The 288,358-nt window shown below is 45.8% G+C and overlaps 2 protein-coding genes across 3 annotated transcripts; one reads left to right on the forward strand and one right to left on the reverse strand.

Moving 5' to 3' along the window:
- The first annotated feature begins 14,048 nt into the window (after positions 1–14,048).
- GPR26 (G protein-coupled receptor 26) lies at positions 14,049–37,384 on the forward strand. Its single transcript, XM_010357479.2, has 3 exons — positions 14,049–14,757; positions 22,529–22,642; positions 36,304–37,384. The coding sequence occupies exons 1-3, from the start codon at positions 14,090–14,092 to the stop codon at positions 36,533–36,535; spliced, it is 1,014 nt and encodes a 337-aa protein (XP_010355781.1). The 5' UTR covers positions 14,049–14,089; the 3' UTR covers positions 36,536–37,384.
- On the reverse strand, positions 36,426–241,908 carry CPXM2 (carboxypeptidase X, M14 family member 2). 2 transcript variants are annotated; one of them, XM_030941422.1, is made up of 14 exons: positions 241,279–241,582; positions 229,790–229,888; positions 212,262–212,371; positions 192,100–192,239; positions 147,766–147,850; positions 146,639–146,789; positions 129,543–129,631; positions 120,290–120,413; positions 117,926–118,122; positions 116,403–116,582; positions 111,023–111,320; positions 106,401–106,540; positions 103,838–103,937; positions 36,426–36,550 (listed from the first exon to the last, which is right to left on the reverse strand). In XM_030941422.1, exons 1-14 carry the CDS (start codon positions 241,580–241,582, stop codon positions 36,489–36,491), a joined length of 2,079 nt encoding a protein of 692 aa, XP_030797282.1. In that variant the 3' UTR covers positions 36,426–36,488. The 2 variants fall into 2 exon arrangements, with proteins under 2 accessions (XP_030797282.1, XP_010355791.2); XM_010357489.2 differs by lacking the exon at positions 36,426–36,550 and adding an exon at positions 94,752–96,142 and having other exon boundaries at positions 241,279–241,908.
- Positions 241,909–288,358: the final 46,450 nt, after the last annotated feature.

Raw genomic sequence — 288,358 nt, forward strand, 5'->3', positions numbered from 1 at the left:
GTCTTGAACCCCTGGACTCAAGGGAACTTCCTGCCTGTCCTCCCAAAGTGCTAGGATTACAGGTGTAAGACACCATGCCCAGCCAAAACACAGCTCTTATCCCAGATTTCTCAGGGCCCATGGGTTTGGGAAGAAGATGGATTGCCTTCCTATGCTATCTCTCTATTATATAAAGTGGAAATAAGGAAGGATAACACACAGCTGGGGAGCTGGAGGTAGGGATCTGGGTTCTAGGTCCCAGCACTGTGTGACTTTCACCAGCACCCTCACCTTCACCCAGAGCTTTTGATTTCCAATCTGTAAAATTTGGGGGGTGCAGTAGATTATCCTCAGGGTCCTAGTAGCCTTCCACGGATGTGACTCTGAGGATATGGTCTTGCCTTATTGGGGACTTAGTGAAAGATGATCAAGAGGGGAGACGGCCGGGGGAGCCTTGCAGGCACGGTTGAAATCCAGACTTGTGCCTCCCCAGCAACTTGGGCATGAAATGAAAGATCCCATGTATGTGAGGAAAGACAATGAGTTACTAACAACAACCAGAAGGATCTTGCTACATAAAAGCTACGACAAAAGGGCTCTGCTAAAAAACAAAGAAAAGATTTTATTGACAAACCAGAAATCTTCTTTTGAGGTTTTGTGCTGACTTAGCTGCAGGATTTAGTGCTGGCAAAGATGTTGCAAAGATGAGTCTGATCTCAGGGTACAGAAGGGCTTTGGCAAGAACCCTACTGTCTTGAACCTACAGGCCCTGTCTCCGTCCCCAAACCTGGCTGGTAAACCTACGTTTTCTTATATGTTGCTAGTGCTTTAGATCAGATTTTCTCAGAAGGTAATGATGGTGGAGTGGGAAGAGTAGACAGAGCATTAAACCCCATCTCTGCCACTTGCTACCTGTGTCACTTAAACTATATTGGTTTTCTCATCTGTGAAATGGGTATAATAATACCAATCTGTCTTCTTTTGCTAGGCAGTTGGGGTTAAAACAATACTTGCAGTGGTCTTAACTAATACTTACAAATGTTTTATATTATTAAGGGATGCAAGACTAGAAGGCCAGTATTTGGAAAATCCTGAGTGCAATGCAGGAGTCCCTGGAAGCTGTGGGCTACCTGCCTCTTCATTCAATAGGAGGCCTCAGTCCTGAGCCATTCTTTTGGGTTCTGGATGCTGCTTGGCAATAAGAAGTCCAAGGTGCTGGGCACGGTGGCTCATGCCTGTAATCCCAGCACCTTGGGAGGCCAAGGTGGATGGATCACTTGAGTTAGAAGAGTTTAAGACAAGCCTGGGCAACATGGTGAAACCCTGCCCTTAAAAAAAAAAAAAAAAAAAAAAAAAAAAAAAAAAAAAAAAAAAAAAAAAAAAAAAAAAAAAAATTAGCCAGGTGGCCACGTGTACTTCCAGCTACTCAGGAGGCTAAGGTAAGAGAATCACTTGAGCCTGGGAGGCGGAGGTAGCAGTTAGCCAGGATTACATCAGTTCACCAGAGCCAAATCCTGTCAAAAAAGAAAGGAAAAGAAAGGAAAGGGGAAGTGGAAGGGGAAGGGGAAGGGTAAGAGGGAGTGGGATGGGGAGGGGGAGAAGAGGTATGGGAAAGGAAGGGAAGAGAGTGAACAAATAAACAAATAGAGAATAAAATTTACAAAACAATGATGCATAGAATAACATAAAATCATATTTAGAGATAAAAGGGAGATGTGTTAGCCTGAAAATGACAAATATTGCTGAGAAGAATTAAAGGAGCTCTAAATAAGTGAAAAGATGTACCATGTTCATGGAATGAAAAACTCAATATTGTTAAGATGGCACGTTTTCCCAAATGTATCTATGAATCCAGTGCCATCCAGTCAAAATGTCAGCCTGTTTTAAAAATTTTTAAGCCAATTATAAAATTTATATGGCAGTTAGAGAACCTAGAATAATGAAAACAATGTTGAAAAATAAGAATAAAATTGAAGAACTCCTGTAGCCTTATTTTGGCACTTGGAGATCCCACTAAGGGGTCTGATGGGATTTATTTTAAGGTGATTATTTTAAGACTTACTACCAAGAAAATGTAATCAAAACAGGATAGATTGATGTCAAGATATAAAAAGAGATAGAACACAGTAAAGAGTCCAAAAATAGGATCTCTCTTATAGTTAGTGATTTTTACAAAGCCTCCAAAGTTATTTAATGTAGAAAACATTTGTTCAACAAAAGTTTCTTGAACAACTAGATATCAAATGGAAAAGAAATAAACCTTAACCTTACCTCACCGTCATATACAAAAATTACTTTGAATGAATCCTTCACCTAGACATGAAAGTTAAAACTATAAAACTTCTAGTAGAAAACATATCTTTGCCAATTTGGGATAAGAAAATTTTTCTTAGCAGAACCAAGAATCATAAAGATATAGACTGGACTTCACAAATATTAAAAAGTTCTGCTCATAAAAAGACACCATTAAGAAAAGAAATATGTAAGCCACATATTAGAAGAGTATTTAAAACACATATATCTAATAAATTGCTTATATCCAAAATATATTTTAAAACTTAGTAATGAAAGATAACCTACTTTAATGCTAGTTGCATCGTGAAATTGTACAGACATTTTGGAAAATTGGCATTTTCTTATAAAGTTAAATATATATGTAGGTATTTCCTGAAAAAAAAACCTAAAACATATGTATATTTAAAAAGTAGTGGAAGAGGGCCAGGTACAGTGGCTCATGCCTGTAATCCTAGCACTTTGGGAGGCCAAGGTGGGTGGATCACGAGGTCAGAAGTTCAAGACCAGCCTGGCCAACATAGTGAAACCCAGTCTCTACTAAAAATACAAAAATTAGCCAGGTGTGGTGATGGGTGCCTGTAGTCCCAGCTACTTGGGAGGCTGAGGCAAGAGAATCGATTGAATCCAGGAGGTGGAGGCTGTAGTCAGCTAAGATCACGCCATTGCATTCCAACCTGGGTGACACAGTGAGACTCTGTCTCAAAAAAAAAAAAAAAAAAAAAAAAAAAAAAAAAAAAAAAAAAAGTAGGGGAAGAATGTCCAAAAAGCTTTATTCAGAATGTCCCCAAATTGGATATAATGATGCAGATGTTCATCAATAGGAAAATAGCTTAAAATCAAAAAACAAAAACAAAAACACAACCCTGTGGTATATTTATACAACAGAGTTCTGCTCAACAAGAGAAAGGAATGAACTACTAAAATACACAACAGTATGGACAAACTTAAAAGATATTATGCTGAGTGAAAGAAGCTTGATGTAAAAGAGCACACACTGTATGGTTCCATTCAGATGAAGTTCTAGAACTTGCAAAATGAATCTACAATGATAGAAAGCAGAACTCTATAGGGTTAGCTGGGGAAGATGAGATGTGGACTGCCTGGAAAGGGGCATGAGGGGGTTTTCTGGGGTGACAGAAACATTCTGTATCTTAATAGGTGTGTGAGTTACTTGGAAGATGTGTTTATCAAAACTCATCAAATAGTATACTTAGAATTTTTACATTCAAGGTATGTAAATCATAACCTGCTAAGAAAAAAATTCTTATATTAAAGAAAAAAATGTGAATCTGCACAGAGGGAAAATATGTCTCTACTCTCAGAGCCATGAAGAGCCAGAACAGAATAACTCAGGTGATCTGACTACTGGACTGCATCACCATAAGGGAAGGTAGGGCTGCCAGGAGCAGAAAGGAAGGGGAGGTGGTGTGGGCAGGATCAAGGCTTCTGTTCCCATCTGGCTAGGCCAGGCCCTGCGACACCTCCTGGTGGAACCTCCAAAGTGTCAACACCACAACTGGTTGGAAGGGTGAGCTTCTGAGGCTGACAAGTGATATTTGAGAAAGCATAGTCAGGCTACAGTCAGAGAGAAGCACCAGATGAGCTTGGCAATCCCCTTTCTGTAACAGGCTCCCTCGAACCTCTCTGCCATGAGTAAATAGTTTGGTTTTCCATAAAATGCCCTGAATATTTATGCAAAATAAAGAAATGACCTTTTTTGCTTTCCAAATCTTGCTAAGCCCCTAGGAGAGTTGAGTCACTTAGTGAAAGAGGTGTATGCCTGCCTTGATTTCCCTGCGTACCTACACCAACTTGCATAAGAAAACATCACTTTGAGGCTACCAACCAGACTTGAGCTTTTTGCTCTTTCTTGCACACACTCAGACACATCCACACAAATGCACTGCCCCTGTCCCCAGGAGACTTACAAGTACACTCTCTCCCTGAATGCATGTACAGAGTGGGGCCTGAAATGCATAGGCCCCTTATGTGTGATGAGGGCCAAAAGCTGAGCCCAGTGACTGTTCCCAGCCATGCGGCCAGAGAAGAGTGAATCCTCCTCCACACATCTACCCACACAGACCTCCGAAGCAAAAGTGGTACATGGGCTTCAGCTGCCACTGCAGCGGAAGGGATTTAATTTCAGCTATATGGGGGAAGGAAGGCCCTAAGATGTCTGTCTCTGTTTCCTTTTCCTGGCCCATTTCCCCTTATCCAAGGTCCTTGTGTGGCATCTTCAAGGGACCTAAGTTGCCAAGTGAAATCACCTCATCCACCCACCTCATTTCGCAGGTGGAGAATCTGAGTTACAAAAGCAGAAGGAATCGCCCAAAGGCATGTGATCAACTAGGGTCACTGACTAGACCAGCATCCCGAACTCCTGGTTTGCAGTTCAGGGTGATGTCTGCTACATGATGCTGCCAGCCCACAGTCTCTTTTCCATCAGAGAAGGGGGCTTATTCCCATTGGAAAGTACTGGAAGGTGGCACCCAGGCTATGGGCTCCCCCAGTGGTCTGCTGGGGGCCCCACACCAGGCTGCTTTCCCAGTCCTGGCGTGAGGGCACAATTAAAGCAGCTTCAGAATCACCAGTAAAGAGTCGGTCTCCCCTTTAGCTGTTCACTGAGAACATAGCCACAGAGGTACAGATTACGGCCCCCAGGAAGTCCAGGGGAGTCAGATTAAGTCAGGCTGTACATACCACTGAGAGCAGCCTGGTATGTGCTCCGTGACGTGTATGTTACAGGAGGATAGACAGAGGAAGTGGAAGGCATAGTTTTTGAAATATTCTAGCCGGGCACCATGGCTCACACCTATAAACTCAGCACTTTGGGAGGCTGAGGTGGGCAGATCACCTGAGGTCGGTAGTTTGAGACCAGCCTGACCAACATGGAGAAACCTCATCTACACTAAAATAACAAAATTAGCTGGGTGTGGTGGCACATACTTGTCATCCCAGCTACTCGGGAGGCCGAGGCAGGAGAATCACTTGAACCCGGGAGGCAGAGGTTGCAATGAGCCGATCACACCATTACGCTCCAGCCTGGGCAACAAGATCAAAACTCCATCTCAAAAAAAAAAAAAAAAAAAAAAAAGAATCTATTTCAAAATGATGGGACTGTATAGTTCAGTGATTAAAAGCATGGCCTTTGGAATTCAATAGACCTGGATGTTGCCTCTCACTGGATATGTAGCCATGAGCCCCACTTTCTGAGCCTATAAATGGAAAGGAACAGTTATCCCAGCATCTACTCAGTGAACGGTACCTGAGGATGGCTTGCTTTGAAGATCTAGTTTCAGAACTCAGGAGACACAGCACCCATAGGCCAGGTCTGGGCCTTCACAGCCAGTGAATATAATTTTTTAATTTCTTTTCTTTTTTGTAGAGTCAGAGTCTCACTCTGTTGCCCAGGCTGGAGTGTAGTGGTAATCACAGCTCACTGCAACCTCTAACTTCTGAGCTCAAGAGGTGCTCCTGCTTCAGCCTCTCCATTAGCCGCAACTACAGGCATGCACCACCACACCTGGCTGTGTTAGTTAGGGTTCTCTAGAGGGGCAGGACTAATAGGATAGATGTATGTATGAAAGAGGGTTTATTAAGGAGTATCGACTATGACGATCACAAGGTGAAGTCTCACAATAGGCCGTCTGCAATCTGAGGAGCAAGGAAGCCAGTCCAAGTCCCAAAACCTCAAAAGTAGGGAAGCCAACAGTACATCTTTCAGTCTGAGAGCTGAAGAGCCCGTGGCAAACCACTGGTGTAAGTCTAAGAATCCAAAAGTTGAAGAACTTGGAGTCTGATATTCAAGGGCAGGAAGCATCCAGCACATGAGAAAGATGAAGACCGAAGACTCAGTCAGTCTAGTCCTTCCATGTTCCTCTGCTTGCCTTTATCCTAGCCACACTGGCAGTTGATTAGATGGTGCCAGATTGAGGGTGAGTCTTCCTCTCCCAGTCCTGACTCAAATGTTAATCTCCTTTGTCAGCACCCTCACAGACACGCCCAGGAACAATACTTTGCATCCTTCAATCCGATGAAGTTAACACTCAATATTAACCATCACATCGGCTAATTAAAAAAAAATTTTTTTTGTAAAGACAAGGTCTTGCAGTGTTATCCAAGCTTGTCTTGAACTCCTAGTCCCAGGCCATCCTCCCACCTCAGCTTCCCAAACTGGGATTACAGGTGTGAGCCTATACGCCTGGCCCCAGTGTTGCTTTTTTTTTTCTTTTTGTGGAGACTGGGTCTTGCTTGGCCGGGCACAGTGGCTTATACCTGTAAACCCAGCACTTTGGGAGGCCGAGGTGGGCGGATCACGAGGTCAGGAGATTGAGACCACCCTGGCTAACACGCGGTGAAACCCGTCTCTACTAAAAATACACACACACACACACACACACAAAAGCTGGGCATGGTGGCAGGCGCCTGTAGTACCAGCTATTCCAGAGGTTGAAGCAGGAGAATGGTGTGAACCCGGGAGGTGGAGCTTGCAGCGAGCGGAGATCATGCCACTGCGCTCCAGCCTGGGCAACAGAGTGAGACTCCACCTTAAAAAAAAAAAAAGAGAGAGAGAGAGTGAGAGAGACTGGGTCTTCCTATGTTGCCCAAGCTCTTGCTGGGCTTAAGCAATCCTCCTGCCTCAGCGTCCAAAAGTGCTGGGATTGTTACAGGCATGAGCCACCTCTCAGGGCCCAGTGCTCTCTTTTTTTTGGAGTGCAATGGCACAATCTCAGCTCACTGCAACCTCTGCCTCCCGGCTTCAAGCGATTCTCCTGCCTCAGCCTCCCAAGTAGCTGGGATTACAGGCACCTGCCACACGTCTGGCTACTTTTTGTATTTTCACTAGAGGCAGAGTTTCACCATGTTGACCAGGCTGGTCTCGAACTCCTGACCTCAGGCGATCCGTCTGCCTCGGCCTCCCAAAGTGATGGGATTACAGGCATAAGCCACCACGCCCGCCCCGCAGTGTTTTTGAAAGTAATGGGAGGGTGGGAGGATGAGTGGGAGGAGAGGAGCTGTCCACTGTCCCAGTGCTGACCTGCTGAGAATTCCAGCCTGGGCAGGACTCAGCAGACTTGCAACCACTCAGGCACCCTGGTAAATTTCTAGGCTGTGGTTGTGGGTGAGTGGGAACTGGAGTGGGACAAAGAACTGGGAGAAACAGCTTTTCCTGAAAGCTTCAGTCCTGGGAATACAAGACAACCTCCACTGCCTCACTCCAGCTCAGAGACAGGAAATGAACAGGGCCAGACATCTTTAGAAGTCAGTTTAAACCCAGAGAAGCTGTTGTTCATGAATCGGTTCAATGCCTCGCAGTCTAACACTAAGGAAGATCAATCACACACTTCTCTGCTCCTGGAGTCAGCCTGCATTGCAAATAAAGAAGCTGCTGCCACCACAGACACATTTAATGGATTTTCAGAGCAAGGTGCAAACTCACTGGCTGGCTGCTTGCCTGTGAGTTCAGTGGAGAGGAATGGCTTTGAGTCAGGTAGACTGTAGCTGAACTGCAACTCTTTCTATTTGTCCAACTGTGGGGCAACTGTGGTGTAGGGGATGAAGTCCTGGGCTGAGGGAGGACCTGTGTTCTGATCTCAGATCTGCCACAGGGCATCTGTGAAACCTTAAGCAAGCTGCTTGGCTGCAAGTTTCTGACACCCAGTCTATAATCAGGGTAATTATCCCTATCCCATGAATGATAAGGGGTGAAATGAATTTAATGTGCTTAGCAGAAGGTCTAGTCCACAGTGAGCCCTCAGATAGACACTGACTTTCTATGCTACTCAGCTGGCATTCAGTCCAAGCACTTGGTTTGGGAAGAGAGTTAGAGGAGAGAAGAATGGGAGTGATGGGCATTTGGACATCATCCGGAGAGACTGGGAGAACCAAACCTGGGCATTAGAACACAGTCAGCATGTTTATACACATAGACCTGGGTCCACATTACCTCCCTCATCAGCTCTGGCTCCCTGAGAATGCTGCTTAACTTCTTTGAATTTCAGTTTCCTCATCTGTATGATGGAGTAACTAAAGTATCTCTAGTAAAGGGCTGCCATGAAACTTACGTGAGATAAAGCAAGGGATCCTAGCAAATCTTCAATAGATGTTGCTCATCATTCTGAGTCCCATCAGACAGTGGGGTCTCAGCTTCTTCCAAGAGACTGTCAGCTGACACTTCCAGGCAGCAGGCTTCCTCTTCTCTCTGGTTGGGCCCTTTGCGTAGCCTGTGGGGCCTGGGCCAACCAGAGACTCAGGAGTGGCAAAGGCCCTGTCTAGCAAACCAATTCTTGTCTTATCTGATAATGAGCAAGTGAGCCAGAGACCCAATGGTGCTGTTGGACTTTGTTTTCGTGATTCTGCTTACCTCACTTGAGGGCTGGGCCAGGGGTATGCATAAACAGCTTTCCTGGGGGGCAGGGACCACCTGTCTGATAGTGGTAGCAGAGAGACCATTAGATAGCAGTCAGGATCCTGGGTTCCAGGCCCTGATCTGCCACATGTTCTTACACAGTGAACATCCCCTGTAGGGTCTCAGAATTCTTATCTGTGTATCATTCCTAGAACTCCCAGGGTTCTACAAGAATCCCATGAAGAATCAGATGTGTAAACGCTTAAAAATAGAGAACTGCTGGTGGGCCAAGGTGGAGAGGACTAGAAGGGGCCTATCCCCAGAATGACTGGATGTTGCATGTCCTGTAAGTTATCATCTGAATAGGACTGACCTTTCTGTCCAGCCTGGCATTGGGCTGGCATCCTCAGTTTGCATTCAGAGTTTGCCAATGTCCTTTCTTCCTGCTCTTCTACAGACCTGTGGTATGCTCGAGGGCCACAACCACATGCCAGGCTTCAGGTTCCAGGCATTTTCTCAGGCACTTCCTTTCCCATGGAATGCCAGGCCCTGGCCCCACTCCACTTGCAGAGCTCCAGATTCCCCCAAGGGATGTGCTGTCTGTGTCCATGGCACTTTTACAGAACTTCCCTTGGGGCATTGGTGACATTCTGGTTTGTGTTCAGTTTATATCAATATTTCATCTCTTTCTAAAGATAACTGTGGAAAGGACCACTGCAGTCTACAACCTCTCATTGGAGTGTGTATTCAGGCACATGCATGGGTTAAAGACAGTAGCACAGTGGAAATAACAGTGGATTTGAATCCTGACTCTTCATCAATTCATTTTATTCTATCTATTGGTGTGTACTTGGAGTGACCTTAAGCAAATGTGGATCTCTCTGAGTCTCAGCTCCTTCACTTGTCAAGATGGAATCATGATATTTATGCCACAGGGTTGCTGCAAGATAGGCAATGACGTGCACACCCATCTGCCTCTACCATAGTTCTGTTTTGAGCCCTCCCTTGGGTCCCAGTTACAGCATTTAGTGATTCACATTGACTCTGTCACGAACATTCCATTGCTGCTGACTTCCCTCCAGCATGAAGGAGCATGCCATGCAGATCCAGCCACAGTGTGTTCTGGTGGGCACACTCCAGGCCTTTTGCCTCTGGTCAGGTGGGATGGATCATTGTGGCTTTTCATGGAGGTGCAGTGAGGACTTGTATCAAGGCCTGGATAGGGACGTGCATCTCCTCTCCTTGCTGAGTGTGATCTCACTGCCAGCTGGTGTCTGGGGCCATGTTGGAACCCGTGTTTGGGCAGGCTCAGCCTGACTGAAGCCAACAGGGCTGGGGGCCTAGTTACTGTGGGATATCAGCACCCCCTGCCAATGGCCCAACTGAAGGCAGGAAATGTTGCTCAAAACTAGAGGAAAACGAGTTCAGTTTCTTTAGGAAACTGAATTAATACATTCTGAGTGTCTTTCTGGCATTTTAACCTTTCAATGTTGCCTTTAGGAATTTAGAAAGCAAATGATCTTTAAAATGATGTGAGAGGGTATATGAATGTGTGTGTGTGTCTGTGCGCACGTGCATGTGTGTGTGTTCATTGGTTTATTGATGCTGGACCTAGTTACCAAGTCACCAACACCAGTTTGGTGTTGCAAAATTGACATACTTTTAAGTTACAGTCCAAGGACACCTTCCCGAGAAGGTGGTTGAGGACCTCTGGAGTATGCAGGAAGAGCCAAGTCATGGAGCTAGAAGTACTGGCTTCATCCCTCACCAACTCTGTCACTTAACTTCTTTGAGTCTTTGAGTTCTCATCTGGAAAATGTGGGGTAGCAATAAAAGCTTTTCTTTCTGTCTTTGTTGCAAGAACTAAATAAAGCATAGTACTGTTTGGACATGTTTTATAAACTCCAATATGCTGGGAGAATATTGACATGTTATATTGTCAATATAAATATAAATAAATATTTATATAAAGATATAAAAATATAAATGGGATCCCATGTGTCTAAAGTCTCTGGTGAGGCTTCAATGAGTGCCTCCAGGACAGAACATCAGGTCATGGTTGGAGGATGTGCCCAGGTGATTGTTTGGCATCCAGTGGCTTACCCTGACCATTTCTCCTAGAGCACACTCCTGAGAACATGACCACAGACCACCCTCACCAGAACTACCTAAGGACCTCATGAAAATGCAGACTTCCAGACCTTTTGATTTGGAAATCCCAGGGGTGTGACCCAGGAATCAAACTCTTTAACCAGCACCCCAGGCTTATCAGGTGACTCTGATACACACGAAAGTGTGAGAATCACAGATCCAACAGTGACCCCAAAATGTTGGTTGATTTACTCCACAGACAGTACTTGGGCACTATCTTACTCTGTTTGGTGCAGATAAAACAGAATACCTGAGACTTGAGACTTGGTCATTTATAATGAATAGAAATGTGTTGTTCATGGTTCTGGAGGCTGGGAAGTCCAAAATTGAGGGACTGGCATATGGTGAGGGCCTTCTTGCTACATCATCCCCTGGCAGAAAGTGGAAGAGCAGAGGGAGGGAACCCATTCCCATGATAAAGGCACTAATTCATTTATGAAGGCAGTGCCTCCATGATTCAAACACCTCCCATTGGGCCGTGCTTCCCAATACTGTTGCATTGGGGGTCAAGTTTCCAACACATGAACTTTGGGGGACACATTCAAACTATAGCACAAATAGCTCCTATCTCCTGCCAGGAGCTATTTGTAGGGGACACTTCTTTGGCAGCAGGAGAGACACACAGATGAACAGCGTCCTCTGCTGTCATATACCAGATATTTAATGAATACATGTAGTCAACACTGAAATCTGTAGGCCAGATGAGGGGGCCAAGGGATGAGGATATTGCTAGCATTCTGCTCTGTTTCCTTCTCTGGGAAGCAAAGCTAAACATACACATTACCTTATGTAGTTATCACCACAGCTTTGAAAGGTAAATAAGAAAACCTAGCCTCAAGGATGTTGAGTAACTTGCTCAGGGTCCTATGAAGTCAGTGAGTGGTGTGTTGTTAAATGTTTCACCACAGGCTGGGGTGTGAGAAGCCCTGATTTGTGGAGTTTGCTGATTTCTATAGTGCAAAACTCTCATTGTGGTGGATTTTAAGGTACCAACATGCTGTCACTGAAGCAGAGATGGAGAGAGATGCCCATAATGGGCCCTTGTGAGCTGGTGTGAGCTGGCTCCAGAACTCCACTGTCTGCAGCTGTCAGTCACTCAAATAACTGTCAATGAGTGTCATCTGTGGACACACAGAGAAGAGAGGGCATCTTGTTTCTGCCCTCCCGACTTCTCATTTCATGAGCATATAATAAAGTTTGGATGTTTGTCCCCTCCAAATCTCATGTTGAAACATAATCCCCAATATTGGAGGTGGGCCCTGGTGGGAGGCGAAGGCGATTGGCTCATGAGGGCAGATCCCTCATGAATGGGTTGGCACCATCCTGAATGACTTCTCAGGCCATGAGAGATCTGGTAGCTTAAAAGCCTGGGATCTCCCCCTTCTCTTTCTTGCTTTCACTCTTGCCATGTGACATGCCTGCTCCCACTTTGCCTTTAGCCATGATTAGAAGCTTCCTGAGGTCCTCATCAGAAGCTGAGCAGATGTTGGAGCCATGATTGCACGCCATGCAGAATCATGAGCCAGTTCAACCTCTTTTCTTCATCAATTACCCAATCTCAGGTATTCCTTTACAGCAAAGCAAAATGGTACAATACAGCGTCTACGATGTGCTTGGTACTATGTGAGGGAGATACTTAAGTATAATGAGGTCCCTACCTTCAAGGAGTAGAGTCAACCACATTCTTGCTTGGCTTACTTTATCTAGTGGGTTGAGGCCCAGGAATGTCCAGTCACCACTAGCCACACTGGGAGGCTCCAGGATAGGGCTGTCTGTGTCCAGGACAGGGACCTGAGGTTGCTGACATGGTGCAGGGGGTCACTGCAGGGCAGGGTCTCACAGAGTTGAAGGGGGCTGCAGGGGCTCTGAGAGCTGCCCCTGTCTGTCCATCCCCACCCCTTCCCCACAGAGTCTTGGTTGAGAACAGAAGGGCCACAGTCCCTGCACATTTTCCTGAGGGGAGGCAGGGGTACCCTGCGTCCAGGGTCTCTGTGGCCTGGACCAGGCCTGCCAGCTGGCACCCTCCTCATTTTCTGAAAAGTTCTGGCACGTTATGTCAGGCAGGTCCCTCATAAACTAGAATGTGCTGTCTCACCAGTCTCAGGGCAGATGGGTGTGTGGCTTCAGGGCTAGAGAAGGCAGCTGCTGGGACTTGGAGCAGGACAGCAGAGTATCCACCACACCAGGGCTGCTATCTAGGCTGGTTGTGGACAGCCTGGCATGCCCAGGTGGGAGCAGTCAGGGTCAGATAAAGGCCTCTCCCGGCTGGAGAGATGCCCACGGGATGTTACAGAGAGCCTCGGGGTCCCTGCAGCAGGCTCAGGATACAGTGGAAGCTCCGGCTGTAGGGCGAGGGGAAGAAGGTACTGCGAATCGAGTAACCCCAGTCGTGTAGCAGCTGTTCTTGGGACAGGCAGACTGGGACACTCATGTCAAGGTCTGCCAGGATGGCAAGCAGGTGGGGACAGGTGGCACTGGGGCGTGAAGTTGTCCAGGCATCCCTTCCTTTTCTCAGAGAGATTTCCTTGACTCAGCCTGTCTTTGACACACACGGGGGGATGGAGGATGATGGGGGAAGGGAGCGACAGTGAGCCAATCACCCTGCACCAGAGCCTTCAGAGCTGGTTCCCTCCGAGACTGTGTGAGTGTGTGTGCACGAGTGTGTCTGTGTGTGCACCAGTGGGGATTTCTGTGATAGAAGCAGCCAGATTTCAGAGACAGAGAGAAGAGGAGGGGGAAGAACGAGACGGGGGAGAAAATTGGGGGTGGGAGAGACAGACGGAGATAACAGCGCGGGGGGCGGGGAGAGGGAGAGAGGTGGAGGGGAGAGCAGAGAGAGAACGCGAGCCAGAGAGCAGAGAGGGAGGAAGAGAGAAAGCAAGAGAGCGGGAGGGTGCGCGGAGCGGAACGGAGACAGAGCTCGCGGGGATGGGGTGAGAGCGGGAGGAAGCAGAGGCAGAGGCGGAGCGGGGGCGCAGGTGTCTGCAACCCAGGATCCCGGGGCACTAAAGGCTTCGGGTTCGGCCGCGCGCTCAGTCGTTGGCCCCAGAGGTGCAGCGAGGGGGACCGGGGTTCACTGCTGCGCTCCAGGTGCCTGCCCGGGAGGCGGCGCGGGGCTCCGGAGTGGCTGCGCGCCCAGACGCCTGCCCCGGAGGCTGCCCGAGGCTCCGGGGTGGCCGCGCGCCCTCCGGGGAGCCATGGCGGCTGGGGCCGGGGGTCGCCGGGCGGCGGCGGCGGCGAGGGGCTGAGCCGGCCGCGGGCTGCGCTATGGCGGCGCCGGGTTGCGGGCCCTGAGCGCCGCGGGGGGCGCGCACCATGAACTCGTGGGACGCGGGCCTGGTGGGGCTGCTGGTGGGCACGATGGGCGTCTCGCTGCTGTCCAACGCGCTGGTGCTGCTCTGCCTGCTGCACAGCGCGGACATCCGCCGCCAGGCGCCGGCGCTCTTCACCCTGAACCTCACGTGCGGGAACCTGCTGTGCACCGTGGTCAACATGCCGCTCACGCTGGCCGGCGTCGTGGCGCAGCGGCAGCCGGCGGGCGACCGCCTGTGCCGCCTGGCTGCCTTCCTTGACACCTTCCTGGCGGCCAACTCCATGCTCAGCATGGCCGCACTCAGCATCGACCGCTGGGTGGCCGTGGTCTTCCCGCTGAGCTACCGGGCCAAGATGCGCCTCCGCGACGCGGCGCTCATGGTGGCCTACACGTGGCTGCACGCGCTCACCTTCCCAGCCACCGCGCTCGCCCTGTCCTGGCTCGGCTTCCACCAGCTGTACGCCTCGTGCACGCTGTGCAGCCGGCGGCCGGACGAGCGCCTGCGCTTCGCCGTCTTCACTGGCGCCTTCCACGCTCTCAGCTTCCTGCTCTCCTTCGTCGTGCTCTGCTGCACGTACCTCAAGGTGCTCAAGGTGGCCCGCTTCCATTGCAAGCGCATCGACGTGATCACCATGCAGACGCTCGTGCTGCTCGTGGACCTGCACCCCAGGTGAGCCAAGCCCCGCTAGGGCTCTGGGAACAGCCGCGCGGGATCTCGGTGGGAGTGGGAGGTCCTTAGCCCCAGGGTCTCTTTTCCACCCAGCCTCTGTTTCTTCTGAGAACACGAGGGTGGGGAGAGCGGCCCAGCTGTGGGGCTTAAGGAGGTGCTTAGGGTATCAGCAAACCAGGGCCACAAAAAACGTGGGTGCGCCCATCTATACATCGTTTTTCGAAGCATCAGGGTAAGAATCACAGACAGTCAGAACTCTGTTGGGCGTCTTCATGCTCATTTTTTGTGTCTGTAGCTTTCACTTTAAATGGCACATGGGAAGTCCGTGGTCTTTGTTCCCGTTAAAGACCTTCAAAGTGTTTGATTCTGGCCCTGAGAGGGCGGCCTGGAGGCTTAGGGAGCTCCTTAAGAGCTCTTCAGACCCAAGTGTGTCGCTTCTCTGAGTCTTTCCCTTCTCGGGTGTGTGGCGCTGCCTCTGTCTCCCGACTGTGTGTGTGTGTGAATTCTGATGGACTCGAGCTGCATCCTTCCCTGTGGTGGGCCCTGAGGGGTGGGGTGGGGGCTCTTCCTGCCCTCCCCAGAGAGCACTGTCCAATGTCTGCCAGACTTGGTGCCTAGAGGCTCCTGCAGAAGGAGTGTTGCCCCAAGGCTCCTGGGGCTGAATCTGCCCCTACCTCTGTCCTCACATTGGCTGCTGCTCTCAGGAGGGCAGATGGAGCTGGGCAAGCATAGGTACCCTCTGGCAACCCCTGCCATCCGCAGGAGTCTGTCAGAGAGAGAAGGAGGGAACTCTTAGCTGCGCTGTCCTGAGCTCACCTCGGCTTTCCCCAGGAGAATAGGAAATCGAGGAGGGAAACAGCTGGCAGCGTCTAGACTCTGCTATTTTACATCCTGTTGTCCCAGGGGAAGGCAGGCTCCCCCTCTGTGTCCTGGAACCCTAGATAAGGGGGTGCTGGGGTCCAGATGGTATGGCAGGTGAGGCAGGCAGAGAGCTCCGACAGGGCCAGCAAGGGCCCTCCATGTGAGAGAACCTGGGAACCCAGGGGAGCCTCGGGGCAGAGGAAGCTGTATCCTCTGGTGGATATGTTCCACACCAGGATTAAAGGGGACAGACTGGAGGTATCAGGCTGAGCATTCTGTGTATTTCCTGCATGAGATCAGTAACAGGCAGTCCTTGACCTTCACGGTGCTGGCACATTGAAGGGCAAGTGTGCACGTGTTCATTGTCCCCTTGAGCACAGCCATTCCTGATTGCACGCTGGACCAATCTTCCAGCCACAGAATCCCCACAGATTCCGGAACAGAATGTACATGTGAGTGACTGAGAGCTAATAGATACCAGGACATGTAAATGTGGGAGCTCCACACACAATCTCATGTGTTCCCACATAAACTGTATATGTACCAGACAGCTGGCCATGTGTACACAGGTTTACAAGAGTGGCGTGCATGCATTCTGCCACAAAGACATACACTGGTTCTCACAGCACATGTCTCTGCATGGTTCGTGTCCTTCAAGGAAATATTTGCAGCAACAATTGCAGAGCTATTGCCCTTTCCATGACTCAGGGCTGAGAGGGTCTTCCTTAGAGGGTGCATCCTTAGCACTTGGGCTGGGACTGCTCTTAGAAGATGTAGGGCAATATCATTTAACTCCCGAGACTGAAGACTCCTAGAGCGGGCCCTCTCACCATGAGTCTAACAGTGGAGGAGGGTTGAGCTGGGAGTGGAACCAGTTCTTATTTAGAGCAGTACAAACTGCATTCCCACTCTTCCTCCAACTTCCAGAAGAGGAGGGGCATTGGTTCCTGTTCAGCCTATTTGGGATGTAGGGCCAGCCCCACTCCTGCAAATCCCTCTGGCTGATGCCAGGCCAGACACTGCAGAGAGAGTCCTGGGGTCTCAGGAGTGGAGGCAGCTACTCTGCTCCCTTTCAATCTCCCCTCCACTCCTCTGGGAGGACCTTGATCTCTTCTTAGCCCCAGGCTGCTTTGAGGAGCCCCTGCTCCCAGTGCCCCAGAACCCTCCAAGCCCAGTCTTGTGGGAGAGAGGAAAGACTTCTGGAGCCGGGGTTGCCATTGGCCAGTGCCAACAGGCCCCCCGGTCTAATGCTCCCTGAGGTCATGGAATAGTGGCAGACCTGATAGCACTGCCCCTTCAGTGAAGACAACTTGTCCTTCTCTGAGGGGCTGATCTCCACCAAGCATGTGGAAGGGACAACACAGGAGGGGATGGTCAGTCCGCAAAAGACCCTGACAGCCAGTCCACCAGCTTCTATCTTGGCAGCACTAAACTCTTCCTCCCTACAAATGAGCAAGTACAGAGCTAGCTCAGGGGCTGCCTTGGGCACCACCAGTCTCAGGCAGTAAGCCTCCTAGGCCATTCAGTGCTGAAAGCCTATAGGACCTAGGAGTGCTGGTCTTGGGCAGCAGGAGCCGGCTTCTCCCTCTGGACAGCCAGGGCAGAAGCTGGAGTCTGCTCACTGGAAGTTTTGTCAGCCTCCACACTGATAGCCTCCTGGGACTTAATTACAAAGGATCTGTTTTGAGGACCCAGGGTGGCGTTTGTCTTTGTCAGGAAGCTCCCTGGTGGTGTCTGCCCACCTCCAAAATACCCAGGACCCTCTCTTCTTAATTCAATCTGGGACCCTGGCCCTGGGAAGCATTCCCTACTCCTGCCTTTCTATGTTGATTTCTTCAGTTACATTTCTGAAGAAGTTTGGAGTTTCTAATGTTTGTTAGACACCTGGTGCTCCACCTGAATGAGCAGCATTCACTTCTCCCAAACCACAGCTGGGGACTAGTTAGAGGCAGCCCCTCTCCCTGGTGCTCCCAGACATGGCAGAGCAGGTGGGCCCCAGGGCGTGGTTGCAGGGACCTTGCTTTTCCCTGACTCACTGGCTTGGCTTAGTGATTTAACAGAAACAGAATGTTGATGATGAGGTCTCAAAAGGGAAGCAGTGCCAAACCTAACTGGGGCTTCCTCTGAGGCTCCCCCAGGCTCTGCTGGGTCCCCCAGCATGTCCTCCGTGTCCTGTGAGCAAAGTCTGCAGATGTTGGCTGAGTAGCTGACTCTGGAGGGTGTCAGAATTGTGGCTCAACAGACAGGAACTACACTGTGCCCTAGACTTTATAGATGAGAAAATGAGAGACCCAATTTTCGAGAAGAGAAGCAAGCACTCTCCTAATTCAACAAATCTAGAAAGTGTCTCAAGCTAAGATTCACAATCAGGTCTGCCCCTAAGAGTTATGGATGGAGCAAACAGTGCAAATGGAGGCTCACCAGCTGTGCATATAGACTTAGACATTCTACATTAAGCTTACAAACTGTTACATGAAATGTGTTCTGCCCTCCTACCTTGGTGAATATACCTTTATAATGACCGGCAAGGCTGGGTTCACATTTAGAATTCTCAGGCTCCTTGAGGATCAGCCTCATATGTGCTGGGAGAGCCGAGCTGGCCCACCTGTCTTGCCTACCACCCCAGCTCTACCCAGTACCACGAGGGGCCTCCCTTGCACAGGTGCACATTGCAGGTTGCACACCCATATTCCATGCACGTGTGTTGCTCACAAATACCACCTCTCAGACATCTAGCTGGGCACACAGGTGGCACAGTCTACCCTCAGGAGGATGGGACCAGGGGAGATGCCCACACACATCTTGCAGGCAGGATGAGGGCATTTGGGCAAAGAATTCCATGTTTTAGGCATTTAGAGCTTGGTTTGAAACAGAAGGTGGGGGCTGTGGGTAGGCACATCCCCTTAGTCCTGTGAACTCTTTATCATATGGGGAGGGATGTGGGACTCTTAATGTGCAAGGCCCAGGGCAGGGGTCCCTCTTGCTGGATTTGAGGGCCGGACTGCTTATGCCAGTGTCCTGACCCCAAACTCAGGGCTCTTGCCCTCCGTTGGTCAGCTTGTTCCCTTGCCTTAAAAGCCAGAAAAACCAATCTGAGTCACTTCCCAAATACTCAGAGCGTGGGCTGTAGCTGGACTCCAGTGGTCTAGGGATCTTTCAGGACCCAGGCCTCTTGTGGAGAGCAGGGAGGTGTCTGTGGATGGAAGGTTTTAGCTGAGATCACCTCGTTGATTGACTTTTCAGATATTCCCGAAAGGTGCCATCCCCTCTGCCCTATGATTGGAGCTGCTGGGGAACATCTCTTCAACCCCACATGTCACAATGCTGGAGGGCCTGTCTCCTTTGGTCTCAAGGAAACTGTTGTGTCACAGCCTCGGGACCTCCCCCCTCCCCCACTCAGCCATACCGACACACATGCTCGCACTCTGGCTGAATGTACCTGACTGGGTTGTCTCGGGAGAGCTTTGAGTCTCACACCCTCTGCACCACAGATCCTGCCTGCAGGTCTGAGGACCCCGGGTATCACCACCAGGCCTTGGGATGTTTGAGAATGCCCGCCTCTCAGTGATTCTATGGCAGGCAGTGGGATTTCAGGGAGTCAACCCAGAACTCACTCAGGAGACCTGGGAGGAGGCCTGTCTCTGTCCTGAACTCGCTGTGTAATCTTGGGCATGTTGTAAACTTCCCAGTCCTCAGTGTTCTCATCTGAAGATAAGTAAAATAACAGCTCACAGGGCTGCAAGATTTCAAGGAGCTCAGTTTTGCAAAGCTATGGAGGGGGAAAAAAATGACAGCAAGCACAAAGTGATGTTGTTCTGGGAGCGGATGAGCAGTTCTCATACTGTGCTTAAATAATAATCGTAATAATAAGCAAGAGGGCCGTGATGTTTCCCTCAGAGCCTGGGGGCTGCTCTGCCTTGCTTATCTCTTGCCACCTCCCTGTTCTCACCTGGAAAGCAGGAGAGCCCCAAGCAGAGGAGATGGATTTATCATTTTCTTTCCAAAGATTTCAGGAAAGGAGTGATGTGGCTCCCGACTAGGAGCACCGGACTAGGAGTCAGTGACTGGCTGCTAGCCCCACATGAACTGCACTCCCTGAGTGGACAAATCACTCTCTCTTTTGAGCCTCAGTTTCCCCATCTGTGATCTGGGGTGTGTGGATGAGCTGACCTTTCATACTATACATGACTGTGGGGTCTAGCTGGTCTGTCCCAGAGCAGAGGCATGACCAGACCCATGTGGATGTGAGCCCCAGGCACAGTACCCACTGTATAGACACCCTTTGTGCTCCACTGCAGGCCCAGTGTCATTAAGGTTAGGAAGCCATGTCCACCAGGTCCCTGGAGGCCCAGAGAGGGTCACAGAGCCAGCATGAGCATCAGATCTCCACCTCAGACCTCCTGACTCTTGGTTCACTCTTACTACACCTTTGACACAGTCTCTGGTTAGAGCTGTCTCTGTCGAATGCATGGGGCAGGAAGAGAACTTCTTCAGTGTGGGAGCTCTGTGGTTTTGGAGGTGGTGCACATGGCCCCAGAGTCAGAAGGTCTGGGTTCAGGTCCTGCCATCGCCTAGAGTGACCAACCATCCTGGTTTGCCTGAGGTAGAGGAGGGATTCTCAGATCTAGGCCTTTCCCTTTTAAAACTTGGATAGTCTCCTGCAAACTGTTCAGGAACAGTACCAGATCAACTGGAACAATTGGTCACCCTACAGCCACCATTTTCCAACTGTGTGATCTTGGGCCAGTTACTTAACTCTTCTGTGGTTTATATCTTCTCATCTGAAAAATGGGGACCGTGATGATATCAATCCCTCACTCACATACATGTGAGTTTTAAATAAATGAATAATCCCCCATCACAGTTTCTAGCATGGCACACATATTATAGACTCAAGAAATGTGGGTTAATTAATATTAATTTCTAGAAATTAATTAATAATATTAGTCATGAGTAATACATTTTCAGCCAGGACAAAATCTGTTTGTACCAAGCCCAACTCCGGTTCTTAACTCTTTAAATTCCTGGAAATGCAGAAGTCAGGGGGAAAAAATCTTTGAAGAATTTTAGGAGGCTTCAGTCTAAACTAATATGAAATTGTCCATCTGTGATAGGAAATATAGTTAAGAGGAGTTTTGATTAAGTATCAAAATCATGAGTCTCCTGGCAGGCAGGGAAGGCTGCCCTGGCATTAGCGATGTACATGAACCTGGCTCATGAATATTCTCTCCACTGCTTGCATTTTTTGAACAGGCTGGCCTATTTTTGGAGCCAGACCACTGCAGCTCAGGCCTGGCACTGCTAAGTTATCTTCACTTCCTGGGCAACTGTGTCCGCAATCTTCTTTCTTGTTCATTTTTGATCCTCTGGAAAGGTCCCACAACAGAGTAGAGCAGAAACAGGGTTACAGTTAGAGGCATAGGTGGCTCTTAATTCCATCTTTGAAGCTATGTCCCTGATTCCTTGGGGACTTGGGAGTCTCTTAGATTCTTCAAGCTTGGTCCCTGGAGGAACCAAATAACTCCTCCTTCAATGACCCCATCATGTGGTGTCTGTAGCTCCAGGCAGAGATGAGGCTGTGGATGGAAGAAGTAGGGTTGAAGACATGGAGGAAAGGAATCATGCCACAAACTGTATGGCTGGAGTCCAGGCTGCCCCAGGTGAAAAAGATTTGAGTCACGCACATGGGTTCAAATCCTGCCTCCACATAAGCAAATCATTTGGCCTCATGGAGCTCGTGCTTTCCTCCTCCTCACCCATCCTCCTACGTCAAGAATTCCCAGCGGACGGAACCAGAAGGGAGGGGACCTCCTTCTTTTATCTTCTTCCCCTTTTTCTTCGAAATGAGGCTCCCCTCTCTTAAGGAGGCCGGATTCTTCTTCTTCCCTTCTCTTCTTCTTCTCCTCCTCTTCTTTCTTCTTCTCTTCCCTCTCCTCCTCCTTCTTTCCTCTTCCTCCTCCCTCCTCCCTCCTCCTCCTCCTCCTCCTCCTCCTCCTCATCTCTTACTCCTCCTCTCCTCCCCTCTTTCTTCTTCTTCTTCTTCTTCTTCTTCTTCTTCTTCTTCTTCTTCTTCTTCTTTTTACACAAACTTTCGCTGTTCTTGCCCAGGCTGAAGTGCAATGACGCAGTCTCAGCTCACTGCAACTTCTGCCTCCTGGGTTCAAGTAATTCCCCTGTCTCAGCCTCCCAAGTACCTGGGATTACAGGAGCCCACCACCACACCCTGCTACTTTTTGTATTTTTGGTAGAGACGAGGTTTCACCGTGTTGGCCAGGCTGGTCTCAAACTCCTGACCTCAGGTGATCCACCTGCCTCGGCCTCCCAAAGTGCTGGAATTACAGGTGTGAGCCACCGTGCCTAGCCAAGCTCATGGTTTTCACTGTAAACCAGGGCAGGTAAAAAGTTGCCTTGCAGATAAAACACATCTGCCAGGATTGATTGTGGCAAAGACAAGAATTCGAGATACTACTTAGAGAGTGGGGCACTCTGGAGCCAGCCCATGCAGATGGTCAGTGAATGATATCAGCAATAATAAGAGGTAATGTTTAACATTTCTTTGTACTGATTTGGGCACTGTGCCGGTGGCTTTGTGTGCTTTACACATGGAATGCATTCCATGCATCTCTGCTTTATGCATTTAATTCTCAAAACAGCCTCTTGTAGCATCTTATTATGCATAATACACTAAAATATATGATGCATGTTATTATTTTACACACGAGGACCTTGAGGCTTAGCAATGTCATACTGCTTGCCCAAAATATCTACAGCCAAGAATTGACCCTGGGTCTTTCCAACTCCATAGTCAAGTTCTCACACTAGAGACTGCCGCCTGTGTTAGTAAATAGTGCCTCATCCTGACCTAGCAAGGGTGCCCTGTAGTTCACCTTCTCTCCTCTCTCACCTGCAGTGTGCGGGAACGCTGTCTGGAGGAGCAGAAGCGGAGGCGACAGCGAGCCACCAAGAAGATCAGCACCTTCATAGGGACCTTCCTTGTGTGCTTCGCACCCTATGTGATCACCAGGTAAGCCTGATTGGCAGGTGTGTGGTGGGACTTTGAAGAGCAAGGCAGGGCCCAGTGGCCTTTAGCAGTGGCAGCCTCTCTTGGTCACATGTTCTTCTGCAGGGTGTGTTGTGAGGTGCAAGAGTGAACTTGCCAGATTTAGTGAACAGGAGGCTGCACGCTTTTCCTCTCCACCCTCGAATTCTTTTGGATTCAACTCAGAACCCAAAGGGTGTGAAAGACTCTCTCCCACTCAATTTCTAAATCACGTAATTAAACCCTTTATCCCAGGCTTCCAACCCCCAGGAGGCCCTAAAGAGGAGAAGGTGAGAGAAGACGGAGGGAAGCATCATATTCCCCAAACCCCAGCTCCCCACATCCTGCTTCACTGCCCACTGAATGCAAGACAGCCCAACCCCCAGGCGTCCCCAGCCCGAACACCCAGGTCAACAGCAAGGTCTCCTGCCACCTGCACAAGGAGCAGGTAGCATGCTCTGTGTCCAGCCAGGTGGGCATACCTGTCCTATGGCTCAGGGGCTCTTCCACTGTTAGGCCAGGTACTGTGAGGCTTTTCGTGTACTCTCCCGGATCTCCAGATCCTCGAGCCAGCCAAGGTTGCAATACACTAGCCTTGGGCTGTGCGTCTCTCAAGCCAGCTTGCTCTAGCTGCAGCACTCCCCATATGTGTTAGCCAGAAAGAAGGAAAATATGTATTACCCAATCAGTTTTGTGCACTGGAGGGAAAATAAAAACTCCACAACTTTGCATCTAAAGGGGGTTAACTAGGTGAGAAGCTGACAATAGAAAAGGAACTTTGATGGTTATTAGAAGGTGGATATGGAAGCTTTCATTGAATCTGGGAAGCAGAATCTGTGCAGGGTGTGTGTGTGTGTGTGTGTGTGTGTGTGTGAAAAAGAGAGAGAGAGAGAGAGAGAGAGAGAGAGAGAGAGAGAGAGAGAGAGAGAGAGAGAGAGAGTTGGGTCTGTCATGCGAAAGAACCAACCTCCACAGGTTCTGGGGCAGAAATGAGCTCTCATGGCTGGGGCTTCATGGACAAGCCTTGTGAAGTGGGCCTGGCTGTTCAGGGCAGAAGGGAGAAGGGACAGCATGAGCCAGGTCTAGAGCTGTGCTGTCCAGCACGGGGGCCACCAGCAACAGGTGGCTACAGGGCACTGGAAATGTGGCCTGTCCAAACAGATATGCTATAGGTTTAAAAACACATGAGCTCTGAGACTTAGCATGAACAGATCCCAGCTGCCAGCAGCCCCCAGCATCCTCAGTTGCAGGAACCACGCGGGGTCCCCCATGCCTCACCATCATTCAGCATCTTGCATGCCCCAGTGAAGAGGGGGCCCTGTGGACAGTTCGCCCCTGTTTCCTCCCATTTGTCCTTACACTAGGTGAAGCATGATTTGCTGTGGCCTCTGCTGCTGCTCCCAGTTCTTCTTTCTGCCATCCAGGAGGCTGTCCTCTATTCCCAGGAACCTCTGCGGATTGCAGACACTGGGCCTGACTTCCTGGAGACCAGCTCCCCTCTTCTTTTCCCCAGATAGACAACTCTATGGTGCCTTCCCCTGTCTTCTGTGGCATGCTGCTTTCTCTAGGGGAGATCTAGTTAGCCTGTGTCTCACTTTGAACGTGGGGCCCAAGACCTGTCTGCAGGTCTCTGGATGGGTCTGACCGGAGCAGAACTATTGGTTCTTTTTTCTAGAACTGTTCACTAGACCTCAGCACCACTGACATTCTATGCCAGATACGTCTTTGATGCCAGGGCTGTCCTGGGCATCATGGGGTGTTCAGCAGCATCCCTGACCTCTACCCACTGAATGCCAGTAGCACCTCCTAGTGAGTCAGGGGTACCTTCCCAGGTCCCTCTAAATTTTGATAACTAAAAATGTCTTCAGACATCACCAAATGCTCCCTGGAGACCAGAATCACCCCTGGTTGAGAACCACTAGTCTAGACCCACCACATCCAGCCAGGAAGCCAGAGCTCACATCATTCAGGGATTTCCACAAGACACAAAGCCTGGGCATGGCAACAGAGGAGAAAGGATTTCTGTTGCTCCCCAAGGGAGGCATAGGAGAGGACTTAGCAGCATGACTCTGGAGTGTGCCTCCTCAGAGCCCAAACCCCAGCTCCCCCACATCCTGCTGTGTGACTTTGGGCCAGTGATGTGGCCTCTTTGGGCCTCCAGAAGAGAGTGCAGTGTTGTGAGGATCTAAGGACAGGGACTGTGGGGACATGCTGCACATGCCTGCTGAGGATATCTGTGGTCTTCACTCTCCTTCCTTCTGGCACTTACAGCACCATCCACAGTGCCCCTGCCCCGGACTGGCTGCTGCACCAAGAGGGGATTTGATCCAGTGAGGGAAGGTGCATCAGACAGGGAGGGCACACAGAGCCCCTCCTCTTAGGTCGCAGAGGACGGGCAGCCGTGGGTTAATGAGGTGAATGGGAACCCTCAGAGGACAGGTGACACGGCTCCGACTTCAAACTATTGGACTTTTCTCCGGCTTAATTTCATTTCCCAACAACATTTTCCATTAAAAAAAAAAAAAAAAATACAGCCGGGTTCTCTCTCATAGCGCCCAGGAAGTAATGTTTCAGTAAAATGGATGATAGGTTACAACTCAATATGCTCCCTCCAAATGGATTTGATGCATCTCAGGTTTAAAAAACATTCACAGAACAGTTCATCCTCCATGGGGATGAGCAGCAACTTACCTGGGAGAGAAGCAATGCCCGGGAAACCTCATGAGTACAAAATATGTCTCTGGCAAAACCCCACCAGGCCCCACTGCCACCACCCTGGCTGCTCCTGCCTTGGCTTTCTCTTGTGTGTGGCGGAGCCATCCTAAGAACACCCCCTAAAATGAGCACACACACCCACATTCCAGTTCGGTGCATCTCTAGAGCACCTTTTCTGCAGAGCATACAAGAATCCCTGCAGAGGAGGCATGGGTTGGTACGACCCCAGGAGTTCCCCTCTGTTGGGGACATTGACCTTGTAGTCCTCTAACCCAGATGGAGCACCGTGTCATGCGAAAGACCCAACCTCCACAGGTTCTGGGGCAGAAATGAGCTCTCATGGCTGGGGCTTCATGGACAAGCCTTGTGAAGTGGGCCTGGCTGTTCAGGGCAACTATCCAGGGAGAAGGGACAGCATGAGCCAGGTCTAGAGCTGTGCTGTCCAGCACGGGGGCCACCAGCAACAGGTGGCTACAGGGCACTTGAAATGTGGCCTGTCCAAACAGATACGCTATAGGTTTAAAAACACATGAGCTCTGAGACTTAGCATGACACACTCTATACATGAAATTAATACATTTTTGGCCAGGCTCAACAGCTGACATCTGTCATCCCAGGGCTTTGGGAGGCCAAGGTGGGAGGATTACTTGAGGCCAGGAGTTTGAAACCAGTTGGGGCAACATAGTGAGACCTCTTTCTCTGCAAAAACATTTAAAATAATAACTCGTAATTTTATATAGAATTCATAGTGAAATGATAAAGTTAAATAAAACATGTAGTTAAAATTAATTGCACCTGTTTCTATTCACTAGCAGAACATTTCAGGTGACACCTGTGCCTGCCTTCTCTCTCTGGCCCTTGCTGGCCTGCGGTCAGGGACGTCTGGGGTGCGAGGTGTGCCGGTGCCCTGCTCCCCACCCCCCTACTCCTAGACCTCGAGCTGCTCATATCATCCTTCAGTGGCCAGGACCTCCATGTCATCCACTCTAAGAGGATGCATGGAACTTCCTCCTCCACCTTTCTCTCCCATCACAGCCCTGCTCAAAGTCAGGGTTTATCTGGGAATGTTTCTTGAGCAGTCAAATCAGTGTCTTTCTCCTTGGGGTCAGGAGGACTGAAGGGAGGAGACATCAGACCCTGAAACAAGGTGGCAGGGAGAGGAGTGCAAGGCAAATAGAGCTTCCTGGTGGGTCCTCCTGCAATCACACCCCTTTTGGAGCCTCCTGATCTTGCCAATCCCTCTACCCCCACATGGCTTCCACAATGTCCAACCAGATGCTTAGTCTTTAGGGTGACTGGGAGTCCCCCCCAGGCACATCTGATGGGCTTCTGTGAATTCATATTCACTGTACCAGGGGCCATCTGAGCCCCAGCTGTGCATGGGCGCGGCCAGGATCCCATCAGACCTCTACTTCCCCTGCTAGGATATGGACTGCCAGGCTGGGCAGGGTGCAGAGGGGACAGGATTAATCTCACAGCCACCTCCAGGGAGCCTGATGCAAACTCTTCCATCTTCCTTTGAGTCAGGGTTAAGAAACACATTGCTTGTGAGGAGAAGTCAATCAATGGCAAGGAATAAGCAAGATCATCCTGCAGAGCACTCAGCACAGTGTGAACTTATCATCCACGCTGGAATCTGGATCACTGACATTTCCAGTCACAATTTTTTATTTTTCTGCTGTTCTTTTCAAAATGATTCCCAAGTATAGAGATGACCAGTCTCAGAAGAAGCTGAAGACACACCTCTGAAATGTAGTTGAGGATTTAACTTCTTACAGAAAATGAGTCCTTGTGGAGAACCAAGAGCCATGGGTTTTGGAGGCAAAGGATCCCCTAAGCTATCATCTCATGCAGGGAGGGTGAGCTGGTTGCACCATGCAGACCAACTTGAACCCACTGCTGGTGACCAGCAGAGCACTGTGTTGAAAGCAGTTCTGAAGCCAGGCTGGGATTAGCGGGAAAGTGCTAGGAATGGCTGGGAGAGGCACACATGCTTGAAGTTTTTCTTGGGTTTGCCAACTTGGCTTTACCTTAGAATCACCTGGAGAGCTTTACATCCAAACTCATATCTGGACCTCACACTGAACCAGTTCAGTTAGACTCCCTCGGTGTGGGGCTGAGCATGGGTGACTTTAAGGCGCCTCGATGATTCTAATGGCCAGTGTGCTGATAGCCATGTCTCTATTGCATCCCAACCCATTTTACTGCTGGAGTAAGTGAGGACTGGGGTCAGGGAGTGTTTGACTAATTGCCTGGAGCTATGCATCTAGTCGGCAGTGGGACTGGACTTCCAACCTCATTGGGCTCTCCACCCGTCCCTCAGGCTCTCAGAGGCCTCTGGGGAGTCTTTGCAGACCCAGCCCTCCCCTCCTTTCTTGTGTAGGTCTGTGGCTGTGGCATTAAAGCTCATGGCATGCAGAGAGTGCTCCTAAACCCCTTCCCCAGGATCCTCTACCCACTCCCAAGGCAGATCTCCCGAGGCTTGCTGAGTGAGTCATACTCCTGGACTCCCGTCAGCCCACTGCACTGCAGCTGCAATCGTGGACTGTGGCCCTGGGGCAGGCAGAAGACTGGGGGAACAGCCAGGGACAGGTCCTGGACGGCTGGACGGTTCTGGAGCTCCATATGGAGGGAGTCACTTCCTACAGGCTCTCTTTTTTATTTTTTATTTTTTTTGAGACGGAGTTTCACTCTTGTTGCCCAGGCTGGAGTGCAATGGTGCAATCTTGGCTCACCGCAACCTGTGCCTCCTGGGTTCAAGCCATTCTCCCACCTGAGCCTCCTTAGTAGCTGGGATTACAGGCATGTGCCACCACGCCCAGCTAATTTTGTATTTTTAGTAGAGACGGGGTTTCTCCATGTTGGTTAGGCTGGTCTTGAATGCCCAATCTCAAGTGATCCACCCACCTCAGCGTCCCAAAGTGCTGAGATTACAGGCATGAGCCACCGTGCCCGGCCTAGGCTCTCTTGAGAACAGCAGCCTGAGCTGCATCCCTCCAACCTGCCAGGTGCTCGGTGGTGGTGGCTCAGGGGCATTGAGCTCAGCTGCAGCCCCAGCACTAAATAGAAACACAGAAGATGTGGCAGGTGTGAACCCTGTTCTGGGTCAGATCCCTGAGATGGGGGGCTCCTGGCCTAGATGGGATTAATGGGGACCAGGAGGCAGCCCTTGGGCGGAGCTTGTTTGAGCTAAGAAGTGTGTTACTGCAACAGGTTCAGTTGGATCTGACGTGGCTGTGCCTTCCACAGCACTCCACAGTTTGCTCAGATGTTATTCTCCTGGGCCCTAAAGTGCCCCCAAGAGATGGACTGGGTGAGCTATGTGAGCTCCACTCTGCAAATGGGGGCACCAAGGCTCAGAGAGGAAAGACACTGCACGGGTCATTTAGCTAGAGAGACTCAGGGAACCGGGCAGCCTGAGCCCATCTGCAGATGCCACTGGGCAGCTCCAGGGCCCCCCGGGCAGAAGGATGTCTTCCTTGCATGCAGCACCTCCTCATTGTTCTCTGCCTCCTCACTGTCCATAGAAATAAAAATCAAAACCCACCGAGGCAGTGACAGGCTGATCCTGGGGAATTCAGAAAGGAAAAGTAAGGACAAGCTCTATCTCCTTAACTAATTCAGGAAAGTCCTTCATTTTTAATCCTGTAAGTCCTCACTTTGTACCTGAAGCTGTACCAGAGCTGTCCTGACACCCTCTGCACCTAGTTAACATTCTCTTGGGTTTTGTTTGTTTGTTTGTTTGTTTGTTTGAGACAGAGTCTCACTTTGCTGCCCAGGCTGGGGTGCAATGGTGCGATCTCAGCTCACTGCAACCTCCACCTCCCTGGTTCAAGTGATTCTCCTGCCTCAGCCTCCCGAGTAGCTGGGACTGCAGGTGCGCACCATCAGGCTGGGCTAATTTTGGTATTTTTAGTAGAGACGAGGTTTCACCATGTTGGCCAGGCTGGTCTTGAATTCCTAACCTCAGGTAATCCACCTGCCTTGGCCTCCCAAAGTGCTGGGATTACAGGCATGAGCCACCACATCTGGTGCTAACATTCCCATTTTATAGATGAGGAAACTGAGGCTCAGTCAGGTTCCAGCCTTCCCCAATTCCATCAAGTGACTTGGCCTCAGTTCTAGTGTGGGTCTGCCCGAAACCAGTGCGTGTGCCCAGCCCCTCACAATGCACCACTCTGCTTCTCCTCTCAGTCGAAGCAGAGGTTCCTACTTTCCTCCTCCCACAGGTGTGTGGGCAGACACATTGAGGCATGACCCACTCAGAAGTGGAATGCTGCAGTTTCTGAGATGATTGAAACCAAGTTATTCAATTGTCATTTACACCCTTCATTGAGCTGTCAGCACAGAAACTAATATTCCCCACAACTCCCCAGTGACTATATCTAGGCAGCCAGCCTTGCTGCTTCCACCTGCCTTGTACCTTATAAATGGAGATGTGTCAAGAGCATAGGTTGACATCAGATGGTGGCTGGGAATGCTGGGAGCTGGGAGGCCAGGATATTGAGGAAGAGAGGAGGATTCTGCTGTAACATCCGCCACCCCTTTGAGTTGATGGAGAAGATCCCACTGGCTGGGCAGGGGATTCCCTTCTCTTTGTACCCTATCTATTCACATTTGCCTGTTAACTTTCTGAGATAGGAAAGCATAATTCTTGGGTCAGGCGTTTAAAAGAACCATTCAAGTGTTCCTATAGGTTATCAAGCTTTCTATTGGAGAGCATGAAGTCTTTATAACCATACCTGTCACTTAGTGAACACCTGCCAAGCACCTGGGGCTATCAGTGCATACCTTGTTGCATCTGGGACAGCTCTAACAAGGTAAGTGCTAGAATCCTAGTCTCAAAGAAGTTCAGAGAGGTGAGATGAGTTTCTCAAGGATATATGGGTAGTGAGTGACCGAGCCAAGAGTTAAAGGTCAGTGTCAGGCCAATTGGCTATAACTCAGCCTTTAGGCCACGCCACAACTCCAAAGACTGGGGCAGGCACTGGAAACAGAGAAACCACATGTATATGTTTTCAGCCCAATTTCCAGTAGGGCCATGCGTAAGTACCATGGCATGAACTCAGATGGCCTCCAAGCTCCTGTGAGTGAAGCAGGCATTGAGTTTCTCTAGCAAAATTGGTGGGTTCTCCTGCAGTCATCCCCAATCTCCCATCTCACTGACAGCAGTTTGTGTAGCTGGAGTTCCCAAGAGACCATCAGCACTAGTAGCCAGAGCCACTGGCAGATGCAGTTGGCATCTCAGAAAGACAGGACATCCAACTCTACCAGCCAAAGAGCTGCCTGCACTTGTGTACTGGGGCACACAAGGCCACAGTGGGAAACATATTTGCAAAGCTGCACCTTCACTCTTAATAGAAGTCTGACACCTCCAAGTCACAGTCACACTGCTCTGTGTCCTCAAAGCCCTAGGTCACAGAGGACTCTTCCCAGAGTCTTTGAGCAGGGTCTGCAGATCCACAACAGGTTCTCATCCAAAAGCTCAAATGACGTATTTTCTGAATTAAAATCCACATGTCTAGAAGCATTTGTAAGGCTATGCTTTCCGCAGCGATCTACACTTACAAATAACTGTGGTTGTCATATATCATTGGAATCAGGCTTTGAGGCACTTGAAAATCTGACAGCACCATTATTGTGGCTTTTCAAAGTCAGGAAAACGTGTAGATGGGAGAGGGGTCTCATATGTAGGGGATTCCCGAAGATTGATATTTTATTAATAAAATGACTTCTCCATTCTGTCTCATGAAAATTTAAAGCATCAGCTTATTACTTCAAATATGCAGGTCTTCAAATATGCAAGCTGAGTTCTCCAGAAGTCTTGGGAAGACACCGGGCTGGTTGTCCAGGGAATGTTCTGTGGCCCATGTTGCATTGCATTTAGTATACAATGTATGTGTGTGTGTGTACACATGTGTATGTATGTATGTGTGTGCATGTGTTTATGTGGATGTGTGTGTGCATTTGCATTTATGTGTGTGTGTGAGTGAGAGAGGGAAAGAGGAAGAGAGAAGAGAGGAGAGATGATGGTGGCATAGAAGGTGTAAATAGAGGGTGCTAATTTGTTACTGTAAATTCAGGATTTGAAAGTACAGGTGCTTGATCACACTGAGGAACAGGAACCTGAGTCAAGGAGGCCGGTGGGGCAGCCTGGCACCAGGAAGGCACGTGGTTGCCGGCACCCGCCTTCCCGTTTCAAATCCTGGTTCCTGCATGTTCAGGCTATGTAGTTTGACACTTCTCTGCCTTGGTTCCATCTTCTGTACCATAGAGTGATATTGGGGTCCTGAGATGGTCTCTGTGAAGCAGTTAAGGAGACACAGAGTCCCTGGGGGCCCACAGGAGGTGCTGGGTCAGGGGCTACAGGGGTTACTGGTCCTGTTCTCACTTTGGAACTTGCTTCCCTTGGGGATTCCCACTGTGAAGCAAGATCAGGACACTGGTCTCTCCAGAGGCTCAGAGAAGGCCTTGGAGTTCTGGCAGACATGCCTCCCTCCTCCCTCCCGGGACCAGGACTGCCTAAGCTGCTGGGTGGGAGTGTGAGGTCCCCATGGGTGAGGAGCAAGGATGGGCAGCTTCCTGTCTCCATCAGCCCTGGACTGTGGCAGCCAGCTCAGATGCGCCAGTGACCCACATCAGAGGGGTTTGTTACTGGACTGTGGCAGCCAGCTTAGACGTGCCACATCAGAGGGGGTTATTACTGAGAGAGGAGGCATGGCTCCATGGAATATTTCCCTGGACAGCTATCAGAACACAGTGGTGCAGGCACACAGGGTTTCGGGGTCTGGCAAGATCTGTAGATATCTGCTCTGTGTGTCACCCTAAGTCAGAAAAATACACATCTCTGTGCTCTGCTTCCTCTTTATCAACAAGCTCTGCGCCCTGCAGCGCTTTCTATCCTCTCCAAACCTACATACCCCAGGCTTACATAGGGGCTGGGCTCCTGTGTCAGAATCCCCTGATGTGCTTGAAGAGGGGATCCCAGCCCTTTTCCAGCTCCGTCCCCTCCCCCTACCTGATCTGCTGACCAAGGTGTGGACCTCACCCCAGGGGATTTTCCCAGGGAGCTGGGTCAGGACAGGCATGTGTGCCTTTTGAGCACAGAAGCATGAACACTTCCCCCTGAGTGGAGCCTCATGCTCCAGAGAGCACATGGAAAGTCATCTATTGCTCAGTGAAAGGTCGGGGGAGGTGGCAGGCAGTGATGTTTGTGGGGACAGGCCCTGCTTTCTCATGGGTGGCAAGGGGCGGCACCCTGCTCCTGGGGCTGCTAATCTTTGTCAGATCTCCAGGGTTGACCTTGGCATACATGGGCTCTCGGAGTGAGGCGGGACTGGTTGATACTGTTATAGCCAGGGGTCCCCAGAACAACCACACAGCCTCCCCTCCTCCCCATGGGGTTCTTCAGGGGGCGTCTTGGTTTGCTAGGGCTGCCGTAACAGAGTACCACAAACCGAGCAGCTCTAACACAGAAAGACCTCTCACAGTTCCTGAGGCCCGAAGTCCGACATCAAGGTGTTGGTTCCTTCCGAGGGCTGTGAAGAAGAGCTCACTCCACCCATTCCCCGAGCTCCTGGTGGTTTGCTAACCATCTTTGGGTTCCTTGGCTTGCAGATGTCTCACCCTGATCTCTGCCTTCATGTTCACACGGTGCTCACCCTGTGTGTGTGTCTCTGTCCAAGTTTCTGCCTTTACGAGAACACCAATAGTACTGAATTAGGGGCCCGCCTTACTCCATTATGACCTGATTTGTATCTGAAACAATCTTATTTCTAAATAAGATCACATTCCAACGCTAGGGGTTAGGACTTCAACATGTGAATTTGGGGGGGAGACGCAATTCAACCGTAAGAGGGGCCACGACAAAAGGAAGCCAAGTCCGGCTCTGTCAACACCTGAGCCCAATAACCCCTCACTGCAGGACACTCGGCCAGAACTAATCAGGAGACAGGGCCTCACACTAGAGACTTCTGCTCTGCGAGCTGCCTCCCTCCCACGTCCCGTCCTGAGACCATCCACTAACTTTGACTGCGGAGGGGAAGGAGGGAGAGGGAAAGGCATTAAATAATCTGACCACATGGAGGAGGAGAGGCTCCCTTTAGCACACTGTGACCCTGCCCACTAGTGACATGTGACTAGTCAGAACCCTAATGCCCCTTTCCTGGGGGGAGGGCACCACGAAGGGGTGAGCAGAGCTAGATCTGGCAGGAAAACAGGGGCTGAATAGTCCCTCTCTAAAAAGTCATCTAGAAGGGATCTGGTGCTTATCCAGAAGCCTGCCCAGATCTGGAATTAGAAAGAAGTCGTTGTGGCAATATGGAAACCCTTGCCTCTTCTCATCAACAAAAGGAGCTGGGGGCTGTCGGAGCTGGTGTGGATCATAGCCAGCAGCCAGCCACGGCAGGCACAGGGAGCCACCTGCATGGGGCCATGAGAAAGCAGCTCAGCCAGTCACAGTCAAGCCTGGAGGGGGCATTCCAGCTACCCCCCGACAGTGGCCGCTGGCAGCAGCGTCCAGGCCTGTCTTCAGCCAAAGCATCTCTTTGCTTGGAGGCCCTGACAAAGGCCAGACATTGACTTTTCAAAGCAGAAATTGTCATTGTGCACAGTGAGGAGGGGCAAGGGACAAAAGTTCCAGACAGCATAGAGTGACCTCATGAAAAAGGGGTTCTTGGAGCCAGAAGGGACCCCAGAGCTTCCTTTGTCATGTCTGCAATGCTGAGATTCACATCTTGGCATGGCCACTAGCCAGGGCTTGGACTGCAGTTAGATGGAGCTGGGCTTCCCATGCAGGAGACCCTGACTTGCTGCTCACCTCTCTGAGCCTCGATTTCCTCACCTGTAAAATGGGAATAATGATTCTCATTCTGCTGGATAATTGTACAGTTAGAGATTGTACACACAAGTGCTTGGCCCAGAGGAGACATTCAACTGGGACTTACGATATCTGAGCCAGGTGGAGAGCTCAGACTTGCCATGAAATCTCTGAGAAGCAAATGCAATAGATTTTACCTCTTTATTATCTAAATGGTGAAATTTTAGATTGTCCTGAATAATTTTATTCTGTGAAATCTACAGAGCCTGCAAATAATTTCGATCTTGCTGGACGGTTTGATGATACGTGGTTCTTTTAGTAAATCCTTTTGGGAGAGCCAAAATGCTAAGCCTGAAATTAGCAAATGTATAAAAAACTATAGACATTTTGGAAAAGCAATTTGGCACCACATAGCAACAATGTGTTGGCATTCAGCTATGTCATTATTATTATTAGGTGTAAATTCTAAATTCAGGTTTTTTTTTTTTTTTTTTTTTTTTTGTCCCTTTGAATTCATCACTTCTCAAAATAGATTTCTTAAAAGTACAGATTTCCTAAATGTTCACAGCTCCATTTCCCCATTCAGGCTCCCAAGCATATGAGAGGAGACATAGCCACAGTCCCCCACAGGGTCAGAGGGCAAAGGTAGACAGTGGTGCTGAAAATAGAATGCCAACTAGAGGGGCCTCAGAGTGGACTCCTTGAGAGCCTCTTCCAGAAAGGGGCATTTCTGTGGAGGATCGTGGTCCACAAGCTTCCTCCTCCTCCTCTTTGCCAGCTCTACAGCCCAAAGAAGGCTTAAGCATAAACAACTAAAGATAGCAGCACTGAGTTCCAGCTCAAGCTCAGTTCTTTCTGTACCTGGGTCCTCACCTGGGCAGATCCCCAAGCTGAGAGCCACCACCACCTTCTATCTGCAGGCACTCTAGGTAGAATACAGGTACTAGACCCCCAGTCAGAGGGGAGTATAGGTGCTGCAGCTTCCATGGCCACTGACTTGCTGTGTGATGTCTGGCAATCCCTTTCCATCTCCGGGCCTCAATTTTTTTCATATGACGATGGGTGGAGAGAGTGATATGTCATCTCCAGACTCTTTCCTAGCTCTCTGGGTCTTTTCTATTTCATGTTAATGCTGGATAATGTCCAAATATGGCCAAGGGTGCTGGACACACTTGAGAGAGTAAATGGCCTGATTTGGGTGGAGGGCAGGATTCTGTTGAAGGCTTTCCCTGAGCTCATAACATGGTATTTGCACCCTCGCACGGAGCTGTCTGATGGTACCGAGAGGACTCTGAGATACATGGGCTGTGTCTTTCCCTGCCCCTCCCCCAAAGAATGAGGGTCCCTTTAGGATCCCCTGACCGCGGCTATCGTCGAAGACCACCAGGATCCCAACCCAGGGAATAGGACTTCGTGGCCAGCATTGTTTCCTGTGCATGACATACTTTGAGCTTTGCAAAATGTTTTCACAATTGTTCTCAGCCCTTCCTCCCATGCAACCTCCTTAGGAAGACAAGCCAGGATTGGAAGCCAACAATGGGACCAGACTCTTCTAGTGAAAAGATCATTGAGACAATATTGTCCAACCTTTTTGTTTTTCACATGAGACATACAGGTCCAAGGAGTGAACACAGGTGCCCAGGGCCACATGACAAGTCAGCAGCAGAGCTGGCGCCAAAGCCAGGACAGCCAGCTATTAGCTAATAGCTGGGTTCTCGGTGCAGCTTGGATTTCAGAGTCAGATAGACCTGGGTTCAAATCCTGCCTTTACAATTACTGGCCATGTGACCTTGGGCAAAATATTTGACCTTCTGGGACATCTGTTTCCCTGCATGTAAAACAGAGATGGTCATATCTCCCAGGGCTCAGCAAAATCACATATGGAAAGTGCTTAGCACAGTGTGTAAAATAAAATACAGCCTGGAAAATGTTCACTTTCATCATTGTTATTGGTGTAAACTGTTATCATTGTTATTTGAGGAGGCAGTCTCAGATAAATTGAGGGTTGGGCTGGGAAATTGTGGTCCACAGGGCACAGACAGGCCCTGGTCCATGGCTACTCCAGGCGGTGCCTAGCTGTGTCCTCATTAACAGCTTCCCTGTCTCTCCGCAGGCTAGTGGAGCTCTTCTCCACCGTGCCCATCGGCTCCCACTGGGGGGTGCTGTCCAAGTGCTTGGCCTACAGCAAGGCCGCGTCCGACCCCTTTGTGTACTCCTTACTGCGACACCAGTACCGCAAAAGCTGCAAGGAGATTCTGAACAGGCTCCTGCACAGACGCTCCATCCACTCCTCTGGCCTCACGGGCGACTCTCACAGCCAGAACATTCTGCCGGTGTCTGAGTGAAGGACCACGCTCCTGCTGAAGAGTTTAGAATGAGGCAGCGGTGAGAAGAAGGGAGGGAGGGCGTGGGGGCCCCTGGGTGGACACCACCAGCTGCCAGTCCCTGGCACGCCCAGTGATCCTGGTTCCCTGGCTTGTAGAGGCTCCAGAGCCTGCTTCCTGATTCCTCAAGGGCAGACATTGGACACTCACTATTTGTCACCAAAGGATGACTGTGGGCCGTGTGCTGGCCTTTCTTTCTAAGAAGCTCCTTTGAGCTCCTGGACTCACCTGAGGCTCCCTGGGGGATGACACTCAGTTCTGTCACTGTCAAGGATGCAGAGAGCTGATGGTAGGTGGGGAGCATGGTGTCCACCTGCCTGCTGACCACTGGGCGCTACTCCATGCTGAAGAAAAGTGACAGTCTCCAGGGGACATTTCAGCCATGCTGAAAGGGAGGCTGGCAGTGGTCATTTGGCCCGGATCTAACATGGCACCTCGTCTCCACAGGGTAGTGACGGCTGCTTCAACCCAAATATTATTCAGCTGGTACTAACGACATTGTGCCCAGCTGGGACTCTTGGGCTCTGTGCCTGAGGGAAAACGTTTCACAACTAGTGGCTGCCCAATTGCTGCTGACCAGTTGTCTTAGAAATGGTCAATTGGATTCAACTTGTGTCCTCTCCTTCCCCCTAAAAGCGAATGTTTGTGTGTGCAGACAATCTCAGCATGAAAATGGTTTAAATAGGCTGGTCCTACATGTATTAGGTTCTTTCAAGTTTGACTGGGAGGTCACATTTTTCTGATTTACAAGTCCCAATTGTTGGAGCTCAGTAAAGGCAGGAGGAAGGTGGCTGGTTAGTCCCCCTCCCCGTTTGTGACCTGAATTTATAGGAAGTGTTTCACTTTGTCTTATGTATCTTGTCTGGCATGTCCTGGGAGATGGATGGGCAAGAACTGGCCTGAGCAGGGATTTTTGCCTTGATTTTAAGTCACTGGGTTCCATTGTCCTGGCACCTCCATTTCCTTAGTTTCTGTAAGTCTATTAACAGAAAGTAGAGGCTGTTCAAGGTTATCAAGAGATTGCCCTGTGCTAATGATGAGACAGTGAATTTCTTTTTTTTTTTCCAAGATGGGAGTTTCACTCTTGTTACCCAGGCTGGAGTGCAATGGTGCAATCTCGGCTCACCGCAACCTCTGCCTTCCGGGTTCAAGTGATTATAGACAGTGACATTTTTATGGAATACTGCACCTATAATACATATGCCAATCTGTTAGCAGTCCTGACTTGATTTAATAAAAACCAAGGAGAGCCACCCCTGCTTTCTGGCCATCTCTTCTTTGTCTACCATTTCTAATTGACTTGCGAATACTCACAGCAGTTCTTTTTTCTTTTTTCTTTTCTTTTTTTTTTTGTTTTTGAGAAGGAGTCTCGCTCTGTCACCCAGGCTGGAGTGCAGTGGCGCAATCTCAGCCCGCTGCAAGCTCCGCCTCCCGGGTTCGCACCATTCTCCTGCCTCACTCTCCCGAGTAGCTGGGACTACAGGCGCCCGCCACCACGCCCAGCTAATTTTTTGTATTTTTAGTAGAAACGGGGTTTCACCGTGTTAGCCAGGATGGTCTGGATCTCCTGACCTCGTGATCTGCCCACCTTGGCCTCCCACAGTGCTGGGATTACAGGGGTGAGCCACCGCACCCAGCCCAGAGCAGTTATTTTTCAATCTTCCACTCTAAGTGATTCCTCCAGGGTGGAAAGCACGGGGAACAATGGAATCAGATGGCTCATTCTCTCCTTCCAGCTCCTTACATCCTAACTTTGGAGGTGTAGAAGGAAGGATGTGGTCCAACAGGAAGGAAGTGAAAAGAGTCTATTGGTTTTTACTTCTAGGCAGTCCCAATTTTTAAAGGCAGACAAGTATCTGCATATTTATTTGAAAAGATGTCTCATTAACTCTTAGCTCCTCAGTTAGAAAACAATTCACCTGGCTTAGTCTTTTCTAGTTTCAAAGTTTCCTTGGAGACTAGAATGGAGACAGGTGTAGCTTCCAAGGAGGCTTTGGCATCGTGCGGTTGCTGTCAGAGATGGGCTCGTCCCTGCTTGAGGAAGCCAATGGGGCACTATCCTTCCCAATTTCATGATCTGGGGCGTCATGTTGGTAGCTGGAAATCAGCCACGGTGGGAGTGTTTATACCCTGAAAATCAGCAAATGCTGTAAATCAGGCCTTGTGCCCCACAGAGAGCTGATTGTGAAACATCTACTAGCACATCACTGCCAGACATGACTGTGTGTCACTGAAACAAAATTGCTCTGGTTCAGAGCTCCTTTGGCTACTCATAGTCCAGTAGCTACAGACATTTGCTTCCTGGTGGCAAGCAGCTGTGCACCCTCCATCATCCCAACCCCAGAAGGACCACTGGGATTGAAAACCAGCAGAAGCCGAGCCAGGATGCACAGCTGAATGGGAGGAGAGTAGTTCCCTTCTCACACAAACACTTTCAAAGTTGGGCAAAAGTGGCCCAGTGCATGAGGTCAGTCGACAGCCAAATTCCAACAGCAAAATACATTTTCATCAATATCACTTTGGGAGAATAACTGTGGCACACGCTCTTTCTGCTTTCTCTGTACTGTATAGGCAACATGGTGTCCTCCCAGTAGCAACTAGATCTCTTTTACCTCTTCTTTAGCCAAGAAGCAAGATCTGTCACCCACAACACTGCATATCTTGAAAATATGCTTTTCATAATTTTCACTATACCTCTAAAACCAATCGTACCGGCATCATGTAGACAAAAACTCCAGATAAGTCGATTCATTGGGCATTTTCATTATTATTTGGACACATGAATTAAATCCCAAGGGAAAGTGAGAAGAAAATTACTGTATTAGCAACCAGCGTTAGCCAACTCTGCTGTAATCACCTTTAGATAAATGTTTATTTTCATCGCTATACAGTCTATCAAATTTGCCCCCAGCTTTATTACTCCGAATTGAATTATCTACCTCATTTTAAATTTAATTTATCAAAGGTAACATTGTTTTCTCAGGTATAACACATAGAAACACCAAGATTTTCAGCATCTGAGTCACACTAAACTACTTGCTTGACTTCACTGTAGGGTGAGACTTGACCTTTAAGGCCCCAACTCTGGTGAACTATTGGACTGGGTAGAAACTTTTCAAGAAGGCCATAAAGGAGGGGCTTTCAAATTCCTAAATCCACATATAGGGCTGAGTTCCTAGTCCTACACAATCAGAATTTGCCTTTTTAAGTCACCCTGCAACTATTCCGGCTTTTTATATGGCACCTTTCTGAGGGAGGGGATTTTGCAGTGGAGGGACCTCCAAAGGGAACGTCGATTTGCATGTGTGCCGTGGTATTTAGGGTTTGTCTCGTGGTAAGCTCACCTCTGAAAGATGGCTCACCAATCACCTGCCTGTTTTCACTTAGAAAGCAGGCTCGGGCAGGAGGGAAAATGGATTTGAGCCATCTCAGACCAACTGTATCTCTTCTAGGACTCAGCTCAGCCTCCTGTCTCCATGAGCAATAAAACTCTCCTTGTGTCTGTGAGATTCATTTTCTTTTTCATGGTGCCTTTCTTTCTGAGAAAAGATGGAAACAATGGGGCCAGGTTCATGTCCCTTTTACATGCTTGGGTGCAGGTAGATGCGGCCTTCCCATGGCTGCAATGTGATTCTTGGAGGAACCAAAGTCTGTGCATTGTTAGAATTTAGCCCAGATGCAGGATAAACTAACTTGCCTGAGTTTAATGAGGATATTTTACCAGGTGCCAGGAATCCGTTGGGTCAGTTCCTATCCTCTGGACTGGGAGCAGCATGGGAAAAAGAGGTCCAAGACATATTTAGGGTCTCATGTGTCTGGAAGGGAGCCATTGGCTCTTAAATTACTATTCACAGAAGCCACCATGGAAAGTTGTTTAAAATGCAGATTCCAGCATCCCCTCCTCAGATATCAATTTCAGCAGGGCCAGACAGGACCTGGGTTTCCGCACTTTTCATCATTGATGCCCAGGTAACTGATAGGAGTTGTCTTCAAACCATCCCCTAAGGAAAAATGATCTTAGACACTTGGATAAATTCTATAGAAAACTGAGTGTTTCTATTAATAACTATCTAGGTTTCAATTGTCTTGTATCCTTTCCCTAATTCTCCAAACAGTTCAATCTCCAGTTTTATTCAATGGCTGGGCCATTTTGTTCTTGGAGGGACAAAATTGATCTCTCCATGAAATTGTAAAAACCCATCTTCATTACTTTCCACGGGGCTCCAGGTCATAAGGATGAGATATATTTTGGGTGCTGGCAGAGGATGGCAGTGCTGGCTGGCTCTGAGCCAGGAAGCTGTGTTAGAGGAAGGGACCGTGGCATTCAGAGGGGTCCTCTTGGGGGCACTTGCTTGGGTCTTGGATCAAACTCAACTGGGGCAGCCTGGTTGTGGGAGGTGATGACGTCTGCCACCTCTGCCACTACCCAGAGCTCGTCCTGCCCTTTTCCCAGCCAGCCTCATACACAGGAACTGAGCCAGGCTGAAGCAAGGTCAGCAAGAGACAGTTCTGCCTGCCAGTCTCTGGGTGTGGGTCTCTTGTTGGCTCCCAGCTCATCCCGTGTGGCTGATTCTTCCAGGTCACTTGGAGCAGCCAGTATTGACAGTGTCCTAACAGCTGGTGGGTATGAAGGAAAGACTAGACACCAGGCTGTGGACTCACATGGAGCGCCCTGGTGTTGGCTCTGGGATCTGGGCTGGGCTGGACCTGGGGAGAGGGTGGGTGGAGCTTGGCCTCTGCAGTTTGCACTTGCAGGTTCAGGGGAGAAAGTTGTCTGAGATCAGTGTTTAGGGGTAGTGTTTCCCATTAATCTTCATCATAATCTTTTGATGTAGGTGCTGTTATTATCTCTACTTTACAGATCTGGGAGGATTTGAAGGTTCTGGAGACAAGGAGGTTTTGGGGAGAATGCAAAACAGGGCAGGGGTCTCAAGAAGGGAAGACCAGTGACTATGGGGAAACTGAGTGTTTCTATTAATAAGTATCTAAGTTTCAATTGTCTTGTATCTTTCCCTAATTCTCCAAACAGTTCAATCTCCAGCTTTATTCAAGGGCTGAGCCATTTGGTTCCCAGGGGGACAAAATTGATCTCTCCATGAAATCACCTGCACCTCACTCTGGGCAGCTCTAGGCTCAGCAGATGTTTTTCTGCCATTAGGAAATAGCCCCTTACTCTCAGCTCCTGCTCTAACACCCATACCCACCAGCTGGGCCTTGGGACCTCTCCCGTCATATGGCTCCCACTTGCTTGGGAAGGAATTCTCTAGACTTCTCTTACTCTGTATGTTTCTAGGGGAATTCTGAGGGAAGAAGCTTTGCAGCAACCTCTGTGCCCAGAACATATGGCTCGAAGCCCTTTGCGCCAACAGAGAATGTATCTAACTAATTGTTTTAGTGTGTGAGGCTCATTGTCAACCTGGATTTCCCTGAAACTCTGGACCAGCAGCCCCCAGGAGCATCAGTAGGACCCAGCATTTCCCTGGCACCAAACTGGACCGCTTTGCACCTTGCAGCCAGGAGAACTGCCTTAGAGGGCCCTGGTGTTGGCTCTGGGACCTGGGCTGAGATGGATTCGGGGAGAGGCTGGGTGGAGCTTGGCCTCTACAGTTTGTTCTTGCAGATTCAGGGGGGAAAGTGGTCTGAGAGCAGTGTGGTTTGTAAGTTCCCTACCTTCCCCGCTGGCTCACACTATCTCCCCAGACCAATGGCCTATTAGCCCCCCAAAACTTAGTCCAACCCCAGGCCAGCTGGCTTTGCTCTGCTGTGGCCTAAGTTCTGGCCTGGTCAAAGGAAGGTGGCAGGAACCCCAGGCTTGCTCCTGCCTCCTCGCACCTCCTTCCACAAATGCAGAGTGAAACAGTAAAAGCCAGACACTTTTGGGGGCTGACTGTCTAGAAAGGAGGAATCAGAGGTCCCAAGGAACACAGTCGTGCAACTTCCTAGGGAATCTGCATCAGGAGAAAGAAGCGGCTAGGACACATGGTGGCTTCGCTCAGCCTGGCTGAGACATCACTGTGCAGAGGAAGAGATCTGTCAGGGGTCCGGAGGAGCAGAGTCCTGGAGCCTCTGGGAGGGCGGCATGTGGCAGCTGCAGGCTCTGGCCCAGAACTGTGAACACACCTGCTCCTCACTCTCCAAAGATTTACTGAACACTTACTGTGTGCCTGGCCCCGTGCTTTGTCAGGCTCTGGGGAGACAAGTCATTACTCTGCAATGTGGGAAGCAGGGCTGCCCTGGAAGTGTGTACTCAGTGCTGTGGGGGTACAGAGGGAGGGCTGGAGGACTTAGCTGGTGGGAAAGGAGGGTTCTGGAAGGCTTCTCAGAGGTGGTGGCATTGGGCCAGAACTTACAGTAGGGAAGAGCATGTGGCAAGGCATAGAGGAGATGGGAGCCTGCCTGGTGAGGGGTCCAGTGGTGACAGAGCTCATTTTGGGTCCAGAGATGGTGTCAGGTGAGGGCTGAGAGGGAGGGCAAGTGCCACTTGAGATGGGCTTAACATGATGATGATCTGTGGCCAGTGGGAGATGATAGAAGTCTTTGAGGTTGGGAATATCAGAATTAGGTCTCTTTTAGAAAGAGAGGGCAAGGAGAAAATCCATATATTCTTAGCTACCAAAAAAGAGAAGGAAGAAAGAAAAGAAAGAAGAAGAGAAGCGAGACAGAAAAGAAGGAAGGAGAGAAGGAAGAATGGGAAAGGAAGGAAGAAGGAAAGAAGGAAGGGAAAACAAAGGAAGGAAGGAGAAAAAGGGAAGGAAAGAAGGAAAGAAAAAAGGAAGGAGAGAGTGGAGGAAGGAAGGAAAAAGGAAGGAAGGAGTCCTAGCCACTTCTTTCTCCTGATGCAGATTCCCTAGGAAGTTGCACGAAGAAGGAAGGAAGGAAGGAAAAAAGGAAGGAAGGAAGGAATGAGAGAAAGAAGGAAGGAAAACGAATCTCATTCATTTTGAAGGGCATCTGCATTACACAGCATGGGGAAGGAAGCATAATTCACTCTCAAGAAACCAACCACATCAGCCAGGGCACATCTTCTGACAATATCCTGAGGGGGGTGAATGTTTGTCTTCAGTAGGGGAGTGCCACACATTTAATATCAATGCCGGGTCCTGATGGGCACTGCCACATACCCCTGGGACAAACGGAAAAATCCACACTGCAGAAACAAGCAGTTGGCAAAAGCTGTCCTCATGCTACTTGGCAATTCGATCACCCTCCCTTCACTTCTACCCCTATCTCCGGGTGTTGCACAGTTTGCCCATACAGTGTGTCATGTAAATAGCATCTAGCACTTAAAGGTCAAATTTGATGAGTCTAATCAATCTCAGCAGTGTTTTAGTTCATCACGTATACCCATATTTAAGGACTTTTAAAGTAATTTGGATTTTTGACGCAAAAGACGATATGTCCCCCTTGGGGCATGCGTGTGTTCTTAGGAACACCAGCGTGTGGTATTTCCTGTGTCCTCTCACGCATGCTCAGCATGTCAGTGTTGTACTCATTCCCTGGCACGGAAGAATTGTTGTACATCTTTAATCGAAGCCAAAGTCCATGATTTGATGGTTTCAAGAGCCTAAAAGCTATATTTGGAGAGAGGAAGTCTACTCTGAACTGTGAGAGTTAGAGTATCACCATCAAGGCCCAAGGCTTCAGTGTTATCCTGGACAATCCTCAGGGATTGGGTTTGGTGTCAGGGGAGCACTGGATGCCATCATATTGACACTCAATTGATTGGGTGACCCAAGATGGTCAGTTTCCTAAGGACCAGACCATAGTGACTGCTCATGCATCGGCTAAAATACCAAACGTTCTGCACCAAAAGACTCAGCTTGACATTGCCTTGCATTCAACTCATGTATTACCAAATCTTTGCTTGAATTATTATAGTAATCAAACCCTCTGCTCTAACAACCTTCGAATGTCAAGTTCCCTTGCAAGCTGAAATTGTTCCAAACCTCAACACTCCTGTTTTACAACAAACATGTAAATACAACCTTTTTTGGAGTGCAGAAACATTTGTGGAGTCTGGTGTGCCGCCAACCCCATCAGGATTTCCCCAGGGGAAAGTGGCTAACTCTGGATCACAAACAGACTTGGAAGTCCAGCAACAAATCAAAAAGGTGCCTTGCCTGACCCCCATTACCACCTGGGGTGGTTTTTCTAGACACTGGAATAGGCCAGACTTAATTTTCTCAGGCTCATCTGGGAGAAGGATCAAATCCTGCCATCTGGATGTGCATTATTCATGCTGGTGTTTGGTGAGGAAGCTCCTAGGAATGCATAGATCTCTCCTTCTGCCATTGTATGTCGTGCGTAGTGGATGCCAGTAGACAACTTTAGCCACTTCCGTACGTCCTTCTTTATGGAACACCCTCATTTCCCCACATGGAGGCTTTACTCTGCCCAGTGTCCAATGGGAGAACCATCCCTTCCCTTTAGTGAGAGGACAGTTGGCTAAATGCTATTCTCAGTGCTCCTGGAGGCTCCTAGTAATGAGGGCACTGAACACCAATTCTTTACATTCCTTGAATTTTCATAGATTCGTATTTTTTTCATGTTTGTGCAAAGTGGGGTGAGGAACTCACACCAACCACAGCTTGGGGCATCCAGAGAGTGGCTAGTAGATGACAGAAGGGAGTCCAATTAAGGAAACCCAAGGTATGTGCCAGCTGGTTTAGCATTCGATATGGAAATGCACTTTATATTTATTTGCACACGTCAAGAATACTTCTGGAAACCAGGATTTAGAAAAATAAAAGATATTTCATTCCTGGGGACAAAGTGACCTGCAAATGATTGGCTTCTGTACAATGCTGTAATCTCTTAATGTCAGACTCTTAGGAAAATGGGTGGGACATCTGTGTGTTTGTGTTGGAGTGAATGTGCCCATAACCCTGTGCTCCTGTGTGCCTGTGTGCCCATGATTATATGCATATGGGTGAATGTTTCTTTGCCCGTGATTATATGCATATGGGTGAATGTTTGTGTGCCCATGATTATATGCATATGGGTGAATGTTTGTGTGCCCATGATTATATGCATACAGGTGAATGTTTGTGTGTCCATGATTATATTCATGTGGGTGAATGTTCATGAACAGAAACAGCTACACTCGGAGTAGAAAACAAATGAAGCAAAAGTTTAGCATCCTCTCATGTTTGTCAACATCGTAGTTTTACATTTACTTTCTTCTAATCTATTAAACATAAATATGGCTCCATTTGTTTAGTATTACCAGAAACCCTCCCAATACAGCAATATTACCTTCTGTGTAATCCACTTGCCAACAGCTGTTTTCTGTTGAAATGGGACTCAAGAATTTTGAATCCAAGGCCAACGCTGCCTGCTCTGTTTACAATGGTTTGTGTTTCGTGAATACATATCAAATGTTGTAATATATTTTTATGATAGAATTGATGGTTAACACAGGGAAAAAGTATATATTGTGATTCTGTCCAATAAAGCCTCCTGTTATAAAATCTCATGCACCTTTTGATGACCTGATGTAAACACATTTTTAGGTACAGGTTAATTGCCAGAAATGTTAGTTTCATGTAATTTCATGGTGACACCAAAGTTTCTATTTCTTATCTTTCCTGTCTTCCAATATTGTACTCCTTTTCTCTTCCATGTCCAGTGCCCTAGGTGCTCCTGCCCACCTCTGCAGCCTTCTGAGTAGTAGGTATTTATCTTTCGGGGGCCATCTATTAACTTGCCCCAAACCACAGCAGCCCTCCCCTTCCCAAACACCCCTGACCAGGAGGATGTGTATTCCCCACCCTCTCAAATACCTTGCAATTTTTGCCACTTTGGCCCAGTTCCTCAGGCTTTGCTAGATGACTAATTAACTTCTTGGATCTCAGAAACAGAGTAGGAGGGGCCTGGGAGAAGGAGGACCAGACTTCTTGGTTGCCTGCTGTGTGCTTGGCACTTTGCTAGGGGTCTTGGCTATAGTTTCTCATTGAAGAGCTCTAGAGGTGGGGCTTCTCAATTAGTAGACGCAGGGACTGAGTTCAGAGAAGTTAAATGACTTACCCAGGATCACACAGTAAGGGGGCATAGAGATTTGATCCCAGGTGTGACTGATACTAAATTCACATTTTTACCAAATCCATGAAGACGCTTCCTGAACTTAGAGATGATTCAGCAAAGGCCTGTCTTTTACAGTTGGGGAGACTGATGCATAGAGAAGGAACTGACTTCCTGATATCAGATAGTAGAACTTGCATGTCCTAGGATCTTAGGCAAGTTACTATATTCTTTCAAAACTCTCTACTATTTTTCTGGTTCAAGTATCAGATCTGCCTCTTTCTATCCTAGCACATTCCCCTTTCTGTGGCACCATTTCCTCCCCTCCAAATAGGGAGAAGGACCCTCTGTTCCTCAAGGTCTTGTGGGGATTAAATCAGCATGGCACATAAAGCACATAGCAGGTGCTTCACATCTGGACACACCAGATGCCCAATCCACATCACAGTGGCTCTCACAGGACTGGGGTCCCCCAGGCCTCAGCTACTGTTTCCTTAGGACAGAACTTCCTGCTCAGCCAAAGAATTAACATAAAATTAATATCCCAACATGCACAGCGACTAAGAGCCAGAGCACACGTTATCAAATTACCAGCATTGCCGTTAACTGGCTGTACCACCTAGAAAGAGTGACTTATCCTCTCTATGCCTCAGTTTCCTTGTGGATAACACTGGCTGGCATCACTACCGAGTCATGCTTCAGGCACTCAGAACAGCACTTGACACAGGGTCAGCTGCACAGTGAACATTGCCAGTCAGCCTTAGTGCTGTCTTTTTAGATAGCACTCTGTCTCCATAGAGGGGGTATAAAGGCAGACTTGGGAGAGATTGTGGATATGGGGACTCGGCTGGGGCTCCTTAACCTTGTTCACACCCGTAGTGCTCATGACATTGCAGCTTGATCCATTTCTGAGCGAATTTTCACAGCAGTCTCAAGCCTGACACTGGGGCCAGGTATTTGAGCAAGAAGATCCAGATATGATGCAGCCGGGTATCCCGTGGTGCTCGATGGCCCAGCACCCACATGGGACTAACGCAGCTGATTCTAACTTCGCTAGGCCCATAGAGCATGGACATTGCGTATGGGGCTTTACTCCTGGGAAGTGAAGGAGTGGCAGGGGCCCCACAACATTCTTTTAGGGTGGGCTCCAGGCCACTGTTCTGAGCAGACGGACCTCTTCTTGCCCTCCAATGCTGAATTGGGCTGTCTTCAGGGGAGTTGTGAGTTTCCTTGAAGGTCAGCCAAGTCCCAGAAGAAAAAGGAATCAGGAAAGCTGCTGTATCTGGGAATGGGAATGGGATGTTTCAGTCTGTGGGGGCCACTCTCCCCAGCATGGGAGCATCTCTAGTATCAGCTCCAGGGGAAGACCCTTATGCTGACTAAGGCTGTGAGTAGCTACCTACCCTGAACACCTACCCAGTCTCAGATGCTGCACTAAATACTCCAAAAGCACCATCTCATTTAATATCTCAATACTCCTATGAGGTAAGTGTTTTCTTATCCCATTTTACCATTGAGGAGCCTCCAGGGATGGAGCAACTTGTGCAAGGTCACACAACTGCTCCCAGAAAGGCCAGCTCCATCTCTCTAGCTCCTACTGCCTCTCCCTTCTGCAGGGGCCCTGCAGGGAAGGTCGGGGCCATCCAGGGAACCACTGTCCCAGCATCAATATCCACACCGCGACTTACTACTCCCTCTTTGCTGACTTTCAACAAGAGTTTAAGATGGATATTTACAGAGTCACATTCCATCTTGGCTTTTCTAACTTATGTCATTTGGCCTGATACAAGGCTCTTCGCTCTCATAGCTGTAATTTTCTCAACTTTAAAAATAAATCTAGGTGTAAGATTAGACATAGAAACCAATAGAATAGAGTCCAGAAATGGACTGACCCACAGATGATCAATTGACTTCAACAAAGATGCTAGGATAAGTCGGTGAGGGAAAGGATAGTTTTTTTTCATATGGTGTTGGAATAGCCACATACAAAAATAAATAGACAGACCTCCACCCATCCCTCACCCTATGTGCTGAGCTTAACTTGAAATGTCTCAAGACCCAAATGTAAAGATGGAAAATATAAAACTTCCATAAGAAAACATAGGAGAAAATCTTTGCAACTTTAGGGCATGCAATGGTGTCTTTGACAGAATGTGAAAAGCATTAACTGTAAAATTAAAAATTGATGAATTGGAATTTCTTCAAAATAAAAACTTCTGCTCTTGAAATATCATTTAAAAAATGAAAAGACAAGCTACAGAATGGAGACAATATTTGCAATACATAGTCTGGCAAAAGAATGGTATCCAGAATACGTAAGACAAATTATCTGTTTAAAATGAGCAAAAGATTTAGGCCACACTTCCAAAAAAAGATATGCCAGTGGCCAAACAAGGATATGAAAAGGTCTCAACATGATTAGCCATCAGGAAAGTGCAAATTCAAACCACAATGAGATACCACTACATACCCATTGAAATGGCTAAAATTAAAGATTGACAATACTAAGTGTTGAAAATAATGTGGAACAACTGAAACTCCCACACATTGTTGGTAATACGAAATGATACAATCACTTTGTATCTTGTGAAAGAATGTTCACAGTAGCTTTATTTGTAATAAACAAGTGTGTACTTTAATTGTACTGGTGGTTATGCAAGTATATACATTTATTAGAGCTCATAGGGTTGCAACACTTTAAATGGGTGCATTTTATTGTCTTTAAATTATGGCAGAATAGAGTTGATTTAACAACAAGGAAAGTTGTTTCTCTTAAAGGTAAACATTAACTTACTATATGACCCAATAACTCTATTCCTAAGTTCTGTTCCAGGAGAAATGCAAATGTGTCTGCAGAAAGAATGTTCACAGTAGCTTTATTTGTAATAAACAAAAACTGAAAGCAACCCAAATGTCCATCAAACAATTGTGGTATATTCTGTTTTATTCTATTTATATGAAATGTTAAAAAAAGAAAGACTAATCTACAATAAAAAAATAGATCAATGGTTATTTATGTTTGGGATGGTAGAGACTGTAAAGATGCACAAAACTGATATTTTGGGGGTGATGGAAATATCGTGTACCTTTCTTTTCTCTTTTTTTTTTTTTTTAAGACAGATTTTCGCTCTCGTTGCCCAGGCTGGAGTGCAATGGTGCAGTCTTGTCTCACCACAGCCTCCGCCTCCTGGGTTCAAGTGATTCTCCTGCCTCAGCCTCCCAAGTAGCTGGGATTACAGACATGCACCACCACACTCAGATAATTTTTCTATTTTTAGTATAGATGGAGTTTCTCCATGTTGGCCAGGCTGCTCTTGAACTCCTGACCTCAGGTGATCTGCCCGCCTTGGCCTCCCAAAGTGCTGGGATTATAGGCATGAGCTACTGCGCCCAGCCAAGGGAATATTGTGTACTTTAACTGTACTGGTGATTATGCAAGTATTTTGTTAGAGCTCATAGGGTTGCAACACTTTAAATTGGTGCATTTTACTGTGTATAAATTATGGCAAAAAAAAGTCGATTTAATAACAAGGAAAGCTGTTTCTCTCTAAGATCTCTTCTAGCTCCTGGAAACCTTGACAAATATGCAGAATTACCTTCTCCTTGTTATGAAAATTCTTCGCTTTTTCACACTGCCTCAAATTCTCCCAATAAAATGAAATTCATCTATGCTAACTCATCTTCCTTTAGAGCAGGGGTCTTTAACCTTTTATGTGGACCTGCTGCCAGCCTGTGAAAACTATGGACTCCTCCAAATAACACATTTCAAAGGAGGTAAAATAGGTAAGATTTCAAAGGAAGCCAATTATATTAAAATATAGTTACCAAAATATTTTTAAACCTTTGCATTTGCAATATAGTAATATATGTACTTTGTTAGCACATTAAATGACAAAATCTAGTGGCAGCCTAAAAATTACCATAATTCCAAAATATGAGCTGAAACAATATTTCAAATGCCTGCAACAATTGTAAAGTGATATGAAGATGCACCTGCTTTCTGTTGGTGACAAAGTCACAGGCCACCTGACATCCCTATAGTCTATTCCTCACTTGCAATTGAAAGTAATACTAATTTTTTTTTTTTTTTTTTTTGAGATGGAGTTTTGCTCTTATTGCCCAGGCTGGAGGAATGGCGTGATCTCGGCTCACTGCAACCTCTGCCTCCTGGGTTCAAGCGATTCTCCGACCTCAGTCCCCCGAGTATCTGGGCTTACAGACACCCACCACCATGCTCGGCTAATTTTGTATTTTTAGTAGAGACAGAGTTTCTCCATGTTGGTCAGGCTGGTCTCAAACTCCTGACCTCAGGTGATCTGCCTGCCTAGGCCTCCCAAAGTGCTAGGATTACAGCCATGAGCCACTGCGCCCTGCCAATACTAAATTTTAATTAGACGTTAGTGAGAATGAAGACCTGATTTTCCATCCAGCTTCATAGATTGAATTCTGTCTATGGAACCCAGTTCGAGAACCCTGGTTTAACAAGTGATTTATACCTAGTGTGAAATTTTTAATCAAGTTTATTTCAGTTAACTCTGAGACTAGCCCCTCACCCACATGAAGGTGAAAAGGAGGCTTGGAGCACCAGGTAGGGAGGACAGGGAGGACAGGAAGGGCTCTGAGGATGGGCAGAGCTGGAGAATGGACGCAAAATCAAGATGGGAAGGAGCCGTCTCAGGTTTCATGGGTGTGGTGGTGGGGGGCCTGGTTTAGCTTCTCTCCTGTTCCAGACAGCTCTATAGAGACAGAGTTCAGGGGGGGTTTCTATGGGTTCCCCAGTCTGGAGTGCCCAGCTCCTGTGGGCCCTAACTGAGGCACTAAAGGCAGGATGGACGAGCAGAGCCAGGAGGGGCACTCCTTTGTGCCCAGGCTTCTAGGTCTTCTGGGTTGGGAAGGATACAGAGCAAAACCCCTTCCCCAACTCACACAGCTCCAGTCAGCTGCTGGCTGTTGGCAGGGCAAGGCCCACCCCCAGAGCCCACCCCCCACAAGCTGTCCTCTGAGATCTCACTGCCACAAGGGTGACCTTCGACCCAGGGTTCTGGGCTTTGCTTCGGGGTGCTTTGCTCTCTGCCCAGAAAAAATCCCCCAGGAAAGGAAAGGCAAAGGGGTGGTTACCTGCTGAACTCCCCACAGGTTTACCCTGAACCCAGGCCCAGAGAGGGGAAGGGACCTGGCCGAGGTCACCAGGAGGTTGGGGACATGCTGGTGCCCTTCCAGCCCTGGGCTTCTGCCCTCTCCTCCCCTCAGACCAGCTCCCATGGGAATGTGAAGAAAGGAGGACCACAGGCACCAGTGAGGCCACCCTGGGGACACACAGGTGGTTAGAGGCAGCCCAGATCTCAGACATCATCCAGGGCACTTTTATAAACAGGAAAAATGTGGCCGGGCAAAGAGTAGAGGCTCCTGCTAACACCACCAGCTGGTAGGTGGTGAAACCGCATGTTAGCCCTTGGGTGCGTGGTTCCCCAACTTGACCATGTATTAGAACTTGGATTGCTCACTCAAAACATGTCTGCTGGCACCAGGCCTGACCCTACAGAATCAGCAGTTCTGTAGAGGGGCCTAGGATCTGCACTGTCAACGAGCAGCCCAGATAGCTCCAGTATGCAGCCAGGTTCGGGGCTCATGGCACTGAGCCATTCCCAAGTGTAGCCTAGGAAGAGGTCCTGAGCTGTGGGCAGAGGGAGGGAGGAGCTCAGAGAGAGCATCTGGTCCAAGACACTCGATTCACTTCTTTCTTTTTGTTGGTTGGTTGCATCTAAAACTAAGGATGGGTGGCTGGGGTGGGGGCCAGAATTTAGTCTTAGCTGAGCTGGGGGCCAAATGGAGTGTGCTCTGAGGCTTGGGACAGGAGCATGTGGGTGGGACTTCCCATCCCTGACCCCCACACTTACCCTGCTCTTCAGTGGCTATGAGGGATGGCAACCAGGTCACAGGGCTGGACTTTGTGGCCCCAAGCCCCAAGGAGCAAAGCTGGGCAGGGCTTTGGCCTGGATCAATAGCCTTAGGACTCAGCCCACACATAAGTGGGGTGAGTACAGCGCAGGACAGCGTTTGTGTTCTCCAAAATCTATCTTCATTCTGACTCAGTCACCAGGGGATTCTGCACCTGGGTCTTAGCAGAAATGCACCTCTGAGTTTCAGTTTAGCTTCCTGCTCATCACGTCACCACAGCGGTCCATGGAATCTGATGCGTCCCGCAGCTTAGCCCTTCCACCTTGCCCAGCATGCCCTCCTCACCGACAGCCCCCACTCCCAGCCCCTGCCTCTCAGCCTCTAGGGCTGCAATCTGCTTCTGTCTCCTCCTTGGATCACACATTTGGACCTAGCTTCCTGTTTTGCTCTGGACTCTGCTTTCTCTTGCGGTGTTGGTGTCACAGAGGTCTCAGGTGAGAAACTCCTTTCTGTCATGTGGCTGTCTGTGGAGAAGTGGGGCACCCTGTGGGGAATGGGATACAAGGGGTGTCCATGCACTCCAAGATGTGGCCCCTTGGGTTATAGATCAGTTTTTATCCAAAGACCCTTGTGATGAGTCCAGGCTTGAGTTTAGTACCTATTCTAAGACATGAGTTTGCATTTCTTCTTTCATTGGAAGATGACATTTCAAAAACTTTCCTTGGCCTCCAAAAAACTTAGCATTAGATGATAGAAATCAGCTCATGGGCCCTTTGCTTTTAGGTGATATCTATTGTGTTTCATCCTTGAATATCAATTTGTCGTGCATCCAAACTCGCTAGGTCAAACCTTTTCAATCAATGCAGGGTATACGTCTTAAATTAACTCCATAAAACTTGAGTAGCTAGCATAGAAATTTAAGGAGGTATGTGAGCAGGACGTTATGTCCCCCAGTTCACCTGGCCTTCTTGCACTCAGTGCTTTCAGCAGCTGGAGGGCGTTTTGTGTCATGTCTAAGTTAATGACAATGAAAGTTTGGGAGTGAAATCAGTTATCGGATAACAAATAAGTGCTCTGATGTCTGATGGGTAGAAGAGAGGGGCACTCACTTCCTCAACACATGACCTTGCAGTGAGCTCTCCCCAGGAAAGAGGAAGAGCCCTGGGAAGGCGGGATGAGGAAGGACACTGCGGGAACCATGGAGGAAGCTTGGAGCTCCCTGCTGGAGCATGCAGCCTGCAGGGCTGCAGACAGAAAACCTGGTACCACCCTGGTTTGGAGGTTTGCTGGCTGTGCGAACCTCAACAATTTACTTCTCCTCTCTGAATGTCAGTTTTCTCAACTGTATGAAGGAAACAGTAATAGCTACTTTGGTTGTTTGTGAGGGTCAAATGCAACACACATACAGAAGCCCTAAAAAATGCAAATACTTTTATCCTCAGTTCTGTGCAGAGGCCACTGTGTTTACTTATGTATTGATTCTCTCCATCCTCTCTCCCACCCCTATCCTCCTGCCCACATGCCCTCACCTCCCAGAAGTAGGGGAGTACAGTTATTTGGTTAAAGCAGTTACACTTTTGGGGGTTTGCTTCAGGCAAGAAGACAGTGAGCCCCGGGGATCGTAATTAATGGAGGCAGACTGATTAGAAATGAGCCACTGGATTGGGGTGTTTGCTGATTCATCTTGGAAACACTAGGTCCTGAATCCCAATCGGCTTCTACCACATTGGTCATTGTTCTACGTCTGCACTGTCCTGTGCAGAAGCACCTGTATTTACTTATAAACTTACATATTGATTCTGTTTCTTCTCCTACCCCCATCTTCCTCCTCATATCCTAAGTGCTCAGCATGGTGCTAGGTACACAGCAGGCACTAAATAAATGTTTCTTTAATTAAATTCCCATTAATAGCTACACTGTGTGAATGGTGCTTTCATGATAGATTTTTCTGTCACCCCTTGAGTTTCTGCAGACATTAGGATTCACAGAGAATGCTGTGTTCCAAGTCAAAATATTCATTATGACACATGCTGTTTGCAATTTCCACAATCCAAGTCATTACCCACAATGTGCTCGGGGAGGAAAACAAACCTCTCTTGGAAATGCTGCCGTGTAGTGGTTGGGGTCAGAGCTCTGCCTCCAAATTCCGTGACCTTTCCAGGAGCACTTCTCTGTTGACCATGACCAGGAGGCATTCCAGACTTGGGAGCACCAGCCAGAGGACCCCCAGCCAGATGAGATCCAGTCACACATCTCAGGCAAGGTCAGACAGCCCAGGGCCCCCAGGAATGCAGCCTCCCAGATGTGTGCTAAGGACAGCATGCTTATTTGGAACGCTGGGTTACCCTGTAATGCATTGCAGAAACATGGAGATCCCCCTGTTTGACATTTTCCCCTCTTAATCCCATTTTTTAGAAATAGCTGTGCAGTGCAGAAGTTTCCTCCTGGTCTCATTAGGTGTCTCCTCATAATTACAGGTTTTAAAGCAAGCTCAAGGCAGAGCCTTTCAGAGAAATCAAACCTAACGAGAAAGAGAAGAGAAGAAGAAAATGCGTAGGAGCTGGATAATTGCACGCCTGTGTCTCTAGCGGTGGGCTCAGGCACACAGAGCAGCAGATGGGATCTAACTTGAAGGAAAAATCAAAATGAAATGTAACTCAGACAAATGATCATCAAAGCAAGCCATGAGAATTTCTGGACAAGCCTCTAGCTAGTTATTTGCTTGGTGACTTTACCTAGGTAATTGGTTCCACTGTTTCTCCCCAACCCCAGATGTCACTCAGCTGCACCTCCTCTCTTTCCTCTTGGTGGGGGAAGATTTCTAGAAACTGCTTCTGGGGCTACAGGTCATAGGACATCAGCCAAGAGACAGTTTTCCTCCACTTTGCCTCCCTGCATCTCCCACCAGCTGCTGCACTTTGATCCAACCATCTGCAAACCTACCCAGGGCACATGGGGCTCCTAACCCTGAACTATCACATAGCAGGTGCTAGTTTTGTTTTGTTTTTAACATGGGCTTATGCTTAGAAGCAACTTCAGCATAGGTGAGTAGAAAGCCATGGGCTTTGGAAGCAGAATGACCTAGAATGGAGTCCATTGCTTGCCATCTTTTTCACCTCAACCTTCATTAGCAAACTGTTGACAACAGTAGCTGAACCCTTAGATTAAGTGAGCTATTCTGGAAGGCGCTGGCCCACAACAGGCAGCATTCATGCCACTTAGCCTCTAGTTTCTCTGGGGTAGGCACCATGTTCAGAGTTTTTAGAACTTCTAGCCCTTCCAGGGCAGCATGAGGCAGTGTGGTCAGTAAGAGGAACCCCATGGGTTTGAGACTCTGGTTGCCAACTCTGTGATCTTGGTCATGGCCCAATGTCTCTGAACCTATGTCTTCCTGGGGCCATCAGGGATATAGAGACATCATCCCAGGCCCGCCTGCCCAGTTCAGCGGATTAGGCTGCCATGAATTCTGGGTAGTAAAGCATGAAAACAGGTTCTATCAACTGTTAAAGGTGAGTCCAAATTAGTGCCTTAGGACAGCTCTGGAAACCCACAAATGAAAAGAGTTCTCAAGAACTTTTCCTGGGGACTCCCTACAGGCTGGCCGCATGACTTTCACACAATTGGTGCCATGGTGAGGGTGATGGCTTCGGAGCTGGAAGAACCATGCTGGCACTAGCCCACTGTGCAACTTCGGCCATGTCCCAAACCTCAGTTTCCTCACCTGATCATGGAAATTATATCCTGATAAGGAACGGTAAATGTTCTTTATGAACTGCAAAACCCATGTCTACGTGTTACTTGTTCTTAAAACTCTTCAATCTAGCCCCAGGGACGTTCTGCTCTCAACATTACTCACTTGTTGGTACGTAGTTTAAAACTTCTGTAGAAGGGAAGATACACACCTTCACTGAAAACCCACTTATGTTCAAGCATCATTTGAAGCAATTAGCTTACTTAACAAGGCAATGTTTAATGAAGATTGTGGCTGGCAGAATAATGGCTCCCTCAAGATGTCCATGCCCCACTCACCAGAATCTGTGAACATGTTACCTTATGTGGCAATGGGGACTTTGCAGCTATGATTAAGTGAAGGAGCTTAAGTCAGGATATTACCCTGCATTATCAAGGTGGATAATGTAATCACAGGGTCCTTAAAGGATGGTAGAGGGAGGCAGAAGAGTCAGAGGGGGAGCTAAGATGATGAATGCACAGCTTAGAATCAGAGAGAGATTTGCAGATGCTATGCTGCTGGCTTTGAGATGCAAGGAGCCAGAAGCCAAAGAATGTAGATGGCCTCTGGAAGCCGGAAGAGCCTCTTCTGCAGCCTCCAGAAAAAATGCAGCCCTGCAACACCTTGGTTTTTGCCCAGTGAGACTCATTCTGAACTTCTGAACAACAGAACTGTATGATGATAAATTTGTGCTATGTTAAGGCCCCAAACTTGTGGTGATGTGTTACAGCAGCAAAAAGAAATTAATTCATAAATAAATGAAAGCTTCTGCAACTTGTGTACAGAAATCCAATATCCCAGGTACAAAATGGGAGAAAATTGGTTCAGCAGCTGCGCTTCGGAACAGAGCGTGATGACTACATGTCAAGATGTGGTGATGATCACAATGGCAGGTTTAGTGTTGATATTTTCATGAGGAGCGACTGGAACAGAAGTAGAAGTGGCCCACATTTACCAAAGCCATTGGGTCACAAGAATAGTGGGTTCAGTTCAGGACAAAACAATTCTAGCAGGGCATTACATACTGGCACAACCTAAGAGCCATGAGAGAGCAGTAACACTCGTCTCTTGCTAGCAGAGAACAAATTGGTACTGCCTCATTGGATGGCAATTTGGCAACGTGTATTAAAATTTTCAACACACATATTCTTCAACTTAGCAATTGCATTGCTCTGAATTCATCACACAGATAACATGTACAAAGAAGTACATACAATGCAGGAGATTTATAAGTGCCTGGTTTGTAGAAGCAAAAGATTGGAAACTACCTAATACCCATCAAAATGGGACCTAGTTTAATAAACAATGGGACACTATGAAGCTTTACAAATAAGCCGGTGGGACTTTCTACACTGATGTGCAAGAATCTCCAAATTTCATTATTAGTGTTTTTAAAAAGCAAGCTGCAGAAGAGTGTGTGTGTTATATTTGTCTAAAACACATTTGTAGACATTGTAAATGCATAGAGTTCCTTTGAAAACATACACAAGAAAGTAGGAACACAGTTGGCTCAGGAAGGAGAATGAGGGATTGGGGGATGTGGCAGATGAGATGTCATTGGCCCTTCCCCTTACCATCTTCTGCATTTTCTCCTTCCATGAACTTACATTACATATTAAAAAAAGAAAGATATAAAGGAAACAAAGGTCTCTGAATCCAGCTCATGTGTGGGCTGTTAAAGGAACCGGAATGCTTACACAAGGCAAAGGACAGGACCAATGGAGAAGATTTGTACTTGAAATAGACAAGACTTTTCTGACCATCAGAGCTGCCTAAAGAAGAGCCAGGCTGTCCCAGAGAGGAGTGCATGTCCTGTGGCTGCTGGGGCTATTGAGGTAGACACCAGATGAACCTTTCCCATGGGGTCACAGCAGAGTCTCAGGTTCTGGAGGATTTTGTAAAGTGCAGAAAGTCCTCTCCGGGCAGCAGCTGGAATCATGTGGGGAACTTGTCAATCCCACTGACGCCAGGGTTACCCCAGACCATCTGAACCAGAATAAGGAATATGAGCTCTACTCTGGTCCCATCTAATCTTGCTCCAAATGGAGCTCAGAACCTTCCAATGGTTTCCCATTGTACTTAGGACAAAGATGATATCCTTACCAAGGTCTCAAGTCCTCTTGTTGTTCACTCTCTCCCAGCCTCTTTAACCAATTCTTGTCCCTCTCACTCACTCACAAGGATGTGTTCTGCTATAGTCTGAATGTTCATGTCACCCCAAAATTCCTAAGTTGAAATCCTCACCTCCAAGGGGATGGTATTAGGAGGCAGGGCCTTCGGGAGGTGCTTAGATCCTGAGGGTGGAATCTTCATGAATGAGATTAGTGCCCTGAAAAAGGAGAATCCAGAGAGCTCCCTTGCCCCCTTCTGCCATGTGAAGACACACCAAAATGGTCATTTATAAATTGGGCATTAGGACCTCACCAGACACCAAGTCTGCCAGTTCCTTGATCTTGGACTTCCCTTGATCTTAGACTCCAGGACTGTCAGAAATATATTTCTGTTGTTTTTAAGCCATCCAGTTTTAGATATTTCATTATAGCAACCCAAATAGATTAAGTCACAGTCCAACTGCTTAGTGCCATGGACTTATCCGAAGTACCACTAACACATTCACTGTGCCTATTGACTATTCTTGGTTATTATTTTTTTTACTTTGATTAAAAACACAAGTGCGCTTGTTACTTACTTCAGGTGTTGTCTAGGACCAGGGGCGGCCAATTATCCCATTACAGAAACAGTGTACTTGGAATAATGACTGTGCTTCAGAATAATCCAATTCCATTCACCTGAGTAAAGTAAAAGACTATATTCCTGTTAAGATCAGGCATACTAAATGGCTGAATTCTTATTCGGGGAGAGGCTAGCTTGGGTGGCTAGTGGATGGAAATTCTACCCACTGAGATCAAGAATGGGGTGGGTGGAAATAAGGGGTCCATTTGGAGATATGTGGAGTCTGAGGTGGGTGAGTCCAGGGGACAGTTGATTGATGGTTTTAAAGGAGGGAGAGTTGTAGGGTGGAGAGGAAGATTTGGGAATCATCTAGATTTAGGAGGTGGTTGGAGCCATCCAAGTGAAGAAATTGCCCAGCAACTGTGTGTTCAGTGAGAGAGACTCAGAGAACCTCTCATGGGGTAGGTGGAAAGAGAACAGGTGGAGACTGAGAAGATGCAGAGAGACACGCAGCGAGAACTAGAAGGAGCAGGGCCACAGGAACCCATGTTGGAGGAGCTCCAAGCCTGAAAATGGGGCAGAAAGCATCAGTAAGGTAAGGCCACCCCGATGATGTTGGACAGTGGAATGAAGACAGCGGGGACTATGGGACTGTGTCAAGTGTGGTCTGGGCAGCAGAGTGGCAGTGAAAGTCAGCACAGAAGACAGAGACGTGAGTGGGAGATGAAGGACTCATCTCCCATTGGATGGATAAAAACTGGCTGCTCCTCTCCGCACACTAAACAAAGTGAAAAAGAAAAAGAAAGACAAATGTTTCCATTTTTCCAGCCCCTCACTGGCCTGGAGGCCTCTTCTTCCAACCTCATAGATTCTATGTCTGTGTCTGTGTGCCTGTGTGTGTGTTGTGTTTAAGTCGCTTTGCTTTCAGATTCTTGCCTTAAAACTATTTAAAACAGGGGAAAAAAGTAATGCATCCTGTATCAGTCAGGGTTTTCCAGAGAAATAGAACCAATATATATTAAGAAATGTATTTTAAGGAATTGGCTCATGTGATTGTGGGGGCGGTAAGTGTGAAACTTAGGCTGGAAACCCAGGCAGGAGTTAATGCAGTTGTCTTGAAATAGAATTTCTTCTTCTCTGGGAAACCTCAGTTTTTGCTGTTAAGGCCTTCAATGGATTGGAGGAGGCTTTGCCCCATTATTGAGGATAACAGTCTTTCTGATTTAAAGTCAACTGAGAGTAGATGCTAACCACATCTACAAAACACCTTCACAGTGACACCTAGATTCTTGTTTGATTAAACAACTGGCTACTATCGCCTAGCCAAGTTAATGCATAAAACTAAACATCATACATTCCAAATCATGCAAACTGCTAATTTCCTGCCTAAGCTTTATCACTGACAGTCTCATTTCTGTTTAACAAGATACTGGAAAATGGAACAAGAACCTGGGGTAGGGTTCCTCCTCTGGCCCCTCAATAAGTCATGGGATAGCAGAGGTGGCTGCAGTAACCGTGCTTTCTAAGTCAACGTTCAGCTCTTTCAGAGAATTCACCTCCCATGGCCTATAAGGCACAAGGAAACCTCTTATTTACCCAACAGTTAGAGTTTCGAAGTGACTTTCTCCACGACGTGTTAGCAAGCAGGCGCTTTCTCAGGGACAAACATTGGGGAGCTGATAAAACGCTCCCTCCCACGCTCCGCTCTAGTGGTGGATTGAACAACAGTAAATTGGTTCAGAGTGCTTGTTGGTATTTCCCCGCCTTTTTTTAATGTCAACCTATTAGCAGCTCTAAGGGATGTCCCTTGAGGGCCACACACATATTATCACAATGGAAGTGAGACGCTGCTGAAACACCCACACAGCCGCCTCTGTAAGATGCTCTTCCTTCCAACTGAACCTGGCCACTCGGGAGTGAACCAGACAGCAGGACCAGCTACCCCTTGGGCAGGTCACTGGCTTCAGACCAAGACAGAGCAGATGGTGGGGCTGCAGGGGGCTCCTTGGGATTCCTGTTTGCCTGCACCTCACCAGTGGGCTTGCTGCTTTTACCTCTGTGCAGCTGTTCTTCTTTTCCTGGCTTTTAAAATCAGTAGATGCCCAGTGAGCAGCACCCACAAGAGGTGTGGCTGCAGGTCTGCCTGGGACGTGGATCTTCATTTCTCAATCTGACCTACTGGAAAGACCCAGTGGCTTGTGGGAAAATGATCAACCTTGGACAGTTAAGGGCCCCCCTGACTGATTCCGACAGTTGTTAAGCAAACATAATTTACCTACTTTTTCCTGTGTGGTACTCTCATTTCAGTGTTACAAGAAAAGAGTAGCACCTCTAATCCTGTTGCAATAAAAAGTTTGAGATTAGGGCTGGACACAGTGGCTCACGTCTATAATCCCAACACTTTGGGAGACTGAGGCAAGCAAATTGCTTGAGCCCAGGAGTTCGAGACCAGCCTGGGCAACATGGTGATACCCCATCTCTACAAAAAGTATAAAAGTTAGCTAGGCGTGGTGGCGTGCATCTATAGTCTCTGCTACTCAACAGGCTGAGGCAGGAGGATAGCTTGAGCCTGGGAGGCTGAGGTTGTAGTGAGCTGTGTTTGCACCACAGCACTCCGACCTGGGTGACAAAGTGAGACCCTGTCTTAAAAAAAAAAAAAAAAAAGTTTGGGATTACTGAGATAAAATGTGGATCCATTAGACCAGGGATTTTTATCTGGGCATCCATAGACATTTTGGGATTTACGAATTTGGATGGTGAAAAAACATTTATTTGTTTACGCTAACTTGAAATGTAGCTTTCCTTCAATCATGAATGTAAGTGACACTCAAAAGTAGCATTAGCAGCATGTATGACTTTGTCACTAATAATAATCATGGATATTTTCATATCACATTACAGTTGCAGAATTCTAAAAATAGCATTTCTACTCATCACTACTTCAAAATTACAGCAATATGAGTTGGCTGCCAGATCTTGTGTTTAATGCATTAATAATGAAGCACACATATTACTATATTATACATTTGTTTATGAAAATATTCTTATAATTGCACTTTAAGGTGATGGGTTTCCTTCTAATCCTATGTACATTATTTTGTGCACTGTAAAATATGTTTTTGAGGAATCCATGACAGAGATTCCAAATCTCTGCACTGGATCAATGGTTTTCAAACTGCAATAATAATCTGAGCAGTCACGGGTCATAAAGTCAACTTAGCAGGTTGTGATGGCCCTTTTACTTTAGGAAAACAAATGAATAAAATAGAAAGTATCTGAGTACATCATGTACTAAAGATACGTCAAACTTTTACTATTGTGTGGTAAGTGTGTACCAGTTGAAATGTTTACAAATCATGAACCTAGACAGCAAGGGTTATAAAGACAGGAATCATGTCTATATTTTGTTCATCGTTGCCTACCTCTGCAGTACTTCGAACAATGCTTGAAGGTCATACGCATATTTGACTTCTCCAGAAACATGAACCAATAGAAAATACAGATATATGAGAGGAGATTTATTAGGAGAATTGACTCAGACAATTATAGAGAGGTCCCACAACAGACCATCTGCAAGCTGGAGATGCAGGGATGCCACTAGTGTGGCTCAGTCCAAGTCCGAAGGCCTCAGAACCAGGAAAGCTGATGGTGTCACTCTCAGTTCCTGGACAAAAGCCTGAGAACCCAGGGAGGGCTGGTGTAAGTCCTGGAGCCCAAAGGCCAAGGAGCCCAGAGTTCTGATGTCCAAGGGCAGGAGAAGGAGGGTTTCGCAGCCCCAGGAGAGAGAGAGAGAAAGAATCCACCATTCCTCTGCCTTTTTTTTCTTTCTGGGCCCCCAGATGACTGGATGGTGCCCACCCGCATTGACGGCTGATCTTCCCCACTCAGTCCACTGACTCACACACCAATCTCCTCCAGAAACACTCTCACAGATCCACCTAAAAATAATGCTTTACCATTTCTCTAGGTATGCCTTAATCCAAACAAGTAGACACCTAAAATTAACCATCATGATCGGTTCTCATCAAATATCTGTAGACTAGAGAAATGAAAAACCAAAGGGTAATAACCGTATGTTACATTTCTCCATCAAAAATGGTTATAAAGCCATTCAAGAAAGATTTTTTGAGTACTTACTGTGGGCTAGGGGATGCACCTGGCAATAGAATTTCAATAGCGAAGAGTCTCAGTTTACCCTTATGAAGCTTTTAGTCTAGCAGAATAAACAACTTCATTCAGTTTGGGCAAAAAAACAAAAAAACAAAACCAAAACTGTGAGTCTAAGATGTTAAACACATATTTTCTGGGTACATGCTGTTTACAAAGACACTGAGAAGGCCACCAGGCAGGTCATGTGGCCTTTTATGTGGAGGATCCCAGTGGACCCTGATGGGAGAGCAACCAGGTTCTTACGAGGCCAAAATGCAAGGCAGAGAAAGCCAAGGGTCACAGAGGAAGTGTGCCCAGAAATACAGGCACAGTTGACAGATTAGCTCTTAGTTATGTCCTCAACTCAGTTTCAAAGCTCTTGAACCTTTTGCGGTAGCAAACAGTTCCCGAAGCTAGGGATAGGGTGGGAGCTGGAGACCAGGCAGATAACAGAGCACAGCATCACTGCTAGTAATCACTTGGGGTCACCTGATGCTCCATGTGGCCCAGAGCATCTGGGCTCTGTGCAGGGCAGGGGCCCAGACTGAGATGTTCCTGCTTAAAGACTGGGCTCAGTAAAGTCACGCTATGAGATCATGTATGAACTAGGAGAAAACCTGCCCAGTAGGACTGAATGCCATGAACCCCATCTACTTCATACTTGGCTCCAGGAGGGACTATCTTTTTTAAAGCCTCCCCTAAAATATTGTTACCAGAAGCTGATCCTTGGAGAAATTACATCACTGGTGTAATTCAACAGACCTAAGAGAGAACATTTCATGTATAGTGCACCCAGGTCCTCAGTACCCCCTAAGACCTTGGCAGAAACAAACACAAGTCCTCCCAGGAGGGACACGCTATGCGATTGCTCAGAACTCCCAGAAAAAGAGTGTCAGTAAGTATGAGTCCCCTGTTTACAATAATTACAAAATAGCAAGACAACAAGCCCTTTGATCCAGAGTCAGACCAAACAACACATAACAGAACAGAGCTACAATGACTCTTAATAATGAAATTATCCATTCCAGAATATACAGTAAGTAAATGCAGAAGGCATTGTTAACATGAATAAGGTACAAGAGACTATAAAAAATGACCAGAAGCAAGTGTAAATTTTGAAAATTGAAAATACAATAATAGGAATTAAGATAATAATGGAGAGGTTTAAGTCCAGAATTGATATAGCAGAAGAGGTCGCTGTGAAATGGAGGATAGATCTAAAGGATTTATCCAGAAACCATAACAGAGACAAAAAGAGATAAACAAAAATATAAAGGAGAAATTAAGATGTGTGGAAGGTAAAGTAAGGCTAGTCAACAGATATGTTTTGAAGTTCCACAGGAGATCATGGCAAGATTGGGGAAAAGATGATACTCAGTGAGATTACTGCTGAACATTTTCTGCAAATAATGGGAGGAAAAAATCTAAATTCCTAAATCCTTTAAGCTGGTCTGCTAAAAAGAATCCACTTCTAGATGTGTGACGTTAAACCTCAACACCAAAAACAAATAGAATGGCTTAAAGCAGCCTGAAAGAAGAGAAAAATTACTAACAAAAGGAAAAAATGGTTATACTGGGAGCAGATTTCTCAATAGCAACAAAAATATTATTCCACCATCTTTGGAAACCAGAAGATGGTGGAATAACATCTTTGGATAAATAAAAGAACGTTAACCTTGTACAGCCAGTGAAACTGCCTTTCAAGAGTAAGAGTGAACTACCTACATTTAGATAAAAACAGAACATTTACCACCCAGACTGGAACTAGGTGAGGCAAGTGAGGTGCCTGGAACATAAAATTTGAGGAGGATTCATTCTCAGTGATGTGAAGTTTAGGATTAGTGCCTGAGAGTGAGGGATAACATTGATATGGTTTGACTGTGTCCCCACCCAAATCCCATCTTGAATTGTAGCTCCCACAATTCCCTTGTGTCATGGGAGGGACCTGGTGGGAGGTGATTGAATAATGAAGACAGATCTTTCCCATGCTTCTCTTGTGGTAGTGAATAAGTCTCATGATCTGACGGTTTTATCAGGCAGAGTTTCCCTGCACAAGCTTTCTCTTGCCTGCTGCCATGTGAGATGTGCCTTTGCTCTTTCTTCATCTTCCACCATGATTGTGAGACCTCCCCAGCCATATGGAACTGTGAGTCAATTAAACCTCTTTCCTTTATAAATTACCCAGTCTCATTAAGAAAATGTGGCACATATACACCATGGAATACTATGCAGCCATAAAAAAGGATGAGTTCATGTCCTTTGTAGGGACATGGATGCAGCTGGAAACCATCATTCTCAGCAAACTATCACAAGAATAGAAAACCAAACACCGCATGTTCTCACTCATAGGTGGGGATTGAACAATGAGATTACTTGGACACAGGAAGGGGAGCATCACACACCAGGGCCTACCATGGGGTGGGGAGAGGGGGGAGGGATAGCATTAGGAGATATACCTAATGTAAATGACGAGTTAATGGGTGCAGCACACCAACATGGCACATGCATACATATGTAACAAACCTGCATGTTGTGCACATCTACCCTCGAACATAAAGTATAATAATAAAAATAAATATATAAATTACCCAGTCTCAGGTGTGTCTTTATCAGCAGCATGAGAACAGACTAATACAAAGACATTTACTTTAATTTTACCTCCTAGGTGCCTCACTCTAGTCCTGACCTTGTTACCACCAAAATACCCCACTGAGGAACTTCCAGTGAATATATTTCAAGAAAAAAGAAACTAACCCCAGGAAGAAGGTATGAGGCATAAAAAGAAATGAGTCAGTGAAATACAAAATGTCTAGACAAGTGTAGATAATTGTGGGAATAGATGAAAGTAGAGTGGAAACGGGGAGAGGTTGGGGAAACCCAAGGTCTTGACTAAAGTCGATGGAGACTCAAAGCAAGGTGGTATTTCTCAATGGGACTCTGGGTCTATTTGGGAAGAAGCACCAAGGGGAGGAGCTAAGGAATTGGCTGGGGGTATGAGAGAAAGAGCCAAGTCAAGTAGAACAGTTCTAGGGTTTTTGCCGAAACAGAGGAAGGATGGAATTGCCACCCACACAATGACGGGAAAAAACTGCGGGAGGAGCAGACTGGGTAAGGACCGGTCTGGGCTCAGCTTCCACCAGGCTGGCTGACCACAAATCCTCCTGTGAATGGGACTTCACTGTTAAAGGCTGGCTGGGGCCACTTGGTGGCTGGCATCTGCTAACTTTTAAACTCCAAGGCTAGACTGCATCACAACTTCAGTTACGTGAATGCAAATGGCTTGGGTGCAAGTGCTTGGCCTGTAGCAGAAGCAAAGTAGGAGATATGACCTGGGTCTCATGGAGCTTGGTCTTAGTGTTGTCATGGGTGTGAGGCTATCCTGGAGATTTGTCCTGCGTTAACCCTGGGCACATGAGGTGGCATTTCACTGTGATTTCCAGGGGTACATTGCTTCTCATAAGACAGGACCAACTGTGCACATGTCTGGATACACACCTGCACACACACACCACACACACCACACACACCACACACCACACATTGCCTATCTGTGATCTCACATAAGAGCCCCTACCTGTCCCTTGACTGCAAAGGAAAGGTGTTGAGGCTTCAGAAGCTCAGTCTGTCTCCATCCTAGTCTCCATGGAAACCTTGAAACCAGACAGGACTAGGCCAAGCTGAGTTATTTGTCTCCTAAATAAGGAGCTACATCAGAGACCAGTCCCTGGGGCTACGAGTTAATAAAACAAGAACCTTTCAAATAGACATGCACAACACTTCTCCACCTTTAAATACTGGGGCCTTGTAGACTAGGGGCAGTTCCTTCATGGAGAACCAAATGTGCTTCTATGTCAGTATAGCCAGTGCTGGGCTGATGCCTGCAGAGGTAGGAATATCTATTAATGTTATTGGGCCACTCTTTGGTAATGATAATACAAATAAAATAATTATAGCTATGACTAGTTGAGCACTTCCTACGTGCCAGACAGTGGGCAAAAGGCTCTACCTAAAATTATGTTCTGTAATCTACACAAAGTATTAATCTTTCTTTCTGTAAATAACCTCAGATTCCCAGATTCACTCATTTCTTCCCTCTGCTGAGAGTTCCCTGTCGTCCGGATGTTCTGGGGCTGCTGCTTTGGGCTTCTTTGCCCTGTGCCCATTTGCCTTTCTTCTGGTAACTGCACTTTGACTTTCTTCTGGAAAAGCTCTTTCCCACTCACTGGGTGGTATTGTTTGAGAGCTGACTACATCCCAGCTCCATGGCTGGACATATGGCCAAGGTCTGGGTGACTGGCACCTTCCTTGGTCACAGTCATACTATTTCACAGCTGGACACTTGGCCCAAGTCAATCCTGTGAAGAGCAACACCAGGATATTTCCAGAAAATATTTATAAACAGGCCTTGTGTTATACGAGAGTCAGTAAGCTAGCAGGATGTAAGTTTGGAATTGCCAGGAACTTATTTAACTGTTGCTCTATAACAAGCTACCCCAAAACTTAGTGGCTTAAAGCAACAACTACATTATTAACTTCTATGATTTTGTGGCTTGGCTGGGATCAGCTGGGAGGTTCATCTGCTGCATGTGATGAGGGTTGGGCTGCAGCCATGCAGGGGCTCTCCTGGATTAGAGCATCCAGATGGCAGGTGAAGCAGGCTGTTGGCTGGGAGCTCAGGTGGGGCTGCTGACAGGAAGGTCTCTGTTCTCTATGCAGCCTCCTCATGTGACTTGGGCTCCACAGTTTGGCCAATGAGCTCCAAGATCAAGCATTCCAAAAGGTCAAGTCCCAGTATGCAAGCACTTACCAAGCTCTGCTTGTCAATTCAAAAATGGTACGTAAATGAAATCATACAGTATGTAGCTTTGAGCTTGTCCTTTTCACTCACAGAATGACCTTGAGGTCCACTCAGGTTGCTCTGTGTACCAAGAGTTCATTCCTTTTTATTACTGAGTAGTATTCTATGGTTTGGATGGACCACAATTTGCTATCCATTGGCTTCTTAATGAACATATTGGTTCTTTCCAGTTTGGGGCTACTACAAACAAAGCTTTTCTGAATATTCCTTCTTATACACTTCTTTGTATCAACATACATTTTCATTTCTCCTGGATAAACATCTATGAGTAGAATTGCTGGATTATTTAGTAGGTTTATGTTTAACTTTTTAAAACATGACCCAACTGTTTTCCACAGTGTTGGGCCATTTTACATTCCCACCAGCAGTATAGGAAAATTCTAGCTTCTCTACACCTCAACACTTGGTATGATAAAGTTTTAAAAAATTGTAGTCATTCGCAGAGTTGTTTTGCAGCATCTCAGTTGGTTTTAATTTGCATTTTCCTAGTGACTAACGATGTTGATTGTATTTTCATAGGCTTATTTACCGTCCATATATGCTCTTTGGTATAGCTTGTTCAAATTTTTTCCCCATTCTTTATTTGGGCTCTTTCCTTTCTTATCGTTGAGTTTTGAGAGTTCTAGTAGATTTTTTTTTTTATAAGATATGTCCTTTGCGAAGATTTTCTCCCAGGAATAGATTATAGACCTAAATGCAAAATCTAAAGCCATAAGACTTCTAGAAGAAAACAGAGGTGAAAATGTGCGGGACTTCAGGTTAGCCAAATATTACTTAGCTGCTAAACCAAAGGCATGTTTCACTGAACAACAAAGTGATAAAATGGACTTCATCAAAATTAAAAGCTGTTCTTCAGAGGACAATTTTAAGATAATAAAAAAGTTGACACTATTTTAAATTCATTTTACAAGTAAATATGTTGAGCTGTATGATGATTGACTGATTTGCTTAACTTACCTAAGAAATGAGCCTCCAGGCCTTGGGCCTGGGTCTGAGTCATTCTAAATCACATGCTTTTAGTTATTTTCTAGTATTTCCTGCAAATGTACAAAGGCTTCCATTTCTTCTTTAGAAAGTGAGAGCAGCTCTGTAAAGCACTTCCCAGTAACTCAGAGGGGGCAAAACACTCAGAAATGTTTCCAAACTCCAAAAAGAGAAGAAAAAAGAAGAGACACATTTTTGAGGGGGGAAAAAAATAACACCACCCACACATATAACCTAAATATTCAGAAAAATTTCATTTCATCAATATACTCAAAATTGTATCATCAGGATGCCAACTGTTGACTCTGCTACTTGGGAGGCTGAGGCAGAGGGACTGCTTGAGGCCAGGAGTTTGAGTCCAGCCTGGGCAGCACAGCAAGACCCCATCTCTATTTCTTTTTAAAAGCCTTAAAAATAATAACCCCTTCAGCCCCTTAGGAGGAAATGGTGAGGTCTACTTTAGAGAAATGCTTTCCAGTCAAGCCTTCCAAAGGGGGGTCTTCCTTCACAGTCTCCCAGGCCCCCACTCTGTGAAGATGACCGAAGCTCTAAGCCTGGCCCGTGAATAACTACCAGGAAAGACTTAATTGGATAAAGTTGGCTGACTCCTTCTGGTACCAACAGCAAGGACCCTGGAGGAGGAATCCACCTCTCTTCCCTTCCCTGACTTTACTTCTAACTCCTCAGAACAAAGTTGGGTCTCACTGTGGGTGTAGAGTCCACTCTGAAGCTCCGTGGTCACCTTCTAAGTCTGCTAGGGTTGGCCCCTGAGGATGCAGGCCAGGATTAAGAAATAAACCTGAGTGCTCCCCACACAGTCCTCTCCACTGAGTTCCTGTACAGAAGAAACGAGGTTGAGATAAGAGCCAATGGTGATTCTGAAAGGGAAAGGAGGGCACAGGTGGGGAGTTTGTGGAAGAAGCTGGTGGGAGGGAAACTCTCAAGAGTTCCCTTAACTGGGAAACCTCAAGAGAGGTTAGTGGACAAACACAAGTGCAATAGGGGGTGAAGTGTGTGCGGGAGCCACTGTTCATAAGCACCTGGCTTTATGGACACGGCACTTTCATCAGGATTACACCAGTCCTGAAGAACTTTCTGCAGATATACTGTTCTCAGAGAAGAATTCACAGCAGTTAAGAAGCATGTCAGGCATTTTATAAACATTATTATATTTAATCTTTTAACAGCTCTGAAATGTTGGTGTTATTATTCCCATTTAAAAGATGAAAGCATTCAAGCTTATAGAAGTTAGGATCTCAGGTTTAACAAAGTATCAAATCCAGACTCAAATTCAATGATTCCTCTGTACCAAAGGGATGTTTCTGCCCTAAAGTGGGATGAAAGTCACTGGGAAGGCTCCCAGGGCCACGCAGAATCAGCCCTAATTAACACGGAAAGCAGACAATGCTGACTTGCGGAAGCCCACAGAAGACAGGCGGGCAGGGCAGAGGATCCAATGGGGTAGCTGAGAGTGGGTGAAGGGCTTCCATGGGAAAAGAGAAGCAGGAATTGGGGAGCGCATCATAGAGTGCCTAGGTCTCTGGTCATGCTGCCTGACATGAAGGGCTGGTGACACGGAGCTTTCGCTCTGGGACTCTCTGCTGCAGGCACTGCAAGCCAGCCTCAGGCACGAAGTGTCCTCTGGGGACTCAGGAAGAGTCAGGCTTTCCTGCTTGGGGGAGTCAGGTCCATTTGCTCCTGGGAAGTCCGGTCCAGCATGCTGACACCTCGGGCGTCTTCTCCCTAGCCTCCCTGGACTTAGCTCTTTGTTGAAAACAAACAAGTACCCAGACTACCTTCAGTCCCAAAGACTGCCAGAATCCCAGGCTCCTATGGGGACCAGCTGGCTCCAAATCAGAGGTAGCACCAGACCTCCCTGCCCTAGAATATCTGACTACCGCATGCCTGAACGTGGCCAAGACATTTCCACAGGGAACATGAAAAGTTGTGTTTCTAGTGCCTAAACCTGAATCTTTGATCACATCCAGTGTCAGGCAATAAGATGAGAAATCAGCACATGACCAGAGGAGGTCAGAATGACCTACCTTGTCATCCATGCCTGTGCTTTTATCCTGCACTAGATCCTCAAGAAAAGTCTTCAGTCAGATGCTCCTGTGCCCCAACCCAGAGCAAGAGTCATCTTGACATTGCAAAGTACAGTTTTACACAAACATTCTGAATATAAAAAGAAACCCCACAGCCTGAGTTTTGGTGGTAGAAGCATACTATTATATGTTCAACGGCTTCTTCTCTTCTCATTTTCTCAGACACAGACTCAGGAAAGACACTCAACCAGCAACGCAAAGAGTCATGAAGAGATTGATGGGATTTGGAAAATACAAGCACATAAGGTGCATCTGTGAGCTGAAGCCATAAGGTGGAACATGGGTGGAGGAGAATGGGAAAGAGGATGATTCTACAAAGGAATATCAGGGGGTTGCTCCCAGAAAAAGATGATTGCTGGGCTACAAAAGCAGCACACGGCTCTGTGGAGACAGGGATTCTTGCTGTCTTCTTGACCACTGCGTCACTGGCACCGTGTGGTCAAATGGGTATACGTTCCATTGACAGTGCACTTGACCGGCAGCATGATCAAAATCAAAGAAATGTGTCAGCTGAGCTTGGTCCCTCACATCCAGCAGTCCCCAAGTCCCTGCTGCCTACTACCTTCAACACAGCATTTCCTTTAAGGCCATAAAATGTCAAAGGGGAAAATGATTCTCCCCAGGTTGTAAGGGGCCCAGCAGAGATAAAAGTAGGGAGGACTGTCTGCCGACAGGCACTGCTCCTGTATACCCAATATGATGCCATTCAATTTTGGAGAGTGTAGTTAACTTGGGGGATCAGTACAGAGACCCCCCATATACACAGGGTACAGCATGGGGTATATCCATCACGGCAGGAGACAAATTTCCCCACGGGGCTTATAAAATTTTATGAATCTGACTCAAACACTTAGAGCTTAAAGGGAACACAGAAGCCTGGCTATGTAAGGTAGTTTTATCTAAATCACTTATAAGAACTTGACGCAGCAATGACCAGATCACGTTGTCCCTGCTCCCGGTCAAGCGTGCTGTCAATGGAACACACACTCATTTGACCACATAGTGCCAGTGACGCAGTGGTCAAGAAGAGAGCATGAATCCCTGTCTCCACAGAGCCGTGTGCTGCTTTTGCAGCTCAGCAATCACCTTTTTCTGAGAGCAACCCTCCGATATTCCTCTGTAGAAGCACCCTCTTTCCCATTTTCCTCCACTTGAGTTTTTAGGAAGGGTAACCTCCTTTTCCTAGCCCCAAGGTAGGGCACATGACCCAGGCCTGGTGGGTTGGAAAATTGTAATCTCTGTACCAAAAAAAATGGGACAGAGATGGGCATGCTATCCACATTTGGAGAATCCCTGGTCAACCCAAAGTCTTTCTTGGAATTATTGAAATGAAGTGCTTTCCTCTCCAGGTCTTTTTAAGATGGTAGGATGAAAGTCTGATGCTGCTAAGACTTTACCTCTAATGCTATGTTTTGAGAATTCCTTCAGTGTGAAGCAACTTCAGAAGAAACCAGAGACAAGATGTAAAGAGAGCTTCCCAACGACATCATCTATGCCCAGATCCAGCCATGCCTGATTTCCACATACCCCTTGAAGGTTCTGTCTCCTTCGCCAATGAATTCCCTTGTATCTTAAGCCTGTTTCAGTTGCTTTTCTGTAGCGTCCAGTGGAAAGAGCCCTAACCTCTATAATGAGGATGACTCTGGACTTGCAAATGGAGCCTCCATTGGCAAGCAAAGTCAAGGAACAAGTCAAACGCCTCCCACCCACGGTACCCCAGTTTTCCACTTACACTTCAACTACCCCCAGCTTTAGTTCCCACCTCTCCATCCCCCCATAACCAGCGCTACTTCCCCTCCCATACTGGCCCTCACTGGACTCCTAACAGCCCAAGTCCCTCTGCTTTGCCACATGTCCCTGCCTCTGTCCCTTCCCCTTAGAATGATTTTTGGTGCCAGATACCACAACTCTGGGAAAGGCCTCCCTCATGCTCCCTTCCCAGACCTCAGGGGACACCCTTCCCACCCAGCCTCCCTGCCAGGAGAGGAGAACCAGGCAGAAGCAACACAGTTTCTTACGGAACTTTTCTAGGACAGAAAGGCAAAAAATAAATAAATAAATAAATAAATAAATAAATAAATAATAAAATTCCACCAAATGCAGAACACAGAATACAGCTTTTCCTATTTTGAATCGGTAAACAGTGGGGGGGTTACAAAAACAGTTTAACACAAAAAAATCCTTTATTTGAATTGCTTTGAGAGGACTGTGACTTGTTCCCCCAAAAGTTAATAAAAAAATAAAAGTGATCCTTGTAATCTAATCTCTTAGAGCTCATATTTCCCCTGGACAGCATTTTAGGGACTGACTCCAGCTATAACCAAGTTAAAATGCTTTAGAAACATTGTATCAAACAACAAAAGTTCAAATAAAGATGCCCTCCTTTTTTTCAGGCTTACTGATAGGATTTTAGAGGCCTAGGTTATATGCATTGGTTCTTCTGGAGGTAGAGAGGAGAAAAGAAAAAAATTAACGGTTGCTTCTAATCAGAGGTCACAAACCCATGTCCGCAAACTGAATCTGACCCTAGACATTATGTTTATTTAAATTAGTGGCCAAGAATGACATCCCTGCAAAATCCTGGTTTCTGGCTTTACTGGAGGAGTCAGCAGAACTGGAAACCCCGGGATACCTTTTGCGCTGTGCCCTTGTGCTCAGTGAGTCTGGCATTTCCGGTAATTTTCTCCCGTTCCCACCAGGTACACTGGTTTGTTCCCCCTATCCGTAATCTCATCCGGATTGACAGTAGTGGCACCTCCCTTGGCAACCAGGCAATCAGGTGGCACATACAGGTTCTATGAGGAGTGACCACAGCCTGGGTGCTGGGAGAGAAGGTGGCGGGGTGGAAATGAGCTCTTCCAGCCAGGCCCTCCCGCACCCCAGCTTGGATCTTCTCTCTTGAGGTACTCCCAGCCTCCCTATGGAAGCGCAGCCAAGCTAGAATCTGCCCCTGGACTCTGGGCCCTCTGTTTTCTCTACCTCCACCCCTCCCCTCCTGGGGCTGGAGCAGCCGCACACGCAGGCTTTAGAGGTCAGCCTTTCCTGGGGAAGACAGTCCTGGGTTGGCCCAGATACCGCTTCTCCTGAAGAAGGATTTCAGTCAGACTACGGGGATTGGGAAATCCTAATTCAAATCATTCTTAACAATCTTAAGAAAAGGAAGTTCCACGACCCTTTGAAACAGCCCACAATTGAAGATCGGATGGCTGCTGTTCTGCACCTTGCTAAGTAGTTCACTGGCTTCTGGCCCGGCGCCCCCATCTGCTGCCCCAGCTTGAAGAAAAGCAAGATGGCGCCTCCCTTCATCCAGAACTACTGTCTGGCCCAGGAAACCAGGAGGGCGGGCGGGTGGCTTACCTTCCAGGCAGTGCATGGGGAATTGCAGAAAGGGTTCTCCCTGACCTGGTCTCCCACTAAGGTCTAGTCATCCCGGGACTTTGGGCTTCAGGGAGGGGCAACTCCTCATGGTGTGGAGGCTGGGAACAGGCAAGTGACGCTGACGGAAGGAAGTCCCGAGAAAGAGCCTTATATTGCTCTCGCCTACAGTTATTTTTCTATTGGCTGATATATGTTAAATACAAAACTCATGTCAGGAACCAGAATATAAATCAGCCTCTGGCATTTATGCTGAGTGGGATGACTAATAGTCACTTAAATGTGTAATCCAATCCTGCTAAATTTTCAGTAGCTCGATGCATCCCCAGGAGAACGCAGAATTTCTTTGCAGGACACAGCTACCACCACCGACTGTTTTCTTTCCCACAGAAGGTACATTTCTGTTCCAGAAACATGTATTCCTTTGTGTAGAAAACTTTGCATGAGGCCCGGCGCGGCGGCTCACGCCTGTAATCCCAGCATTTTGGGGGGCTGAGGTGGGCAGATCACTTGAGGTCATGAGTTCGAGACCAGCCTGGGCAACGTGGTGAAACCCCATCTCTACTAAAAATGCAAAAATTAGCCGAGCATGGTGGCACATGCCTGTAATCCCAGCTACTCGAGAGGCTGAGGCACGAGAATCACTTGAACCCAGGAGGTGGAGGTTGCAGTGAGCCGAGATCATGCCACTGCACTCCAACCTGGGTGAGAGAGTGAAACTCAGTTTCAAAAAAAAAAAAATTGCATGACATACGACATACAAAACATAGGCCAGGACTACAGAGGTTAACTAACTATATTCTCTGGTTGGTCAGACCACACAAGGCAAACACCCTGTACTGAGAGACATCGTTTGGAAAACTTGGTACACCTTCGAATCCATTTTTAATGTATAGAAAAATACCGTGCTTATCTCCAAGGATTATAACCAACTGATAATATGGAAGCATATGCTCCCCTGCTGAGCAAATGGATGACTTATGTTCCTTGCTCATCAGTACAAAGAAGAGGTAGAGTGTTTGATTGCTAAGACTCTAAGAGTGGAAGAGCATCTTACCTAAAAATGAGCTTTTAGAATGCAGTAATAGTGCCCTGGTTTGTTTGGCTAAAAGCCAATGGATTTCATCAGCTCGGCACAAAGAAACGTCCCAAATATGAGAGAGATGGACAGGGAAGATGGATGGCAGCCTGGCTGATTTCAAGGCCAGGAGCCATGGCCTGAGCCACCATCCTGTCTCGTGAGGGGAAAAAGGACCATGTTGTAAGCACTGGTGGCCACGTGTAGCATTAACATTTTATGAGCAGTAACTGGGAGAGTTAGAAACACTGGATTTGAGACTCGACATTGCCACTAGAACCTGTAGTGTGGAATCCCTTCGAGCAAGCCCTAGAGTGCCTGAAATGGTCTATCGCTATCTCCTACAGCTGCTACTCTGTTCCAGACCTTTCCCATCTCTCCCCTGGACTGGTGCAGGAGCTTCCAGCCAAATGGCTGCTCCTCTTCCCAGTCTGCCCCCTGCTAACTCCATCCTTCCTGCTGCTGCCAAAGCTTCCTCCATAAAACATGGAACAGATGAATTGGAGAAAGGCCAGCCATCCTTGTCTCTATAGCATCTCTCAGGATTGCTGAACCACATATGTGTGCATGTAGATGTGAATTTAGCTAAGTGTTATGTATGAACACATGAACCATGGATCCCCACCTAGGCAGACCTTACAGAGATAAGGTATATTTTTTCCCCCAGGACATTTCATTCTCCTGCAGTGACAGGTCCTCCATCTCCTAATCCCACCATCCTCTGGCCCATCAGGAACACTCAAGGTTTACCCCAGCCTCATCTCTCCCTCCAGAAAGCCACTTTCTTGGACAAAGATGCTTACCTCCCACAGCTCTTTCTCCATGTCCTTCTTGAATGACTTCTACATGCAAGGTGGCTGAGTATATCACACACTGGACAAGGGATTACCTCACCTGACTCCCTCCACCTGTGACCCCGTGCTCTCATCTTCTGTACAGTCACAGCAAACCCACTGGGACTGAAACAGCTAGAGAAACTCGAAGACCTAGCAAATATCATTTTGGTGAGGACAGAGACATTTCCCGTTTCCATCTCTGCTTTATACCCTGAACCTCACACAGTGCCTGGTAAACAGTGGGTGTTTGTAAACACTTGTTAAATGAGTAAATCAATGAATCGGTGTTCACCTCACCCTTTAGTCCTTTTCCTGCCCTCCTGTTACCCAGTGGCTTAGGATTCCTTATAACCAACAGTGCATCGGGGAGGCGCAGGCAGAGAAATTCCTGGGCCTTCACTGGTCCAGGTCTTGAAATGGTGAATTCGGAACATCTTTCTACTCAGTTGTCCCACGCACGGGTCATTTGTCTGGGCTCACCTTGCAAAGATGCCTCGCTTGGTGTTACAGATGCCTATGGTGACCAGCACGTCTCCTCAGTTCTGCCCGAGGGCTCTGCATTGCTGGCTTTTCTCACTGGGCCCTTTGTGGGCACCCAGGAGCCCACCAGGCTTCATACAAGTGTAGCTTGAAAGTGCAGGGAGTGAGCACCCTGGGGACAAGCCTTGGCCAATGGGAGGGGAGCAGGGGACAAAACGTCCCATCCTGCACATGGCCATAGCAAGACCGTAGCAAGAGGCATTCCATAGGCTCCCGCGACTGTTCACAGTGAACTTCATCCTAGCTTCTCCCCTGCCATGTCGCTTTCTCTGTTCCCTCCCTCCTGCTTCCTGGAACCACCCCCCAAATTACTCCCTGCACTCAAGTTATCACCTCAGACTTGACTGTTGGGAACCCCCAAACCAAGGCACACAGACAAAATTTCCCAATTGTGGATATTTTTGCTCCAAACTCCCATCTTGCAATTTTTTCAATTATCTGTCCTTTACTAAATACCAGTCTCTCAAAATTTCTGCTGCTTGATAATTGGAAAAAAGCTCAGGCAAGTTCCTGGCCATCCCCAGGCCTCATTTTCCCATCAGGAAGCAGGAAATAAGCACACCTGTCTCCCCCGTCTCCCTGCCTGGCTCACTGGGCAGGCAAATGTGTGGGAGGTGATTGTGAAGGTACCAGATTTGCCAAATATATGCTTGCAATTAAATCCAAAGGCCTGTCCCACAGTTGCTTGACTTTCTTAAAAGGCCAATTTATTCTCCTTTCTTAAGAACTACACAATTTTTCCACTTCATTTATTAAAATAAAGCTCTTTAACTTGCATGTTTTTAGACTGAAGGAACCGTGCTCTGAAATGACGCCATCACTTCTCAGTGAGAGCCTGTGCTCCCTGTTCTTTGTGCTTCTTGGGATTGCAAGTGTAGCCTTTACAAGTGCTCTATGGGCCTGGAGCAGGCATAGGGCAAGGCTCACAGCTGAATCCAGCAGTATCACTTGCCTTCCTTCTTCAGCATCACCTGCCTTCCCCCACCTTGGTTTTTTTTCCTTTCTAATGTGGGGTCCTCTTATAGCTCCTCAAATACAATGTACTCATGTCTCTCAGAGCCACTGCACAGACTGTCCCCTCTCCCTAAAGAGGCCCCGCTCTTATCCTCCCCATCCCCTACCCCACTCCAGCCAGCCAGGAGAACTCTGGTTCATCTTCTACATCCAGATGAAAGGTCACCTTCCTTGCCTGTCAATCCCCCACCCACCCACTGCAGTCATCAGAGAGAGCTGACCAGCCTCTAAAACATGCCTTCGAGGTGCACATACATGCCTTTGCTGTCACCTGTGTTAGAACCACAAGGCTGGAGTCTTTCCACCTTAAGATGTCCCAATGCCTATTAGATGGGACCACAGCAGACACTCAAGAAAGGCTTTTCACACCAAAGCTCATCTTACAACAAACCTGCATTTTAAGGGATTCTGTGATGTATTGATTAGGAGCCTCTTTGAACCTCTAGGGAGAGAGTAGAGGTGATTTGCAGGGAGAACTTGAACATTTCCACACCTCTGACCTTACAGGCCTCAAGAGCACCAACATCCTGTTCTGATGCTGTGTGATCCCCGCTGCTCCGATAGTACTGTGGGTGTTGGCACAACAGACAGAGCCTGAGCTGGAAAGAGATTCTCAAAACAAAAGCTAGGGCTGCAGGCGAAGGACGTTGCCAGTTAGCAGCACCTGGAGAGAAACTGTGCTCTGAATCAGAGTCCATATACCACTATCCAGAGGCAGTGGATCCTGAACAATATACTCCTGTAAGCCAAGTGCATGGGTTTGGTTTGCCTCCTCTGTACTAAAAGGGGTCAGGGTAGGGTATGCACTTAGCACGGCTCCACCTGTGCAGCCCTCTGTGAGGTAGCCTCACCTCCTCATTTGCATAATGGAGCTGAGGGGAATTTCCTGCCTCCCCTAGGGGGTTGCTGAGAACAAATAATGGATGTGCAAATCCTCTATAAATTGCAAAGTGCCATGTAAATGAAAAAAATATTTACCCTATAGTCCTAAAAAAAGAAAAAAATGAGAGCAATAGAGTTGACTCCAAAACATGAATTTTTAAAAGCAGCCCAGGATCCTCCTTGAGGAGCCAGAGCAGAATGAAGTCACTTGCTTGGAATCACACAGGCAGTGAGTAACAGAGTCTGAATTCAAATCCATTCCTCTTTCTTGTGGAAATAAAGACCAACCAAATGGGAATGAGCTGTTTATTCTGAGCTTGCTTCAGCAAGGGAGTCAGTCACCATCACTTGTGTTTTCGTAGAAACTCAAAGGGGAAAGGCAGGGAGAGGCCAGGCACAGCGGCGCACACCTGTAATCCCAACAAGTTGGGAGGCCAAGGCAGGAGGATCACTTGAGACCAGGAATTTGAGACCAGCCTGGGTAGCCTAGTGAGATCCCCATCTCTACAAAAAATTTAAAAACTAATTAGCTGTGTGTGGTGGTATATGTCCCTGTAGTCCCAGCTACTCAGGAGGCTAAGGTAGGAGGATCACTTGAGCCAAGGAGAACAAAGCTGCAGTGAACCATGTTTTCACCATTGCATTCCAGCCTGGGAGACAGAGTAAGGCCCTGTCTCAAAAAAAAAAAAAAAAAAAAAAAGGCAGGCAGAAGAGTGGGAGAGCTTCATAGCAGAAGAAAGGGAAGCTTCCTGTGGGCCTAGACCTGAGGCTGCAGGCACAGGAAGCTGTAGATGGGCTAAGAAGAAGCAGAACATTCTATGTCATTGGTTACGGGAAAAAGAAAAATCTAACCTTCTCTGATTGGTCCTAAGTTGGAAGCAGAGATAAAACCTAGGGAAGCGGTTCTTTATTATTTGAGCCTTGGTCGTTTTGAACAGACTGTTACAGAGGTTACTGCGTGGCTTCCTGGATTGCAATAGGCATAGTGGCCTGGCTTCCTGCAAGTCTGACTTACAAATAGTAGGCTGGTTTCCCAGGCTGGTTTTCTGACTGGTTGCTGCAGGTCATGGGTCAGAATTCAATTGTTATAAATTGTCAGGCCTTCCTTGCACTGTATATTCAGTCTCTCACTTTCCTGTATCACCTGACTCAAAACCCACTGCTTTCACAAACAGGATGTCTTTCTTTATCAGGGTTTTAGGAACATAGATAATTTCATCCTTAGTGAAAGAACTAAGCAAGCAAGTGCTCTAAGAAGCTCATGACCTTTTCTGTTATCCAGAGTAAGTATCTCATAAAGTTCTTTGTTTACTGATCAACTAGAAGAGAGGAAGCAATGTTTGGAAATAGCATGTTTTCATACTCTGTAAATTCAGAATTGTCCAGGATCACTGATAGGTATTTACCAGGCTGAAAGTTTCCACCCAAATGTGTGAACGCAGCAGCATTCACAGCTCCAACAAGGTCAGTGTACACAAACATTTTTATTCTCGTCCTCTAATTCCCTTTTTTTTTTTTTTGAGATGGAGTCTCACTCTGTTGCCCAGGCTGGAGTGCAGTGGTGTGATCTCGGCTCACAGCAACCTCCGCCTCCTGGGTTCAATCAAGGCACGTGTCATCGTGCCCGGCTAATTTTTTGTATTTTTTTTTTTAGTAGAAACGGGGTTTCACCATATTGGCCAGGATGGTCTCAATCTCCTGACCTTGGGATCTGCCTGCCTTGGCTTCCCAAAGTGTTGGGATTACAGGCATGAGCCTTCATGCCCGGCCCTTGTCTTCTAATTCTAACAATGGCTGTTGAGTTATGAGGTGAGGCCTAGTGACAGCTCCGGCAACGTTAGAAATTGTAGGTGATTGGGGGAGGATGCTGGGAAAGGGCCTCAGTACATAAAGGAACATCTGAAAATGGCTGAAATCAGTCCAGTAACACTGTTATTCTTTTTAGTCACCGTGTAGTGTTTTGGCTTCTGGTATCTAAAGTTCTCAGGCAGATTAAATTATGAAAATGTAAGCAAAATTGTTCCTGCGTTCTGTGTTACTTATGGGTTGGAGATGTTGACTTTTGCACCATCAGACAGACCTGAATTTGAGTCAACCCAGAAGCTCTTTGAACTTTATCTTTTAGGAATTTTTATGAAGGCTTCATTATATAGATATGATCAATTATTAACTCAGTCTGTATCCCCTGTCCCTCTCCTGGAGGATGGGATGTGGTGCTGGAAGTTCCAAGCTTTTAATCATGGCTTAGTATTTCTGGTGATTAGCTCCATCCAGGAGCCCACTAAGAGTAGCCTCCTTAGAACAAAAGGTGCTCCTATCACCCAGAAAATTTCAAGGGATTAGGTGCTTTGTATCAGGAACTGAGGTCAAAGACCAAACATTCGAACAAAAGATGCACCTAGCACCTCTATGGCTCAGGAATTACAAGGACCCGGGGACAGAGACCAAATATATATTTCTGATTGTAAATCACCGTATCACAATATTGCTCTCCCAAAAATACTCAGGGTCCTGTTCTGAAAGATGCAGGGGATATTAGGTAGAACCTTAGGTTGAGTTCCGCAGAAACAGCTTCTGGGATAAGGATGTGTGTGAAAGAAATTTATTGGAAAGTGAGTCCAAGAAAACCTGGTAGGGGCATGGAGACCTTTGATCAGAAAAGGAAGGCACCAAGCAAAGATGTGATGCCAAAGAAAGTCCCACCAAGGGAAACCCTGGCTCAGTCCCACGGGGAGTTCAGGGGACAGTATAGGGTCCAACTCAGAATATCCTGATCTAGGAGCGAAAGAGTTGGGGTATTTATAGGCTCACACCACATCAGCCACATCAGTCATTGGTGTGATCACTTATTGGTGGGGGAGTGCTCCAGGGAACAGCGTTCCCAGGCACTATGGCTCTCCAAGCACAGGCAAAGTGAGCCCTGAAGGCTGAGGGCAGCCCTATGCCTGGAGGGGCCAGTGCCCTCTCTTGGGAGTAAGAGCTCACCTCTCAGCAGTCTTTTGTTTGTCCATTTGTCTATGGAAAGGAGATAATAATTTTGTGCCTACTAGGAAGGACAACAGCTCTTTGATACTTGGACCTGTGAGTTTTTATGAGTAGCGGCTAAAATGGTAGAATTGAAGCTATAAACTGTCTACAGGATCATAAGTCTAGGTGTCTGTAATTCAGAAAACTACCTTTCATTGTGTATTTGATGTTTTTCTATATCTAGAGGGTATTCATAAATTAAATTTTAAAAGTCTCTTAAATTAGAGGAGCTAGGCTGGGCACGGTGGCTCATGCCTGTAATTCCAGCACTTAGGGAGGCCGGGGCTGGTGGATCATCAGAGGTCAGGAGTTCAAGACCAGTCAGGCCAACATGGCGAAACCCCGTTTCTACTCAAAATACAAAAATTCGCCAGATGTGGTGGTGCGTGCCTGTAATCCCAGCTACTTGGGAGGCTGAGGTAGGAGAATCGCTTGAATCCGGGAGGCGGAGGTTGCAGTGAGCCAAGATCACACCACTGCACTCCACCCTGGGCAACACAGCAAGACTCTGTCTAAAAATAAAAAAAATTAAAGAGCTATATTTTGGTTGGAATACAAACACTTCTAGAAGTGAAATTTTCCTAAATTACTAGAAAATAAGGACATTAAACTTTGAATACTTGAAGTCTGTCAGTCAAAGCTAACTTAAAAGCATTTTAGGAATCCACATAATTAAGGTAAACCTTTGGCAAATGAAACTAGCTTAATAATTTTGATTAATAACAAGGCAGCTATGTCCTTCTAATTAATGCTACGTATAACATGAGCTAGATTTTATTCTACTATACACAGTGTTTCCTAACTTTATTCAGGTTTACTGCTCAAATAAGCTAGCATTATTCCTAGATAATGTTTAAGGCTACAAAAAAAGTAAATTTGTGTTCAACTAAATAGAATCATTATTCTGATAGACTGTACCCAGACATGCCTCATTTTATTGTGCTTTGCTTTATTGTGCTTCATAGAGACCTCATTTTTTATAAATTGAAGGCTTGTAGCAACCCTCCATTGGGCAAGTCTGTTGGTGCCATTTTTCCAACAGCATGTGTTCACTTTGTGTCTCTGCGTCACATTTTGGTAATTCTCACAATATTTCAAGCTTTTTCATTCTGATTTCATCTGTCATGGTGATCTGTGACTAGTGATTTTTGATGTTATTATTGTAATTGTTTTGAGGCACTATGAACTGCATCCATGGAATATGGCAAACTTAATCAATGAATGCTGTGTGTGTTCTGACTGCTCCACTGACCAGCCATTCCTCGATCTCTTTCCCTTTTCTCAGGCCTTCCTATTCCCTGTGATACAATGATATTGAAATTAGTCCAATTAATATTCTTACAGTGGCCTGTAAGTGTTCAAATGAAAGGAAAAGTCACACATCTCTCACTTTAAACCAAAAGTTAAAAATGATTAAGCTTCATGAGGAAGGCATGTTGAAAGCTAAGATAAGCCAAAAGCCAGGTAACTTGTGGCAAACAGCCAAGTTGTGAATTCAAAGGGAAAGCTCTTGAAGGAAATTAAAAGTGCTACTCTAGCGAACACATAAGTGTTAACAAAGCAAAACAGCCTTATTGCCAATATGGAGAAAGTTTCAGTGGTCTAGATGGAAGATCAAACCAGCCATAACGTTCCCTGAAGCCAAAGTCTAATCCAGAGCAAGGCCCCCAAATCTCTTCAAGTCTATGAAGGCTGAGAGAGGTGAGGACGACGTAGAAGAAAAGCATGAAACTAGCAGAGGTTGCTTCATGAGGCTTAAGGAAAGAAGCATAACATAAAAGTACAAGGTGAAGTGGCAAGTGCTGATGGAGAAGCTGCAGCAAGTTATCCAGAAGATCTAGCTAAGACCACTGATGAAAGTGGCTACACTAAACAATATATTTTCAATGTAGACAAAACCACCTTACATGAGAAGAAGATGTCATCTAGGACTTTCATAGCTAGAGGGAAGTCAATGCCTGACCTCAAAGCTTCAAAGAACAGGCTGACTCTCTTGTTAGAGGCTAATGGTGACTTTCAGTTGAAGCCAATGTATATTTGCCATTCTGAAAATCTTAGGGCCCTTAAGAATTATGCTACGTCTACTCTTCCTGTGTTCTATAAGCGGAATAAAAAAGCCTGGATCACAGTACATCTGTTTATAGCATGGTTTATTGAATATTTTAAGCCCACTGTTGAGACCTACTGCTCAGAAAAAGAGATTATTTATAATACTGCTGCTTATCAACAATGTACCTGGTCATCTACAAGCTCTGTCAGAGAAGTACAAGGAAATTAATGTTGTTTTCATGCCTACTAACACCACATCCATTCTGCAGCCCATGGATCAAGAAGTAATTTTGTCATACAAGTCTTCTTATTTCAAAAATATGTTTATTAAGACTATAGCTGCCATACATAGTAACTCCTCTGATGAATCTGGGCAAAGTAAATTGAAAACTTTCTGGGAATAATTCACCATTATAGATGCCATCATGAACATTTGTGATTTATGTGAGGAGGTAAAAATATTAACATCAACAGCAGTTTGAAAGATGTTGATTCCAATCCTCATGGATGACTTGGAAGGGTCCAAGACTTCAGTGGAGGAAGTAACTGTAGCAGATATGGTAGAAACAGCAAGAGAACTAGAATTAGAAGTGGAGCCTGAAAATGTGACTGAATTGCTGCAATCTCATGATACAACTTTAACTGATGAAGAGCTGCTTTTTAAGGATAAGCAAAAATAAAAAATAGTTTCTTAAGATGGAATCTATTTGTGGATATGCCGTGAACATATTGCCACATCAACCCCAACTTTCAGCAGCCACCACCCTGATCAGTTAGCAGCCATCAACATTGAGGTAAGACCTTCCACCAGCAAAAAAATCAGGACTCCTGAAGACTCAGATGATAATTAGCCCTTTTAAAAATAAAGATTTTTTTTTTTTTTTTTTTTTTTTTTTTTTTTTTTTTTTTTTTTGAGATGGAGTCTTGCTCTGCTACCCAGGCTGGAGTGTAGTGGCACGATCTCGACTCACTGCAACCTCCGCCTCCTGGATTCAAGGTATTCTCCTGCCTCAGCTTCCCAAGTAGCTCAGACTACAGGTACATGCCACCAAGCCTGGCTAATTTTTGTATTTTTAGTAGAGACGGGGTTTCGCCATGTTAGCCAGGCTGGTCTCGAACTCCTGACCTGTAGTGATCCACCTGCCTCGGCCTCCCAAAGTGCTGAAATTACAGACGTGAACCACCATGCCCGGCCAACAATATTTTTAACGAAGGTATTTACACCATTTTCTTAGGCATAATAACAAACAAACCAGTTTTGTTTGTTAACAAACAAGTATGGTGTAACAAACCAGTATGGTGTAAACATAACTTGTTTACACCATAAATGCACTGGGAAAACAAAAAGTTTGTTTCACTTGCTTTATAGTTTGTCAGCCTGAAGATACCTTCCAAGATCTTTAAGTAATTTAAACCTTTGGATGATATTAAATTGCATTAAGTAACAGATAATCATTGGATGCCTAGATTATTCCTAAGATGAATACTGAAACACTGGTTATTCAGCATAATTTTGAATTTATAGGTGTTTGCTTCTTAATTTTTAAATGCTCAGGCCATATTAGTGAGCATGTACATTTTTGCTGTTTGTAGCGTTTCTTTTTTTCTTTTTTTTTTTTTTTTTTTGAGGCGGAGTCTCGCTCTGTCGCCCGGGTTGGAGTGCAGTGGCCGGATCTCAGCTCACTGCAAGCTCCGCCTCCTGGGTTTACGCCATTCTCCTGCCTCAGCCTCCCGAGTAGCTGGGACTACAGGTGCCCGCCACCTTGCCCAGCTAGTTTTTGTATTTTTTAGTAGAGACGGGGTTTCACGGTGTTAGCCAGGATGGTCTCAATCTCCTGACCTCGTGATCTGCCCGTCTCGAGAGGTAGGTATATGGCTATAGAAACTGTTGCATCAATTAAGGAGTTGTTAATTTGCTAAAATGCTGGTATGTGATAGCAGTTCTCAACTAATGTTTCACAGTTTGCTCTATGAAAGAGACACTATTTACTTTAGTTAAAATTGTAATTGATAGAAGTTGTTGAGACTATGCTAGAAGCAGCACTAACAGAGAAATACAACAGTGTGTGCTTGTCTTTTAAGGAAAACAGTAGTTTGGTCCTAAAGCAACATTTCTCAGATGTTTTTGGTATCCAGATAACTTACACTCATAAAACTTATGAAAGACCTTATAAAACTTTTGATTTTGGGGTTATAACTATCACTGTTTTCTGTATTGGCAATTGAAACAGATAATTTTATTTTTTTAACTTTTATTTCAAGTTCAGGGGTACATATGCAGGTTTGTTTCAAAGGTAAACTTGTGCCATGGGGGTTTGTTGTACAGATTATTTCATCACCCAAGTATTAGCTGTTTTTCCTGATCCTCTCGCTCCTCCACCTTCCACCCTCCAATAGACTGCAGTGGGCATTGTTCCCCTCTATGTATCTATCTATGTGTTCTCATCATTTAGCTCCCACTTATAAGTGAGAGCATGCAGGATTTGGTTTTCTGTTCCTGCATTAGTTTTCTAAGGATAATGGCCTGCAGCCTCATCCATGTCCCTGCCAAGGACATGATCTCATTCTTTTTCATGGCTGCATAGTATTCCATGGTGTATATATGCCACATGTTCTTTATCCAGTCTACCATTGATAGGCATTTAGGTTGATTTCATGTCTTTGCTATTGTGATTAGTGCTGTAATGAACATTTGTGTGAATGTGTGTTTATAACAGAATTATTTCTATTCCTTTGGCTATGTTCCTAGTAATGGGATTGCTGGGTGGAACAGTATTTCTTGTCTTTAGGTCCTTAAGGAATTGCCACACTGTCTTTCACAATGGCTGAACTAATTCACACTCCCACCAACAGTGTTTAAGTGTTCCTTTTTCTCCACAACCTGACCAGCATCTGTTATTGTTTGACTTTTTAATAATAGCCATTCTGACTGGTGTGACATGGTATCTCATTGTGGTTTTGATTTGCATTTCAAAACAGAATTTTTAAATGCTTGTTTAGAGATAACTTGAAGAGAACAGCAGTGAATGTATTGCATGTTAATAACATCTTAGTATCATTAGTCAATCAGTCCTGACCTCACAGACTCCTGATACCTATCTTCAGGTAAAGTGTCAGTTTATTCCAGAATATGAATGAGCTTGTGGAGAACCAACTTGGAAAGTGAATTTTATTTGCCTTGGTTCTTAATTCCCGAATTGAGAAACTCTTCCTGAGGCTCCCTACTTTGTATGGCTTGGTATGGCTATTTGCATAGTAGGAATCTGTCCTCCTTTTTCACTTGGATATAACTCGAAAAATTGGTTATGCAACCAATATGGTTTGGATCTGTGTCCCCACTCAAATCGCATGTTGAAATGTAATTCCCAATGCTGGAGGTGGGGTCGGATGGGAGGTAACTGAACCATAGGGGTGGTTTCTAATGGTTTAGCACCATCATCCTAAATGATAGAGTTCTCATGAGATCTGGTCATTTAAAAGCCTCCCTCTGCGCTCTCTTTCTTCTGCTCCAACTATGTGAAGTGCTGGCATCCCCTTCACCTTCTGCAATGATTGTAAGTTTCCTGAGTCACCATGCTCCTGCCTAGCCTGCAGAACTGTGAGCCAATTAAACCTCTTTTCTTTACAAATTACCCAGTCTCAGGGGGTTTTTTGTTTGTTTTGTTTTGTTTTGTTTTTTTGAGACAGTGTCTCACTCTGTTGTTCAGGCTAGAGTGCAGTGGCATGATCACAGCTCACTGCAGCCTTGACCTCTTGGGCTCAGGTGATCCTCTCACCTCAGCCCCCTGAGTACCTGGCACTGGAAGCACACGCCCCCATGCCCAGCTAATTTTTTGTATTTTTAGTAGAGATGGGATTTTGCCATGTTGCCCAGACTGGTCTTGAACTCCTGGCCTCAATGGATCCTCCTGCCTCATCCTCCCAAAGTGCTGGGATTACCGGCATGAGCCCCCTCACAGGCCAGGCAATTCTTTATAGCAATGGGAGAATGGACTATTACAGCTACCAAAGTCTTGCCTGGAATGTCATATTTGAAAATGATGCCTATTTAATGAGGTATGGTTATGGTTTTTTAAAAAACAACCTTGGAGTGAAATAATCTATACCATACAGTTCACCTGTCTAGAATATACAATGGCTTTTCAGAGTTATGCAGCCATCACCACAATCAGTTTTGAAACACTTAACCACTAAAGGAAGCCTGTACCCCTTAGCCTTCACGCACCCCAACACCTCCTCAATCTCCTATCACCCCAGCCCCAGGCAATCACTAATCTGCTTTCTGTCTCTACGGATTTGCCTGTTCCAGACAGTTCATATAAATGGAACCACACAAGAGGTGGCCATTTGTGACTAACTTCTTTCACTTAGCATAATGTGTTCAAGGTTCATCCATGTTGTAGCGTGTATCAGTATTTCATTCCTTTTCATTACCAGATAATATGCTGCGGTCTGAATATGCCACATTTTGTTTATCCATTCACCCCTTGGCATTTGGGTTGTTTCTACATGTTGGCTGTCATGAATAACACTGCTGTAAACATTTGTGCACACGTTTTATGTTGACATATGTTTTCATGTCTATTGGGTATATACCTAGGACTAGGATCACTGGATCATATGGGAACTCCATAGTTAACATTTTTAGAAACTGTTGGTCTGTTCTCTAAAGTGGGCTGCACTCTGCTCTAACAATAGCCCACTTTTGTTTCAGATCATTTCCACGTTGAAGGTCTAAGCATTTCAAATATATTACGTTGAATTGGATCCTCGCAACAATCCTAAGAGGCAGACCTTACTATAGGCGTTTTAGAGATTTGGAAACAAGTCCCAGGGCAATGAGGTGACTTGCTCAAAGTTGCTCAGATGGTAAGAGATGGCACTAGGACCAAACTAAAGCTCATCCAACCCAAAGCTCCATCTTTTCCTTTTCGATCCCATCCCCAGGGAAGTGCAGTGAGGAGGGCTTTTTTCTTTCTCCAGTGGCCTGGGGCTGCCTTTCTCCATAGGCCTCAAGGCCCCGTCTCTTGCTCCCACCCCAGCCCCGGTGCTGTTTTTCCCTGCAAGTTGGCAGAAGGCCCAGAGCTGGAACCTGATATTGTGGAGTCTCTGGACTTCCAGGAGCTGGAAAGGAGCAATGCCCAAAGGATGGGATCATGGCCTTTGCTGTCTTCCCCTAGTCCCCACAGGGAGCCTGACAGCTGTGCTCATGCTTGGGGAGGATGAAGAGCATGGCAGAGTCAGACAGGGGCCATTATTTTCAACAAAAATTCATTGAACACCAACCCCATGCAGTAAGGGTTTCCATGGCCAGGAAACCTGCTTCTGTAACTGATTGCTTCCCTCCTGGGCTCAGCTCCCATTTCCCTCACCACTCAGCTAATGCAGGCTTCAAGAGCAAAGTAAGGAGTGCGTCAAAACAGCTTCTTCCATCCTGGTGATTAACTTGGAAAAACCATACTACAACATCTAACTACATACATCTATGCATGCCCTCAGCCTTTCCTCATTTGAAAAAAGGGAATCATAATATTTACCTCTAAATGTAGTTGTGAAGATGACAAGGGGTATTAAATAGCACACTGCTGGGAACACAGTACCTGAAAACAGTAATCAGCAGCTGCTCTGCATCTCAGTACTTGCCATGTGCCGGGTGCCTGTCTAAATGCTCTTCACTGGAGCCCCAGGATATGCAAGGTAGGCCCTGTTTACTATGCCCATCTTTTTTCTTATTTTTTCTTTTGAGACAGAGTCTCGCTCTATCACCCAGGCAGGAGTGCAGTGGTGTGATCTCAGTTCACTGCAACCTCTGCCTCCCAGGTTCAAGCGATTCTCCTGCCTCAGCCTCCCGAATAGCTGGAATTACAGGCGCGTGTCACCACACTTGGCTGATTTTTTGTATTTTTAGTAGAGATGGGGTTTCACTGTGTTAGCCAGGATGATCTCAATCTCCTGACCTCATGATCCGCCCACCTCGGCCTCCCAAAGTGCTGGGATTACAGGCGTGAGCCACCGTGCCTGGCCTACTATGCCCATTTTATAGATGAGTAGACTGAGATTCATAAAGTACATAATTTACCCTAGGCTGTGCAGGGACCTAACCTGTGTCACTATACTTCCCTGGGGATGGGATACAGAAGGAAAAGATGGAGCTTTGGGGTGGATGAGCTTTAGTTTGGTCCCAGTGCCACCTCTTGCCAACTGAGCGACTTTAAACAAGTCACCTCATATCCCCAGGACTTGTTTCCACATCTCTAAAATGTGTATAGGAATCTCTGCCTCTTAGGATTGTCATGGGGATTCAGTTCAATGTGATATATTTGAAATGCTTAGACTTTCAGCATCAAAATGATCTGAAACAAAAGTGGACTATGGTGAGAGTGGGATATCTCCTAGTTATTTTTTGACTTTTTAACAATAGGCATTCTGCCTGGTGTAAGGTGGTATCTCATTGTGGTTTTGATTTGCATTTCAAAACAGAATTTTTTAAATGTTTGTTTAGAGATAATTTGAAGAGAACAGCACTGAATGTATTGCTCTCCGACACTTTGCTTTACTGACTGCTATCCTGAAGGCCTTGGAGGTGAGGGAGGCGGGTGGGTGCTGACTCACAATGATGGACTGACATTTCAGTGGATACTCACCACTCAGCCTTGCTCAGGGAGGCTGGGCGAGGGCTCCAGAAAGTGGCCTTCCCTGCAGATGTTGACACATGTGTGAGGCAGGGACAGAGTCCACTATCCATAGCACCTGTGAGCACTGGGTAGAACTACTGTCCTCTTCCTCTGTCAGGCTGGCCCTCGAGACAGATTAGATAACAAGAAATGCCAGGGTGGTGCTGATCCCCGCAGTGCCCAGCAAACCAACCAGGTTGCAAAGGATGTGGAAGCTGCACATAGGACAGGCGTTACCAACTGCAGATTAAATCGGGCCTTACCAACCGCAAATCGAATTGGGCGTTACCAACTGCAAATCAAAACTGTCAGCTTTTGGGAAGTCAGGACATCATCGGCTCTTAGGTCATCTCAAGCCGACAGGAAGCTATGATAGCAAAGGACATCCAGAATCAGGCCCGATGAGCTTCCGCCGGCTCTGCTACATATTCAATCGGCTTCTCCTTAGCAGATTCCCCAGCCACCTTCATCACACAAGGCCTCCATCCTTTGTCCTCTGGTTGCTGAAATGCACCCATGGTTCCCAATGTTCGGTCACTGCCCAGCGTGTGAGCTGCTCCTGGGAAAGTTGGCCCTGCAGGTCAAGAGGCTCAGCCCCCTGGCCTGCGCCCAGACCTAATTACAGGTTCCCAGGCAAGCAGTGGAAAGAGCACTGTCCTGAGAGTTCAGCCTCTGCATGAACTGAAACGGGACTTTGGACACTTCATGCCCCTCCCTGGGCCTCATTTTTCCTGTCTCTACCCACAGGGGGACTAGACTAGCTTAGGGATGGAGACAGCAGGCATCCGTGCCCTCACCTTTGCCATACCCAGAGCAGACATAGGTAATCATTAAGCCAGCTCTCTGCCTCAGAATTCTTCTTAACACAGAGCTCCAAGCAAGGACTACCGATAAACCAGAGGTGGCCTGCAAGAGGAAGCCTAGGTGCCATCCCCAGGCTCGTTGACTTCATGGCTGCCCCTCAGCTCTAAAGACCTGCCATTGCCCTCTGTATACACCGGAAGATACTGGAAGGCTCTGCCGCATGTGTTTCAGCTCTCTGAACTTTTTTTTTTTTTTTTTTTTTTGAGATGGAGTCTAACTCTATTGCCCAGGCTGGAGTGCAATGGCTTGATCTTGGCTCACTGCAACCTCTGCCTCCCAGGTTCAATGATTCTCCTGCCTCAGCCTCCTGAGTAGCTGGGATTACAGGCATGCACCACCACGCCCGGCTAATTTTTGTATTTTTAGTAGAGACGGGTTTTCACCATTTTGGCCAGGCTGGTCTCAATCTCCTGACCTTGTAATCCACCTGCCTCAGCCTCCCAAAGTGCTGGGATTGCAGGCGTGAGCCACTGCAGTGGTCCATGAACTTATTTTCTGATTTTTCCCTTGATTTCCTGTGCATTGACTGGGAAGTTGGGGATGTGTTTGTCAGGGGCATCGACAGACAGGAGGAAGAGCCCCCATGGTCTCAGGACAGGTCACCCTAGTACACAGAGCTCAGTAGTAGAGGCAGATTTGGGCTGCTGTGAGCCAGGCTCTGCCTCCTTCTGGCCAGGCCTGCTGGGTTGTGGCTCCGTAAGCAGCAGCTCCCTCCACACTGTGACCACCCCATGGGATCAGGGACACAGCACAAAGTGGCATGGACATGTGGGCTTCTTCAGGCAGGGTGGCAGCCTCTAAAGCTGCAAACCTGGGATTCTTTCCTGGTATGATTGTGTGCTAACACCACATGACAGTTTCAAGGTGTTGTAATGCCGTTGTGTACACTGAATAATGCCTGGAGTTTCCTGGTAAAGACCGGGCTCCAAAACTCATAGAAAGTGGCCTGTGATTGCTGACAAATGCTGATTTGAGCTCCTGCTCTGCACAGCTCCTTAAGTGCCCCTCAACATAAAACAGACATGAAAGAGGGTGATGCTGCTGCGGCCCTCCTAGGACCCGCGTGGGAGGATGAAGACAGTAGACAGGCACTGGACTCCGCCAGAAAGAGACATACCACGTTGGTTGATTTTATCCTGCAGAAAAACATCTCAAACAAACAGCCTGTCAATCTGTGGATGTGTTTCTACTCAGTCAAGTACCAGATTTTACTTATAAAAATGAAGACTCTTGAAGAGGTAAAAAGACACCAAAGAAATTCAAAGTATAGCTTTTCAATTTATCAAGTCACATTTTGTGAATTTGTTAAGGGAATCCTACAAAGACAGCACCACATGGCAGAGGCTGGCTCAGCTTCACATGTGTTCATGGTGCGCCTGCTGCAGTGGGGAGCGGCCCTGCAGGAGTGGGAACCAAGGAGGACGCAGGTCCTGCCCTTGGGAGCTTCCAGACCAACAGCCGAGAGGACCCGAAGTAACACAACCCCTCTGAGAGGCCCTGAGGGCTCTGCAGATTTGTTCAAAGGAGTGAGAAATCACCATGGTCCTGAGAAGGGAAAGGCTTCCTGGAGGAGGTGGCATTTGAGACAGGACTGGAGAGAAGCAGGAGGGTTTTTCAGCTGTGTGCAGAGACCCAAGCTGAACCTAGGGAAAGATCTAGGAGCGTAATTCCGACTGAAAAGCAGGAGAGAAGGCAAGTAGGAGAGAGATTCCAGGCTCCGAGTCAAGGAAGGTGGTGTGGGCTTGAAGGTCCAGTGAGGAGCCGCTGTGTCATGGAGGGGCCGAGGAGAGAAGTGACTCCAACAGAACAGAGCTTTAGGAATCCAGGATGTCGGCTCTCTGCCAGAAATCATCGGATGCCACAGCCAGCCTGACCTTTAGAGTCTATGAAGCCTGAGGGCTTTACTTTGCAGGAGTAGATGAGAGATTAGAGAGGATGCCTGACTTCACATCACACACCAAAGAGTCCTGGCCAGCCCTGAATGCAGAGCCCCTGCCTGTGATCCCAAGGTGCCTGCAAACGGGCTCAGTTTGGTGACAAGGCTGCAGGGAGGGCCTAGAATGGCATGGACGCAGTAGGCTGTGTGCAGTAGCGCTGCAAGTTCCAGAGCTGACTACTGGAAATGAGTCCGAGCCATCTCGGCACCAAGGGCCAGGACCTGGCTTCTGGGTCAGCATGGCAGGGACTGGACAAACCCACAATCTTCCAAGCAAATGTGGCATTGCTCGGGTTTAAATTGTGGGTCCAGGACATGTCTCAAGGGCCCAGAAGGGTCACTTGCACCATCATCTCTTTCACCCTCGCAACTCCACCTTCTGAAATACAAAGGTGGTTTATAGTTTTAAATGCTTTATAGCACCACCTCCATATCTACTGCAGCAAGGGTCAGATTTTCCTACCATGGGCTTAGTTGAGATCTGTGTGGTCCAATATGTAGCCTTTAGCCACAAGTGGCTATTAAAAGTCAAATTAAAATTAAAATTCTATAATACGAGAAACCCAGTTTTTAAGCTTCACTGACCACCTTTAAAGTACTCAATAGCCACAATAGCCACACATGGCCAGTGCTGTGGCGTTCGACAGCACACAATAAGACCTTTCCATCATCACGGAAAGTTCTATCAGCCAACAACAGCTTATAGCAGGAGCTGACTATGCGACTATGCCCTAGCTTGCAGGCCAAATCCAGCTGCCACCTGTTTTTGTAAATAAAGATGTACTGGAATCCAGTCATGCCCATTCATTTCTTTTTTTTTTTTTTTTTTTTTTTTTTTTTTTGAGACGGAGTCTTTCTCTGTCATCCAGGCTGGAGTGCAGTTATGTGACCTTGGCTCACTGCAACCTATGCCTCCCAGTTGAAATGATTCTCCTGCCTCAGCCACCTGAGTAGCTGGGACTACAGGCACGTGCCACCACACCCAGCTAATTTTTATATATTTAGTAGAGACAGGGTTTTATCATGTTATCCAGGCTGGTCTTGAACTCCTGACCTCAGGCAGTCTGCCCACTTCGGCCTCCCAAAGTGCTGGCCCATTCATTTCTGTACTGTGTATGTCTGCTTTTGTGCTACAATAGCAGAGCTGAGTGGTTATGACAGAGACTGTGTGGCTTGCAAAGCCTAAGATATTTAGTGACCCTTTTAAAGAAAAGTTAGCTGACCCTGAGTATAGATTGTGCAAAAGCTATACGAGAATCTTTTCTCTAAAGATGCTCACAGGCATCTCCAAGAGCCAATAGTGGGTCCCAAACATGTGTCTCTCCTAGGAAGGAGGCAGGGAACATAGTGCTGTCAGCATCAGTGCTGAGCTTAGTCGGGGTGTAGGATGGCCACCCCCAAGCAGGCACCTTGTCTAGGCTGACCAACCTCAGAAAGAGGTAGTGGGGTGGCTGCAAGCCTACCCAGAAAAGCCAAACACACCAGAAGGGTCTTCCATTTGCTTTCTTTATTATTATTATTTTTTTCATTTTTCCCAGGTCAATGAGGCAGCAACATTAACAAAAACGGAGACACACTTTTTTCTTGCAAGATAATTCAATAATTCTTCCCAAACTGATGCTCCACAGATAATCCTAAGAGGTTTTCATTACAATTAGCCTAATTTGGAAGATCTGGCATTCCACATATCAAAAATAACTCCCAGACTGACATGAGGCCAGCCCATGAGCACGCAATTCACACAGGGCAACACCTCAAGCAGAGAGAGGGCTTCAGGCCACCCCCCCTTCTGGCTCTTTCCAGTCCTAGCAGGTAAAAGAGGAGATCCAGGCTAAATTATCTGGCCCCTCAGGAAGGCTGGCACCTCTGGCTTTCCCTACCTGGGGAGACTCCAGGGCTACTGGATCAGCAGGGAGTTTGGGGGTTCTTTATGGACCCAGAATTTGTGCAAGAAGCTCCATGCTTGCTGCCCAACAAAACTCCTGAATGATCTCAGCCTCTCTCTCCTTTTCTGAACACACTTCTTTGTTGAAAAAGGAGACTAAATGGATTCAAGAGGCTCACTGATGTGCACTTGGCAATGACACTATTGTCAACAGAACACAGAATTTGTCTGTAGCAGCTTGCAATGTCCCAGGGCCAGAGAGGGTGGATTCTCGAAGGATGCCTGGGAGCATCTCAAATGGTAACATCTGGGACAGCCCAGCTGGGGAAATGCTGCAATTTTAGCTGTGCAAATTGCAAATGCATGTGGAACCTTTGCTGTCACGCAAACAGGGGAAGCAGCAGAATCCTTTTCCAGGCAGCCAGGAGGCTCTGAACGGACAGGCTCCCCTCTTTCTCTTTCTCTCTCTGATTCCCAGGTTGGCTTGCTGAGTTCTCTCACTCCCATCAGCTTTTCTTTGCTGCTCTGTCCAAGTTATTTGGATAAATGGGAACAAAGAAAAGAAAACAGCCTCAGCCTCCAGCCTTCCCTTTGGGGACCTGCCTCACAATGCACACTCTCTTCCAGGCACTTCTTGAATTACAGAGGGAACAACAGTGAGCGAGTCCACTATGGAGCCACTACCAAGTTGGTTTAATTTGCGTGGGTCCCAGATGGGTCTCCAGGGCCCAGGAGGGTCACCCACGCTGTCGTCTCTTCCGCCCCCGCAGCTTCAGCCTCCTGGCTGGCAGGCTGACAGGCTGCTTCCCAAACTTCTCCATGATCTCTCGGATCCTGGCCATGTTGGTTTTGCTAAGTGTGAAGTCACACCGTGTGGCCCCCATGTCATAGCCAACCATACAGTTCTTGGTGGATGCAGTGAAGCCTTCGGCCTTGGCTGTGACCACATACTCTCCAGGGTTCAGGAGGCGCCAGTAATCCCCATCGTTGGCTGTGGAAAAGAAAACCAGGGGAGACTCAGAGCAGCTTTTGCTAATGCAAATCCCGCCAGCCCTCCTCCAAGACCAGCTCCCTGGGCCAGAGAGAGACTCTCAGGCTGGCAACGTGGAATCCTAGCTCCTGCAGATGCAAATTCTTAATGCATTTGGAAGCCAAGATGCTTTCCTCTCTGAAAGCTGCCTTAATGGTTTTAACAGGGAAGCGAGGTATAGGCTTCCCGCAGTGTCAGTACACAGGAGCAAAGCTGGAGAGCCGATCGCTAATGCTCCTTGCTCTGTGACAATATGAGCCATTCATTATGAACTTGAACTTCCAAACGGTATGCCCTTGTCACAAAATGCCATCTTGAAAAGCCATCAGTGCAGGGCCTCCTGGCTTCCTTAGCGTGGCTGCAAGTACACAATAACCATTTTTTAAAGGCGTGGGCTCTTCACTTCTGGAAAGAGAAGGAAAGGACTAACTGGGCTGAGGTCAGATGACCCAGGAGAGGCCCTGGCACCTGTACCCCATTCCCTGGCTGGGGCCTGGAGAGACTTGGGAGTTGCGGGGGCATCTATACATGGATGCTGCGGGGCAGAGGAGCCTTAAGACCACATGAGACCCAGGCTGGAGCTGAGGTGGCGCCCATGCACCCAGGTAACCACCGGCCGATTACCTCCCAGGCACCTAACATGACCTGGGTCCATCCTCAGCTCTAGGCTGGATCCCTGTGTTGGTGCAGTGGTTCACGCCTATAATCCCAGCACTTTGGGAGGCTGGGTATGGTGGTGGGTGCCTGTAATCCCAGCTACTCTGGAGGATGAGACAGGAGAATCGCTTGAACCCAGGAGGCAGAGGTTGCAGTGAGTTGGGATCATGCCACTGCACTCCAGCCTGGGTGACAGAGTGAGACTCTGGCTCAAAAAAAAAAAAAAAAGAAAAAGACAGGTTCTAGGCTGAGATCACTCCTCCCAGAGAGCCTACAGCCTGGTGAGAACATTTAGATCTACAGCATATCAGAGACCATGAGACAGAAAAGGAGACACCAGAGGCCATCCCAGAGAACACTACCCACACACAGAAAGACGAGGCTGGCACTGGCTCACTGAACCCTCCAAGTGACTCTGTGATAGAGGCTGCACGCTTATTCCCTTTTCTATGTGAGTAATTTGATGCCCAGAGAGGTGTAGTATCCTGCTCCAGGTCACACAGCTAGTAATCAGCAGTCTTTCACTTGTGACAATCTGAACGTCCTGACCAGTCTAAAGTTTTGGAGCCAGGTTGAGAAAAGGTTGGGTTTGATCAAGTACTTAGTAGTCCCTGGACAAGGTTTGCTTGTCTTAACAAGTCCTGAAGTCTTCTAATGGATGGAAGAAAACTATGTATGTGTTTGTAAATACACATCTCCCATATACACCGATCTCCAACACTTTGAAGCATCATGTTGAAATCATGAACATTCTAATCCCAATTCATCCGAGACACCCAGTGCAATACGCTGAGCTCACAGGAGCACAGGACGTGACGGGAAGTGAAATGTGGAGGCAGTCGTTTACCACATGTACATCATTAAGGAGCTGAAAGGAAAACAGGACTCATTTGACAGACCCAGGTACACGCTCAGGTGGGCGGCTCCCTGGCATATGTCCTGGGTCTTTTTTAATGAAATGGCAAGTTCTTCAACTAAATAAAATGCCACTTCATACCTTTTCAGGAGCACATTGACAGCCTGAATTCTACCAGCAGGTGACTCAAGCCTCACAGTAAAGTTTGTCTTTGGAGATCTCCCTCAGGGTTCCCACAGTCCCTGACAAGCCCAAGTGAGCCACCTCCTCCACGTGCCCTCCCTGTCCTCTCCCCTCTCCCTGCTACTGGGCAGCGCATCCTTAAGAGTGGAAATGGCCTCTGCTTCCTGCCTCGGCTCTGTGTTAAAGCTGTAGGCACCTGTAGAGCCTGTGTTTTCCTCTTCTGTGCTCAACACGCATGCCGTTTATCCTCCTGGATTAAACACCGAACAGGTCAGAACATTGGTTCATCTGAATGGGCTGGAGAGAAGTGAGCGACCAGGAGAGCATGCGGCTTACTGGCCTGAGAAGCGGGGCGTATCAGGTCTCAACTACCAAGGGTACTCAGAGGGGATTAGTTAAGGCCAAGAGCCTGCCCCCACCAACTGCTGTGGGGCGCTGGACATTGGAGGCCCCTGGAAGCAGACCTTTCAGTGGGAGCACCTGACTTAATGGCACTTGGAGGTTAAACACCTCAGGGAGGGGGCAGCCTAGGTTCTCACCAAGGGAGGTCCTCAGTAAGCTGAGCAGTGAAAGAAACCCACAATTAATGGTTATCAGCATAACTGGCTCAAGTTCATGTTTCTAATAAGAAGCCTTTGTGATTCCCCTTGTCCCCGAAAAAGCCAGAAGAAGCTCTCCCTGCCCCCTCCCCAGTCCACCCTCTGTGCTGTTGCTGGCCTTCTTATACACATCATGGTGTTTACTCCCTAAACCTGCCATTATCCCAGGGCCACATGGTGATGAAATCCAAAGTCCTTGGGTGGCCGGAGCCTCTGAGGTCCCAGTTCCTGCCCATCCCTATTGTATCTCACACCCCTTTGTGCCAGCCATTCTGAGTGCCTTGCAGTGGTGTCTCAGGACACACACATCTTACACCTCTGGGTTTTGCATATACTGTTCCCACTGCTGTTCCCAACTCCTGTGCCAGGTCCACTTCCTTTCACCCTTTGTAAAGTCAGGCCTTGCAAGATTCCTTTTAAATGCCTAGAGTTCGATTTTTTGTTTTGTTTTGTTTTTTGAGACAGAGTCTCACTCCATTGCCCAGGCTGGAGTACAGTGGCTTGATCTCAGCTCACTGCAACCTCTGCCTCCCGGGTTCAAGCAATTCTCCTGCCTTAGCCTCCTGAGTAGCTGGGATTACAGGTGCGTACCACCATTCTTGGCTAATTTTTGTACTATTTTTTTCTTTTTCTTTTTTTTTTTTTTAGTAGAGATGGGGTTTCACCATATTGGCCAGGCTGGTCTCGAACTCCTGACCTCGTGATCTGCCCGCCTCGGCCTCCCAAAGTGCCGAGGATTACAGGAATGAGCCACCGTGCCAGTCCTAGAGTTTGTTTTTAATAATGGAAGCTATTCTTACTAATTTTCAAGAAATTTGTTCTGTCCTTGTGGCCCTGTCAGGTAAGCCCTCTAATTTTGAAGAGAAATAGACAAGCAGGTGGAGACAGTGTTCCTGTGAGCCTGAGGGTTCACCCCATTCAGATAAGGGCTCAGTGCTTAGAGCAAAACCCAACGCAGATCCTGTGGGCCCCTTCCACATCGTTGCGCTCCACTGGTCCCACCCAGCCTCTCTCCAGCCACACAAGGCTTCCTTTTGTTTCTTGATTCTTGACTCTGAGCCTTTGCAATTACTGTTCCCTCCACTGGAATGCTATTCTTTGCTCTTCTAAAGGCCAGCCTGTGTATGTCCCCTTAGGGAGGGACCCTTCTTTGGCTTTCCCATCTATCTGTAAATATCACTTGATTTATTTTTTTTCATGGCACTGATCACAGTGCGTAGTAAACTTTTAAATCTTCCTTTGGAATTATCTCTAGGTTTCCTTCACTAGAATGTGTACTTTTAGAGGCCATACTTGTTTTACTCACTGCAGTATTTCCAGTCTGGTGCACAGTAGGAGCTCAATAAGAAAGGTCAAAAGAATGAATACAATGATCAGGACTGTGTGTGGGTTCACACAATCAGACTGAGGGGCGTTGGCCCTGTCATCTGAAAGCTTCTACTGCGGAGATACAGATCTGCCTGATGCCCTCATTGGCCTGGCAAGGCACACTGTCCTCAGTTCTTGGCTATTTTCCCAATGTCTTCCTTGAGGCTCTCATTTTCTCTTTTTCTGTCTCCAGCCACTGGGAAAGTCTGGAATCACAATATGAAAAGCAGGAGATGCAGTGTTGGGCTGCTGTCCCCATAAGTGCTCAGGTCTGTGTTCAGGGTGAACCTTCTAGGGAGTTGCAGTGGAAGTCAACACATAATGGGCATCCCAGGCATTCATGCGTGCCAAGCCTGTCCCACAGACTCTGGCCAAGCAATGGATGGAAGAAGTATGCAGACACAAGTATTTTGCCTGAGCGTGTGGCTAGGGGACTGCATGACTTAGCACCACTGACAAGAATGCAGCCCCCATAAACCAGAAATGTTTGTATTTATTTAGTACAGATTTAATGACAAAGGCTTGGAGCAAACACAATTAACATTGTCGACCACCCCGAGTAGAAAGCAGTCCTGCAGACAAATGATCAAAGGTTGGTTTCTGGAGACATAAGTAAACAAATTCATCTAGATAAATTGCTTTACATTCCCTTGTTATCTACTCTGCCCTTCTGAAGTGTTTGCAAAACCTCCTGACCTTCTAAGAAGGTTTCTGTCTTTCCTTATAATTTCTCCCACCACCCTGACCAATCTCCTATACATGGGCAGAAGGGGCAACTCAGGTCTAAAGAATGTCCACAAGAGCAGGTCAGGTCAGCACCCACCAAGTAAAGGACAGTTGTGTGGAACGGTGAGCCGGGTGTCTGTCCAACGCACTGATATGCATCTAACTCAAAGCATTCCTACCAGCTTCCCTCCCTGTGGAATTCCATTTAATACCTCTGTTTACTTTATGCAAAATCCATCCCAAAATAAAACTTGTCAGATCACATAAACCTCAGACAGAAATCAAGGCAAATTCAGAGCTTTTCTTGAGAACCGAAGATTCTGAAACAGAATAAAGAGCCGTGTGTAAAGTATGGAGTTTATCTGTCATGATAATACACTGGGAAATTATTTATAGCGGGGAAAATCAAGGGAGGGAGTTGCATTTCCCATTAGCTCATCAAAACTGTCTCCTTGATTGCAGGGGCTTGAAACTCAGCACCCATGAGGCAAAGTATTCCATCTTGGCTTATGGGGCCCCAGGGTCTTTTTATCTCCCACTCAGTTCAAAACTCTTATGTTTTCTCACATTGCATACAAAGCACTAAATAGTCAAGGAATGTTCTAGGCTCTTCTAGAATTGTCATTTCAAAGGAGCTTCATTTGTAATGTTTAAAATACAAATCCTATGCAGAACCACATCACACAGCCTTTCATGCATAACGATCGCCAACACTCTGCGTGGTCTCTGGCACATTACAGCTATGCAATCTACATTTGCTGAATTAATTAAGGAATAGTGAATAAATGTATGGAAAAAATGAACACCTATGAGGGGCTACTATGTACAAAATTCCATGGTATTCAGTGTGAAGCCTCATGGTTCATGGCTATAAGATTAGTGACAAATGGTATGAATGTTCAGAAAATATTATTAAGTGAAGAAATCAGTAACTAGATGGGAAAAATGCAATTTATGGCATTATACAGCAATCTACAATTTTGTGGCATTTTAGACACAGTTCACCCATTTGCATATTTGGTCTTTTATGCCAGGCCCACTGCTAGGGAGCCTGGCAATGAAGGGTACGTGGGCCAGGCCTGAACCCCAGCCTCACTTCATCCTAATGTCCCAAAGTCTGCTTCCTGGCAGGTGGAATGGGATCTTTTGTTGGCACGACAGGATCATGGGAACAGTTTGCAGAGAAGGAGCCTCTCCTCCCTGATCAAGAAAAATAGCATGGAAATAAAGGAAGGAGCACCAGATTTGAAGTCTCTAGCGCTTGGCTCAAATCATAGCTCTGCCACTCACTGGGTAATCCTGGAACATCGTGGACTGTTCATCCGCCCATTCATCAACAAGTATTTATTGAGCATCCACTGCTCAGAAGTGGCCAGGCACGGGGGCTCGTAATATACTGAGGAACAAACCAATCAAACAGTCAAGGGCTCCTGACCTCGTGGGGGCGAAGAGGCAGAAACAAATAACGAGCAGAGTACACATGAGCCTATTACGTGATGTGTTAGAAGGGAGATGTGCCACGGGGAAGGGACAAAGTCGGAGCAGGTAAGAGGGACCAACAGGGCAGCAGGGAGGGTGCCATGCTCACAGTGGTCAGGGCTGGCTGCAGTGAGATGGCGCCATCTGAGCAAAGACCTGAAAGGCAGGAGGCAGGAACCCAGGGACCCCCCAGGGAAGAAGGTTCAGGTGGACAGAGGCGCCGCAGTGATGACCCCCTGTGTGGCTGTCAGTCCACGAGGAGCAGTGGGAAGTCAGATCATGGGACAGTCAGCCCTGTTTGCCTAGGACAGGGGTGGGGAGTGGGACACAGCATTTTCAGTTTTAAGTGGGGCATCCCAGGTCATGACAGCCCTGTGGCACAAAAGAAAAACCTGGACTTGTTAAGCACCTTTGTTTTCATATCACTTTGTAACCAGCAAAGAACAGGGCAGAGTCCTCTGGGACCCTGAGGGGCACCTGCAGGGCATCTTCCAGCCCACCTGGGGGTCAGAGACCTGAAGTCAAACTCCTCTAACCCCTTAACCATCAGTGGGTCACTGCCCTCCTTGAGCTTCTGTTTTTCACCTGAATGAGTGGGAATGAATGGCCTGTCTCCCTCAGAGGGATAAAGTGAAAACAACTGAGAGAAAGCATGTGTGCGCATTCTTTGAGAACAGATCGTGTGGGGAACAGCTCCTTATTCCTGCTGTTGCTGAGTGATCCAGGGGCAGCCTTCTGCTGTCCTGACGTGGTGTGGCCACTTCATAAGTGCATTTTAAAATGGGAGATTGTTTTGGCATTTTAGGAACTGGAAACCGAATTTGGTTTATAAACCCTGGGTCTTAAAATTTCTTTTCTTCCATAGAAAAGAGAGTTGGAATAAGGTGTGAGCCCTGCCTTTTAGAGATCATTCTCTGACCCTCAGATTATCCAAGTTCCTAGAATTTTCTACCCTGCATTCAAAAGGGAATCACGCGTGCTAACCCTGACTAGTTAACACCATCAGACACTCATCCCTTCCAGTGAGTGGGAGCTGGGTCTCCCTGATGCATCTCATCTAATGACAGCATCAAGAAAGATACAATTTATGTGAGGAATGATGCAGTTAAATGACAGAGTTAATACAAGAGAGCTATTAACAGAGTGGCATATAGGAGATGCCCACGTTTATTATTCCTGTTATTCTTATCCTTCCCTTCACATTACAGACACCTGAGTCTTCCTAAGACATCACACTCAGTGATTTCCTGTGCTTTAATAGAAAAGTTGCATCCTCTCTGGAGGGGCATGTAAGGCCAGTCCCAACCCACCCTTCCAGCTGTTTTCTTGCTGCTGGTCCCTTCAAACTCTCCACTCCTCCACAAGTCGCCTAGTCTATGGCTTCTCCCTCTCCGGAGCAGCCTGGCTCCCTCCCTCCCTGGCCCCTCTGGGTTTAAGGACACAGGCCACATTCCACCTGGTCTGAGAGCTAGGATGCCTGCAGATGCAACAACTCCATAGACACAGAGCTGCTTCCTCAACTCCGTAGAAACTTCCACTGCACCTGGAGGTCAGCTGGCTGCTGCATGACCATCCTGTGGAAGGGACAGAGAGCAACCAGGAAGCACAGGTTGAAAACCTCCCTTTCAAGGGTCTCTTGAAAAGTGGGAAATTTAGAGGAAGGAGACTGTGATTCGGCTCTGAGTAAGACATTTCCGGCAGTCATTTCATGATTGTAACCCAAGTAAAACACCTAAAAAAAAATGGATATTTCTTACCAAGAGACAGTTGGTACACATTTGCAGTTACCTGTTCGGATGTCATGGTTAATGCCTTCTACGGAGATAATGGCATTTGGGATTCCTTTTCCATGTGAATCTCTCACCAAGCCTTTAATGCCACGATGAACCTGCTCAGCAAACATGAGACACAGGGTGAGGCCACCGACCAGATCTGGACACAACCGGCACAATGGAGGGGGCTGTCAACCCGCCATTGGCCAGTTCCCACCAAGAACTCACACAGCACCACGTCTTGCTCAGGGGCACGGAACCGAAAAGCAGGTTCATTGCTCGCTGCATTGTCGGGTTCAATTAACAAGGGCGAGGTCTTGGTGTAAGAAAAGTGAACTTATTTCTGGAGCTAGCATTAGGGAACCATCCTGCTTTAAAATGTGCCACTTCTCCTTTGGAGCAAAAAGCTGATACTTATGAGGTGAGGGGGCTAGTGAGCAAGGGCAGGTGTCTTATCTAGACCCTGCTAGCCTGGTGTCTTATCTACCAAACAGTTGAGTTGGCACCTTCCTGGGCAGAAATAAGTTGTAAAAGTGGCCAGCGGGCATGCTTTCAGCATGCCCTCCAAGGCCAGCCCCTGGAGGTGGGTGTTCTGCCTTGGAGCACAGATGAGCTTGCCCTGCAGGGAATGTCTGCTGAGGGGGAAGTGACAGGTTATTTTGCATTTCAAAAAAGGCTAAGTAGGAAGCAGGGGAAAGGAGGAAAGAAAAAAGAAGAGAAAAACACCAATTAAATTATATCTTAGAAAAACAGGAGTCCTCGGGTTATAGGCTTGCCTGGCTCTGTATGGATTTGGAATGTAAACTTCTGCATTTCTTTTGGGTGCTTGCACCAGAAAGTCTTCCCTTAAAATGCCCAGAGGCTTAAAAAATATTAGGATCCGAGACGGTTCACAGAAACACATTTACTAAAAACTGAAATTTAATTTTTATAGGCATATTTATTTTGACTTTTGGGGACTTGCTGACTTAAAAGTCAGAGGGAAAAGAAACAATTCAAAGAAACCCTCCTACAGATGACAACTCCAGGCATAGACCCTTCCAAAGACTTCACTGTGCCATGCGATGCACTTGAACCTTATGCCTCAGTTTCCCCACTTGTAGAACGATGTGCCAATCCAAGGTGACATTCCATCATTACCAATGACTTTTTGCATATTACGAGGACTAGGCATTTTATCCACAGGAGGCCTTTTGGCTAAATGGCATCATTACTTAAGACTGATTAGGTTGTTACAGTCAAATCCTTCTCTTTACAAAATGCAAAAGAAAAAGAGTCTTCTCTTACAAAATTCCAGGCTGGGAAGAGGAATTCCTTGGGTGAGGTTCCCCTTAGAAGGAAAAATGGACTCACACCCTTCTGTGCCAGGGAAGCTCACTGGGGGCTGAGTCTACCAAGACCATCATGGGACAGAGTCAGATGCTAAATCCTGGTGCCAACCTCTGCCCCCGTGCAGAAGTGCAGCCAAAAGTGCCAGCCAAAGCCATTGGCTGAATGTGCCTTCTGACTGCTGAGCACAACCCATGGAAGGGGAACCTTGTGTCCAGCCTCAGGGTCTTACTTCCAAATGGATGGAGGTTAAGGTGGAGTCAGAATTAACACTTAGAAAAAGCAGGAGCCCTGAGGCTTGACATTTGTTTCTGTTTAATCCATTACTTTCCAGTTAGTCTGTTCCTTAGTGGGGCCTGGATACTGTTTGGTTAGTTGCAGAACTAGAACTGGTGAATTCACTAATGCTGCAAGATGGATGTGTCCTTGACAGCCTACGGCAGGGAGGTGTCCAAGGTTCTCAGTGGAAGTAGCAGCAGCCCCTCCCCAGCTGGGTAGCAGAGCCCAGCGGTACTTGTTAAAGCTGCTCCCAGGTCATTCACCCCTGCCACCTGCAACAGTGACTCTGAAGGCCTGGGAAGGTGTTAGGGACTCAATTGTGTCCCCACCCCACCCCAGCCCCCAAATTCATATGTTGAAGCCCCAACCCCGGTATCTCAGAATGTGACTATTTAGAGATGGAGCCTTCAAAGAGGTAATTAAGTGAAAATGAGGCTGTTAAGGTGGCATCCTCCTAAGAAGAGGAAATTTGGACTCATACACAGAGGCACATGCACAGAAGGATAACCACCATGTGAAGAGGTGGCAAGATGGCAGCCGAGGAGACAAGCCTCCGAGGACACCGACTCTGTGGGCAGCTTGGTCTTGGACTTCCGGCCTCCAGAGCTGCAAGTCTACCTTGTAAGCCACCTGGTCTGTGGTGTTTTGTGATGGCAGCTGGAACAGACTGAGACAAGGGGCCTGGGCACGTTGGCTCAAACACATAGCACCTGTTCCCTGCAGAGCAGCATCAGAGAGCTCAGGAACCAGTTCCAATTGCTCCAGGCCAATGGGGACAATGACCGTTGGTTTAGAGCTCTCTTCCCTGGGGCCTGCTCAAGTGTCAACACAGAGTTGCTCCTCAAAGCACTGAGATGGCCCAGTATGACGACCAAGGTCTGAAGCTCTAATTCCATCCCATACTTTCAGCTACCTGGCAGCCTCATCCCCCAGCTAGTCCCCCTCATCCCAGCCACATGCCCTCAATATACCTGCTCCATGAACACAATCAGAGATTCCCGGTTATTCTCCCACTCTTCGGGCAGTTGACTCTCATGTGGGTATTTATCACAGCCGACGTAGATGGACAGTTCGAAGCAGTTTGTATGAAGGTAGCTGAAATCGTTCAGACCTGCCAAGCCAATGGGACAACAGTGTAACTGAACAACACTCGAAATGGCACTGGGGAATGAGACACAGGGGGAAGCAGAAATGTATAAGAACGTTCGGAAGGCCTTGTTTAAACAGGGAGGTATCAAGTATCTACTACAGACAAAAATTTGTATTAGAGCAAATGTGTGTGAGTTAGAGAGAGTCTGGAGAGAAGATGTAGCCAGAATGGTTTGTGGTGAGGACGGACACATGGAAGTGTGGCTTTGACAAAAAAGCCAAAAGAACTTAAATAATGCTATTTAGATAAAATACTTTATTAAAGTAAAAAAGTTTAAAGCTCCATTTTTAGAGCAAAGCTGTCATTCATGAACACTACAGGTTTTAAGTGTTTGATTAAGTTTTTCTCTACAGTTATGCTGTCTCAGCTATAGCTCTATGACAGTCTTCTATTTTGATTCCAAAAATTGCGATCCTTACCACTGTTTGCCGAGTGCCTCCTATAAGCCAGGATCTGTCCTAAGCACTCTGCAGCCATTAGGTGACTTAATTTTCATCCCAAACCCAGCAGAGGTAGGCAACACAGCACAATTTTGCAAATAGGAAAATTGAGGTTGAGAAGGGAAAGAATCGTACCCAGGACCATGTATGTGTCTGGAAAGGGTCAGCGTCAGGGTTTGGGCCCAGGTCTGCATGCCCTTGCCTATGGCTCCGAATAGAGCATCACTGCTTGGGGACTTGTAGGCAAACCCACTCCCTCAGTACACCTGAAAGCAGACAAGCCTTCTGCCTCCTGGCGTGACAACAGCAGGACAGGAAGCCCCAGCCTGATGTGTAGTGGGTGTCTGGACTCACTTCCTAGGGCTGCTGTTACAATGTAAATTACCACCAAATGGTTGGCTTAAAGCAATAGAAATTTATTCTCTCACAGTCTCAGAGGCCAGAAGTCTGAAACCAAGGTGTCTGTGGTCCCTCCAAAGCCTCTGAGAGGGGGAGCCTCCTCTAGGGGAGGAGCCTTCCTTGCCTCTTGCAGCTTCTGGGGGCCCCTGGCCTTCTTTGTCTTGAGGCCACATCACTAAGCTCTCTGCCTCTGTCTTCACATGGGCTTCTCCTCTTCTGTCTTGCTTCCAGGTAACACAGGGTGACCCCATCTGGAGACCCTGAATATAATGATACCTGCCAAGACTCGTTTTCCAAATAAGCTAACATTCCCAGGTGTGGGGTTTTGGAAAGCAGACATTATCTTCTGGGGAGGCCACCACTCCACCCACTCTACTAGCCAACATTTGTGAAATAGATGAGTGTTTGACGGCTTGAAGTACCAGTGGCTTCCTTCTCAACATTTTTGTTTTCGAACAGGATGATGATTAGCAAGCTGTGCTCTGAGTGACTCACCCAGTAGAAGGCCCCTCTGACCACCCTCCCTGGGCTCTAGGGTCGGGGTCACAGAAAGCAGGAGTGCTGTGTGCCTTCGACAAATTTTCTTCATTCTCACTCAGTGCACCAGAAGGAACCCTCTCCTGCAATGCTCAGTATCAAAGCCGTGGCTTTGGGGTATCAAGAGCAACTCTATCAATCTGCTGCCTGGTCACTGAAGTCAGAGGCAAAATGGCGTTAAGTATACGGCTACTCTACCCAATGCCAGATTCGAACCATCCACATGTCATCAGCAATGGGCTTCTGATTAAGCCTGTGATGAAACACAGCGTGTTTGCAGTGAGAGCAGTGGAATAAAAAGGGTGGGACAGAGCTAAGTCAATGGAAAATCCTTCACGTGGGCCCCCGTCTCATTGAAGGAGACTGGTCAAAATTCCTTCGGTCAAACCCGCAGTGTGGAATTGCAGACAGTGCAAGAAGGCCAGGGCACAACAAGCCACCCGTGAGCACAGGTGTCAGCTTTCCGGGAGGGCTGAACACCTGTCTGCAGAGAAAACGATGGTCACTTCCACCCTTCCAGTCCTCGTTAGCGCCGAAACAAATGCGATATTTAAACGTTCTGGAGTGAGCCTGCCATTTTGCAATATGTGTCTTCAGAGCACAGGAAGTTTTAGAAGAACTGGCAAAATGAGAAACCAGAGGGAAGTGGAGAAGCCTGGGCCATGCTGTCTTGCTGCTGCCCGCCAGCCTTCCAGAGTGTATCACCTTGCTGAGAACACATGGCCAGAGACAGGCTTCGAAAGCAAAATGCTACTTCCTGTCTGAAGTGTGTGAACAAGGGGCCACGATGTGCCCCAGATAGCTCTTCACAAGCCTTCGGTCCTAGCTGGGGTGGTGAGATATTCCTTTGTGTTCTCTCCCTAACTGGCATCCTTCTCTTGTCACCAGCTTCAGCAGGGAAGGCACAGCCACATTCCTTACAGCTCTGTGCATCTGATGCAACCACAACACCTTCCTTCACTGTGGAGGAGAAGGTGCAGGGTTGCAGGAACAGAGAGGCTCAAAGGCGTCTGGAGTGAAAGCATACATACTCCAAACAATGTACATTTCAAAATGTATTGACCCTTGCTCTCGACTGGGCCACTCCCCATTAACTAGTGCCTGGCAGGGCACAGCTAATGAGTGAGAAAAAAAAAATGGAACAAAAAGGTGGAGAGGAGAGGGAGGGGGAGGAAAGGAAATTACAAGTCACATTTCATTAATCTACAAAGCAATGAATCTGCAGACTTCATCACACTGTCAGGAAGATTAATGACTAAAAAGGCTCAAGCTACCACATGGCTCTGCTGCAAGGTCCCAGAAATAATGGAAAATATAATTGATAGAAAAAAAATCAAACACTACCTATGTGATTGTGTGGCAGCCAACTTCGCAAAATGTTACGAGTGACCAACGCTGGGGAATCCGGGTGTGCCCATGCCCAATTTAGTCACAGCAGCCACAAGAAATAAACAGGTATTTTACTTAAAGCTTTTTGTAGGTGGGTTTTTAGGGCTAAAAACTTGAAAAGCAAGAATGCTTTTTGCCATTGGGAATTTTTCTTGATAGATAGAGATTTGCATTTTTTTAAATTTTATTTTATACAAGGTAAAACCATGATGGATTTAGGTAAAATGCCTCCACTTGGTCTGTAAAAGGCAAAAACGTCAAGCTTTCTGTACATGTTTTAAAATGCCCAGGGAAACAAGTATTTCTACTTTGTTTTTCTTTTCCCAAAGGTGGGAACATCCTTGAAAAGTAGGTGAAGGCTGAGTTTCTAACAAAGTCAAACAATATTAACGCTTATCAGTACAGTGAAACCGACAATAAGGATGTGCTCATATGAGGTTTCACAGCAGCGTGTTACTGCAGAGGGGAGTCCGCAGGGGACGGGAACTTATCGCGACTGTTTCTGTGAGCCACACATCAAGCACATTCACATCTTCCACCTGCGTAATCCTCACAGCTTCCTGGAGGGAGCTGGTATTACTACCACCATCCTCTTCATCATGACCATTTTTACAAATGAAAAAGTGCAAGGGTTCAGAGAGGTTAAGTAACTGGCCCTGCATCACACAGCAACTAAGTAACAGAGTGGGATTTGAACCCCCAGTCTGACGTGAAAATATTTTGCAAATTCATCATTGGCTTGAGCAACCCTCACAAAGCGAAGGAAGGAAGCAAGAAGCATTATGCCCAGGGTCCTGCAGTCAATGCAGAGGGACTTTGGAAACGGGACATCCTCATCCCTCCAGGTTTAGGGAACAGCCCTGAGACAGGAAACCAAGTGCTTGTCCTGACGTGTGGACCGCGAGGCCTTCTGGCTGCTGTGAGGGAATTTCTGAAGTCTCTCCTGAGAACCTCTACAGTCCTGAGTGGATGCCAGGAGCAATACTTTGTATTCTCCATGCAGCACACAGTCAGTGTTGACCGCAGGCTGTGGGTATGAGTGTGACGGGCCGGCCTGCTGGCCGTTGGAGGACAGCAGGTAAGAATGGAACCGTCTTCACCACAGGTTCAGTCTGCAGCTCAGAGTCCCTGCACAGCTGAGCTTGGGATGGATACCTGGCCCCCTCTGTGGATTTACAGCACAGGACATCACCCAAGAACAGAAGAGCTCATATAGATAAGAAAAACTCAGGCTCCAGCGCCAGCACCAGCATGCTCTCCACCCCTTCACTAGGTTGGGTTTTTTTTTTTTTTTTTTGTCTTTGTTTTTGTTTTGTCCACTATTGCCATTCACTCCAATTTTACCCATCTCTGACCCTGTCAAATCTGAATAGCTTTGAGGCTAAGCACAGGCCATGGAGTCAGAGACCCCAGCCCTGTGCCTTTCTTCCTCGAGCAGATCCCTTTGGGTCTCCAGCCCCTGTTACCTCCTTTGTGCACTGGAAAGTGAGACTGGGGCCAGGATGGAAGGAGAGCCTGAGTGCTGTGCTTAGGAAAGTGCTGGCAGGTCCTAAGTGCTCCACCGTGGCAGCCACCACTTAGTGACAATGGGACAGTAGTGATACCAGGAGGGCCAGGAGGAGATCCCTGCAGCGTCCTCCTGCACCTGCAGCCCACTGTCCCCAAGAGGGAGGCTTACTTCCAGCAACGGTGTGCCAGGAGGCCCCATTGACAGTGCCCTCCTCCTTCTGGAACTCCTCCGTGTGGCACACCCTCCTCCGGGCGTCCGTCATGAGGCGGTGCGTGGAGGCATAGGAGTAGGCCAGCCAGCGGAACACGTGGTCGTCGGGAGTGGGGGTGTGTTCCTGCGTCTTCCAGGGGGACCGCACCAGATCGTAGGGGTACGCCACCACCAGCTCGCCGCCCTGCAGGTTGCCGCCCAGCACAAAAGGGATTTTTTCCATCCAGGCTATGACTGCTCTGGTCTCGGCGGCCACCTGTGAACATCCCAAATGGACAAGTAAAATGAGCAGGAAGCTGCTTTCTCTCCCCAGCTGTCAAACAGGGACGTAGTCAAAACAGCAGTGCTTTTATGGAATAATCTTAGTAAAGTTTAGAATTTCAAAATCAATTCTGGAAAAATGTGAAAGAGACTTAGAAAGACTCATAAACCAATCAAATGAATGGGCTTTGTTTGGATCTTGATTTAAACAACCTTGGGGAGGGGGGAATAACAGGGGAAATGTGAGCACTGACCAGATACTTGACAATATTAAGGAATACTTTATTTTGATATAATAATGGTAACGCCTTATGGTTATAAAAAGAGTGCCTTTATTTTTTAGAGATATCTACTGAAATCTTTACAAAGGAAAGGCTATGATGCCTGGGTTTAGTTTTAGTAACCTGGGGGAGGAGGAGAAAGTGAGTGAAGATGTGGACGAAACAGGAATTGGTAAGTGTTAGAGGCTGAGATGGGTCCATGGCGATCCTGGGCAGCTTCCTCCCTAATTCTGTATGTTTGACATCATTTAACAATAACATTTAAGAAAAAAAGAAAACCATGTTAAAAGCTAAAATTTGAAAGTTTGATATGGTCAAGCATTGATCAGTGAAACAAGTATTTATCATAAATTGCTAATCTCTGTGAAGATAATCTCAGTAAGATCAAATTGACAATGACAACAGACATTGGAAATCATTTCACCATGATGTATAGAAAACTGAGTAAGGGATGAGATGGACTTGGGATTCATTAAGTTTTGTTGTTTTTGTTTAAACACCTCAGAGGCCCTGGATTGGACCAATGAGAGAGCTTAGTTCATTATACAGTATCACTGTTGGTCTGTGCTTGGTCCCCCTCTGGTTTTATTTATTTATTTATTTGAGACAGAGTCTTGCTCTGTTGCCAGGCTGGAGTGCAGTGGCACGACCTCGGCTCACTGCAACCTCCGCCTCCCGGGTTCAAGCGATTCCCCTGCCTCAGCCTCCTGACTAGCTGGGACTACAGGCGCCCACTACCATGCCTGGCTAATATTTTATATTTCAGTAGAGATAGGTTTTCACCATGTTGGCCAGGATGGTCTCGATCTCCTGACCTCGTGATCTGCCCGCCTCAGCCTCCCAAAGTGCTGGGATTCCCTTCTGTTATTTATTTCAACATGGAAAACACCTGTGAACCCACCATCCAACCGCAGACCTCCCTAACAATTTCTGTTCTGTGTGCCTACACCATCCAACCTATCCACCCTCCTGCCTCCCACTCAGAGGTACCTACTGTATCCTAAGTGATGTGATTCTCATTCTCTCTCTTTTGTTTTATCCCATATGTGTATACCTGAAAATATACCATTTGGTTTTACTTGCTTTTGATCTAAAAAAAAAAAAAGGCAGGGGCGGAGGGGCGCAACGATACTGCTGGTTGCCTTCTGCAATTTCTTTTTCCTCCCACTCAATTTTGTGTTTCCCAGATTCATCCTGTCGTTGAATAAAGCTATTTTCAGGCTTTTTTTCACTTCAATATGGAGATCCCATTTAATGCATTAATGCCTATTCTTAGATGATGGGCGTTGGTAATTTTCAATCTTTTGCTATAATGAAGAGTGTTGCTTTGAACTTTCTTTTACTGTCTCCTGGTACATATGTGTTGGAATTTGTCTTGCACATATCACCAGAAGTGAAATTGCAGAGGCATAGGATATAAAAATATTCTACTTTACAAGGTAATCAAATGTATACTCATCCACAGTGTATACTCACCCACAATGTACAAGAAATCTGTCCCGTATTCCCTCCTACACTGGGGGGATTTTTACTTTTGCCAAACAATGGACATATAATGTTCTCTCATCTGCATGTCCTTAGTACTAGTGAGGTAGAACATCTTGTCATTTCTATTAATTCTGTTTCCTCCTCTCTTACCTTTGGCCATTTTTCTACTGAATTGTTCATATTTTTATTATTTGTTACTCTTCAGCTTTTAAATTTTCAACATTCTCAGTCATATAATTTATAAATAACTCCTCCCAATTTTTAGCTTGTCACAGTTTTTCAAATCTTTTGAGGAACAGGCTTTCTTACCTCCATGGAGTCGAATTTACTAATCTTTTATGATGAATGCCATTTGCATCTCACCTAAAATAGCCTTCCTCACACTAAAAGCTATATTCAAAATTTGATGAGATATTGTTGTGAATAATTGTTAAATTTTATCGAACACACCTTTCTATAGACAAATCACTTCATATTATTTCTTTGTTTTCTATTATTTCATTCATTTTTGCCCTTGTTTTCTATTTATTAATTTTAATTTTTTTTTTTTTTGAGACAGGGTCTCACTCTGTTGCCCAGGGTGGAATGCAGTGGCATAATCTCAGCTCACTGCAACCTCCACTTCCCAGGTTCAAGCGATCCTCCTACCTCAGCCTCCCAAGTAGTTGGGACCACAGTTGTGCACCACCACGCCTGGCTAATTTTTGTATTTTTAGTAGAGACAGGGTTCCACCATGTTGGCCAGGCTAGTCTTGACCTCCTGACCTCAAGTGATCTGCCTGCCTCAGCCTCCCAATGCCCTTGTTTATAAATTAATCTCTCTTTCTTTGGGTTTCTTCTGTTACTTATTTATTTATTTATTTGCTAACTTCTTAAGTTAGTTAACTTTCAGCCTTCTTTTGCAATATAATAACTTAAAGTTATACATTTTCCTAAAGCACTATTCTTTGCTGTAATCCACAAATTTTCATATGTAATCTTTTCATTATTATTCAGTTCTAATTACTTATTAGTTGTCAATATTTTTTTCTTTGACTTATTCTGTAGAAGTTTTTTATTTTCTAAATACATGATGAGGTTTTCATTAATCTTATTATAGTCTTCTAGTTTAACTGTATGGTGGTGAGACCAAGGTCTGTCTAACACCTATTCTCTGAAATTTGTTGAGATTTCCCTTATAAGCCCAGTTTATCATCAATTTTTTTAAATGTTACAGGATTACTGTGAAGAATATTCTCTAATCATTGGTTATAGAATTTTTTTTTTTTTTTTTTTTGAGATGGAGTCTCACTCTGTCACCCAGGCTTGAGTGCAGTGGCGCAATCTGGGCTCACTGCAAACTCCGCCTCTCAGGTTCACGCCATTCTCCTGCCTCAGCCTCCCAAGTACTGGGACTACAGGCGCCCGCCACCACGCCCGGCTAATTTTTTGTATTTTTAGTAGAGACGGGGTTTCACCATGTTAGCCAGGATGGTCTCGATCTGATCTCGTGATCCGCCGGCTTCGGCCTCCAAAAGTGCTGAGATTACCAGCGTGAGCCACCGCGCCCGGCCATCATTGGTTATAGAATTCTTTCAGGCCCCTTATGTCAAGCCTGTTAGCCTTGTTACTCAAATCTTTATCTTTGCTGATTTCTTATCTATCTAGTCTATCCACAATTGAGAAAACTATTGGTGATGATAGAATTGTGTAATTCTCCTTGTAGTTCTAGACAACAAGGTCAGATAACTAAATTCTAGTCTAAAAGCAAAGACTGAACATCCAGAGACTCTGCACAATTGTGCTAAAAGGATTACTTAGCTCTTATAGCCTAGTGGCTAAGAAAGCCGGCAACCAAATTCCAATTTTGGTCTAAGTGTTCCTAAAGAATAACATAGCTTGAATTCTCAACTTTGCCCAGTGTCAATAGGATGTTAGGTGGAAAAACAAACAAATGAGCAAGAAACAACTAAAACAGGTGATGTGGGAAACATAAGAGAAGATTTAGAAGACAGAAGACTCAGGGGCCTCCCTAGTCTCCTGCCCACATCAGCACCCTTGGGCATCCTAACTGAACCAAGTGGCATTGCTGCTGTCTGTCTTCATCACCCTACTGCTCACTTCCTGAGGGCTGGATGACCCTGGACTGTCAGTCACTAAAGGAGCCCACCCTGCTGCTCCTCCTCCAGTACGTGGCACCCACATTTGCTGTGCTGGGGGCTGGAATGCCAAGGGAGAGCTGCTGTCCTCTCTCCAGCTCCCTTTAATCCACAGTAGGAGAAGTCCAATCTTTTTTTGTTGTTGTTTCTTTGTTTTGAGCTTGCAATTTGCTTGTCTAAAATAGAGCATTTCCCGGCCTTCCTTGCAGTGGCTGATACCATGTGCAACTGAATTCTGGCCAGTGAGAGTTAAGCAGAAGCATTATGTAGAACTGCTTATAGGAAATTGAATTATCTGAGAGAAGAACTTTTTCTTTTCCCCAAACCCTTTCTCTCCTGTTCCTTCAGACACATGACAGTTGGAGCACCAGCTGCCACCCTGGATTATGACCTTGAAGATGAGTGCCACATGCTGACATGGCAGAGACAGAGACAGAGATGAATCCTGGGTTCCTCATGTCTGGCCCTTGGCTGGCTTCCAGGGTACTTTTACGTGAAGAAAGAAAGAAACTTTTACCTTGTTAAGGCACTATTTTGATTTTTCTGTGGCTGCAGCTGAATCCAACACTAACTTATATATCAATAAAGGTAGAACTCTTGAAGAATGTTTACGATCGAAGAATCAGAGTAAGGAGCTCAACTATGATGCCCAGGAAAGACAATAAGAGGTATGGGAGAATTATTTCTTCTACAACATACTCTTTGTAAAACAAGACCTAAGAAATCTGAGGAAATATTTCTCATCTAATTTCATTTTTCTTTCCAAAGAAACACCACATGTAGTAAACCCAAGGGATGTGCTAAAATAAATATAAGATATATTAAGCAATCAGTAAGGGCTGAGGATAATTTCTTAGTAATATAACCGACAGTGAGAAAGATATGAAAGGTAGTAACAAACATGTGCAATTCAGGGGAGGTTGTTTTGGTTTTGAAGCTCCATGTGTTTGTTAAGAAATATAATTAAATGATTTCTCCTCTACGAAGAATCTCCCCAAATATCCACCTAAAAGGTAGTTATTATCTAGCACACTTATCTGCTTTTGGAGAAAACATGAAAGAAAAAAAAATTGTTTCGTCTCTTTCTTAAATGTCCTATCCTCTGCAAATACCAATGGGGGTTAAGCCCGGCCTTTTGCTGCTTTACAGATGAGGGGTATTCTGACTCACCGTGGCATTTTCCGACAGAAACCACTCAGGGATTGCAATATAGTGATTGGGAACTTTCCTGGGGACGTTCTGTCGATCCTCTGCCTCCCAGAGCAGCGTGTTTAAATCAGGAAAGTTGTTGTTGATGTCAATTCCGTCGTGGGTCCAGCGTCCCAGGGACCAGCCTCCCAGCTCCGAGCCCTGGAGACAAGTGAGAGTGTGAAGAATGCAGAGGCTGCAGGACAACGCGGACCCTCTACCATACAAGATGCCTCCATCTCCACTTCCCCTTGGGGAGTGTCTCTAAGCCTCTGGATGCCCTTTGACCCCAAGATGGCATCTAAAGGAGAATATTGAAAAACTTCCTATTAATATCTGGTGGGTGGTAGATAGTTCAGTCAAATTACTCCAAAGAGGGAATTCAGAGAACCACCCCTGCCACATGGAAGTGCTTAAAAAGCATTAGGTTCCTTCTTCCACCCCTACCTTCCTCTCTTCCATACTGGCCAGGTGAACCTCTGAGTAGCAATGAACTCATCATTGCAGTATCACTGGCCACCATAGTAATGCATTCTCCCTGCCTGCCCATGATTCTGGCTCACTATTTAGCAATGCAAATTCCTAACTGACTATATCTGCACCAATAAATGCGACCACATTTCTATACTGTAAAGCTTGTATTTGATAGGTACCATTGTTTTAATATAATTTTCCATTTTATTCCTAGGTATTGTGATATATCACTGTCAATACACAACACAACATAATACTAACTATACTCTATGTTCTCTTTATACATAATTCTGTACATGTGCATATTCTATGCACACCTATAACCTAAATATGTTCTATATCATAATTGGAACATAAAATATAAAGAATATATCAGAATAATAAAACAACTTCCTCAGAAGACTGATGAGAAGATTAAAGGCAATAATCAAGGCTAACACATGCCATGATTAAGTGCTTAGCCAACATAAAGTGGTACTACTGGATTCTATTATTGTTATGTATATAGCAATACTGCTGTTCATCTTCACTTCCTCCAGTATGTCGGCACGTCCACCTCTCAAGGCCACCATCATTCTCAGTGCCTGCTTTGCACCTTTCATAAACCTTGTGGGCTTCCCTGCCTCAGCAGAGACACTCAAAAATAAAACTTGTGTGACCAGGCACGGTGGCTTGCACCTGTAATCCCAGCACTTTGGGAGGTCAAGGCTGGCTGATTAACTGAGGTCATGAGTTTGAGACCAGCCTGGCCAACCTCCTCTCTACTCAAAATACAAAAATTAGTTGGGTGTGGTGGCAGGCGCCTGTAATCCCAGCTACTTAGGAGGCTGAGGCAGGAGAATCGCTTGAACCCAGGAGGCAGAGGTTGCAGTGAGTGGAGATTGTGACACTGTACTCCAGCCTGGGCGACATAGGGAGACTCTGACTCAAAAAATAAATAAATAAAGCTCATAAGGTGGAATTTTGCATAACCCTGGAGCTGGGGCCTCGCTGCCCACATCCTATTGGGTGAGATGGGCCAGGGCCATTACCCCTTCGTAGGCCTTCTCGTAGCCATCGGGGTTGAGGGAGGGGAGGATGTGAATCCGCGTCTCCTCCACCAGGTGGACGATGCGCGCATTCCGGGCCAAGTACTCCTGGCACAGGAACTGCACCAGCAGCAGCAGCAGCTCCCGGCCTAGCACCTCATTGCCGTGGGCCCCCGCGATGTAGTGGAACTCGGGCTCACCTTTACTCAAAGACAGAGAGAAGCACAGGTTCATGTTGAAACACTTAGGGCCAAACAGTGCTTGTCACATTGTGTTAGGGGGAAAGTCTTGAATAATATAAGCTTGCCATTTTAGCCCTATTTGTTCTTTCAAACAAACCTCTAAAATGACATCAGGACAACTGTCTTATTCCCAGAGAGTCAGGTGTGCAAGAAAATGTGTAGAAAAATCTGACATGACACCTCTCACAGGGTAATAATGTCCATTCTTACTTACCAAGAACAGATCAAATAGCATAGTGCTTAGGGCTTAACATTTACAAGTTGAGCACAAGCCATAGCAATCAGTGCCTCTCTTTTGGGAGGCAATTATTTTTCTTAAAATAACTTCCTATTAAGTTTAACAAAGACAAATGAATATAAGCAGAAAATAGTCCATCAGGGCAAATCAGCAGTGATGCAGTGTAAAGTGGGCTTTCTTTAGGGATTTTTTCTTTCAAAGCTCAGCTTTGAAATCTTAGGGTGCTATGGTTTAATGTATGTGTCCCCCTAAAATTCATATGCTGGAACTTAAGATCAAACGTGAGTATTAAGAGGAGGGGCCGGCCGGGTGCAGCGGCTCACACCTATAATTCCAGCACTTTGGGAGAGGGCTCCAGTGCAGGAGTTCAAGATCAGTCTGGGCAACATGGCAAAACCCTAACTCTACAAAAAACAAACAAAAAAAATTAGCTGGGCATAGTGATGCACACCTGTAGTCCCAGCTTCTCAGGAGGCTGAGGTGGGAAGATTGCTTGAGCCCAAAAGGCGGAGGTTGTAATGAGCCAAGATTGTGCCACTGTACTCCAGCCTGGGAGATGGAATGAGACCGTCTCAAAAAAAGGAAAAATAAGTAAAAGAGATGGTGCCTTCAGGAAGTGATGAAAAGATTACTCCTCTTATAAAAGGGTTCCAGAGAACTAGCCAGGCACTTTTGACCTTCTGCTCCTGCCATGTAAGACAAGAAGGGGTCTTAAGAGGAACAGCCCTCACCAGGCACTGAATCTGCCCACGCTTTGACCTTGCACTTCCCAGCCTCCAGAACTGTGAGCAATAAAGTTCTGTTGTTTATAAATTTCCCAACCTCTGATATTTTGTTACAGCAGCCAGAAAGGACTAGGGCCTGGCATTTATCAGTGCTGGGCTCAAGCTGACAACACATTTCCTTCCCTCATTGGCAAAGCTGCTGCTTTTGAGGAAATGTGATTTTACCAGAAGATAAAGTTTTATCATTTAAAATAAACTCCTGCCGGGTGCGGTGGCTCACTCCTGTAATCCCAGCACTTTGGGAGGCCAAGGCAGGCGGATCACCTGAGGTCGGGAGTTCAAGACCAGCCTGACCAACATGGAGAAACCCCGTCTCTACTAAAAATACAAAAATTAGCCAGGCGTGGTGGCGCATGCCTATAATCCCAGCTACTCAGGAGGCTGAGGCAGGAGAATTGCTTGAACCCAGGAGGCGGAGGGCTCCAGGAGCCGAGATTATGCCATTGCACTCCAGGCTAAGCAACAAGAGCAAAACTCCATCTAAAACAAAACAAAACAAAACAAAAAAACCTCCTGAGAGGAACTCCTGAGACTTTGATGAATGTTCAAGTAAATCGGACAAATCTTTGTACCTAAATATCAGCAGATTTCTAAAGAGCTCCCAGATTTACCAAAAAGAAAAACAGAGAAGCCCATCTCACCTATAGAGGTGCAGGCTGGGGAGTGATTGAATGGGAAATGGCTGAAAACAGGAAATATCTAAAAATAGAATTGAATTTTTTTAAGAAGTGGGAGAAGCTCCTCTAGTATGAGCCATTAACGATCAGGGAATCCTGAAGGAGGAAGAAGTTCTGTCCTGCCCACCTCAGCCACTTTCTTCTTTGGCTGTTGTGGTTGGTCTCAGAGGTAGACGACAGAGAATGAAATATGCTCCCTTTGGAGAGAAGATGGGTATTTCCAGTGTAAATAATTCTATAGTCCATATCATAAGATGAGTGGTTCACAGAGCCAACATGTGCAGAATCTGTCTATGTGAGACAGCAGTGGTGTGGACAGCTGACGCCCTGTGGCATGAATCTTCTCATAGGGTGAACAATCTCCTAACTGTTTACATGGGTACCAAAGATGAAGGGGCCAAGCATCCCAGAGGGGCCCTTCTCACCGACTTCATGCTCCCCAGGGTGATCGGAGATCTCCACAGCATACAGCTTCAGGCCCTGGTGGCTTTTTCCAATGTTGTAAATTCTGGTGATATTGGGACACATTTCATTCACAACTTTCATCAACTGAAAAACAAAGTGAATCCAAAACTCTAAGCATTGATGACTATGCACTAAAAGGACAGAGCTCCCAAGAAGACGGAAACCTCTTGCTTTCCTCCACAGCCTCCCAAGTGCATCCACATTCTGCACACTCCTGCTGCTATCACCTCTACCCAGAACACTCTCCTTATATCCCTCTGCCCTAGATAATGCCTGCTTTCCTTCCAGCACCTGCTGTACCATCACCCCCCTAGGAAGAAACTCCTGGCCATTGCCCCCACCCCGTCCCATACTTTCCACACCCCTTGGTTATGGCTATCACTTCCTGTTATCCTCCAAATGTTTATGTCCCCCAAAATCCATAGGCTGAAACCTAATCCCCAATGCATGAAGAGCTGGGCCCTCTCAGAGGTGATTAGTGTCCTTATGAAAGAGGCCCAAAGGAGCTTCTTTGTTCATCTGCCAAGTGAGAATGCAGCACAACGATGGCCCTGTGAACCAGAAAGTGAGCCCTCACCAGACCCTAGATCTGCCAGTACCTTGATCTTGGACATTCCTGCCTCTAGAGCTCTGAATAGATTTATGTTATTTATAAGCTACTCAGGTTACAGTATTTTAGCATGAATGGACTGAGATACTTGCTGATAGGGTTTGGCTGTGTTCCCACCCAAAACTCATCTTGAATTGTAGTTCCCATAATCCCCACATGTCATGAAAGGGACCAGGTGGGAGGTAATTGAATCATGGGGGTGGTTTCCCTCATGCTGTTCTTCTGATTGTGAGTTCTCACAACATCTGATGGTTTCACAAGGGGCTTCCCCCTTCACTCGGCATTCATTCTCTCTCCTGCTGCCCTGTGAAGAGGTGCCTTCAGCCATTATTGTAAGTTTCCTGAGACCTTCCCAGTCATGCAGAACTCTGAGTCAATTAAAATTGTTTTCTTTATAAATTACCCAGTCTCAGGTATTTCTCCATAGCAGCATGAGAATGAAGTAATACACCTTCCTTAGTTGTGACTATCACCTCCCTGGTTGTGGCTATCACATACTTGGTTGTGATTATCACCTCTCTGGTTATGGTGACATCTTCCCTGATTATAGCTATCACCTCCCTGGTTGTGGTTATCACCTCTCTGCTTGTGATCATCACCTTCTTCGTTGTGGTTATCACTTCCCTGGTTGTGGTTATCACCTCCATTGCTATAGCTATCACCACCCTGGTTGTGGTTCTCACCTTCACTGTTGTGGTTCTCACCTCCCTGGTTGTGGTCATCACTTCCCTGGTTGTGGTTATCACCTCCATTGCTATAGCTATCACCACCCTGGTTGTGGTTCTCACCTTCACTGTTGTGGTTCTCACCTCCCTGGTTGTGGTCATCACCTCCCTGGTTGCAGTTATCCCCTCCATGAGTGTGGTTATCACCTCTCTGGTTGTGATCAGCACCTGCCTTGTTCTGGTTATCACTCCCCTGGGTGTAGTTATCACCTCTCTGGGTGTGGTTGTTACCTTCCTGGTCATGGTTATCACTCCCCTGGGTGAGGTTATCACCTCCTGGGTTGTGGTCATCACCTCCCTGGTCGTGGTTATCACTTCCCTTATTGTGCGCATCACCTCCTTTTTTGTAGTCATCACTCCCCTGGTCATGGTTATCACTACCCTGATTGTGGTTATCACCTCTCTGGTTATGGTTCTTATGACTCTTATTGTGGTCACCACTTCCCTCGTTGTGGTTATCAGCTCCCTGGTCATGGTTATCAGCTCCCTGGTCGTGGTTATCACCTCCCTGGTTGTGGTTATCACCTCTCTGGTTGTGGTCATCACCTTTCTGGTTGTGGTCATCACCTTTCAGGTTGTGGTCATCACCTCCTTCATTGTGGTTACCACTCTCCTGGGTGTGGTAATTACTCCCCTGGTTGTGGTTATCACCTCTCTGGCTGTGGTTCTTATTGCTCTTGTTGTGATCATCACCTCCCTCATTGTGGTCCTCATTCTCCTGGTTGTGGTGCTCACCTCCCTGGTTGTGGTTCTTACCTCTCTTGTTTGTGGTCACCACCTCCCTTGTTGTGGTTCTCACCTCCCTGACTGTGATCATCACCTCCCTCGCTGTAGTCATCACTCCCCTGGTTGTGGTTATCATTTCCCTGATTGTGGTTATCCTCTCTCTGGTTGTGGTTCATATTGCTCTTATTGTGGTCACCACCTCCCTCATTGTGATTATCAGCTCCCTGGTTGTGGTTATCACCTTCCTGGTTGTGGCTATCACTTCCCTGGTTGTGGCTATTGCCTCCCTGGTTGTGGTTTTTATCTCTCTCATTGTGGTCATCAGGTCCCTCATCACGGTTATCACTCCCCTGGTTGTGGTTATCACTTCCTTTGTCGTGGTTCTCACCTCCCTGGTTGCGGTTCTCACCTCCCTCAGCGGTGGTTTTTACTTTTTAACTATGATTTCCTGCTTTCTTATTGCCCACTCACTACACTCCAGATCATTGAGGAGACAGACTCAGCCTTTTATCTTTTATGCCTGACCAAATAAATATATCTTAATATCAACTTTTTCTTATAATTTAATGAGCATCTACATTGTTGGGTTGAGCAAATACACACTGCTCCTTCCCTCCTGGAGCTTGCAGCACACAGCCAATAAGAGGCATGCAATGACCCAGTTCATTGCCACTAAGTAAGGAGAGCACTGGGTCACCATGACAACAGGAATCATGGGGTTAAACGGTAGGAAAAGCAGGCTTCAGCAAGGAAGTGAAATAGACACATGCTGTTTTCTGAATTTTGCCTTTTTAGTCAGCTCGTCACACTGATAGCTGAGGTCTGGGGAAATGAGACCAGGGGCCAAAGGAGGTACCAAGGGCTCTGCAAGTCATAGGAGAAAAGGTTACCCTAAAGGTCAAAGGCCGGAGACACCCTCTGCCTAGATGCCTCTGCCTCATGTCACTGAACGAGTACCTGTGAGTTTACTGCAAGTAGCTGTGATTTGCTAAGCTAAATTTGTTTATCAATACCCAAGTGAAAGAAGATCTGATTCAAAGGGCATGTCTTTATTGAGCCAGGCACCAGACCATGCAGTAGGGGCCAGAGGGCTCCAGGGACAATTTCATGACAGTGTGTTAAAAGACCAGGAAGGAAGCCCAGGTGCTGCAGAAACACACAGGAAGGCCATCCTGGCCAGGGTGGCTGGTGGTCAGGTGCCCATTAGGGAGGCCCGTGGCCTTCTGAAAGCTGAGCTGGAACTGAATTGGTGCAGGACAGAGGAAGGGCATAGCCCACAGTGGGGCGGTGTGGACTTGAATGCTTTCTAGCAGGCTGCCAAAAAATCGGATCAACCGAATTATCCATAAAATGTCCTTGTAAAGTGTAGATAAACAAATCTGTTGCAAATTTTATGGTGGGTTGAAATCTATTAGAACTGGAAAATTGGTATTATGTAAAATTTATGATACGTTGGAGTTATATGACTCTGTGCTTCATATGCCTTTCATAACACAACATTCTGTAATGACTGGGAAGAGTGGTTTAATGAGCATCAAGAAGCGTTTCTAAAGGAGTGGGAAGATTTACTGCTGCTGTAGCTTGGCTTTTATGACATGCCTACGAGAGGTGACAGGTGCAGCCTTGACTTGGAATTCAGGGTCTAACCCTCTTACTGCTCCAGGGGTTAAAACAGGCTTCCCTTTATGACAACACACTTTGTGTCACAATATTTAGCTGAGAGAAAGTTGGCTACAAAGGGTCTTATTCCCAAGAATGCTACAACAGAAACCCATCATAAATGGAGAAGCAACATGCAAAGGACATGTAGCTTCTAGAGTCATCGAAGACAGATACTGCAGGGACAGCAAGGGGCCACATACGAATAGCACCATGTTTTAATAAAAGACACAGTAATCACGTCACCAATTATGTTAACAAGAACAGTAAGAATACGCTCCATTTCTCTACTAAGTCTTATCATCATGACTGGGGGGGGGTAAAGTAGAGAAGGCAGAGAAGATCTTTCCCATTCTACAGACTTAGAGACTAAGGCCCAGAAAGCCATCGAATAATTTACCCTGGGTCACCCAGCTGGGAGCAGGAGAAGCCAGGACTTTGGCATCTCAGGGCTCTTCCCACACCCCTATCTGTCCATGAAGGTGTAGTAGAGAAATGAGAACCAGTGCATCCCTGCTGCTTGTTTTATTTGCTGCATACTGTGACCATTCTGATGGCCACAGCATACTTGGCATCTCCTTTGAGACTCCATGTACTAGTCCCTGCTGATGCAGTCATTCTCAGCCAACAGCATTGACCTTAGCAAATCCTATCTGGCAGGCAATTCACCGTCTTACATTCAGATCAGTGACTAGCTCTATGGACATAAAGCCAGGTGGCTCATCACAAACTAGGCAATGAATGCAAGCATTCAGCCCAGGCTGGCTTCCTTCACTGTTACCCCACCCCCTTCCAATTAGCTGCAGGAGAAATGTGCTGTCAGTACTAGTGATCACGACCTTGACACTGGAAGAAGACAAGCATCACCTTCCCCTGAGATGCACACTTAGCTATGGCATGGGAAGATGCTTGGGCCATGAGTCATCAGAATCACCTCCTTATATTCTACCCACTATCACTGTACTTTCATAGCAGCCACACTTTCCCACCGATGGCACAGTATTGGTTAACAAAGTGCATGCCACTGTGCCACGGTATCATAAGCATCTTTCCCACATGAGAACATGGGCCTTTGAAAAATCTTCTTCTCAGTGAAGTTCCTTTACAATTCTCTCTGCACAGTGGCCCTCTGCAATGCCAGGAAGCATCTCTCCAGTGGCTACCAGCACCATCAAAGACCTGGGTGGCAGCCCACTCTGCTCTTCTCAGCAAGGCAACCGTGAACATCCCCAGGAATGGCGTTTCCCGTTTAAACACAATTAATTCTTGTAAGGGAATACAATTATTCTTGAGAGGGGTCAAAGATGGTTTTTTGGAGTCTGGGTCTTTGTGGTAAATGTTTGGGTCTTGATGAATTCAGTCAGAGTAAGGAATAGAATTTTCACCATGACCTTAGAGCATGTATTCTCAAAAGAGATGACATCACCCCAAGGGGCTGAAAATTGTGGCTAAAAAAGCCTTAGGTATTACAATGCTTTGTGTTCCCCCAAAGCTCAACCCTATCTAGCAAAATCCTATTTCTTAATATTTAATATAATGCAGGGAGGATATTAAGAAAAGAAAAGAAGTCTAAAAACTTTCCCTAGGTGGGTAGTAATGAAAAAGAATGTTGAGAAACATCATCTTAGAAAGTACCAGGGTTTGCAAGACTCTTGGTCTCTTCAAGACTCTGTTTTCCCAACTCTGAGATGGAAATAAAATTTGCATCCTGGTGTCTACTGAATCCCAGGCTCTGCTGCTTCACTCTCTACTGAAGGAGATAGAATCAAGAGCCTCAGTTTCTGGCAAAATATCAGAGGGAAATTTTTCATAAAGATGGTAAAATGTTATGCGCACTGACACTTGTGGCATGTTTCATACTTTGTCTGTATTCATGAAAAGTTATGAATTGGGAGATATCCAAACATTCCAGAGCAGGAAAGAAGCTGAGAAAAGTATGATGCATCCACTCACCAGAACATTCTGCAACCTCACAATCACAATTATGAAGACAGCATGGAAAATGGCTAATGATCCAATATTCGCTGAGAAACACAGGGCCAAGATGTAACTATCCTCTCATCAAAACCGTAGGAATTCTGTGAATACAGAAGTTCAAACACCACATGGAAATGGGGAGAAAATGGAAACTGCCTTTTTTTTAGAGTAGTGGGTTCGTGGAGGATTTGTCTTTAGGCTTTTGGTTAGCATTTGATGCTGACACAATGTTGTTTATCCAGTGAATGCAAGTTTTGTTTTGTTCTGTTTGTTTGTTTGGTTTTTAAAGAGGAGAGTAGGGAAGAGGAAAGTTCTCTTCTGCCATCTTTCCTCATTTGCCTGAGAAACAGGCACCGCACCTTGCCCAATGGAAAATAAATTCCGGAAGAAGGGAAGAGGGAAGGAATGGAGTTGGGTGTATCTGGATGTGCAGGCTTGCTGCTCCGCCCTGGCTTCCTGTCCCCACAGGGTCAGGCTAAGCATGGTACAAGTGGGTGGGTCAGTCATGGTCCCCACAGCCTGATGTCCCCGGCCATCCTTAGGTGCCCTGGAAATCAATGTCATTAGATGGCTGCCTTCCAGCCCATGTCTGCCTATGTTACTTTTTTCTATCCACATCACATTGTCTACATATGGGCCATCAGCCAGTACTTGCTGGGTGTTTGGGACCTGACAACACTGTGACCAATCCAAAGAAGGTCATTAACCTTGTCCTCAAAATCACTTCTTCCTCTTCTCCACAGAAGCACACCAGGCCCCTCTCTCTCCCCAACTCACTCTAATAGGTGACCTCCACTGGGCAGCCTGCCTGAGAAATGCCTCTCTTCTCATCCTTCTTCAGGCCCAGGGGCCAGCCCTCCATACAACTTCCAGAAAGACAGCTCTGTGCACCTAAAGAAACTCCACAGACCCCCGCGTCAGGATAAAAGCCTCTCCTGGCACTCAGGACCAGCCTCCTCCCAGCTACCTGCAAATTGTCACAGAACACACCTGTCGGCTCCGACTTCGTGCCTTCACTCTTGCTGTCCTCTCTACTCAGAGCACCCTCCCTCCACCCCTGCCTGCCAGTGCCAGCCACACACGTTGGATGACAGCTGACCCCCTCTGCAACCAAAGCCTCCCAAACCAAGGCCAAGCAGATGGCTCCCTTCTCTCTCCCATCCCCCATGACTGTAAGGACCTCAAATACACACATTGATCAAGTGCACACTATGGATGACAAAATGACAGGGTCTCTTCCCTCATTGCCCCAAGTGAGGGAGACAGGCAATGCACACGTAAACCAGCAACTAAGCAAGAATAAATTGCAACATACGCTATGAAGGTCCTCCGTATTTTCTTGGAACAATTCCCTTTCTCCGCCTTATAGTGGCAATGTCAGGACTTTCTCCTTCCTCTCCTCCTCCCTTCTCCACCCAACCACCTGCAGCTCCCCTCTGCCTGGAACTGTGCCTTGCAAGTCAGTGCTGTCTGCACAAAAGAGTCACATGTCCCCTCATTATCTTCCTCGTACAATGCAATAAGGTTTTCTATTTTCACTTCTTGCTTCCTGCTTCTGTTTCTCATTTTTTTGGTTTGTTGTAAATGTCTCTTTCAATAGTAGGAAAAATGAACACGTTTTTCCTGAGGGAGAAAGATTTCTACAGTAACCCAGCAGACTCCATATGGGGAAACTGCTCAAAATGTTGACTTCTTTCCCATCCCCAGGAGCCAGGAATCCAAATGGCAAATCATTTCTGGCTTGAAGACTCTTCAGGATTGATGGGCGATCTCCCAGACAGTCTCTAGTTGATAACTGCTGAGCTGTGGGATCTCACATGGGTCTTCCAGTGTCACCTGAGGGGGCTGCACTGATTATCCAAAGGTACCTCTTGGCTCCAGTAGTGGTCAGAGTTGCCTGGGGTAATGAAGCATACTCCGCTTGCTCTCCTTGTGAGAAAAGAGCCCCAAGTCTCCACGCAAGACAACTATTTACAGATAACAGCTACCTAAAGTCTCTGTGCAATTCACTCATTTTAAAGGCATTTAGATTTATTGTTTTTGACATTAATTGCACTGAGTTGATATCTGTCTCATTTCTGAGCTCAAGAAGCTGTGCTGAGACGTCCAGTGAGCAAAGCGGAGTTAACACATCAGTGCTCCATAAAATGGAATGGCGAGCAGAGCCATATAAATACCCCAAAAATGTAGAGCAGCAGGGATGATTCACAGCCCTCAAGTCCAAACACATTATCTTGATTTCTGAAGAGCAAGACAGCAAGAAGATTTCTTAGCACATCCCACCTCTAAGTCTGTGCTGACAGGTGTCTGGAAGCTGTGTGAGTATCTCAAGTTAGATCACATCAAGACAAACCAAGCTTGTTCATTCCATGGGATTGGAGCTCCGCTTAATTACTCTGACCTCAGAAACATCTTCCACATTTGTACTGGAGGGCTGCTCCCCTCCCTTAGCACCTACAAGCCCTCCCTTTGAGCCATGTTAATTTGCCCTTGGTGGATCCTTGTTCTGTAAATGTATTCAGAAGGACATTTCTGCATGTTCTGTCTCTTCAGATTCTTAGCTCTCTAAGGATTTCTCATTTGCCAGCTCCTCCCCATGCTTTCTAGCACCTGCTGGGGGTGGGCGCAGAACAAGATTTCATAGGCACCGCACTTAGCGTAGGTACTGCCTTTTTAGCTTGTCCTAATAAACACACTGTCCCTTCCCCCTTGTGCACTCAGTATGCAAATGCTGTCAAACCTCAGAACTATTGGGTTTCTATAATTAAATCTGGGGAAAAAATCTCATCTGGGATTGTCTTTTCTTTCTAACAATACTAAGAGCTATGAAGCTATCAACCAGTAGTTCTGAAACCTGGCTGGACAGCAGAATCACAAAAAGAGGATTCAAAAATCTGGATCCCCAGGCTCCTGTCTCCTAAGGATTCTACTTTAATTGGCCTGAGATGCGGCTCAATTATCACTAGCTTTACAAATTTCCCCAGGTGATTCCAATATGCAATCAAGATTGAAACTCTGAGAATCTGAATAATAAGGGGTAGTGCTATAGTCTCTCCGTGCTGTTTTCCCATCTGCAAATAACAATAACAACAGTCCCTACCCTTCTAGAGTTATTAGGACTGACACGGTCATGTACATAAGTTGGTCCTATGTGAATATTTTCCGCTATTATTATCATGTTATCCTAGATCTTTTTTCTTCTTCAACTCTGCATCTGACCAACATCCTTAAATAGCACTCAAAACCACAATAATTCTTAAGATCTACAGTATTAACTGAGAAGAACCTGGATTCAAATTGTGTTTCAATAATCTGCCAGCCAGGAAGCCTTCCTCTGGTCACCTGAACCCCGAATCTTGAAATGACAAGCATTTAATGTGTCTTCAGCACATCAAATGATCATTCAGATCCCTAATCATCAACTTCTGGAAAAAAAAATTTAAGCGCTTATGGACACATAATATGTTGCTTTTTTTGACAAATTCCTGGCATGAGGCTTTGTGATCTGGGTCTTACCTGGCGCATTTCCTTATAGTTGTGGTGTTTAAAATCCAGGTCATCAGTGGTGGTCATCTCATTCCGGCGGTGATAATAGTTATTAGGATCTAGGGACAGAAACATGATTTTGAATTCACTCCCATCCTTCTATCTCCCATGACATCTCTGTTAGAGACACATGGGGACTGCAGGGACAGTGCAGTCCAATCTCTAGCTTCTAAGGTTGGTTCAGAGATGAGAAAACCAAACTGCAGGAAGCAACTTAGGTGTCCGAATTACCCAGTGGTTAAGAGTGTGGAGCCAGAATACCTGGGTTCAAATCGCTGCTCTTCTACTTACATGCCGGATGAGTATGTAAGTGGGCAAGTTACCTGCACAGTGTTTGACTTGGTTTTTTACCCATAAACAAGAAAAAGAATGGTACCTCTCTCAATGGTTTATTGTTAGCATAGATGGGACAAATCTATGCACCCAGCAAGCTGTCAGCACTACATAAATAAATGAATGGGTATCAAGACTCCACACATATGCACGGAGACTTCTGGAAGGATGTGGACCCTATAAGTCTCTTACCCAGCATTCATTCCCCTTCCTTCCTTCCTAAAAAAGCCCTATGTTTGGGAATCCCCTTTTCCCACTTCTAGGAAGATCTCAAGTCCCTAGCTCCAGGGCTCCAACATGACTGGCCAATCAGAACACAGCATCTACTGGCCACTGTCATTGATCCAGATTGAAGGGAAGGACTTGATTGACACAGAGGAGGATTGAGTAACAATCTCTCCCCAGCAGTAAGAATGCAGAAGCACATTGCCCACTCACTACTACGGCCATCTGACCTCAAGAAGAGCTAGCCTCAGGATGACTTCCGTGGTGTAGATGGCCCACAGTAGAAGTCAGAGAACTCCAGTAACACTAAGAGCAACTGAATCAACCAACCCAGAGCCCAACCTTGGACAAGATAAAGACCAACCTTTGCAGCTAAGCCAGTGGGAACTGGGGTTTCTGCTGTGGGAGCTGAAGCACCCTAGCGGATATAATCAGAATGTGTTAACAGAGCTGACCTTTGGGGACTGGGATTCGGGGGTCAGGGAGGCAATGTCTGCTCTTCACTTGATTCCCTTCCATATAAATTGACTCCCTCTCTGCATTCCTGTAAGTGTGTATGGTTTATATAATTACAAAAACCAAGAACACAGAGAAGAGAGGATAGGACACGGAGGAGCAAGAGCAAGAAGGAGGGCAGCCTTGAATGGACCACTCCATCTGCCTTGAGGTCCCCCAGTCAGCCTGGTGACATCTCCGTCAAGAAGATGACACTGGAAATGTGGTGCATTTCCTGCTCTGTTCAACGCTCCCTCCAATGCAGAGAACCCGCTTCCCTAGAAACCGTGTGAGCAATGTGGGAACCATGCAGTGTCTGTTTAACCCAGTGGCTCTCAGGGCCACTCTAGAGGCAGTAAGGGCAGTAGGGGGATGAGCACTCTGTAGTATGTGGAGCAGCGAGGCCAGATCTGTGCCACCAACTGTGGTCCACAGACCAGTAGCATTGGCTGTTCGCTAGATCCAGCCCTGATCTACTGAATTAGAAACCACACTGCAACAGGATCCCAGCTGGCTCTGTAGACATTCACAGTTTGAGAATACTCAGCATGTGTTACATACATCTGCCATCAACTGAGCCAGCCCTGTGCCTGCATCCCCACAGCCACAGGTCACAAGCGCCATATTCAAAAAGATCAAGGTTCACTTAAAGACTGGCTTCACCCTTGAGAACAGAGGCCACTTGCAACAAGTTAAAAATCACATATAGACTCAAGCACTGAAAATACAGCTTTAATATTCACAAACGGTTTTCTAGTCATGCAATTACAAACAAATAACTGTTATGGGAAGGGAAATAACGTGGGAGTACAACTGGCATTTTGTCCAGACAAGAAAGCAAAGCCATTTAGGCTTAGCCAGATGCCTCAGTGATTTATTTCTCAAGCCCTTTCCTTTTGGGAGTAGAGGCTGACCACGCCTCGGGCAAGCTGCCTTCCCCTTGATTTCCAAACCTGCCAGTTTCAAAGCAAAGGTAAAACATGTATTTCGCATTCATTTACACCTAACTTACTCGCAGGCTGTTATCTAAGAGCTATTCAACATGCCCTAAACCTCGGGGGGCGTCTTTTCAAAGGACTTTAAAGCCCCTTTTGTTTTGGAACACAAATTATGCCTTCAAGGTTCTCAAAAAGGATTGAAGAAAAACTGAGAGCCCTAAATACAAAAGAGCACTGTGTTTGGCAACAGGCAACATTCTTCCTTCCTCAAGGTTAATCGGGCTTCTGAAAGGTATGGGTACCTTTTCCAGAACTGTCTCAGAACTTCACAACTTCCAGTCACCCACATTTTGAACAAATACTCCCTTACCTGTCCATTTATTCTGATTGGGCAAAGTTTTATTGAGACCCTCCCTATTAGGAGCCCAGCACAATGAGTGAGGACTGAGCCCAGAGTCGATAGACAGAGCCAGTTAGTCATCTAAGCCAGCTATTCCCGGCTTCCTTCTGTAGACAAGAGAAGCCCTTCCTCCTGTCAGAGTTGTTTGAACCAGAGCGACTCCATCTTGAATAGGAGCTGCGGAAAATGAGGCTGAGACCTGCTGGGCTGCATTCCCAGTAAGTCAGGCATTCTAAGTCACAGGATGAGATAGGAGGCTGGCACAAGGAACAGGTCATAAAGACCCCACTTATATAAAACCGGTTGCAGTAAAGAAGTCGGGAAAACCCATCAAAACCAAGATGGCAACAAGAGTGACCTCTGGTGGTCCTCAGTGCTCATTATACACTAATTATAATGCATTAGCATGCTAAAGGCACTCCCACCAGCTCCATGACAGTTTACAGATGCTATGGTAAGATCAGGAAGTTACCCTATATGGTCTAAAAATGGATGGACCCTCAGTTCCAGGAATTGCTCCCTCTTTCCCAGAAAACTCATTAATACCCCACCCCTTGTTTAGCGTGTAATCAAGAAGTAACAATAAATAGAAGCAGCTGAGTGGCCCAGGCCGCTGTTCTGCCTATGAAGTAGCCATTCTTTCTTTCTTTACTTTCTTAATAAACTTGCTTTCACTTTACTCTATGGATTCATCTCGAATTCTTTCTTGCGTGAGGCCCAGGAACCCTCTCTTGGGGTCTGGATTGGGACCCCTTTCCGGTAACACTCATGTGGGGAATCTATTCCAGGTGCTTCAGATATGCAAGTGTGGGCCTGTGACTCAGGAACACACTTCCTTCCTTCAGCTGGGCACTGGCTCAGAGATGATCCCAGGATCCAAGCCAGACCAATCAGATGACTTTTCTCACAGAGCTTGCAGGAGCACAGACTCTTCTGCTGGAGCCCTCGGAGGGTAGGATGTGAGTGGGAAGTGTTTGTGGCCAACCTGCCAGTCTGCAAGGTAGTGACAGGGGGAGCCCCGACCTCCACACAAAGGCCCTGAAATGTTAGCTCTTTTCTTGCCTGAAGCCAAAGTCAGACCTGCCCCTGGAATTTTCACTTATGTGAGCCCGAATTTCTTTACATTTTTCTTAACCTAATTTGAGTAGGACTTCTGACCTCTGAAACAGAAATTCAGGCTGATCCAGTCTATGGGGGCTTTATCCTCACAGAGGGAGCTTTGATCCCTTCCTGTGGTTACTTCTATACCTCCTGTGTATGGAAAACCAGCTGATTCGTCAGCAACACCTTAGTTACGGGGATCAACAGACTCCAGGAGTGGAGCCTGAAACGCTCTTTCCAACCTTACTTCCCTTATTAAACTACTCAAGCATTCTGCTCTGTCCAAATTGGTCTACTAATCCTGCCCTATTATGGGCTGAATTGTGCTCCCCCACCAAAGAAAAGCTATGTTGGAGTCCTCACCCCCAGTGCTTGAGAGTGTGACCTTGCTTGGAGATGGGGTTTTTACTAAGCCTTTTGAGTTCAAGTGAAGTCATTAGGTGACGCCTCATCTGATAGGGAGATTTGAATACGGACATACACAGGGGGAACGCCAGGTGAGTGAAGGCAGAGGCTGCGGTGATGCACTTAGAAACCGAGGGATGTCAAAGGCTGACATCAAACCACCTGCAGCTCTGAGAGAGGCCTGGAGCAGACTCTCCCTGCAGCTCTGAGAGAGGCCTGGAGCGGACTCCCCCTGCAGCTCTGAGAGAGGCCTGGAGCGGACTCCCCCTGCAGCTCTGAGAGAGGCCTGGAGCGGACTCTCCCTGCAGCTCTGAGAGAGGCCTGGAGCGGACTCTCCCTGCAGCTCTGAGAGAGGCCTGGAGTGGACTCTCCCTGCAGCTCTGAGAGAGGCCTGGAGCAGACTCTCCCTGACAGCCCCAGAAGGAACCAGTCCTGTCAACACTTCGCTCTTGGCTTCTGGCCTCCAGAACTGTGGCAGGATAAGCTATTCTAAGCCACCAGTTTGGGGCACCTGGTTATACCAGCCCTAGGAAGCTACTACCTGCCCTAAACATCTCTGCCTTCTCACCCCCGAATCCTCCTGTGGTTTTCTTTTGATTCCTCTGAGACCAGTACAAATGTCCGCTGCCCTGTAGGGCCTTCTGGTCACCCTCATCTCAGTCATTTCTTACTCCTCAGACATGGTCATAAAATAAATCCCTCAATCACCTGGACTACCCTTCACCTCCTTTCAATAATCTATTCTCAGATATCCCTGACATAAATTCATGGGAGGCCTCCGGAGACTAAGAGCTCACACCCTCACGAAGCAGCCTCTCGCACTATTTTCAGCCCTAATTGCTAGGAAGGTCCTCCTTTACCAAGCTGAAGTCTACCTGCTGATCTTAATTCATTCCTCTTCAGCTAGGATGACTAAGCCTTCTCCCTTTCATATACGATGGAGGCAGGAGAATAGGGCCTGGAAGAAGGAAACATAAGGCCAATTCATGCTGACTTCCTAGAACTAAATCAAATGGAAACACTTCAGCTATGACAGGAAATACCCTTTCCATTTACAGAGGGCATACACCAAGTAAATGACTTTGTAACTTTACTTCATCCTCTTCATTTACATAGGGTATACATGAAGTGACCAGTGGAAACCTCTAGAAAATTCTGTAATGGGGCTCTTGAGCCCCCACGCTCAGGCCTGCCCCCACCCTGTGGTGCGTACTTTCATTTTCATTTTCAATACATCTCTGCTTTTGTTGCTTCATTCTTTCCTTGCTTTGTTTATGCATTTCGTCCAATTCTTTATTCAAGATGCCAAGAACCTGGACACCCTCCATCAGTAACATGACGGTCCTACAGATTTGGAGGAAATGTAGCCTATTTTCCCCTAAGTTGTCTCTGTTCCTGCCTAAACATCCCTATTCCCTGCACAGCCCTCACGATGATTATTTCCAGGGCTCTCACTACCCCGGTTTCCTCCTCTGAACACACTCTATTTTATCTGTCGCTTCCCCAACCTATAGTACGTGGGACTCTAACATGTGACCTAACAACAAAGCAACCAACTTATCCCGGTTTTTCCCAGGACTGTCCTGGTTTTAAACAGGAAGCATCATGTCATTGGAACCCCTCAGTCCCTGGCAGCCTGGGTTGGTTGGTCACCCTCTCCAACCAGCTCAAGCAACTTTGGCTCGGTATCTCCTTTCCTGTGACAACTTAATTATGTGGCTTAAATCACTTTAGCTTTTTAAGGATCACAGCTCTGACTCGGCAGATGCATGCCTGCAGATGTCTTCTAGTTAAAAATTTAATTATTAATTGATCAGCCTGTTATTTTGCTGTCTTAACGACCACAGTATATGAGAAAGCAATCTCATGATCCCATCTTAGGCTAGATATGACCTACATTTGGCCAATGCCCATTGATTTATGCAGATGTAGCTTTAATCTTGAAGCAAAAAGCTTTTACTGACTTCATCCTATTGTTCACTGGACACTGCTACATGCCCAGCACTGTGTGAGATGCTGGGGAAATAAGCATGAAAGATACAAGGCCCCCAGCCATGAGGGGCTCATTCAAGGCTCATGGAAGGAGTACACGCATCCGCAGACAGAGACAGACGTGTGGCAAAGGCTGCGTTCCTCTTCATCTTCTGTTTCAGGAAGCAAGCACATGTGTGAGAGAGAACAAGAGACAGAGGCCCTGCTTCCGGCTGCCTTCCCTGAAACACGAGGCCTAAGCTCTTCGGCATCAGGCAGCTCAAGCAGACACTGACCCCATACCCGACAGCAAACAATTGGACATTCCCAGGACCCTATGCACATCCACAGGTTGTTCAGAAGTGAGAAATAAAAATAAAATTCTAAGCCCCCAACTGACTGAATGGACCACTTCTTGGCCAAGAGAATCCCAGAGAAACCTTGGAAGCTGAGTTCACAGCTACAATGGATGGAGATGGGACACTCCTCATTATACCCCATTCCTCGCTGCCAGTCATTAGGCTTTCTACCCTATGGGCTAAACAGAAACCAGTCCTTTCAAAAGACAAGATCCTTCCCAGGCACAGTTTATCTTCCCAAGCACCAAAAAAAGACAAGATCCTTCACCCCTCTCTGAGACGTTGCCTCCTCTATTCCCTTTTTCTTCAAATGTTCACCTATCTTATGTCAAATGTAGATTTACCGGGCACTAAAGTCTCCCAAAGATGTCATCATTTGCCTCAGTGCCAACCTGCCCCCCTTCTTGTAAGGAAAATGTATAAATACTAAATCTCCTGAGAACCTCTGGAAAAAACAGCCACAGATGCTTCTGTGACTTGTGTTTCTCTGGGGCACACCCTCAGTTGGCTCAAAAAACCGTGGTGATTTGAGACTCAGGCCACAATCCCTTAGAGGAGGAGGAAGGAAGAGGAGGTTGGCTGAGGTTTGAGTGTCAGTGGTAGGAGGCCTGGGCTCTGAGGTGGCTATAGCCAGTTCCCCATGCAGCTGGGCTGTGAGCCATGTTGGGGACCAGATGACAGTGCAGACAGAGATGGAAAAGGGACACAATTGGAAGAGGAGATCTAGGAAAGGTGGAAGGAGGCCCCAGGTGGGCCTGGCAGCATCAGAACCCATCTCACCCTCTGCTGGTACCAGCACCCACACCAGCCACAGCTCAGGGCTCCTGAGCCCCAAACCAAGCGCCTGCTCACTACATGAGACTTTTTCTTTTTCTTTTTTTTTGAGATGGAGTTTTGCTCTTGTCACCCAGGCTGGAGTGCAGTGGCGTGATCTCAGCTCACTGCAACCTCCTGAGTACTGGGATTACAGGCACCCGCCACCATGCCCAGCTAATTTTTGTATTTTTAGTAGAGGTAGGGTTTCGCCATGTTGGCCAGGCTGGTCTTGGACTCCTGACCTCAGGTGATTTGTACATAGGACTATTCTTAAAAGAACAGTAAGAATCCCAGATCAAGTCCCATTACTGGGACTTCAAAGGGACCAAGATTCTTGGGCTGCTGTGCTTGCTGTTTGCTGCCTTCTGGTTGGGACCTTGACTGAAATGAGTAGGTGCTTGACTGGGGAAAAGAGGTTCCTTTTTTGGGAAGGCAGCTCACCTGCAACCTAGAAGCCTGGGCTTAGGATACCTGTGAATGCTCCATCCAGACTGGCAGACCCACAGGGACAGCAAATTCCAGGTTACCCAGGGATGGCGGAGAGGACTGGGGAATGATTACTCTGGATTTGTAGCCCCCATTTTTCTAAGAGATGGTTTAATTATTTTTTTTTTCTCTCTTCTTTTCTTATTCCCCCAGTTCCCCACTTCCCACTTAGCCCTTTAGAAATGCAAATACAGGCCAATAGTGGTGGCTCATGCCTGTAATCCTAGCACTCTGGGAGGCTGAGGTGGGTGGATTACCTGAGGTAGGAGTTCAAGACCAGCCTGGCCAACATGGTGAAACCCCGGTCTCCACTAAAAATACAACAATTAGCTGGGAGTGGTGGCACACACCTGTGATCCTAGCTACTCAGGAGGCTGAGGCAGGAGAATCACTTCAACCCCAGAGGCAGAAGTTGCAATGAGCTGAGATCGTGCCACTGCACTCCAGCCTGGGTGACAGAGCAAGACTCTATCTCAAAAAAAAAAAAAAAAAAAAAAAGAAAAGAAAAGAAAAGAAAAGAAAAGAAAGAAAGAAAGAAAGAAAGAAAGAAAGAAAGAAAGAAAGAAAGAAAGAAAGAAAGAAAGAAAGAAAGAAAGAAAGAAAGAAAGAAAGAAAGAAAGAAAAGTAAAAGGAATGCAGATACAACCTTTTACCTCCCCCTTCACCAGCCTCTCCCTACCGGGCAAGTTCTTTTAATTATCTGCTCCAAAACAAGTCTGGAGAGTTACAAGTGGATTTATAAAGCAAAGCAAGCCCGATATGAAACTTTCCCCCTCCAGGAGGTTGCCTGCCCATGAAGGTGCCGGCAGTCACCAGCCCGACCAACCAGTAGGGAAGGCATCAGAGCTAGCATGGACCCTTCACCCTTGCTTGTTCCCTCCCCTGCCTTTTAAAAGTGCCCACTTTCTGCTCGGAAAGTGAAGCGGCACATTTAAAGACAAGACGCCTCTTCCCCTAAGCTGGCATCAGAATAAACCACTTTCTTTATACCAGACCTCACTCTTGTTAATTGGACTCTGCATGCAGTGAGAGCAATGAACCTGCTGTTCAGTTTCAGGTTCAGGGAGGTTTTAGGGGGCGATGACAAAGTTTTGAAACTAGAGAGACCTGGGGCTTGCACAACATTATGAATACACTAAATATCACCAAAGGGTACCCTTTAAAAGGCTTAGTGTATATTATATGAATTTCACCTTGATAAAAAAAAAAAAAAAAAAAAAAGGATCCCTAGCCCCCAAAGTGCTCTCTGAGGACTGAGGACACCGGAGGTGCTAGGTCACAGGAGATTTTTCTTTATCTGGTACAACACCAGCTCCCACCCAAGGAACAGCTGCCACGGTGGCCTTGCGACCTCCCTAAGCCCCAACATGCTCAGCAGACCCCTGAACACACATGGCCTGGCTCCACATGTGAGCTGAGCACGAAACCCCTCCCCCTCCCACAAAGAGCTGGCTGTCTGATGCAGTCACCTTTGTCCAGACCCCACTGACTGCTCTTATGACAAAGTAATTCCTACAGAGCAAGGCCAAGAGAGACCCAGGAGCTGCAGACTCCCAGGCACAGCTTCACCTGATCCTGGGTCATCACTGTCAGCAAGAGCATCAAATCTGCCACCCCACAGGGCCCCTCAGAGGTGGCAGCACATCCTCTGTGCTTATTCGCTCACTTCCACCCCGTTTCCTATGTCCCCATCACACGGCTTCTCTGCTGTGGGAGAGGGAGTCCAGGAAACCCTCTGGTTCCTTGGCAGATGCTGCTGTGCCGACAGCCCTGGGCCAATTTGCAGCTTGACTGGCAGGGAAGCTGTCGGGAAAGACAGTTTTCAAGAGTGTCACTGTTTTAACAGTTTCCCAAGATCATCAACATTGGGCAGCTGGACCATGAAGAGAAATCTCACATTTATTTAAACTTGATAATGTTAGAGACAAATGCTTGTTCCTTGGTGCTGAAAAGAAGAACCAGCACTCAAAGAATCTTCCCAGCAAGGCAATTTTACTTCTATGGAAGGGTGCAATGTGCAGATGGAGCAACGGTGAGAGCAGCCTGAACGAGGGAGGGGAAAGGGTTCTTATTCCTGACGCAGGTAGCCCCTGCTGCTGTGCTGTTCCGCTATTGGCTAGGGTTGGACCTCACAGTCTGAGCTGATTCCAACTGGCTATTTTAGAGGGCAGGGGTGCGAGCCAGAGTGGCATGGTGAGTAGTTTGGCCAGAAAGGTGGTTACAGAACAGGTGACTCAGGATAATTCAGGTCAGAGCAGGTGACCAGGGGTGACTCAGGACGGAGCAGGTGACCAGATGTGAACTACTGATTAGAACTGGTGGGAAAGGTTGTTTACTGAAACTAGGGGTGAGGGGGCAAAGAGAACCAGGAAGTTAAACTTTAAAATGGAGAACAAAGAATAAGAGAGTTGAACATACTGACATACTGGTTCTTTGAAGAGAAACTTGGAGTTCACTATATTTAACAGTAAGGGGAAGCTGCCTTCTGCTGCTGGGAGGACAGGCTGCAGCCAGCAAGGGCTGATCCCACCTCAGCGGAGAAGGATTCACCAGGAATAAAGGCGTCTCACAGGTACAGGCAGGTCTCCCGCATTGTGCCAGGAGAGACAGGGGCAGCAAGTGTATCTATCTTATCTCAGATTCCCAAGCATCTGCCTCAGCAGGCACCTCATACGTATTTAATATATGAATGAGTGAGTGAGTAAATGAATAAATGGATGGGTGGACATTCTAGTCAAGTTATTTGGGAAAGGCCAGTTATGAAGAAGATGCACATTCTAGGGCACATGAGGTCTCTAACAGGGAGCCACCTGAAGCTGCGATGCTATCACCCTATTACCATGGCAGAACAGAGAATGGAAGGTAGGGTGGGGGTTAAAATTATAAAGCCACATCGTTGGGTTGAGGACAGTCACGAGGGTGTGCCATCTTTGAGTCTCAGTATTGGTTTCCTGGGGCTGCCATAACAAAGCACACCACACTCCAGGTGGCTTAAAACAGCAGAAATGGGGGCCGGGCGTGGTGGCTCATGCCTGTAATCCCAGCACTTTGGGAGGTAGAGGTGGTAGATCATCTGAGGTTGGGAGTTGGAGACCAGCCTGACCAACATGGAGAAACCCCGTCTCTACTACAAAAACTACAAAACTAGCCGGGTGTGGTGGTGCATGCCTGTCATCCCTGCTACTCAGAAAGACTGAGGCAGAAGAATCGCTGGAACCCAGGAGGCAGCGGCTGAAGTGAGCCAAGATGGTGCCACTGCACTCCAGCCTGGGAACAGCAGAAACGGACTCTCTCTCGGTTCTGAAGGATACAGCTTCAGGGCGTCAGCAGGGCCGCAGTCTCCCTAAAAGCTCTAGGGGAGGATCCTTCCCTGCGTCTCCCAATGTCCGTTGACTGTCTGCAACCCTTGGCTTCTAGCCACATCACTCCGACCTCCACCTCTGATGTCACGTGGCATTCTCCCTGTGTGCCTCTGTATGTCTGTTTTCTCTTCTTAAGGACACTAGTCATTGGATTAAGGGCCCACCCTCATCCAGTATGATCTCTTGATAGATAACATTTGTAAAGACCCTGTTTCTAAATAAGATCACATACAAGGTTCTAGGGGGACCTCCTCTTGACTGATTATATCTGCAAGGACCCTGTTGCTAAATAAGATCACATTGTAGGTTCTGAGGGGGACATGAATTCTGGGGACACTATCCAGCCTGGTGCAGTCAGTCATGGCGAGCCCTGAACAAATGCCCACTGCGAGAGGCCGTCCTTCCGAAGTGAGCTGCTTCTGTACAGTGAGCAGTAGGCTTCTTGCTGCACAGCTGAACCCAGGCCCAGAGTTTGAGACAGGCCAGGAGAGAAATCTGTGGTTCCCCATGTGACCTGTTATTTCAAACTCAAATCCCAGAGTACTTTGCACAGGGAGAGGCCTTGGCATTCTTGTTATTGGGAAAGCAATGATTTAGCACCATTAGCGAGTCACAGAGAGCACAGAAAACAAAACCAGGACAGGGTTAATGGGAGGAAGTATCTTCTCACATCCACTCACCACCTATGGGATCTGGTGACCTCAGAAATGAGGCAGCCACAGAAGAAAATAGCCAAACCTCGGGCAGGGCAAGGATGAAGAAGGGAAAATTGGGAAAAATAAAGCATATTGAGCACTAACCATGCACTGGTGCTCTACAAGCACAGTCATTTAGTCTTCACAGAGTCCCGGATCAGGAATGGAGGGGCTGCTGGAAACTTACAGTCAAAACAAGAGCAGCCTCTTCTGCTTCCTAGGGGAGTAGCAGAGCTCTTCTCACGGAACTCATGGTTTTGAAAGGCAAGGCGCCAGCTAGCCAGGATGGAAGAAGGTCTCTATCAAAAAAAAAACCCAGACATTCCGCCCACCACCCCAGCCCAGAAGCCCCAGAGACAGGAAGCCAGGGGACAGCAGAGACAGAGATGGGAAATGAGAAGCAGAGACAGATAGGAAAGATCTCCCCAGGGAGAGCACAGTTCTGACGCCAGTGCGGCAGGGCAGCAGGCTAGACCGGGGAGGAAGGCAGTGAGCAACAGATTGGTTCCCCTTGCTGGGATGACAAGAAAACTCAGGAAGGGAAATGCTGATTGCCTGGGCTGCCCTTTTGTTATCCCCAGACCTTCTGCAATACTCACGCATGCAAATTGGCATCAGTGGAGACTGCTGTTCTAGAACCCAGAGCCACTGGCAGGAAAGACCCAAGGCAACCCAGGGCCCCGCAAGCAGTAGAAGACAGGTGGGTAGCCACCCCAGAGTCCCCAGAATCCCTAGGGAAGGAGGAGATTTGGGATTTCCCATCGGACTGTAAGGAATATTTGTGTTATTTTATTTGAATGTTTTATGAAAGAATGACCACAGAAGTTGAAGGACTCAGCCACACCCCTACAGCGAAGGTATTCCCTCCACTCCATAGGAAAGTAAACCATAGAACATTTGCACAGGCTACCTGAGACCACAGTTGCAGAGGAATAAAAGTGGAATTTGCACCCAGGTCCGAGCTGAGCCAAAGCTCATGACCCTTCTGTCCACCAGGCTTCCCCTGAAAGCAGTGTGAACTCATATCCTTTTTAAGGCCCCGGCAACCAGAAGGGCTCAGCTGGTACTCAGCAACTCCAAGAAGCTCGTCAATGCCCATCAAAAAGACTCTGATGACATCACCCTCAGCAAAAGGAGGCCTAGAATGAGGAAGCCAATGGCTGCTTCATGCCCTCTAATTCCTATCTTTTCAAGAGCCCAGGCCTGGGGCCCAAATGAATGATCAACTCCTTGGCACAAGAGGGTATTCAGACTACAGGCCCGACTTTGCAAACAAAAATGGAAGGGAGCAAAGCAAATCAATTTATGTACAAAGTCTTGCACCCATAGTGACCCAACAGAGCGACAGCCCATTCCTTTCTCCAATTTGTTCATCTTAATGGTGGGTGGGGTGACTGGCTGAAACATCATAGCTTAGCAAGACAGGTGGTGGCCTTACGATTAAAATAGCTTTTCAATAATTATGAACTAGTGAACATGGGCTGGGAGGATGTACATATTGGGAGGAAGGACGCAGCGTGTCACTTGCTCCTGGCCGACTTGGAGGACTGACTCCAAGGCACTGCCTTTCGGCAGCTCCTGTGTGCTTGAGGGAGTGGCTCCTGTCCACAGATCTCTGTACCTGTTACTAGGTTCTCTGAGTTACACCCAAGAACCCTGGACACTTCAGTGCTGTGCAGAGGGAGGACAGTTGCTCAGACCTGGTGGCCAGGAAGATGAGGTAGAAGGAGTGACAACTTCCCCCAAAGACACCTCACACATTCATAATAGAAGCTATTGGGCATTTCCAGGGGCTCAAGCACAGCCACCTCCCTATCTTGAAGGTCATTTCCTACAATGCTGGGTACCAACCCTGTAGCCTAGTGGGGTAATCATTTGCAAAGCTCACCTGGTCCTTTTAAGAGCCAGGCAGTATGTAATGCAGTGTTGTTTGCAACAGCAAAATCTCTGAAAACCATCAAGGCCATGACCATCTGGCCAGTCAGCTGGCACAGTTCTTAACTCGCGTTTTTTTTATTGTTAAAACTTTATCTTCAGAATTCTCCCCAGGTTCTGATAAGCATAGATATTCAGTGCAAAATGGACTAGTCCATTCAACCTTAGAAAAGAGGACTTTCTTTTACTGTTTTTTATTAATAGCAATTAAATTATTTTTATTTATTTATTTAAGGCTGCGTGTGTGTGTGTGTGTGTGTGTGTGTGTGTGTGTGTGTGTGTGTGTATTTGAGATAGGGTCTCACTCTGTCACCCAGGCTGGAGTGCAGTGGTGTGATCTAGGCTCACTGTGACCTCGCCTCCCGGGCTCAGGTGATTCTTGTGCCTCAGCCTCCCAAGTAGCTGGGATTACAGGCACCCGCCACCACGCTGGGATAATTTTTGTATTTTTAGTAGAGATGAGGTTTCATCATGTTGGTCAGGCTGGTTTTGAATTGCTGACCTCAAGTGATCCACCTGCCTCAGCCTTGCAAAGTGCTGGGATTACAGTCGTGAGCCACCATGCCCTGCCAAATTACTTTTAATTGTGGAAAACTACACATAACATAAATGTTACCATCTTGATCATTTTTCCAGTGTATAGTGCAGGAGTGATGAGTACATACACCTTGCTGTGAAACCACCAGCCATCTCCAGAATGTTTTCATCTCGCAAAACTGACAGTCTTTACCCATTCAACAACAACTCTCCATTTTCTTTTACTTTTGAGCTTTAAAAATTCTATTAATAGATCATGGTATATGGTAATTCACTTTTCAGCTCAAAAATTTCTGGAAACATTATGCATAGAGTCTTAAAAAGCACCAGCACCCTCGTCCGCCCCCACCGGAGAGTTCACAGGAAGACGGTGAGGGAAGAAAGGGACAGAACAAAGGGATACAGAAGCAAAGGTAAATGAATGTTTCATGAGAAAGAGGCCTGGGAAGTGCAGACTTGGAGAGGCTGCATTTAAACCACGAGGTCACCTTGGGTAATCCCTGGCCCTGGCCTCAATAACTTTTACAAAGGAATCTCTCTAGCACCAGGGTGATGAGCAAGACTTGTTTTGCGCCCCTGAGCAGCCCCATCCCTGGACATGACCCCATCAGGCGGCATGCATGAACAGCCACTCCCTTCTAAGCAAACTGCTAAGTAACTTCTAGAAAAAAAATAGTCCTCAATATTTGGGGGGTAGAAAATAGAACCATTCTGAGTCCATACATGAATTCAGATTTCACAGTGTAACCCTGACTTTGTGAGGGTTTAAAGGACTGCCAGGGCCCATCTTCAAACACACACACACCAAGAATAACTTCACAGAGAAATATTTATTTCATGAGACTCTTACAGGCTGCCCTTTGTCCTTTACCAACAACAGATGAATTCCTACCCACAGAGAAAAGCCGCGGGTTACTTTTTCCAGCAAGCAGACCAAGGCTGTGCCGAGCAGAACAGGAGAGCAAGACCCCTGGGCTGGCATTAAGAGGGCCAGAGCCCATAAATGCCTCCCTGAAGATACCTGTGCTCACAGTCGCCCTGTGCTGGAGAGCCCGGCAGGTCCAGGATGCCGGGACCGGTCCTGGGGCAATTCCTGCACCAGCCCACCACAGAAGGAGGCCCACATCCACGATCAGGCAGGCCTTCCACATTCTCTCTGCATCTGCCTTGAAACTGGGCACATTCTTCATACCAGCAATCCTACTTATCATAATCTAATTTCAGGAAATAATTGTGGACACACGCAAAAGAAGGACAGAGAAATAAGAATGTTCTCTGTGGGGTTGTTTACAGAATGCAGTGATTAGAAACAACTGAACTTCCGACCGTCTGAGGCAGATTGAAAACATGGCATTTTGTCCGTGGGCTAAAGGAGAAGCATCCCAAAGACAGATGGTCTCTAATGCTTTTGATGACATAAAAAAAAGTTGCACAATTGAATAAGTACACATAAATATAAAAAATATATATATATGACCAGTGTGAGGGTAAGCAGTTAGGTAGAAAGATCTGTCTTTCTCACCAATATGAGGTTTGGATTGTAAAAATCTGAGGTTGGCTAGCAAGATCATGAATACTATGGGATTGAGAGAAAAACAGTTAAATGACCTTCAGTATGCTTTGAAAATACAGGAAATGTAAGTTCATGGAGAGGGGGTTACTACAGAAATAGCCTGAGAGCTGGTACCCTGCCCCAGGCAGTGCTGGGAGGGTCTAGGAGTCCCACAGGTAGCCAGCCCCACACCTCACACTGGGCAGGAGTGGGAAGGCCTCACTGGAGAGTTTGGGGGTTGAGCGACGACTGTGCCCCATGTCCCCACGGCCTGCCTGCGTGGATGGACTGCAGGTGAATAGGAATGTGAAGGTTCCTATAAGCCCCATGAGGTGATGACGCCCTGTAGTGGGTGATCTCAGGCCAGCTCCATTCCCTGGAGATGTGTGTTCAGGATGAAGAGGCTGTGGCCTGCAGGTTTCATCCAGGCATGAGCTTAGAATGCCTGAAAGGCCAGGACAGAGCAGCCTGTCCAGAAAAGACATTACCAAAGATGCAGGTGGCACATGTGAATTAAAACCCCCTTTCTTCAAGCCACCCTGAGGTTACCCCAAATATCATCATGTGAAAATAAGGCAAGTGGAATACTACCTGAGTAAGCATTTACTCAAAGACACAGGCTTCTAAGAGCAGTTACTCCATCAGAAAAAGACTATGTCAATGGTTTAGAATGAACTTCTACCACCTCCTTACCTCACCGCCACTACCCAGTGTCATGGGATTTGCCAATGACAAATAAATGTGTTCTCCCAAATTTCTACATAATTTTTTTTTTTTTTTTTTTTTTTTTTTTTTTTTTTTTTTTTTTTTTTTTTTTTTTTTGCTCACTTCTTAGTGGTAGGTATCATCTTAAAATCACAGTAGGTAAAACTGCACTTGGCAAGGGGCTTCAGTAGCCCCATTGTTCACTGTGCTTCCCAGCGGGCTTATAGGAAATTTTTATTTATTTTCTTTTTGGTTCACCTATGTTTTCTAAATATTCTACAACAGACATGTATTTTTTTTACACAAGAAAACAATTGCTTCGTGTATTATTACTTTTTATCTTTTTATTTTTTTGAGACAGGGTCTCACTCCATTACCCAGGCTGGAGTGCAGTGGTGCAATTTCAGCTCACTGCAGCTTCGAACTCCTAGGCTCAAGCAATCCTCCTGCCTCAGCCTCCCAAGTAGTAGGGAATATAGGCTCACTCCACCATGCCTGGGTAATTTTTAAATTTTATTATTTATTTATTTTTATTTTTGTGGAGACAGGGTCTCCCTTTGTGGCCCAGGCTGGTCTTGAACTTCCAGCCTCAAGTGATCCTTCCTCTTTAGCCTCCCCAAATGCTGGGATTCCAGGCGTGAGCTACTGTGCCTGGACTGCTTAGTTTATTTTTATTTGCCTTGGCTGGGCATCTGTTTTCTATCAGTACTCCCACCCTTCAGGGAGCACGGGAGGGGGAGGTTGAACTCACCTGGCAGAGGGCAGCCCAGGATCTCCATTCTCATGCAGATGCTCCCATTATCAAACCAGGACTGTGGGTTTATGCGGATGTAGCGGGCTACCATGGGGACGGGCAGCTCGTTGAGAACAGGGATCTCCTTCTCACTGTTTCCTTCAAATATCTATTTATGCTCAAGGAAGAAAAAGAAAATCTTTTAGTGCTTAATTACCAAGAGATAAAACAGTCAGAATTCACTCATTCAACAAGACCTTATTGAGGAAAACCTAATGTGTGCTAGGCACTGAAGAGAAAAAAAGAAATGAATCAGGCCTGGACCCTGCCCGCAGGAAGTCTCCATCTACTTGGTATGCGGGGAGGGGGTAATTATATATTATAGGAAAAATCTATTGGTGTCATGGCAAAGGGACAGCTAGAGAGCTTTGGGATTTCAGAAGATGGAGAGGACCAGGCAAAGTTTTGGGGAAAATGGGCTGTTTGAATTGGCACTGAAGGAAAGCTATTTAGATCTGTAGGGATGAGAGGGTATCCAGAGAAAATGAACAATGAGTGCAGAAGTCTAAATATTGGATTCCTAGGCAGAAGAGAAGCTGGTTCACTTGTACAAGGACACAGGACTGTGTGTAGGGGGTAAGAATGAGAAAGAAGATTGAAAAAGGAGGCCACAGTCGGACTAGTCAGACTGGGTAAGATATTGGATACCATGCTAGGAATACACACTTGAGAATCTGAGGAAGAGAGTGACAGGATCAGGACTAAGCTGGAGCTAATCATGGAACTGACAGGCCAAGGTCACAAAATGAAGTTAGGAAACTATTAAGAAGAGCTGCAAGAGGCCCCAGCATACCCCATGCATGCAACTTCCAGGGCTACCTTGCAAATTACATAAGAGGCTGTATCCCTGCAGTTCCCTGATAGGAGTAAACAAAGGCTGAATTTTACATTAGCTCTAAATGTGTGTCACTTGCTGCTGGGCTTCAGGGCATGGGAAGGGGTCTCTGTCCATCAGACCCTCGTGGTAGGTTTGAGTTGACACAGAATCCACAAATCTCCAAAGAATTGATCATACATTGCCTCTCTTTGCAAAACTCCACCCAGCCAGGCACCAAAGGCATGGTTAGATGGAGGATGAGACTCACCATGTCTCCAGATCCATTCTTAACAGTGACCCACGTGTGGCTGTCATTGCTCACCATGACCTTATACGATGTCACCCAGTCACTCCTACGAGAAAATAAAACATCATCAGGACTACACACTTTAAAATGTTTATTTTTCCATGAAGAGGTTTAGAGGTGAGGAGAGCAGGTGCCAGAGGCAGACAGCACTGGGTCAAACCCTGGTTCCAGGACATTTACAGCTCTGTGACCTCAGCCAGGTAACTAACTGACCCATCTATGCTGCTATTTATTCATCCATAATATGGGAATCATAAAAGCATCAACCTTAAAGAATTAATGTAAGCCTTAGTTTAAGGCCCTTTAATCACTTAGAACACGGCCTAGCCCCTAGTCATCACTAACCGTTGATCACACACATAAAGATATACAAATGGGTATCTATCTTTTTGCATTGAACACCTACATCACACCCAAGAAACTCAATGGAAAAATAATCTCAGTAAACATTGCAAACTGGTCTAAAAATTTTGGTTGGAGGGGGGAGGGGGAGGGATTGCATTGGGAGTTATACCTGATATAAATGACGAATTGATGGGTGCTGACGAGTTGATGGGTGCAACACACCAACATGGCACAAGTATATATATGTAACAAACCTGCACGTTATGCACATGTACCCTAGAACTTAAAGTATAATATTAATAAAAAAAAAAATTTTGGTTGGGAAGCTGATTTGGGAATGTAACAAATGAGATTTTACCCATCACAAAAATAAAATCTTAAGTCTCTAAGAGATACTGGGTTTCTCCTTGGCTGTCACAGCCACACAGACAATCCCCACCCCAGGAAGAATCCAGTGATGGCTGGACCCAAAGCCGTACCCCCATCATCACACTGCACTGCACAGAAATTTCTGGGGATAAAATCGACATAATTTGACTTTCCAGAGTGGAGGTCAACCTGATAGCCTTGGCAAGAAAAGCGACCTATACCTTTTTTTCTCACTGCCTCAGTTTTTTATAATGTTAGTTGTTGAACAATATAGGAAAGTCTTCCTGAGTACCTACCCCCCTTTAATTTTGTAAATACTGGAACTAAGCAGCAATTTATCAGATTTTTTGTTTTTTTGAAAATTCTGCCCATTAAAGTATTTGGAATCTTTTTCCTACTTGCCTACTTGCCCTCAGGATTGAGATCTATCCAAATAAGGTTTTGAGTTTCCTGTCTGAATTTATACTGCCCGGTAGAGTTTATTTCAAAAGAACAGCTGGTTCTATGCATTCTGGTTCATCCGACTGACTTGTCATGAAAATGATTCTTAGGTGCTTTTATACATGCTTGGAAACAAACCCTCATCTCACACCTTCTCTTCTTCTCCTCTCGCCTCCTCACCAGCTCTGTCTGAATACCTGTTAGAAGCCAGAATCGATCACACATCACATTCCTCCTCTGATAGCCACCACTGTGAGCCCAGGGGTGCGGATGGAGATACACTAGCATTGCTCAGGGCTGCGGTGGGAGATACACTAGCATTGCCTTAACAAGAAAAGCACCTCAGTAACAGCTCCTTCCTTTGCCCTGGAAAATTATCCACACCCAAAATAGCAACCTGTTTCCCTGCATACAAATAATTTCCAAATGACTTGTAGCTGCCATTCCCTTTGCTGTCTGTTTTTCAGCTGATAAGGCCCAAGGGTGATACAGCAAGACAGACAACAGAGGCGGGAGCTGTATTCTGCCAAGACAGAGGTGATGAATGTAGGAAACCCCTCAGTCAAGAGAAGCACACGACAATAAGAGGGGAGTAGAGAGAAAAAGAAAAAGAAGTTCTCCAACGAAAAGGAGAGGACGGGGAAAAAAAGGAAATAAAAGCCAAGTCATAATTTCTGAAATTCAAACTAAGAAAATAAAGAAAAAAAAAAGAATACTAATCCCCTACTTACGGTTGAATCATAATTGTTTCTGTGGCTCAGAACTATCTTCTGAACTGCAAAGCTACATCATATCTTCTTGCCTAGTTGATCCCTCCACTTAACGTCCCTGCGACATCTCAAATTTAACTTGCTTTAAACGAACTGATTCACATCTTCTGCTCTACACTGTGACGTAGCAGTCCACCACAGGCCCTGCCCCAGGAAAGGTACTGCCATCCACCCACGGAAGCCAAAATCCCAGTGTTAGCCTGGGTGTCCCACCTTCCCTTCCTCCCTGATATGGTTTGCCTGTGTCCTCACCCAAATTTCATGTTGAATTGTAGCTCCCATAATCCCCAAGTGTTGTGGGAGGGACGGGGTGGGAGGTAATTAAATCATGAGGACAGGTTCTTCCCATCTTATTCTCATGATAGTGAATAAGTCTCACAAGATCTGATGGTTTTGTAAAGGGCAGTTTCCCTGCACATGCTCTCTTGCCTGCAGCCATGTAAGACATGACTGCTTCTCTTTTGCTTTCCACCATGATTGTGAGGCCTCCCCAGCCATGTGGAACTGTGAGTCCATTAAGTGTCTTTTTCTTCATAAGTTACCTAGTCTCGGATATTTCTCCATAGCAGTATGAAAACAGACTGATACACTCCCCTATATTGAATCCATCACCAACTTCTGTCAATTTTAACTCCCACATTTTTCAAGAATGTATCCAACTCTCTCCACCTCCCCTGCCACCAGCCCAGTTCACTCTCTCAGGCCCCCTGGCATCTAAATTGCTCCCCCACCTATCTTGCAGGCAAGAGCTTACTTTTCTAATGAAATATTATCATGTCATCCCTGCTTAAAACAGCTCTTATTTTAAGTATTCTCATATTAAGCACTGTGCTATCTTAGTATTAACAAAATCCTCATCACACTCTACTGGACCCTTGCTTGCCTTGTATTCTCTGTGTTCTTTCTTTCAATTCCTGATACTGTTTATACTCCCTCTTGCCCCAGGGCCTTTGCACATACTGCTGCATCTGTCTGAACTCCTCCTCTTCTCTCCTCTTCTGTCTGCCTTTAAATTATTCAGACCCCAAACCAAATAAAAAAGCTAGTCCTAACCCTTCAATCTAGCCAATTTCTTTTCTTGTATGCTTTCTTTCATAGTTTAATTCAGTTTGTAATTTCATACTCCTTTCTGGAATTACCTGATACTGTCATTCTCTCCCACTGAAGTATAAGCATCTCACAGATGGAGAAAGGAGGGCCCATGGCACTTGGAGGACAGAAAGGATGCTGGTGCCCCAGGAGAGCAGAGTAAGGGACAGGGGAGCAGAGGCCAGGGCATGGTGGGCTTTTAGGCCATTTGATAGGAGTGGAGCTTCCTCTGCCAGGCAGCAAGGAGCTACCCCTCTTGAAGTTCACCAAGGGTGGTCAAAGTACCTGAAGACCAATTAGAAAGTCTCTGCTTCCAAAAATTCCACCATAATAGAATGCGTGCCAATCAGAGGCTGTCCTCGTTTTTTCCCTGTTTAGAAAACGAACTCCCCTTTCTACCACCTTTGAATCACAGATGGGTCCTCTTGTCATAGGTTTATGACGCCTTTGTTCATTTTGTTTCAGGCCTAGTTTCATCTTTGACAATTCTTATCATTGCTTATAATTATGCTTTATTCATTCTCACTGCTTTCTACTACTCTGCTCTGAGAACAGACACCATAATTTTTTTTATCCATTTTATTGCTAACCGCGAGTAGTTTCCAGTTTAGATTATTAGGAAGAGTGCTTCTGTGAACATTCTTGCATGTATCTTTCAGTGAATTTATATAAAAATTCTGTTTAGTGTATAATCAGGAGTGGAATTGCTAGGTCATAGGGTCAGAGGGTAGATGTATGTTCATATACCTATGTTCAGCTGCAGTATTTTCCAAATTAATTATACCTATTTGTACTCAGACCAGCAATAAACAAAAGTCTGGGTGTTCCACGCTCTTATTGACACTCGATAGTATCTTCCTTTTTTATTTTAGCCACTCTTGATGGATGTATCCTTTTATCTCATTGTTGATTTATTTTAATTTGCTTGGTGACTAATGAAGTTCAATATTTTGTATGTTCATTGGGTATTTGAATACCATCTTTTGAGAAGCGCCTACTCAAGTTTTCTCCCTGTTTCAATTAGGTTGTCTGTCTTTCTCACATTGATTTATAGAGCTCTTTATACATTCTAGATATGAGTTGAATAATATATACGTATATTGCAAATATCTCCCCCAATTTGTCTTCCTTTTAATCCTCTTTGTAGTATCTTTCTTTCTTTCTTTCTTTCTTTCTTTCTTCTTTCTCTCTCTCTCTCTCTCTCTCTTCTCTCTCTCTTCTCTCTCCTCTCTCTCTCTCTCTTCTCTCTCTCTCCTCTCTTTCTCTCTTCCCTCCCTCCCTCCCTCCTCCCCCTTCCCTCCCTCCCTCCCTGCCCTCCCTCCTCTCTCTCTCTTCTTTCTTTCTTTTTTTGAGACAGGGTATTGCTCTGTCATCCAGACTGGAGCCTCCCAGGCTCAAGCAATCCACCCACTTCAGAGTCTCTCAAGCAGCTGGGACTACAGACATGCACCACCACATCCAGCTAATCTTTGTATTTTTTTTTTTTTTTTTTGGAGAGATGGGTTTTGCCATGTTGCCCAGGCTTGTCTCAAACTCCTGGGCTCAAGTGATCTACCCATCTTGGCCTCCCAAAATGCTGGGATTACAGGTGTGTGCCAACACGCCCAGCCTATGGTGTCTTTTGATGAAAAAAAATTCTTAATATAATCCAATCTTAGCCATTTTTTTCTTTATGGCTTTCAGTATTTTTGTTCTTTTCAATAAATTTTTGCCTACTCCAAGATGATAAAGATATTAACTGATGTTTTCTTCTAAAAAACTTTATTGCTTTACCTTTCACATTTAAGATCTGCAATCCATTTGGAGTTGATTATCGTATAGTGTGAGGGGTCAAGATACATGGTTTTCTTTTGTTTTTGTATGTTTTTTTGAGACAGAGTCTCTCTCTGTCACTCAGGCTGGAGTGCAGTGGTGCGATCTTGGCTCACTGCAACCTCTGCCTCCTGGGTTCAAGCGATTCTCCTGCCTCAGCCTCCTGAGTAGCTGGGACTACAGGCGAGTGCCACCATGCCCAGCTAATTTTTTTTATTTTTAGTAGACAGTGGGTTTCACCATGTTTGCCAGGATGGTCTTGATGTCCTGACCTCGTGATCTGCCTGCCTCAGCCTCCCAAAGTGTTGGGATTTACAGGCATGAACCACCGCACCCAGCCCAAGATACATGGTTTTCTATATGGGCTTCCAGCTGACCTAGAACCATTTACATGGTTATTTTCCTATTGCACCAGAGTGGCAATTTGCTATAAATCATGTGACTGTATATGTCTAGGTATATTTCTGGATGCTCTACTCTGTTCTGTTGGTCTATTTCTTATCCTATCCTAAATCTGTCTTATCTAATGTTAATTAATATTAGAATATTAATAACATTAATATGTTTTCTCACTTTGTTTTTGCTTTTCAAAGTTGCCTTCACTATTCTTAGATCTTTGCAGTCCTATATGCATTTTAAATTCAGCTTGTCAATTTCTAAAACAAAGCCTCTGGATTTTAATTGGGTTTATGTTGAATATATACACCAATTTTGGGGGAACTGACCTCTTTACAATATTAAATCTTCCGATCTATAAACATGGTATATGATCCTCTTTATTTAGGTCTTCTTTTATTTATCTTTTGCTAGCTTTATTCCTGGGTAGCTGATTTTTTAAATGATTTTACGTGATATCACTTTAAATTTTACTTCCTCATTTGTTGCTGATATGTAGACACATAGATGCTTTTTGTATGTTGACTTTGTACCCAGCTACCTTGCTAATTTATTAATTAGGTCTAATAGTTTGTGGGCTTCTTTGGATGTTTTTATGAATATGATGATATCACAATGACAGTTCTGATTATTTATTTCCAGTCATTAGGTCCTCTATTTCTTCTTCTTGCCTTATTATACTGGCTAAGATGTTCAGTCCAATGCTGAAAAAAGTGAATAACAGACATCCCAATTTCATTCGTGAGACCCAAGGGAAGGTTTCTATATTTCACCACTGAGTAAGATGCTTCCTGTAGGACTTTTTCTACTTTTTTTCTTTTTTTGTTTGTTTTTATTTTAATCAAGTATGAGTTCATTCTTTTTCACATAACAACAGAGTCTGGATGTTTGATGCTGCTGATACTTATTCAGCTAGTCGACTGTGTAAGAATTCGTTTTTCATACTCATTATCTCCAAGTTCTACACGGATGTTGCAAGAGGACTTATGACACATTCATTTTACATACTTGTCATCTCAGATTTCTAAGAGGACATCCGTATGCTTTCATTCTTCATATTGTCTCAGAGTTCTAAAAAACATCAAGATGTTTTCATTTTCATATGTGTTGTCTTTAGGTTGTAACACAGTGACTTCAGCTCTGTATCATGTCCACATTCAAAAATATTAAATCTGTTATAAATATTATAAATTATAAATTTTTAAATGACTTATTTCCTTCCTGATACATTCTTTAAGTTTGATTTACAATTCTTTTTATTTAGCTTCTTGAGGTCACTGATTGTCAGGTTTTCTTCTTTTCTAATATAGCATTTCAGGTTATGACGTTCCCTCTGAGCACTCTTTAGTTTCATGTCATAAATTTCGATAGGTCATATATTCTTTGTCATTTAGTTCAAAATATTAATTCTTATTGTGATTTATTCTTTGATTATGAACTATTTGGAAGTGTATTGTTTACTGTCTAGGTACTAGATATTTTCCAGTTACTTTTTTATTATTGATTTCTAGTTTAATTCCATGGTGGACAGAGAACATACTTTAAATTTTGTCAGGCCCTTTGGTTTCTCTCGAGGTTTCATTTATGGCTCAGTATATGGTCAATTTTGTCAAATGTTCTATGTGGACTTGAAAAGAACATTGGCTCTGTAATTGTTGGATGCAATGTTCCATACAAATAACTTTGATCATTCAAAATTGATCACTGCCAATATTAAGATTGAAAAAAATCACAAAATAATCAGATTTTGATGATTCTAGTTTTTCTCTATTAACTTATTAGTTATATACTCACAATATTCTTTTCATAATTCTCTTAAGATTACAATATGCATCCTTGATTACTACAATCTTATTCAAATGATCATTTCTACTACACACATGGTAATGCTAGAACTCCACAACACTTCAAGTCCATTTACCCCTCCAGCTTTTGCATTATTTTGGAATTCATTTTCAATTCCATATGTATTTTAAATTTTATAAAATATTCCTACTATTGTTTTGTGTAGTTAATGTTTATAAACCAACCCATTTACCCTTTCTGGTACTCTTCATTCATTTTGCATTTCCACGTTTCCACCTGAGATCATTTTCTTTCTGCTTGAAGAGCACCTTTGCTATTTCTTTTAAACCAAGTATGCTGATAGTACACTATTTCAGTTTTTGTTGTCTGAACATGGCTTCTTCATTTCATCATTTTTGAATGATATTTTTGTTGGGAATTCTAGATTGACGTTTATTTTCTTTCAGCATTTTAAAATTTTGATGTTATTAGCTTGTGAGGCATTGTTTTTCTATATAAACACACACATGTTGAAACTACTGTTGTGGCATTGAGTAAACATGCAATAAGCGTATGAGTAGAAAAATGAGTGTCAGCCATTTTAGCTTGAATCCAGCTTTGTTGTTTACTAACTACATATGCTTGGCAAGCTACCTAGCCTTTTGAAAATAATAAAGCTATCTACAAGGACAGTATATATTAATGCATGAATTGAGAGATGTTATAGTATACTGGTTAATGCCCCAGGCTTTGACATTAAGAAGGCTGTATTAGTCCATTCTCACATTGCTATAAAGATCCTACCCGAGACTAGGTAATTTTTAAAGGAAAGATGTTTAATTGACTCACAGTTCTGCATGGCTGGTGAGGCCTCAAGAAACTTACAATCATGGTGGAAGGCAAAGAGGAACAAAGCCCGTCTTACACGGCAGCAGGAGAGAGAGAGCGCGCGCAGGACAAACTGTCACTTGTAAAACCATCATATTTCATGACAACTCACTATCATGAGAACAGCATGGGGGAAACTGACCCCCTGATCCAGTCACCTCCCACCACATCCCTCCCCTACATGTAGGGATTACAATTCAAGATGAGATTTGGGTGGGGACACAGAGCCAAACCATATCAAAGACCAAACTGAAATTCTAGTTCTGCCACTTACTAGCTGCAACCCATGTGACAGCAGTGTGTCTACTGAGCCCCAGCTGTAAGATAAGGTAACAACTCTACCTCCTTGTATAGTGAGTAGGGATTGAATGGGGTAATGCAAGTAGTCTGAGCACAGTACCTGGCACATAGTAACTGTTCCATAAATATGAGCTATTAATAAGAACAAAGAAATTATACACTGCCAGATGCCATACCAACACATAGGATTACTATTAAAGTTGAACTGGGACATAATTCAGCTGCTCCCTCCAAACACTTCCAGGGAGTGGATCTTCACACTTACCCCTTTGTGCCCTTGTAATGGAAATGTTCCGTCACTACCATAAAGAAATTAATAATTAATTAAATCTCCATTAAAATAATGAAGGTTGGTAATCCAGGGTGATAGAAGAGATACTTGCCAATCATTATGATGTTGTGGCAGGACTGAATTGTGTCTTAAAGCTCTACCTACATGAAAAGGTTAAAGTATTATGGGATGTGTGGTAAATCCTGCTCCTCTCCCTGCAGTTACTAGCTTCCGGGAATACAACGTTAAGTTATACAACATCCCTTTACTCAAGCTTTTTACAGGTTGATGATGAAGACAAGGAATTAATCTGGAAATTTCAAGAGAGCGTGATCAAGTGCTGTGATGAGACAAGCACAGCAAGTTGTGGGAGGGCAGAGGAAGTCTGCATGGCTTAGAAGGAAAAGGAGGCAGAGAAGTTTCGTGATAAAGACAGTCCTGATCTAACATAAAAGCTGATTATGTTATTCTTTTGTGACAGGCAAATCCATTGTCATTAAAGAGCCTCAGAAGACTGAAGCTATAATGTCACTGCTTCCTAGTCTTCTAATCTTCAGGGAAAGTTTAAAAACCATGGCACTGTTGTGGCTTTTTTTCCATTTCCCTCAAATAGACTATTCCACATCACAAAACCACCTTGACATTTAATTCTCTCCAACTGGAGGTTACGAACTCCAAGCAATGTAGTCCAAATAAAGAAATGTTTGTGTCAAAGATTTCTTGACTGCGGAATGAGGAGAGGCTTCTATGAGCTGCAGCCAGCTCCCTCACTTAAAAAATTTAAAAACAAAATACCTTTGTATGATATTACCACATTGCCCTCCAATCCAGCTTTCCTTCAAATCAGAAAAACAGAGGAGGTAGACCATAATAGAAAAAGTTGGACTATATTTAGACATTTTACTACATGATGCTAATATGGTTTAATTTAAAAACAAAGAATATCTAGCATCAACAAAAAGACAGATTAGTTGCTTATAGGGCCTTCTACTAGTGTACAACTAGTTTCTGGTGACATCAAAACAAACGCTTAAAACCATCAGTGGGCTTGTGAGCAAGTAAAGACACTCTCCAATGGGGCAAACAACAACAACAAAAACCAGTTGTTAGGTGAAAAAAACGATAGTGAGTAATGCACAAACACAAAAGCCAGGGTAGCCCCAGGCAAAATGCATCTAACAGTGCTAGGATCAGCGTACTAAGCCTGAGAATCATCGAAAGCTAGGGAAGTTGAACTTGAGACTTTTCCAGGACTCTCAAAAGGGGCTACAAGAGCTCAGCACAGCAGGTATCCACTGGTTCCCAATAGAAGCACACACGAATCCCCTCAAAAGAAAAGAATCTTCAACATAGGCTCTTGGAGGTTTCAGCAGGTACAATTAAGTAGTTACTGAATTAAGAACAACTATTTATACAACTTTTAAAAAATCATTAAACACACAAGAAAACATTCTCCATGAGGAAAAGGCAGCATAAACAAAAAGCAACAAACCTACGTCTCAAAGAACTTCTGATTTTGTAATTATCACATTTTAAAATTTTCCTTTAGCAAAGATTTATATAGTACCTAGCACATCAGACGCCTTGGGAAGCACTTCACAAATACTGTAGTCCCCCCTCATCCATAGTCTCCTTTTCTACCGACTGTAGTAACTTTAAGTCTGAAAATATTAAGTGGAAAATTCCAGAAGTGAACAATTCATGTTTTAAACTGCATCATTTTGAGCAGCATGATGAAATAGCATGGTGTCCTATACCACCCCGCTCCATCCTGCCCAGGGTGTGAATCACCCCTTTGCCTAGCACATCCATGCTGTATAGGCTTCCCGCCCATTCGTCACTTAGTGGTCTTCTCAGTTATCAGATCAACTGACATGATATGGCAGTGCTTGTGTTCAAGTAACCTTTATTTTACTTAAGAATGGCCCCAAAGTGCAAGAAGTAGAGATGCTGGCAATTCAGACATACCAAAGACAAGCCATAAAGTGTTTCCTTTAAATGAAAAGGTGAAAGTTCTCAACTTAATAATGAAAGAAGAAAAAATAGGGTATGCTAAGATTGCTAAGATCTATAGTAAGAACCAATCTTCTATCAGTGAAATTGTGAAGAAGAGAAAATAAATCGATGTTAGTTTTGCTGTTGCACCTCAAACTGCAAAAGTTAAATCATAGTGCATGAGTACTTAGTGAAGATAGAAAAGGCAGTAATTTGTGTTTATTATGTGCCAGGTCCCACTCCAAGATATATAAATAGATATAAATATACTTATGTAAATAGATACAGACATACTCACATGTATACATATATAGATTAGATATAGATACATATACACACATACATGTACATAAATTGATTTAAGTATCACTACAATGCTATGAGGTAGGTATTATTATCTAACATTTTACAGATGAAGAACTTGAGACACATAGGAATCTTATTATTGTTAAGGAAGTATTAACTTATTAAAAATTAATAACATACTTATTTCAAATTTGCTCAGTATACCTGGTAAAATTCCAAGAGTAAAAACTGAAATAATAGAGTGTGTTATGCAAAATCAGCCTAATGGAAAAACCAAGCAAGGTGGGAAAACTCAGATTATATAAAAGAAAAGTAAAAAGAATAACAGAGAGAAAGCAGAAATAAATCAAATTATAAAAACTATCACACAAATAGAAATAGATTAGTTAATAGATCATTACATTGGATTAAAAATTACAAATATATTGTTTATAGGAGACAGACCCAAAACATAAGAAAGTTGAAACTAATGGAAGAACAATCCATAAAAGCAAATACTAAAAGAAAACTAGGTAGCTATAATAATAACTGACAAAATGTACTTTAAGACTAAAAGCATTATTAGAGATAAAGACAGTCATTACATTATTATAAAAGATTCAGTTCACCAGTATAAAATAACAATTTTAGATTGTATGCACCTAATACGGGAGCTCCAAAAATATAAGCAAAAAGTAAAATAAAATAAAAATCAGTATAAGTAAAAAACTGACAAATCCATCAGCATAGAAAAGTATTACCATACCTCTCTCAATTATTGTTTTAAAAAGGCAGCAAAAATAGCAAAAATATACAGGATTTTAATAACATAACAACCTTTATGTAATTAATATACATAGAACTCAGAACACAAAAGTTAGGTAATATTCATTTCTTAAGCATACGTAAAACAGTTATCAAACTGACTACGTAATTATCCATAAAGGTAAAAACATTTCTAAAACAGAATTAACAAGAGAGTTCAGCAAGATGACTGGACATAAGCCAATATACAAAAAATTAATTACATTTCTACACACCAGCAGCCAAAAATAAGGTACTTACACTTACAAATAAATTAAAGATGTGCAAGATATTTATGAAGGAAACTTTAACATTTTATTGAATAACATTTTAAGACATACCTAAGTGGGGATCTATATCATGTTCATTGATAGGAAGATAGTGGAAATGTGTCAATTCTTTCCAAAAATCTCAATTGCATTTTCAAGAAACTTCACAAACTGATTCTAAAATGTATAGGAAAGAATACATCCCAAAATAGCCAAGATACTTTATGAGAAAAAGAAACAGTAGAGAGTATCGTCCTATCAAGATATTGGAGCTTATTATCATAAAGCTTTAAGACACTGTGATAATGGTGTAAGAATAGACAAATTCATAAATGTAAGAGAATTTAGAGCCCAGAAACAGACCCATGCATATATAAAACCTGAAAGAGATCTCTAGCATATCAATTTTAAATAAAATAACTATTAAATAAATGACCTCAAGGCAACTGAATATTAATATAGAAAAAAACTAAAACCAGACTTTATACCTAATGTTTTTCACAAAATCATTTCTGAATGGATTAGCTACTTAAATGTGAGAAGTGAAACTTAAAACTTAACCTGAATAACAAATAGAAGAATAAGTTCATAACCATAGAGTACGGAAGAAATTTGTATATAAAACAACCAGTCAAATCATAAAAGACAAATAAACTGAAGTACATTAAAATTTAAAACTTTTGCTGATCAAAAAACATCATCAAGAAAGCAGTAAAAGAAATTCTAAGCTGAGAGAATCTATTTTGAGCACATGTAGCTGACAAAAGATTAATATTGAGAATATATTTTTAAAATTCTATAAATCAATGAGACAAAGAAAAAGCACACAATGTAAATGGAGAAACATGACAAATATTTCACAGCAAAGGTAACCAAATGGCAAATAAACATAGGAAAGGAAGTTCAACCCTGTTAGTGGTTAGAGAAATGCAAGTTTCTCTAAGGGCAACAGTGAAAGATAATGCTTTACACCTTTTATACTGAAGAGTAAGAATAGCAATGGCAAATGTTGGTGAAAATGTTTCACAATAAAAACCTTAAAGAAGACTATGACAACCACTTTAGAAAGCAAATGTCATTGTCCTGTTAAACTACCATTTGCATACCTTCCAACCCAGCATTACACTCCCATGTATATATCATGGGGACTGCTTTGTCCATGTAATCCAGGAGACATATACAAGAATGCTAATAGCAGCATTATTCTTAAGAGAAAATTGCAATAATGACAATAGCAACAATAAAAAATCAAAAAGAGGACAATCTAATCTTCATCAAAGAAGAATAGATAAATTGTGGTATACCCGCAAGGTTAAATAGCATTACAAATATATGAACTAAACCCACAGGTAACAACATGGATGATCCTGTGAAGCATAATGTGGAGTGGAAAAAGACAATTCCAAAAGCTACATTCAGTATAAAATCATTTTTATAAAGCCTGAACCACGAAAAATAATATTTTTTCATATGTAATACATATGTGACAAGAGTAGTTTTTAAAAGTAGGAGATTAATTGATCCCCAATAAGGAGAATGATTCCACTTCTGGGAAGAAGTAGGGGGATCTGGAAAAGGCACAGAGATTATTTCCATCAATCAGAGATCACCGTGACTGGACAATATTCTAGCCTACGGGTCCCCAACCCCCGGACTGTGAACCAGTACCAGTCTGTGGCTTGTTAGGAAGTGGGCCACACAACAGAATGTGAGCGAGCATTACCAACTGAGCTCCACCTCCTGTCAGATCAGTGGTAGCATTAGGGTATTAGATTCTCACAGGAGCATGACCCCTATTGTGAACTGTGCACATGAGGGGTCTAGGTTGCATGCTCCTTATGAGAATCTAATGCCTGATGACCTGAGGTGGAACAGTTTCATCCTGAAACCATCCCTTCCCCACCCCCATCCCCACCCCCAATCCCCCACCATCTGTGTAAAAACTCTTCCATGAAACCAGTCCCTGGTGCCAAAACCAGTCCCTGGTGTTGGGGACAGCTGTTCTTGCCATTTAGTTGCATGGCAGTTTCATAAGCATTGGTTTTATTGTAGTGCTTAATACCTTACACATATATCCATTATTTTGTATCCATCAAATATTACATAATGATAAAGCTAAAATATATGTATTTGAATGTTGTACAATAGGCCTACATACAGGAAAATGCCACAACTACCTTTTGTGAAACAGATGTGTGTAAAGATGCCATATTCATCTCTTAAAGATGTTTTATAAGTAAAAAATAAGATCTTTGCTCTTGGATTTCCTTATGTATAATTTCTTCTTTCCTTGAAAGAGCAACTGTATTAACATTTTCTAATAACAATTCATCTGGCACTTCAGTTTGCAAAATGCTTCCATACACATAATCTTACTTTGTCTAAGAAGAACAAGCCAAGTTCATCATCAAGGATGTGGTAATTCACTAGGTTTGTAGAAAGAAAGGATCAGATCACTTGTTTCCTATTTCTCCATACCTAGATGCTCTGTTCCCCTATTCTTTGGTCTTCATTGTACTCCTCTTTTCCCCAGGTCCTAAGTATAGGATTTCAGTGTTCTCAGATCAGTTGCCAACTTTTACGGTTACTTAAGCAAGTTATCTGGAGCTGCACATGATGTGTAGAAATTGTTCTTGGTTAAAAATGCTTACATCTTAAACCTAAAATTAGCACTTCTCCATCACTTGCATATAACCTCCCTTTCTCGAAACACAGAGGCCACATAATCAATCAGAATTTAAGAAGTTGAACATTGAAAGCATAAACTAAACATGAAATCTAGATCTTAGTGAATTTTTCTAATGACTGTAATGTCAGTTGTCTTCAATAAATAGAGATGACCATCTTAACTTTTGGAAGATGTGCCAAACATGGTGGTGCCCAGCAGATATCATAATCTGCTTTAACTATGTCTACCTGGAAACAATGTTTTGTGTGCTTGGCTCTATTGTTTCTGGAAGTTACGTTTCCACTTAGACCCTTGCACATGATCACCTTTGGAGCAGATGTGTCGTGCAGCATGACTGTGTTCCTTGGCCACAGTGGAATACCTAAAGGTGCACCTGACAGAAACTAGGCCAATCACAGTACCTTGATGATGTGACCACAGTTGATTGGCTTACACTAGACACCTGATCCGATACATTCTTTCCTGGGATTTTGGATTTGAGACTAAGAGATAGCTGCAGTTATCAATCATTGGGTGCTGTTATGGTTAATACTGAGTGTCAACTTGGTTGGCTTGAAGGATGCAAAGTATTGATCCTGAGGTGTGTCTGTGAGGCTGTTGCCAAAGGAGATTAACATCTGAGTCAGTGGGCTGGGAAAGGCAGACCCATCCTTAACCTGAGTGGGCACCATGTAAACAGCTGCCAGTGCAGCTAGAATATAAAGCAGGCAGAAAAATGTGAAAAGACTGGACTGGCCTAGCCTCCCAGCCTACATCTTTCTCCTGTGCTGGATGCTTTCTGCCCTTGAATATCAGACTCCAAGTTCTTCAGTTTTGGGACTCAAGCTGGCTTTCCTTGACCCTCAGCTTGGAGACAAGCCTATTGTGGAACATTGTGATCATGTAAGTTAATACTTAATAAACTCTCCTTTATATATCTCTCTATCCTATTAGGTCTGTCCCTCTAGAGAACCCTGAATAATACAGATTTTGGTACTAAGAGTAGTTCTAGAGGAACAGAATATTAAGGATGGAGTTCTTTCATTGGTTTAGGGGTTTCTGGAGTTGGCTGCTTAATATGATTAGACCCAAAAATGCTAAGGACTCTACTTCTAATAGTATGGATGACACTGATAGTCCTTGTTGTAAACTGTTTAGAGAGCTATGCAAAATTTCCAGGTGCCGTGGTTCATGCCTGTAATCCCAGCAATTTGAGAGGCTGAGGTGGACAGATCACCTGATGTCAGGAGTTCAAGACCAACCTGGCCAACAAAGCGAAACCTCATCTCTACTAAAAATACAAAAATTAGCTGGATGTGGTGGTGCACACCTGTAGTCCCAGCTACTTGGGAGGTTGAAGTGGGAGGATCACTTGAACCTGGAAGGTGGAGGTTGCAGTGAGCCAAGATCATGCCACTGTACTCCAGCCTGGGCTATAGAGTGGGACTTTGTCTAAAAAAGAAAAAAGAGTTATGCAAAATGAATGCATTTGACACTCCTGATTCATCACTCATGATAGGCAAGGAGTTCAGTGACTCTATACATAATACCCTTGACCATATGTAGAGAACCAGGGAACATAATGAAACTGGTTGGTTGCTCCTGAGTTCAGTGGACAAAGTGATGAAAGAAAATGGTGAACTAAGGGATTCTGTCTCCCAGCTTCACAAGCAGATACTGAGCCTCAAATCTGCTAAGTTTGCCCTGAGTGAGAGTCTCATCTCTGGTAGAGAAAGAGCTGAAATTGTGGAAAAACAGATACAAGCTCTCATCATGCGAGTGGCTCACCTGCAATGAAAGGTGCATGCACAGCCTCGCCTGGTGTCTACTGTTAAAGTGAGGGAATTGATTAGAAAAGAATGGGATCCTGTAACTTGGAATGCAACATGTTGGAGGACCCTAATGAAGCTGAGGACACTGAGTTTGTAAACTCTGATGAACCTTTTTTGCCAGAAGGAACAGCTTCCCCATCCCCAGTAGTGGCAACATCCCCTCCCCAATCCATGCTGCCATCAGTCTTTCCACCTTTGTCTGAGGAGATAAATCCTGCACTGCCTTAGGCAACAGTGATGGCCTCCCCTGAGGCAATTGCCAGGCAAGGTAATGTTGATTCTCCTCAGGAACCACCCCCAACACCCCTGTTTCCTTCTGGACAGATAACTCAAGTCCCGGCGGGCCCCTAGGGATGAGGTTGAGAGCGTGACCCATGAGGAGGTGCACCAGACTCGAAAAGAACTGCTTGAGTTTTCTAATTTATATAAACAGAAATCTGAAGAACAGGCATGGAGATGCATAGTAAGGGTGTGGGATAATGGTGGAAAGGAACATAGAGTTGGATCAGACTGAAATTACTGATTTGGGCCACTAAGTAGGGACTCTGTGTTTAATGTTGCAATTCAGGTAGTTAAAAAAGGTTCTGATAGTTTATTTGCTTGGTTAGCTGAAATATGGATTAGAAGATGGCCCACTGTGAGAGATCTGGAAATGCCTGATCTCCCTTGGTTTAATGTAAAGGAAGAGATCCAAAGGCTTAAGGAGATTGGGATGGTGGAGTGGATTAGTCACTTTAGACCTACTCATCCCAGCTGGGAGGGTCCAGAAGACATACCCTTAACTAATGCCATGCAAAATAGATTTGTGAGGGTAGCACCTGCATCCTTGAAGCTCCCTGGATTCATCCTGTGGTCACTTCCCCAGTGCTAGAATGCATAATTGGCATAGACATACTTAGAAGCTGGCAGAACCCCCACATTGGCTCCCTGGCTAGTAGGGTGAGTGCTATTATGGTGAGAAAGGTCAAATGGAAGCCTTTAGAGCTGCCTGCCTCTACCTAGAAAAATAGTAAGTCAAAAACAGCATCATATTCCTGGAGGGATTGCAGAGATTAGTGCCACCATCAAGGGCTTCAAAGGTAGTGATTTCCACCACATCCCCATTCAACTCTCCCTTTTGGTCTGTGCAGAAGACAGATGGATCTTGGAGAATGACCGTGGATTATCATAAGCTTAACCAAGTGGTGACTCCAATTGCAGCTGCTGTACCAGATGTGGTTTCATTCCTTGAACAAATTAACACGTCTCCTGGTACCTGGTATGCAACCATTGACTTGGCAAATGCCTTTTTCTCCATTCCTGTCCATAAGGCCCACCAGAAGCAATTTGTCTTCAGTTGGCAAGGCCAGCAATATACCTTTACTGTCCTACATCAGGGGTATATTAACTCTCTGGCTTTGTATCATAATCTTATTTGGGGATATCTTGATCGCTTCTCACTTCCACAAGATGTCACAGTGATCCATTACATTGATGACATTACACTGATTGGATCCAGTGAGCAAGAAGTAGCAAAGACACTGGACTTATTGGTGAGACATTTGCCTGCCAGAGGATAGGGAATAAATTTGGCTAAAATTCAGGGAACTTCTACCTCAGTAAAATTTCTAGGGGTCCAGTGGTGTGGGACCTGTCAAAATATGCCTTCTAAGGTAAAGGGTAAGTTGCTGCATTTGGCCCCTCCTACAGCCAAGAAAGAGGCACAATGCCAATATAATCCAAATAGTGGGCCTATTTGGATTTTGGAAGCAACACATTCCTCATTTGGGTGTGTTACTCTAGCCCATGTATTGAATGACCCAAAAGGCTGTCAGTTTTTAGTGGGTTCCAGAACAGGAGAAGGCTCTGCAACAGGTCCAGGCTGCTGTGAAAGCTGCTCTGCCACTTGGGGCATATGACCCAGCAGATCCGATGGTGCTTGAGGTGTCAGTGGAAGATAGGGATGCTGTTTGGAGCCTTTGGCAGGCCCCCATAGGTGAATCACAGCAGAGGCCTCTAGGGTTTTGGAGCAAGGCCCTGCCATCTTCTGCAAATAATGACTCTCCTTTTGAGAGACAGATCTTGGCCTGTTACTGGGCTTTGGTGGAAACTGAACATTTGACTATGGGTCATCAAGTCACCATGCGACCTCAACTGTCTATCACGAACTGGGTGCTTTCTGACCCATCTAGCCATAAAGTGGGTCATCCATAGCAGCATTCCATCATCAAATATAAGTGGTATACATGTGATTGGGCTTGGGCAGGTCCTGAAGACACAAGTAAGTTACATGAGGAAGTGGCTCAAATGCCCCTGGTCTCCACTCCTGCCACCCTGCCTTCTCTCCTCCAGACTGCACCCATAGCCTCATGGGGAGTTCCCTATGATCAGCTGACAGAGGAAGAGAAGACTAGGGCCTGGTTCACAGATGGTTCTGCACGATATGCAGGCACCACCCAAAAGTAGACAGCTACAGCACTACGGCATCTTTCTAGGACATCCGTGAAGGATGGCACTGAAGGGAAATCCTCCCAGTGAGCAGAACTTCGAGCAGTGTACCTGGTTGTGCACTTTGCATGTAAGGAGAAATGGCCAGATGTGCGATTACATACTGATACATGGGCTGTAGCCAGTGGTTTGGCTGGATGGTCAGGGATTTGAAAGAAGCATGATTGGAAAATTGGTGAAGAGGGGAAGAAATCTGGGGAGGAGGTATGTGGATGCACCTATCGGAGTAGTCAAAAACTGTGAAGATATTTGTATCCTATGTGAGTGTTCACCAATGGGTGACCTCAGCAGAGGATGATTTTAATAATCAATTGGATAGGATGACCCATTCTGTGGACACCACTCAGCATCTTTCCCCAGCCACCCCTGTAATCGCCCAATGGGCCCATGAACAAAGTAGCCATGGTGGCAGGGATGGAGGTTACGCATGGGCTCAGCAACATGAACTTCCACTCACCAAGGCTAACCTGGCTACGGCCACTGCTGAGTGCCCAATTTGCCAGTAGCAGAGACCAACACTGAGCCCTCAATATGGCACCATTCCTCAGGGTGATCAGCCAGCTACCTGGTAGCAGGTTAATTATATTGGACCTCTTTCATTATGGAAAGGGCAGAGGTTTGTCCTTACTAGAGTGGATGCTTATTGTGGATATGGGTTTGCCTATTCTGCACACAATGCTTCTGCCAAGGCTACCATCCGTGGACTCAAGAAATGCCTTATCCACTGTCATGGTATTCTGCACAGCATTGCCTCTGACCAAGGCACTCACTTTACAGCTAAAGAAGTATGTGGCAGTGGGCTCCTGCTCACGGAATTCACTAGTCTTACCATGTTCCCCATCATCCTGAAGCAGCTGGATTGATAGAATGGTAGAATGGCCTTTTGAAGTCACAATTACAATGCCAGCTCGGTGACAATACTTTGCAGGGCTGGGGCAAAGTTCTCCAGAAGGCCACGTATGCTCTGAATCAGCCTCCAATATATGGTACTGTTTCTCCCATAGCCAGGAATCAAGGGGTGAAAGTGGAAGTGGCACCACTCACCATAACCCCTAGTGATCCACTAGCAAAATTTTTGCTTCCTGTTCCCACAACATTACATTCTGCTGGCCTAGAGGTCTTAGCTCCAGAGGGAGGAATGCTGCCACCAGGAGACACAAAAATTCCATTAAACTGGAAGTTAAAATTGCCATCTGATGCTTTGGGCTCCTCCTACCTTTGAGTCAACAGGTTAAAAAGGGAGTTACAGTGTTGGCTGGGGTGACTGACCCAGACTATCAAGATGAAATCAGTCTACCATTCCACAATGGAAATAAGAGAGAGTATGCACGGACTACAGGAGATCCATTAAGTCATCTCTTCGTATTACTGTGCCCTGTGATTAGGGTCAATGGGAAACTAAAACAGTCCAATTCAGGCAGCACTACAAATGGGCCAGACCCTTCAGGAATGAAGGTTTGGGTCACTCCACCAGGGAAAAAAAACCATGACCTGCTGAGGTGGTTGCTGAAGGCAAAGAGAATACAGAATGGGTAATAGAAGAAGGTAGTCATTAATACCATCTACGACCATGTGACTAGCTGCAGAAACAAGATTGCAATTATCATGAGTATGTCCTCCTTCTCTTGTTAAAAACATGCTTGTGCATGTTTACACGTGTACTAAGAAAATATCTACATTTTATTTGCTTTTTCCTTTATGGAGTGACATGAGATTTATTGACTTCATATCAGCATTTGAGTATTGTTAACTTTATGTAATAGTATTTGGGTTGGGGATTGGTGCGTTTCCAGTTGTACAAAAGATAGTTGTGTTATGTTAGCTGTTATTATGACCTTATTATTGTCTTTATTTGAAGATTATATATGATATCAGGAGATGTGTATGGGTTCAAATTGACAAGTGGTGGGCTTGTGATGGTTAATACTGAGTGTCAACTTGATTGGCTTGAAGGATGCAAAGTATTGATCCTGGGTGTGTCTGTGAGGATGTTGCCAAAGGAGATTAACATCTGAGTCAGTGGGCTTGCAAAGGCAGACCCACCATTAATCTGGGTGGGTCTAATCAGCTGCCAGCATGGCTAGAATATAAAGCAGGCAGAAAAATGTGAAAAGACCAGACTGGCCTAGCCTCCCAGCCTACATCTTTCTCCTGTGCTGTATGCTTCCTGCCCTCAAACATCAGACTCCAAGTTCTTCAGTTTTGGGACTCAGACTGGCTTTCCTTGCTCCTCAGCTTGTAGATAGCCCATTGTGGGACCTTGTGATCATGTGAGTTAATACTTAATAAGCCCTTTATATATATCTCTCTATTTTGTTAGTTCTGTCCCTCTAGAGAACCCTAATACAGGTGCTGATGACACTTACCCCATGTCATGTGTCTGGAGAAGCAGAGGCCACTCTACAGAGACAGAAGAGTGAGAGAGCAGCACAGAGAAGCTCATAGAAGAGACCCTTGGAGAGAGTCCCATCAGTGCTCAGACCCCAGGTTCCAGAGGAAGAGCTTGAGCTCATCTCCATTCCTGCCCCTATACTCACTGACACACATGTGTGTTCACTAGTGTCCCGCTTTGGGCTTTATGCTTGCTGGACTCTTGTTTTGGCCTATGAAAGCCTCTGAGAGCTGTATGAGTTCCCTATGACTGCTACAACAAATTATCACAAACACAATGGCTTAAAACAACGCAAATACCTTCTCTATCAGTTCTGCAGGCTAGAATCTAACATAGCTCTCCTTGGGCTATAGTCAAGTTGTGAGCATGGCTGGTTCCTTTCTGGAGGCTCCAAGGGATAATCTGTTTCCCTGCCTTTTCCAGCTTCCAGAGGCCACCCACATTCCCTGGCTGGTGGCCACCTTTATCCACCTTCAAAGCCAGCAACAGTGCATGTCTCTAACCGTGGCATGTCTCTAACAGTGCATGTCTCTTCACTAGCCGTGGCTTCCTCTGACCATAGCAGTGCCCCTTTTAACCCATGTGATGAGATTGGTCTCATGTGGATAATTCAGGCTATTCTCTCCATCAAGATCTTTAACTGAATCATATTTAAAAAGTCCCTTTTGCCATATAAGGTGACATAGTCACAGGTTCTGAGGATTAGCATGTGAATGTCCTATGAGAGGATGTCTGCCTACCACAAAAACCCCACTTTGATTCTGGCTCTACTCCAGGACTCATTCCAGATCCTTTTCTATCCTGACCCAAGATTGACGATCCAGTCTTGTTCTGCCACCTTGGTCCCAACAGGACAAAACAATGGTTCCCTAATTCCATTCAATAAATGGAAAGCTTAGAACACAGCAAGAAAGCCACAGACACAAAAATTAAGTTACTCTGTCCACTCACAAACACCAGTGTGTCTCCCAAAGTGGACATAGAGTTCAAATTTCCTTAAGAAAATTCCTCCCACTTGACAAATCAGTGTTTGACTTCATGGCCCACTTACCATAATAAGGGTTTCCTGGTACTTCTCAAAACATTTGGCTCCTTCTACACAATGTTAGAAGTTGCATTCCTGGAAGAGGCACATTCTATGTTTTACCCTAGTAAGCCTGACTGGCAAGAACTGACAGGTCATAGGATTGGCCACTGGAGACTTCTGAAGACTCTTCTGATTCTAGCACAAAGCTCAATATGCTCTTCTGAGCATTCTGCCATCCACGTGAGTGTGTTCCCACAGCACCACGGAATGTCAATTTCCTCACATGTCAGGAAGGCAGATACTACCAATTGCATTTGACTATGAAGTGATACTATGTCTGCATGTCCAACAATGGCTGTCAAATGGGGGTAATGTCGTCCCCCAGGGGACATTTGACAATGTCTGGAGACATTGGGTAAGGTGCTACAACTGGGGACATCTAGTGGGTGGAGGCCAAGGATGTTGCTAAAAACATCCTAAAATGCATTAGACAGATTCTCATAGCAAAGAATTATCTGTCCCATTGTGCCAATTGTGCTAAGTTTGGGAAACCCATTCTAAACAATTCAAATAACAAGATGTTAATTCTCCATTTGATTTGCTCAAAACTGTTAAGGAAAGGGTAAATGTCACTGGCAATTTATGAGTGAGGAAACTAGAGTACAGGCTTTCCAGGGACTTATAACATTTTAAACACCAGATTATTAATTAGATAATATAGGTTTTTTCAACACATTCCTGTTGATTTGCCTAAAAGAACAGAAAGGATTCAGAAACAGATGTGTGATCAATGAAAAAGGTAAAAGCCAAAAAGTTTTCCAGAATGGAGCTCAGCTACCTGAAAGACACATGCCACAAACAGCTGCTGAATAAACAGAAATTGGTTTCTCCAAAGTATCTGGACACAATTTATTTTCAAGTGTCCTGGACAAAGTGAACCTGTTCCTTTACTTAACAAAACTTTTCTTTATGGACGGTGCAAGCTTCAGCTCAAATCTTTCTCGTACTAGCATAGAAGCCACTCTTTCTCTTCACCTTTGCGCCAAATACTTGTCAATACCAGGTAGAGGGAGTGTGCCAGGCACAGGGGTACAGTGAATCTCAAAGCAAAGGCCAGAGCCTAGCCACAGGGAGCCTATAGTCTAGTGGGGAACATAGAGATTGTATACTAACTATAATATTAATGAATGAACTGCAATTGTGATATTGTTCAAAGGAGAAAATAAAGTGTGCTTGTAAATAAGGGGTGAGGACTAGCTTAATTTTGGGTGAGTTGGGGGAGGCACTTCTTGGGAGGTGATATTTGAGCTAAAGAGTCAAGAGGAACTAACTAGGTGAGGATTGGGTAACATTTCATTTTAAGCCAGAAAAAATATATATGAGAGGTTAAATATGCAAATAATAATTTCAAAAAAGTAGGCAGCAAAAAAGGACCTGAAAATAATAATAATAGAATTTTCCAGAATTGAAAAACTTTATTGAGGAGGAATAACTCAAAGCTTTGGAAGCATGCCTACCCTCAGACCTCTACTCTGTAGCACCAAAGGCAATGGAAAGTATTGAAAAGTGCCTCACAGTCTCCAGAGATAACAGGTATGGGGTTTCTTTTTGCTATAATAAAAATGTTCTAAAATTGATTGCATTGATGATTGTGCAACCTTAGGAATATATTAAAAACCACTGAGTTATACACTTAAATGGTTGAGCTCTATGGTAGGGGAATTACATCTCAATAAAGCCATTAAAAATTCTTGGGGAAAATTATTTCCAAAATACAACCAGGAGTGATACCAACAAAAATGCATTTTCAGACATTCCAGAAGTCTAAAATTTTACCTCCCAAGCTCCATTTCCAGAAGATATGTACCATTGAAATAAAGGAAAAACAGAGAGATGTAGGAACTAAGAAACACAGACTATAACTCAGGAGAGAGGTGAAAAGAATTCTAAGATGAATGTGAAGGGACAAGAGCCATGTAGAGGCCTGGGAACCAAACCAGTTCAGAGGCCAGCAGACACCATATGGCCCCAGGAGGGATATCTCAGGAAGAAAATGAAAAAGTAGATTGCTAATATGTATGGATATATTAAGAGGAGATTTTCGTGTCTGTCAGAAAGCTTCGGAATTAACTAGTAAGAGGTACCTAGAAAACCATTAAAAATAAGTGATTATTACCTCCAGTAAAAACAAAAAGTTGCACAGGGAAGGAAATTTAACTATAGTACACTATTTGACCCAGCTTGTAAATAACAATACAATAATAACTATTGTGTAAAAATTCAACACTGTTTTAACAAAATTTGGCAATATAACTCTTTTGGAAGGATAAGAAAATAAAAAGAGACAGAGATAGAGAGAAAGAGACAGAATGAGAAAGAGAAAAAAGTGTGTGTGTTAGAGGTTGGTCAATAAGAGACAAATTCTCACTTTTCGTAGTAGAATGTCAGAAGATGATAACTAATTTAAAAGAATCTGGGGAAAGAGTACTAAAAGCATTTTATTCCGAAATATTGGGATTAAGAAATAGAAAACAGAAGAAACAGCTAATGGGTTTGCAGTTGTTGCCTTGGGAGACCAGAATTGAAACTGAGAAACGTACGAGACATGGGCCACCATGTTTTATTAAAAGTAGCATTATTTGGCTTTTTAAACTACAAAATAATTTTTAATTAAAAAATCAATCCATTTCACTCCCTTGGCACATTTTCAGCTCTTCCACTCATTTTAGGGTCATTTTCTTCCAATGCATGCAAGGATTGAGGCCAGTTTATATCTCTGTTACACATTCAAAGCAGGACTAAAAAGCAAAATTTCTTTCTTCTTTTTAAGAGTTCACATTTTACTATGTTTCTCTGGAGAGAAAGTCAGTGGAAGTTTATGTGAATAAAATTGGAAAGCATTTTGCTTTTTACTTTCCATTGCTTGGCTTGTGTTCTAAATGTATTGCCAATTGACCGCTCTGCTGGCTGTGCTAATGTTATTTTTCAGATGGACTTTAAAGAAAAACTGGAGATCAGAATGTTGTTAGAAAAGAAGAAAAATATTGACTTCTGTGAAAGTTAGCAAATATTTCATCTGTCAAAAATGCTTACAAAAATCATAGGCTCAACCATTCCTTCAACCTGGATTGAAGCTAACACAGCACAAAAAAATATTCCCACAAAGAGAGAGATCTTCATGGAAAATAAAGAAGCTTCCTAGCAGGCATGAAAGATGGTATTGAGTGAGCAAAATCCACACCATGAGAATTGTATATTCTCAAGACCAGCTGGTGTGCTGAGAGCAGGCAGGGAGATTTGCTGCAAACAACCTGTAGTGCTGGATGGCATCCTGAAAAGATCAGGGACTTTCAAGCCCGGCAGAACTGGGCTCAAAGACTTGCTCTGCCACATCCTAACTATGCCAACTTAGTGGTTGTGGTTCTCTGTAACAATAAGTTGATAAATCCTAACTTCCAGGGATGTAGTAGGGAACAGAGTTAACAATATTTACTATTACAGTAGTTCAACACATGGTAGTTATTTTCATCATGACTATTTTGTAATGAAATATGACATCTCCCAGCCCTGAATGACACACAGGGACTCAGGTATTCAACTGACTGCCATTTTGCCACTTCCAGTCGGAAGGCCAGGCCAATGCACAGAAACATTCACCTGGAGGAATCATGTCTTTTCCTGTTTGAAACTCTCCCTTTCTCTCAAATCAAAATTACCCAACATGGCTTAGAAATTGGACACTTACCAGAAATTCCAAAAAGACCAGAAGCTTCTGGAGGATTCTGAGGGGAAAACATTTACTTTCTGCATCTAAACTGGCCACAATTCTAAATGAGCCTCATACTGTGGACAATCTAGTGGCTAGATTACATGCAGGCCTCACACCATGTGCTCTATCCACACATACAGTGTGTATGTGTGTATGTACTTATTAGAGAAGATACAGAGAGGAAGGGGGCAGGGTGAAAATGTCCATATATAAGGCCAAAGTCATCTTGGGTCATGCATGATGAGTTTCCCAGCACGTTAATGTTTGCACTACCAAGTATCAGAGGGCAAATGGAAGAAGACATGTTAACTCAGCTGAATGCAGCAGGCCATGGAGGAATACGGCACAGTACCTGATGCCCGTTCTCCCCATCTTCTTCTCTCTGGTCACTTTGGCCATGTGTTCTGCCTTGGCAATATTTACTACACAGTTATTTACAGTCTTTGTGCAAGAGAAACACAAGACAACGAACCAATCAACCTTCATCTCTGGCATCACAGCACTGAATTAGGGTTCACAACTGCTAAACCTCACCTTGTCTTCCACTGACGATGCCCATCTGTCCTTGTCTCCATAAACATCACACAACAGTCTCAATCCTTCCAAGGTACCTTCAACTTTTGTTAAAAAAAAGAGTTCTTCCGGGAGGTGGAGCTTGCAGTGAGTGGAGATCGTGCCACTGCACTCCAGCCTGGGTGACAGAGTGAGACTCTGTCTCAAAAAAAAAAAAAAAAAAAAAAAAGAGTTCTTTATAAATTTCAATATAGAGTGTAACACATCTTTAACTATGTTAGTATTTTTATTAAGATTACTGTCACTTTTAGTAGTGTTCTGGTTCCAAGTTGTTTGGGTTTTTTTGAGGCCTTCCCAAAGAAGCTCCCTTACTTTCAGGGCACAAATTTTGCAGAATGTGAGGTTTTAAAGACTGGTATATTACCACAAAACAGCTCTTCCGAGTGAGAAGAGCTCCATGGTTTTCCTCACACCCCTCAGTTGGCTCTGATGTGAAGTCTCCTGTCAAAATCACTTTCCACTGCATGGCATCACTGTAGTTCCAGCAATCAGTACAAACATCTACTGAATAGTGACGATGGGCCAGACACAATTCTGAACTACTATACTTGTTTTATTTAATTTAATCAACACTATGAGGTATCATTATTATTCCTGCTTTACACATAAGGAAAGTGAAGCACATGAAATCAAGTAATTTGCTCTGGGTCACACAGAAAGTGGCAAAGTTCTTCACTGCTAAGCTTACTCCCCCTTCAATGGCAGGAAGACACCACCTGGCAGGATTCTCATCTCCCCTGCAAGATGACGCTACTGAGCACAGAAGGTTAAGAGCACTTCCCGGTTCACTCAGAGGTAGAATGAGACCCCAAACCCAGGCATCCTGGTCACTATACTGTGCTACTAATAGCAAAAGAAAGGAAAGGGAAGTAGAAAGGTATCAAAGCTAATAAATAAGAAGTGGAGGTACGGGAACATTTAACAGTGCAAAGGTAAACACTAAGAATGGTAATTAATCAGCTAAAATTGGAAGGAGGAGTAGAGGAAGGGGTCAGGGTATGAAGGATTACACAAATTTAACCATTGTTCATAATATGATGTTAATATTATCTGGAGAAACATTGTATTGAGCATGATATAAAATTATAGTCATAATTTTATGGCTATAAAATTAGAGATACCAGAACTAAATTACAGGAATTCTTAATTATCAGAGGAAACACAATCCTATTCTCATATACAAAAAACACACAAAGCAATTCAGAAAAGTTGAAATCAAGTTATGGACATACAGAAAGCATGCCAAGAATGCATTTGTAAAACCTGAAGGTGGAATTCAGGGCCAAAAGCATTAAGCCAGACAAACAATGGTATTACATTATTCCAAAAGACACAGCTCACAATAAGGCATTAAACAGTTATGAATATCTATGCACTAAAAAATAGCACCAACATTAATGAAAAATTACAGAAAATACAGGGAGGAAGACAAACTATCTAGACTGTAAGGGTCATTAGTATGAAGGAGACTAAATATCATAATTAATAAGGTAAATCTAATTAATAGACTTGAAGTTCCATAGTCTAAAAACAAAAATAATCTTTCTTTTCAAGCATTCATGGAGCATTCACAGAAACTCTCCCTAGTTTAGGCCTCAGAAGAAACTTCCAAAACATCAAGAAATTAGAAAGTAGAGATAACATTTTCTGAGGCAATGAGAAATGTATAAATATAAAATTAAAAATCCAAAAACCTCCCCCTGGGGAAATGTAAATCAGTCTCTTAAACAATCTTGGACTAAATAGAAAAATCAAATTGAAATTACAGAATATTTAGAAACAAATGCTAATAAAAACATTATATCAGAACCAGTGGGATGAAGTTAAAGCAGCACTCAGCAGAAATCTCGAAACCTTACAAACTTACATTATTAAATTAGGGAAAAGTAAATGAATTAAGCATTCAACTCAGGAAGTTAATCGAACAATAAAATAAATCTGAAGAAAGCAAAAGAATTGATTTTTTTTAAAAGAAATTAATAAAACCAATAACAGAAAATAGCTAAATATGTAATTCTAATGAAGTCTTGCTTTTTAAAAAGAGAAAAAATGATATTACAAACCATTTAAAAAGGGGAAAAGCACAAATATCTAGAATAAAAATAATAATAAAATAATCACTAATGAGAAGAAATTTAAAACTGCTTAAGACACAATTTTGCTGAATCAAATACAAATATATTTAAAAACACAAATGTTCTAGGACAATAGATTTTGTCCAAATCAACTGCAGAAACAACTGAAAATCTAAACAGACTGATAACCACAGAAGAAAGAGAAGAAGCCTCCTGTAACCATGCCTAAATGTATTCAGAACATAGAAAATGAAGGAAGATTTGATACCAAAAACCAACAAAGATTGCCCACCAAAAAGAAACCTTTACCATACTGTCACATGCAAATAATGGTGCAAAACTCATAAATAAAAGAGTAGCAAACAATATCATTTGCAATTGCTCAAAAAAGACAAAATACTTAGATGTAAACCTAACAAAAGGTTTACAAAAAGGCTTAGAAAACAGGACTTGTACTGCTGAAAACTGTAAAATTCTGATGAAAGAAAACAAAGAAGATTTAAATAAATGGAAAAATATTCCATGTTCCTCGATTGGAAGATTCAACATGGTAAAGATGCCGATTATCTACAAATGTACACACAGCTTTACTGCAATTCCTAACAAATTCCCAGTAAGATGTTTTTGTAGCTATAAACAAGATTATTCTAAAATTAATATAGAAAGGCAAAGGAGCAAGAATAGCTAAAACAATTTCTTAAAAGAATGAAGTGGGAAAATCAGCCTCCCCAGTTTCAAGATACTATATAGCTACAGTCATCAGGACTGTATGATCGTAAAGGTTCTGTGGAACAGAACAGAAAAATAAATCAGGGTGGGCAAGGTGGCTCACACCTGTAATCCCAACACTTGGGGAGGCCAAGGCAAGTGGATTACCTGAGCCCAGGAATTTGAGACTAGCCAGGGTAATATCGTGAGATCCTGTCTCTACAAAAAATTTTAAAAACAAAAATTAGCCAGATGTTGTGGTGCATGCCTCTAGTCCTTGCTACTCAGGAGGCCGAGGCAGGAAGATTGCTTGAGCCTGGGAGGTTGAGGCTGCAGTGAATCATGGTCCTGTCACTGCACTACAGCCTAGGTAACAGAGCAAGACCTCGTCTCAAAAAAAAAAAAAAAAAAAAAAAAATTAAAGAAAGAGAAATAAATCCATACAAACATGTCCAACTGATTGTTTACAAGTGTAAAATCAATCTGATGGTGGAAGGATAGATCTTTTCAACAACTGGTACTGAAGCAATTAAGTAGTTTATAAGCAAAATAAACCAACTGATGTGGCTTGGCTGCGTCCCCACCCAAATATCATCTTGAATTGTAGCTCTCACAATTCCCATGTGTCATGGGAGGGACCTGGTGGGACGTAATTGAATCATGGGGGCAGGTCTTTCCCATGCTGTCCTCATGATAGTGAATAAGCCTCATGAGATCTGATGGTTTTATAAAGGGGAGTTCACCTGCACAAGCTCTCTCTTGCCTGCCACCATGTAAGACTTTCCTTGCTCTTCCACCATGATTGTTAGACCTCCGCAGCCATGTGGAATTGTGAGTCAATTAAACCTCTTTCCTTTATAAATTACCCAGTCTCTGGTATGTCTTTATCAGCAGCATGAAAACAAACTAATACACAAACTTTTACCTAAATCTCACCTTTTATATAAAAATTAACTCAAAATGGATAATAGCATTAAATGTAAAACAAATAAAACTTTTAGAAAATAAAAGACTTTTGACATCTAGGGCTTGATAAAAGAAATTCTTAAACATGACACCAAAAGCACAATTCATAAAAGCAGGAAATTGAACTTGATTGAAATTTAAGAATTTTGCTCTGCAAAGCTGATGTGAAGCCAACCTAAGAAGACAGAAAGACAAAACATCGACTGGGAGAGAATATTTACAAACCACATGTCCAACAAAAGACATATATCAAAAATCTGCTAGATAACGAACTCTCAAGAGTGAAAACACAAACAATGCAACTAGAACATGGACAAAAGACAGGAAGAAACATTTCACTAAAAAGGATATCTAGATGGCAAATAAGCACATAAAAAGACATTCAACACCACTAGCTATTAAAGAAATGCAAATTAAGATGGTGACGAGCTATCACTACACACCTGTCAGAATGGCTAAAATAAAAAATAGTGACAAGATTAAATGCTGGTGAGGATGCCCAGAAACTGGATCACTCAGACATTGCTGGTGGAAAGATAAAGTGAACAGCCACTCAAGGAAACAGTTTGGCAATGTTTTACAAAACTGAATATGCAATGAACAGAGAAATGTGTATTATCTACGTGGAAAAAATTTTTCTTTTTTTTGAGACAGAGTCTCCCTCTATCGCCTCAGCCTCCCGAAGTGCTGCGATTACAGGCATGAGCCACCGCACCCAACCCAAACAAACAACAACAACAACAAAATTAAACGCAAACAGTACCAGGAGTAAAAAGAAATATCTGAACAAATGGAAAAGCCAACACCGCGTCTTTAGAGAGGAAGACACTGATTTCAGAGATGCCAATTCTCCCTCAGTCCCTCAAGTTAAGGCAATCCCCTAAAAGATAAACAGAATTTTTTCTTGGAGATAATTTGGACCTTATTGAAAATCTGTATGAAAAAGAATATAGCAAATAGCCAGAAAAAGCCTGAAAAGATTAATAAGGAGGAAGAACTAAGTCAACGGGACAGCAAAACAATGCACACTATAATAACCACAGACATGTAGTTCTGGCCAATAAAGACAGAACAATGGGACAGAATAAAAAACCCAAAAGTAAACCCCACAATACACAGGAATGTAGACTATCCTGTGGGTGGCATTTTGGTTGGAGAAAATATGGATCATATAATAATGTTGGGATTTCCTCATAGCCATTTGAGAAAAAAACAAAAACGAACTTGACACGTTACATATACCCTACACCAAAATAAATTCCAGATGGTTCAAAGATGTCAATGTAAAAATTGAAATAATAAATGTACTAGAAGAAAATATAAGGAAAATTATTTATATGTTTAGAAGGAGTAAGGGCTTTCTAAGTATGATATAAATCTTAAGAGACTGATGATGTTAACCACATAGAAATTCAAAATTTTGCACAGCAAAAGATGCCATAAGCAAAGCGACAAGAAAGGGAATAATTGGGGAAAACATGAGTAGCTCAAATCCCAGTCAAAGGACAATATGGAGGGATACAAGGTGAGATTGAGAAGCTGCCTCAATCGTGGAGGTCTACCTCGCTGGAGTCTCACAGCAATCACCTTGCTGGTTAGATCTTCTCCCTCTAACTCCCCAAATCCATACAAGTAGCCATCATCAGCTACAGCAAACACCACCAGATGTGGCAAGTGGGCAGAGTCAGTCACATAAGAGGAGCGCTAGTAGTCCCCAACCTTCATTTGTGCAGGGCACTGGCTATTGCCCACCTCCACATACAAGTAGGGAAAGCACTATTAAATCCCTTTCTACTCAGAGCAAAGAGTCCCAAAAGTTTTCCTCATTTTTTAGGCCAATTCTCTGCTGGAACTATGAGGAAGCTGGCTGCCTCCTCTTCCTGTCCATCACCTCCTGACAGTTGCATTCCAACAGCCTAGCGGGCTTGAATCTTACCCATGGCCAAATTGTAACGTTGGGCAGGACTGCTGATCCCAGGAGGTCTGGGCTTGCCTTTTGCAGCTTCTGGGAATAATGTGCAAACAAAAAATGAAAACTTTATCTTATGTCTATAATAAGCATGGGTGCACACTGCACTCAGAACATGAGTGTGCACTCAGAACATGAGTGTGCACTCATCTCTCTGTGTGTGTGTGTGTGTGTGTGTGTTTCTTTGCTGGAACTCTAATCATGCAGTTAAATGGCTCTGCCACATTCTCAGTACAGCCAAATGTGGGACACTGTGTGAACTGTTGATTTATTGGATTTTTCACTGTGGACTGGTTACCATGGCTTTTTGAGAATTCAGACCACAGGAGGAAATGCTGTAAACTTAGAAATATTATCTATTTTCCATTACCTCCAGTAAAAATGTCTATCAGGGAGAGAGCTAGGGAAATGCCACTTTGGGGGCCAAGTCACAATAAATTTGGGTACAGGATGAATTGGCTCCTAAACAGCCCCAGTGCAGAGAAATAAAAGTACAAAGGTACTGAAAGCCCCCCAAATCTGGAATCGTTGCTTGAGGGATCAGGAAGAGAGAAACCCAAGAAAGAGCTCATAAGAATCCTAAAGAAGAGAGAGAAGTGGGTCAGCCCTGCCTCTGTCCAGTGTTCAGCAGGCACTGCCTACAGCTGGGAGAGCCAGCACCCATGATCCAGCATCAGAGAGCCAGGCATGAGGGTGGCTGGTCAAGCCATTTCAGGACTTTCATGTGCTCTCGGCACTTTGCCTTCGTGGGCACCATTAATTTACTATTGCTGCCACAAACTTAGTGGTTTAAACCACAGAAATTTATTCTCTTATGGTTCTAGTGATCAGAAGTCCTAAAATCAGGGCTGCATTCCTTCTATGGGCCCTAAGGAGAGTCCCTGTTCTTGCCTTTTCCAATGTTTACAGGCCACCCCTGCCTTATTGTAGGTCTCCTCCTCTATCTTCAAAGCCAACAATAGCCAAGCCCTTCCTCAAGTTCCCATATCTCTGGTATTTCCTCCTGTCTCCTTCTTCCATATTTCAGAACCCTAGTAATTACATTAGGGCCACCCAGGTCATCCAGGAAAATCTTTTCTACTCTAAGGTCAAGCAATTAGCAGCCTTAATTTCATCTGCAAGCTTAAATCTTTGCCATGTAACTAACCATATTCACAGATTCCAAGAATTAAGATAATGACATCCTGTAGGTGGAGGCCGGGGGACCTAGGGTAGGGGAGTTGAGGAGTGGGGGTTGGCAGGCAGGGAGCAGGTAGGGGGGTGCGGGGTGCAGGCTGGTGCAGGGCAGTGGTGTGATTATTTTACCAACCACGGGCCCCTTCCTCCAAAAAGAAAAGTTTTAAATATATGTATGTGTGTGTGTGTGTGTGTGTGTGTGTGTGTGTGTGTGTGTGTGTGTGTATATATATATATATATTATTTGTTTTTTGTTTTTTTTTTTTTGAGACGGAGTCTCGCTCTGTCGCCCAGGCTGGAGTGCAGTGGCCGGATCTCAGCTCACTGCAAGCTCTGCCTCCCGGGTTCCCGCCGTTCTCCTGCCTCAGCCTCCCGAGTAGCTGGGACTACAGGCGCCCGCCACCTCGCCCGGCTAGTTTTTTGTACTTTTTTTTAGTAGAGACGGGGTTTCACCGTGTTAGCCAGGATGATCTCGATCTCCTGACCTCATGATCCGCCCGTCTCAGCCTCCCAAAGTGCTGGGATTACAGGCTTGAGCCACCGCGCCGGCCAAGTTTTAAATATATTTTATGACTATGATGGTATAAAGATGAATATATTAACATTACATATTTGAATGTTTTCTTCAACCTAGAAGTTTGGGGGTTTTCTTTTGATTTTAAAAAGAAATTAAATGCTTTCATGGACCCCCTAAAGGTCATGAGACCCCAGGCACTGCATCTCCTGCATCTGAGGGGTAAGTCAGCCCTGGGGGAGCCATGCAATGGCTCAGATGAAGCACACACAAGTCCAGGCCTGTGGAGGTGTCTACACTTGCACGAGCCACACAACACAGGAGAAAGCCCCGAGCAACAGTGTTGTGGAGAGGGATATGTGCTGGACAGGGAAGAGGGAGCAGAAAGGACAGGATTTTACTACAAGGCAAAGCGGGTGCTGTGGTTGAGTGTGTGTCCCTCCAAAATTCATATGTTGGAACCAAACCTCTAATGTGATGGTATTAAGAGTCAGGGCTAGGGGCTAGGCCGGGCACAGTGGCTCACACCTGTAATCCCAGCACTTTGGGAGGCCGAGGCGGGTGGATCACCTGAGGTCAGGAATTCAAGACCAGTCTGGCCAACAGGGCAAAACCCCATCTCTACTAAAAATTTAAAAATTAGCCAGCCATGGTGGGGCACGTCTATAATCCCAGCTACTCAGGAGGCTGAAACAGGAGAACTGCTTGAACCCAGGAGGTAGAGGTTGCAGTAAGCCAAGATCTTGCCATTGCACTCCAGCCTGGGCGACAAAAGCAAAACTCCGTCACCAAAAAAAAAAAAAAAAAAAAAAAAAGAGGTAGAGCTTTTGGGGAAGAGCAGAGCCCTCATGAATGGATTAGTGCTCTTACAAAAGAGGGTGAAGAGAGCACCTGAGTGTCTTTTGCTCTTCCATCCTTTCCGCCATGGGAGGAGGACACAGAGTTCATCCCCTCTGGAGGATGCAGCAATGAGGCGCCATCTTGGAAACAGAGAGGAGACCTCAAAAGACGTGGAACCTGCCAGCACTTCGATCTTGGACTTCCCAAACTGTGAGAAACAAACTTCAATTATGTATAAGTTTCCCAGTCTAAGGTATTTCTGTTATAGCATCATGAACAGACTAAGACAGAAGGTTAAGCCATGTTACTTGGGCTTTCTAAACCTGTTTTCTCATCCATACAATGAGAGAAGAAAGGAACCTATGTGGGCAGGGTTACGATGAACAGCATAGGAGGTAACACAGGCAAAGTGCCCAGCCACCCTGGTGTAGGGAACCCATGTGCTTTTATTTTTAAAAAGTTCCTGCCGGTCAAATTTATGCCAACAAAATACAGATATGTCACAGGAATATTTTCATAAAATGTCAGATGCTACTTCTTAGCTGCAACATGATTCAGTTGCCAGGGCCTTCCTGGGTGCCCTCTGGAGGCACTAGGGGTGCTGGAGCTCCCAGCTAGGGATGAATAGGGCTTGGGGGTGCTCAGAGGTAAGATGAGGCCACCTGGTAAATGAGTGAACCTTCAGCTTATTGTGTCTCTGCCATGTGTCCAGGCTGAGCTTCACGGCTTTCCACAGGCATCTTACCACCACTCAGCAAGCTGAAAGAGTGAGGTGTCTCCTCTTCCCACGGTCCAGGAAACTGAGGCTTGGAAGGGCGAGATGGCCACTGGCCCACCCACCTACTCAAGGCCGGTGACAGCTGCCTCCCAGTTAACGATGCTAGGACCACACAGAGCAAGTGAGAGTTATCAGAGAACCGAGGATGTGGTCTGAGCACATTTCAGCTTAGCTGGAGAGAAGATAGAGGAATGGGGTAGGGGCAGTACTGGCATGAGAATAGGACCCTCCATGAAAGGCAAGGAGACCCAAGAAAACAGCAGCAACAACAGACTCCTACAGGGCACTTGCTACGTGCCAAGGACAATCTTAACTGCTTGATGGGAATTAACTCATTTAATCCCCACAACAACCCTATGTGGTAGCTACGATTACATCTCCATCTTACAGATGAAGAAACTGGGGCCCGAAAGGCTCAGAAACAGGTTCAAGGATGTGCAGCTCGGTAGGTCTGGAATCCCAGTCTCACTCCAGAATCTGAGCTATTATTCACTCTTTGACACCATTGAGGACCTGGTCATCTGGGGGGACAGAGAGCAAAGGAGTGGAGCTGCATCCCCCCAGGGCATCCTGGAGCAGGTTTCCTCCCAGTGGTTTCTGCACTAAAGAGCCCCACCTATGCTAGGTGGACTCTGGCTTGGCAGAAGCTGTTTGGCCTCAGAGGAGACAGGGTCAGGAAGGGCTGGTCATAGAGACCTGCCCTGTGCAGGGCTCTAATCTAGCACTGGAGATTCAAGGGCAAACAACCCTGCCTGCTCCCCAGGGGCAACATCAGTGTAAGTACAAATAGATAGGTGGTCAAATAAAGCCAAGAGAGGACATGAAGCAACTGAGGCTGGGTTTTAAAAGGTGGGCAAAGAAGACCTCTGAGCACAAGGAGGGTTGCACCTGCAGGAAGAAGGAATAGCAAAGTGCAAAGGCACCAGGGCAGCAGCAGGCCCGGTGTGTTTGTGGAACAAAAAGGATGCTCCTGGGCTGGAGTGCAATGAACAAAGGGAATGACATCAGATGGGCAGTAGGAGCCAGTCTCCATAGGCCCCTGTGGGTTGCTGTAGTCTGAATGACCTCTCCCAATGTCATGTGGAAATCTGATCCCATATTGGAGATGCAGCCTAATGGGAGGTGTCTGGGTCGTAGGGACAGACGCTTCATGAATAGAGTAATGCCCTCCTTGGTGGACGGCAGGGGGTGCTGAGTGAGTTCTAGCCCTATTAGTTCCCCCAAGCTTCCATGACAGCTGGCTGTTAAGAGAAGCCTAGCACCGTTCCCCTCTCTCTTGCCTCCCCTCTCCCCATGTGATCTCTGCACACGTACCAGCTCTCCTTCGCCCTCTGACATGAGTAGGAGGAGCCTGAGGCTCTCCCCAGATGCAGATGCGGCCACCATGCTTCTTGCACAACTGCAGAATCATGAGCCAAATAAACCTCTTTTCTTTATAAATTATCCAGCCTCCGATATTCCTCTATAGCAACACCAATGGACTAAGACATGGGTCAAGAGGTGGAGACATTCGTGAGCTAATCAGGGGAGGGGGCCCACAGCAAGGGGGCCTCCCCACAAAAAAACAGAGGGAGGCAAAGGCAAGGTGTGCCCAGCAACCATCTGAGAGGTTTCCTGGGGAGTCACAGCTGGGGAACAAGGACCCTTGGATAAAGCAGAGTGGAAGCTTCCAATCCGGAAACAAACTGAAAAATCAGAGATTCTCCCTCTGAGAGCTCATGCCTTCATCATCAACACCCAGAAAGCCAAGAACGAGCCTCTGTGAAAGCTTTATTTAATTTCAAATAACTATCCCTGCATTGCTGAAATTTAACATAAAATGCAGAAATGATTGCATGCCCGGCCTTCTACTTGAACTTAGAGATGTTTTCATTAAAACGCTTCTATTTCTTGCTAAACACTATGGTTCAGAAACTGACAGTTTTCAAAGAGGTTAGAAAGGAGTTTGGAAACTTCTCTCTCCCCAGCCCCCCATAGGTGCCAAACATTTCATTTCACCCTTAAGCGAGGAGACACAGCGTGACACATTCTGAAAACACACACACCCTCTCTCCCGAGAAGACAGGTGAATGATTTATGAAGTGCTGGCCTCACTTTGCACTCTGCTTCTGAGCTCCTGGCCTGGCCCCGCACCTTCTCTCTGCACTGTGGCAGGCTGCTGCCATGTGGGCCCAGGTCTCTTGGGAGGAACAAGGGGACACAGAGGCCAGGATGATGCCTCAGGGGAGCAGAAAGCTGGATCCAGTGGAAGAGAGGGGGTGGACCTTGCTGAATGCTTCCTGCTGTGAAAATGGGCACCTCGTCCAAAGGAGGTGTTTGGGGAAGCTCGGGTTCCCCCACGCCGTGGACCAAGGTCCTCCAGCTGCTTCTGCATTTGTCTCTGCCCTTCTCATCTCCCTTTCCGCTTCTGCTAGAGACCCCACTGTCACTTCAGCTGCCTCCTCATCTCCTCTCCCGATCCTTGCAGGGTCCAGTGTCCCCTGGAGATCCCCCCAACAGGGATGGTGCTGAGTAGCCACTCCTCAAGCCTCAAGATTCGCAGAAGTCTGCTCCTTTGGAAACTCCCCGTGGCTCCATCTCAGCCCCTTGCATCCTGACCCCAGTCATCAACTCACCTGCCCCATGGGGTCCTCAGATAGGGCCACTGTTTTCCCCTGCCAATCCTCCGTCACTTCTGAAGTGCCATCTCCCACAGGGGCTCCTGAACCTGCCCTGCACCTCCAGGGAATCAGCCCTCTAGCTTGAATTCCCACCCCACCAGCCCTGAGTCTCACAGGCCCTCACTCCTGACACAGTTGGTGCCACCAGTGCCACACTGCCCTCGTTCCTGATCTCCTCCAGCTGCAACTGCCACCAACTCCACTGCCCCTAGTAAACATACCACCAAGCGTGCCCAAAAGGACAGTGACAATTCCACATCTCCAAGGCCCACAGAGCCCTCTCTGCAACTGGAGGAAGATGCTCCCTGTCCTTTATCTCAATGCAGATCTTACTCTGTCTGAGTTTCCAGCCCCAAATTCTGCCACACTCCCTGTCTGCAGAGGACCCCACCTTCTACTTCACCAAGAATGTGAAACCCTCTGGGGTGAAGGCTTGGGACACCCCTCAGCACTGCTCCCCACCTTCACTATCTCAGGGTATAGGAGAACCTCCTCCTTTCCAGGTGAGCCCCTGCCCCCCAGTGTCAGCACCTCAGGGACCTGCCCCATCAGCCACCCCCCACCAACTTTCCCTTCACCTGGATCTTCCCCACAGGAGAGATCTCAGGGTAAAGGAGACCCTCCTCCTTTCCAGGTGAGCCCCTGCCCCAGAGTCAGCCCCTCAGGGACCTGCCCCATCAGCCATCCCCCACTGACTTTCCCTCCACCTGGATCTTCTGTCCAGCCTAGAAACAGCCAGATTCCCAAGAAGCAAGGAGGGAAATTCGCCTTTCTTCTCCTGGTCTTCCTTCTGATGTTGGCATCTTACCCACTCCTTCCCTTCACCATCAGAATTCTCCAAAGAAAAGCTGAATGTGGAACTCCTGCTAAGATTTTCCATTGCCAAACAGAAAGCAAGCGTCTCAGGGCTCAGGGCTAAGCCTCCCTGTCCTTGCGCTCTCAGGCACAGAGCCTGGCTCACAACAAAATTCCATCCATCTTCCTCTCATTAGCCTAACTCCTTCTTACAAAGTCAGCCTACCAACCAACCCTCCTCAGCCCTCACCTCACAAACTCATTCATCAAATTTTTGCCCCACTTAAAGGACAAATGCACAGACTTCAAGATATACACAGAATCATTTTGTCGATTAAAGACTAAAATTGAAAAGATTTGGCTCCTTCCAACTGCCTGTATTTATTCCAAATCATTAGAGTCATCTATTCACCTCCAGCAGAATAATTAACTTTTCAATCATCACATTGGTTATAACTGTTAACACTCATATCTAATATACTTTCTGTCATTAGGGAAATAAAAGATTGCTTTTCATTAGTATACTAACACTGCACAAAATTATAATGCAGTAGGGAAGGATACTTCATAATTGTGAAAAATATAAATTATTCAATATCATTAAAACAATCTGGTTGTTTTAATGATATTGAATAATTTATATTTTTAATGATATTGAATAATTTATATTTGTATAAGTTATTGTATTACTTTCAAATAGCATGAATTATTTGGAAAACTAATAAAACTGCAGTTGTAGAACTTATCATCAAGTTGGTTATGAGTTTGTGTCAGGACTGTGGTGGCTAAGCCTCATGTTTTTGCCTTTTCATCTCTCCCATTTGTCCCCCAGGGCTCACAGCAGCTCCCCTGTGCCCATTTACCGTGGGATGTGCCTTGCTGAGTCTAGTAGACCCATGAAGGTATTGGACTCTTCCACTAGATTGAAAGCTCCCTGCAGGCAGGGCCATTTCTTGCCCACTTTTATATCCCTAGTGCTTATTGTAGAGCACTTGATAAACATCACAGGAATGAATTAATAGACATCCAGAGAGTATCAGAAACAAATAAGATCATGAATGTTCATTTTTAAATTCCAACTATAGGGCAAGGCATGGTGGCTCATGCCTGTAATCCAGGCACTTTGGGAGGCCGAGGCAGGAGTATTACCTGAGGTCAGGAGTTCACGACCACCTGACCAACATGGTGAAACCCTGTCTCTACTAAAAATACAAAAATTAGCTGGGCACAGTGACAGGTGCCTGTAATCCCAGCTACTCAAGAAGCTGAGTATTATCACTTGAACCTGGGAGGTGGAGGTTGCAGTGAGTTGAGATCACACCTCTGCAATCCAGCCTGGGTGACAAAGCAAGACTCCATCTAAGAAATAAAATAAAATAAAATCCAACTATAAATGTCCTATAAAGGAAAAGTTTATTTCTTAAGTGTATATTGTAACTCCAACTGCTAGTCAAGTCTTTCTGTATTTCAGTAGCCAGCTAGAAGCCACTCTGAATAGCAACATCCATTTGGAAAAATCTACCAGGCTGGCAAGTTCCTCCCTTTCCATTTCTGAAACATTACCAACCAAAATGCAACACACTGTGAGACGAGGGTACGCTCTGCACACTTAACTAGAAAACTCAAACTCTAATTCCAACTCTGCCATGGCTTGTCTTGGTGTGAATTCCACTTCTGCCTGTGACCCTGCAGGACCTGGGAAGCGGCAACGGGCACCGGGGGGAGTGTGCAGGATAGTAACCTGCGCAGACCACCCTCGAGCTATTTACTAGGCCCCTACACACAGATACTTCCACCAATTTGTCCTCCGAGGTGTTCCTGTGAGGAAAAAGAGGGGAGGACCAGGTAGGTAACTGTCCCCAAATCCTCAGATTCATGCAAAGCAGCTTTCTCTGTCTATATTTTCTAAATATTTCCAAGAAAAATTTTATTTGAGAGAAGAATCTATACCTAAAAATAAAGCTTGAAAACCACAGTTACAGATAAACCCAAAGACGTGTGGCAGGAACAGCTACCACTTACTGTGCACTTATTATGTGCTGGCTCATTTAAAACATCATAATTTAATTTTACTCTCACCGCATCTTTATGAGATAGAGAGTAGTTATCTCATTTTTAGAGAACAGGAAACTGAGGGTCACAGAAGAGAAATCTCGAAACCAGCAAGGGCCGAAAGCCCTGACGTGGCGGCTGCTCTACAGGAGCTGTCCAGCTCCACACACCTGTGGCTTCTCAATCTTCTCTTTCCGAACCCCTCCACATTCCCCCTTACATGTATAATATAAATAAATGCTCATCCATGTATCGTCATAGATGAATTAGCTCATTACCATTCCATGTGAATGAGTCTTTGTCGACTCTTTACTTCATATTGATACTCATTCATTAAAGAGTTATTTCTTGTGCATCTAATAGGCGCCTGGTCCTGGGTAAGGTCCCAGGAATAAAGACTGCCAAGACATGGATCTGCCATCAAGGGAATCACAGACTAGCGGGAAGAAACATGAAAACCAATCAATAGAAATATTAAAAATGGTACCACAGCCGTCTGAACTGGGAGCAGTGTGGGGATGGGTCATGCCAAGAGAGAAAGGGAGATGACTACTGCCTTCTTCACTGTTAGTATTGAATGATACTCATTTTTGACATGTTTTCTGGACATACTGAGACAGAAAAAGGCTCAGATACCAAGATGTATCCTAATCCCATTTCCTCTTCAGTTCTCATTGGAGACAGTACTATTCCAAGAGATAAGACAAACCAAAACTCATCGGGTTTCTTTTCATTGTTCCTGGAGAATAATTTGGCTTGAAATACATTTTAAAAAATAAACTCTTAAAGTAATTCTATCCCTTGCCTTCCCTCTGAGATGTTCCTGTACTGTTGGAGCCAAAGAAAGATACTGTTCCACTGCAATTCCTTGCTTATCCCAAATCTTCTCATGTTTCTAGCTGAAATGGAATGTGAGCTTTATACCTACCTTTCACTTATTTTCTAATCCAATAATAACCCGACTGCTGGGTCTCTAAGGACCGTGGCCAGACAGCTTAACATGCAAACATTAAGGCAAAAATCCCCATGGATAATCTCAAAACAGTCTTTTGTTTTAAGTTTCCATTTTTTCCTGAGCAACCCAACTGCCCCCATAAATTCTTGCCTTTCAGAATATCAACAGTGAAAACAATTGTGATGGGAATAAGCTACTGCTAAAAGCAAAACGCATGCCACAGAGGAAAAATCAACAAATACATACACAAGCGCTACTGAAAAGCAAGGCAAATAAAATGTGATGCACAAAATGGCATAAATGCATAACCAACTGTTGTCAAAATGCACAAATTATTCGAGCTCTGAAAATGTATTCACAGAAAAGAATTCAAATGAAGAAAAAGTATGAAAATGCTTTCTCACAACATGATACGTGATAATAGAAAATTGGGACAGTGATGGAGGTGTGGCTGAGTAAATTACAGGCCATTAAAAATGATCATTACAAAGCCTGAGTAACAGCATGAAAAATGTTACTGATATGTCTTTAAGTTAAAAATAAAATAACTGGATATGTAACATGATTGCAGTATGAGGGGAAAAATCTGTTAGCATAAAGACCACGGAATCATGCATAATGTTTTAAAATTTTGCTGGATGTTATACTATTGTCTTTACAGTTAAAAAAAAAAAAATTCAGAGTAAAATAGATGATGAGTCACTGCCTGACAACTGTCACTGCGTAAGAAAGTCCTCTTTGCAGGGACAATGACAGGTGTTTAAATGTGAGCACAGATGCCAGGTTCATCTCACTTATCCCACTTTATTTATTAATGTTGACCTTCCAGAAATTAAAATTAATCTAGTCAGCAAATTAAACTTTGATTTTATTTGATTGCCAAGTAATTAGTAAATATTGAAAGATGGTAAGACATGAGCTTTCAGAGTGCAGTATAGATGGGAGGGTTGGGAAGGACTGCAGACGGGAGGGATCTGAGCTCACAAATATCACAGTTTCCTAATGTTCACGTGTGGTACATTTGTGATCTTGGCTTCTCAATGTAGGCAGATGTGAGAAGAATTTGAAGATTTCTTGTATACGTTCAGAAAGCACCCAAGGTCCTGCTGACTCTACTACGCCCCTCCACAAAGCCCCCAAGCTCCACATGACCACTGTCCACATGGCTGGAGCCACACGACATCCCTCACAGATGCAGCTCTGCCTCGGTCTCCACAACCAGCCCTGAGCCGAGGTCGACGGGGTGATTTGGTTCATGTATTTTTGCTTGCTTATTGTAAAATAAATATTACATAAAATTTATCATTTTAACCATCTTTAACTGTACAGTTCTGTGGTATTAAGTACATTCACATTTGCAACCATCTATCTCCAGAACTTTTCATCAACCTATACTGAACCTCTGTACCTCTTCAACATTAACTCCCAATTCCCCCTTCCTCCTAGCCCTGGCAACACCATTCCACTTTCTGCCACTATACATCTGACTGCTCTAGGTCGTCATGAAAGTGGAATCATGCAGTGTTTGTCTTTTGTGACTGGCATATTGCACTTAGCAGAACGACCCCAAGCTGTACCCATGTGTAGCATGTGGCAGCATGCCTTCCTCTTTAAGGCTGAATAATATGTTCCACTGTATGCATATGTCACCAGACAGAGGTTTTTCAGGGGCTGCAGCCCATCTCTCTTGGGATTAAAATCAGGTCACACTTGTCACTGTCCCAGCCTTGGCCCTGAGTGAAATTCTGAGAAATAGGACCCCTTCTCATTTGCAGGCCTCAAGCTGTGTCATCCTTGACTTTCACTACTTCTCCGGTGGTCCTTCATTCAGGAACCTAGACTTCCAGTCCTTCTTCCCAGGATCTGGACAATCCATGCCCTCTACTCCAGAACTGTGTACTCACTGCTTGTCCAGAGGTCCTGCCTTGGGCTGTGCCCTGGCCACCAGTCAGGACACCAATATCTCGTCCCAGAGCCAAGACAGCAGCCACTTGCCTAAAGCACCTGGGGCAGATTTTTCTTTCCACTCCTGTGCAGGCAGAGGGTGTCGTTCTGAGATGCACCTTCCTTCCAGGAGAATGTGTCGACAGTGAGCCCGGCCTCCTGTTCATATTCCAATTTTCTCTCCCCTTCTACTGCCCATCACCAAACACTTCTCTGCAACTTCCCTGTGTCTGTCCAGACCCTCAAAAGTGAGACCCAAAACAGGGTCCAGAAAGCCCATGTCCAGGTACACTCACAGCCAGAGGGAGTTCCTCCCTTGAGTGATGACACCAGTGAATCTGGTCAGGCGCCGGGCATCCACTTCAATCCACTGCTGGAGGTCATTTCTTCCCGCGCACCACGCTCCGTCATAAAAATCATTTTCATTAATGCCCGCCTAGAAAGAAAGAAAGGGGTGTTCTTCAAAAAGACTCTTAATTGAAGAAAATTAAGACATATCTTTTCCTGAGACTGAGAGGAAGGGAGCGAGGATAGGAGAAGAAAATGAGGAAGGTGTTAAAGAAAAAAATAATTGCGCCCTGAATGCCTTACCCTAAATCATAAAAGGGAGATGCTTCGTATCCACAACTTGAAAGTATTTCAATATACCATATCCTCTTTTTGCCCAGTGTGAAAGATGAAATTTAATGAGTACTCCTACTACTCATTCATCTAGCACACAGAAACCATCTCCCACACAGCAGCCCACACACACCAGGTGCTGGGGACGCAAAGGTGAATCGTTCCCTCCCAGAACCTCGCTATCTAAGCAGGAAGAAAGATGTGAAAATAGATGAATTAGAACACAGTGGGGCCGGCGCTATTTCAGGAATATGAGCAAACCGCTGTGGGAGCATTTAAGGACAGAATCCCTAACTTAGTGTAGGGCCGCCCATAGACAGAAAGCCCCAAGTCCAGGGTGATACTTGAACTAGGCGTTGAAGGGTAAGTTTATCCAGTGAACATTTGTTTGTTAGTGTTTAAGTCATTTGATGTGTTCAGTATCAGTTGCTATTACTACCAAAAATTCTTTTTTTTTCAGAGATGGAGTCTTGCTATGTTGCCCAGGCTGGCCTCAAACTCCCGGGTTTAAATGATCCTCCCTCCTCAGTCCTCTGAATAGCTGGGACTGCAAGCACACACCACCATGCCTTGCTCAAAAATTCTTTTGATCTAAATTTCCAAGATAGGTAAAGTTTTTGCTCTGGAATTTTCTCTATATTATCACCATGTGAAGAGATAATTCCCTGACTCCTCACCTCCCAAAAAGGACATTTGAACCAAGTGAAGCATCCTCGTTTATTAATCCTATTTTTCCATGGCTATTTCACAAAGTTATTTCTTATGATCAGATTAAAAAAAAGTCTGAATGATAAAAATGATCAACCAGCTCATCTTCCCTATCTCTGAGCACCTTCAGCTCAAATTCTGGGGACAGCCTTAGAATGGGCAATGGAAATGTGAAATTAAGAGTCCAGCTATAGGAGTGAACAACGTGGCCAATGATTGCGCTGAGCAAAACTCTATCCATCACTGCACCAGCTAACATAAGCGTTGTATCAGGACAAAACCATAGTACAGTGTTAGACATCTAAGGCTTAGCAGATAAGAATAGAACTGCCACATAGCCTGAGATGTGTACCCTATAGAATCATGGAAACTGGAAGGAACTGTCCATCAAAGTCTACTGACCAGAATTTGAAATTAAATTTAAGGCTCCTGGTTTTGCCAGCCTGAATATTTTGCTTCTGCTGCCAATCTCAGTTCTTTCTGAGTACACTGGACAGTCAATTAAATGTAGCACAGTGTCAGGGGAATGGAGAGCTCTTTCCAAAGATGACTCATTGGGAAGTGACAGCCACCTCTGCAAAATCGATTATGAATTTAAAAAGCAAGTGCCTGGGAGAATTCAGTGAAAGAGGAGGTACCAGCCCCTGAGATGTTACAAAATTATACCATCATGCAATAAATGATATTCAGATGATGCCTCTGAGAAACCATGAGAAGAATGCATTCATCTCTTTCTCTTTAATAATGTAGGGAAATCACTGATAAATTTTGGAGAAATTTCAATTAAAAGTTGATGAAATAAAAGGTTTGATTCTTTAAAGGGTCCACTAGTATTGAAAACGTCACTAACATGGAATGAATCTTTCCACTACAATACCAAAAAAATGGAGAATTAATGTAATTTTATAAAGGAAATTAAATTATATGCATTTTTTTTTTTTTTTTTACTTTAAAGAAAGCACACCAATGTACCTAACAGACTCAATTTTGCTTAAGATAAATGTGGGAATTATCAAATCCATAACAAAGAGAAAACCTGATACTGTCTAAGTTCAACCTAATAGGATTTTTCTGTTTCAAGATGATAGGATAAACATGTTAGTTTTTCTGTGTTCTTCTCTCAAAAGTCAACTCCAAAGAAAGAAAGCAACATACAGAAATACAACTTTGATCTCTGATAAAACCAGAAGACATATAAAAGCCCTAAATTACAATATATGAAGACAGAATCGGATGGAGGAATCCTGAATGACTCAGCAAGAGAAGGAAGTGCAAATGTCAAAACAGCACAATAAGAAACAAGCCACACAGAACTTAGAAAAGCTGAGAACCTGGGTTTCAAGGTATCTTTGGCAGGTAAGGCTAAGGCAGGACTCAACAGGGAATTCCTTCAAAATGTGTATTAAAAAAACAATTAGGCCAGGCGCAGTGGCTCACATCTGTAATCCTAGCTGCTCAGGAGGCTGAGGCAGGAGAATCACTTGAACCAGTGGGGCACAGGCTGTAGTGAGCCAAGATTGCACCACTGCACTCTAGCCTGGGTGACAGAGCAAGACTCAGTCTCAAAAAAAAAAAAATACAATTAATTCCCCCATATCTCCACCCCCACACCACAGAGGACCTGAAGTTTTTCTCTGAAAAGAAAGCAAACTGTAGAGACTCTGGACTGGGGACACTAGGCACAGAGGAGGGCAAGGGTGCCATGATGGATAAAAACAGTAACTTCTGGGGGCATCAGCACACTAAAGAGTGAGATGCTCCAGTTCCTTCTCCCAACCAGCTATAGAACACCATGCAAACTATAATAGAGAACAGAAAAAAGGCTTTAAAAATCTATAATTAATATTTCTAGAAAGGTCTTGATTTCATGAAACAAGAACAGAATACTCTAAAGAAGGAAAAAGCACTGAACAAGAAAGAGCTCTTAGAAATTAAGAATGTGGAAGTTGGAATTTTTAAAATGTCAGCAACTTTCAAAATAGAAAGGCTTTCTATTTTTAAAACAGAAAGGCTAAAAAGATAAAGTTGAACAAATCTCACAAAAAGTAAAACAGAACACAAAAATAGATAACAGGAGAAAAATAAGAAAAGCAGAGGAAGAAATCCAGAAGGATTTTAGGGGAGAAAAAACGACCCCCTGGAAAGAAATAAAAACTATACTTTCCAGTTAAGTCTCTGAAACACGAAGAATCTGGTATACATAAAAAACTAATACACACACCAAGGAATATCACTTTGAAACTTCAAAACATCAGAAATAAAGAAAAGATTCTAAAAGTTTCCAAAGAGGAAACAAGCAGTAAAACGAACACATACAAAGAAAGAAAGAGGAATGAGAATGACATCAGAATTCTCAATAGCAGCATCTGAAGCTAGAAGAATGGAGGGACAGTGCTTTCAATGTTTGAAAGGGAAAGATTTTTCATCCTGGAATTTTTACACTCAGCCAAACTATCAATCATGATGATAAAATAAAGATATTTTCAGATTCACACATTCTCAAAAAATCTATTTTTCATATACCATTTCCATGAAGCTACCAAAGCAGCAGTTTGGGAATTGTTTCATGGAAGACAATTTTTCCACCAACTGGGGGTAGGGGATGGTTTTGGGATAATGTAAGCGTATTATATGTATTGTGCACCTTATTTTTATTATTATTAAATTGCAATATATAATGAAATAAAATTACACAACTTACCATAATGTAGAATCAATGGGAGCCTGAGCTCGTTTTTCTGCAACTAGACATTTTCAACTGGAGGTGATGGGAGACAGTAACAGATCATCAGGCATTAGATTTTCATAAGGAGTACACAACCCAGATCCCCTACATGCCCGTTCACAATAGGGTCTGCACTCCTTTGAGCATCTAATGCCGCTGCTGATTTTACAGAAGGTGGAGCTCAGGCCATAATTTGAGCAATGGGGAGTAGCTGTAAATACAAACGAAGTTTTGCTCTCTGGCCTGCCACTCACTTCTTGCTGTGCATGCCCTGTTCCTAACCAGCCACAGATTGGTACTGGTCTGTGGATGGGGGACTGGGGACCCTGCACTAGAGGACGCACCCCAAAAAAATGAGGCTGAACACTACGGAGAGGAATATACCAGATCTAGAAATGAAGGATTCCAACATAGCAGAGAATTCTCAGAATGATGGTGAAGACCCAAGACAGTAGCCATGTAGGAGACCCAGAGAGTAGCCCATTCAAACGCAGCAGGTGAAACGGCTTCTGAAGGGGTGTCTAACAGAAACGTAAAACATAAAACAGGACTAAAAACCACTGCACAGATGTGGCTGCATAAAAAATGATATTAAATTTTTTTTGTTTTTTACTTTCAGATCCAGACCTATTGCAGGGTATGGGGAAGAATATATTCTTAAAAATACCAGCAGGTCCAGGAAAACAAAAGGTTGTTAAGAAATGATATAAAGTAAATATTTCCTGACTCAAAATTAAATTATTTCTTGGTTCAGTAAGTAGGAAGCAAAATTTTCAGTCATAATAATAAAAACCTTAGATACAGATTTACCCAAAAATTGAGCTACAATTTTATCAGAAAGATGGAAGAGGGGAAAGGGGTGATAAAAATGTGTGATAGCCTCATCTTCCAGAATAGGGATCTAAAAGATCAAGTCCACATTTATAAATTGATACAGATCAATATGTGCATATTATTTAGAAGTGAAGATTTCAGGCCAGGCACGGTGGCTCACGCCTGTAATCCCAGCACTTTGGGAGGCCAAGGTGGGTGGATCACTAGAAGTCAGGAGTTCGAGACCAGCCTGGCCAATATGGTGAAACCCCACCTCTACCAAAAATATAAAAAATTAGCCGGGTGTGGTGGTATGCGCCTGTAATACCAACCACTCAGGAGGCTGATGCAGGAGAATTGCTTGAACCTGAGAGGCAGAGGGTGCAGTGAGCTGAGATGGCACCACTGCACTCTAGCCTGGGTTACAGGGTGAGACTCTGTCTCAAAAAAAATAAATAAATAAAAATTGAAGATTTCAATTCCCAAAGAGACAATTAAAAAGTTTCCAGTAGCTGTGCCATCCACAGTGCTCGATGGCAGTCAGGGGCCGGGTACAATGTGAAGTGTGTTTGTTATAAAACTGATTAAAACAAGTTTTAATTTTAAAAAGCAAAAGGAAAGGGATATATAGATATAGAGGGTGACTGATACAATGTCTACTGTTTATTTTTCATTTTTCAGGTATCTACAGAGCATTGACTACGTGCTAGGTATTATGCAAAGTGCTTTGCTTTCTGATAGATAGAGACAACAGTGAATATCAAAATCATTCTGCGGCAGTGAGTCACTGATCTGCACTGTACATATTTCATAATCATGGACTGCCTCTACACAGAAACATCTGGAAGCAAATAAAAAGTCATATCCAAGTGAATATAACTATTTAGCAATTCCAGGATAATTGACGCACAGCTGCCTCTCTGCAGACGTATCCCAGGGCTATTTGGACAGAAACAGGATAAACTGATAGTTATTTTTAAATATTTTTGAGAAAAAAAATTTAGAAGCAATAGTTGAAACTATAGATTATCAGCAAGTTAATGCCTTTTCAGGGGGAGGTTATCTAAAAAATGTTAGCTGTGACATCTGATTAGTAAAGGAAGTAGTCTGCCATAAAATGGCCATCATGTGGTCTGAATGTCTGTCTTCAATAAACCTCTGTAATAAACCACTGCTATAAACCCATAAAACTTTCCAGGTGCAATCAGCTGATCCTTCTGCAAATTGGCAATGCACCTTGTCCCAATTCCAACCTTAATCATCAGTAAAGTAGGCTGCACAGAAACACTGTTTTTGCTTCATTGTTTTTGAAGCAATTTTTAAAACCAAAGCCAATTTCTTAACTATTTCCTTGCATCGGCCAAGGAACCTAGTAAACATCCACAGTTTAAAATTTAAAATATTTAAAAATAAAATATATTCAATACACCATAAACCATTTATTAACTATTTAAAAGAAGAAAAGATGAAGAAATATACTAACTGAAAAAGAAACAGGCAAATGTTTTCACATCAACATTCTAATTCAATTCAACGACAATCTGCGAAATGCTTTAGCCATTAACATTGTATATCTAGGGAACAAGTTTAATTCTCAAACAATTATTAATTCACTTATCAGTGACCCCATAAAGATTGTATATATTCTCCTATGCACTCCAAGAAGGCAGCACAGCTCAGAAACCCATGCAGGCCAAGCGCAAGTCCTCATTCTACAGCTCATTATTTAAATACACCCAATTAGGTCAGTTGGTCTATAAAATGAGGATAGAAATAAAATATGTGATAATACCACTGTCACAGTTACAGGTATTTTATATAGAGCCGGTCACAGAAAACACAGTCAATACATGGAAGCCACTGGGGGTACAAGTATGATTCCCTTTGTGTTTAGTACGTTTCTGCTGTGACCTGTGATTAAACTTGCTTTATGGTACAATTTCAGTTTTCTTCTATTAATAGGTGAGTTAGGTCCATTTAGCCCATTGACAGATGTTCTTTGTCTGAATGAATCATCTGCGTTTCTTAGATATTCTATTTTTATTGCTTCCTGTAGCTTTGTTTTATTTTTATCTATTGATTTTTTTTTTTTTTTTTTTTTTTTTTTTTTTTTTGCTTTAAGTGCGTATTTCCTCTGAAAATGCTAACGAGCTGTACCTTTGTTTTAGTGGTTGATTTAGTAACTATGTCTTTTACATAACATACTTAATTCTATATTTTCTTAGAAAGTACCCATTAACTCCCTACTATGGGCAGTGATTAAATCATTATTTCTACTTCCTGCTGCTTCTCCTCCTTCCCCTTTATCACCTAATTTCATTTATTATATTCTTAACATTCACTCTTCCTTTTTTTTTTTTTTTTTTTTTTTTTGAGACGGAGTTTCACTCTTGTTACCCAGGCTGGAGTGCAATGGCACAAGTTCGGCTCACTGCAACCTCGGCCTCTTGGATTCATTAGCTGAGATTACAGGTGCCAGTCACCATATCTGGCTAATTTTTGTAGTTTTAGTGGAGACAGGGTTTCACTATGTTGGTCAGGCTGGTCTCGAACTCCTGACCTCAGGTGATCCACCTGCTTTGATCTCCCAAATTGCTGGGATTACAGGCATGAGCCACCATGCCTGCCCTAACATTCACTTTTAAAAGACTAAATCAAATAGACCTCTCTTCTTTAGTAGAGCAGCTTTTTCATAAAGTTTTCATTAATTTTAAAATAGATATAGAAAAGTGTGCAAATCCTAAGTGTGCAGCTCAATCAACTTTTACAAACTGTGTGTACCCACATACCCACATCCAGGCCAAGATGTAGACCATGAGCAGCACACCAGAAGCTCCCTGTGCCCCTTCCCAGACATTAACTTCCTGCAGACATAACCACCGCTCTGACTTCTTTCTTCTCTGGCTGGTTTTCTTATTTTCAAACTTTATACAAATTAAATCTACTCTAACTACTCTTTGTGTCTGGCTTCTTCTGCTCAATATTTATTATATCTGGGAGATTCACCCAGACAATTGCATGCAGCAGTAATTTAGTCCTTTTAACTGTCATATAGTATTTCACTGTAGTACATGAAAATGACTTATGATATATGTGGATTATTTCTATTTGGGGGTTATAAATAACACTGCCATGAACACACCTATTCATGTCTTCTTGTGCACATGTTAGCACATTTCCATTTAGGCATGAGAGTGAATTTGTTAAGTCAATGTGCATGAGAATGTTCAACTTTAATAAGTACAATAGTTCCCTGTTATCTGTGGTTTCTCTTTCCACAGTTTCAGTTATCTGAAGTCAACCACAGTCTAAAAATATTAAATGGGAAATTCCAGAAATAACCAATTTATCAACTGTGTGCCATTCTGGGAAGGGTGACGAAACCTCACACCGTTTCTCACCATTCCACCTTGATGTGAGTCCTCCCTTTGTTTGGTGATCCACACCAACTACTTTAGCCACCCAGTAGTCACTTAGCAGCCATCTTGGTTATCAGAATTGGTACTGCAGCGCTTGTGTTGAAGTCACCTTTGTTTTACTTAATAATGGCCCCACAATGTAAGGGTATTAGTAGTGGTAATTCAGATATGCCCAGGACACAAGTAAAATGCTTCCTTTAAGTGAAAAAGATGAAAGGTCTCAACTTAATTTTAAAAAGAAATAAAACTGTATGCTGAGGATGCTAAGATCTATGGTAAGAATGAATTTTCTACCTGTGACATTGTGGAGAAAAAAAGAGAAATCCATGCCTAGCATCTAAGAGTGTTTGGTACTACCCACAGTTTCAAGCATCCCCTGGGGGTCTTGGAACATATCCCCCAGATAAGAACTGACTATTATACTGCCAAACAGGTTTCCAAGTGGCTGTGCTACTTTACATTCCCAGCATTGTATGAATGTTTCCATTGCCCCACATCTTTGCCAACACTTGATATTATCCTTTTTTCAAAGCCATTTTGGTGCCTGCCCATCCTGTCTCATTGTGGCTTTGATTTGTATTTACTTGACGACTAATGGTGGAAAGTTCATTTTCTCATGGCCATTGGCCATGACATTGTACCATAACCATAGTGTAGCTTTGCCTCAGTCCTTCCAATATACCATGTTCCCTACCACCACAGGGCCTTTGCACACACTCTTCCCTTTGACCTGGAATGCTCTTCTCTCCCTCTGCCTACCTTTGTCCAATAAACTCTCAACTTATCATCCTTCTTCATTTAGCCCAAGTACTCACTCCATCCTCAGGAAAGCCCTCCAAGCTTTAGCCTGAGGCAGGTATACTGGGCATACAGAACCACAGTATTGAATTGTGTTTCTCATTCTCCAAAACAGGCTCATGCCCTAATTCCTGGAATCTCAGGATGTTACCTTATTTAGAAATAGGGCTGGTGACCAGGCACCCTGTCTCAATCCCAGCATTTTGGGAGGCTGAGGCAGGCAGATCACGAAATCAGGAGATCCAGACCATCCTGGCTAACACAATGAAACCCTGTCTCTACTAAAAATACAAAAAATTAGCTGGGAATGGTGGCATGCACCTGTAGTCCCAGCTACTTGGGAGGCTGAGGCAGGGGAATTGCTTGAACCCGGGAGGTGGAGGTTGCAGTGAGTCAAGATTGCACCACTGCACTCCAGCCTGGGCAACAGAACGAGATTCCATCTCAAAAAAAAAAAAAAATAGGGCTGGTACAGACGTACTTAGTTAAGATGCAGTCAGATTAGAGCAGGATGGGCATATCCAGCATGAATGTGTCTTTAAACAAGGGGAAATCTGAACATAGAGACACACAGGCAGAGGGCAGATGATGTAGAGGCTTATGGGGAGAAGGCTGAGGGACCAGGGAGGCAGAGACTGGGGTGATGCATTTATCAGCCCAGGGATGCCATGGAGTGCCTGAGGCCACCAGACACTGGAAAGGGCAAGGAAGGACCCTTTCCTAGAGACTTCAGAAGGAGAGATGCCCTGCTAACACTTTGATTTCAGATTTCAAGCCTCCAGAACTGTGAGAGAATCAGTGTTCGTTGTTTACAGTTGCCCTGTCTGGGCTTACAACTTTGTCGTGGCAGTCACCAGGGAATGAATGCACCTGCTCCTCTCCTTCCCAGGACTCATTACAGATTGTAATTATGCATTCACGGGTAGGATTTTTTTCGGTAATTTCATCTCCCCATTAGATTACTAGATTACCAGAGTTGCAGGTTAAAAAGCACAGGGAACATGCCCAACTCCCTTCTATTCTCTTGCATCCTTCATCCAAACCTCATCTGCGCTGTAACAGAAAATCCTACTTTCAAAATATCCTAAATCCAACCACTTCCGACCCCCTCCATCACTCCTATCTTGGCTCAAGCCAGTACCATCTCCTGTCTAGGGCCTGAAGTCACCCCCTTTAACAGGCCTCTGCTTCAATGCTTACTCCCCGAAAGTCAACACAGTGACCAGGTTGATCCCTTTCATATGTAAGCCACAGCATGTCATTGCTGTGTCCAGAACTTTCCAGGGCTTCCCTAATTGGCTCATGGTTAAAAGCCAAAGTTCTTCCAGGGGCCCGCAGGCCTCCTACTACCTCTGGCGCATGTCTCCTCCCCTGATGCTCACTCCAGCCTCCTGCTGCCACTTGGCTATGCCGAGCATGCTTCCAACCCTGACCTTTGCTCGAGCCATCCCCTCTGCCCGGAACGCTCTTCCCACACCCCATTGGCTCCCCATTGATCCTCTTCTTGAAAAGTGGCTGCCACCTCCCCAGAGCCTGCGCCCTGACTACCACTACCAGCTGTCCGCTGGTTTTGTTTCCCTTTTCTCCACAGTATGTGCCACCTTCTAACATACTATAACAATAAACACTACGACTTGTTACATTTCCTGCTGATATGGTTTGGATCTGTATCCCTGCCCGAATCTCACGTCAAATTGTAATTCCCAGGATTGGAGGTGGGGCCTGGTGGGAGGTGATTGGATCATGGGGGTGGATCTCCCCCTTAGAACTGTGTTGGATAGTGAGTGAGTTCTCATGAGATCTGGTTGTTTAAATGTGTGTGGCACCTCCCCACTCTTTTGCTCCTGCTAGGGTCATGTAAGCAGTGCCTGCCTCCCCGTCACCTTCTGCCATGACTGTAAGTTTCCTGAGGCCTCCCCAAAAGCAGAAGCTACTCTGTTTCTTGTACAGCCTGCAGAACCATGAGCCAATGAAACCTCTTTTCTTTATGAATTACCCAGTCTCAGCTGTTTCTTCCTAGCAGTGGGAGAATGGACTAATACACCTGCCTTGACTTGCCTCCTGCACTAGAACACAAGCTTCAAGATGGCAGGAATCTTTATTTTGGTCATTAGGCCATCCTCACACCTAGAACAGGACCCAGCACATCACAGACCCCCAGTAAATATTTGCTAAGTGCTCAGGGCTCTTCTGTTTTTGCTCAGCGTTGTTTCCTCAGTTCTTATGACAGTGCTGAGTACATAAAAGGTTTCCAGAGGTGTGTTGTGTTTTTGTGTTGTTGTTATAATAAAATGAATACATAAAAGAAATAATCTGGCCAGGCACAGTGGCTCATGCCTGTAATCCCAACACTTTGGGAGGCCAAGGTGGATGGATCACTTGAGGTCAGGAGTTCGATACCAGCCCGGCCAACATGGTGAAACCCTGTCTCTACTAAACATACGAAAATTAGCTGGGTGTGGTGGTGCGTGCCTGTAATCTCAGCTACTCAGGAGGCTGAGGCACAAGAATCGCTTGAACCTGGGAGGTGGAGATTGCAATGAGCAGAGATTACACCACTGCACTCCAGCCTGGGTGACAGAGCGAGGCTGAGTCTCAAAAAAAAAAAAAAAGAAAAAGAAAAAGAAAAAGAAAGAATCTGCTCTGCTATTCTTTCCTTCCCTCCTACTCTCCTTTTTCCTCTCCTCCCTCTCCCTATCCTGGCTTTTTCTGCTTACACAGTGTTTATTGTGTCCTTGAAGCACTAACACAGAATGACCTATACACCTGATTCCAGGAGATGGTCATCTGACCCGTGTGTAGCGGGGCAGGTGCCCTGCGGAACCATCCCCATGAGGCATCACTGGAGACGCAGCTATGACTGCTGAATGGACACACAGGTGACTACTGATGCCTCTCAAATCAGACTGTTCTGGGCCCTGCCCGGATGTGGGCGTGGGAGATCCTAGGGGAAACTCAAGCCAGTGGTCAGGGAGATAGGGCACAAGCTGGGAGGCAGGGGTGGCCCTAGAGCTAGCTATATAACAAATATGTATACTTGTTTTAGAGATAAGGAAACTGAAGTCAGGAGCTAAGTGACCTGCTCTAACCCCACAGCTACTAAGTACAGACCTGAGACCCTAACCTTAGTTTTCTGGCTGAAGATAAACCCAGGACTCCTTTCCTGCCAGCTCCAGCACCCACGTGATGGCTCAGCTTGTTCAACAGTCACCCCCCGGAGCCTGTGTGTCCGCTCCGGAGTCATAACTGCACTGTGCCTTCTCCAGCGATGCCTCATGGGGCTGGTTCCCCAGGGCACCTGCCCCACTGTACACAGGTAGGATGACCGTCTCCTGGATGTGCACGTCTCCCGGCAATCAGGTGTGTAGGTCATTCTGTGTTAGTGCTTCAAGGACACAACATATGAAATTTAATAACATATTAAAGAAAAATGCACATAGCAAACAGAACAGAATCTATATCTGAACCAGATAACCCTGTGGTTCCTTAATAATCTGTGATTCATGGGTCAAGGAGGCTTTGGTGGTTTTGGACCCTTTTTACTTTGAGGTCACATTGCCCTTCTACCTGCTTGGTGTTTACGCTGTAAGCTTCTTGAGAAATATGAACAGTGCATCACCATCATAATAGATACTCCTTTTGATTTTTTCAAGGGAGTCACAATTTAAAATATTCGGTCCTGTTATTCCCATAAAAATCCAAATACCCCAAATTCCAGTGTGTTGGCATCCAAACACTGTGTCCCAGACTGTTTGCTTGAAGCCAGATGTAGAACAAAATCCCTTTATCAGAACAAACACGACATTCCTTGACTCGGAAACTACGTCTACTGTGATTATTTTTGCATCTGCAGCACTTAGCACATATATGGCCACCAAGAAGACCTTGAGAGTCACAGCAAGGTTTTGCATACCAGGAAAAACAAAAACAAACAAACAAACAAACAAAACAGAAAATCGGGAAGGCCTGGAGAGACAGGTTTAGGGTCAAAGACACAGGTGCAGGGCCCAGCCACAGGCCGGTGTGGGTCGGGCACGGGTGAGATCTAGGAAAATCGTGCTGCCCAAGGTACTCCATAGACTTCCTGCCAGGAGAAATGTGGCCTCCAGCTTTGGTCAAAGTCGGGCCTCAAGAGCACTGGGGCCAAAAGGCACAGGGAGACATGTACAGGACGTGCCCTGGAATATGAGCTGTCACACAGGATAAAACTCAGTTGGTTCAATGTTCTAAAATTGCATTCATGTCTTCATGCAGGGGTACATATGAAGCCAAGGGCAGCAGCTGCTTCCAAGTATCCCACCTCATTTTAGGTAAAAAGGGGATGCGAACACTGGAATTAGATTCTAATATTGGCATCAAGATGCTCCACAGAATTTTTTAAGGAAATGACTGAGGAGAGGACTCATGATTCCTTCCAGTGGTGCTGGGGAAATGGCTCTGACAGACACTGTTATTATGGTCAGATGTTTCCTCATGGAAGAGCTACAAGAGGCGAGCCTCTCTCTCTAGGGGACCAAACTCTCAGTCATTTCTAACATGGGTGAGACAAGACCTGGTCCACAGAGTGCCAAACGACTGTGACCAGACTATCACAAAGACCCCCAGAGCCGTGTAGGCAGCGTGCTATGCTTTTCCTTGTGACCTCAAAACATCAGCTGTTTCTTCCAAGCTCTGATCTGAGCACCAACTTTTTTACATCCCCAGTTATAGGCAGGAATTGTGGTGACATCATGAGTCCCAACCACACACTTGGTGTTTCATTTCTTCTGATCACACATCAGATCCTGACTTACTGTAATTTAAATCCTTGAGAATGAGGTTGAAAGCCAGCCCTCTGATGTGGCAGTACTTACTACTGCAATCTGTTCAAGGCTTGCCAGCTAAGAAAATATCCAAAATAATAACAGTGGTGCAATAAGTCACTCTGGCAGGGCTGCTGTCCCTGAACCCCCTTCCTTAGTTTATGACCCAGGGAAAATATCTTAGGGTCCTCAAAGGAGGATTCTTTGGGGTGAGGCAGGTGATTGAGTTGCCAGTAGATGACCCACCTGAATATAGGGTCACTTCCTAAGACTAACTAACTACAGGCAAAGGATCTAAGCATGTTTTTTTGGGTTTGGTTTTGTTTTTTTGGCAGAGTCTCACCCTCTCGCCCAGGCTGGAGTGCAGTGGCATGATCTTGGCTCACTGCAACCTCCACCTCCCAGGTTCAAGTGATTCTCCTGCCTCAGCCTCCCAAATAGCTGGGATTACAGGCATGCACCACCATGCCCGGCTAATTTTCGTACTTTTAGTTGAGACAGGGTTTCGCCATGTCAGCCAGGCTGGTCTCGAATTCCCGATCTCAGGTGATCCGCCCGCCTCGGCCTCCCAAAGTACTTGGGTTACAGGCATGAGCCACCGTGCCTGGCCCTGAGCATGATTTTAGAGGTCATTGTCAACAAACACTCTTGGAGACTCAGGATGTTAATTTCCAATCTGTCTGTAGTTGCTCCCAGAATGGAAGAAACCAGTGATTGTTTCTAAATGAGATCACAGCCTCGCAAGTGAGTTAGTATAAAAGGGTCCTGGGCACACAGGAAGAATAATCATAGGTGAGGGGCCGAACTTTTGCTCTCCTGCCAAACTGGATGTCTTCCTTGAATTCCTGGAAAGCCTATTTTGTCCCAATGTAGTGATAAAATGTAAATGTTGTTTTTTTTCTCTAACCTTATATTATTAAGTTAACAAAAGTAAAATACCACTTGGAAAAAAGGAAGTATTAAGTTAAGTTATAAGCACTCTTTCAGTCTTCTGCTTAAAATAATGGAAAAAGAGACAGGTATTTCTGCGGTAACATGGCAAATGCATTCCAGTGAAAGCTCCCAGTCTAAAACCCAGCTCACCAGCCAGCCCATTCAAAATCTATACAGGTCTGGAAGCAGAAGACTGAAAAAAATTAATTCTAAAAACACATTAGCACAATTAAGAAAGCACGTTGAGTTGCTCAAAACAGTGTTTAAATACAGCTGTAATTACAGGATTTGATCTGAAAAGGAAACAAGCAGGGAGGCAGATGATGTCAGCGAATGGAAGGCAGCTGAGCTGCTGAGTTGAAGGCTGGGGCAAAACGGGGAAGGGACCTGAGCAATGTACCAGAACAGGCCCCACCGACACAGAGGAACAAGAGGCACAGGGCGCCATGCACAGGACTCTGCAGCTTCCACGCTCACCTGTGACAGTGCACTCTGTGGTCAGGTGCTGGTGCTCGGTCAGACCACTCATAGACTCCAAACTCACCCATGACAGGGCACTCTGTGGTCAGGTGCCGGTGCTCGGTCCCACAGACCATTCATAGACTCCACACTCACCCGTGACAGGGCACTCTGTGGTCAGGTGCTGGTGCTTGGTCCCACAGACCATTCATAGACTCCACACTCACCTGTGACAGGGCATTCTGTGGCCAGGTGCTGATACTCAGTCCCACAGACCATTCATAGACTCCACACTCACCTGTGACAGGGCATTCTGTGGCCAGGTGCTGATACTCAGTCCCACAGACCATTCATAGACTCCACACTCACCTGTGACAGGGCATTCTGTGGCCAGGTGCTGATACTCAGTCCCACAGACCGTTCATAGACTCCATACTCACCTGTGACAGTGGACTCTGTGGTCAGGTGCTGGTGCTTGGTCCCACAGACCCATTCATAGACTCCATACCCACCCACGACAGGGTACTCTGTGGCCAGGTGCTGATACTCAGTCCCACAGACCGTTCATAGACTCCACACTCACCCGTGACAGGGCACTCTGTGGTCAGGTGCTGATACTCGGTCCCACAGACCGTTCATAGACTGGCGAAAGTTGTACATGAACCAATGCTGCTTTTCTGTGTCATAATGACATCATCCCTGTATCTGCTAACCACACAGGGCAAATATGCACTAGAAAAACACATGTGACAGCAGACCAGCCCGCCCGGCCTCCTGCTAGGCTTCTCCTGCTTAAGCTCCCTTAAGTACTGCAGCCACTCCAGGGAAGCTTTGTTGATTCAGCGCATCCATATGTGCAGACAGCGTGCTCACACGGGGTGGGGAATACCCAAAAATGCAAGAGTCACATTTTCTGCAAGCGGCTCAGCATTTGGTGAGGGTCCCCATGAATAAATCAATGCGAGACAGTTGTCAGAAAAGAGAGATGTACACAGTTCGATCACTATTCCAGCTGTTGAACCTACACCACTTCTATCTGTTGACTTGGGAGGCAGTTTTATGGCATCATTAGGAGAAACAACTTAAGGTTTAAAGCTGCCTGGATTCTTAATCTGCCTCTCCTGGGAAATGTGAGCTGAGTCACTCCATGCTCCCTGTGTCTGTTTTCTATAAGGCAGAGATAATAATAACAGGACTGTCTTCCATGTTGGAGGAATAAATGAAATCACGCACATAAGGCACTTAGCACTGTGCCAATAATGCCTGGAGCTGATGCCCACTCTCCCTCTGCTAGAGACTGAAGCATCTTGAAGGCAGAGAATTCCTACGGCTTTTTGTCGTGGCCCTTTCTGTGCCCGTCACATAGCAGGCACCTCACAAGGGTCTGCTGCAAGAATGAATGCTAATGGGTAAGAATATGCATTTGAGAAATGCCAAAGGCAATTCTCTTTCTTTACTCCTTTTGACCCTCACAATACTATGAAGGAGGCAGAGCCAGCGGTGGGATCTGCACCTTCCTGATGACGATACTGAACCTCGTAGAATGAGGGCATCTCACCCAAGGCCACATGGCTGGTCAGCAGTGACCAGCACCAGCATCCCAGCCTGTGAGCCCCATGCCTTCCAGCCTGGACCACAGCCACATCTGCGCCTATAGAGTCCTGGGCTGGCACAGCGCTGGGCTAAACCGCCTCACAGCCTGCACTAGGGCATTAAACACAGTTTCTAATTCTGACATCTTGGTGTTTCTCGATCACAAAATCCCATTAGCTCAACACGCCTACAAAATACTCGTATGTGAGACAAGATGTGGTTATTTTTAAACTGCATTTCAAACCGTTCTGTGTGGGGAGATGTATTTTTGGAGCACACTGACTTTAATTATGCACCTGTGACAGTGGAATCACACCGCATGTGGCACTGGCTCTGGAAGACACAAACCACAAAAGTGGGCTGACCTCGTCCCCATTTCCCTGTGTCACCAGCAGGCACAGGAGCACAGCCCTGCTGACACCTCGATTTAGCCTGGTGAGCTTCCCATGGGGGACTGGGGCTGTATGTCGAAGCCCACAGACACACACTGCAAGTGACGCTGCCCTCTCTGGGGTTGACACCAGGTACCTGACTGGGGTCAGAGCCAGAGGCTGGGGATGGCGGGCCCAGATTTGGCTGTTAAAGCAGCAACTTCCCAGTCTAAGAGCAGGTACGGAGACTTTCCTGTGAGAAGGCATCAGGGTAAATAAGACGCCACTGAAGAAAGAAAAACCCATGAAGACAACTCGCACTGATGTGATTCCCGAACACGGCCTCCTTTTCACCCCGACCACAGGCAGGAGAGTGCGCTCGGTCAACGCATTCACCGAGGGGAGCCTGGCGTCTGCCTGGGGTGGGCCTCCCATGGGTGAAGGACTACCTGAAGCCGGGAAGATGAAGTGAGGACAGCCTCGCCAGCTGCTCCCTGCTGGACACCCCATCCACGGCGAGGCTCCTGTGCAGCCCAGCAAAGGCAGGTCCGTGAATAAACACCATCTGCACCTGAGCCAGGTCTCCGTGCTTGTCCTCGGTGCACCTCCCATGTTGCAGGTGCTATTCTGCACACCAGGGGCTGGGCAAGCAGGAGAAACAAGGCCACATCTAACATGGGGCTTACTCACAAGGAAGGGACAGATAAAACCCAAGGAAATAAGTAAATGAAGGTTCAGAGAGGGACCCAGTCACCCAGGGCCAACCTGGGACTTTCCTCATATGGTAAGTAGAAGCCACCAGAGCCTTTCAACAGAGGAAGGAGATGATCCAGGGAATGTTTTAAAATCAGAAGTCACCTAAGGTCACCACTCAAGGAGCCCTGTGAGTGATCAGGACTCTCGTCTTTCTGATGAGGCAACTGAGCCTCAGAGACATGAGATCATTGTTCCAAAGGCCCCCAGTCTAGAAATGTCAAGGCCAAGGTCTGCACTCAGCATGCCTGTCTACAACGTCTCATTGGCATACTCTGCTCGGCAGCTCTGCCGGTGGAATTCCCAACTGGAGGGACACAAACACCATGCCCCTCCACCTTCCCATTCAACCCCAATACATTTAGGATTAACAGGACCTTTTAATTTTTTACCGAAAGCACAAATAAATATGGACACTTTCTCTTTTTCAAAAGATAATTTCAATTATAGTGAAAGCATGCAAAGCATCAGATGACATCTCCCCTGATGAATGCACAAAACAGGCTGCACACACCCTGCTTGGGCCTGACCAGTTATTTCCTCAGAGGACTGGAACCCCTTCTAGGGTACTGGAGGCGCTGTGCGAACATGAACTTAGCTCTGGCTCAAGCTTTGAGGGCTCATGTGTTCACCCTCTCATAAAACATAAGAGATTTGTTTGCAGTTGACAGTTGTGCACATCCAAATATTTCTTAATAGTTATTACTCTTTTTTTACACGAGTATGTATAAACCAACTTTTGGATCTCATTGAAGTTAGTTCTGCAAATGTTCTACTTGAATTCCTCTGAACTAAAAAGTGGCGGAGGTTAAACAGTTCGAAAGTCTGTTTGATGCGGTGCATTCTGAGGGGTGGGGTGGAGAAACAGCAAAGCTTGGAGTCAGAGCTTGGCTCAGATGTCCCCAATCCCATGAGCTCCCTGGGAAGGACCCTTATCTGTTCGTACACAGTTCCCAGCACAGCAGCAGCCCCTCGCACATTTACACAGATCACTGGGGGAGTGAGGGGTCCGCTCTGCCACTTGGAAGCCATTAGCTTTGAGTGCACCCTTGATGGCCCTCAGGGCCATGGGCAAGGAACCTCCTCCTTCCCTAAACCAGAGATGGTGCATGTACAAAGGGACTTGGAAACTACTCCCCACACAGAAGAGCTCTAGAAAGAAAACTAGAATACGGTGCCATCAGGGAGCCACACAGGACGGCAGAGATCAAGTGCTAAGTTGAGAAAGAACAGATCGGCAGGAGGTGGGGCAGGAAAAAAGACCTGGGGATGGGACGGCAGAATAACTCCGTACCCAGAGATGGCCACACTCTAACCCGCAGAACCTGTGCATATATTAGATTACATCGCAGAGAGGAATGAGGGTCACAGATGGAACGAAGGTTGCTTGAGGAAGGGAGATGATCCCAGGCTATGCAGGTGGGCCCAGTGTAATCTCAAGGATCCTCAAAAGGGGAACAAGAAATCAGAACACAGAACCAGAGAGACGGTCACATGAAGACTCCACCTGCCTTTGCTGACTCTGAAGAAGGAAAGAGCCACTAGCAAGGAACAGGGCAACTTCTCAAGACTGAAAAGGGGAAGAAAATTGATTCTCCCTACAGTCTCCAGAAAGGAGCACAGCCCTGCACACCTTGACTTAGCCCAGTGAGACGTCTGTCCTCCAGAACCGTAAGAGAATACATTTGTGGGAAGAGGCTACATTTATTTGTCACAGCAGCAATAGGAAACTCATGCATGGCTCAGGTGGGATTCATGTGAGTGGGGCATGGTTGGGCAGTAGAAGTTTCTGGCAGGGGAACCTGCTACAGAAAGGGTCTGGAGTCAATAATTGCATGGCATGTAGAGTGTGCAGGGAGGAGCTCACTTTCCTGGAGCAAGACCTTGGACTGATGGGACTGACAGAGAGGGAGGCCTGACACTCTTGAGGCCCAAGTTAAGAAAGGCTCTTGAGCCTCCAAGAGGGAGACCAGCCAGAATGTGTATGGCCCCAGGAGCCTGGGGCTTGACCTGGGGGAATGCAATGGAGGGAGCCACAGGAAAGCCTAGAAGATGTGTGTGTGTCAGAGATAAGAAGCATTGGCAGGAAGGCAAGGGAAGACAAATGCCACTGCCTCATGTGCCACGGCTCTGCCCCGCCATGCCCCAGGCATTCCACCTTCTCCTCCTGTCCTTTCCAGACCAACAGCATGTGGAAGAGAAATGTTCAAAAGGCGGCAAAGGAACAACCTGGGTGCAGGTACTGGTGGTCTCACTTCTACTCACGACAGTCTTTGGAGAAGACATTGCCTCCCTGAGTCTCCGAGCTCTCTCTGTAAAATTAGGATCATTCAGCAATATCCTTTCTTACTGTGAGAATTCGGGCTAATGCATTTTAAATCCTGGGCACTGCCTGACCCGAGCTCAAGGAACCAGAGCAATAAACAAGGCGGTCAAAATCCTTCCCACCACAGGGCCAGGTACCTGGATGTTGAGTCTCCCTCGATGCGCGCCCAGGCCATAGCGCTTCGCCGTGGAGGCATGGAGCTGGAAGTCTGTGATTTTTAAGGTTTCCAGACCAAGAGGTGGGCAACCTGGAAAGGACAATGCCTGTTAAAAACAAGGACAGATGCCGAAAGGGATGAGTTTCTTACTTTCCAAATCTGGCCGCGTGCTTTTCCATTTTCCCCTGAACGCCACCCACAGGCATGCCCTGTCTTTCCAGACACGGTTGATTGAACTGTCAACATTAAGCCTATGTTCTTTCTTGTTGGCATTTGCTTTAGGGGTGTTTTTGCTCTGATATTCCTTCTTTTTTGCTGTCCATGCTACTGTCTGAGGCTGTTCCCAATTAAGGATCCTTCCCCAACGTGACTCAGTCAGGAAGCATCACTGGAGCTCTGCAAATTAATCAGAACCTGCTGATTTTGCTTCAGCAACTCTGGCCTTCATATTGTGCGTGCTAATGAGCAGAGGAATATAAGTAGAAAAAAAAAGTCTATTGTTTTCCATTCTCTGCAAAACGGATAATATGGAGCACGGCTAGTAAACACCATTTGCCCCTGGAATAAAACACCAGTGCTTGATCGTCCCAGCCTAGCCCATTGTCTGTAAGAATGACAGTGTTTACAGCAGCATCCAGAATGGGTCTCCTGATCCCTGGGCTGCTGTTTGCCCCCACGCCCACCACAGTGAGTGGGGAAGCATTTAGTGAAGGCAGAGGGGTGCACACAGTGAATGCGAAAGGTCATGCAGCGAGTGGGCGCCACACAATGAACTGGGGGGCCCCGCATTGAGGGGGTTTGTGCGGCAGGCATGCCAAACACCCAAGGCTGACCTCACAGAGGAAAACCTGGTTACCATGCCCTCTTCCCTCCCCAGGACCCTCACACCTTCCAGGCCTGAAGGACATGAATCTGACCCAAGTGGTGGTATTTCCTGGGTCCCACGTGTTCACAGAGTCATTCTCCATCCTGCCTACCAGAAATGGACTTCAAGTGGCTGACCAGCAAGGTTAATCCTCACACTACATACTCAGAAATCCTCACTGCTGCAACTCCAACAGCCCTGCCTCCTCACAGAACCTTCTTATGTTGTCCCAGCAGCCCCACCCTGCCCCTCTCATGGTCGGGCACCTCCGTAGCTTGGCCCCCGAGCCCAGGTTATAATCCCACACCCCGTCACTCTCTGAGACAGCTAGGAGACTGGGCCCGTGCCCTCCACTCTCACCTCAGGACAATGGGCCCTTTCTGTCAAATGCCACTCGCCTCTTGGAGCTCACAGTCCCCAGCAGTCACTGGTATCCACCAGAGGGCCTCGTCAGAATCCAGGGCAAGCTCTGAGAGTCAAGACCACTGACCCATTACACTGCCTGTCCCTTCTGAGAGGCTGGACTCCAGGACATCCTGCAGCCTGGTCCCAGGAGCCTGGGCTCTGGCTCAAGCTCTTGGGTTCCCTAAGCTGGGGTTGCTGCCCCTCTATGCCCCATTCTTATCCTTATCTCCTGCTCACTCCTTGCTCTTCTCCCCATCACCTGGTCTCAGCCTGTCCTGCCTTAGACACAGTCAGCTTTCTCAGGAATAACCAGTCTGTCCTGAGAGATCCTGCCCACCAAGAGACCCCACCCACTGAGAGAGAACCCCACCAACTGACTGTGACACCAAGCTGGCTAGGCAGCAGGTTCTATCAGGCGATTCCTGGTGGCCTGGGAATAGCCTCTATTTATCTTTACTCTGCCAGCTATGGTTTCAGGGTTCAAGGGACCTGGGGGATTTCAGACCTTGATGGGGGGAACCAGGCACAGGTCCTGTCCCTCCACATCCTGGTACTCAATACATACCCACAACAGTCCTACATAACCAAGCACCAGAAACACCAAAAGGATCTGCTGTCATCTTATGAACCTGTTTCATTGCCATGTTGAAAGTCTTCCCATCCACCAGCTTCTTCCTTGATAGCAGAAGACACAGCAGGCAGTAAATTCTATGGACTTCCTTCAGCAAAGCCACCTTTATTTATATCATTTATACAGTCAAAGTGAGAGACAGACAGATGGACAGATAGCCCACCAGATGGACAGGCAGACATATATAGATCATGTACCATCTCAATAAAGCAACAATAATTGCTATTCAAAACATTTCTTCCAGAAAAAGACAATGACTCCTATGCATGTGAGTATTTTAATTCAAAAAAGGAAGTACCTGACTAAAATTACATATCCATCAAAATTGCTTTTCTGCCAATAGACAGAAGCTCTGTCACATCCTCTTGCCAAGATACAGAAGGGGTGAAAAGAAAGTGCCCACAAGTGAGGTGTTTCATGGATGCACATCTAATAGCAACTGAAAATTGCAATGCCTGCCCTCTCACAGGCTGAGTTTCCCGCAGCCAGCAGTGCCGGCAGCTGCCACATCTAACAGCCACTCTTGTCCACTCCTGTGACGGTATCATGGCAAAGCCAATAACTTCACTCCCTCCACCCACAGCACAGATGATGACTTTGCGGGAGGAGCCCAGATAAACACACACGAACTTGGTTTGCTCGCAAATGTGGTCTTACAGGAACCCAATGCTCTGACACTGGGATTTTTTGTCCTTATTAGAAGATGCTATTTTTAGAGCCATTAGTTTGGTTTGGAAGCCTTCTCCATTGCCCGTGCCACTTACAAAGAAGCTAGAGATTCCACACAGAGAACACACAAAGTCCTTGAAAGGCAAAGACAGCATTACTGATCTGCGTGGGTTAGCGACGGCCCTTTGGTTGTGAGAAACCAACCACAGCCAACTTAGACAGGAAGGGAAGTCCCTAGAGAAATGACAGGGATGGCAGAAAGTGAGAAGGACAGAGGCGGGACACAGGACATGTGCGGGTGGAAAGGCACAGAGCTCCTGTCATCTAGGCAGTAGAACAGTGGATTCCAATGGCACTGTCCACCTCCTATCATACCTCTGAGTTTCCACTCAACCTCATGCATGCCTCCAGAGAGGGCCTGACTCACCTGGTCCCCTGGCTGCCCACTGGGATCAGGGTGCTGTTAGCAAAACAAGGGGATGCCAAATTCACAACCGACATGGGGCATGGGACAGGCATCTGCATTTGCTGCCCAGAGCTGAGTGTGAACACAGCTCAAGCAGGCTCGTCCAACTTCTGAGTTATCGGTTCTTCCAACTGCCTCCTCCTACTGGCCAACCCCAAGAGGGGCAACACCTCCATCTTCGCTTCCTCTGTCCCTTCCTTTCCTGGGATTTTTGCTCCTGACTCCATTCATTCACAGTGGCCCTGGTCACTCTGTGGCCCTTTGGGACTCCTCAGCCTCTTCTCTGTTTCTTCTATACTGGGCCCCGCAGTCTCTCGCTCTTAGCCACTCCTCCACCCCCACACCACGCATGGCCCTGGTTTCCATCACACAATGTTCTGCTCTTTCTCTTCTTCCCTCTCAGTCCAGACCTTCCTTCCTTGTTTGGACTTTGCTTTCCACCTCCCCGAGGGCAGTCTTTCCCCTGCTGCGGCACAGGCTCATCACCCTCAGACTGATTCCCTAAGAGAGGCCCTCCCCTTCCCTGTAACAATCCACCTTCTGAGCCCACACCTCAGCTATGAGGTGTCACAGGCACGGTCTCTACCACTCAGCATCCAATGACATGCACAAAGTTTACATTCAGGGCCGAGCGCAGTGGCTCACGCCTGTAATCTCGGCACTTTGGGAGGCCAAGGCAGGCGGATCACTTGAGGTCAGGATTTCAAGACCAGCCTGACCAATAGGGTGAAACCCCATCTCTACTAAAAATACAAACGTTAGCCAGGTGTGGTGGCACATGCCTGTAATCCCAGCTACTCGGGAGGGTGAGGCAGGAGAATCGCTTCAACCTGGGAGGCGGAGGCTGCAGTGAGCCGAGATCATGCTGCTGCACTCCAGCCTGGGCTACAGAGTGAGACACTGTCTCAAGAAAAAAGAAAAAGACAAGTTTAGACTCAGACCACTTGCTTGTCTGGAGACCGGCCTAGTGACGTGGCAGGCAGGCCTCAGAAACCTGGTGGCTCCCATCAGGCAGGTGTGAATGCAACAGCTGGAGTAATCCGCCTGCAATCTGCAGCGGAAGCAAATATCCAGTCATCTTCCAATGTCTGCTGCAAAAGAATCTCCTCAAGGTTGTCACCACTTCTTCCTCGGCACTCTGTCCCCTCACTTTCGTGTGGCAGAGGCCGCAGTATCAGTCAGGCCCACAGCAGCAATGTCAGCTTCACTTGGAAGGTTCTCATTTCATCAATCTTCCATTCTTTATTTTTCCTTTTGATAGCCTCCTCTCCTTCCTTCCATCCCATGTCTGCCTCACTCTGACTTCACCCTGTTTTCCGTGAGCATCAGGGCAATTCACAAATGTGACTGCAACCCTGCCTAACGCAGGGCACCATGCCCCGCAGCACGGCATCCTGCAGGCTCACATAAAACTACCCACTGAGTCAGCTGGGAGCTACCCACCTTCACCAAACCCCGTTTGAAAACATTTGTTAAGTTAAAAGGAAGGTTAAGAATAAAGTAGTCGAAGCACAAGCTCACTATCCCACATACCTTTATGCAAAGATCAACAAGGAAAAAATCCCGTATCAGAATAAAGCATCCCAAGGAAAGTCCCAAGCCCATCTTAAAGACTTGCACTGAACACCTGGCACAGAATCTCTGCATTTAGAAAAAGGCAGGGTTTTCCTATGCTAAAGAACAGGAAAGTAAAGGACTAGAAAATAAAACACAGGAAAATTATCTTTCGCTTTAAAGATTCTAAATTAATTCAAAATACAGAATATTGAAATATTCACCAAACTTAATACTTCACTTCGATGAATTTCAGAATATTTCAACCTGATTCGTTGTTCTTCTTTTCTTTCTACCCTGAGAGCATCATCCTAGAGATTTCTTTCTTTCTTTTCTTTTCTTTTGAGACGGATTTTCGCTCTTGTCACCCAGGCTGCAGTCCAACGGTGTGATTTTTGGCTCACCACAATCTCTGCCTCCCAGGTTCAAACAATTCTCCTGCCTCAGCCCCCCAAGTAGCTGGGATTATAGGTGCCTGCAACCATGCCCGGATAATTTTTGTATTTTTAGTAAAGACGGAGTTTCGCCATGCTGGCCAAGCTGGTCTCAAATTGCTGACCTCAGGTGATCCACCCGCCTCAGCCTCCCAAAGTGCTGGGATTACAGGCGTGAGCCACCGCACCCGGCCCATCTAGAGATTTTTGACAGGTCTACTCAATGTCTAAAATGAATAAAGTGACCTGCTCCTCCCTCAAGTTCTCCGGCTAAGGGGAACAATACTACAGTGGGGAGAGAATTATGCAGGATGAGGAAACCACTTGCAAAGCATGCTGAGCCACGTCGGAGAGAGGAGGGCTGGGGAATCTTCAACCTGCAGAATGGTGTGGAGGCCTCAGAGCCACAGGGGCTAGAACAAAACATTTGAAAACATCTGCAGTTCCCAGGCCTGCAGACACCTTGAAAAGTGGATGAGACCTCTCTCAGCTGCACTCTGGGCTGACAAAGACCAAAGGGAGCACAGTGCAAACAAGTCACCAGAAACCAGCAGCTCCCACTCCCTTAGGCCAGTGCCCAAGGCCACTCCTGGTCCCTGAAGTAACATCATTGTCAGCACTTCAGTCTCTGGGCTGCACCCTGGTCTTTGGACCCCAGCCACCATGGGGAACTGCTGCGAACACCATAACCCCAAGGCAGCTTCTCTGAGGCAATCAGCAGCCAGACAAGATCCACAGCATGAATGAACCAACATCCAGGAAACCTCCATGTCTTCAAAACCAGAAATCTCAAAAGAAGGGCAGAGACGGCAGAAAGAAGACAAGCACTGTCTCCCAGCCACAGTCCCGGGCTTGTCTAGGACTACCAGGAGATTACCAAGCGTGATCATCAGAGTAGCACAAGACTTTGCAGCAGCAATCTATGCATTCTAAGGGCTGAAGGAAAAGAAAGTGGGATCTGGAAGCCACTACCAGCTAAGTTACAGTCAATAGTCATGGTAATTGTCATGGTCATTAAGGGCTCTTTCAGACACAAGAGTATTCAGAAAATGTACCCTACTCCCACCATAACCATAAGCTTTTACTAAAAGAACAGCTGGAATCACGGCGCCCAGAAACATAGACATAAAGGCAACCAGACACGTGACCAGGCGGGCGCAGCAAACACTGAGGACTGCATGGCACTTCCCGCAAAATGAGCCCAGAGAACACTGCCAGCCAAAGAACTCCAAAAGCATGGCAAAGTTAGAACGAGAGGTTAGAATTCCATCGACTTTAAATTCTCAAAGAAACATCTGCTCGTAGTCCCAGGAACTGTCAATCACAATACTACTTCCAAGGACTAGGACTTTTTCCCATCCTTCAGAAAACATTACTGAGAAAGACAGGACTGTTGCATGGGTGACTAAGCAAAACCGAGGAGAAGCAAGGTTTCGAAGCTTAATTTAAATATCTGTAATCAGAGAGTTTAAAAAAATCTTTGTTGGAACTGTAACATATTTGTATTACAATGTCAATTGATGATATAATTACTAGGTTTAAAGAGTGCTTGAAATAAGTGGGAAACTCATTGGCAGCTCTTCATCCCTCAGCAGTGTTCTGCCGGGGTTCCCAGCCAGGATGCAGGAAAGCAGGCTCCAACAACCAATCGCTCAGTGACTCTTGAGCCAATTTGTTCCAATGGCCTCAAGACGAGCTCCCTGTTCCTCCTCTAAAACAAACAAATTCATCCTTTACCATTAAATCAAGTTTCTGTTGCTTCTAGAAAGAAAAAAGGATCTAATCCTGAGAAGCATGTGGGTGAGGAGAACACAGAAAAAAGTGTGAAAACATTTCAGGAAAATATTAATTAGAGATCAGAGATGTGTCACCATCTGGAGGAAAGGAGAGTGACAATCATCCACGATGAATCTGCTTTTCTCTTAAAGAGAAAAGGCTCTCTGAGAACACACCACGTTGAGCAGGGCGCCATCTCCCAGCCCCATGCTCTATTCCTCGGGAGGTGAGCATGGGGTCCCCTGCCTCATTCTACCCCACCCCACACACACACTGCCTTAGATCTGACTCTTGCTAGCAGTCTCTGCATTACAGATACTTTACCAAAGAGACATCTGCCCTCTGGCACAGATTCATTAGTCCTCATCATCGTCATCATCACCACCATACATTACCATCTATGCACAGCAACTCTTGAACAAATTGCAAATGTCCTTTGCATTTAAGATCATGGAGGTCTTTGTGGCCCAGAAATTCCAGGGCACAGTCAGAATATAGCATATAAGTAAGAATTCTCAATCTAGCATCGACCCCAACACCCCACCTTCAGTATTCCAAATCTGTCTGGGGCGTGGGGGGCTGTTATGGAGTCATGTCATGAAAATTATTTTAAAAGTGTAGTGATTTGGGGAGCAACAAGGAAAACCTGCAGGTAACTACTGCGAGACAGACCAGCTAGAGACTCCTGTCATTGAATCTGCACAATGACCCCAAGAGGTGGGCATCGTGGCTCATCGTCTCTGAGACTCAGGGATGCTGAACACCGTTAAATAGTCATTAGGTGTCTGAGTTACAAAAGCTCAAGCATAATCTTTACACCACCTCCGTCTGACTTGAAAACTAGAGAGCATAACACAAATGAAATTGCTTGGTGGTGTTTGGGGTCACACCAGGAAAAGGGCTGGAGCCAAGACAGGCGTCTCACGCTGGCAGACCAGAGTTCAGAGTACGAGGACCTGTGGCCTGCTGTGATCGCCACAAGACATGGTGGGCGCTTCCAGGAACAAGCTCACAGCCTTCCTGAACTTTTGCTTTCATTGCCGCCTATAAATGGAGTAGCTTTGACTTAACAGAATTCTTTCCTTCGCCTTTCTGAACTTGACATTCCCTTTGATCAGTGAAGTGTGGAGGCAGCTTCCCAGTGCACTGAAAATCTGTCTGCAGTAGCTCTCTGCCTTTCTCAGATACCACTGGCTTCCCTGAGGGACAGGGCGTCTCTCTGGGTCTTGGGAAATCTCCGAGCCAATCTCAGCCTTATCTAGTTGTCCTTGGAAAGCTCTTTAACACCCACCACAGGAGAGATGATCCTTCAGACCCTCATCACTGAGCTCCTCCAGACAGCAGTTCTCACCCCAACTGAGCATCAGAATCTCAAAGAAACTTAAAGGAAAGGTGTCTTAACCCCTCCCCAGAAACTGATCAATAGGACAGCAAAGGAACCCACCACTGGTCTGAAGTTCCCAGGTGATTCTTCTGAGACAACCAGTCTCAGAAGAGAGTCCCTGCAAACCTGGCTGGGGTCTTTTACCTGTGAGGCTACACAAGCTCAGAGATTTTCTTTCCCAGACCCCAGTGGATCCAGCAGAGGATACTCTCAAAGAATTGGGTTCCAGCCCACGCTGGCTACAGCAGCTGAGATCTGGAGTCAACCTGGAGCCTCAGCCTCAAAGGTTCTGACCACCTACCTCCTTCTTCAATGTCCAGCTCAGTGGCTGTTCTATCTGAAAAGCCTCCCAAGACTTCCTCCCCTGCACTCAACCCTCTCAGCCTACTCACTCCTGCCTTTAGCCTAACCTTCTAGGAAAAGTCCACACTGTTACCGTGGTAGTTTAGTCTGTCTCCCTGAACAGGCTGTGAGCCTCAAGAGCAGCAATGACAAGTTATCATCCTCGAATGCCCAATGCCCAACCAATGTTCCCAAATGAATGAATTTGCATTATGATCCAGTATAACTGATAATCCCTATGTCTGCATCATCATGGAAAACTAACACTATTCTTTATACATTGCTTATAAGGCTCAAAAAAAAGGAATTATTGATTCAAAAGAACATTTCTCAACCCTCAAGCACTTGCCAATTATTATCTTCATAAATTTTTCCACATCCGTGTACCACTTGCACTATTATTTCCCTAATGTTTTTATTTAAATCAGATTACTTTAATGAAAATATGTTCATGTAAAAGGAAACTTTATCACTAGAGGATAACATGAAAATATCTCATGACCTTGGGGTGGGCAAAAAACATTCTTAGCCCAAAGCAAAAAGTACTGACCACAAGAGAAAATATTGATGATTGGTCTATATTAAATTTAAGAGCATTTGTTATTCAAAAGACATCTCTACTAGAGTTAAAAGTGAGCCAAGAAGTGGGATATTCACTATGCATGTATCTGATACAGGACTCATATTCATTGTATTTTCAAGAAAAACAAATAAACAAACAAAAACCCTCCTATAAATCAACAAGAAAAACAACAGGCAAAAGAACTGAACACCTATTCACAAATGAGGTTATCCTAATGGTAAGTAAGCATTAGTCACTAGTCATCAGGAAAATGCAAATTAAGACCACAATGAGATATCAGCATATACCCCCCAATATGAATAAAATAAAGACTGACAATATCAAATGCTGGTAAGAATGTGAAGCAACTAGAACTTTCATTCACTGCTGGTGTTAACTGATACAATCAATTTAGAAAAATCTCCAGCAGTACTTAGTCATATACTATGATCCAGCAATTCTTATAGGTATACATGCAACAAAAATGCATTCATATATACACCAAAAGACTTATTCAAGAATAGTCCTAACAGCACCATTTGTAATAGCCAAAAACTGAAAACAATCCAAATACCCATCAACAAGAGAATGAATAACCTGCAGTATAGTCATGCACTAGAATCTATAAATCAATAAAAATAAATGAACTATGCGATACACAACATAGATGAATCTCATAAACATCATATTGAGCAAAAGAAGTCAGACACAAAAGAGCATACCATGTGTTATCCTATCAATATTAAGTTCAAAACAGGCAAAAGTTGTATCTGATGGTAGTTATCTTTGAGGAGAAGCAGGAGTAATGGTTACTGGCTGGAAGTAGGAAGGAGGACTGAAGTTGAGACCTCAGAACAAAAATATATAAAAGACAAAATGCTGCAAGAAACTAGAAACTCTGCTGTATTGGAGGTTCTGCATTTTGAGCTAGTCAACATTTACAGATCTGAGAAAAGGCTTAGACTGTCCCTCCTGGAGAAAATCTGGCTGAATCTTGCCTCACTGAAAAATAAATAAAGAACGAACACTAATGTACAGTCTGTGCAGAACAAAAAATTCCACCAAAAGAACGTTAAAGGAGGTATACCATCCAAAACACTCAGAGAAATAATGTGACCTTGAAAGTAACTTGATGTGATAGCTAGGAAAATATTTCACCCAGACACTTCTTATCCTTTGTATAATCCAAGAGTCATAGCCTCTACTTGCCATTAAAAAAAAAAAAAATGCTGAAGAAAAGGATAAACAGAAAAATATTTTAAATAAGGCCAAATAGCAAGAAAACTAAAAATACAAAAGCAGAATTAAAACCCACAAGGAAGATCTATTCTTTATGAATGGAGGTCTTTGCCAACACAGTAAAGAAAAATCAAGGTATAAAAATTGAAAAGGAAAAAACAAAATTGTCATTATTTCATATACATCATGATTTTGTACTTAAATATCAAATAATATGTAATTAATGAGAGTTTGGCAAGATTGCTGAATATAAAAATCAACATTCAAAAATTAACTATACACTGTAGTCTACCAATAAAGAGTAGAAAATTGAAATTAAAAGTATCACAGAATAGCAAGTATCAAAGGGTAAATCTATGAAAAGATATATAAGACCTCTAGAGATAAATTTCTATGAGAGATATTAAAGAAGGTCTAATATGTGGAGAGATATACCATGTTCATGGATTAGAAGAGTCAATGTTGTAAATGTGTTCATTCTCCCAAACTGATTCGTAAAATCAATGCAAATCTAAATCAAAATTCCAAGAGCATTTTTGTAGAACTTGACTACATGATGTAAATGTGTGCGTGTGTGTTTACAAGTACACACAATGGGTCAAGAATAAACACAACTTTTAAAGAAGAACAGGTCCTGTTCTACTAGATGTCAAGATTTGTTATAAACCTACGGTAATTAAGAAAGTGAGATATTTCAAGCATGGGTAGAAAAATGCATTAATGACAAAGATTAGTGAGCCTGATAACAAAGCCAGGCATATATGGATACTTGGCATCCAACAGACAGGTGGCACTGCAAAATACTGCCTTTTCATTTGGTACTTAGTACTTGTCTTAGTCTATTCAAATTGCTGTACCAGATTATAAACAACAGAAATTTATTTCTCACATATCTTTTTTCTTTCTTTTTTTTTTTTTTTTTTTTTTTTTTTTTTTTTTTTGAGACAGAGTCTCACTCTGTAGCCCAAGCTGGAGTGCAGTGGCATGATCTTGGCTCACTGCAACCTCCACCTCCGGGGCTCAAGCGATTCTCGTGCCTCAGTCTCCTGAGTAGCTGGGACTAGAGGCATGCATCACCACGCCAGGGTAATTTTTTGTGTTTTAGTAGTGATGGGGTTTCACCACGTTGCCCAGGGTGATCTCAAACTCCTGAGCTCGGGTGATCTGCCTGCCTCAGCCTCCCAAAGTGCTGGATTACAGGAGTGAGCCACCACACCCAGCCTATTTCTCACATTTCTAAAAGCTGAGAAGTCCAAGATCACGGCACCAACAGATTCAGTGTCTGATGAGGACCTGGTTCATGGACAGTGGCTATCCTCTCCCTGTGTCCTAACATGGAGGAAAGGCCAAGGGAGCTCTTGGGGGTCTCTTTTATAAGAGCACTAATCCCGTTCATGAGAATTCCACCCTCATGATCTAATCACTGCCCCCTGCCCCCCCACCACACACACACAAAGGCCCCACCCCCAAATACCATTACCCTGTGGGTTGGCATTTCAACATACACATTCTGTGGGGACATGATCAGTTTGTAGCATGTGTTTACTGCTTTCATAATCAAATGTTTAATAAGCCAGGAAAGATACCTGCTTTCACCATAAGACCAACTTCCACCACAAGTGGTTTAAGTGTCAATTTTTTTTTAATAAAGTTTTAGGGCATAACATGGTAAATTTGGTTTTCCATTAAATCCATCCCAGAGTCAGTAATACAGAATAAAGAGGGTTTTATCACAGAAGCTTTGAGAAGATGGAAACAAGATAGGTCACAGTATGCCAAGAACAAATTCCCCAAGAACAACAGAAGCACATGTACTCGCCTCTGTCACGGGGATTCTGAAGAGGTACAGCCCTAGAATGTCTCCCCTATAAATGGACCAGTGTGTACTTGGTCAGTAAGAACCACACTTGGGGTCAAGTGACTGATACAAATGAATGAAATTTCATGCCACCTATGGGTGCTACCGAGCACATCAGAGTTCTGTCCCCTAAACCCTTGTCTGGGAAGTATTTCTAGGCTGACAAGTCCACTGTGCCTATGGTTTCAGACCAAGGTTTCTGAAGCCTATAGCTGCAGACTGGCCACATTGCTCATGTGGTGTTCATAAACACACTAAGTTTACAGACACGTCTACTGTAGGCTACAGCCAGCCCAGGACCCCTAATCAAACCCAGTGAAGGTCCTGCCACAAACCCATTGTTGGAAAAACAAAATAAAACTCTCCACATTGTAAAGGAATGCTATAAAATCCTTCAAAGGCACATGTTTCATTTTAGAGGCTAAAGAATAACTTTTTAGGCATGTTTGAGATGGAGCAGAAAGTAGAAAATAGCAAGGAGTAGGGGCACCTTTGGTTTCCCAGTGCCCACATTTCTTGGGCTTCCTAACCACCGTCTGTCAAGAGGGGTGTGACTCTGTCCCAATTCCAGCCCCTCACCTCCCCTGTCACTCCCATAGGAGTCTGAAATACAGGCATGGCAGTTTATCATGTCTACTATGTCGGTAAAATCCTCCAGAATCAGGGATCTGGGAATAGTTGTGCCAGATGTCAAGAAGGAAGACCCAACTTAGCCCCAGGGAACTGTCTGGTTATGCAATGAAGAGAAGAGGCTCATAACAAGGGCTTGGATGAAAAACCAAACTGTCTGTGATGCAATGGAAAACCCTCAAGCTTAAAATACACACAAATATACATTAAGTTGGCCAATCCCCAAGTATGGTGCCTGATTGAGGCCTCAAACTTCTTCCAGCCAAGGCATGAGGGAGATGCATCAAAGCAAGCTTGCATTCACCAACATGTACCAGGGAAACCATCCCACTTCCATCCTGGTAGGACATCATGTTTCCTTTTTTTTTTTTTTTAGTGGGACAGAGACTTGCTCTGTCACTCAGGCTGGAGTGCAATGGCGTGATCTTGGCTCACTGCAACCTCCTGCTTCCTGGGTTCAAGCAATTCTCCTGTCTTAGTCTCCTGAGCAGCTGGGATTACAAGTGCTTGCTGCCACGCGTGGCTAATTTTTGTATTTTTAGTAGAGACAAGGTTTCACCATGTTGGCCAGGCTGGTCTCGAACTCCTAACCTCAGGTGATCCACCTGCCTTGGCCTCCCAAAGTGCTAGGATTACAGGCTTGAGCCACTGCACCTAGCTGATCATGTTTCTTTCCTACAGATCTTGCTCTAAGAACTGAAATCAAAGACCACTTCCTTGAAAGTATCAGCTGCTGTTCTGGGTCATAGAGAACCCATTTGAGCATATGTAGAGCAGTTGTTCTGTTCACCATGATGCTGGCTCTACCACAATGTGGGTACTCAACAAACAGGTTCACCATTGTCAAGTACTGCTACCAACACTGGGTCTGTCCAGAGATGAATCAGACAAGGCCTCTGCTCTTAAGCATTCACAGGCTTTCAGAACCAAAGAGCTATGCACAGGAATCACTGTGAAATGAGAAACAAGTGAACCAGGACCATGAGAAAGAAGCATAAGAAACTGAAGAGAGGTGATCAGAGGAGGCTTCCCAGAAGTGGGATTTGCAGAGCACTGAACTTCTAAGGAAGAGGTTAACAAGCTATAGCCTGTGTAAAGGTCAAATACAGCCCACCACCTGTTTTTGTATGATCTGTGAAATAAGAATAAATTTTAAATATTTCAGGGTTTACATTTTAAATGGTTATATAAGTACTTATATAATATCTTGATTTTGCCTCTTAGCTACTAAAACATAAAATATTTATAATCTGATCCTTTAAAGAAGTTTGCCAGCCCCTGTTCTAAGGCACACAAAAGACCCCAAGATGGTAAATTCAAGTCATAGCTAACGTTTGCTGAGAGCTTACTGTTTGCTGTGTGCTACACTATGCAGACATTACTTAACCTTCACAATATGCCTATAAAGGTAATGTTATTCCCACTTCACAGAGGAGGAAACTGAGTCATAGAGAAGTTAGTAACTTGTCCAGAGTCTGGCAGCCAGAAGTTAGTAACTTGTCCAAAGTCTCGAGTGTAAGTCTGATCCCAAAGCTGTCCTCTCAATCACCAACTTTGATGCTTGTCCAGTTCCCTATAGAGAGAACATGTGAGCAGAGGCTTAAAGCTTGGGACACATGTGAAAAACAAGCCCTCATCTGGCTGGAAACAAAGGGAAGCAGAGGCCAGAAAACGGGTAAAATCATGGTGGGAATTGCCAAGTAGAGTATAATTCTGCAATTAATGCATGGCAAATAAAATGGCATAAGGTAATTTCATTGCAACAAAAGCTGTCTATAGTAGCAAAAAATTGAAAACAACATAAATGTCTATTATTAGGTGGTTATATTATGGGATGTCATGTAACCTTTGAAAAAAAAAGGTCATGCTTAATCTTCATTGTATTGGTCAGCTACTGCTGTATAACAAGAAACCCCTAACTCTTAATGGCACACAATTAGCATTTACTTTCAGGTGTCTGTAGATCAGTTGAGCTCAGCTGGGTAGCTCTGGGTTGCTGGTTGGGCCCACATCTGTTCCACTCATTGCTCAGCCTCCTAGGACCAGCGGTCTAGGTATGCACACTCTTCTTGTGGAGATGTAAGAGGCCCAAGAGACAAATGGAAACAAGCAAAGCATGGGCTCAGAACTGACATATGACCCTATTGGCCTAACAAGGCTCATGGACCCGGCCCAAAGCCAAGGGACTTCCAGCTTTGGCAAAGGGAACTAAAGAGTTACACAGCAAAGGGTGTGGGGATGAGAAGAGGTGAAGAATTAGTTAGAATGATTACTCAACCAACTTCTTAAACTATTACAAAACAACATCTAAAATGTAGTTGGATACTTGCCACAGCTGAACCTACTCCTTAATCACAGTGACAGCCATGTACATGCTCTCTTCCTCAAAAGCCAAAGTTCCATAAGGATGACTTCTACATCTGAGATGAGCCTTTTAACCCCATCCACTGTCATAACTCGATGTGCTTAGCATCGCCTGTACTGCCCACCACCTTGCAAATGAAGTGGCTGACATCTGCTCTGTCTGCCACCTTGAACATAATGTAGCTGTCACGTATACCAGCCCAACATTCTGCCACATTGCCCTCAAAGCCCCCCAGTGCAACCTGAGTAGATCCTGAAAGGAGGATGGACTCGGGGTTCTGAGAATGCCCAGTTCTGCATTTGAGGCCACACTTTGCTTGCTCAGGTGCCTGACTCTAGGCCTGTGTTCCTAACTGCCATGCCACCCTACCACATGTGCCCTGCCTCCATGGCCACCAACTGTCAGTTGCATGTCAGGGATCGCCTCAGCTGCTTTTCCCCTCCAAGGTTATCCTCGACCCCTCCTTTTTTCTTTTAGTAAAAGAAGTTTCACAGGCTAAAATCACATCTAGGGCATTCAATGAACCAGAGCCTTGATGACTGCCTATGAGACCAGTGATCCCAACCTGACAGAGCTTTGAGGCCAAAGCCAGGGGAGCAATCCTGGGTGGGCCAGTAGGGAGGGGTGTACCCATGGCAGAAAAGAAGGCAAATTCAGACATGTGTGTGCGTGTGTGTGTGTGTGTGTGTGTGTGTAATTGAGTCTTCAAAAATCTTTCTGAAAATGTCTCCCCAAAAGTTTAAGAACTTCCAATTCTGATAATAAAGAACTGAGATAATTCAAACCAACCTTCTGCTGAAGCTACTAAAAAAAATCTGGGCAAAATATGTTTAAAAGCACTTAAAAATTAACAAGGCCGTGAAGAAGTACCAGGATCCAATCTGATGGCAGCAAGACCCAGGGAGGCGAGACCAACTCTCAAAGCCACGTCAGCCCTGTGGCATTTGTAATCCTGAAGGAACAGCTGGTGTTTTATCAGCCTGCTTGGGCACAAAATGCCAATGTCCAAGGTCCACTCAAGGTGAGGAGTCCTATTACCCCCCATTTAGAGAAGACCCCAAAGAACCACACTGTCAGGGTCAAGCAGCAGAAACACAGCCACAGCATGCACTGTGCAGAACGCACTCTCCTGGTCCAATGAGTGCTCTCAATGAGTGATGGGTGGAGTGCACGCCTACCCACTTTAAGAAGGCATAAACTTTCATTTGGTGAGTGACCACAGTAGGTCACTGTTGTTGACATCTGTTTTCACTTGAGGATGCACTATTAGCCATCTCTATGATTTCTTTGATGGCGAGTTCTTGGTTAAAAACACTGCCCCAAATCATTACATTGTGCCTAAGGAAGCACACACTTCCATCTGTGACATTCAACTCTGTAACGTGGTTTATGGACTCGCATGGCAGCTAAAGTCCTGCCTCTGTAAATGCAAAGTTGTGCAATGCATTGTTTATTTTAAGCTAACCAAAAAGTCTAGAATCAAAAAATCTTGGGCTCAAATCCCGGTTTTACCACGTAGAAACTGCGTAACCCTCAGTAAATTATGCACATCACCATGTCTCATTTTCCTCATCTGTAAAATATGGATAATAATGATAATAACAATACCCACAGTCAGAGGGGCACTAGGGGATGCCAAACACTCAGCCAAGTGCCTGGCTACTGCATAAGTGCTTAATAAATGGCTGCTATTACTAATACTCATTTTAGCCGAAATGTGATCCTGGTTACCACAGTTTAGGATAATAATGATACAATAATAATAATGGTAGTAGTTAATAGCAATAGCTATAGCTCGTGGGCCAGAGATCATTCATGAGTCTCAAACTAATACCTTTGAACATCCCAAGGTGAGCAATTGAAGGTGCACTATGTTCACATGACTGTGAGATGCCAGGCCCAGCACTGCATATTTTGCAAGTAGATTTGATCTCTGACCCCAGAGGCTCCTGGGTCAGGTTGGGAGATAAGGAATGCACGCTCAAGGCCATGGGCAGCTAAGAGGTCCCACAAGAAAGGAAATGACGTCGTCTCTGAGGAGAGAGGGGTGGGGAAAGCAATCAAGAGCTCCAGGAAATTCAAAACTGACTGCGGCTGAATCGGAGAAGCTGGCTGTGAGTTGTGAGGCAGTACACGAGTGTGAATGCGGGCAGAAGCTGCCATGAATGTTCTCGCCCCTGCAGCATCGATCAGAATAGACAGCAGGCCCCAGGCAGCCCCACACTCGGGAATCTGTAGTCAGGCTGCTGCACCAGGGGCCTGTACCCGCCCACCCTCCCTGAACAGGGCCTAGGACTGGTGTAGGGGCTCTGTGAGAGCCTCACTTACTCTCTCTGACATCTTCATGGGCCACGCGGACATTGTGATCATCGTTGGCAGCCTTCTCAGAGCTCTTGGTTCTCACAACTTTTTTGTTGCTGTTTTTACCTAAAGGGGGAGAGAGAGATGCCTTTACTTTCACATACGTCAGAGCTGGTTCAGGATGCTGAGTTCAACTGTCCTCTCCTGCACAGCAGCCATCTCCCCTTCTGTACCCTTGTCACTAAAGACGGTGTCTTGGACTCTAAGGAGTCTCTAGTTAAAGGAAAGGAAATGTATTATTAGAAACACCCAGGAGAACAAACACTCCTAATAAAAACAACATACACCTGCACGTTGTTACTATTATAAGACTGAAGATCACGCCTGTAATCCCAGCACTTTGGGCGGCTGAGGCACGCGGATCACGAGCTCAGGAGATCAAGACCTTCCTGGCTAACATGGTGAAACTCTGTGTCTACTAAAAATACAAAAAATTAGCTGGGTGTGATGGCGGGCGCCTGTAGTCCCAGCTACTCAGGAGGCTGAGGCAGGAGAATAGTGTGAACCCAGGAGGTGGAGCTCGCAGTGAGCCAAGATCACACCACTGCATTCCAGCCTGGGTGACAGAATGAGACTCTGTCTCAAAAAAAAAAAAAAAAAAAAAAAAAATGACTGAAGAATACTTTTGGGTAGTACATTTGATCCTTACTGAGGCCCAGAGACATCATTTGTAGTTTCTGGAACTGGAAGTGGAGCCTCAGACTTGTGACCCCAGAGCTAGCATTTTCCACCCTGCTGGGCTTCTCCAACATAACTCTCTCCCAGGCCCTGGCTTGGCACCTGTAGGTAAGGATGCTGCCCCCATTTGGGAAGCCTCCTTGCCATAGCCTGAGACACCTGCCTGCCACGCTCCTGCTGGCCCCCTGGCTCCTTCTCACACTGAACTTCCTCTCACACTGCACTCCCTCTCCCTGCTCCAGCAACACTGGCCTCCTTTCAGCCTTCAGTTCATGCTTCTTCCTCATCCAGAACTTTGTACTATGTTGTTCCTCCTGCAGCACACTTCCCTTCCCTTCACTCTCAAACTAATTAGCTCCTACTGATCCTGAAAATCTCAGCTCTGGCATTGCCTCCTTAAACTTTCCCGACCTCCCTACCAGAACTTTGTACTATGTTGTTCTTCCTCCTGGAGTGCCCTTCCCTTCACTCTCAAGCTAATTAGCTTCTACTGATCCTGAAAATCTCAGCTCTGGCATTGCTTCCTTAAACTTTCCTGACCTCCCCACAACAAATCAAATCCACTTTGATGGAAGTTGATAGCACCTGCTTTGGGTCAGGTTGCCTCTACATAGAGCCTGATGCAGGGGTTTGGATGCACACAGTGTATTGAGGGAGAGGGAGAGGAAGGGAGGTAGGATGGGGTGAGGAAAGGAGCTAAGCAAGGCTGTGGTCTCAGCCAGAGTCAGGCTCAGCCCATCCCATAGGAGCAGCAACTGCACACAGGGTTGTCCTGACTCCGGACAAGGAGCTGTCATTTCTACTGCAGTTGGCTTCTGGCTACAGCCTGAGAGTGGGAGATGTAGCCTTCCAAGGGTGCTTCTGCAAAGGTGGAAGCAGGTGTGAGCTGCCTGAAGAGGAGACTCCTGGTATCTGGGGGCTGTGTGTCCCTGTGGGGAAAGAAGACCTGGGTGGGGTACTGGCAGCCACACCGCAGCTCTACACCCATCTTGGGTGGCAGCATCCCAGTGGCAATGGGACGTGTCTGTTGATGAGACAGGGATGACTTCTGGCTTTGCTCACTGCTCTGTCTCCAGAGTTTGGGACTTAGGAGACTGTGATGAATGAATGAAGGCATGAATGAACAAATGAACCAGTCAGTGAGTGACAAACGAAAACAAGAGGCAGGGCAGGTCTGTGGAGAAAGAAACTGAGCTTGAACTTTAAAAGCCAGTTGAAATACCAAAATCAGCTGGTGGATTCTGCCAGTAATGAAATCATTTCCTACTATGTTACAGTCAACTACTAAAAGGACACTTATTAAGAAAACCTTAAATCGGCCGGGCGCGGTGGCTCAAGCCTGTAATCCCAGCACTTTGGGAGGCCGAGACGGGCGGATCACGAGGTCAGGAGATCGAGACCATCCTGGCTAACACGGTGAAACCCCGTCTCTACTAAAAAATACAAAAATTTAGCCGGGCGAGATGGCGGGCGCCTGTAGTCCCAGCTACTCGGGAGGCTGAGGCAGGAGAATGGCATGAACCCGGGAGGCGGAGCTTGTAGTGAGCTGAGATCCGGCCACTGCACTCCAGCCTGGGCGACAGAGCGAGACTCCGTCTCAAAAAAAAAAAAAAAAAAAAAAAGAAAACCTTAAATCTTCAAAAAATTCAAGGAGTACATTGGGCCAAGCCAAAGGAAACCCCCATTTTGTTATATTCTTGGGTGGTACCTGCTGGAAGTATCTCCCATTTCCATGTAAGCTGAAAATAAAATAAAAAAATTAAGTGCCCCCTTAGTGTCTAGAAGCCAGTTAACTGAAACCTCTGTAAAGGCCAGAGGAGGAAGGCAAGTCAGAGAGCTGAACCCACATCTCTGCCTGACGCTGCTTTGGGCTGTGTCCTGCTTCTGTGGGTGGGAACATCCCGGCTGGTGGGAAAACCGTGGAAGGAGGCCACCTCCATAAAAGCCTGACCAGAGCTCCGTAAAGGCCTTAGTGGCTCCACAAAATCAGGAGTATAACTTCTGATAAGGCTGAGTTGGATTTTGCATAAACATAAGATGTTTTAAGAAAAGGAAAGGAAAAGGTTTCACAAAATATGTGAGAATAAAAGCCAAAGTTCTGGAAAATAATGCCCATTCCAGCCTTCCCCAGAAGATGGTGTTCACGATAGCCTTCTTTCAGCCAGGGCCCCTCCATGGGGCCTCCACGGAACAGGCAGTGAGAGAGGGAGCCAGGCAGCCCCCCAACGCCACAGCCTGGGCAGCCCCCACATCACAGCCCAGCCAGCCCCCACACCACAGCCTGGGCAGCCCCCACACCACAGCCTGGGCAGCCCCCACATCACAGCCCAGCCAGCCCCCACACTACAACACCATGGCCCGGGCAGCTCCCAATACCATGGCCTGCGCAGCTTCTAATACCATGGTTTAGGCACCCCCCCACCAACCCCGCAACCATAATACCATGGCCTGGGCAGCCCCCACACCACAGCCTGGACAGCCCGCAATACCACGGCTTGGGCAGACCCCACACCATGGTCCTGCCAGCCCCCACACCACAACACCATGGCCTGGGCACCCCAGGCCCAGGCAGATTCGGGCCTATGAGGAAATGGCCCCGTTCAGCTCTGGGACTCCAGTGAAAATCTGGATGTCAGGCAAAAGTCCTACTACACTGTGAGTGTGACTCTCCTGGCAGGGGGAGGGGGGTGGGATCAACATGTGGGGAACAGACTCCCCGAAGGGAGTGGCAGATGGGGCTGAGACAGCAGACAGGGGCCCAGCGCCTTCACTGGGGAGGAGGCAGCTGGCGGTTGGGAGTACAGGCCTAAGGGCCTGGTTCCAGTCTGGGGTGCTGCCACGTCTGCCCCTGCACCCACAAGTGTGTCCTGGGATGACCTCGTCACCTCTCTACACTTCGGTTCCCTCATCAGTGAAAGGAGAAGGCAACAATACCTGCCATGGTGGAAGTTACCAGCAGGAAACAAAAATGCTGCCTGAAGTGCTTAGGGTGGCCCAGGCCTGCAGCCTCACTGAACAAGACCTGTATCTTCTCACCCATCACAAAGAGCTATTCCAGTTGCTGGAGGAATAATAGCTAATGTGCATAGCATGGGTCAAAATTTACAAGGCATTTTCACATAGATTCTAACAGGGTCTTTGCATACCATTTTATAGATGGGGACACAGATGCTCAGAGGGGAGAAGAAAGTTGCCCAAGGTCACGGACAGAGCTGGAGACTGACTCCAAATCTGAGCCCTTCACAGAGAGTACACAGGCCCCCGCTTCATAGCCCCTTCCTCTCTCCTAACAAGAAAGGCAGCATATGGTCCATGCAGATGAAAGCAGAAAGCAAAATGGAAACAGTGTGCAGAGAAGGGGCCAGGATCAAGCCAGTATCTCCATCTGGGCTGCATGACAAAACCAAATTCCTTAAAAGTAGCAAACTGAATTGCCAATGCGGGCCACATGTTCTATACTGGTCTACAGTGATAAATATAATTTTTGGTTAATAGAGAACTATTTTTCCCCTCACTATACAAAGGGCTTACAGTAGCAACCCCCAGAAGCCAGAAAAAAAAAAATGCTTTGCTGCAATTTTGCATTTTCCCCAGGAAATTCCAACTGGCTCTGCATTCCTGTAGTGAAGGATCCAGCCCAGGGCTCTGAGGTCCTTGCCTGCTTCTGCTTAAAGAACCCACATTAGGAGAAAAACATGACCAAAGAGGTTCTCTGGGGCTCCCCGGAATTGCAGCATTAAGGCTAAATCACCACAAACACACCAGATCTGCTGGGAACACTCACACAAGGAGAGCCAGGAGAACTTCACAGGTGAACACAAAAATCTAAACAAAAGCAGAGAGAAACGCCTGCTCTGTGCGATGTTGGCAGGGAAAGGGCCACGACACAGGGAGGAACTGCCTGCCTGCACCCTTATCCAATTCTGAGGACAGGAAGCTCCAGAGGAAATAAGAATCCAGGGGATCAGTGGGTCCTGAAGGGTGAGTTGAACAGTGGACTGATGCGCTGGCTTCCATCCATCTCAATGACCTTGATGGGAGCTGGAGGGGAGGCTGTGGGCTGGACATGGAGGTACTCGTGAAATTTTCTAAGAACTTTTTACCAAAACGAGACCAAAATCAATCAATCGAACAACCCATCAAAATCCCATGGCCTCTCTCTCTCTCTGTCTGTCTCTCTCTCTCTCTCTCTCTCTCTCTCTCTCTCTCTCTGTCTCTCTCTCTTTCTCTCTCTCTCTCTCCATTGTGTCTTCTCTGGGAAACCTGCCTGGTCAGTCCTGCCCTCTTCTGGGTCAGCCTTTCATGTAGAAGACCTGGCCTCAGATCTGGGCATAAGGAAGAGTGGGCTTGGTTGGGGCAGCAGTGCCCTGTGGTGCCCCACTCTCACCCTTTGTGCAGCCAGCAGCCGCCTTTCTGACTTGCAACCAAATAGAGTCCTTTGCCTTTAAAGAGACACCCCGGTAACAGCAGCAGGTGGGTGTGTGCAGACACTGTGCAGGGAGCTGTTGGTACCTGCCAGTCTCGTTTTAGATTCCATCTGGAAGCAGAGCCTGAGACAAGAAGGCCTTGGGCACAGTGCTGTATCTGGGAGGAGATTTCAGGTAGCACAGGTGAAAAGGTGAAAGGGGAAATACCAATAATTTAGGCTGTGTTGTTTGGCAGGACCCAATGGTGACTCAACCTGGCTGGGGACTCAGGGTGGGGTTGGGAGGGGAGACACCTCTGAGCTGCCCCTCCAGAGGCTTCGAGGCTGGGAGGCTGGGAGGCTGGGCATTGACCCATCCAATCACACACTTCCTCCAAAAGCTTGGGTTATTAATTGTTCCCATGCCACAGTGAGGAACTGAGGCTTGGAGAAGTCACAAATGCCCGTGAGTGGCAGAACCAGACTTTGACCTCAGCCCTCTCTTAATCCTGAAAAAACTCACCATGGGGCACCTACCTGTGCCTAGCACGAACCAGGCATTCCATACAAATCTGTGACATCAGGGGCTTAAATTAACACTTGAAGGTGTTTTGTGCCATGTCAACCAGCCTATGATGCCCAATGAGTAGCCAACTGGCTGCCAGCCAGATGTGGATACCATCCCTTCCAGGGGCCATCCAAAGAAACCCTAATTTCCTGGGTTTTGTGACCCCAGAGAGGTAGCTGCAGTGGCTGGGGCCTGAGAGGGCCACAGAGGGCAGAGCCATTGCTGGAGATGCCAAGCCTGAGAGCTCAGCCTCCCTGGACCCTCAGGGACATCCAGAGAAAACCCCCACCTCAAAAGTCAAGGCTCCAGGGCTAGGCTGCCATTGTCCCCACGCTAAAGGTGCCATGAGCTCTGGCAGCCATGGACACTGGGGGCATAAAGAAAACACAGTGGCTGTTTTTAAGAACCACAGCATGCAGGCCAGCTTTCGCAAACGTGGGAGTGTCCTCCTTTACTATCCAGGCGCGAGCCCTGGTTTCTGGAACCTTGGGCACAGGCAAGAGGAAATTTGCCAGCATTAATAGTTGACTTTGGAAAGCATTTTGGAAATGGAGGTGGTGTCTTAGAAAGCTGCTTGCTAATGTACAGGAAATGACGTCCTCCCCTTGGAATTTTGTAGGGAGTTTACCTGGACAAAACACTTTGGATTTAACTCTTAAAATGAGCATATGATTTGACATTAAGGATTGCTTGTTGATTGTTTAGGTATGCTAATAGCATTGTGATTGCTTTGTAAAGTACTTACTGAAATATTTACAAACACAGCCTCCTAATCCTTACACTCCCATTTTGCCCAGGAGAAGACATTTCCATCCAAAAGCCAAATGCAGCAAACCGCCCCGAAAAGAGAAGGAAGGCTTAAATGTGAAGCCCTTTTCACCAACTGGCACACAGCACACACAACAGAAAAGTCTTTGTTTACAACCAAATATGCTCAAAGAACAACTCTTTGGTTATTTCCCCCTGCAACTGGGGCCCAGCACAGTACAAAATGCAAACTCAATTATTCTGAGCACAGACACACAAATGTGGCTCGCTGCCCCCTCTGCAAATTCCATGGGCTCAAGACTATGGCGGTGATGTGGGTTTGGCCACATTCAAACAGTGGCGCATTGTCACCAGCACATGAAGAAAGCTATGAACAAAGGACCAAGCAGAAACTCAAATTTAAAGACTACATATCCAAGCCTACTTCTAACCCAACGTGCAATGAAGAGAGAAATAAATAAAATCTTCAAATCCCTCATTCAAATCAATAGTTCAGCTTATTATTTGATTTGATTGTCACTGCCAAGTGGGAGAAAAGGGTAAGTTCAATAACTATGGTTTATTTTTCTGTTCTATTTTATTCTTCAAAAAGAATATGGCTGCAAACCGGGGTCATCAATTTGAAGATGGCGTGCAAAGTAAGACACCCCCAAATCCACTTGCATGTGCAAAATGTGGCCCCTTATCTTATGCTTAACCCTGGGATAACGAAAACTGAGGACCTGAGAGTCACTCCCATGGCCTTAAATCATTCCAACTGCAGGGATCTAGAAACCGTCAAATTCGATTCGAACCAGCTAAATAAATGGAATTAGAGAGCAGAACGTTGTCAAGCCCATATGAGGAAGAACATTCTAGCAAGAAGTACTCTTCATCCACTGAATGGTGAGAGTCCATCCATGGAAGCCTGTGAGCAGAGGCTGGGTGGTTCACTGTTAGAATCTTGCAATAAGCAAGAATCTGTGCTCAGTTTCCACTTAGGTTCCTTAGGTTCCTTAGAGTTCTAAAATTCTGGGGTGGATGAGTATTCACAATGAGGACCTCAGACATTGTACAGTACCAAAATCCAACTGCGACCTAAGAAAAAGATTCTTCAGTTCCACATCCTGATAGTGGTGGTGGTTCCATGAACCTGGACATGTGATAAAAACTGCAGAGAACATGCATACAAATGCATGCAAGAACTGGTCAAATCTGAGTAAGGCATGTAATCTAGTTAACAGTATCACTGTCAACCTTCTGGTTTTGATACTGTATACAATGGTGATTCTCAACCCCCGGGGGTATTTGGCAATGTCTGGAGACATTTTTGGTTGTCACAACACGGGGGAGGGTGCTACTGGCATCCAATTTCAAGTCCAGGGACACTGCTAAACATCCTACAATGCACAGGAAGGCAACCCCCTTTCTCCTCTGTTGGCACGCGCACACAACACACACACACACAAACACATGGTTGGCCCAAAACATCAACCCTGCCAAGATTGAAATATCTTGTACTAGAATCATCTAAGAGGTTATCATTAGCGGGAGCTGATAAAGGGTACATGGGACCTCACTGTACTATTTTTGCAATTTCCTGTGAGCTTATAATTATTTCAAAATAAAAACTTAAATAAATGTTTTTAAAGATTCCATTCTCTTTAGCATATTGGGGCTCTACTTCTCCGGAAACCTGTCAGCCACTCGTGGAAAATGCAATATTCTCAATTAGCCAAAGGGTTCAGTTCTCCAAGCATCTCCATGAACGTCAGCATGTAATGCCCACTGGGCATTTCTGTGGTGGTGTGAAAGAACAGCCAATGGTCAAAGCCAGAACCCACACCAATATCAAATCCCCAATGCCCTTGGCTCCTTGCATAAACCCCCCTACACGGTTAAAAGAGGGCTCCCTTCTAGGGCCTACCACATAGGAAATCTGCCTGTTTGGAAATTCACTGGGAAATCACTTGCTGAATACATCTTTCCTTGAACTCACTTTTATGCAAGACAAAAGCTATCTGGGAAATATTTTATCATCTGCAAAGATAAAGTACATATAGACTTTTAATTAGTTATATATGCTTTTATACTCTTATGCATCTCTAAATTGAACCCCTCACTCCCACCTCAGTGCCTGGTACATAGCATTGCATCATCCACCCAGTGAAGCAAAGTACAGAAGTTTGCATTAAACACTCCAGGCCACAGTCCAATGTTCCTTCCTATGTAAGTGACTTCCTAAGATATTCCAAAACAATCCAATGCGGAGATAAGTGCTTCTGTTACACCATGAGCAGCATATAGATCAAGCCACTACTTAAAGTGGAAAAAAGTAATTTTCTCCTAGTGTAGTTTAACTGCACAAAACTGTCACTGACTCCCCTAACCAAGTTCATGCTTAAACCAGTCTTCCCACTGTGGTCCAGGGCAGAGGATTCTGCTGAGCAAACACCAAAAAAAAAAAGGACAGGAGTTAAAAATATGAGATAAATGTCTTGCCATGGTTGAGGAGAGCTCTAAAAAAGCCCCCCAGAATTCGTTAGAAACAAGGCTGACATGGTAGCAGGTCCGGAGGCAGCTGTCCCAGCAGGCCTCTGATCTGAGTCTCTAGGTTTTCCGAAGACATGTTTTCAGTATGGGGCTTGGAGATCCCGGTAGATGCCAGGGCCATGCTGAACTGGGCAAGGCGTCCTGCAGGAGCAGAGGCTAGACACCAAAGAAACAGGCTCCCCCATGGCCTGTCTCTACCTACAAGATGGCCTCCCAAAAGCAAATGAGCTTTCTCTTGCATATTCAGGTTACATTCTGATTTCTCCTCCAGAGACCCCATTCCAAGAGTGGCAACAGCTGTTTCTCCAAGGATTAAAGAGAGTCACCTCCCCATGTAACCCCTGAGTCTGCAGACACATTAGTCTGTGGACACTGCTCAGGCCCGGTTGTGACTTTCTGAGATGTTTTCTGTAGGGAAAGAAACCTATCTTAGGAATGATGTCCCGTCACTTGTACGAGTCCCCAGGACAATAAAAGCTGACTTACTTGTCAAGTCTTAAACATCACCTCTTCAGGGAAGCATTACCCAAGCCCCCACAGATTCAGTGAGCTCCCCCAGCTGCACAACTGCAATTACTTTCTCAGAGTCCCCAGCTAGTTCCACATGGTGGGGGGGGCAGGGAAGAGGACTGTCTTGCTCTCCCCATTCCTAGGATCTCACCCAGCACCGGTGCTCAGCAGGTTCTTGTAACAGCCTGTGGAATGAATGAAAGGTTCACAGGAAGACTAGCACAGAAGCTGGCAGGCACACTGGAGGCTTTCGTTAAAAGGTTTTTACAGCAATCGACAAAGTAAAGCGAGGTGGTAGGTGCAGTCTTCCTATTTGCAAATGATGATGAAGTTAAAGCTCAGGAAACAGAGCCATGATCCCAGATCCCCGAGTTGATGAGCCCTAAACATGGGTGTTAGGCCCAGTCTTCAGACTCCCAGTCTGGGACTCCTTCCACTTTCCCCCTTGGCACCACTCCCACGGACTGCCAGAACCCAACATACATGTCTCCTGCCTATACCACCCTACCATGCCCAGGGTGGAGCTAAGCATGCTGCAGGCACTAAAAAAAAAAAAAAAAAAAAAAAAACAAAAAACTAGAATGCACATGGATTTGATTCAAATTACCAAAACAAAAAGGCCTTGAGTTTAAAAGGACAGGAGAAAGGCTTTCAAATCTCCCAAGCCAGCAAGTGACACTGAGCAAGTTACTTAAACTGTCTGAGCCTCATCCACCCTTCAGAGCCACTGAAAGGATTAAATGAAACTGGCACATAAAGTTTCTAAAGGAGTCACAGTCTACATTCTACAAATATGAGTCTCTTCCCACTCCTAATCCTGTTATTAAGCCACAGTGGCTCTTACACATCTGAATTCCCATAACTCTCCCTGAGACACTAGAAATTCTGGATGTGTTCAGGGTTGTCACACAACCCAGAACTCCCCGCCCATTCAAAGTTGTCCACAAATGAAAGCATGCCAGGGCCTCTACAAAGGGGGATGCTCAGATAGGTCCACCCTTTCAGGAGTTCTGTGTCCTCACCCCTCCTCCACTTTCCCACTGCCCTAGCTGCTGACTTCCATGAGCAGTTTAACCAAAGACAATGCCTTCCATACTCGGAGCCCTGTGACGGTGGCACTCGCACGTATCTCCTTTCAGGAAAGGCCATTGTGAGGCCAGAAAATTTGGCCACATTCCTGCTCATGCCCTACTCTTGAAATACTAGCCCTGCAGCCCCTGCAATTTGAGCAAAGAACATTTGGAACAACTAGAGAAAGTCCCACTTCACAAGATGGTTAATAAACTACGTCATTTAATGGAAGTCATTTTCCTAAGAAAATGGGGTTGGCAGAAACTGAAGATGGATTTGAGAAGGGTATGAGACTTGGATGAAAGACAGCACCGCAGGCAGCCAGGTAGCCCCCAAGCCAGAGTCCAGGCTGCAGCAGACTGCAGGCACAGACTCCCCAGCGGAGGCTGTGCCATCCTGCCCCAGCCGGGCAGAGGACCCAAGGGGCCCACTGAGAGTGGGAGGGACGGAGCTGAGAAGGGACACAGCTGGGTAAAGGCCTACTGGCAGAACTTTCCCCAGAAGGCCATCTGCCAAAACAGCCAGCCATCCATATCCCCAAAGCGGAAATTCAGCCGCATTTGAGGATTGAAGAAGTAGGCAGAGAAGTAAGAGGTATCCAGCAGAAAGATCCTTAGCTCAGGGGATTTCAAGCTTGAAACAAGAACTCTGACTCTCCAGGCAGCCTCCCAATTGCACAGCTCCCTCTTTACCTAAGGGTATAAGGCAGAGCTGAAATGCGTGTCAGGGTCAAGGTCAAGTTCTGGGAAGCTGGGCAGGCCCGCAGGAAGCGCAGACACAGTCCCTAGGGAGGCAGAGGCGGCAACAGGGAGATTCCCGGGACTGGCCCATTCCCGACACACAGAAGGGGAGAAGCCAGTTGTCCCCTGGAGGCGCGCAACCACCGGCGCCCCCTCGGGCTGCCCAGCGCAGAAAGTTCCTTACCTGGTGGAGGCGGCTCCGGAGCCGACTTCTCCCTCTTGGGAGCTTTCTTGGGCTTAGTGGCCCTCTTTGGCGGCCTGGGCTCCTGCGGGCGCGGCTCCCACTCCTCCGCCGGCCCCGCAGGCAGTGGCGGAGAGAAGGTCTCGGGCTCGGGCTCTGGGCGCGCGTAGTAGGGCTCCTGGCTCCAGATCTCCTGCCCGTAATAATCAGGGTCCTCGAGGGCTGCGCCCTGGGCTCCAACCCTGGCCACGGTCACTGCCAGGAGCACCAGGGCCAGTGCCGGGGTAGCGGTCCCCAGGCGGGACATGCCTGCTCCGCCCCGCGCCCAGGGCAGGGTCACTGTCACCAGGAGCGCCGGGCGGGCTGCGGGCGCAGAGGCTGGCGCGGGGCAGGGTCGTAGGGCACAGCAGAGCGGCGCGCGGGGCGCGGGAGGCTGCCGGCTGGCTGCGCGTGTGACCGGCCCGCGGGGCTGGGCTGGGCTGGGCTGGGCTGGTCCGGGGCCGACAAGGGCGCGTAGAGGCGCGGGGCGGGCGCAGGGGGGCCGGCCCCGCCCTTCCTTCTTCCCTCCCTTTCCCGGCGACCCCGCCGAGGCCAGTCTTTGGGGGCAGGTGTTCCAAGCAGCCAAGCCCAAGAAAGCCCTCTGCGCCCAGCAGTCTGTCTCCAGCCCCCTTCCCCTCCCCCACAGGCCGGCCAACGTGGGGCCTGCTTCCCCAGAGACGCGAATGAGTTTCAATCTTAGAAGAAAACATTGAGGCCCGCTGTTCCATTCCTTTGTTTTGCAGGTGGAGAAATGTGACCTGAGAGGAGAAAAGACTGGCCCGGGGTCCTAAAGTAAATCAGAGCCCAAGCAGCCTCCAGCTCTCAAACTCCTGCCCTGTGTGCTGACCATCCCGCAGACGTGGACTTCCCACTAGCCATGCTTCTGTTTCAGGAACTGGGAATGAGGAATTCCTGAGGTTCCGGGGGTTTCTGGGAGTAAAGTTCCCTGGGAGCAGGGCTTAGGGACCCTGGAGGAGCCCCCTCCCATCTGAGACTGATTCCGTGGGGCCTTGGGAAAGAGAGTGATGTTACCCCAGGGCAGCCATCCAGAGGTCACAAGAGGGTTTGTGGTTCATGCAAGAGCAGGCTCTGGCCCAGAGGGTCCTTTGAGAAAGGGCCTCCCACTTTGGACAACTCTGCATAGATTCTTTATGTGGAGCCAAAGGACTGCATGCGTTTCCCTTGCTGCTGTAACAAACGATGACAAACTTAGTGGCTTCAAACAACACCTCTCTAACAGCTCTGCAGGTGAGAAGGCGGATGCAAGTGTCACCAGGCCAAAATCAAGGGGTCAGCAGGACTGGGTCATTTAGGGGAGCCTCTGGGGAAAAGTCCACTTCCGGGCTCACTCAGGTATTGGCTGAATTCAGCTCCTTGCCATAGTAGGACTGACGTGCAGTTCACTTGCTGGCTGTGGGCTGAGGCGCCTTTCCTCCTGCTGGCTGCCTGTGTTCCTCCTCATGTCTTCTGCAGGCTCCTCCAGGCCTCTCCCTGGTCCTCGCACGTGGGCCCTGCATCTCAGAGCCAGCAATGACGCAGCTTCAAATCTCTTCCCTTCCTGCCACATCTTTTTGCCTTTCAGCTAGAGAAAATTCTCTACTTTTAAGAAAGTGTGTGATTAGATGGGCCCACCCAAAAAATTCAGGATAGTCATCCTCTCTTAAGTGGTGACCTTAACCACATCGGCAAAGTCCATTTTGCCATGTTCCCTAACTTTTTGCCAGGTTCCCTAACTATCTCTTGTTCTAGGTATTCAGGTATAGATGTCTTTGGGATCTCATGGAGTGTACTACAGGGACAGACTGACCCTCAAGCCTGCATTGGCCTGTCACCTTCCCAGTTCCTCTAGGCCTGTGATATGATGCTAGGATGCCACTGAGCTGAGTCAGGGCACCAGGGCAAGGCCTCATCATTGCCCTGGAGTGAGGACTTCCTTAGAGTGGGGGCTCCTGAGACCCCCACAGTGGTCAGGGCTTGGGCCAGGAAGGCTCTCATTCTCTTTCTGCACAGGCCACTCAATCAGGCCATCTTTTAGGCCAGTCTTCCAGGCTTCCAGTTTGAAGGTCAAAGCAGAATGACCAGGGGGAGAGGAGGAGTCTGCTGGTTGAGGCAGGGCCTGTCCGCAGGGACCAGGAGGCCTTGGTCCTGCCTATCAAACCCTTAGGACATTCCGGAATCCAGTGCCAGCAGAAGTCTCCAGAGTGAGAGGGCAGGAGGGTCCCCTTCCCCACCCACCACTCTCTGCTCCCCGCCCCTTCCTGGATCCCCACCCACCCTCCTCCATGACCTATCCCCAGGGCTCACTCTTGGGGACAGTTTTATCTGAACCCAGGTACTCCAGACAACGACAGAGTCTTCAGTGATGACACAGAAAGCAGCTCCAGCAGCAAGCAACACACCCAGTGTTCCAGCGAGCTGCATGAAGCACTAACAAGAGGCTGACCTGGCATCCTGGCCAGAGGGACTGCAGAGGCTGCCCAGGCCAGGACTGTGCCCTGCACCACCTCCATCAGAACCCCCAGAGCTTGCTCAACAGGCAGACGGACACCCAGGCTGCACCCCAAACCTTCAGAATCTCCTAAAGAGTGGGTTCAAGCACTAGCATATCTAAGAAGTTCCTCAAGTAATTCTGATAGCGTCCAAATTTAAGATGAATCTTCTCCCTCTCATTTTACATAGGATCCTGAGACCCAGATTTACCTGAGGACACACAGCAAGCTAGTGATGGCCAGGACTAACCCTGCTCTATTGCCTTTACCCAATATTTAAAGTCAGGCCATATACATCTCAGTGGCCCCAAACCCATGAGTCCTGAAGACATTTTACTGCTTTTCAGCACCTCTTAGGTAACATAACATATATCCGCTCTGCAGTGTCTGGTAAGTGTCCAGAAAAAGCCCCACCGAAACATGCCTCTCAACATGTTCCTGGAATAAAGAAATGAGTCCCACTTATTACTGCTCTCCCTATTAATGCTTCCTTGTTTGTTTTCCCTGGAGAGACACATAATTAAAGCAAGCAGAACAAATAGAACAAGAATCGATTGCACTGATGCCAGTTCTCCCAACACAGAAGCCCACGGCACTGTTCCTGGAGCATCCTTTGTCTACCTCTGGCTCCCTCTCTCTGGTGCTGCCTGTCCTGGAAATGTGCAAGGCACAGTCAGAGCTCATGAAGTTTAGGAACATAGGGTGGCAAAGCTGAACTCATTCTCTTAGTTTGCAAGCCTTATCCTTCCTCCCAACTCTCACCTATCTGTCTGGAAGGGTCCTGCATTCTTCAGTTTCTCAGATGAAGACCTCCCTGGTCATCTTGGTCCCATCTCTCCTTCATCTTCTAATACATAGCAGTAAGTCCTGCTGATCTCATGGCACACATTCTTTAATCTGCCTCTTCCTCGTTCCCGCTGCCCATCACTCAGCCCATGGTTCAGAGACCCATGGCAGATGATGGGAATCCATGCTCAGCAGGTCTCCCTGCTTTGGGGCCTCTCTGACCTGCCGTTCACCCTTCCTTCAAGGCAACAAGCCATTCATTCTCCCTAAACACCCGTAAACAACTTGCTCACCAACCAAAACACCCATTAACAACCGTGCTCCCTGACCGAAGAATCTGCAGGGCTAACCAATCCCATGTAAACCTAACCCCTCTGGGTGAGAGTCAAGGCTTACTAGCTCACTCAAACTTGGCTCTTTCCTCTCACCACTGGGCAACAACCATAAGACAGATTCCCTTTTTTTTTTTGACAGAGTCTCACTTTGTCACCCAGGCTTGAGTGCAGTGGCACCGTGTTGGCTCACTGCAACCTCCATCTCCTGGGTTCGAGCAGTTCTCCTGCCTCAGCCTCCCGAGTAGCTGGGATGACAGGCACCCACCACCATACCCAGCTAATTTTTATATTTTTCATAGAGACGGGGTTTCACCATGTTGACCAGGCTGGTCTCAGACTCCTGACCTCAGGTGATTCACCCATCTCAGCCTCCCAAAGCGCTGGAATTACAGGCATGAGCCACCATGCCCGGCCAAGACAGACTCTTTATGGCCTTCTGCACAGCACTGATAAGCTCTGTGATTATTATAATATGCTAACTTTGCATCTTCCACAGAAACCAGCAGAGTACAAGAAACACAGAAAATTTCAACAACCCCTTCTGCATAACTAATCTTGCCTAGAGTCTTTCATGGCATCAGCCAAAGAATGTTTCTCTCTAAGACTTTTTTTGTTCTCAATCTAATAATTTGTCTATATAACTCAGGACTGGAACCCTCAGGAGGGGCTGTGAGTCTCTCTGCACAGGGCAAGTGGAGCTCCAGAAAGCACTGACTCTCCCTGGGTGTCAGCCATGCCATAAACCAGACACTCCAGTCAAGGGTAGCAATGGGGGCAAACTGGGAAGCCAAAATGGCAGTTCAGAATCCCCCCCTGGTTTCTGAGTTCTTCAAATGGTGTTCTTTAAAGTCAACCATTGTTTGTTTGCCTCAGTTGAGAATCTGCTAAGTGCACTTCCGCTAAGCAAAATAAGCCCGTGTCTGTCCATTCATTCATCCCTTAGACAGGATTCTGCTAAGCCAGTTTCTGTTATACAACATAAATCCATACTTGTCTAATAATCCTCAAACACCGTACACAGGCTAATAATTTTTCAAATATTTATGAGCCCCACAGAGGGGATTTATGTTAAGCGGCTTGGCAAGGAACAATAGAGTGTGCAGGTCCAGAGAACATGCTGTTGAAACAAATATTGTCAAGACATCAATATTTTTATAGCATTTTTCATCAGGGACTTTTCACACCTGCTCATTTCCCTAATTATCCCTGAGACTCTTACACTTTCAGAGAGAATGAAAATGGAATTTTTTTGAAAGATCATTAATTTGAAAAATTAGCTGCTATATAAAGAAAAATACATACTCAGGCACAGCCATTACTAAAAATACAGTCTTGAGATGGATGCACAGGGAGAGAGATACTAAGTTGTTATGGCAACTATCATTATAATTACAAAGCTGGAGGGTTTTTCTCGTTCATTACTGTGTTGAGATGTGGTAGTTTAAATGGCAGTGTCCTTTGTAATGTCCTCAATCTCATTACTACATAATTACCCATTTCATATTTAATTTTCAGCATGTTTGTTCTTACTCCCATACCCTGTACATTTGGCATCTTTTGATAAGCCTTATTCTTAGTTCATGGATCCCTCTTGCAACTTAATTCCTCTCCTCACTATTACCTCTACTCTGTGGTTTCATTTTCAATTTGGCCTTTGGGACACTTGCTTTGGCATGAGATATTCCATTTGTAAACAGTAAGACGCTGTTGCGAAAGTTCTTAAGAAACCACAGGAACAGGCACCCGGGGAGACACTGAACACCGGATACACCGGAGCCTACTGAAAGGCCTTGGAGGCACGGTGTTTCTTGTCTACCTACTATGTGCAGGATCATTTACAGGAGTGATCACATTTGACCTTTGTAAGCTGGGTTCTCTGTTTGCACTCCCTCGGTCTCCAGCCCTCTGGGCTTGCCTCTGTATCTGGAAGACTGGGAGGCCCTTGTAAATTAGTACCCTTGCCATCTGGTTTCTGATTGGGATTGACCAATGGAGATAGAAAGGTGAGGAGAAAGAGTTCTGGGTATTTCTTCCCCTTCCTCCACCCCCACCCTTCCATGCCCCCCACCCACTTTGGCCCAGGGGTCCTGGTGGTGGCTGGATCCTTGGGCTTCCCTGAAACCCACTTCCTCAACTCTAGCCCTGCAGTCCTGTGGGGGAACATGACTTCCTGACAGCCTGAGCCTCCACTCATTAGCCTCAATATCACTGTTTGTCTCCACATCCCTGCCCACACCTCTGCACTTCATTTAATTCACCTGTCATCTGTGTGTGCCTCTGTTTCCTGCTGGGTCCCTGACTGATACTATCCTCCCAAAGCTTTGTGAGGGCAGAATAGCTCCCCCTGTCTTACAGCTGAGGTATCTAGAAGTGGCTAAGTCTCTTGCTGAAGGTCATGTAATTAACAAGTGATCGAGTCAGTTGAACCCCCAACTGTTTCATTCCAAAATTTCCACCTCTGTCACTCATGTTACAGTCTCAGGCCAAAGGGAATGGTGGCCCATCAGGTGACCCAAGATGCGCTTGGGCAGAGTGGCATAGTGTGTCAGGGTGCAGCATGGGCACCCTGGGGTGGTCACGGGTGGGGGTGGCTTTAGTCTCCAGTAAATCTCAAGCCTCTCCATCCATCAGGAGTGCTCGAGATCTAAGTTCTTTAAATTTAGAAGTTCTGGAGCTGCTTCTGTGGTCACTTAATGCACGAAGCCTGAAAGACAAGAAGCAATCATCTCCATGGAGTCGAGATTTGCATGAAGAGGAACTCAGTGTGAGAAGCCAAGAAGCAAAGCAGAGGAAGATATTGCCCCAGCCCCCGGCCTCCAGTCCATCCTGCCATATGGGCAGGGCTGCCATGCTCTGGCCCAGAATCAGAAGCAAAGGTTTGGAAGGTCTGAGTTTAGGCATCCCTCTTTCTATCCTCTCAGTCAAGGTACAGGGCTCTCTGAAACAGCAGTGCCAAATGCAGTTGGTCCACACACTCTATGAGGCCCCAGGGCTGGGAGAGACTTCCCACACCTGTAGTCTACTGTCGGGCAATCAGACCCCAAACCAGGGGTCTCACTGATGTTTCTGCAAGAGAACATCTCTGCCTCTCCCCACCACACAAGAGACACTGAACTTGGTAGGATAGAGACTAAAAATGTAATAAACTAATGAACCTAATGACTTTGAAAATCTAATAAATTCCTAGAAAAATATAAAATGCTAAAGCTGACACAAAAATAGAGAACCTGAACAGACCAATAATATTAAATAAATTAAAATGGCAGTTAGTCTTTATTAAAAACAATTCTAAGCCAGGCGCAATGGCACACACCTGTAGTCCAAACTACTTGAGAGGCTGAGGCAAGAAGACCGCTTAAGCCCCGGAGTTCAAGGCTGTAGTACTCTATAATCACGTCTGTGAATAGCCACTGAACTCCAGCCTGAGCAACACAGTGAGACCTTGTGTCAAAAAATATGTATCTTTTTAATTAGCCAGGAGTGATAGTGTGCACCTGTAGTCTTAGCTACTTGGGAGGCTGAGACAGGAGGATCGCTTGAGCCCAGGAGCTTGAGGTTATAGTGAGCTATAATCACACCACTGCAATCCAGCCTGGGCAACAGAGTGAGACTTTGTCTCCAAAAGCAAATAAACAAACAAACAAAAGTTCCAGATCATTTTTCAATTTTCCAGTTGAATTTATTAAACTTTTTTAAAAGCTGAAATTCCCACCTTATAGAAAGTTTTCTGTCTTTTTCTTTTTTTTTTTTTTTTTCTTTTTTAAGATGGAGTTTCGCTCTTGTCGCCCAGGTTGGAGTGCAATGGCACGATCTTGGCTCACTGCAACATCAACTTCTCAGGTTCAAGCGATTCTCCTGCCTCAGCCTCCCAAGTAGCTGGGATTATAGACCTGCACTACCATGCCCAGCTAATTTTCTGTATTTTTTCATAGTACAGATGGGGGTTCACCATGTTGCCCAGACTGGTCTTGAACTTCTGACCTCAGATGATCTGCCTGCCTCAGCCTCCCAAAGTGCTGGGATTACAGGGACCAGCCACTGCACCCGGCCTGAAAGTTTTCTTTTATAGAAAATTGAAAAAGAGGGAAATCTACTTAGATAATTTTATTATGCTAATGTAATCTTAATTCTAAAATCAGAGAATGAAATTATTAGAAAATAATATAAAAGGTTCATTTTGTTATAAATATAGACATTAAAAATCTTAAGTCAAATATTAGCTAACTGAATCCAATAGCTTATTTTTTAAAATACATAAAGTATACATAAAATCCATAAAGTATAATTAAGTAGGCTTTATTTCAGGAATACAGAAATGGTTAGACGGTAGAAAAATCTACCTAAGTAATTTATCATGTCAATAGATCAAAAGAAAAAGGTTGTATGATTATCTAAATCAATGAATTATCTGAATTAGAAAAGCAGTTCATAATATAGAGCATCTGTTTGAAGATGTTCTGAACAAATGGAAAGACACCTATGCTTTTGCATGGGGCACGTTGGGATCAAAGATTCAATTCTTGCTGGGCATGGTGGCTCATGCCTCTAACCCCAGCACTTTGAGAGGCCAAGGTGAGAGGATCACTTGAGCCCAGAAATTTGAAACCAGCCTGGACAACACAGTGAGACTCTGGGGGGAAGGGGAAGGAAGGGAGGACTTAGGCACAGAAATAGACAGACCAATGTCCAATGTAAGAAAATAGAGAGCTTAGGTACAGACTTATGTGTAATATTTAGGGAGCAACACACAATATGAGACTGTTACACATCAAGGTGGATTCTTTACCATGTGGCCTTGGGAAACTTGGCTCTCTCTGTGGAAAAAAGTAAAACTGGATCCTTACCACACACGAAAGTGGACTCCAAATGGATTAAAAACCTAAATGTGAAAAGTGAAACCATAACAATAATAGAAAGTGTATAAACATATCTTTGTAACCTAGAGATGGAGAAAAACTTGTTAAATAAAAACCTCAGAAGCACAAACCATAAGGCAAAAATAAGAAGAGGAGGAATTAATGAGGTTACTTATATCAAGATAAAAGATTAATGTTCTACAAAGGACACACTGAACAAAATGAACAGGCAGATAACATATTGGGAGACAATACCTGCAATGTCTAACCAAAAAAAAATTTTTTGGAGACAGAGTCTCGCTCTGTCACCCAGGCTGAAGTGCAGTGATGCAGTCTCGGCTCACTGCAACCTCTGCCTCCCAGGTTCAAGCAATTCTCCTACCTCAGCTTCCCTAGTAGTTGGGATTACAGAAACTCGCCACCATGCCCAGATAATTTTTGTATTTTTAGTAGAGAAGGGGTTTCACCATGTTAGCCAGGCTGGTCTTACACTTCTGGGCTCAAGTGATCTGCCTGCTTTGGCCTCCCAAAGTGCTGGGATTACAGGCATGAGCCACCGCTCCTGGTCAAAAAATTAATATCCATGATACATAAGGAAGAAAGAGAGGAGTCCTGATAGGAAAATGGGCAAAAGCTATGAACAGGCTATTTACAGAAGAGAAAACTCAAAAGGCTAAGTACATATAAAGAAATGCTCAAAGCCATTAGTAACCAGAGAAATGCAAATTTAAATGAAGAGGTGTCATCTGACAACTATTAGCTGGGCAAAAATCAGAAAGCTGGATGGTGTTAAGTGTTGGTGATGGTGTGGAGTTTTGGGGCACCCGAGCACTGCTGGTGAGTATTCAGATGGGTACCACCCATTGGGAGAGCAGATGCATGCTCCTGACATTCCCAAAACATGTGTCTGTCATAATTAAAGGTGCATATAAAAGACATAAAAGATTATGAGTCCAATGAAAATAAATTTAAAATAAATGTAGCTGAGAAGCATTTTTTATTAAAATGCTTGTGCCAATAGAGAATATTACATTAACTCAGGACACAAGTCACTGAAACAGTTTCTACATGTTACCATTTGAAAAAGTAAGACTTGGCACAACCAACCTAACAGATTTTTTTTTCTTTTCTACTGAATTGAATGAATCAATCCTTTTTTATGGTGTTTCATTCTAGAGTCACCCCATACTAATTATCTGGTAAAGAGGATTAACATTTTATTCTTTTATAATTTTCTGATTGCTTTTAGGGAGTAAGAGACATAAAGAATAAGCAAACAAATGCAATGTATTAAAAGCATTTCTAATATGTCCTTTTGCCCTCCAGGGACTTTGTAATATAAATACCCTTATACAGTAAGAAAAATAGATCACTAATTCTCAAGCTGCAATTACCTGAGATCATAATACTGAACATACATCAAAGCAGAGGCACAGCAGTTTAAATCCAATTGAATTACATCTACCCTTAGGGGAACAATCAGGAAATACAATATTAAAAAAAGAGCCTTGGCATCATTCCTTCACACCTGGGCTTCACTGACTAGCTCCAGTTGTAAATCACATGCTGAGACCCAGTGTGTTCTTCCAGGGCTGAGGCATAACAGAGAAGGAGCTCCTGGGAACAGCAAACACCTTGTTTGTCCTTCCACCCAGGCAGGTGTGTGTGTGTGTGTGTGTGTGTGTGTGTGTGTATGTGTGTTTCCCCTATGCAAATGAAAGCAAGTTTTCACATTGCATTATAAGCTTGGTAGCTAAGAAACCATTCCTATTTCTGAGAAGGTTAACTTTCAAGTTCAAACATCTGATGCTTTGGGTCTTGTGAACAAATGTGAACCTGAAAGAGCCAATCTTTCAAGATGGATCAGGCTAACTGAGCCAAAATTTAAAGTACAGTCAAGCGGCCATTTGCTGAGTAGAGAGGTCTCACACGTAACTTTGAGTTCCTGAAAAACAACACCTCTGTTTAACTTTGGGACTTTCACAGCGCACCTGAACCAACCAATCAGAGTTCACCTGCTTGTGCCAATCAGAGATCAGCTGTATCAACCAATCAAGGCTATTGGGGGCCGTGCCGGGGGTGGTGGAGAATGAACAGACACAAGAGACAAAGATAAACAGAGAACATGGCGGCCCCGCCTAGAGCCTCCGCCTCACTTTATTTATATTCCATAAATCTCACGTCAGTAAAAATAACACAATGCAAAACAAACTTTCTGCACCCAGATATAACCTTCTGTTTAGTGTCTTGTCTTTAAGTTCTTTTTTATTTTGTCTGTCTTCTTGGCGCCTATTAGAGTTTATTAAAAGTTTAACTAGAGATACTGTCCTTGACTACTGGAGTTCATTGAAAGTGTAACTAGCTAGAGATACTGTCCTTGAGCCTTATCTATTCTTAGCATATTATTTTTAATGGCTCCTGCAAAGGCTCAGCAGTATTGATCAACCAGGGCTCAGTTATAGTGACCAATCAGGGCTCAGCTGAGTCATCACTCGGAGATAAGCGAGGTTGAATTTTTCATTTGCCAGAATTGCCAGCTGTTCACTGGAATGAAGTCTCTTTCCTCCAAACTGTTTTCCAGAGAACTTTTGTGCAGAGTATCCCACTAAAGTAACCACTGTCACAACCTGGATAAAATGTTTAAATGTTTTTCAAACCTAAGCTTACAAACTGTAGTGGATAAAACAGCATTTTTGCTCTTATTGGAGGTGAAGAGTGTTAAATATGGAAGTGTTTAAATGGTATATTTCAGTATATAAAGAGTCTCTAAATGGGGTTATCTGAACTTGGAGTGGGCCAGGCGAGGTCATGCAACTCGCAGGCACGTTACCCAGGGGAGTAATCTGACATGAGCCTGAGCACCACGCATTCTGACTTCCCACGCTAGCTGGAAAGCCTGGAGCAGGCTGACCTCACAAACTTAGCCTTAGTTTACACATATGTAAAGTGGGGAAATCCTGTCCTAACCTGATAGAGAATTACAGTGAGAATTTAATAAAATAATGCAGGTAACAGCTTAGAGTAAATCTTGGCATATAGTGTCTTAATCCATTAGGGCTGCTATAACAGAATACTGTAGACTGAGGGGCCTATAAACAACAGAAATTCATTTCTCACAGTTCCGGAGGCTGGAAGTCCCAAGAGCAAGATACTGGCAGATTCGGAGCCTCGTGATGGCCCATTTCATAGACGGCAGCTTCTCCCTGTGTCCTCATATGTTGGAAGGGGCACCCTTGGGCCTCTTTATAAGGGCACTAATCCCATTGATGTGGGCTCCTCCCTCATGACTTAATCACCTCCCCCAAAGCCCCATCTAATATCATTGCCTTGAGGGTGAGGATTTCAACATATGGATTTGACAGGGGAAACACAAACATTCAGACCGCGACACAGGGTGAACACTCAGGAAAGGCTGGCGGCTGTTATCATTCTTCATGATTATTATCTTAGCCTGTCAGTGTAAAGCGCATGCTCATTACTGCCTGAAGAAGAAAGACCACCTCCCCACCGTGCCCTTTCATTCTTTCCTTGTCAATGCCTTGCCTTTGCAGACATAGTTGCCACCACCTAGAGTGCTCTCTGGTGCTTCCTTTCACAGCAAACACCTACTTGCACATCGAAGCCCAACTCTAATGCCTCCTCCTAGGGGAGCCCTTGACGATTATAGCGGGTGAGATCCTGTGTTCCTACCCCCAGGCTCCCACAGCTCCCCTAAAGTGGCTTTCACAGCCCTCATGACCTTGTCCTAGGAATAGACACAGAGGACCTTGTCCTGGCCATAGGACACAGAGTACCTTGTCCTGGGCCTAGGACACAGAGGGATCCCTGCTACCTGATTACCTCCTCCAGGGCTGTTGGCATCCCTCTTGCATGCAGAAGGTGCTCAGTAAATGCTGTTTGGAGTTGGATGGCTGGATGCAAAGACCTTAAGAGCAGCGTGCAAAGTCTGATTCCTTTCTGCATCCTCAGAGCCTGTCCCAGTGCTTGGCACACAGTAGGTGCTCAATAAACAGTCATGCATTGAAATTGACTTTCAAAATGCATATGGCCTGGACTGCATTTCCTCTGAGTGTCCTCTGCTGGCCTCCTGGCTCAGCTGAGATCTGGGGTACCCGCCTGTCCTGTCCCGCCACCTTTGCCGTCTCCACCCAGACCTTAGGTCCCTGCTTTAACATGGGTGAATTCCTCTCAGGGATAGGGGAAGAGGACTCCGCTATTCCTATGAGACCAGAGGAGGTTCTTCCTCATCTCGCGCTGGTGGAGCCCTGAGGCTGGGAGGCCAAGGGGCTTTGTAATGTGCAGAGAGCATTCCTCAGTTGGCACAGACACTTGAAATTTTACAACAGTTCTCGTTCTCAAAGGAGGAAAAAGTGGAGCCAAACCAATTAACTTTTTAAACAGCTGAGAGATTCAAATGAAGCAAGGTTTGCCAGGCGTAGCTGTAACCTGACAGAAATAAGAGATGTGCTGGGGGAAGCTCTCAGACTCTGGCATGGGTTTGCCTGGCTAAGACATGAGCCCCTCCTGCCAGTCCCTACATGGCCCCAGCTGTGTGAGTTCACCCCATCTCCTCCGATGCAACTCTCAGCTCCCTCTTTGGAGAAAAACATAGATGAGCTTTAGGAAGTGAAATGAAAAGAGCCTAACAAAACCGGTATACCATTTTTCTGTTCAAACGAAACCTTCCCAGTTATTCATTACATAAATGTCTTTCATCCTTTCGATCTCAGCTTAAATGTTACTTCCTCAGAGACCCCTTTCTGGAAAATTCTGTCTCAAAAAGGACTTACCCTTCTTCTCTCTTTCCTGGCTCTGCAACCTGTACTTTCCCTTCGGGGCAGACACTCCACTGGGCCACTTCTTTCCAACTGTGCTGATGTTTGAGTGAGTAAGGGACAGGCAGGCGCAGTGGGTAAGAGTGTGGGCCCTGCAGTCAGGTTCTGGCTCAGCTGCCCACGGCTACGTCCTAGAGCAGTCACCTTACCTCTCTGTGCCTCGGAGTCTTCACCTGGAAAATGGGGATAACAATCATTCCCACCTCACCGACCAGTTGTGGGGAGTAAACGAGTTAACACACGCAGAGTGTTTGGATCAGGGCCTTGACGTCGGGGCCAATTTATATTATTCCCATTATCATCATCAGCTTCCTAAGTGTTTTATTACTGAGGTATGACCATGTCTAGCACAATGCTTGGCGTTGGGCCAGGGTTCAGTACAGGTTACCATAGAGCTCTCCCAAACCCTGGTCTGAACCTGTGTCTCCAAACTCCTTGTCACTTCTGCTACTCATGAATCTCCTTTCCTGGCCTAGTTCAGTATCACCCTCTTGTGCATTCACACATCCAGCTCTCCTACCTTGTCGTCAGGCATTGCCCTCTGCCAGCACCCATATAGCACTTCCTTCTAGTTATGTCAGCCCTTCCCTCTTTTCCCCAACCTCTGTGACCTCCCAGTCCCACCCACCCACCTGGAGGGCCCGAGCTCTGCATTGCACCTGCATCCTGTGACCTCCCCTCCACCCACCCGCCCGAGCTCTGCATCACACCTGCATCCAAGTGAGGGATCAGCCTCTTGTGCTCTGTGAAGTACCAGTCCCTGAAGTTCACCCTGTGACAGTAGCTGGGTCAGGCAGGTGGCAGGTAGCAGCTGTGCAGGAATATGTATGAAGACAAGGACAGAGCAGGGCTTTCCGGCCCTCTTATGAGGCACTTGCATTCCAAGTGGAGCTCCCCTGAGTGAGGCTATTTCTGCAGTCAAATGCTCTACCACTGAGCTATACCCCCAAGTGAGGCTATTTCTAATGTGGGCCTTTCAACAAGGGAAAAGAGGAAATGAAGAGAAAAGAATGAACCCCGCCACACAGCCTGGGAGCTGGGCCATTTGCAGGCAGTGCTTCCAGAATGAAGACCTTCCAACAGCAGCTTGACAGCCCTGCTTGGATTTTGTGCTGGGATGGTGCGACCTTCTGACAAAGCCATGGTCTCGGATAGTGAAGCCCAGGGAAAGAGCACTGGACAAGGAGCCACTTTGGCTCTGGGGATGCCACACTCTGTGCCTGAGGCTTTCAAGGCCTCAGTTGTCCCATCTGCCAATCCAGGCCTTGGACAGATGACCCTGCCGTTTGAGCCCCTGACTTTTCTGATAAAGCATGACCACAGCTCTGAAACTTTCAGTCCAGGGCAGAGGATGCCAATGACTGAGGGATGGCCCAACCCAGCACAAGAGATTCCAGACCTCCTCTGGCCCCTGGGTCCAGGCTGCCTCCCGCCTAATGTGCCCGCACATTCCCATTCCTCCTTCTTCCCACGCAGCTTCCCCCTATTCACGAAGCCATCTCTGTGATGCCAGGGTCAGACCGTCCTGGGGGTCCCCTCCCAGCCCTCCTGCCTGCAGTTTCTTCTGTTTCCCACCTTCCTGCCTCCCACCCCACCCTCACCCAGTCATTCTCCATCTCCTGCATCCCAACTCCTCACCCAGAAACGCTGCCTTTTCCATCTCCCCCTCAGGGGGCAAGTTCAAGCCCTGTGGTGTTTCCAGGCCACCTTGAGGCTGATGTCCAGAGCCCGGGCTTTGGCTCTCAGGTTCTATGTGAACAGGCCAAGCTCCACCTCCCGATGGTCTGTTCACTCTTCTTTCCACCGGCGATGCCCAGGTACTGAAGTGGGGGCAGGTCATCCACGTGGCCCGCACCTTTGCTCTCACATCTCACTGCCAGGCACAGCCTTGCCAGCTCCAGGAAGCCTCCCCCTGTCTGCTCCTGCACCCATCTCCCACTCCAGATCCCCAAGTCCATGCATTTCATCCCAGAAGTCCTCAGAAATGTGACCGAAGGGCAACATGGGCACACCACAGGCTTACCTCGTTCTTTAACCTTACTGAGCCTCTGTGTCCTGATCTATAAAATAGGACACTAATGTCTACCTAGAAGAGAGATGGAACTAAGGTGCTTCACAAAATGAAATGCTACGTAAATGTCAGACCCAATGCTGAGTCAAGGCCAGCTCACTCCTCCTCCCCACCCACAGTAGCCTCCTCACTCTCGTAGATGCAGGACCTTTCTTCTTCCAGACAGCTGTGGGATTTTGATGGATCTGCCAAATCACTGCTCCCCAAACACCCTTGCTATAAATCATGTCAGCTTCCCTCAGCTGCCTCTGAGCTTCTGAGCATGTGTGCATGATATTGGAATAAAGTTTAAATTAAATCCAGAAGCTGCAACGCTTCATAAAACTTAAACTGCAAATTCCTCACTGTGGAATGCCAAACCGAAAAAGTAATCAGAAATAAATACTTCATTTCACCCCATGTGCCCTGAAGACCCCCAAACTTGGCTCCAAAAGATCTGGGACCTTCCAAAGATAGGAAATCTAGGCAAGAAACCTCTCACATGGCCTCAGGATTCAAGCCATCCCCATTCACTTTTAGAAGGAGGGACAAGAGGAGTCCCAAACCACCAAGGACCAGGATGGAAAGCAACCCCCAAATGGTGCCGGAGCAAGAGATTAAGGAGGATGTCTTTGCCGCTTTCTAGACGGATGTCCTGCTGCCTCCCTTGCAATAACCAGCTCTTGTCTTCTCCAGGTGAAATTTCCAACTGCCCAGAAGCTGCCTGATGGATGCCCGCTACCCATCTGAAGTTCACCTAAAGGATTTACAAGTTTCTGCCCTACAAGTTTGGTGCAAAGTTCATGCTGGGAGGCACCTTAGGAAACACAAAGCACGGTGTGTGCATGTGTTTTCTAAATAGTAGAGTTTCCAGGAGGGTTTCCATCAGCACCGAGTGTTTACGAGAGGCTGCCACAGCGGTGTGGTAGACATACCTGCTCCTGCTGCCAACACGATTTGCTAGTGTAATTAACATTCAGACTGAAACTGGAGAAGGCAGTTCAACTCGCAGCGACTATTTTTAGAGGCCTCTTAATGGAAAACTCTTTTCCTTTCAAACCACACAGCTTTCTGTAATTAGGAGAGAGACTATTATTCAAGTCAGATTTTACTTTTTCTCACATTTCTGTGCTTTATGCGATGTTATCCTAAACCTGCATTTACGTGGGGCGGACAACACACAGAGAAGCGGCATCGCTGGGCGGGGTCCTCGCAGCGTCCTTACCTACCCTCCCACAGCAGAGGGAGGATGCAGTCACCAGAACAATCCCCCACCCCCACCCCAAGTCCCACCCTAACCCTACTGGGGATCACTTAGGTGATACTGAACCATCCCGTGCATTTTTCTCTTAGAAACTGGCTATGGGTCCCCAACAGCTCTGACATTTCTGGAGGATAGTTTAAAATGTCTCTTCTACCATTCCCATTATAGAAACATAGATGCTCCCCCCAAGTTCATTCATGTGCCCATCAAATAGTGGGCATCTCCTTGGTGCAAGAGAGGGACTGGACCCTGCAAGGCACCCACCCAGATGTACACTGAGGGCACCATCCCTGCCTTCATGGAGCTTATTTTCTAGTGTGGGGACTAGGACGATGGTGCTAAACAGGGCAATACATCAGCAAAACATAGGACTTTTGATAAACATTTTAAAAAGAAAAAAGAAGGAAGAGTGGGGAAGCAGGAGGAAGGAAAGGAGGGGGAGGAAAGGAAAAGGGGAAGAAGAAGGAAATGAAAGAAGAAATGAGAAAGGAAGGGAGGAAGCAAGGACTCAATAGGAGGCTTTAAACACGGGAGGGATGTGACAAGCACCATAGTCGGGATTGGGTAGAAAGTGGGGATGCTGGTAAACCAGTCTGGGGCTTGTGCAGGGGAGGGATGGTGGTGACTTGGGATGGGACAGGGACTGTGGAGAAGGGAATAAGGGGACAAATTCAAGCCCACTGGTAGGGGTAGCACCAGTAGGAAGTCCTGGAGTGGCTGCAGGTGGGAAGGAGAGAGGAGGAAAGGATGGGGTAGGGGGCTCGCACAGGGCACTTCTGCTGGAGAAAGACTAGGAAGTAAGAGCAGTTAGATTCCAAAGGCTGCAGCTTGAGCAGCAGCTATTAACAAGAGACTCTCTGCTAAGGCCAAGTGCAGAGACCATCCTGTTTGCAGATAAACCAGATCACCTGCAAGTTCTTCATTCGATCACTCACTCAATCAGCAGACACTGGCTGAACTCATGCCAGAGCCAGACCCTGGGCAGGTTCCAGGAAATTGGCCACAAGGACTCAATCTGCAGCCCAGTAGGGAGACAGACATGCACATGAGGACCACCCTCCCAGGAGGTCAAGGCTACCATGGAGGGCTCAGGGCAAGGCAGACAGGTGTGGGGAGGGGCCACCTGGTCCATCTGCTTGGGGCACCAGGGATGGCTGCACAAGGACCAGATAATTGAGCAGAGTTCTCCAGAACAGCTGGAGGTGGCCAGGATCTATCCACATATTCAAGTTCACTGCAGGTTTAAACAGCCATGAGGTTATTAATGGCAGAAGAGCACTGGAGACCTTCTGCAGTGATGAAAATATTCCATATCATGGTTTGGGTACAGATTATAAATTTGTTAAATGCATAATCTATAAATCAGCAGTGTACAGCCAGCAAACTGTACACTTTACATCTAATTCACTGTGTGTAAATTTTGCTAACAGTACATTATATCTTCAATGAAAAAAAAAAAAGATTTAAAACTGTAAACACAAAAAAGCCAGGAGGCTCATTGTTAAGTCTCACTAAATTTAAGTGAATGTTTTGTAATAACCTAACGCATTGACTTGCCCTTTGAAGAGGCAATTCAGCTCTTTAGAAGCTATAGGTTCAAGCTTTTTGGCTGGGCACAGGCACACCCCACCATCAACCTCAGGCATGGCAGATCCCACACAAGACAGGACAAGAGCAGGATTTGTGCAGCTGAGGACACGGGCTTCCCTCCACCCTGAGGTTCAGCATCCAGGAAAGGTCTCCAGAAAGTACACTACCAGCCCACATCCCACCTGGAACAGGTCTTCAGGGCCTGCAGTGGGGACTTGCCCTCAGCAAGTTCACCTCCTGAATTCTGTTTCTATAAATTCCGACTGCAGTCCACACAAGGCTTACTTTTCTTTTCTTTAAAGAACACTCTTTGCCAAAGTCTGTGTTGAGTAATTAACTAGTGCCATGTCCAGCAAGGGAAAGCAGCTCTGTAATTGATGTTCCACAAGGCTCCGCCTGACAAGCGGAAGCCTGGCCAGGTGCTGCTTTCCCTCAGCCCTGCATTGGGTTCTAGTTGCGTTCACCCAGGCTGCCCACGTCTGATGATGCTTCATTGCTGGGCCATTCAAAGCCTCCAGAATATTTCTCTTTCCATTGTACAGTACTAAATCTTTGTCAACACTTCTCCAAATGCAGAGGTTGACAGTCAGCCCTCAATGACTCAAATGGAAAGCTAGTAAAATTTCCCAAAGGGACATCTTTCAACAAGTCATTCTGCTTTCATAAAATAAAGAAGGCAGGATAACTATAACCACTCTCCTCTTCCTGTCGTGTTCTCTCAAAGCAGAGACAATGGAGGTAATTTGGGGCTTCCTCAATGTCCAGGGACAGTATCAGTCATGTGGTCACCCATGAGGGCCACGGAGCAGTGCCCTCACCACAATCTCATGCCAAAATGTACTCCCTCCATGCTGATGCACGTGGAAACAAAGATGCCCTCAAGAGAGGTGGCCCAGCTTCCATATCTCAGGACTGCCAGGGTCACAGCGACCTACCTGCACTGATGGGTGCAGCCAGGCAGTGCCTGAGCCCACAGAGCCAGTGCAGGGAGCAGGTGCGGCCACCATCGGCAGGTGGGGCCACCACAGTCCATAGTGGCAGACAGAGGCTGGAATGTCCCGCACTGAACCTAGCCCCACCTAGTTGGCCCACCTGCACATTCGGGCCCCTGTACACCTGCCTCATCTCCTGACTCAGCCTTGGGTTGCTCACCCATGCCAGACAGGTGCCTTGCTCTGAATGCCTGGACACCTGGCCGGGTTTGTTCACTCCTTCTCCCTGTGGAGTCTGGGAATCAGTTCTGTGCATTTGCAGCCCTGGAGGTAGGATTCTTTGTCAAATCAATGGCCAAGATCATGACCTCCACCTGGACAGAGCCCTTTCATGTCCTGTCAGCATTCATCAGATCTAGTATCACTCCCCCACTGCAGAGATTCTGGGAACTGCATCACCGGCCCCTGGTGCAGTTCCCAGGGGGAGTTCTTCTGAGCCACTGGATCCCAGCTTTCTTCACTTCCCGTCAGTGAGGGCTACCTCAGCATCCTCCTCATTGTGCCTGCCCAGAAACAAGCCCCAGGTTGGTGCAGAATCATTGGTTACTAGACATTTGCGGAAGTGAATTAGGCGTAACTGGGGTGAAATACAGGTGTGGACACGGGTGCTTACCCAACTGCACCCAAGTCTCTGCCTCATTATTGACTATCCGTTTTCTGGGGCTGCAGTAACAAACTGGGTGACAACACAAATTTATTCTCTCACAGTCCTGAAGGCCAGAATTCTGAGATCCAGGCGTCCACAGAGCCACACTCCCTCCACCAGCTCTTGGGGAGGATCCACTCTTGCCTCTTCCAGGTCTGATGGCCCCAGGTGTTCCTTGGCTTGTGGCAGCATCACTGCAATCTCCACCTCTGCCTCCATGGGGCCATCGTGCTGCTGTGTCTGGGTCTCTGTGTGTCCACATGGCACTCCCCTCGTGTGTCTGCGTCTGTGTCCAAATTTCCCTCTTATAAGGACAGCAGTCACCCTGGATTAATGATGAGGCCCATCCCAAGGACCTCATCTTATCTTGATTAAACCTTCAAAGACCCTATTTCCATATAAGGTTGCATTCATAGATACTGGGAGTTAGGACTTCAACATATCTTTTTGTGGGGGACAAAATTCAACCCATACAGACCTTATGTTTCCCTTGATCTATCTAGTTTTGTGACTCTTTCATTTGGGAATTCATTCAGCAAGTATTTATTGAGCACCTGTTACATTCCATGCACCACACCGGGTATGAGGGACTTTTGCCCTCAAGAACTGACAGTCCAGGGGACAGGTCCCCTGGCAGCTGCTAGGAAGTGCAGTCTGAGGACACTCAGAGCAGAGCAGCCCCAAGGGGGCTCCTATCCCAGCCTTAGGGCATCGATGAAGTTTCTCAGAGCAAAGAGTGATGGAGATGAGAACTAGACTGAATACAATTAGGTTGCCATTACTTTTAATGGCAAAACCCACAATTACTCTTGCACCAACCTAATAGCCAGGCAAAGAGGCCATGAATGAAAAAAGCTCCAAGAAACTCAGAGATAAGAGAAGCTGAGAGACTTTAGGAAACCTTGGATGATTCAGCAAGGTAGAAACAGAGGCATGGCAAGAGATGAAACTCCAGAAAGTCACATGGGTGCTTACATGTCACTGTGATGCCAAGGCACCCAGAGAGCATCTGTGGGCTCTGATTTCAGGTGCCACCCATTGAACACACACTGTGAGCACCGTCTCCTGTAATCATTCCTGTAACCCTGCAGGGGTGGGGTGCTCACCGGTGGTGAATCTGCAGCAACCTCAATTCTTGCCTCCTTCAAAGAAAGAATTAGATTGAGGGGCACAAGGCAGAAGGAGAAACAGAGGCAAGCTTCAGAGCAGGAGTGAAAGTTTATTTAAAAACTTTAGAACAGAAAGGAGAGGGGAGGGGAGGAGAGGGGAGGACAACTTGGAAGAGGGCCAAGCAGGTGACTTGAGGAACCAAGTGCACAGCTAGACCTCTCGAGTGGGGGGTTTCTGCGTTGGAATACTTCCAGGATCTTGCATTCTCTTTCCCCACTCCTGAGATCTTATTAGGAAGCTGCTGACCGGTTTCAGGTGTTTTCTCTTAGGAGCCTGCCTTTCCCTGGCAGCGGCTGTGACCAATTATTATTTCAGAGAAACAGTTGACAGTTGCCTGACCATCACCTGATGGTCACCCAACACTCCTATTGCATGTGTGTGTGTGTGCGGATGGCGGAGGGGGGCATTCCTGCCCTGCTCACACCTAACTAGCTACCCACAGTAGCACTTGAACAGGTGAAAAAAGTGAGACCTGTTGCACTGACATTTCTCTCCCCAGGTCCCATGAGAGAGGCAGCAGAGGCTGCCCTCTGGGATTCGGCTCCACACCCGCATCTGCAGACTGGTCCCCTCCCAGACATTGCACCAGTGTGGAAAAGAAGGGGAGGGGCTGGTGGCCAGGGCTTGTTTTCATCTGTGATGCCCTCTTGGGTATTCATCCCAGAGCCTGCTAATTTAGGAGGCACTGCCAGGGATTAGGAGCATGGGAGTGTGAACAGAAACACCCCCAGCCCTCTCCACTCTGGCTGGAGGAAGGCTCTGAAAGGCACTTAGGTTTTTTCATCCTGGCCCTCATCCACTGTCCACTTCCGTTCTTGTGATTCCCACAACCTGTTAATTTATCAAACAACCTCAGTCCAGTCAACCATCCAGTTATTTTTGTCTCTGAAGCCACATAACAGATTCAACTACTTTGTTGTTGTTTTCATTTGCCAACTAGGTGTAGAGGGTCATGAAGGAAGTGCCAGACCTCGTGAGTTTACCTATATCCATAGTCATACCCCAGACACCTCCAAAGCTCATCCGCACAGGAAGTTCTCTGCTGAAAGAGTGTTTAGCGATGGAAATGGATCCCTGGGCTCTACGCTGCAGAGATGAAGGGCTCTAAATCTGCATAGCTCTTACTCTAGGAGGCTGCCGGGCTCTCTGCCTTGATTTGATTAATGAGTGTGGAGTTTGGCAGAGGCTTTCTTGGAGGATTCTGGATTGGTCGTGTGTGTATACATAAAATAAAAGATGCGCTGTGGGTATTTTGAGCTACACATGACTGATAGCTCTGTTTATTAAGATAGGAGCAGTCAAACCCTGGCTGTTTGAAGTTATACACAGATATACCGAAATGCAGCCTTATCCAAGGGTGGAGTCTCAGGATAAACTCAAAAGAGAATATGTATTCTCCAAGTAGCATTTGGTGAATAACGAGGCTAGAATACATGTCCTGTCACTCTGTATTCTTTCCCTAATGATCATTTAGGGGGCATTGGCTTGGCAAAAGAGCACTGCAATTATTGCACTATAAGTGTGTTTATGTGTGTAGGTGGGTGCGTGCATACATCTGAATGAATATACGCATGTATTCTGCACCTTGTTCCCACAAAGGGAATTAAAGATGGCTAAGGAAGCTACGTAATACAATTTAAATAAATTTTAAATAAATAGATGAGGAAATCAGGGCAAGTGAGATAGAAAATTAGGAATAAAAATAGAGGAAAGAAAGCAGAGAGGAGGGCAAGTGGGTGTGAGGAGAGGAAGGAAAGACGAGGGGTGGGGAGCGAGAAAAAGAGAAGAGGAAGTGGTGAACAAAAGCTTCTGTTTCCATGGTGACCAGCAGCTCCAGGTCCACAGAGAGAAAGCTCTGGAAGATAGTGTGGACTGGCTGTTTAACCGGATGCTGTGGCATACTTCCAGGCATCATCCCTCCTCAGGAGGCACCCCCTCCCCGGCTCTGGAAGCTGGAAACTGCCCACAGCCCATGCAATACATAATTCCCAGACCCTGAACCATGCCTGATGGACCAGAGTTAGCACCAGAGTCGGGCAATGCCAACCGCATTCCCTCTCCTGGGGTTTCTGAATCCAACCTGAGAGGCAGGAAGTCAGTGTCATTTGGCAGCTTGACCTCTTGGGCATGGAGCATGCAATTTGGGAGGAGCTCCAGCCTGCCCTGTGCCTGAGAAGCAGAGGAAATGAGCATAGTCAAGTTGGAGGTCAAAACAGCACTTGCCAAGGTCATCTGGGAACTCCATGAAACTAACCATGAGTCCATTTCTTAGTTAATCTCTAAGCCACATCGAGCATGTTAACCGTGGCTCCCTTCCTGGACACTCTCCCATCTGGGATACTGGAATGTCCTGACCAGGCCTTCTTGCCTCCTCTTCCTTCACTGAGACTCAAGATGTACATGTAAAGAACATGGCACTGGGTCTGGGCCCCTTTTCGCTTCTAGATTTCTCCCTTCTCTCTCTAGGGAAGCCTGTCCATTCTACCCATTGCTGTGGCTTTAAATTCATGCAGAGAAGTCCCGTGTTCCAGGTCTGTGCATCTGACAGCCTCCCGGACATCTCCACTCAGATGCCCCCTCCAGGTCCCAAACTTCACTCAAAAGGTGAACTCCCCATTTTCTTTCCCAGATTTGTTTTCCTGCTGTCTGCCAACAACACCATTATATACCTGGATGGTTACTTAAGCCAGAAGACTGACACCCAGGCCCTAAATGCTCAACCCCAGCATAGCATCCATCAGCACATCTCGTAGATTCAACTTCCAGTGTATACCATGAATCTGTTTTCTTCCCTGATTCCCTAAGATTTCACTGCCCTCATTCAGGCCACCACTCTCTTCAACCTGAATTTGCTTATCCGTCTCCTGACTAGTCCCCATATTCCCTCTTGCTCCCTGACAACCTGGATTTGCTTAACGGCCTCCTAACTAGTCCCCATGCTCCCTCTTGCTTCCTGACAATTTGTTCTCCATGCAGCAGCCAGAGGGGCCAGCTCATAACAACAAATGGATCTGCTTCAAACCCTTTCATTGATTCCTCCCACCCAAAGAATAAAACGCAAAGTCCTTACCAAGAGGTTTGAGATTGGACCTGCTCTGGTCTCCTCCCTTCCCGCGGCTCCTCTGATGCCTTCCTCACTTCTCCCCCCACTAGCTCCTTTCAGTTTCTCAAATATTTCCTGCCTCAGGGCCTGGCACTCACTGTTCCTCTGCCTGAAGGTCCTCTCCCTGCCCTTCACACACTTGCTCCTGCCTCACACATCTGACTCTGCACATCATCCCTGCATGGCAGGGAGAGCTCCTCCTACCTTTCTATCCAGAATAAGCCCCACGTACGCCAGGCGCAGTGGCTCATGCTCGTAATCCCAGCCCTTTGGGAGGCTGAGGCGGGAGATTACTTGAGGCCAGGAGTTCAAGACCAGCCTGGCCAACATGGCAAAACCCTGTCTCTACTAAAAATATGAAAATTAGCCAGGCGTGGTGGCAGGTGCCTGTAGTCCCAGCTATTTGGGAGGCTGAGGCAGGAGAATCACTTGAACCTGGGAGGTGGAGATTGCAGTGAATGGAGGTCACACCATTGCACTACAGCCTGGGCAACAGAGTGAGACTGTCAAAGAAAAAAAAAAGCAAAAAGCCCCACACATTATTCTCCATCTCAGCTACCTGCTGAGCCCTTCAGACAACTGATCATTTCTTCTTAGTTTGTTGCCTTGTATGACATCAACTTTCCTCACTGGTCAATGGCTCCTTGTGGACGAGTCTGTGATTGATCCACACTACATCCTCAGAGTCGGTCCATAATGTGTATTCATGTATTATTTTTAAAGCTAAGCAGAGAGAAAACGACGACAGGGAACCAAGAAAGTGCTCTATGAACTTTCCAGTCCCTGGTCCTGGTTGCTCAGGAAGCAGGCGCCCACTCCAGCCCTGGAGTTCTGCTGAACACTCCTGACATCGGCCAGCAAAGCCTTCTGCTGCCCTGAGCAATTTTCTGCCCCTGAAACCAGCACCTAACACCTGGCTGTGACTCTCTGTGCCCTCTGGGAAACCAGTCACAAGCTTTGAAAGCTTATGGATTCCAGGGCACTTGGCATAAGGCTGTTCTTTCTCAGGCTTGAAGTTTGGTGCTGTACTTTATGCTTCTTGAAAAAAAAAAAAAAATACTTGTGCAAACCCGAACTACTACAGGAGGGGAAAACATCTCAGCCACCAAACATTCTCAGCCCTAGGGGCACTATGTTGGTCATTGGTGAGCTTGTATTGCATCCCAGGGGATTAGGGGCAAAATGCTAGTATTTGTGGGATCAGAGGCAGCTGGATGAAGTGGGAGTAGGTGGTGGGATCCATGGAGTAGGGGCCCTGGGATAGAGAAGCCGCTCTGCTCTGATGAACGATACACTAGATGAGGCTCTGGATTGCTCTGGGCTTCTGTGTCCAGGTCTGCAAGACGGAGACAACCAGAGCCATCAAGTCACTTAACTAAGCACTCCCACCCCACCCCCATTCACTCTGTATTCCTTTCCATGGAGCCGCATGGGAGTTCCTGTTCACTGCCGTTGACCAGTTGTCTCTGACTGCATTAAGCCCACTCCTTTGAGTGGTGGCTAAAGTCCCTAACTGCTCAGCTTTCCACGCGTGCACCTGGCCTCCCTAACTCAGGCCCCTCCAGGGCAGGGACATTGTGTTCCTCTCTCTTCCTCAGCTCAGAACCTGGCAAACACCAGGCATCAAATCAATGTTTGTTGGTTTGATCTGGCTAAATGATCTGAAGAATCCTTTCATTCCTCTAACTCAAGCTACCTTATGCCATTTGATTCTCTCTCTCTCTCTCTTTTTCTTTTGAAACAGGGTCTTGCTCTGTTGCCCAGGCTAGAGTGCTGTGGTGTCATAGCTCACTGGGGCTTGGAACTCCTAGGTTCAAGTGATCCTCCTGCCTTGATCTCCAGAGTAGCTAGGACTACAGGCACGTGCCACCACACCCAGCTCTGATCCTCACCTTGATTCCAGTTGTTTGCTGGATGGGGTGAGTAGGGAGTGAGAATGACAGATAGGGAGATAGGGGGAAGAGGGGAAGCCAGGACAGGAAGGGAGGGGAGGCAAGCCTGGACCTGGTGTTTTTGAAATTGAGTGAGATTGGGTGGAGGCATAGACATTCAGCTTGAGGCAAAAAGGGAGAGAGTAGGAGATGAAAATAGATCTATACAATCAGCAGATGCCAAAATACTCATAACGTTCCCAAATCTCCCTTAACATCGCTCTAGAGGCGACCATAGAAAAGATCCTTTATTCCATTTCTAATTCAGGATCTGCTTTGATGTGCTCAGGCACAGGAAGGAAAGTTACAATGACTAACATCTTTAATGTCATTAAAAATAATTAAATTACATAGTCATTTCTTACACTCAGCCTGGACTTTTTTCAACACTTTCTTTCAAAAGGAAACATTGCAAAGACATTAGGGAGGTGGAGAGAAGCCTGCGGACAGAACCTTCCTTCCAACTGCTGCTCTTGATGGAAGGTTATAATAGGCTTCTGAATTCTTTTGACGTTTTCTTGCTATTTTGTATGCATCATAATAGATGTAAAGCCTCAGATTTTAATGGCACCTTTCTACCTAATAACCACATGTGCTCTCACAAACATTCACTTTTTGTATGTTGAAGAGGAGAGAAGTATTACTAGCCCCATTTTACAGAAGTAGCAATTTGATGATTCATAGCGCATAAGCACTAATATTTACTGAATGCCTGCCATACTCTAGGCACTGAGCTTTCATACAGTCTCATTTATACCTCTCAGCCAGCTTTTCAGGACTGAGAAAGGATTCCAATCTGGACCACCTGACTAAAAACCCATGTCTTTCAACACTGTGCTATATAACTTGTTCAACAAATCTTTATTGAACAGTTACTATGTGCCAGACATTATCCTGGCTGCTGGGGATACAGTGGTACAGAAGACAGATCTCTCTATTGTCAGGGTGATGTTATAATAGGAATACAAAAAGAAATTAAAACAGGGTGATGTGTTCAAGACTGTAGGGCAGGTGTGAGAGACAGGCCATGCCTCCTGAGGAGTTAATGACAAGAAGGACCCATTCACAAGAAAATATGGGCAGAGTATTCCAGTCGGAAGGAAGCCCAGGTATCTAAACATGTTGGTATTTATTATTTCCTCAGCCATTTCACCTGAATAACTATTGTAAGACAACACTTATTAATACAGAAACAAATACTCACTGCTTATTTATAATAATGAAAACAAATAGAAATGACCTAAAATCGAATAGGGAGAAATTTCAAGGAATTATGACACTTGTGCTTGCTGAAATATTATGCAGCCATGAAAAATAACTTGGCAGGTTTTGATTCTGGCTAGGAAGTATACCTTACTCTCTACTGGTTACAACTAAAAACTCAGGACAGACTATATAAAACAACTATCAGAGTACTGTGAAAAATAACAGCAGAGTGGAGAAGGAAATAAAAACTTGAAGAAATACAGATCCAGCAGAGTGTCCTGGAGTGCCCCCACCTTATATTTCCTGGCTTAGACACTAGGGCAGCTAAATCCTGAACTGTGTGGCAGATGTGATGTGCACAAAATAAGTTCCAAGAGAAATCCTCCCTTTCTGGCCAGAAAATCAGAAGGGCAGCTCTTGCAGTGCACAGCTTGGGGCTAAATCTGCATTTTGTTTTCCTTTTCCCTCCTTTTACTCTTCCAGCCCTGTCCTGAGGCAATCCCCAGTCATGATGCTGTGATCCCCTTCAGTAGCAGTGGTCATGGAAGCCATAGAAGCATGTAAAATTCTGAGAAAATTCTTTCCTCTGACTAGAGGAAGCTGGAAAAGGGGTCCCTGTGGTCCAAAGAGTGAGGTGGGAAGGATGTCTGTTATCTCCTCTTTCTTCTTTTCCTAGCTATTTTGTCCTAAAGTGGATCAGTCACAAGGAGTGCAAATAAAAACACAGGGACGTTAAAAACCCCAGCTGGAGCACCAGGAAAGGGGACCACTGGGAGCTAGAGATGGTGGAAGAAATTTGGAAGAGGAGGCAGCTGAAGAAAGAGAACCCGTAAATCTGTGTTTGAAGCCCCCAGCTCCTGTCTGAGCTGTGTATGTATGGAACTGACATGAAGTAGCGTAGACAAGGCTTTGAGAATTTAACTGCTGTACATCCACCGCTCAGGACCCAGACTGGACCCTGGGTGGTCCCCACACAGGACATATCCAAATAGCACCACAGAGGCTTTGAAAATTAAACTGACATTGAAACTGCAGCCCACAAAGGATGCACGGGGACTTGTGGTCCAATCCTAACCAGCTTGATTACCTGCTAAAATGAAATAATCAACATTTATCAGAAGATTTTAACAGTGCCCACAGCGTGATAACATAATATTCAAAAATATCCAGGATACAGTCTAAATTTACTCAACATACTAAGAACCAGATACATCCCAACAACCACAAGATAACCCAGATTTTGGCATTATCAGACAAAGACTTTAAAGTAGGTATGACAACCATACTCCATAAAGTAAGAATGAACACTCTTGAAACAAATAGAAAGTTATAAGCTCTCAGTAAAGAAATAGAACCAATAGGAAAGAACCAAGTAGGAAAGTTTTAAAAACTGAAACATACAAATAGAATTTTTTTTAAAAGTCCCTAGAGAAGCACAATAACAAAATGAAAATGACAAAAGAGAGTCAGTTAATTTGAAGACAGGTTGTCTTTGTCCATTTGCATTGCAATAAAGGAAATACCTGGGACTGGGTAATTTATAAAGAAAAGAGGTTTACTTAGCTCACAGTTCTATAGACTGTACAAGAAGGATGTCAGTGGCATCTCCTTCTGGTGAGGCCGTCAGGAAACTTCCACTCATGACAGAAGGTGAAAGGGAGGCAGGGTGGGGAGATCACATTTCAGGAAGTGAAGGAAGCATGAGAGAGAGGAGGAGGTTCCAGGCTCTTTTTAACAATCAGATCTCATGGGAACTAATAGAGTGAGGACTCACTCATTACCACAAGGACAGCACCAAGCCTTTCATGAAGGATCTACGGCCATGACCCAAACACCTCGCACCATGCCCCTTTCCCAAGAGTAGGGGTTAAATTTCAACATGAGATTTAGTGGGGTCAAACAAACTATATCCAAACCATGGCATAGATCAATAGAAATTACCAGTGATAAAGAGATAAAATATTAAAAATAAATTAACAGAGCCTCAGTGTCATTTCTTATTAAAGACCAGGGAGACCAAAAGATTATTGAAAATTATTTTTAAAGTTCTCAGAGACATAATTCCTATATCTAGCAAAAGTATCCTTCAGGAATGAAAGCAAATGAAATAAGGATATATTCAGATGAAGGAAAACTAAGATAATTTATCACCAGTAGTGTATAATTTAAAAATAGATTTCAAAAATAAATACAATGCAAAATTATTTTACAAAGGGCTTGTTACTACTTTGAAAAATTCCTGATCTAGTGTTTAAAAAATCATGATATAAAATTTAAAAAACAGTGTTCTTGCAGTTATGTCCAAAAATACTGTGCACAGAGGAAAAACTAGGTAGAAGTGAAATAAAAGGTTATTAGTGACTTCTTTTGGCAAAAAGATCTATTGGTAAATTGTCACTTTATTTTATTTTTTAATATTTTCCAAAATGACAGTGGATAATTGTTACGGTTTAAATGTGTCTCCATAGTTTATGTGTTGGAAACTCAGTCCCCACGTGTTGGAAACTCAGTCCCCCAAGTGTTGAGAGTTGAGACTTTTAAGAGTTGATTAGGTCATGAGGGCTCTGCCTTCATGAATGGATTAATACTGTTATCTCAGGAGTGAATTCATTATTGTGGGAGTGGGTTCCTTACGTTGTGTTTCCTTATAAAAGGATGAGTTTGACTCCCTCTTCTCTTTTTCTCTCTCACATGCACACTTTTGCCCTTCCACCTTCCACCATGAGATGATGCAGTAAGAAGGCCTTCACAAGATGCCTTCACAGGAGGGCTTCACAAGTCTAAGAAGTCCTAATCTTGGACTTCCCAGCCTCCAGAACTCTGAGAAATAATTTTTTTCCTTATAAGTTACCCAGTTTGTGGTATTCTGTTATAGCAACAAAAAACAGATGAAGACAATGATCAACCATGTTTATAACATTAAAAAAAATTACTTCTGAATGCACTGGTTATTCATTCTAGGGAATGAATGGGTGGAATAGGGAAAAGGGTGGAATAAATCTCTCAATTTTAGTCCAAGAAAAAGAACATATTGTTAAAGATTTCTTTCTAAAGAGAGGAGGTGTAAGAGAGTGCCCACCAGATGAAGAATATGGTCAGTTGTTTCAGCTTTCACCCATGTTCACGAGGTTCCCATTATTTATGTTCGTAATACAATTTTTTTAAAAAAGCATCTAAAGTTCAAAATTATTAGACATTATAGATTTGGCCTGCCTGACAGTTCTTAAAGTTCTTAATTCTGTTTACAAAGAGAAAAAGTCCTTTATGGGAAAGAATCTTCTGAGATGCTGTCGGTAACCACTGCTTCACAACTGATAAAATCATTGACTGAAAGGAAGAAAGAAATAAAAAATACAACTAGCCTCAAATGGCAGAAGCAGATTTTAAGGCCAAAAGGATGTTCTGTGAATAAGATAAGAGCTTTTTAAGGCGGGGGGGGGCGGTGCGGGGGGAAGGGGATAGAAAAACATGCAAAATTGCCACAAGGACACAAGAAGACAGATCAAGAACCTGGGGCATTCTAAAAGACAGTTGGCCTGCGTTCTTCAAAAAGTTGATGTCATGGAAAAGAAAAAGAAAAGATGGAGCAACCATGCTAAATGTAAAAAGAGTTAGAGATATAACAAGCAACTGAAATGTGTGTGCATTGGATCCTGGCTCTTTTTTTTTTTTTTTTTTTTTTTTGTTCTTTGTTTTTTTTCTTTGTCTTATTGGATCCTGGCTCTTAAGAAATAAACCTTCTTAGGACACATGAGGAAATTTGAACATAAATTGAATGATAAGGTTTTGCTGTATCCCCACCCAAATCTCATCTTGAATTGTAGCTTGCATAATTCCCTCATGCTGTGGGAAGGACCCAGTGGGAGAAAATTGAATCATGGGAGTTGGTTTCCTTCATACTGTTCTCACAGTGAATTAGTCTGACAAGATCTCATGGTTTTAAAAAGGGGTGTTTCCCTGCACAAGCTCTCTTCTCTTGTCTGCCTCCATGTGAGACCTGCCTTTCACCTTCTGCCATGATTGTGAGGCCTCCCCAGCCACGTGGAACTGTGAGTCCATTAAACCTCTTTCTTTTGTAAATCACAGTCTCAGGTATGTCTTTATCAGCAGTGTGAGAACAGACTAATACACAGGTCCAAATGATTGTTATTTTTTCAAGTGTAATAATAGTATCATGGTTATATAAGTAAAAAGGAAAAAAACTATTTTTCTTTCTACACTCTCACACACACTTCACTTCTGACACCAAATGTGTGGATTTTCCATACCAAACAGCTTACCAAATCTCCAGACACCAACTGTGTATTCTGCTATGCAGTTAGGACACTACCTACCTAGAGTTGGTGCAGACCCCACAGATGAAGGGCTCAGTCCCACAAGACTGCCCCCACTGCAGACGCCGGTTACAAATAGCAGGTCCCCAGGTTACCCACACTTCTGTCTGAGTATCCACAATGACCCCATGTAGGGGTTCCCATGACCCTCTCCTTAAGTTCCATAGTTGGTTCTAATGGCTTGCAGAACCCAGGGAAATGCCTACTGGTTTCCTGGTTTCTGATACTGGCTTATTATAAAGCCTATGGTAAAGGACACAGATGATTGGCCAGAAGAAGAGGCACACAGGATGAGGATTGAAAGAGTCCTAAGTGCAGGAGCTTCTGTCGTCATGGAGGTGGAGTGCACCACCCTCCTGGCACAGGGACGTGTCACCAACCCAGAAGCTCTCCGATTTTTATGTAACTTTCATCACTTTTGTATGATTGATTATCAAGTCAATCTCCAGTCCTTTTCTCCTCCCCAGAGGATGCAGAGTGGTGGTGGGTGAGCTGAAAGTTCCAAGCCTCTAGTCCTGGCTTGGTCTTTCTGGTAACCAGACTCCACTGTGAAGCTATTCAGGGGCCCAATAAGAGCCATCTCATTAGAACAAACATGCCCCTATCACCTCAGGAAATTCCAGAGGTTTTAGGAGCTCTGTGTCAGGAACCAGGGTCAAAGACCCTGATTAGAACAAAAGACCCCTATTAGAATAAAAGACACTCCTAGAACACCTTATTGATGAAAAACTTCCAAAGCTTTTAGGGGCTCTGTGCCAGAAACCAGGAACAGAGACCAAATGCATATATTTTTATTGTATCACAATAAGAAAATGTTCTTAGGAAGTAAGTGCTAAGGCATTATGATTTAGGGGTGAAGTGTCATGATAAGTCATAACTTATTTTCACATGATTTATATATATATTCACAGAGCGGTGGGAGAGATATGTGGCCCCTGGGTCCAATGTATGCCCTAAATCTGCTGGATTTTCCACTGTTTTACACATGTTTCTAGCTGGGAGAAGTTCAGGAAATGATCCACTGGTTATTTTTTTCAATTAAAAGACAGGTAATTCAGGCTTGAAAGTTTGCCCAGTTCTTCAGCAAGTTTCTAGACCTCATTAAGCAGTGGAGATTATTAGAAAGAATCTCACACACTTATTAATTTTGTTTTCCAGTGAATCCAAGATCGTCTTTGTCAGCCTTTGCTAAATCTGCAAAACACATCGGCGTCTTGATTGCTAATTAGTGTACCGGGAGAGATAGTGGCTTCCACAACAATTTCACATAATAGAGTGAATTTAATTAAAATGCATAAATTTTAAAACACCCTAATTTGTAAATATCCTCTTGGAAATCTTATGTCTGTGCCAAAATATTTGTAAGTTGCACACATCCAACAAAATTGGCATCTCCTGCCTCTCTTGTGTGTATTATGAAGTAAAGCTTGTTATTCCTGCAACACTATGGGTCCCCCCCACCCTACCACAGTTACCACACCATGTTTCCGTCTTGTTTACCTGTCTACTTTTTCCTCTAGACTCTAAGAGTTATTCATTCATTCATTCGACAAATATTTAGTGACAACCTACTAAGTGTCAAGGCTCTGTTCTAGAATAGAGAGAGTAATGAGCAAATCCATGGAGCTTCCAGATACAACCATACCAAACTGTAATAATTTAACATGTTAAAAATTAGGGTCCAAGATTTATACGTTAGGCAAAAGTGCCCTATTTTTGCTGATTTCCCGTGAAATCTCAGTAACGTATGTATGCATATCATGCTTTTAAAGTATAGCAAGCTCTCAGGGCTAGAAGGACTTCCAGAGACACATGTCCCAAGCCCTCCCTCTTCTATAGGAGTTACCCACAATGTGCTCTTCTCATGGCAGATCCCAAGCAGACCAGAGGGCCAGCACCATAGTGTCTGTGCCATGTTTGTAACGTGTCATTGGCCAAAGTAAGTCTCCAACCAATTCCAAACCAAGGCAGTGAAGAACTGGGAACAATAACCTAATCTTCCGATACCAGGTCTTACCATGGAAATGCTGTTTCCTCCACTTTCTGCTCTTCTTCCTCTGCTAGCTCTACGGTCCTTAAGATTTAATTTGGATATCGCCTTCTCTGAGTACTCCTCTGTTGCTTGGATGCTCCTCCTTGGTTCCCCCAGTGCCCTGGGCATACGTCCACTATGGCACCTAGCATAGTTTATTGGAATCATCTGTGTCTCTCTCTCCCTTGAGCTGAACTTTCCTGACAAATACCTCTAATTGCCTCCTGAACATGTTTTCTCCCCTTCTTTAGAACTCAGAGAACATCAATTTTGTCCAGAGCAGTGGTTCTGTTAAAACTATTCACTTTCCTAGATACTCTTTCAATTAAGCGGACCACACAAAACAGTTTAGCTTTCTGCAAAGCTCTCTTAACAGAGATACATCCAGAAAATCTGTTGCCTTTTGTTTTTGTCCTTTGCTCCTCCCCATTCTCCTGCCTGGAACATAAATGTATGTCCAGAGTGCAGCAGCCATATTGCAATCCTGAGGACTAAAGCCATGAGTTAAAGATGATGCAGCAGAAAGACAGGAAGATAAGACAGGGGGAATCCCCAGTGGCTTCTGAGCTTCTGTGTCCACCCTGTACTGCCTGGCTCTAGACTTTATGCTATGTGAAGAAAACACTTTCACTTCACTAAGTCACTTCTGTTCAAGTTTCATGAGAGTTCCAGCCAAATGCCCCCTAACTGACAGAGCCTCTCAGGGAAGAGACAGACTCACTCATTCTTGCATCTCAGACCTGGGACAGGTCCTGGGACACAGGAACCCAGTAAGTGTTCATCTGTGGATGGGCACGTGACCTTACTGAAGCTCTGCCAACCTTCTCACTTCAGTCTCACCACTACCCGCTCTCAATTTCCAGACCCCAGTCACACTCCATAGGGATCCCCTCATGCATGCCAAGCTCCAGCTCACCACTGGGCCTTTTTCAAAGGTTGCTCCCTTTACGGGAAGGACAGTCTCTCCTCTATCTCTACTTCCCTTGAGGCTTCTTCTCCGGCAGCCTCCTGTGCCCCACCCTCCAATGATGCCAGACCAGCAAAATGCCCCTGTGCCTCAGTGTTCTCATCCGTAATATGGGCATGATACTAGTACCTGCCTCATAGAGTTGATGTGAGAATCAGAATAGCCAATTCTTACAAACAATCAGAGATCAAAAACGTACAGAGGCTTACCCCATGCCAGGCACTATCCTAAGCACCTCACATGCCCTTAACTCATTTAATCCTCCCCATGACCTACAAGTCTAATGTCAACCTCACCTTACTGATGAGGAGACTGAAGCACCGTGCCCAAGGTCACACAGCAAATGAATGGCAGAGCCAGGATTTATACCAAGCAGGCGAGCTCTGGAGTCCAGGTGCTTACCTGTTGCTCATGTGGCCTTAGGGCTCCCAAATGCACCTGCTTCATTAGCTCCCAGTAACTGTTAATAACCATTCTCTTCAGCCAGACACCTGCCACTCTGGAAGTAATTGCTTGTGCATTCACTGCACCAGGCTTTGTTACCCCCAGGTGAGTACAAATGGGTCACATTCATAATTTCTTTCAACATTTCTGTGGTTTTAGTTCCCACTTACTTGTTAGCAAGATATACAATCTTATTTCCCTGTATCTCCCTTTTGGGAATTTTCTCTAGGAACCTCCCAGTGTGGGGGTAGCTACCAGGCACTCCCATTCTCTTTGCCCAACCAGGATCTGCACACCCCTGAGGACTAACACACTCAACTGTGCCCTAGCCTCCTGGCCTATTCGTGAATGTCAATGCCCACATTAACACACAGCACAGAGCTTGTCTGCCAAACCTCCTGGCCGTGGCACACACTCCCCTCCACCACCATGTACTCCTATCATCCCACTTTCTGCGAGACCTTCACAGACCACAGATTCATGCTTGGAAACTGGTTTCTTGAGTGCTAAACAAGGGAGGTCACCAGAGAGCTTTGATTCACCACACAGATTGTCCGTGAACACCTGGCCCGGTCAACCTCAATAGGTGGTCCCAAACCTCTCCAAAAACTCTTCAAAGAGAGCCAAAGTGGATGGTCTGATGACCCCTGGGAGTGGTGGACTGTTTCTGTATTTTAAGATGCAGATTTTAAATGACTGCAATTTAAAATTGATGAATTTTATTCCATGTGAATTATGTCTCAACAAAGCAGAATACACCAACACATGTGGCCACAGCATGTTCTTCTTATAATACGACCTTGACACTGCTTTATCAAATTGTGGCATCTCTGTCCCCTCCCCTTGATACTGTGACTGTGTTGACCAACAGATGATGGTAGAAACATCCCTATCTCTATGTGACTTCTGAGACAAGGTCAGAACATTCTGCTTTGTTCTCTTAGTATACTCACGCTTGGAAGCCAGCCACCATGCTGTGAGGAAGCCCAAGCAGCCACATGGAGATGTTATCTCTGGGTGTTCCCACTAACAGCCTTGGCTGAGATCTCACGTAATAGCCAGCACCAAATGTTCAACATGAGTGAATGAGCTTCAGATGACTCCAACCCACAGCCATTCAGTCCCCTAGCCTTTGAGGCTTCCCAGACATCAGAGATAGGAATGAGTCATTCCCCCGGCTTCTGTCCAAATTACTGGTCCACAAAATCCATGAGCATTGAAAAATATACTTGCTTTATGCAACTAAGTTTGAGGTGGTTTATTATACAACAATGGTAACTGGGAAATGGGACTGCCCCAGAAGATCCTGGGAAGGCTGTGGTCCTGAGTGGAGCAGGGGGGCACTCCTACAGGTGGCCTACAGCTGGTACCTCTCCTAGGAAGGAGGGCAGGACAGGGAATCCTGGAGAAGCCAGCAGGCTTGAAGCCAGGAGACATCTGAGACCTTGTTGGGAAATCAGAGAAATGATCTGTCACAGCTGACAGGATGGGGCAGGCAGTGCCAGGACACGTAGTGCCAGGAGAGGTAGTGCCAGGACAGATGATGGCTCAGCATGCAAACTGGACTGCTTTTGGGTGACCACAGTGAGGGACCTGAGGAGCCAATGGGCTGGGGCACTGGGAGAGTGCAGGGAGGATGAATTTCGGAGGAGTCATGAGGCCAGATCCTAGGCCCATGGGAGGGCACTGGTGCCCTGGCAATCCTTCCCCTGGAGTGAATGAGGCTGATTCAGCTTCTAGGAGCTGGGGGCTTCCTGGTCAGCACCATTGACGGCTTTATGGGCCAGAGTCCCTCAAGTTTTGGACAAAAGTGAAATTGCAGAACAGCAACCGAATCTGAGAAGAGACCAGATAAACTGAGGACCTACAAACAAGGCTAGGAGGAGGATAGGCGGGAGGCCACCCTGGAAGAAATCTCATTTTCTCCCTGCACTCTCTGTTTCACTTCCTTTTGGATCCCAGTGTAGAGTGGATGCTCTGGCCAAAGTCCTCATTTCTGCTTCTCCCCACCCACTCTCACCCCCACTATTCCTGCTGGGAAGGGTCCCTCTGCCTTCTGCAAGCCTTATTTTAAAATGGCTACCTGCAAGGAACCTGCTGCCCCTTTGGTGGTAGCCCAGAAAGGTAAGCAGGTCCTGTCTTGGAGGGAGTGGTCCGCACCCACGCACATACACAGCCCGCCCCCGCCAGCTCTGGATCCCTGCCAAAGACCCCATCTGTAATCAGAAAGGGACAGGAAGCCTGGGGACACACAGTTCCAACCACCGGGTCACGCTTTCCTCCTTGGGTAGGGCGTCCCTGGTGTGCCCAGAGCCCCTGCTGAAGCAGAGGTGACAGAGGTTCCCACCACCTTCCCTCCCAGGCATCTGCTACATGCGTGGCTGCCCAGCCCGTCCTGGGCCATCTCTGTCCCCTGAAGAACCTGGCTCCCCTCAGCCCCTGTCTTCCACGTGGCCGCCAGCCTGGTCCTTTTCTCACACCCGATACCTGAAGCACAATGAAAGGCTGGCTCACAGTAACACACCTTGATGGCTTGAGTTCTCAGCTCTCCTGAGAAAATCCATGCCTGAGTACACATGTGGGCCCTGTAAGGCAATCCCAGACCCCTCCCCTGGGCTTTTGCTCAAATCCCCATCCCGCAGCCCTGCTTCAAAGTTACTCTTTGAGACGTTCTGTTTGCTCCCCATAGCACCATCTGAACTGGAGGCAGAGGTGCTGTCCTCAGGAGAAAAACATACTGGGGTGTGCTGCTTCCAGCAGCCCCATGACTCCAGCTTAGTTTATCTTGGGCGTGAAACATTCCAAAGGAACGCAGTTCTCCCTGTGCCAGGGACCAGGACTGCCGGAGAGGCTGCGTGAGTGCTGGTACCTTTGCAGGTTCCTGCAGCACACACAGGCCAGATTCCTGGACCCTGCTTCAAAGCAGCCCTGTCTTCCCCTTCCGTCAGGACCTCCAAGTGAACACAACCGAAAGATAGCAAGCCCAGAAGCAGGTTGATGAGCTAGGCAGGACTCCAGTAAGCGAATCAGGATTTGAAATTGCATAACACTCCTGAGAGCTGCCATGTGCTTTTAATTTCCCTGTTACGGTTAAAGCAGGAAAAGACATCCAGTGAGTGGATCCAATGAATTGCTAAAAGAATGCTCCAAAGCCAGGTCACAATGGCGTTTCCTGACATTCATTTTAATTGAATAGTTCAATGTTAGATGATTACAACCCCATCACATTTACAGAAAATGAGTAGCCTGGGAGGTCTCCAGAGCTTGGCAAGGAGAAATAAATCTTTCATTCCCACAGCAGCTGATCTGACGGCAGGCTGGGGAAACTTATCGACACTGAGTTTGCCATAATATCCTGGTTTAGGCCCCAGACTTCTGAATGTGCACCCATATTCATGGGGACAACCTGACCACATGTAACCACAGCAGAGAGTAAAAACTAATCAGGCTTCTTAGTCAAGGGGGGTCCTGAAAACTCAGGGAAGGGACTGACCATCACCACCAGCTGGCAAAGAGACTGCTGGTGGGAGGGGGTGGGAGCAAGTGAGCCTCAGCTGTCTGGCAATTAACAAAAGAGGAAGGGAGGTGAGAACATCAGATCTATGAGGCCAAACCCCAATAAAAAACCCCTGGACACTGAGGCTCAGGTAAGCTTCTCTGATTGACAGTATTTCATGTATATTATTGAACATTGCTACCAGGAAAAATTAGTCTGTCCATGAGTCTGTGGAGGAGGACATTGGGAAGCTTCATATTTGGAACTCTCCTGGGCCCTGCCCCATGTGCCCCATCTCTTGACTGATCCTTTCACTGTAATCTCCATCCTTTTACTGTAATAAGCTATAACTGTGAGTGTAACAGCCCATAGTGAATCCTTCTAGGGAAATGTCCAGCCTGAGGATGGTCTTGCAGATGATGGGCTTTTCTTATTGTGAGAGACATTTGGCTTCTTTCCTGCCCCTCCTCCAGGGAAAAAAGTAGCCCCAAACTCATACACGGCAATATTTGAAAACAATGGATAAGTTGAACTTCATCAAAAAGGGATAGTTGTGGTTATCAGCTCTTCCCACTACACTCATTTTAAGTGAATAGAAGCAGTAATTATTGAATTTTTAGATTAATATATTCATATCAGAGTCTCAATCCATCAATAAAATGGGAGAGTAAACCACTATATGTAAAAAGGCTTTATCATAGTATTTTTCAGAATAGCACTGCCATTCTCAAACTATGTGCCGTGCGAGAAATGTCAGGCAGCCACTGATGAAATTCACAAGAGTTTGACATACATGAGAAATATGGATGCTATACTATGAAGTAAAAAGCAAAGTAAAAGAAGAAAATCAGGTCTTAAGTCAGTATACAGAGCATAAGTCTGAGTGGTTTTTTTTTAACAGGGTGGCAGTGTTGATGAAGTTAGGGAATATGTGAGTCTAGGAAGGTATAGGTAAAACTGTACAAAAGGAAGGTGTCAGCTACATCTCAAGCAAAGACTGGTGGCCACTGTGAAGCCAATCTTCTTTGTCAAGTGCAGACTTGGAGGTTGGTTATGCAATGCAGGGTCAGTAGGCATCCTTGCTCAGGCACCATCTTGTGTGTGCATAGGGTGGTACTGGGCGCTCTGGTGCCTGTTTCTAGAACCCTCTCAGTCTCACCTCTCATGCCAGCCTTTACTGCAGCAACCAGCTCTGTGCAGGTTTTGAGCTACCGAAGAGCACCTCACTCCAGACTTGCAAATTAACACCCCATAGGACACTCTTGACCAATGGGACCTGGAGGCAGCAGATGATGTTTCCCACTTTGTTCCTTGGGTGGACAGTTCTAAGACACATTCCATACATTCCCCAGAAAGTCTGCAAAGTCAGGCAGTCAACTGTAAATCACCTTCACCTTTGTTATGTTGGACTCAATAGTGCATCTCTGAGCGACTCTCCATCTTTCTGTGTGCTCTCCCTATCCCACTCTGCTCCTTGCAATCTCATTCTCAAACTCACTCAACAGCATCTACTTAAAGTCACTTCTCCCCTTGGAATGCAGGGCTCTGCATACAAGGTGAATCAATTCACATAAGGAATGTAAGAGCCTACTGTGGAAGGAGGGTTCAGACTCCAATGCCTGCACCCTGAGCTCCAAGTGCAGGAAGTGTGGGAATTTCTTAGCATGGCAGATAGCAAAATACAGCAAGGGTTCCAACAGGGAATAGAAAGGAGACAAGGGGGAAGCAGGGCTTGTAGGCCAGTCTCAGTCCAAAGGCACGGGCTCACATGGAGGAGAGTTGGTTCTGTAAAGCATCGTAAGCCATAACAATCAGGTCTCCTGCGGCACAACTTCGAAAGGTAACGTGCCTGCTGTCCACTAGAGTTTGGCCCTGTGGCAGAGACAGGAAGATCTCAGGACCAATCCACCCTGGGACAGTGATTGTGCATTAGGAACAATAACTGACAAAGGAGGTGTCAAGTAAAGCCACCTTGAATGTGATTTTGGAAACCAAGCCTGGGGCTGTACCATGGCCTGGGCAGGGAATGGACAGCGAGGCCATCACGAGGAAGGGCAAGTAGGACCGGTCTCCAACAACAATGCCACGTGGCAGCAAGAGCCAGCAGCATCCCTGCACTGACCACTTAACTTCCCGGCCCTGTCTTCCTAGTATGGATCTAGGACTGGTGGCATTTGGATTAAATAAGACCCAGGTGTTTTGATCCTTTGTGGATGGTGGGGATGCCTCAAGATGGATAAGCTATTAGAGGAATCAAGAAGAAAACAAAAAAAATGATGTCATCATATTTGTACTTTAAGAATCAAAAACGGGCTGGGCACAGTGGCTCGCGCCTATAATCCTGGCAGTTTGGGAGGCTGAGGCGGGTGGGTCACTTGAGGTCAGGAGTTCGAGACCAGCCTGGCCAACAAGGTGAAACCCCTTCTCTACTAAAAATACAAAAATTAGCCGGGCATGGTGGCAGGTTCCTGTAATCCCAGCTACTTGGGAGGCTGAGGCAGGAGGTTTGCTTGAACCCAGGAGGCAGAGGTTGCAGTGAGCCGAGATCACGCCACTGCACTCCAGCCTGGGCAACAGAGTAAGACCATGTCTCTGAAAAAAACAAACAAACAAACAAACACACACACAAAAAAAGGAAGCACACCAAAACCCAGGCTTCCTTACCCCAGGCAGGCCAAAGGAAGCCATCATACCCTTCATAAGATGTAAGAAGCACAGGAGGAAGGGAGCTCATCTTCGTTTCTGAATATCCCTCTTAAGAGAGAGGAAATCTCTCTTCCCAAATACCTCTCCTTACCCAGCTCCCCTCATCTCTTGTTGGTCAGATTGGGTCGTGTCTGCTCAGAAATGAGTCACAGGCAGGGGTCATGCCATGGCATGACCAGACCTGATTACCTGGAAATTAGGGCTGCTCATGGAGCCGGGGTAAATCACCTTCACCTTTGTTATGTTGGAGTCAACATTAGAAAAGGGGGAGGGGGAAACACGCTGGCAGATGCCCAAGAGGGTCCACTGTGCCCAGTGACACAGAGCCCTGCATGAGCTTTGCGGGGCTGCCATAGCCCAGCACCACAAACTGGTGGCTTACAACAACAGAAAGGTCTTCTCTCATAGTTCTGGAAGCCAGGAGTCTGAAACTGCGGTGTCAGCAGAACCACATGCCTCTGGGGACCACATGAGGAGATCCATCCCTGCCCCTCCCAGGCTCCTCTGGCTCCTAGTATCCCTTGCCTTTCCTTGGCCTGTGGGTGCATCTCGCCAGTCTCTGCCTCTGTTGTCACCGGCCCTCTCCCTGTGTGTCTGTGTCTCAGTGTCCAAATCCCCCTCTTTATAGGAACACCTGTCATACTGGATTTAGTAGTAAACCAAAGCAGTTTAACCTCATCTTGATTCCACCTGAAAAGACCCTATACCTAAATAAAATCACATTCAGAGGCTCAAGCGGACATGAATTTGGGGGGGACCCTCTTCAATCCACTGTAAATCCCAAGGGAAGGAAGGCACCCTGTGAACCACATGCCAGGAACAAGCCTGATGGGGAAGCTCTGTGTTCACCCATGGGAGGCCCTTCATCCACATCCGCCCCACCCATGTGGAGGGGGTGCAGGGCCCTTTCTCCCCATCCCTGTTTCCTCCAGCTGTCTTTCTGCTTTTGCCATCCATCGCCTGCCACTGAGACCTGTGCCTCCCACTAGCTGTGTTGGATGAAGTTTGTTTCAAGTTCCTCTTGATCTTGATTCCCAGCCTTCTCATTCTGTCAGGCCACAGTGAGGTGAACTCCTCACCATCTAAAATTACACGAAGTAGCCAAGGCTACTAGGTCTTCAGGTATGACCTAGCCAGGAAGTTCTCAGTTGTTCTTCTCGGCCACATTCTTCTACCTCCTCCCAGCTCCAGCACTGATTAGCAAGTGACTTAATTTCCTGTCGCAGTCTCCTCGGCTGGGGGAAGGGGTATACATAGTAGAAGACGATCAGATCAAAGGCCTGTCAGAGCCCTGTGCATGGAGCCAACTCAATCCTGTTAACCACGAGCTGTTAATGCTATTGCACAGAGGAGCAAAAAAGCAGCCGCAACTCACAAAAAGGGTGACAAGGCCTGGCTTAAACCCTCCTCTCTCAGAGAGAGCTGCACTTTCCATGAATAAAACTTTAAGTTGGTAGCATTTTTCATTGCGGCGGGGGTCAAGCAGAGGCACCCACTCTGTGGCTAGGGACAGGGAACTGGGGGACCCATCCTAGGTGGAGCCACAGAGACCACACAACACCCATCCATTCCAGCTCAGCATCTGTCTCATGAAACCATACCTTTGATGATGTGAAGCTGCTAATATAAGCTTTGCCCTGACCAGAATGGCCCAGAAACTGGGGAGAGACCCCACAGGGAGAGGCCTCAACAGTTCTAACACCTCACCTCATGTTCTACCTGCTCCTCCCATAGTGGTTGGTAAGTGCGCCAGTGTGGTGCCTGACACTTACAAGCTGGTATAGTGGGTAGGAGCCCAGACCTGAAAGATGGGAAGAAAAATAGCCCAGACAAGGATGCAGTCAGGGAGGGACTCTGAGCAAAGATCCAGCCAGAAATACAAGCATCATCACCATCATCATCACCAATAACCAGCATCTTTACCATCATCACCACTACCACCACCATCACCAGCATCTTCATCACCATCATCACCAGCATCTCTACCATCATCACCACCACCACCATCACCACCATCCTTACCATCATCACCACCACCAACACCAGCATCTTCACCATCATCACCACCATCACATTTACCATCATCACCATCACTATCATCACCAGCATCTCGGCCATGATCACCATCATCACTACCACCAGCATCACCAGTATCTTCACCATCATCACCACCATCTTTACCATCACCACCATCATCACCACCATCTTTACCATCACCACCACCAACATCATCACCAGCATCTTTACCATTATCACTACCGTCATCATCACCATCATCACCAGCATCTTTTCCATCATCACCATTGTCACCATCACCATCATCATCATAACCATCATGATTATCATCATCATCTACTGTTATTAAACTTTTACTGGGATTTAAGCACTGTGCTTTACAGCTATTATTTCATTTAATCCCCAGAGTAACCCTGCAAGATCAGTACTATCATCCCCATTTTACAGATTAGGAAACTAAGGCTCAGAGATTGTAAACCTTCCAACACCACCAGGGAGTAAGAGTGGTCCAGGACTCCAGACCATCTAGTAAACCATTATGTCGTATTGTCTCCCCAAAATCAATCAGTAATAATAGAGGCACATAAGTCAGGAGCTGAATGGTTCCAGAAGATTCCAGAAGTGTCTGTGGCTCTTATTGGCTGTATGTCAGTTTCCCATGGCATGGATGGGTCAGCTGGCGCAAATCTCCTGTCTCTCGGCAACAGCCACACAGAAGAGATATTACTCACATTTTGCATGCCTTCCAAGTAAAGTGAAGCCACCTTGCGGCCCATCTCAGCACCATGATGCATCCAAACCAAAGGAAAATGCAACTCCCAGAAGGCTTGCAAAGGAATGAATGTCTTGACCGAATGTCTTGTTTCAAGGGGGAATGACATTATACAACTCTCAAGATTCCTTCACAACATTCTCTCTTTCCTCAAGTCTCACACCCTGCAGCACTTTCCTCTCCACTCTCCCTTTCTCTCTCGCTTTCTCTCTCTCCCCATACTCCCACCTCCAGTCCTCGGACCCCACTGCTCCTTCCAAGCTCTGACCTGCACCCTCCTGCCTTCCTCATCTTCCTCTTCCTCTGTGGGTAGCAATCAGTTCCCTCCTCTTGACTTTTTTCTCCATCATTCAGGATGCTTCCTCACACTCACCAAAGTGGCGGCCCAGCATTCAAGTCCTGCAACAAAGGCTCCTCCCTGGAAGGCCAGGGTAGGGGGTTCTTACAGCCCCCATCTCAATCAAATGAGGAAACTGAGGCTCAGAGAAGTCAATGACAGCAGAAGGTGGCAAAGTTGGGACCTTTACAAATTCTGAATGCACAGCAATTCCCTTTCCCGGGGCTCAGCCTTCCTGAGCAAGTAAAGGGGAGTCCAGGTGACCCTAATTTTCCTCTGATGTAACTCAGGCTTGGTTAGGGGAGGTGCTAACATGGAGAAAGGAGCTGGACTTGGGTTCCAGCCCTGACTCCACCCCTCCCCAGTTGTGGGTTCTCAGGAAAGTTATGATTCCCCTCGAAGCTTTGAGTTCCCTTCAGGATCAGGAGAACTGAAGAAGACAGCAGTGACCCAGCAGCTCAGGGGGCTTCCTGCAGCAATGCTGAGAAATCTGCCTGATGCTCTGCAACCTCAAGGGCCCCCCACCCCAAACATCCATCAGCCAACAGGCATCCCCAGCTTTCAGCCTGTTAGAAAAACAAGACAACAAAACCACACACACACACACACACACACACACACACACACACACACACGAATTCTGGAGTTATGGAGAGAAGCTGTTTCCACTGGAATTTTATCTCTTTGTCTACTTCCAGGAACCAAAGACCTTTTCTTAAGCAAGAATGCCTCTTTTCAACAAAGTCCCTTGACAGTTCCTTGAAGCTTAAATTCACAATGAGCTTTCTCTTCTGAGCATCCAGACTACTTGTCTGAGAAGGGAAACAAGATTTTTGAAAGAAAAAAGCCCCAGGAAACTTTTTTAAAATTATTTTTCAGGGCCCTGTTTTGAACATGCAGGTTTTGATCTCTCTAAAATTAAAGCCTTTAGAGAAGATGAGAGAAGGTTCAACCCAAGCCAGGACTGAAATGCCAATGTCCCCTGTACCCGCAGTGACCAACTGTGGACCTGCAAGAAACCCCAGTGTCTATTTCTGGTACTAGAGCCTTGTGGGAAGCGTGGAAGAAGCTTTGTCTTCCTTCTGAATAGAATTAAGATTCCTTTGTTCCTAACTCACAGAGGCGTAAATAAAGGTACACGACCAAGAAAATGAGTTTCTAGAAAAAGCCAGTTCTTACAAGATATTTCTCTCTCTCTTTCTGACTCTCTCTTCTGTATCTCCCACTTTCTCTCTCTTTCTCTCAGTGGTCAATGTTTCTAACACTTTTGTGTGCACACAATCACTAGCAGGTCTTTTTAAAATGTATGTTCTGATTCAGCAGGCCTGGGGAGGGACCTGAGATCCTGCAATTCTGACAAGCTCCTGGATGATACTGAAGCTGCAATCTGGGATCACACTGAGTAGCAAGCACTCAGACAATGAAAGACAGTTCCTTATGTCACGAAGCCAGTGGTCTGGAGGTAGACAGGTGCAGCTCAACCATGTCAAGGGGTTTGGTCAGTGCCTGCAATTCTCCTGATCATGAGATTACTTCAAAGAGCGTGTCTGTTCCGTAAGCAAGGAGGAGAGTAGCTCTTTCCCTTGTCTCTTTCTTTTTACTAGGAAGGGAACAATTTTCCCAGTAGTCTCCCAGGAGATCTCTTCATAGCTCATTGGCCTGCACTCTGTCATGTGACCTCCTGGAGCTGCAAGGGAGTCTGGGAGAGTGTGCACCTGGCCAACGGGAACAGGGCCGCTGTGACAGATGCCATCAGCAAGCAAGAAAGGGGAATGCCCACTGGCTGCCCAGCTGGCCACGTCTACCGCTGAGTCATCTACTCAGGGCCACCTGTATATGCTTTGGTCTCAGGGAAGCCAGTGGAAAGAGAGAGGAGTCATGCCAGGCTTTCAATATGGAGTCGGTGGTGGCAGTGGGAGGCAACCCTTATCTGGAAATGCAGGTGGGACACAGCCCAGGTGACTTTCACTGGGGGATGTAGGTGACCCGGGGACACAGGTGGATCACAGCCCAGGTGCTTCCATAGCCCAACCAGAGCTCCCGCCCTGCCAAGCCCTCTGATCAGACAAACTAGAGCCAATGCAAATAACACAGCCAGACTCACCCCTCTCCCTCCTCTGGAGGAACAGACACATTATGTTCCTGGTATCCTGGATACCACATCAGGGACATAAAGCCACGAGAAATGTATCTGCAGAGCCAACTGTGAGCAGTGCCAATTAAACTCATCCCTCAGACCCACAGAGCCGTAAGTATTGGGAACCAAGGTATCATTTTTTCCAGAAGCAGTGCTGCCCCTTGGTAGCAGGGTTACCATGGCAATGTTTTCTACCTGGGCCTGCTTCAGGTAAGGCTGGAAACAGGACTCACATATTTAAGGTAAACCAGAAAAGTGGCACCAAGCAGGGCCCAGCAGGTGGAAGGTAAGCCGGTTCAGGAAGTCCCCTCTTGCCATCCTGGTGGGTTTTGGCTTCTCGGTCATTCTGGTGGTTCTAAGCGAGGGGATGTGGAAAGAACCTAGCTCTGGAAGCAGACGGGGCTAGATTCCCATCCTGTCTCTGCCACTGACCTGCTGTATGGCCTTGGGCAAGTTGTTGAATTGCCTCAGCCTCAGCCTCAGTTTCTTCATCTTTAAAATAGGAGAAGAGAAAGGCACACACCCTAATATACAGGGTCACTGGGATTAA

Source organism: Rhinopithecus roxellana, chromosome 11, assembly GCF_007565055.1.
Source record: "Rhinopithecus roxellana isolate Shanxi Qingling chromosome 11, ASM756505v1, whole genome shotgun sequence".
Lineage (NCBI taxonomy): Eukaryota > Metazoa > Chordata > Mammalia > Primates > Cercopithecidae > Rhinopithecus > Rhinopithecus roxellana.

Excerpts from the sequence above, each read along its gene's own strand:
- GPR26 (XM_010357479.2), top strand. The coding sequence starts at position 14,090 with ATGAACTCGTGGGACGCGGGCCTGGTGGGGCTGCTGGTGGGCACGATG. Across the intron at positions 14,758-22,528 it reads CTCGTGGACCTGCACCCCAG|TGTGCGGGAACGCTGTCTGG; the intron begins GTGAGCCAAGCC and ends TCTCACCTGCAG. Across the intron at positions 22,643-36,303 it reads GCACCCTATGTGATCACCAG|GCTAGTGGAGCTCTTCTCCA; the intron begins GTAAGCCTGATT and ends GTCTCTCCGCAG.
- CPXM2 (XM_010357489.2), bottom strand. The coding sequence starts at position 241,582 with ATGTCCCGCCTGGGGACCGCTACCCCGGCACTGGCCCTGGTGCTCCTG. Across the intron at positions 147,851-192,099 it reads GGGAGGAACTCCCTCTGGCT|GAGTGACTGGGTGACATCGT; the intron begins GTGAGTGTACCT and ends ATTTTCTCGTAG. Across the intron at positions 111,321-116,402 it reads TTCTGTCGGAAAATGCCACG|GTGGCCGCCGAGACCAGAGC; the intron begins GTGAGTCAGAAT and ends GGATGTTCACAG.